General features: G+C 39.1%; 1 protein-coding gene and 1 pseudogene across 11 annotated transcripts; one reads left to right on the top strand and one right to left on the bottom strand.

The window, feature by feature from the left end:
* Positions 1–93,802: 93,802 nt before the first annotated feature.
* Positions 93,803–249,322, bottom strand: THOC2 (THO complex subunit 2). 11 transcript variants are annotated; one of them, XM_066248608.1, is made up of 39 exons: positions 249,230–249,322; positions 224,167–224,225; positions 216,723–216,814; positions 214,398–214,449; positions 209,720–209,790; positions 204,678–204,799; positions 203,754–203,887; positions 191,687–191,853; positions 175,478–175,570; positions 174,278–174,433; positions 172,982–173,154; positions 171,406–171,601; positions 157,304–157,345; positions 156,751–156,881; positions 156,185–156,286; positions 142,158–142,242; positions 141,465–141,558; positions 140,465–140,545; positions 137,751–137,847; positions 135,097–135,214; positions 125,719–125,898; positions 124,815–124,979; positions 119,762–120,037; positions 118,230–118,371; positions 117,626–117,783; positions 116,599–116,727; positions 115,514–115,645; positions 115,243–115,427; positions 114,653–114,831; positions 114,320–114,422; positions 112,617–113,047; positions 112,354–112,412; positions 110,814–110,930; positions 105,502–105,639; positions 105,097–105,166; positions 104,857–105,014; positions 102,890–102,966; positions 102,341–102,390; positions 93,803–94,182 (listed from the first exon to the last, which is right to left on the bottom strand). In XM_066248608.1, exons 1-38 carry the CDS (start codon positions 249,298–249,300, stop codon positions 102,381–102,383), a joined length of 4,845 nt encoding a protein of 1,614 aa, XP_066104705.1. In that variant the 5' UTR covers positions 249,301–249,322; the 3' UTR covers positions 93,803–94,182; positions 102,341–102,380. The 11 variants fall into 11 exon arrangements, with proteins under 11 accessions (XP_066104705.1, XP_066104700.1, XP_066104702.1 ...); XM_066248603.1 differs by having other exon boundaries at positions 102,341–102,386; XM_066248605.1 differs by having other exon boundaries at positions 102,341–102,381; positions 102,891–102,966.
* On the top strand, positions 96,349–97,111 carry LOC136317259 (tyrosine-protein kinase Fer pseudogene; annotated as a pseudogene).
* Positions 249,323–288,358: the final 39,036 nt, after the last annotated feature.

The raw sequence follows: 288,358 nt of genomic DNA, 5'->3' as shown, positions 1-288,358 counted from the left end.
TATAATGTTATCAAGATCCCACCATTTTGTTGTAAATGTTCCAATGTCATCATTTCTTATGGCTGAATAGTATACCATGCTGTATATGTGCTACATCTTCTTTATCCAGTCTTCTAATTTTTTTTTACAGTGATTAAAGCCTTTAAGCAAACTCTTGGCCAATACAGCAAGAATCCATAAAAGAGTAGTGTCCTTAACATGTTCACCAAGTCCAAGTTGGCACCATCACCATGCCAAATCCCTGAAAAATGCAACCCAACCCCAGTTCAGTCTGTTAGGAGCTGTCACAAGGAGCAGGAGTCCAAGAAAAGTCCAAATCCAGGAAAAGAACGCAGGGCACTGGAATTGTTGTCACAATTCTATACTTTGCAACTCACGTCCAAGTCCCAATGACCACTGCTTCAAGCTAGTAATGACTCAGGTAGACTGGAAAGGCCATCTGAAGCATGTGTGGAGATGGAGCTTCTGTTCTCCTCTGCCTGGAGAGATGAGAACAGGTTGCTTTTCCCTGGAGCTCTGTGACTGTGGCGTGGTAAAGAGAACCTTGGGATACACTAAGCTGGGTGGCAAAGGTAGATTCATAATAGAAGTTGGCAAAAGGGGGAAAGAGAGCTCTAAATTAGGGGTAGGTCCCAGCCTGAAATATGAGTGGGGCATTGAGGTAGGAGGAATAAAGGAAACACTATATATTAAACAAAGCAGCAGAAAATAGGACTATCAACACCCACAACAGAGATCTTCAAGGGAAGAATAAAAAACCTGCCTATTCAGGCAAGACATAGTTAAGTGGCCCTTGTGCAAATGAGATCAGTTTACCTGCTTCTTGGAATAAATATCCTAGGCTCGTCAACAGTGTTGTAGATGGGGCCGACAGCCCTGGGCACCTTCAGCCTTCATTGGCAAACCCCAGCATTCTGGGCAAGGTTAGGTCATAGGTGGCTGGAGCAGGGCTGGAAGAGACTGAACCCTCCCTTAGAGGAGCAAGGGGGAAGCCTATCTTCCAGTGTCCCTGTTTCCTCACAGCAGAGGCATGAAAGTCTGGCAGGCTTTAGCTCAATGACCTTCCTTTCCACTATTGAAGCAGGACCCAGATGGCATCCTATGAGACCTCTTTGGGGTGTTGGAGCCTTTAAGGGCATATCCTAAAAGCTGGTAGTTCACCTGATCTCTATTGGGCTTTTTCTGCCTCTTGGCATCTTAAAAGCCATGCTCAGAAGATCTCACTGAGGGGTTTGAGGATCCCCATCCGCCTATATAAACATTTTCCATATATCTGGAGATATATGGAAAAAGACAAAACAATGTTATTAGCTGGATCAAATGAAAGAAGGTACAAGTTTGCAGCAAAAGAAGACTTGGTGTCTCCTGTTCATCAACATTCAAAAGAAATTTAAATTTTTTTAAGTAAAAAGCATGATATGGTAGACCCAAAGGAGTTCCAAGATATGACTCCCCCCTTCTAAATTTTTTTAAATTGACCTTAAAATATTTGCTGGATACACTTTAATACCTTGACTTTAAAGATTGTAAGAAATACCCATAATTCGAAAGGTTTGACAAAATACAGTAAATGCTTTTGCTCCATATGCAGGAGCATTGTCAGTTTAACCAGTTTAGGGAATCCAATAATAGAACAATGCATACAGACAATGAGCTATAACATGCTTAGCAGTCTCTCCTGTTCTGACAGAGGTTACTTTAAATCCAGAATATATATCCACTGTAACGTGGACATAGGACTGTTCACCAAAGGAAGGTATATGAGTAACATCCATTTGCCAAAATTGTCCTGGTAGGGGTCCTTGAGGGTTAACTCCAAATTAAGGGACAGATTGTAGCATAGGACACCTTGGACAGGATTTCCCAATCTGCTGTGCTGCTTCCCGAGAATGTTGAAACTGTTTACACAGGGCTGCATCGTTCTGGTGATGAATAGTATGAGACTGAATTGCTTGATCTGTCGTGGTTGCTCCAAATAATGTTCTTTTGGGTAGCTTGATCAACAAGGGCATTCCCTTGTGGTAAAGCTCCAGGGAGCATGGAGTGAGCTCGAGTATGTCCTATAAAACATGGAGCTCTATGTTGACATACAAGTCTTTGAAGAAGGAGGAACTGCTGAAATAGTTCAACAGCATTTGTCCCTAAGACAGCAGTCTTTATAGTGGAAACACCATAAGTAAAAATTTGCTGTCTGTATATAGATTAAAGGGGGAAAATGGCAAATGCTGAAAAGCCATGATAATGGCATGTAATTCTAGTCTTTGAGCTAATTTTAAGTTGACAGTTTCAGTATGAAGTTGTCCATTGATTTGCAAGAGCGATTTGCAATTTAGTGGAAGTTTCCCAGAGCCATTGCTGTTGATCCTTTGAAAAAAGGAACAACAATAATTTTGAGGCTCAAAACCTATAAGCTGTAAGGGTCGCCTATGCCTTGATAATCCAGGAGGCAACAAGATCAAAATACGGAAGTGTATTCCATGGGCTATTAGATGGTTCAATGTGCCCAAGCTGTAGCTGCTCTTGTACCAATCGGGCAGCTGCCCTAAGTTTCTCCTGAGAAAGGGGCCATTGGTCTACCCATATAGGATTATCTGATTTCCAAGTAATTGGGTCTGCACAATGCATTATTGAGGTAGCAGGAGCTACTGAGGCCCCTATGCTAAATTTTGATATCCTAATCCACACCTTCTGGTATTGGGTGCCACTTCTATGGGGGTGAGAATCCCTTGCTGTTCTTTCCCTAGGCCCTTGCTGGGCAAAAATCCCTGGTTAAGCATCTGAGTACTGACTAAACCATTAGGACTGACAAGCAACACTCCCATATTTTTCAAAGCATCTCTACCCCACAAATTAACTAGCTATCCAGGGAGCACATAAGGCTTAAAAAATCCAGAATGACCTTCTTAATCTTTCCAATGTAGAAAACTAGAACTTTGTTGGGGGGATTTACTCTACCCTATACCTTGTAATTCTGTGGCTGCTGCATGAGTGGGCCAGGCAGGAGGCCAATGTAGCTTAGCAATAACAGATACATCAGCTCCAGTATCTAAAAGTCCTTTAAATTTATGCTCATGTATTGTTAGTTCCATTTCAGGGCGTTCTTGACCTATTTTTTAAAATCCCATTGGCAAAATCAGAGAAGCCAAATCACCAATTTTTGCAGGATGTGGTCTGAGAAGCAGAATTACCATCCTTATACTATTCTTCTAACTGCCTGAATTAGCCATGAGACAAATTTATTTTGATTAATTTTAATGGGAGATATTGATAAAATTGCCTTCCGTCTCCTTCTAACTGGTTTTCTCTGTGCCCCTGCCGCCCCCAACCACCTCCCTCTCCTCCTCCCCACCCTGTAACCCCAACACTGTTGTCCATGTCTCTGAGTTTCATTACTATGTCCCACCTATGTATGGAATCATATAGTTCTTAGCTTTTTCTGATTTACTTATTTCGCTCAGTATAATGTTATCAAGGTCCATCCATGTTGTTGTAAAAGATCCTATGTCATCATTTCTTATGGCTGAGTAGTATTCCATAGTATATATATACCAAAGCTTTTTAATCCACTCATCCTCTGCCGGACACTTGGGCTGTTTCCAGATCTTTGCTACTGTGAACAATGCTGCCATAAACATGGGGGTGTATTTCTTCTTTTCAAACAGTGCTATGGTGTTCTTGGGGTATATTCCTAACAGTGGTACAGCTGGGTCAAAAGGCAGTTTGATTTTTAATTTATGAGGAATCTCCATACTGTTTTCCACAGTGGCTGCACCAACCAGCAGTGCAGGAGGGTTCCCTTTTTTCCACATCCTCGTCAGCACTTATTCTGTGTTGTTTTATTGATGAGCGCCATTCTGACTGGTGTCAGGTAATATCTCATTGTGGTTTTAATTTGCATTTCTCTAATCATTAGTGATGTTGAACATTTTTTCATATGCCTATTGGCCATCTGTATGGCCTCTTTGGAGAAGTGCCTATTCACTTCTTTTGCCCATTTTTGGATTGGATTGTTTGTCTTCCTGGTATTAAGTTTTACAAGTTCTTTATAAATTTTGGTTATTAACCCCTTATCAGACGTATTGTCAAATATATTCTCCCATTGTGTAGTTTGTCTTTTAATTCTGTTCTTATTGTCTTTAGCTGTGCAAAAGCTTTTTAGTTTGATAAAGTCCCATTTGTTTATTCTGTCTTTTATGTCACTTGCCTGTGGAGACAAATCAACAAATATATTGCTGCTAGAGATGTCAGAGAGCTTACTGCCTATGTTTTCTTGTAAGATACTTATGGTTTTATGGCTTACATTTAAGTCTTTTATCCATTTTGAGTTTATTTTTGTAAATAGTGTAAGATGGTGGTCTAGTTTCATTTTTTTTGCAGGTAGCTGTCCAATTTTCCCAACACTATTTGTTGAAGAGGCTGTCTTTACTCCAATGTATGCTCTTACCTCCTTGGTCAAATATCAATTCTCCATAAAGGTGTGTGGGTTTATTTCTGAGTTCTCAGTTCTGTTCTATTGATCTATATGCCAATACTTATGCCAGTACCAGGCTGTTTTGAGTACAATGGCCTTATACTATAACTTGATATCCAGAACTGTGATACCTCCCACTTTATTCTTCCTTTTCAAGATTGCTGAGGCTACTTGTGTTCTCTTTTGGTTCCATATAAATTTTTGAAATATGTGTTCTATATCCTTAAAGTATATCATTGGTATTTTCATTGGTATTGCATTGAATTTATAGATTGCTTTGGGTAATATGAACATTTTAATGATATTTATTCTTCCTAACCATGAGCATGGTATATGCCTCTACTTGTTTGTATCTTCCCTGATTGCCTGTATCAATGTTTTATAATTTTCCGAGTACAAGTCTTTAATCTCCCTGGTTAAATTTATTCCTAGGTACTTTATTATTTTTTTTGGTTGCAATGGTAAAGGGGATTGATTCCTTAATTTCTCTTTCTGACAGTTCATTATTAGTGTATAAAAATGCCTCTGAATTCTGAATTTTGATTTTATATTCTGCCACCTTGCTGAATTCATTTGTCAGGTCTAGTAGTTTTTTAACTGCGACTTTAGGGTTTTCTATATACAATATCATATCTTCTGCAAATACTAATAGTTTTACTTCTTCTTTTCCAATTTGGATGCCTTTTATTTCTTCTTCTCATCTGTTAGCTGTGGCTAGAACTTCCAGAACTATGTTGAATAAGAGTGGTGAAAGGGGGCACCCCTGCTTTGTTCCTGATCTTAAGGGGATTGCTTTTAATTTTGCCCATTGAGTATGATGTTGGCTGTGGGTTTGTCATAAATGGCCTTTATCATGTTGAGGTATGTTCCCTGTATTCCCACTTTGCTGAGAGTTTTGATCATGAATGGGTGCTGGATTTTATCAAATGCTTTTTCTGCATCTATTGAAATTATCATGTGGTTTTTCTCCTTCCTTTTGTTTATGTGATGAATCACATTGATTGATTTGCAAATATTTGTACCAGCCTTGCCTCCCAAGAATAAATCCCACTAGACCCTGGTGTGTGATTTTTTCATATATTGATCCAGTTTGCTAATATTTTGTTGAGGATTTTAGCATCTAAATTCATCAGGGATATTGGCCTATAATTTTCTTTCTTTGTGTTGTCTTTGCTTGGTTTTGGAATCAGAATTATGCTTGCCTCATAAAAGGAGCTTGGAAATCTTCCTTCCTCTTGAATTTTTTGAAATAGCTTGAGAAGGATAGGAGTTAGTTCTTCTTAGGATATTGGGTAGAATTCACTTGTGAAGCCATCAGGCTCAAGAGTTTTTTGGGGGGGGAGTTTCTTGATAACTGTTTCAATCTCATTTGTTGTAATTGGTCTGTTTAGGTTTTCTGCTTCTTCCAGATTAATTTTTGGAAGATTATATGTTTCAAGGAATTTGTCCATTTCATCTAGGTTGTCTAGTTTTCTGGCATACAGTTCTTCATAGTATTTTCTTATAATATTTTGTATTTCTGTTGTGTCAGTTTTTATTTCTCCACTCTCATTTCTAATTTTATTTATTTGAGTCCTCTCTCTTTTTTTCTTGGTGAGTCTGGTTAAAGGTTCATCGATCTTGTTTACCTTTTCAAAGAACCAGCTCCTGGTTTCATTGATCCTCTGTATTGTTTCTTTAGCCTCTATGTCATTTATTTCTGCTCTGATATTTATTATTTCCATCCTTCTACTACATTTGGGCTTTACTTGCTGTTCTTTTTCTAGTTCTTTTAGATGTAGGGTCAAATTGTTTATTTGAGCTTTTTCTAGCTTCTTGAGGTATGCCTGTAATACTATGAACTTCCCACTCAGGACTGCTTTAGCTGTGTCCCATAAATTTTGAGTTGATGTATGCTCATTATCATTTGTTTCTAGGAATATTTTAATTTCTTCTTTGATCTCATTGTTTACCCATTCATTATTTAATAACATGCTCTTTAGTTTCCAAGTGTTTGAGTATTTTTTAATTTTTCTATTGTGGTTGATTTTTAGTTTCATGCCATTTTGATCAGAGAAAGTGCTCAATATGATTTCAATCTTCTTAAATTTGTTGAGACTTCTTTTGTGCCCTAACATGTGGTCTATTCTAGAGAATGTACCATGAGCGATTGAAAAGACTGTATATTCTGCTGCTTTAGGGTGAAAGGTTCTGAAGATATCTATTAAATCGAGATGATCTAATATGTCCTTTAAGTCTGCTGTTTCTTTGTTAATTTTCTTTCTTGAGGATCTATCTAATGATGTTAATGGGGTATTGAAATCCCCTACTATTATAGTGTTGCTGTTGATCTCACTCTTTAAATTCATCAAAGTCTGCTTTATATATTTAGGTGCTCCTATATTAGGTGCATAGGTATTTATAATAGTTATATCTTCCTGTTAGATTGCTCCCTTTATCATTATGTAGTGGTCTTCTTTATCCCTAACTATAGCCTTTGTTTTAAAGCCCATTTTGTCTGATATAAGTATTGCTACCCCAGCTTTTTTTTCATTTTCATTTGCATGAAATATTTTTTTCCATCCTTTTATCTTCAGTCTATGTGCATCTTTTGATTTAAGATGTGTCTCTTGTAGACAGCATATGTATGTGTCCTGTTTTTTCATCCACGGAGCTACCCTATGTCTTTTGATTGGATCATTTAATTCATTTACATTTAAGGTTATTATTGATATCTAATTGTTTATTGCCATTTTATTTTTTTAAACTGTATTCCTCTTTTGCTATATTCTTTTACCCTTTGATCTGATTACAACAGGTCCCTTAGCATTTCTTGCAGCCTTGGTTTGGTTATAGAGAATTCCTTGAGTTTTTTTTGTCTTTAAAGCTTTTTACTTCTCCTTCAATTTTAAACGATAGCTTTGCTTTATAAATTAGTCTTGGCTGTAGGCTCTTGTTCTGCATTACTTTGAATATTTCTTGCCATTGCCTTCTGACCTCAAGTGTTTCTGTTGAGAAGTCAGAAGTCATCCTTATGGATGCTCCTTTGTAGGTGATAGCCTTTTTATCTCTAGCAGCTTTTCATATTTTCTCTTTATCACTTAGCTTTGGTATTTTAATTAAGATGTGTCTTGGTGTTGATTTCTATTGGTTTCTCTTTAATGGAGTTCTCTGTGCTTCCTGAACATGTGAGATGTTTTCCTGCTTTAATTTTTTTTTTTTTGTATTTTTCTGAAGCTGAAAATGGGGAGGCAGTCAAACAGACTTCCATATGTGCCTAACCGGGATCCACCTAGCACGCCCACAAGGGGGTGATGCTCTGCCCATCTGGGGCATCGCTCTGTCGTGACCAGAGCCACTCTAGTGCCTGGGGAAGAGGCCAAGAGCCATGCCCAGCGCCCGGGCCATCTTTTGCTCCAGTGGAGCCTTGGCTGCGGGAGGGGAAGAGAGATACAGAGAGGGAGGAGAGACGGAGGGGTGGAGAAGCAGATGGGCACCTCTCCTGTGTGCCCTGGCTGTGAATCGAACCCGGGACTTCCATATGCCAGGTTGACGCTCTACCACTGAGCCAACCGGCCAGGGCTTCCTGCATTAATTGAGGGAAATTTTCAGCTATGATATGCTTGAACAAAGCCTCTATCACTTGTTCTTTCTCTTCTTCTTCAGGAACCCCTATCATGCGGATATTATTTCTCTTCATGTTGTCACAGAACTCTCTTAGAATTTCCTCAGACTTTTTGAATCTCTTTTCTTTTTTCTGCTCTACTTCCATGCCTTTATTTATCATGTCTTCTAACTTGCTGATTCGATTTTCCACTTCATCCATCCTGCTTTTAATTCCTTCCATTGTGTTCTTTATTTCAGATATTGTATTTGTCGTTTCTGACTGATTCTTTTTTATTATTTCAATGTCCTTTTTTATATTTGCTATCTCTTTATTTAGGTGTTCGTAATGACCATCTATTGTTGTTCTAATATCTTTGAGCATCCTTGCAATCGTTATTTTAAACTCTGCATCTGGTAATTTGGTTATATCTGATTCATTCAGGTCCTTTTCTTGGGATTTCTCTTGATTCATTTGTGTTGCATTTCTCTGCCTTCTCATCTTCTCTTTAAAGAAGGTCTTGGCCACTGGAGTCCACTGAGTGTGGCCTCTTTTCCCTAGGTATGGTCTGTCTGCAGGCCCGCCAACCCCTCTTCTGTTGCTGCCTATGGTTTTGGGTTTGGACATTGCTTGTGCCTGCCCACTGGGGCTGTTGCTGTGGTTTCCACCTCTCCTTCATGGGAGTGGCTGTGATCACGTGCTCGGCTGAACAAGCCTTGGTGGCCTTGGCCTTTGCCCCGCCCCAGTGTGTGGCATTATGCTCGGCCCTGAGGGCAGTGGCGAGCACCTTTGCTCTGCTCAGCTGCGGGTCTCTGCCTGTTTCCAGGCTTTCGCCCCGCCCTTGCAAGAAGAGCCCGCTCATGGAACGGCTGCTAACCTTGGCTCTATTAGCCAGGCAGGACTTAGTGCCCACATTCAGCTCAGTAGCGGAACTCCACCTGTTCTGGGCTTTTGGCTCCACGTCTGCAGGAGGAGCCAGCTCCCAAGTCAGGCCACAAGCCTTGGTTCCACGGGTGGGGCAAGGCTGTGCTCCTGGACCCTTGCTCAAAGGCTAGTCTCCACCCCTTCCAGGGTTCCCGCCCTTCTCCCACAGACTGGATTGCAGGCTGTGGCAGCTGGGCTTGACTGCTTTTGCATGCCTACTCCTCCTTAGCCGGGCAATACTGAGCTCACACATGAGCCCAGCGGTGGCCATCAGGCTTCTGCCCCTCCCGATAAAACTGTGACTCCGCGTCCCGCTGCCACCTGCCCTCAGGGGAGCCCTCAGCCACGTGGGTGTGGGCACTGCAGCTCAGACCCTAACAGTCACTACTGTAGACCATAAAGCTCCTTCCTTCTAAGTGACTCTGCTCAGAGTGCCGCAGGAGAGCTTCTTTGGCTGGTGTCCTGCTTTTTCTGGTATTGCTGTTTCTGGAGAAAATATTCACTTCAGATTTGGGGAGTGACTCGTCCTAGGGGTTAAGGTGGCTGTCTCCCAAAATGTTTCTCCCTGTACCTCCTAGATTACACTCTCTTCCTGCTACTCCGGTACTCTTCTCTCTCCCCGTCCCTCGGAGCCCCAGGTGAGTGGTTGTGAGAGAAGTTTTCTGCGTGGTCCCTTTAAGAAGAATCCTGGGTCTGAGAAATCAGACTCTTTCTCACAAACAGTATCCTGACGTGTTTCCAGCTAAATACTGTTTTTACGCCTCTTCTGGGCTCTGAGGCTGCAGGCTGGGGCTTTGTTTCTGGTATTCAGGACCCTCCCCTCTCTGCTAAACTCACTTCCCACCACGCAAGTCTCTCCTGGCTGCTGTTCACTCTGGGGAGCTGGGAAGCCCTCTCCACGTTTCTGCTTTTCCTACCAGTCTTGGTGTGGCTTCTTCAGTGTTCCTTGGTTGAAGAGTCCTCTTAGTTTAGTACCAGTATGTTGTTTTGATTATTGTAGCTCTGTAGTATAATTTGAAGTCAGGTACTATGATACCTCCTGCTTCATTTTTTTTCTCAGGATTCTTGGGCTGTTTGGAGTCTTTTATGATTCCATACAAATATGGTGATGTCTTTGTTCTATTTTTTTAGCAATTACATTGAGATTTTTTAATTGTGTGATTTAAAGCAATATTTCTCACAAAACACTATTTTTGCTTAAAAGAATTAATGACAGACAAACATTGGTTATCAGACTTGGGTTCTTCGCAGGCATTTCCCTCTAAAATTAATTAAGTGTGCTTGTCACTTCAAGGAAAACAACTGACAGTATGTTTTGCCAATTATAAAATTCAAGTTTTCAAGTAAATATTAAAATTATAGGAAACCTGTATTTGCCAGCAAAAGCTTCACAGCTTTTCAAAACATAAGTACTGTCCCAAGGAGAGCAATTGTTATTGTAACAAATGTGATATTTTTATATTGTTTCCTGAAATATATCAATATTTAGATGATCTGCATAACTCAGTGAAGCAGTATTTTTTCAAATGATCAATGCATGATGCTCCAAAATCATTTGATAATGAAAAAGTCTATTCAAACTAAGGATATACTAATAAATTTTTCATGTATGAAAACAAAAAGTTCATTGATATGATGTCAAATTCCATATTGGCACTAACCTCTAAGAAACTTCCACTTGTAAAATTTTGGTGTCAAGGTATATCCACAATTATCTGAAATGCCCAATGAAATACTCCTGCTTCTTCTAGCAACATAATATGTCTGAGATAGAATTTTCTTCTTATATTTAAATCAGAACAGTATATCACAGAAAAGTAATTGCAGAAGTAGATAGAAACTAGTTTTCTTCTATTATGGCAGACATTAAAGAGATTTGCAAAAACATAAAGCAATGCTACTTCTATCATTACATGTTTTGTTTTTTGCATCTTTTTGTGTTTAAAATAGTCAATAAAATTGGAATACAAGGAAAGTACCTCAACATAATAAAGGCTATAAATGACAAACCATCAGCTAAAACCATACTAAAAGGGAAAAAAATAAAGGCTTTTTCTCTAAAATCAGAAACAAGACAAGGCTGCCCACTCTATCCACTCTTATTCAACATAATTCTGGAAGTTTTCACCAGAGCGATCAGGCAAGAGAAAGAAATAAAAGGAATCCATATCAGGAAAGAAGAAGTAAAGGTTTCACTTTTTATAGATAACATAATCTTGTATATAGAAAATTCCAAAGACTTCACCAAAAAACTATTAAAAACAATAAACCAATGTAGTAAAGTCACAGGATACAAAATCAATATACAAAAGTTTACTGCTTTTCTATATGTCCACAATGAAACTTCAGAAAATAAACTAAAAAAATTCCCTTTATGATTGCAAAAAAAAGTAAATAAATTAAGTACCTAGGAATAAACTTAGCAAAGAATGTAGAGGGCCTATACACTGAAAACTACAAAACATTATTGAAAGAAGTTGGAAAACATGCAATGAAATAGAAAAATATGTCATGTTCATGAATTGGAAGAATCAACATAGTTAAAATGGCTATATTACCCAAAGCAATATACAAACAATGTCCCCATCAAAATGCCAATGTCATTATTGAAAGAAATAGAACAAAATTTACCAGGTTATTATGAAGTCATAAAAAAACCCAATAGCCAACGCAAGACTGAGGAAAAAGAATGAAGCCAGAGGTATCATTGTATCTGACTTGAAATTATATTATAGAGTCATGATAATCAAAACAGCTTGGTATTGGCAGAAAAACAGACATACAGACCAGTGGAATAGAATTGAGAGTCCAGAAATAAGACCACATATTTTTGGACAAATCATCTTCTATAAAGGAGGCAAAAACAGACAATGGAGAAAAGAAAGACTCCTCAATAAATGGTGCTTGGAAAATTGGAAAGCCACATGCAAAAGAATGAATCTTGACTACAGTTTGTCACCCTACACAAAAATTAATTCAAAATGGATCAAAGACCTGAATATAAGACCTGAATAAATAAATTACATAGAAGAAAACACAGGTACTAAGCTCATGGACCTTGGCTATAGAGAAAAATTTATGAATATGACTCCAACAGCAAAGGAAGTAAAGGCAAAAATAAATGTATGAGATTATATCAAACTAAAAAGAAAGTTTCTGCATAGCAAAAGAAACTAACAACGAAACATGTAGACAGCCAACTAAATGGGAGATGATATTTTCAAACAACAGCTCCAATAAAAAGTTAATATCCAAAATATGTAAAGAACTCACAAAGCTCAGCAACAAACAAGCAACCTGAACAGACACTTTTCCCAAGAGGACATACACATAGCCAACAGATATATGAAAAGATGCTCATCTTCTCTAACTATTCAAGAAATGCAAATCAAAACTACAATGAGAGGCCCTGGCCGGTTGGCTCAGTGGTAGGGCGTCAGCCTGGCATGCAGAAGTCCCGGGTTCGATTCCCAGCCAGGGCACACAGAAGAAGCGCCCATCTGCTTCTCCACCCCTCCCCCCTCTCCTTCCTCTCTGTCTCTCTCTTCCCCTCCCACAGCCGAGGCTCCATTGGAACAAAGATGGCCCAGGCGCTGGGGATGGCTCCTTGGCCACTGCCCCAGGTGCTAGAGGGGCTCTGGTCACAGCAAAGCGACGCCCTGGAGGGGCAGAGCATCGCCCCCTGGTGGGCAGAGCATTGCCCCCTGGTGGGCGTGCCGGGTGAATCCTGGTTGGGCACATGCAGGAGTCTGTCTGACTGTCTCTCCCCGTTTCCAGCTTCAGAAAAAAAAAACTACAATGAGATACCACCTCACACCTGTTAGATTGTCTATTATCAACAAGGCAGGTAATAACAAGTGTTGGAGAGGCTGTGGAGAAAAAGGAATCCTCATTCACTGCTGGTGGGAATGCAAATTAGTACAACCACTACGGAAGAAAGTATGGTGGTTCCTCAAAAAATTAAGAATAGAATTGCCATATGACTCAGCAATCCTCTACTGGGTATCTACCCACAAAACTCAAAAACATTGGTACATAAAGACACATGCACGCCCATGTTCATTGCAGCATTATTCACAGTGGTCAAGACATGGAAACAAAATAAGTGTCCCTCAATAGAGGATTAGATAAAGAAGATGTGGTACATATATAAAGCCATAAGAACTGATGACATAGTGACATTTATGACAACATAGATGGACTTTGAGAACATTACATGAAATGATACAAGTAAATCAGAAAAAGCTTAAGAAGTGTATGATTTCACACATAGGTGAGATATAAAACTGGGACTTATAGACATAAGTAAAAGTGAAGTGGTTACTAGACAGAAGGGAACATGGGGGAGGGGGAAGGGGACTGAGTGAATGGGGAGGGGAGAAGGGGAAGGCGGAGGAGTGTAAAGAGGGATAAATATAAGGTGATGAAAAATGATTAGACTTTGGGTGCTAAGTATACAACATAATCAATAGTTTAAATCAGGGGGCGGGAACCTATGGCTCGTGAGTCAGATGTGGCTCTTTTGATGGCTGCATCTGGCTCGCAGACAAATCTTTTTTTTTTAATAATTTTATTTTTTAATAGGGCGACATCAATAAATCAGGATACATATATTCAAAGATAACAAGTCCAGATTATCTTGTCGTTAAATTATGTTGCATACCCATCACCCAAAGTCAAATTGTCCTCTGTCACCTTCTATCTATTGATAGTTTTCATTGTGCCCCTCCCCCTCCCCCTTTCCCTCTACCTTTCCCCCCTCCCCCCATAACCACCACACTCTTATCAATGTCTCTTAGTTTCACTTTTTTTTAATATTTTATTTATTGATTTTTTAGAGAGAGAGAAGTGAGAGAGAGAGACAGAGAGAGAGAGAAGGGGGAGGAGCAGGAAGCATCAACTCCCATATGTGCCTTGACCAGGCAAGCCCAAGGTTTCAAACAGGCGACCTCAGTGTTCCAGGTCGACACTTTATCCCACTGCGCCACCACAGGTCAGGCCTCTTAGTTTCACTTTTATGTCCCACCTACGTATGGAATAATGCAGTTCCTGGTTTTTTCTGATTTACTTATTTCACTTAGTATAATGTTATCAAGAACCCACCATTTTGCTGTAAATGATCCACTGTCATCATTTCTTATGGCTGAGTAGAATTCCATAGTGTATATGTGCCACATCTTCTTTATCCAGTCATCTATTGAAGGGCTTTTTGGTTGTTTCCATGTCCTGGCCACTGTGAACAATGCTGCAATGAACATGGGGCTGCATGTGTCTTTACAAGTCAATCTTTCTGAGTTTTGGGGGTATATACCCAGTAGAGGGATTGCTGGGTCAAAACGTAGTTCTATTTTCAGTTTTTTGAGGAACCACCATACTTTCTTCCATAATGGTTGTACTACTATACATTCCCACCAACAGTGTATGAGGGTTCCTTTTTCTCCACAGCCTCTCCAACATTTGCTATTACCTGTCTTGTTAATAATAGCTAATCTAACAGGTGTGAGGTGGTATCTTATTGCAGTTTTGATTTGCATTTCTCTAATAACTAAAGAAGATGATCATCTTTTCATATATCTGTTGGCCATTTGTATTTCTTCCTGGGAGAAGTGTCTGTTCATGTCCTCTTCCCATTTTTTTATTGGATTGTTTGTTTGTTTTATGAGTTTTATGAGTTCTTTGTATATTTTGGATATTAGGCCCTTATCTGAGCTGTTGTTTGAAAATATCATTTCCCATTTAGTTGGCTTTCTGTTTATTTTGTTATCAGTTTCTCTTGCTGAGAAAAAACTTCTTAGTCTGATGTAGTCCCATTCATTTATTTTTGCCTTCACTTCTCTTGCCTTTGGAGTCAAATTCATAAAATGCTCTTTAAATCCCAGGTCCATGAGTTGAGTACCTATGTCTTCTTCTATGTACTTAATTGTTTCAGGTCTTATGTTTAGATCTTTAATCCATTTTGAGTTAATTTTAGTACAGGGGGACAAACTGTAGTCCAGTTTCATTCTTTTGCATGTGGCTTTCCAGTTTTCCCAGCACCATTTATTGAAAAGGCTTTCTTTTCTCCATTGTGTGTTGTTGGCCCCTTTATCAAAAATTATTTGACTATATATGTGTGGTTTTATTTCTGGACTTTCTGTTCTGTTCCATTGGTCTGAGTGTCTATTTTTCTGCCAATACCATGCTGTTTTGATTGTCGTGGCCTTATAATATAGTTTGAAGTCTGGTATTGTAATGCCCCCAGGTTCATTCTTTTTCTTTAGGATTGCTTTGGCTATTCGGGGTTTTTTATAGTTCCATATAAATTTAATGATTTTTTTGCTCTATTTCTTTAAAAAATGTCATTGAAATTTTGATGGGAATTGCATTAAATTTGTATATTGCTTTGGGTAATATGGCCATCTTGATTATATTTATTCTTCCTAACCAAGAACAAGGTATATTCTTCCATCTCATTGTATCTTTTTTGATTTCCCTTAACAATGGTTTATAGTTTTCATTATATAAGTCCTTTACATTCTTTGTTATGTTTATTCCTAAGTATTTTATTTTTTTGTTGTTGCAATCGTAAAGGGGATTATTCTTTTGAGTTCGTTCTCAATTGTTTCATTGTTGGCATATAGAAAGGCTATTGACTTCTGTATGTTAATTTTGTATCCTGCGACTTTACTGTATTGGCTTATTGTTTCTAGTAGTCTTTTTGTGGATTCTTTGGGGTTTTAGATGTATAGGATCATATCATCTGCAAAAAGTGATACCTTTACTTCTTCTTTTCCAATATGGATGCCTTTTATTTCTTTGGCAGACAAAACTTTAATAAAAAAAATAATGTTAAAAATATAAAACATTCTCATGTATTACAATCCATTCATTTCCTACCGCTCATGTTCATGGTTGTGGGTGGCTGGAGCCAATCACAGCCGTCCTCCGGGACAACACCAAATATTTATTGGATAATGCATAACATACATGGGTCATTGTGAAGTCAGGAAGTAAACTTCCCTCCTTTTAATCAAGTACTCAGCTAGCTAATTGCAGAAACCCTTTTGACGAAGATGGTTCAAAGAATAAACGATGAGGAGTATCATATTTTTCAGCAGGAATGGACAGAGGAATTTGCCTTTGTGGAGAGAGCAGGTTCTGCAGTGTGTCTAATATGCAATGATAAAATTGCATCAATGAAACGGTGAAATATAAAGCAGCACTTTGACACACACCATACTACATTTGCATCGAAATATTCAGGGGGACAGCAGGAAGAAAGCATGTCAAGAGTACTGTGCAGAGTGCAAGCCAGTCAGCAGCAACTTTGTGTTTGGACTCAACAAGGTGACTGGAATTCAGCTAGCTTTGCTGGTGCTTTAGCAGTTGTGAGAAACAGAAAGCCATTCACAGATGGGGAGTGTGCCAAAACATTCATGCTTGATGTTGCCAATGAACTTTTTAATGACTTTCAGATAAAGACAAGATAATCAAATGAATAAAAGACATGCCTCTGTCTGCAAGAACTGTTCACAATTATACCATCATGATGGCAAATCAAATTGAGGCAACACAAGTGAAGGACATAAATGCAGCACCATTCTTTTCTCTTGCTTTGAATGAATCAACACACATAAGCCATTTATCCCAGTTCAGCATGATTGCAAGATATGCTGTCAGTGACACACTACGTGAAGAAAGTCTTGTTGTTTTGCCTATGAAAGAGACAACAAGAGGGGAAGATTTATTCAAGTCTTTCACTGAATTCGCTAAAGAAAAAAATCTACCAATGGATAAACTTATTTCGTTGTGTACTGATGGTGCTCCATGCATGGTGAGGAAAAACAGAGGATTTGTAGTGCTTCTTCGTGAAAATGAAAAGAGACCCATCTTAAGTTTTCACTGCATCCTACATCAGGAGGCACTTTGTGCTCAGATGTGTGGCAAGCAGCTTGGTCAGGTGATGTCGCTGTTCATTCGGGTGGTCAACTTTATTGTTGTCTGAGCTTTAAATGATCACCAGTTTAAAACACTGCTGGATGAAATTGGGAATAATTATCCTGGTCTGCTTCTGCACAGCAGTGTGTATTGGTTGTCAAGAGGGAAGGTGCTCAGCCGTTTCGCAGCTTCTCTGAGCGAAATCCGAACTTTTCTTGAAATGAAAATTGTTGAGCATCCTGAGTTAGCTAACACTGAGTGGCTCCTGAAGTTCTACTATCTCGTGGACATGACTGAACATCTGAACCAGCTCAATGTGAAAATGCAAGGCATTGGAAATACAGTCTTATCCCTTCAACAAGCAGTGTTTGCATTTGAAAACAAGCTGGAACTCTTCATTGCCAACATTGAAACAGGTTGTTTACTACACTTTGAAAAACTGGGAGAGTTTAAAGATGCATGCACAGCAAGTGACCCTGCTCAATATCTTGATCTCCAGCAGCTAGCGGGCTTCACATCTAATCTCCCGCAGTCATTCAAAGCATGCTTTGGAGAATTTCGTGAGCGCACTCGTCTTTTTAAGTTCATCACCCATCCACAGGAGTATGCAGTGGACAGTGCCAATCTGAGTTACATCTCCGGTGTCTCTGTCAGAGATGTTGAGTTACAAGCTGCTGACCTGAAGGCCTCAGACATGTGGGTTAATAATTTCAAGTCACTGAATGAAGATTTGGAAAGACTTGCACAACAGCAAGCAGAGTTGGCAAGTAAACACAAGTGGGAAGAAATGAAAAAACTTCAACCCACAGACCAGCTGATTGTCAAAACTTGGAACACGATTTCCATCACATACCACACACTGCAGCATGTGACTATTACTATACTGACAATGTTTGGCTCTATGTATGCATGTGAGCAGTCTTTCTCACATCTAAAGAACGTTAAGACCAACCTACGAGCCTGACCTGTGGTGGCGCAGTAGGTAAAGCATCGACCTGGAAATGCTGAAGTCGCCGGTTCCAAACCCTGAGCTTGCCTGGTCAAGGCACATATGGGAGTTGATGCTTCCAGCTCCTCCCCCCTTCTCTCTGTCTCTCTCTCTCCTCTTCTCTCTCCTCTCTATAATGAATAAAAAAAATTTTTTTAAATAAAATAAAATTTAATGAATTGTTCAGTATCTTTAAAAAAAAAAAAAGACCAACCTATGATCACATTTAACGAATGGAAGTCTCAATGCCTGCATGAAGCTTAACCTCAGTACATATCAACCAGAGTACAAAGCCATCAGCAAAACTATGCAGCATCAGAAGTTGCATTAATGATAAGAAGTACTTTATTCATCATTGGTCATCAACAGCATAACAACGTTATTAAAAACAATTCAGAGACTTATTGTACTTTAAAAGTGTTGATCTTACATAAAATGCACACATTTACTTGTATTTAGTGTTAAACATATTGTATGGCTCTCACAGAATTACATTTTAAAATATGTAGTGTTCATGGCTCTCTCAGTCAAAAAGGTTCCTGTCCCCTGGTTTAAATGCTATAGAAATATTTACCAGAAACCTATGTACTCATATTGATCAATGTCACCATGTTAGAGTTAAAAAAAATAAAATAGATTGTTTTTTAAGGTTAAACCAAATGCACATGTCTGCCTCTATATACCTCCATATTTCAAGTGTAGATTTCTCTTTGGTCTTTACTTGTTTTTGTTGATTCTCACGAATCTTCTCCAGAGCATGCATAATTTAGCTGTCAAAAGGTTTCGGGTACAATTTATCTTTGGAATTTGAGTCTCATTCTTTTCATAGACAATTTTTCACCCTTTTAATTTCCAGCTGAGGAAGAGAAAGTAGAGAGGGAGGGGGAGAGAAGCAGATGGTCACTTCTGCCACTCGGTGGTTGGCTGTGTGGTTAGAGCATCAGACCCAGTGTATGGATGTCCCAGATTAAATTTTTGGTCAGGGCACACAGGAGAAGTGACCATCTGCTTCTCTACCCCTCCCTCTCTACCTTCTCTTCCTCTTCCCCTCCCATAGCCAGTGGCTCCATTGGTTCAGTGTGACACCAGGTGCTCCACTGGAGCACATCAGCCTCAGGTGCTAAAGATAGTTCGATACCTGAGCATCAGCCAAAGACAGAGGTTGCCAGGTGGATCCCAGCTGGAGCACATATGAGAGTCTGTCTCACTATCTCCCCTTCTCTAGCTTAATTCCAGCTGATTTTCCATCACCAATAAGGATGTGTTTTCCCACTGCTGTTTTTTTTTTTCAGACATAGCCATGAGTGGAGGTGGAGGGAGGTCAGGAAATGTCTTCAGACCAGAAAGCTGGAGACTCACAATCCTCATTCCTTAAAGTTGCAGTGCTTTTTCTTCTGTCAGATATTGCGCACTTTCCAATGTCTTTTGTGAGTTTTTTAAATCACCTTGTAAAGCCTGACCAGGCGATGGCACAGTGGATAGAGCATCGGACCAGGATGTGGAGGACCCAGGTTTGAGACCCCGAGGCCGCCAGCTTGAGCACGGGCTCATCTGGTTTGAGCATGGCGCACCAGCTTTAGCCCAAGGTCGCTGGCTCGAGCAAGGTGTTGCTCGGTCTGCTGTTGCCCCCCGGTCAAGGCACATATGAGAAAGCAATCAATGAACAACTAAGCAATGAAGAACTGATGTTTCTCATTTCTCTCCCAACCTGTCTGTTCCTATCTGTTCCTCTCTCTGACTCTCTCTGTTTGATACAAAAAAAAAATCACCTTGTAAAATTGTTATCTGCAAGAAATTTCACATGATCAGGTGATTCCTTCACTATTGCTGGAAATCTCCATTATATATTTTTAAATTATACACTCTGAATATGACTTATTTATCAGATATATGATTCACAAATGTTTCCTTCCATTCCATGGGTTGCCTTTTCACTTTTTTGATAGTATCCTTAAAGCACAGAAGTTTATACTTTTCATCAAGTCTAATTTGCCTAATTTTCCTTTTTTGCTCATACATGTAATGTCATATCTAAGACATTACTAACAAATCCAAGGTGGTAAACATTTACTTTTGTTTTCTTCTAAGAGTTTTATAGTTTTAGCTATTATATTTGGGTCTTTGATATGTTTAAAATTGATTTTTGTGTATCATGTGAAGTGAAGTTCACCTTCTATTTTTTTTTATTAATTTTACTAGGGTGACAACAATAAATCAGAGTACATATATGTTCAAAGAAAACATGTGCAGGTAATCTTGTCAATCAATAATGTTGCTTACCCATCACCCAAAGTCAGATTGTCCTCTGTCACCTTCTATCTAGTTTTCTTTGTGCCCCTCCCACTTTACCTCTCCCTCTCCCCCCACACCCCATAATGATCAGATTCTTATCACTGTCTCATAGTCTCGCTTTTATATCCTACCTACGTATGGAATAATGCAGTTCCTGTTTTTTTCTGATTTACTTATTTCACTTTGTATAATGTTATCAAGATCCCACCATTATGCTATAAATGATTCAATGTCATCATTTCTTATGGCTGAGTAGTATTCCATAGTGTATATGTGCCACATCTTTTTTTTATTTTTTTTATTTTATTTATTAAATTTAATGCAGTGACATTGATAAATCAGGGTACATATGTTGAGAGAAAATATCTCTAGATTATTTTGACATTTAATTGTGCTGTATACCCCTCCCCCAAAGTTAAATTGTCTTCTGTCACCTTCTATCTGGTTTTCTTTGTGCCCCTCCCCTCCCCCAACCCCTCTCTCCTTCTTCGCCCCATCCCCCCTCCCCCCACCCCCAACCCCTGTTGCCATCACATTCTTGTTCATGTCTCTGAGTCTCATTTTTATGTCTCTTCTATGTATGGATTCATCTTAGATTTTATTCTGATTTACTTATATCACTCCGTATAATGTTGTCAAGGTCCATCCATGTTATTGTAAATGATCCGATGTCATCATGTCTTATGGTTGAGTCGTATTCCATAGTATATATGTACCAAAGTTTTTTAATCCACTCGTCCTCTGACGGACACTTGGGCTGTTTCCAGATCTTTGCTATTGTGAACAATGCTGCCGCAAACATGGGGGTGCATTTCTCCTTTTGGAGCCGTTCTATGGTGTCCTTGGGGTATATTCCTAAAAGTGGGATAGCTGGGTCAAAAGGCAGTTCGATTTTCAGATTTTTGAGGAATCTCCACAGTGGCTGCACCAGTCTGCATTCCCACCAGCAGTGCAGGAGGGTTCCCTTTTCTCCACATCCTCGCCAGCACTTATTCTGTGTTGTTTTGTTGATAAGCGCCATTCTGACTGGTGTGAGGTGATATCTCATTGTGGTTTTAATTTGCATTTCTCTAGTGATTAGTGATGTTGAGCATTTTTTCATATGCCTATTGGAGAAGGCATATGTCCTCTTTGGAGAAGTGTCTATTCATCTCTTTTGCCCATTTTTGGATTGGATTTTTGTCTTCCTGGTGTTGAGTTTTACAAGTTCTTTATAAATTTTGGTTATTAACCCTTTATCAGACGTATTGTCAAATATGTTCTCCCATTGTGTAGTTTGTCTTTTTATTCTGTTCTTGTTGTCTTTAGCTGTGCAAAAGCTTTTTAGTTTGATATAGTCCCATTTGTTTATCCTGTCTTTTATTTCACTTCCCCGTGGAGATAAATCAGCAAATATATTGCTCCGAGAGATGTCGGAGAGCTTACTGCCTATGTTTTCTTCTAAGATGCTTATGGTTTCACGGCCTACATTTAAGTCTTTTATCCATTTTGAGTTTATTTTTGTGAGTGGTGTAAGCTGGTGATCTAGTTTCATTTTTTTGCAGGTAGCTGTCCAATTTTCCCAACACCATTTGTTAAAGAGGCTGTCTTTACTCCATTGTATTTCCTTACCTCCTTTGTCAAATATCAGTTGTCCATAGAACTGTGGGTTTACTTCTGGGTTCTCTGTTCTGTTCCATTGATCTATATGCCTGTTCTTATGCCAGTACCAGGCTGTTTTGAGTACAACGGGTTTGTAGTATAACTTGACATCAGGAAGTGTGATACCTCCCACTTTATTCTTCTTTTTTAAGATTTCTGAGGCTACTCGTGTTCTCTTTTGGTTCCACATAAATTTTTGGAATATGTGATCTATATCTTTGAAGTATGTCATTGGTATTTTAATAGGTATTACATTGAATTTATAGATTGCTTTGGGTAATATAAACATTTTAATTATATTTATTCTTCCTAACCATGAGCACGGTATATGCTTCCACTTGTTTGTATCTTCCTTGATTTCTTTAATCAATGCTTTGTAATTTTCTGAGTACAAGTCTTTAGTCTCCTTGGTTAAGTTTACTCCTAGGTACTTTATTTTTTTTGGTTGTAATTGTAAACGGGATTGTTTCCTTAATTTCTCTTTCTGACTGTTCATTGTTAGTGTATAAAAATGCCTCTAATTTCTGAGTAGTGATTTTATATCCTGCCACTTTGCTGAATTCATTTATCAGGTCCAGTAGTTTTTTGACTGAGACTTTAGGGTTTTCTATATACAATATCATATCATCTGCAAATAATGATAGTTTTACTTCTTCTTTTCCAACTTGAATGCCTTTTATTTCTTCTTCTTGTCTGATTGCTGTGGCTAGGACTTCCAGAACCATGTTAAATAAGAGTGGTGAAAGGAGGCACCCCTGCCTTGTTCCTGATCTTAAGGGTATTGCTTTTAATTTTTGCCCATTGAGTATGATGTTGGCTGTGGGTTTCTCATAGATGGCTTTTATCATGTTGAGGTATGTTCCCTGTATTCCCACTTTGCTGAGAGTTTTGATCATGAATGGGTGCTCAATTTTATCAAATGCTTTTTCTGCATCTATTGAAATTATCATATGGTTTTTCTCCTTCTTTTTGTTTATGTGATGAATCACATCGTTTGATTTATGAATATTGTACCAGCTTTGCCTCCCCAGAATAAATCTCACTTGATCATGGTGTATGATTTTTTCCATATATTGTTGGATCCGGTTTGCTAATATTTTGTTGAGGATTTTAGCATGTATATTCATCAGAGATATTGGCCTATAATTTTCTTTCCTTGTGTTGTCTTTGCCTGGTTTTGGAATCAGAATTATGCTCGCCTCATAAAAGGAGCTTGGAAGTCTTCCTTCTTCTTGAATTTTTTGAAATAGTTTGAGAAAAATAGGAGTTAATTCTTCTTTGAATATTTGGTAGAATTCACTTGTGAAGCCATTGGGCCCCAGACTTTTCTTTGTTGGGAGTTTTTTGATAACTGTTTTGATCTCATTTGGTGTCAAAGGTCTGTTTCTGTTTTCTGATTTTTCCAGATTGAGTTTTGGAAGATTGTATGTTTCAAGAAATTTGTCCATTTCATCTAGGTTGTCTAGTTTTTTGGCATACAGTTTTTCATAGTATTTTCTTACAATATTTTGTATTTCTGTTGTGTCAGTTGTTATTTCTCCTCTCTCATTTCTAATTTTATTTATTTGAGTCCTCTCTCTCTTTTTCTTGGTGAGTCTACTTAAAGGTTCATCAATTTTGTTTACCTTTTCAAAGAACCAGCTCCTAGTTTCATTGATCCTCTGTATTGTTTCTTTAGCCTCTATGTCATTTATTTCTGCTCTGATCTTTATTATTTCCTTTCTTCTACTACATTTGGGCTTTACTTGCTGTTTTTTTTTTCTAATTCTTTTAAATGCAGGGTTAAGTTGTTTATTTGAGCTTTTTCTAGCTTCTGAAAGTGTGCCTGTAGTGCTATGAACTTCCCTCTCAGCACTGCTTTTGCTGTGTCCCATAAATTTTGAGTTGTTGTATGCTCATTATCATTCATTTCTAGGAATTTTTTTATTTCTTCTTTGATCTCATTCTTAATCCATTCATTATTTAACACCCTGCTATTTAGTTTCCATGTGTTTGAGAATTTTTGAACTTTTCTGCTGTGATTCATTTCTAGTTTCATGCCATTGTGATCGGAGAAAGTGCTTGATATGATTTCAGTCTTCTTAAATTTGTTGAGAGCACTTTTGTGCCCTAACATGTGGTCTATCCTAGAAAATGTACCATGAGCGCTTGAAAAGAATGTATATTCTGCTGCTTTAGGGTGAAAGGTTCTGAAGATATCTATTCAATCGAGTTGATCTAGTGTTTCCAGTAAGTCTGCTGTTTCTTTGTTAATTTTCTTTCTTGAGGATCTATCTATCTAGTGATGTTAGTGGGGTATTGAAATCCCCTACTATTATAGTATTGCTGTTGATCTCGCCCTTTAAATTCATCAAAGTCTGTTTTATATATTTGGGTGCTCCTATATTAGGTGCATAGATAGTTATAATAGTTATATCTTCCTGTTGGATTACTCCCTTTATCATTATGTAGTGGCCTTCTTTATCTCTTACTATATCCTTTGTTTTAAAGTCCAATTTGTCTGATATAAGTATTGCTACCCCTGCTTTTTTTTCATTTCCGTTTGCATGAAATGTTTTTTTCCATCCTTTTACCTTCAATCTCTGTTTGAATTTGTTCGAAGGTGTGTCTCTTGTGGACAACATATGTATAGGTCCTGTTTTCTTATCCACGCAGCTACCCTATGTCTTTTGATTGGATCATTTAATCCATTTACATTTAAGGTTATTATTGATATGTATTTGTTTATTGCCATTTTCTTCTTTAAAGGTATATTCCTTTTTTTGCTATATTCTTTTCCCACTTTGATCTGTTTACAAAAGGCTCCTTAACAGTTCCTGCAGCATTGGTTTGGTTGTAATGAATTCCTTGAGTTGTTTTTTGTCTTTAAAGCTTTTTATTTCTCCTTCGATTTTAAAGGATAGCCTTGCTGGATAAAGTAGTCTTGGTTGTAGGTTCTTGTTCTGCATTACTTTGAATATTTCTTGCCATTCCCTTCTGGCCTCAAGTGTTTCTGTTGAGAAGTCGGATGTCATCCTTATGGTGGTTCCTTTGTAGGTGATAGCCTTTTTTTCTCTAGCAGCTTTTAATATTTTCTCTTTATCACTTAGCTTTGGTATTTTCATTATGATGTGTCTTGGTGTAGGTTTCTTTGGGTTTCTCTTTAATGGAGTCCTCTCTGCTTCTTGGACTTGTGAGAGTTTCTCTTGCATTAATTTAGAAAAATTTTCAGCTATGATATGATTGAACAACATCTCTATTCCTTGTTCCTTTTCTTCTTCGTCAGGAACCCCTATGATGCGGATGTTATTTCTCTTCATGTTGTCACAGAGCTCTCTAAGAGTCTCCTCTGACGTTTTTGAGTCTCTTTTCTCTTTTCTTCTCTGCTTTCATGCCTTCATTCCAGTTGTCCTCTAACTTGCTGATTTGATCCTCTGCTCTATTTATCCTGTTTTTAATTCCTTCCATTGTGGTCTTTATTTCTGATATTTTATTTGTCATCTCAGACTGATTCATTTTTATACTTGCTATTTCTTTATTTAGGTGTTTGTAGTGACCATCCATTGTTGTTCTAAGATCCCTAAGCATCCTTACAATCATTATTTTGAACTCTGCATCTGGAAGTTTGATTATTTCCGTATCACTCAGTTCATCTCCTGAAGGTTTCATTTAAATTGCACTTTTCTGTCTTCTCATTTTTGGTGTTTTGTTTGTAGAGTTTGTTGAGTCTAGGCTTGGTGTTGTCTGCCTCCAGTTTTCAGTTGTGTTATTTCTAGGTCTTCTTGGGTTGGTATCAGCTGTTATCTGTAATCCACTTTCCGATTTGGGCAGCTTTGAAGTCTTGATTTGTTTGTTTTCTTAACAGGTGATAGTCTTCTTAACTGATCTCAACAGGGGGCTTCCTTGAAACTGTATTCAGGAATGCTGTGGGTGTAACCTGAGACTCTGAAGGTCTCTTCCACCAACTAATCTCACTGGGGGCAGGGTTTTTTCTCAGCTTCAGTAGGGGGAGGTGTATCTCAGATCTCCATGAAGACCTGAGTTACTGCCCCTCCTCTCCACTTCTTGTTTTCAGCTGTGTCTTGTTGCGCTGATTGGAGCTGGATAGATGTCTGGAGATCTCTGATCTGGAAGCACTTCAGCTCTGTTTTGTGAAAGGTTCAGTCCCTCCCCCAGCTATGGCCGCCTCCAGCACGAATGAGTCAGCTTTTTTATTTCATTTCCTGCATTCCTTAGCCCCTCACAGTCTGTCCCTCACTCTTTTCTTTCCACTTGGGAGATAAGCTGGTCTTTTCAACCCACCTCGATCCCTGGTCTCCAGGTAAGTGGCTGTGAGCAGTAGTTTCTGCTCTTTTTCCTCTGTGAAATCCTCTCTGGGCTCTCAGCCTCACTGCCCCCCCTCCATTCCTGTAAGCAGAGGAGATTCAGGCCCTCCTTACCAGGATTATTGTGGCTTCCTCTTTGCATTTTGGTTTTTGAGAGCTGTTTTTGCAGTTCAGAGTTGGTTTTTCATGCTGATTTTTCCTAAATTGATTTGTATTCCAGTTTGGTGGTGAGAGCTGGGTGTCTATGCGTCCACCTACTCCACTGCCATCTTGGACCTTCCTCTGTGCCACATCTTCTTTATCCAGTCATCTATTAATGGGCTTTTTGGATGTTTCCATATCCTGGCCACTGTGAACAATGCTTCAATAAACATGGGGCTACATGTGTCTTTATGTATCAATGTTTCTGAGTTTTGGGGGTATATACCCAGTAGAGGGATTGCTGGGTCATAAGGTAGTTCTATTTTCAGTTTTTTGAGGAACCACCATACTTTCTTCCATAATGGTTGTACTACTTTACAATCCCACCAACAATGAATAAGGGTTCCTTTTTCTCCACAGCCTCTCCAACATTTGCTATTACCTGTCTTGTTAATAATAGCTAATCTAACAGGTGTGAGGTGGTATCTCATTGCAGTTTTGATTTGAATTTTTCTAATAACTAAAGAAGATGAGCATCTTTTCATATATCTGTTGGCCATTTGTATTTCTTCCTGGGAGAAGTGTCTGTTCATGTCCTCTTCCCATTTTTATTACTGGATTGTTTGTTTGTTTGTTGTTTTATGAGTTTTATGAGTTGTTTGTATATTTTGGATATTAGGCCCTTATCTGAGCTGTTGTTTGAAAATATCGTTTCTCATTTAGTTGGCTGTCTGTTTATTTTGTTATCAGTTTCTCTTGCTGAGAAAAAACTTCTTAGTCTGATGTAGTCCCATTTATTCATTTTTGCCTTCACTTCTCTTGCCTTTGGAGTCAAATTCATAAAATGCTCTTTAAAACCAAGGTCCATGAGTTTAGAACCTTTGTCTTCTGTCACGTACTTTATTGTTTCAGGTCTTAACTTTAGATCTTTGATCCATTTTGAATTAATTTTAGAAGAAGGGGACAAACTGTAGTTGAGTTTCATTCTTTTTCATAAGTGGTTTGTTGATAGTATTAATGAGAATTAATAAAGAATAAAAAGTTTATAAAATAAAAATTAAAAATATAAAAGAATTTAAAAAATTAAAAATTAAAAAAAATTTATTCCCCCCCCTTTTTTTTCCTCTTTTCTCCTCTCCCCTCAATCTTGAGAAAATCTTGTGGTGAATTGTGAGTTATACTGTGCTAAATAGAACAAACAATACCTATAATGGAAGGCCTGAGTTGGGGAGAAGTAATAAAGGGGCAAAAATGGCTAATGGAACCACAAAATGCAAATAAGGAAAAAATTTGTGTCAAGAATAAAATGATTTGCTTTTAGGTGTTGGTTGACTAAGAGATATGATGAGAGCAATAATATAGAAACAGGAAAAGGGGGGGAATTAAAAAATTACTATTGTATTTACTGGAACAAGAATTAGATAAAATGGAAAGCCAGTGTTGGGAGCACTGCTAGTGAGTTACAAAAGCGAGGTAAAAAAAAACCCAAAATGCCACAAACATAAGTTTGAGTCCTAGATAAAATAATTTGTTTATTATTGAGGATTGAATGAGAGGAGACGTAAAGGAGAAAGGAAGAAACTAATATAGAGGGAAAAAGAAAGACAAAAAAAGAGGAAACCACTAAAAGAAGAAAAAAGAAAAGGAGAGAGAGAGAGAGTTAAGGGTTTTGGAGTGCAACCCTCAAAGAGAGCAAGAAAGAAGAAAGAGAAGATAATGGGAGATGTAACACTTATGGGTAGTATAGTTCAAGGAGAGGGGAGAATAATACCGGCAGAGAATTAAATGACCAAATTGGAAGAAGAAGAAAATAATCAAGAAAAGAAGATAAGATAAACAAATGAACAAATATAATAAAATGGGATAGGTTATAAAGTCTGTGGATTATTCTTGATTTTGAGAAGTTATCTTCTTGCTTTTTCTTTTCTCTCCCTTTTCCTGGTTGGTGACTCTGTATCACAGGTTCTGCCCCTGTGGCACACTTAGGTAGAGGTTTACAGTTGATAAGTCTCTATGGCAATGTCATATATTGGGCTTCAGTCTCGTTGGCATTCGAGATTCATTAGCATTTGTAGGCTCCTACAGTGAGAGAGTCCGTGTTCCCGGAGCCTCTCTCCTAGTCTTTCCTTCCTGAATTATTAGCCTGATGATCCAGCTATGGGGTTGCTGCTGCCTCTGCCTAGAGAGGAAGAGGCTCAAAGAGCTAGCAATTCCCCACTCTATTTTCTGTCTGTGCAGGGCTCTGGGTAAAGCTCAATCAGTCAGAGCTGCTAGCATAATCAGGCAGGGCTTCTGCTCACACAAAAACCTCTGACTTTGCCCCTCTGTCTGGTAACACGGGCGGGCACCCACTCCCAGGGCGCTCGGAGGAATCTCTTGCTCACTATCTGCACACACAGACCAGAATATGGAGCAGGCCACCTCTCATTCCGAATGAGACCCCCACCCGCACAGAAAAGTTACAGCGTTGGAATTAGCTCTCGCTCCCTCCCCGTGCATGGCTTTTTCAGGGTGCTGGGGTGGCCCAAGATTCTGCTTTTGACTGACACAGAGGCCCCTGAATTTGCCCCTCTGTCCAGGAACATGGGCGCCCACTCCCAAGGCGCTCGGAAGAATCTCTTGCCCACTCTTTGTGCGTGCCGACTAGGATATCAGACCGGCCGCCTCTCACTCTGAGTGAGACCCCCACCCGCACGGAAAAGTTACAGTGTTGGAATTAGCTCTTGCTCCCTCCCCATGCACGGGTTTTCAGGGCCCTGCGGTGGCCCCGAGATTTTGCTTTCAGCTCACACAAAGGCCTCTGACTCTGCCCCTCTGTTGGGTAACACGAGTGCCCACTCCCAGGGCACTAGGAGGAATCAATCACCAACTATCTGCATGCGCTGACCAGGAGATCAGGGTGGATGGCTTTCCCAAGCACCTTTCTTTGTTCTGGTTTGGCGTGAGTGTTAGCTTGTATTGACGGGTTTCCACAAGCACAGTTTTTCTCGGCTTGGATCTCCGTGCCACAGCCTGGTTCAGCCATTGGTGCTGTGGCCTGGATCTATTCACCCCCTTTGCCTGCCTTAGTTTCTATACTCTCAGTTCACAGCAAAAGCAGCCCTTATTTAGGTTAGTAAGGAAGGTGGAGTGTTTCTTATTCCTTATTTCCTTTGGGGTTTGATTATATATTTAGCCAATTTTTCACTCAACCATAACTTTGAGAGTATTGCGGAACATCTGGAGGCTCCAAGGATAGATTTTTCTGTTTCTGGTTGAAGATCTTGTTGAGTTTTGGGGGAGATTTATCGGTATCACTCCTTACAGCACCATTACTCTGACGTCATTCCACCTTCATTCTTTTGCACGTCAATATTTAGTTGTCCCAGCACCATTTGCAGAAGGGAGTATTTTTTTTTCTCATTGAATTGTTTTGGTATTCTTGTTGAAAACCAATTGACTATAAACATGATGGTTTACTTCTAGATTCTCAATTCTATTCAATTTATCTACGTCTATTCTTATGCCAGTGCCACAATGTCTTGAGGTTTGTTTTTTTTTTCTTGCATTTTAGACAATTTCAAAATAAGAAAGTGTGAGACCTCCAACTTTGTTCTTTTTTTTTCAAAATTAATTTAGCTGTTCTAGATACCTTAAATTTCCATATGAATTTTAGGATTAGCTTGTCAATTTCTACAAGGAAGCCAGCTGACATGCTGATAAAGATTGGGTTGACTTTATAGACCTATTGGGGAAGTATTGCCATCTTAATGACAATAAGTCTTCCAATCCATGAATAAGGATATCTTTCTATTTGTTTACATCTTATTTAATTTCTTTCAAAAATGTTTTATAGTCTTAATGTTTGTACTTTATTTTTTAAATTTTTATTAATTTTTATTTACTATGTTAACATGGATTCAAATGTTCCACTCAATATAACACCCCACCCCACTCCCTTTTGTTGTCACAAAAGGTAAGATTTCCTTCTGTTTCATGGCCATATAGTATTGAATTGTATATATGTACCACAATATTTTTTATCCACTCATTGACTAACAGATACTTGGGCTGTATTTCTTTTGTTAAAGTCATTTCTATATATTTAAATAGTTTCTGCTATCATAAATGGAACTGTTTTTTTAATTTCACTTTCAATATACTCATTGGTATTAAAAAGAAATACAATTGATTTTTTTTTAGCAGGAGAGACAGAGAGATGAACAGACAGGGACAGATAGGCAGGAAGAGAAAAAGATGAAAGGATTGAAAAGATGGCAGCGGAGTAGGCGGACGTACAGACGCCCAGCTCTCACCACCAAACTGGAATACAAATCAATTTAGGAAAAATAAGCTTGAAAAACCAACTCTGAACTGCAAGAACAGCTCTCAAAAATCAAGGAGCAAAGAAGAAACCACAACAAACCTGGTAGGGAGTGCCTGAATCTCCCCTGTTTACAAGAACGGGGGGGGATGAGGCTGAGAGCCCAGAGGGGTTCTCACACAAGGGAAAGGAACAGAAAATACTATTCACAGCCACTTGCCTGGAGACCAGGGAGCGAGGTGTGTTGAAAAGACCAGCTTATCTCCCAAGTGGAAAGGAAAGAGAGGGACAGACTGTGAGGGGCTAAGGAATGAAGGAAACAAAATAAAAAAGCTGACTCATTTGTGCAGGAGGTGGTCATAGCTGGGGGAGGGACTGAACCTTTCACAAAACAGAGCTGAAGTGCTTTCGGATCAGAGATCTCCGGACATCTATCCAGCTCCAATGAGCGCAACAAGACACAGCTGAAAACAAGAAGTGGGGAGGAGGAGCAGTAACTCAAGTCTTCATGGAGATCTGAGATACACCTCCCGCTACTGAAGCTGAGAAAACACCCTGCGCCCAGGGAGATTAGTTGGCCAAAGAGGTCTTCAGAGTCTCAGGTTACACCCATCCCATTCCTGGATACAGTTTCAAGGAAGCCCCCTGCTGAGATCAGTAAACAAGACTATCACCTGTTAAGAAAACAAACAAATCAAGACTTCAAAGCTGCCCAAATCGGAAAGTGGATTACAGATAACAGCTGATACCAACCCAAGAAGACCTAGAAATAACACAACTGAAAACTGGAGGCAGACAACACCAAGCCTAGACTCAAACAACTCTACAAATAAAACACCGAAAAACAGACAATGAGAAGACAAAAAAGTACAATCCAAATGAAACCACAAGAGACACCTTCAGGAGATGAACTGAGTGATATAGAAATAATCAAACTCCAGGTGCGGAGTTCAAAATAATGATTGTAAGGATGCTTAGGGATCTTAGAACAATGGATGGTCACTACAAACACCTAAATAAAGAAATAGCAGTATAAAAATGAATCAGTTGGAGATGACAAATACAATATCAGAAATAAAGACCACAATGGAAGAAATTAAAAACAGGATAGATAGAGCTGAGGATCGAATCAGCGAGTTGGAGGACAACTGGAATGAAGGCATGAAAGCAGAGAAGAAAAGAGAAAAGAGACTCAAAAACGTCAGAGGAAACTCTTAGAGAGCTCTGTGAAAACAAGAAGAGAAATAACATGCACATCATAGGGGTTCCTGAAGAAGAAGAAATAGAACAAGGGATAGAGACTTTGTTCAATCATATCATAGCTGAAAACTTCCCTAAATTAATGCAAGAGAAACTCTCACAAGTCCAAGAAGCAGAGAGGACTCCATTAAAGAGAAACCCAAAGAAACCTACACCAAGACACATCATAATGAAAATACCAAAGCTAAGTGATAAAGAGAAAATATTAAAAGCTGCTAGAGAAAAAAAGGCTATCACCTACAAAGGAGCCGCCATAAGGATGACATCCGACTTCTCAACAGAAACACTTGAGGCCAGAAGGGAATGGCAAGAAATATTCAAAGTAATGCAGAACAAGAACCTACAACCAAGACTACTTTATCCAGCAAGGCTATCCTTTAAAATCAAAGGAGAAATAAAAAGCTTCCCAGACAAAAAACAACTCAAGGAATTCATTACAACCAAACCAATGCTGCAGGAAATGTTAAGGAGCCTGTTGTAAACAGATCAAAGTGGGAAAAGAATATAACAAAAAAGGAATACACCTTGAAAGAAGAAAATGGCAATAAACAAATACATATCAATAATAACCTTAAATGTAAATGGATTAAATGATCCAATCAAAAGACATAGGGTTGCTGCATGGATAAGAAAACAGGACCCATACATATGCTGTCTACAAGAGACACACCTTAGAACAAAAGATACCCATAGATTGAAGGTAATAGGATGGAAAAAAATATTTTATGTAAAGGGAAATGAAAAAGAAGCAGGAGTAGCAATACTTATATCAGACAAACTAGACTTTAAAACAAAGGATATAGTAAGAGATAAAGAAGGCCACTACATAATGATAAAGAAAGCAATCCAACAGGAAGATATAACTATTATAAATATCTATGCACCTAATATAGGAGCACCCAAATATATAAAGCACATTTTGATGGATTTAAAGGGCGAGATCAACAGCAATACTGTAGTAGTAGGGGATTTCAATACCCACTAACATCACTAGATACATCCTCAAGAAAAAAAATTAACAAAGAAACAGCAGACTTATTGGACACACTAGATCAACTCGATTTAATAGATATCTTCAGAACATTTCACCCTAAAGCAGTAGAATATACATTTTTTTTCAAGTGCTCATGGTACATTCTCTAGAATAGACCACATGTTAGGGCACAAAAGTGCTCCCAACAAATTTAAGAACACTGAAATCATATCAAGCACTTTCTCCAATCACAACGGCATGAAACTAGAAAGGAACCATAACAGAAAAGAGCAAAAATTCTCAAACACATGGAAACTAAATAGCAGGTTGTTAAATAATGAATGGATTAAGAATGAGATCAAAGAAGAAATAAAAAAAATTTTAGAAATGAATGACAATGAGCATACAACAATTCAAAATTTATGGGACACAGCAAAAGCAGTACTGAGAGCGAAGTTCATAACACTACAAGCACACTTTCAGATGCTATAAAAGGCTCAAATAAACAACTTAACCCTGCATCTAAAAGCGTCTAAGAGCGTCGGCCTGGCATGCAGGGGACCCGGGTTTGATTCCCGGCCAGGGCACATAGGAGAAGCACCCATTTGCTTCTCTACCCCCCCTCCTTCCTTTCTGTCTCTCTCTTCCCCTCCCGCAGCCAAGGCTCCATTGGAGCAAAGATGGCCCGGGTGCTGGGGATGGCTCCTTGGCCTCTGCCCCAGGCGCTAGAGTGGCTTTTGTCACGGCAAAGTGACACCCCGGAGTGGCAGAGCATTGCCCCCTGGTGGGCAGAACGTCATCCCTGGTGGGCGTGCTGGGTGGATCCCGGTCGGGGGCATGCGGGAGTCTGTCTGACTCTCTCCCCATTTCCAGCTTCAGAAAAATACCAAAAAAAAAGTCTATATTACCCAAAGCAATCTATAAATTCAATGCAATACCAATTAAAATACCAGTGACATACTTCAAAGATATAGACCACATATTCCAAAAATTTATATTGAACCAAAAGAGAACACGAATAGCCTCAGCAATCTTAAAAATGAAGAATAAAGTGGGAGGTATCACACTTCCTGATATCAAGTTATACTACAAGGCCATTGTACTCAAAACAGCCTGGTACTGGCATAAGAACAGGCATATAGATCAATGGAACAGAACAGAGAACCCAGAAATAAACCCACAGTTCTATGGACAACTGATATTTGACAAAGGAGGTAAGACAATACAATGGAGTAAAGACAGCCTCTTTAACAAATGGTGTTGGGAAAATTGGACAGCTACCTGCAAAAAAATGAAACTAGATCACCAGCTTACACCACTCACAAAAATAAACTCAAAATGGATAAAAGACTTAAATGTAGGCCGTGAAACCATAAGCATCTTAGAAGAAAACATAGGCAGTAAGCTCTCCGACATCTCTCGGAGCAATATATTTGCTGATTTATCTCCACGGGGAAGTGAAATAAAAGACAGTATAAACAAATGGGACTATATCAAACTAAAAAGCTTTTGCACAGCTAAAGACAACAAGAACAGAATAAAAAGACAAACTACACAATGAGAGAACATATTTGACAATACATCTGATAAGGGGTTAATAACCAAAATTTATAAAGAACTTGTAAATCTCAACATCAGGAAGACAAAAATCCAATCCAAAAATGAGCAAAAGAGATGAATAGACACTTCTCCAAAGAGGACATACAGATGGCCAATAGGCATATGAAAAAATGCTCAACATCACTAATCACTAGAGAAATGCAAATTAAAACCACAATGATATATCACCTAACACCAGCCAGAATGGCATTCATCAACAAAACAACACAGAATAACTACCGGCAAGGATGTGGAGAAAAGGGAAACCTCCTGCACTGCTGGTGGGAATGCAGACTGGTGCAGCCACTGTGGAAAACAGTATGGAGATTCCTCAAAAAACTGAAAATCGAACTGCCTTTTGACCCAGCTATCCCACTTTTAGGAATATACCCCAAGGACACCATAGAACGGCTCCAAAATAAGAAATGCACCCCTATGTTTGTGGCAGCATTGTTCACAATAACAAAGATCTGGAAACAGCCCAAGTGTCCGTCAGAGGACGAGTGGATTAAAAAGCTTTGGTACATATATACTATGGAATGCTGCTCAGCCATAAGAAATGATGACATCGGATCATTTACAATAACATGGATGGACCTTGACAACATTATACGGAGTGAAATAAGTAAATCAGAAAAAAAACTAAGAACTATATGAATCCATATATAGAAGGGACATAAAAATGAGACTCAGAGACATGAACAAGAATCTGATGGCAACAGGGGTAGGGGGTGGGGGGAGGGGGGATGGGGCGAAGAAGGAGAGAGGGGTTCGGGAGGGGAGGGGCACGAAGAAAACCAGTTAGACAGTGACAGAAGACAATTTAACTTTGGGGGAGGGGTATACAGCACAATCAAATGTCAAAATAATCTAGAGATGTTTTCTCTCAACATATGTACCCTGATTTATCAATATCACTGCATTAAATTTAATAAATAAAATTTTTTTAAAAGAGAAAAAGATGAAAAGCATCAATTCTTCATTGTGGCACCTTATTCATTGATTGCCTTCTCATATGTGCCTTCACTAGGGACTACAGCAGAACAAATGACTTCTTGCTCAAGGCAGTGACCTTGGACTCAAGCCAATGACCTTGGGCTTCAAGCCAGTAACCTTTGGGCTCAAGCCAGCAACTGTGGGGTCATGTCCATGATCCCCCACTCAAGACAGTGACCCCACACACAGGCTGGTGAGAATGCACTAAAGCCAGATGAGCTAGCTCACTCTCAAGCCAGCGACCTCAGAGTTTTTAACCTGAGTCCTCTGTGCCCCAGGCCAATATCCACTGTGTCACTGACTTGTCAGTTTATAATTGATTTATTATATTAGTTCTGTATTCCAACTTTGCTGAACGTGTTTATTAGTTTTAATAGTTTATACTGAATTCCTTAGGATTTTCTATATACTACATTTTCATCTGCAAAAAGAGATATTTTTACTTCTCCCTTTATAATTTAGATGTCTTTAATTTCATTGTCTTGTCTACTTGCCCTGTCTAGAACTCCAGTACAAAGCTGAATAAAAATGAGAGTGAACACTCTTATGTTGTTTCTGACCTTAGGGGGAAATCTCAGTGGCTTACAACCTTTATTTTTCTTTTGCTCATGCTACATGGAAGCCATGGGCTAACAGCAGGTCAGTTGCAACTGTGTGAGCTATGAAAAACTGAGTTCTTCATAGCTTTACTTCATAAACATAGATAGATGTCTTTTTATTCTAGGACTCAGCCTGAGGCTTTACCTGGGTTATACTGTTCTCTTGACAAAGGGGAAACACAAGAAGCTAAGCCAAATCAAACCACAGCATTACCTTAAATCTCTGCTTGAGTGTTGCATATGTCATATCTGCTCACACTCTATTGCCAAAGCATATCAGTTGAGCTCAAAATCAAATCTATACTCCTCCCACAAGAGGCATGTCAAGCCACCTGGCAATGAGCAGGGACACAGAATCCTCTTACAGAAAAGGTGGGAAGTAAATAACTGTGAATAATAATACCATCTACTTGCTTGAGTCTCTTACCTATAGAATTATAGAAAATTACTAACTCAGTAATAAATTCCATTACAGTTGGCTCAGTTGTAGAGAACATCAGCCTGGTGTGTGGATGTTCTAGGTTCAATTGCTGGTCATGGCACACAGGAGAAGTGACCATATGCTCCTCCACCTCTCCCACTCCACCTTTTCTCTTTCTATCTCTCCCTTTTCTCCTCCTGCAGCCATGGCCTGATTGGTTTGAGCACACCCCCTGGGCACTAAAGATGGTTCTGTGGAGCCTCTGCCTCAGTGCTAAAAATAGCTGAGTTGCAAGCATAGCAGAGCTTGGCCCCAGATGAGGGTTGCTGGGTGGATCTTGGTGGGGTCACAAGCGAGATTCTTTCTATCTCCCTTCTTCTCACTTGAAAAAGTGAAATTGTCCAAGGTCACAGAGAAGAGTACATAGGGGAAAGTATCTAAAACTTGAAAATATGAGAAAATGATGATTGCATGAGTTGTTAAATATTGTGACAGCACACTTTCTTTTTTTTATTGTAAAAGGAGTAGAGATAGTTAGAAGACACTTAAATGTGCCTGAACCAGGATCCACCTGGAAACCTTATTATCAATGATCGATGTTTGAGTACCAAGTTATTTTTAGAGTCTAAGGCTGATGCGCTCCAACAGAGCTATCCTCAGTGCTGAGGACCATGCTCAAACCAATCTAGCCACTGGCTGCAGGAGGGGAAGAGGGAGAGGGGAGAAGCAGATGGTAGCTTCTAATGTATGCCTTGACTGGGAATCAAACCCAGGACATCAATATGATGTGCTGTCACTCTATCCATGAGCCACTGGCCAGAGACCACAACCACACTTCCTAATAAAGCTGTCAGTCACTTGACTTTCTCAAGGTTTGGAACTTTGACTAAGTATTCATAACTCATTAGGGCTAGAAGATTTTAGTCTTATAAAGTTCGAGATCACCTTAAAGAGAATTACCAAGATGTGATTTATTTTATGGAGAGTGCTTGGTTCAGAAAATATTTGCAGAATTTCACTTAATTGCACTAAAAAATAGCCAGTTTTTAATCCAACTTAGTCATCTTCTTTTTGCATTCTTTTCCCAACTGACTAGATCAGTGGTCAGCAAACCACAGCTCATGAGCCACATGTGGCTTTTTGGCCCCTTGAGTGTGGCTCTTCCACAAAATACCACGTGCAGGTGCTACCTCGATAAGGAATGTACCTAGCTATATAGTTTAAGTTTAAAAAATTTGGCTCTCAAAAGAAATTTCCATCATTGTACTTTTGATATTTGGCTCTGTTGACTAATGAGTTTGCCGACTTAGGGACTAAATGAATCCATTTTTTAAATGCTCTTTGAACAAGCATTCTTGTATATTTTCTGATTCTTTCATTAATTCATTGACTAAAACTTTGATATGTGCTAATAATTGCTTCTCTGAGACTTGTACTTTTATAGATATCACCTACTTGAAGCAGCTTTTCTTGAACCCCTCTGCCTCTAACCTTCAACTCATCCTTGTGGACAAGTCCTGCTGGGGGTGAGGACGATGGAGATGCAAAGACCCGACTCCAGGGACTAGGTTCAGTGATGCAGATCCACTTTATTCAGGAAGTAGGCTAGCTTATATACATGGGTTCAGCCTATAGGGTGTTACAGCGTGTCCTTCATATCCAATGGCTGAAAAGATCAGGGAGCTGCGTGGTTGGTGCTAACTCACTTCCTTATAGCGGATGAGCTTCCTTCCTGGGTATGCCTAGGAGGGTTCTGGGAGCTGGAGTATTCTCACAGCATTACATCAGCCACAGCTGCTAGGAATGCACTCTGCGCTCCACCCACACATCCTCTGTGCTCCCGTACCCTGTACTTTTCCTATTGAAAGAATTGCCTGTTGGTTTATCTTCCACCATTATCAGACCTTGAGCACCTTGGTATGGATCATGGATCTTGCTCAGCTTGATTGTGGATTCCCATGGCCAAGTACAGTGCTCCCATATCCTACATGATCAATCAACATTTGTAAAATGAGTGATTGCTCTGTAATTGTTGCAAGTTGATGACAACTAAAATGAATAAACAAAGCAAGAGAACTTGGTCTTAGAATTCAGGTGGAACTATCAAAATAGATAGAATAGCCACAGGAAAAAAAGAGAAAATATAGCTGGTCCTCACTTTCAAGAAGGCCAATATATGAAATTCAAATTAAGGACAAAAGAGTACACATTCATTTTCCTAGTGAATTCACTAGAGTTCCCTTATAAAAAAGAACCTCCTGTGTTTAAATACTTCTTATTAACTGTCTGACTGGGTTAGACTTAGAATCTGTTGACAAATGAAGATCAGAAGCAAAAATGTGAATCAATGACAAAATTATTTTTATTTATACATGTGTGTGTTGTGCCCTAGAGTGCTTTCCAGGAACCTATTTATCGTGTAATGTGAACCACATGGACCCAGAATAGTGAAGAGGTTTAGCTTACAGGCTAATAGGTCTCTAACCTTTAAAGGTCTTTGGATTAAAAAGGAAGGAAAGGGGACAATGAATATTAGGTAAAAATAATGGAATTTGGCTCAAAACTTAAGTCTGGGGCTCAGTTTAGAGAAATTGAAAGGTCCAAGTGAGATGAACTGAAGAAGAGTTAGGACAGGAAGTCAAACAGGTGATAATGATCAGATTAGAATGTTTCTATTCAATTGGAGGAAATAAAAATAACTCAAATGTTTATTTTTTGTGACAGAGACAAAGAGACAGACAGAAAGGGGCAAATAGGAAGGAAGAGAGATGAGAAGCATCAATTCTTCATTGCAGCTTCTTAGTTGTTCACTAATTGCTTTCTCATTCTCATATGTGCCTTGACCGAGGGGCTACAGCAGACTGAGTAACTCCTTGCTCAAGCCTGCAATGTCAGGTTTTCAAACCTGAGTCCTCCATGTCCTAGTCCAATGCTCTATCTACTGCACCACCACCGGGTCAGGTGGTCAAATATTTACTGAATACTTAGAGTGGCATGCACTGTGTTAGGTGCTGGCTTTAGACAGTTCCTGCACTCATGAAACTTATACTCTAAATTAGTGTTGCAGAGTTCACAGGGACCAAACAAATCCTCAGTGAAGAAGCAAAAGAGGAAAAAAGTACAACTACTCCCAACCTACTACTACACAAAATTCCAAATTAGCCACTTCACATTTTGGACATGAGTAAAATGGAAAGTATGACCAAGTCAATTATTACAAGAGTCAAAAAGCTAAATATCAATTCTTCCTACAAGAAAACTAGAGAAAACCATCAAATACAAAACCAGAGGCTTAACGTTACAAATAGCCCAAGGTAAAACCTCCATGTGGACAAAGTCCTTTGAGGTAACTTTCCCATATCTCCTTTGCCCTTCAAGTTGCCACTTGAGCTGCCCACTGTGGCACTCTCCCAGATCAGGTCACGTCATTTTCTCTGACTTTTACCTAGGCAAAACCTCTCAATACTTTCTGAGGGAATATGGGAGCATGATGGGGTACAATCAGAAATAATTTGTACTTCAATACTACTGAGAGAATGACCGCCCCCTCCCATAATGCTTTACCTTAATTGTTATAAAGTACCGAACCTTACTTCTGCAGGTTTATGTAGAGACAACAAGTCCAAATGAATTTTTGAGCAGTTTTATTGATTAAGCCAGCTGCATATGACTAACATGGGGTATAGCTGACCCAAATCATTCATGTCATGAAATAGCCTTGCAGCTCATTATATAGCCGTGATGGTGAACCTTTTTATATAAACCGACTACATTTGCAGTGCTGGTCAACCTGATCCGTCCAGCCCACTAGTGGGCATTCCAGCTTTCATGGTGGGCCAGTCATGGTGCTGTTTGTTTGCTCCGATACCACCCACCATGAAAGCTGGAACACCTACTAGTGGGTGGGAGGGACCAGGTTGACCAACACTGCAAAAGTGGGCAGTTTTTATATAAAGATTTGCCATCACGGTTATATAGAAGTGATCACATACAGGTTTGGGGGAAGGGAAAGGAAGGAGAACATGACACAATAATCAATTCATTAACAAGCTTATAACATTTGTCTATAGGATCTATAAAAACATTCCTACATATAAAAACCTATAAAGTAACACAATAGTGATGTTGCTTTACATATCAAAGACTTTCACAAATCTTCTAGCATCTAACTCCCATTCTTTTCTCTAGAGGTATATGTTACTCTCAGGATTCCAGGAAGGGAGGAAGAGTTAAAATCAGTGTAGGTTATGTAACTTTTGTCTCTTATTGAAAGAAAAAAGGTAGTTATTCAGATAACCTTTGTTCTATAGTTAAAACTAAATGACCCAGTCGTCCTTGCAAGCCAGAAAGCTCCTGCATTCTTCTCCCTTCTTTCTTTAGGGAAAGGACAGGCAAGAAGCCTGACTTTTCCTCTTAAAATATTAATATTAATTTTTGCAATTCTTTGGTACCTTACCACATAATTAATATGCACATCTCCAAAAGTTCATGTAAAGAGCTTAATTAGGAGGATTTCACACACCACAACAAGCCAGTAGGGAAGATATTATGGAACCAGGGCCTTTCAGTGCTCACTCAAACTACACCTGTAAACAATCACCTACCTTACCCATGTATATACGTAGCATGTTTAGAACCAAAAACCTTTAAAGTTGAAATCCCAAGGAATTCACCATCCTCTGATTTAAAAAGAAATTATCAAGGTCCATATAATTATGGGTCAAGCACCATTGCATAAGTTATCTCATTTAATTCTTAGGACTACCTTATGAAATGGTGGTTATTTAGCCTGTTTTACCAGTGAATAAACTGAGGCACTAACCATCTAAAAGAAGGCATGAAAACAAAAAAGAAAAAGATATACAGGACAAATAGAAAACAAATAGCAAGATGTTAGGTATAATCCCAACCATATCAATAATGACATTAAATGCATGGTCTACCTGAATTAAAAGGTAGCAATTGTCTAACTGAATTAAAAAGCAAGAAACCCATTTTCAATATAAAGGAAATGGATGAAAAAAATATCATGCATAAATAATCAAAAGAAAGCTTGGAAAAACTAGGTTAATATTAAAGTAGATATTAGAATAAGTAATATTACAAGGAATAAAGAGATACATTTTGATAAAAGGCTCAATGCACCAAGAATATATAATCCCAAATGTTTATATACCTAATTATAGTTTCAAAATATATGATACAAAACTTACAAAGCTAAAAGAAAAAATAAAACAAACCAACAATTATACTTGTAAGTCTCACAATGCCTCTCTTAGTAATTGACAGACCAAGACGACAGAAAATCAGCAAGGATACAAATTTGCTACACTACCAACCAACTTGACCTAATTGGCATTTCTAGAACACTACACCCAACAAGAACAAAATACACATTCTTTTCAAGTAGATGTGGAAGATTCACCATGGTAGACCAACTGCTGTGCCATAAAGCAGTGGTCCCCAACCCCCGGGATGCAGACCAGTACCAGTCTGTGGGCCATTTGGTACTGGTCCGCAGAGAAAGAATAAATAACTTACATTATTCCGTTTTATTTATATTTAAGTCTGAACAATGTTTTATTTTTTAAAAATGACCAAATTCCCTATGTTAAATTTGTCTAAGACTCACTCTTGACACTTGTCTCAGTCACGTGTTATATTTATCCATCTCACCCTAAAGGCCATTACATGAACATATTTTCTGACATTAAACTGGTCCATGGCCCAAAAAAGGTTGGGGACCACTACCGTAAAGCAAATCTCACTACACATAAAAGGATTAAAATAATTCAAAGTATGTTCTTTAACCACAACAGAACTAAATTAGATACCAATAACAAAAGGATAGATGAACAATCTGCAAATATTTGGAAATTAAGTAACACACTTCTAAATAATCCATGGGTCAAAGAATAAATCTCAAGGGAAGTCAAAAATACCTTGAGCCAAATGAAGATAAAAATGCCACACATCAAATTTGTGGGATGCACTTACAGTGGTTAGAGAAAAATTTATAGCATTGAATTATTAAGCACTTAGGCAACACCCTCTCCCCATTTACATCAGGATATTATATAAGGGAAAGTAAGGACTGAATAATAAAACTCAGTCCTGAACCAACTCCAATCATAGAAAAGTGAACCACTACAAATAAAAGTTTAAGGAAAAGGTATACATGGTATCAAAAGTAACTCTGAAACTCCAAACAGTTTACCTTTGTAGCAGATGCTTGCTACAAAAAAAACACCTAAGTAAAGAGATAGCAAATATAAAAAAGGACACTGAAGCCTGACCTGTGGTGGTGCACAGGGTAAAGCATTGACCTGGAATGCTGAAGTTGCTGGTTTGAAACTCCAGGCTTGCCTGGTCATGGCACATATGGGAGTTGATGCCTCCTGCTCCTTTCTCTGTTCTCTCTATCTCTTTCCTCTCTCTCTCCTCTCTCTCTAATAAAAATGAATAAATAAAAAATAAAACCAATAAATATATATATAAAAAAGGACACTGAAATAACAAAAAAATCAGTCAGAAATGATAAATATAATATCAGAAATGAAAACCACAAACAAACTAATTTTAAGAACTATCCATCTGGAAAAACCAACTTTGGACTAAACTAAGAGGACTCTTCAACCAAGGAACACTGAAGAAGCCACACCGAGACTAGTAGGAAAAGTGGAAACGCGGAGAGGGCTGCCCAGCTTCCTGGAGTGAACGGCAGCTGGGAGAGACTCGCATGGCAGGAAGTGAGTTTAGCAGAGAGGGGAGAGTCCTGAGCCCCAGGAACAAAGCCCCTGCCTGCAGCCCCAGAGCCCAGAAGAGGCGTAAGGACAGTATGTAGATGAAAACAAGTCAAGATACTGTTTGTGAGAAAAAGTGTGATTTCTCAGACCCAGGATTCTTCTTTTTTTTTTTTTTCATTTTTCCTAAGCTGGAAACGGGGAGGCAGTCAGACAGACTCCCGCATGCACCCGACCAGGATCCACCCAGCATGCCCACCAGGGGGCGATGCTCTGCCCCTCTGGGGCATCGCTCTGTTGCATCCAGAGCCATTCTAGCGCCTGAGGCAGAGGCCACAGAGCCATCCCCAGCACCCAGGACATCTTTGCTCCAATGGAGCCTCAGCTATGAGAAAGGAAGAGAGAGACAGAGAGGAAGGAGAGGGGGAGGGGTGGAGAAGCAGATGGGCGCTTTTCCTGTGTGCCCTGGCCAGGAATTGAACCCGGGAATCCTGAAAGCCAGGCCAATGCTCTACCGCTGAGCCAACCAGCCAGGGCCCCAGGATTCTTCTTAAAGGGACCATGCAGAACACCTCTGTCACAACCACCCCCCCTGGGGTCCCAGGGGACAGGGAGAGAGGAGATGACTGGAGTAGCAGGAAGAGAGTGTAATCTAGGAGGCACAGGGAGAAACATTTTGGGAGACAGTCACCCTAACCCCTGGGAGGAGTCACTCCCCAAATCTGAAGTGAATATTTCCCCTGGAAACAGCAATACCAGCAAAGGGAAGCAGGACACCAGCCAAACAAGCTATTCTGTGGCACTCAGAGCAGAGGCACTTAGAAGGAGGGAGCCTTTGGGTTACAGTAGTGAGTCTTAGGGTCTGAGCTGCAGCCCACGTCCCCACCCACATGGCTGAGGGCTCGCCCAAGGGAGGGCGGCGGCCGGACATGGAAGCGTGGTTTTGTCGGCAATGGCAGAAGCCAGGTGGCCACCACTGGGCCCAGGTGTGAGCTCAGTCTTGCCCAACTGGGGAGAAGGGGACTTGGAAAAGTGATTGAGCCCAGCTGCGGGCCGCCTGCAATCCAGCCTGTGGGAGAAGGGCAGGAACCCCAGAAGGGGTAAAGACCAGCCCTTGAGCAAGGGCACAGAAGCACAGGCTTGCCCCACCCACGGAACAGAGGCTTGTGGTCTGACTTGGGAGCTGGCTCCTCCCACAGGGGTGGGGCCAAAAGCCCAGAACAGGCAGAGTCCAGCTACTGAGCATGGCCACTAAGTCCCGCCTGGCCTGTGGAGCCAAGGCTTGCCACCGTCCCAGAAGAGGGCTCCTCCTGCAAGGATGAGGCGGAAGCCTGGAAACAGGCAAAGACCCGCAGCTGAGCAAAGGTGCTCGCCACTGTCCTCAGGGATGAGCATAATGCCACCCACAGGGGCGGGGCAAAGGCCAAGGCCAAAACCACCAAGGCTTGTAAACCCCAGCACGTGATCACAGCCACTCCGTGAAGGAAAGGTGAAAACCACAGCAAACAGCCCCAGTGGGCAGGCACCAGCAATGCCTAAACCCAAAAGCCCAAGGCAGCAACAGAAGAGGGGGTGGCGGGCCTGCAGATAGACCATACCTAGGGAACAGAGGCCACACCCATTGGACTCTTGAGGCCAAGACCTTCTTTTAAACAGAGAAGATGAGAAGGCAGAGAAAAGCAACACAAATGAATCAAGAGAAATTCCCAGAAAAGGACCTGAATGAATCAGATATAATCAAATTACCGGATGCAGAGTTTAAAATAATGATTGCAAGGATGCTCAAAGATATTAGAACAAAAATATATGGTCATTAAGAACACCTAAATAAAGAGATAGCAAACATAAAAAAGGACAGTGAAATAATAAAAAAGAATCAGTCAGAAATGAAAAATACAATATCAGAAATGAAGAACACAATGGAAGGAATTAAAACAGGATAGATGAAGCTGAGAATCAAATCAGTGAGTTAGAAGACATGATAAATAAATGCATGGAAGCAGAGCAGAAAAAAGGAAAGAGACTCAAAAAGTCTGAGGAAACTCTAAGAGAGCTCTGTGACAACATGAAGAGAAATAACATCTGCATCATAGGGGTTCCTGAAGGAGAATAGAAAGAACAAGGGATAGAGACTTTGTTCAAGCATATCATAGCTGAAAACTTCCCTCAATTAAGGCAGGAAAACATCTCACAGGTTTAGGAAGCACAGAGAACTCAATTAAAAAGAAACCAAAAGAAATTAACACCAAGACACATCATAATTAAAATACCAAAGCTAAGTGATAAAGAGAAAATATTAAAGGCTGCTAGAGAATAAAAGACTACCACCTACAAAAAAGCCCCCATAAGGATGACTTCCGACTTCTCAAGAGAAACACTTGAGGCCAGAAGGGAATGGCAAGAAATATTCAAAGTAATGCAGAACAAGAGCCTAAAACCAAGACTACATTATAAAGAAAGGCTATAGTTTAAAATTGAAGGAGAAATAAAAAGCTTTACAAACAAAACAAAAAAAACTCAAGGAATTCACTACAACCAAACCAAGATTGCAAGAAATGCTAAGGGGCCTGTTGTAAACAGATCAAAGGAGAAAACGAATATAGCAAAAGAGGAATGCAATTTTAAAGAATAAAATGTCAATAAATTACATATCAATAATAACCTGAAATGTAAATGGGTTAAATGATCTGATCAAAAGACATAGGGTAGCTGCGTGGATAAGAAAACAGGACCCATACATATGCTGTCTACAAGAGACACACCTTAAAACAAAAGATGCACATAGACTGAAGATAAATGAATGGAAAAAATATTTTATGCAAATGGAAATGAAAAAAAAGCTAGGGTAGCAATACTTATATCAGACAAAAATGGACTTTAAAAGAAAGACTATAGTAAGAAATAAAGAAGGTCACTACATAATGATAAAGGGAACAATCCAACAGGAAGATATTACCATTATAAATATCTACACACCTAATATAGGAGCACCTAAATATATAAAGGAGACTTTGATGGATTTAAAGGGCGAGATTAACAGCAATACTATAATAGTAGGGGATTTTGATACCCAACTAACATCACTAGATAGATCCTCAAGAAAAAAAATTAACAAGGAAAAAGAGGCTTGAATGACATACTAGATCAACTCGATTTAATAGATATCTTCAGAACCTTTAACCCTAAAACAGCAGAATATACATTCTTTTAAAGTGCTCATGGTACATTCTCTAGAATAGACCACATCTTAGGGCACAAAGGTGGTCTCAACAAATTTAAGAAGATTGAAATCATAGCGAGCACTTTCTCTGATCACATGGCATGAAACTAGAAATCAACCACAAAAAAAAAACTGAAAAATACTAAAACACTTGGAAACTAAATAGTACATTAATAAATAATGAATGGGTAAACAATGAGATCAAAGAAGAAATTTTAAAAATCCTAGAAATGAACGATAATGAGCAAACATCAACTCAAAATTTATGGAACACAGCTAAAGCAGTTCTGACAAGGAAGTTCATAGCATTACAGGCATATCTCAAGAAGCTAGAAAAAGCTCAAATAAACAACTTGACCCTAATCTAAAAGAACTAGAAAAAGGACAGCAAGTAAAGCCCAGAGCTAGTAGAAGAAAGGAAATAATAAAGATCAGAGCAGAAATAAATGACATAGAGGCTAAAGAAACAATACAGAGGATCAATGAAACCAGGAGCTGGTTCTTTGAAAAGGTAAACAAGATCGAGGAACCTTTAACCAGACTCACCAAGAAAAAAAGAAAGAGGACTCAAATAAATAAAATTAGGAATGAGAGTGGAGAAATAAAAACTGACACAACAGAAATACAAAATATTATAAGAAAATACTATGAAGAACTGTACGCCAAAAACTATACAAATTAGATAAAATGGACAAATTCCTTAAAACATATAATCTTCCAAAAATTAATCTGGAAGAATCAGAAAACCTAAACAGACCAATTACAACAAATGAGATTGAAACAGTTATCAAGAAACTCCCCCCCAAAAAAACTCTTGGGCCTGATGGCTTCACACGTGAATTCTAACAAATATTCAAAAAACTAACTCCTATCCTTCTCAAGCTATTTCAAAAAATTCAAGAGAAAGGAAGACTTCCAAGCTTCTTTTATGAGGTGAGCATAATTCTGATTCCAAAACCAAAAAAAAAAATTATAGGCCAACATTCCTGATGAATTTATTTATTTATTTATTTATTTATTTATTTATTTATTGTATTTTTTGGAAGCTGGAACAGGGAGAGACAGTCAGACAGACTCCCGCATGCGCCCGACCGGGATCCAACCGGCACACCCAGCAGGGGCGAATCTTTGCCCACCAGGGGGCGATGTTCTGCCCCTCCAGGGCATCGCTCTGTTGTGACCAGAGCCACTCTAGTGCCTGGGGCAGAGGCCAAGGAGCCATTTTCAGCACCCGGGCAATCTTTGCTCCAATGGAGCCTTGGCTGGGGGAGGGGAAGAGAGAGACAGAGAAGAAGGAGAGGGGGAGGGGTGGAGAAGCAGATGGGCACTTCTTCTGTGTGCCCTGGCCGGGAATCGAACCCAGGACATCTGCACGCCAGGCCGACGCTCTACCACTGAGCCAACCTCCAGGGCTTCCTGATGAATTTAGATGCTAAAATCCTCAACAAAATATTAGCAAAATGAATCCAGTAATATATGAAAAAAATCACACACCAGGATCAAGTGGGGTTTATTCTAGGCAGGCAAGGCTGGTACAATATTTGCACATCTATCAATGTTATTCATCACATAAACAAAAGGAAGGAGAAAAACAATATGATAATTTCAATAGATGCAGAAAAAGCATTTGGTAAAATCCAGCACCCATTCATATCAAAATTGTCAGCAAACTAAGAATACAGAGAACATACCCCAACATAATAAAGGCCATCTATGATAAACATCATAGTCAATGGAAAAAAATTAAAAGCAATTCCCTTAAGATCAGGAACAAGGTAGGGGTGCCCCCTTTCACCACTCTAATTCAACATAGTTCTGGAAGTCCTAGCCACAGCAATCAGACAAGCAAAAGAAATAAAAGGCATTCAAATTGGAAAAAAAGAAGTATTACTATAATTATTTACAGATGATATGATATTGCATATAGAAAAACCCTAAAGTCACAGTCAAAAAGTACTAGCCCTGATGAATGAATTCAGCAAGGTGGCAGGATATAAAATTAATACTCAGAAATCAGAGGCATTTTTACACACTAACAATGAACTGTCAGAAAGAGAAATTAAAGAATCAATTCCCTTTACTATTGCTATCAAAAAAATAAAGTACCTAGGAATAAATTTAACCAGGGAGATTAAAGACTTGTACTCGAAAAATTATAAAATGTTGATAAAAGAAATCAGAGAAGATACAAACAAGTGGAAGCATATACCGTGCTCATGGTTAGGAAGAATAAACATCATTAAAATGTCTATATTACCCAAAGCAATTTATAAATTCAATGCAATACCGATTAAAATACCAATGACATACTTCAAAGATATAGAACACATATTCCAAAAATTTATATGGAACCAAAAGAGAACACGAATAGCCTCAGCAATCTTGAAAAGAAAGAATAAACTGGGAGGTATCACACTTCCGAATATCAAGTTATACTATAAGGGCATTGTACTCAAAACAGCCTGATACTGGCATAAGAACAGGCATATAGATCAATGGAACAGAATTGAGACCCCAGAAATAAACCCACACACCTTTATGAAAAACTGATATTTGACAAAGGAGGTAAGTGCATACATTGGAGTAAAGACAATCTCTTCAACAAATGGTGTTGGGAAAATTGGACTACTGGCAAAAAAATGAAACTAGACCACCAATTTACACCATTCAAAAAAATTAACTCAAAATGGATAAAAGACTTAAATGTAAGCCTTAAAACCATCAGCATCTTAGAAGAAAACATAGGCAGTAAGCTCTCTGACATCTCTAGCAGCAATATATTTGTCGATTTGTTGACACAGGCAAGTGAAATAAAAGACAGAATAAACAAATAGGACTTTATCAAACTAAAAAGCTTCTGCACAGCTAAAGACAATAAGAACAGAATAAAAAGACAATCTACGCAATGGGAAAATATATTTCACAATGCGTCTGATAAGAGGTTAATAACCAAAATTTATAAAGAATTTGTAAAACTTAATACCAGGAAGAAAAACAATCCAATCCAAAAATGGGAAAAAGAAATGAATAGACACTTCTCCAAAGAGGATGTACAGATGGCCAATAGGCATATGGAAAAATGCTCAACATCACTAATCATTAGAGAAATGCAAATTAAAACCACAATGAGATATCACCTCAAAGCAGTCAGAATGGCGCACATCAACAAAACAACACAGAGAAGAAGATGGCAGCGGAGTAGGTGGATGCACTGACGCCCAGCTCTAAAAACCAAACTGGAATACAAATCAATTTAGGAAAAATCAGCATGGAAAACCAACACTGAACTGCAAGAACAGCTCTCAAAAACCAAGGAGCAAAGAGGAAGCCACAATAATCCTGGTAAGGAGTGCCTGAATCTCCTCTGCTTACAGGAACGGCGGGGGGGGGGCTGAGGCTGAGAGCCCAGAGAGGATTTCACAGAGGAAAAAAAGCAGAAACTACTGCTCACAGCCACTTACCTGGCGACCAGGGAGCAAGGTGGGTTGAAAAGACCAGCTTATCTCCCAAGTGGAAAGGACAAGGAGAGGGACAGACTGTGAGGGGCTAAGGTATGCAAGAAACGAAATAAAAAAGCTGACTCATTCGTGCTGGAGGCGGCCATAGCTGGGGGAGGGACTGAACCTTTCACAAAACAGAGTTGAAGTGCTTCCGGATCAGATATCTCCAGACATCTATCCAGCTCCAATCAGCACAACAAGACACAGCTGAAAACAAGAAGTGGGGAGGAGGAGCAGTAAGTCAGGTCTCCATGGAGATCTGAGATACACCTCCCCCTACTGAAGCTGAGAAAAAACCCTGCCCCCAGTGATATTAGTTGGTGGAAGAGACCTTCAGCGTCTCAGGTTACACCCACAGCATTCCTGGTTACAGTTTCAAGGAAGCCCCCTGCTGAGATCAGTTAACTAGACTATCACCTGTTAAGAAAACAAACAAATCAAGACTTCAAAGCTGCCCAAATCCGAAAGTGGATTACAAATAATAGCCGATACCAACCCAAGAAGACCTAGAAATAACACAACTGAAAACTGGAAGCAGACAACACCAAGCCTAGACTCAACCAACTCTACAAATAAAACACCATTATGAGAAGACAAAGGAGTGCAACCCAAATGAAACCACAAGAGACACCTTTGAGAGATGAGCTGAGTGATATGGAAATAATTAAATTTCCAGATGCGGAATTCAAAATAATGATTGTAAGGATGCTTAGGGATCTTAGAACAACAATGGAGGGGCAGTTTGAAAACCTAAATAAAGAAATAGCAAGTATAAAAAAGGATATTGAAATATTAAAAAAGAATCAGTCAGAGATGACAAATACAATATCAGAAATGAAGACCACAGTGGAAGGAATTAAAAACAGGATGGATACAGCTGAGAATCGAATCAGCGAGTTGGAAGACAACTGGAATGAAGGCATGAAAGCAGAGAAGAAAAGAGAAAAGAGACTCACAAAGTCAGAGGAAACACTTAGAGAGCTCTGTGACAACATGAAGAGAAATAACATTCGCATCATAGGGGTTCCTGAAGAAGAAGAAAAAGAACAAGGGATAGAGACTTTGTTCAATCATATCATAACTGAAAACTTCCCTAAATTAATGCAAGAGAAACTCTCACAAGTCCAAGAAGCACAGAGAACTCCATTAAAGAGAAACCCAAAGAAACCTACACCAAGACACATCATAATTAAAATACCAAAGCTAAGCGATAAAGAGAAAATATTAAAAGCTGCTAGAGAAAAAAAAGTTATCACCTACAAAGGAGCCCCCATAAGGATGACATCCGACTTCTCAACAGAAACACTTGAGGCCAGAAGGGAATGGCAAGAAATATTCAAAGTAATGCAGAACAAGAACCTACAACCAAGACTACTTTATCCAGCAAGGCTATTGTTTAAAATCGAAGGAGAAATAAAAAGCTTCCCAGACAAAAAGCAACTCAAGGAATTCATTACAACCAAACCAATGCTGCAAGAAATGTTAAGGGGCCTATTGTAAACAGATCAAAGTTGGAAAAGAATATAGCAAAAAAAGGAATACACCTTGAAAGAAGAAAATGGCAATAAACAAATACATATCAATAATAACCTTAAATGTAAATGGATTAAATGATCCAATCAAAAGACATAGGGTAGCTGCGTGGATAAGAAAATAGGACCCATACATATGTTGTCTACAAGAGACACACCTTAGAACAAAAGACACACATAGATTGAAGGTAAAAGGATGGAAAAAAACATTTCATGCAAACGAAAATGAAAAAAAAGCTGGGGTAGCAATACTTATATCAGACAAATTGGACTTTAAAACAAAGGATATAGTAAGAGATAAAGAAGGCCACTACATAATGATAAAGGGAGTAATCCAACAGGAAGATATAACTATTATAAATATCTATGCACCTAATATAGGAGCACCCAAATATATAAAACACACTTTGATGGATTTAAAGGGCGAGATGAACAGCAATACTATAATTGTAGGGGATTTCAATACCCCACTAACATCACTAGATAGATCCTCAAGAAAGAAAATTAACAAAGAAACAGCAGACTTATTGGAAAAACTAGATCAACTCGATTGAATAGATATCTTCAGATCCTTTCACCCTAAAGCAGCAGAATATACATTCTTTTCAAGCGCTCATGGTACATTCTCTAGGATAGACCACATGTTAGGGCACAAAAGTGCTCTCAACAAATTTAAGAAGACTGAAATCATATCAAGCACTTTCTCCGATCACAACGGCATGAAACTAGAAATGAATCACAGCAGAAAAGCTCAAAAATTCTCAAACACATGGAAACTAAATAGCAGGGTGTTAAATAATGAATGGATTAAGAATGAGATCAAAGAAGAAATAAAAAAATTCCTAGAAACGAATGACAATGAGCATACAACAACTCAAAATTTATGGGACACAGCAAAAGCAGTGCTGAGAGGGAAGTTCATAGCACTACAGGCACACTTTCAGAAGCTAGAAAAAGCTCAAATAAACAACTTAACCCTGCATTTAAAAGAATTAGAAAAAGAACAGCAAGTAAAGCCCAAATGTAGTAGAAGGAAGGAAATAATAAAGATCAGAGCAGAAATATATGACATAGAGGCTAAAGAAACAATACAGAGGATCAATGACCTAGGAGCTGGTTCTTTGAAAAGGTAAACAAGATTGATGAACCTTTAAGTAAACTCACCAAGAAAAAGAGAGAGAGGACTCAATTAAATTAAATTAGAAATGACAGAGGAGAAATAACAACTGACACAACAGAAATACAAAATATTGTAAGAAAATACTATGAAGAACTGTATCCCAAAAAACTAGACAACCTAGATGAAATGGACAAATTCCCTGAAACATACAATCTTCCAAAACTCAATCTGGAAGAATCAGAAAACCTAAACAGACCGATTACACCAAATGAGATCGAAACAGCTATCAAAAAACTCCCAACAAAGAAAAGTCCGGGGCCCGATGGCTTCACAACGGAATTCTACCAAATATTCAAAGAAGAACTAACTCCTATCCTTCTCAAACTATTTCAAAAAATTCAAGAGGAAGGAAGACTTCCAAGCTCCTTTTATGAGGCGAGCATAATTCTGATTCCAAAACCAGGCAAAGACAACACAAAGAAAGAAAGTTATAGGCCAATATCTCTGATAAATATACATGCTAAAATCCTCAACAAAATATTAGCAAACCGGATCCAACAATATATGAAAAAAATCATACACCATGATCAAGTGGGATTTATTCTGGGAAGGCAAGGCTGGTACAATATTCATAAATCAATCAATGTGATTCATCACATAAACAAAAAGAAGGAGAAAACCATATGATAATTTCAATAGATGCAGAAAAAGCATTTGATAAAATCCAGCACCCATTCATGATCAAAACTCTCAGCAAAGTGGGAATACAGGGAACATACCTCAACATGATAAAAGCCATCTATGAGAAACCCACAGCCAACATCATACTCAATGGGCAAAAATTAAAAGCAATACCCTTAAGATCAGGAACAAGGCAGGGGTGCCCCCTTTCACCACTCTTATTTAACATAGTACTGGAAGTTCTAGCCACAGCAATTGGACAAGAAGAAGAAATAAAAGGCATTCAAGTTGGAAAAGAAGAAGTAAAACTATCATTATTTGCAGATGATATGATATTGTATATAGAAAACCCTAAAGTCTCAGTCAAAAAACTACTGGACCTGATAAATAAATTCAGCAAAGTGGCAGGATATAAAATCAATACTCAGAAATCAGAAGCATTTTTATACACCAACAATGAACAGTCAGAAAGAGAAATTAAGGAAACAATCCCCTTCACAATTACAACCAAAAAAATAAAGTACCTAGGAGTAAACTTAACCAAGGAGACTAAAGACTTGTACTTGGAAAATTACAAAGCATTGATAAAAGAAATCAAGGAAGATACAAACAAGTGGAAGCATATACAGTGCTCATGGTTAGGAAGAATAAACATCATTAAAATGTCTATATTACCCAAAGCAATCTATAAATTCAATGCAATACCAATTAAAATACCAATGACATACTTCAAAGATATAGATCACATATTCCAAAAATTTATATGGAACCAAAAGAGGACACGAATAGCCTCAGCAATCTTAAAAATGAAGAATAAAGTGGGAGGTATCACACTTCCTGATATCAAGTTATACTACAAGGCCATTGTACTCAAAACAGCCTGGTACTGGCATAAGAACAGGCATATAGATCAATGGAACAGAATTGAGACCCCAGAAATAAACCCACAGTTCTATGGACAACTGATATTTGACAAAGGAGGTAAGGAAATACAATGGAGTAAAGACAGCCTTTTTAACAAATGGTGTTGGGAAAATTGGACAGCTACCTGCAAAAAAATGAAACTAGATCACCAGCTTACACCACTCACAAAAATAAACTCAAAATGGATAAAAGACTTAAATGTAGGCCGTGAAACCATAAGCATCTTAGAAGAAAACATAGGCAGTAAGCTCTCCGACATCTCTCGGAGCAATATATTTGCTGATTTATCTCCACGGAGAAGTGAAATAAAAGACAGGATAAACAAATGGGACTATATCAAACTAAAAAGCTTTTGCACAGCTAAAGACAACAAGAACAGAATAAAAAGACAAACTACACAATGAGAGAACATATTTGACAATACATCTGATAAAGGGTTAATAACCAAAATTTATAAAGAACTTGTAAAACTCAACACCAGGAAGACAAAAATCCAATCCAAAAATGGGCAAAAGAGATGAATAGACACTTCTCCAAAGAGGACATACAGATGGCCAATAGGCATATGAAAAAATGCTCAACATCACTAATCACTAGAGAAATGCAAATTAAAACCACAATGAGATATCACCTCACACCAGTCAGAATGGCGCTTATCAACAAAACAACACAGAATAAGTGCTGGCGAGGATGTGGAGAAAAGGGAACCCTCCTGCACTGCTGGTGGGAATGCAGACTGGTGCAGCCACTGTGGAGATTCCTCAAAAATCTGAAAATCGAACTGCCTTTTGACCCAGCTATCCCACTTTTAGGAATATACCCCAAGGACACCATAGAACGGCTCCAAAAGGAGAAATGCACCCACATGTTTGTGGCAGCATTGTTCACAATAGCAAAGATCTGGAAACAGCCCAAGTGTCTGTCAGAAGACGAGTGGATTAAAAAGCTTTGGTACATATATACTATGGAATACTACTCAGCCATAAGAAATGATGACATCGGATCATTTACAATAACATGGATGGACCTTAACAACATTATACGGAGTGAAATAAGTAAATCAGAAAAAAACTCAGATGAATCCATACATAGAAGGGACATAAAAATGAGACTCAGAGACATGAACAAGAATGTGATGGCAACAGGGGTGGGGGGGTTGGGGGAAGGGGGAGGGGTGAAGAAGGAGAGGGCGGTTAGGGGAGGGGAAGGGCACAAAGAAAACCAGATAGAAGGTGACAGAAGACAATTTAACTTTGGGGGAGGGGTATACAGCACAATCAAATGTCAAAATAATCTAGAGATATTTTCTCTCAACATATGTACCCTGATTTATCAATGTCACTGCATTAAATTTAATTTAAAAAAAAAAACAAAAAAAAACACAGAATAAGTGCTGGCGAGGATGTGGAAAAAAGGGAACCCTCCTGTATTTCTGGTGGGAATGCAGACTGGTGCAGCCACTCTGGAAAACAGTATGGAGATTCCTCAAAAAATTAAAAATCAAACTGCCTTTTGACCCAGCTATCTCACTGTTAGAAATATACTCCAAGAACCCCATAGCACTGTATGAAAAGAAGAAATGCACCCCCATGTTTATGGCATCATTGCTCACAATAGTCAAGATCTAGAAACAGCCCCAGGGTACATCAGAGGACCAGTGATTTAAAAAGTTTTGGCACATATATACTATGGGATACTACTCAGCCATAAGAAATGATGACATCGGATCATTTACAACAATATTGAAGAACCTGGATAAAATTATACTGAGCAAAATAAGTACATCAGAAAAAACTAAGAACTATATGATTCCATACATAGGTGGGACATAAAGAAAATGAGACTCAGAGACATGGACAAGAGTGTGGGGGTTACGGGGTTGGGAGGAGGAGAGGGAGAGGGTTGGGGGATGGGTGGGGCAAAAAGAAAACCAGTTTGAAGGTGACGAAAGACAATTGGACTTTGGGCGATGGGAATGCAGCATAATCAAATGTCAAAATAACCTAGAGATGTTTTCTCTGAACATATGTACCCTGATTTATCAATGCCACCGCATTAAAATTAATCAACAAAAAAAGAATTTGTCTCAAGGCTAATTCAGGCAGTTAGAAAAAATAGTATAAGGATGCTAATTCTGCTTCTCAGGCCACATCCAGCAAAAGGGGCCCCAAGAAAATTGGCGATTTGGCTCCTCTGATTTTGCCAATTGGATTTAAAAAAAAATAAGTCAGGAAAGCCCTGAAATGGGACTAACAATACAAGGGCATAAATTTAAAGGACTTTTAGATACTGGAGCTGATGTATCTGTTATTGCTAAGCTACATTGGCCTCCTGGCTGACCCACTCATGCAGCAGCCACAGAATTACAAGGTATAGGGCAGAGTAAATCCCCTCAACAAAGATCTAGTTCTCTACATTGAGAAGATTAAGAAGGTCATTCTGGACTTTTTTAAGCCTTATGTGTTCCCTGGATGGCCAGTTAATTTGTGGGGTAGAGACGTTTTGAAAAATATGGGAGTGTTGCTTGTTAGTTCTAATGGTCTAGCCAGTACTCAGATGCTTGATCAGGGATTTTTGCCCACTAAGGGACTAGGGAAAGAACAGAGAGGAATTCTCACTCCCATAGAAATGGCACCCAATACCAGAAGGTGTGGATTAGGATATCAAATTTTAGCATAGGGGCCTCGGTAGCTCCTGCTACCTCAATAATGCATTGTGCAGACCCAATTACTTGGAAATCAGATAATCCTGTATGGGTAGACCAATGGCCTTTTTCTCAGGAGAAACTTAGGGCAGCTGCTCGATTGGTACAAGAGCAGCTACAGCTTGGGCACATTGAACCATCTAATAGCCCATGGAATACACTTCCATATTTTGATCTTGTTGCCTCCTGGATTATCAAGGCATAGGCGTGATAACTTATAAGACCCTTACAGCTTATAAGTTTTGAGCCTCAAAATTATTGTTGTTCCTTTTTTTCAACGGATCAACAGCAATGGCTCTGGGAAACTTCCACTAAAAGGCAAATCGCTCTTGCAAATCAATGGACAACTTTATACTGAAACAGTCAACTTAAAATCAGCTCAAAGACTAGAATTATATGCCATTATCATGGCCTTTCAGCATTTGCCATATTCCTCCTTTAATCTATATATAGACAGCAAATATTTACTTACGGTTCTTTCCACTATAAAGACTGCTGTCTTAGAGAGAAGTGGGGATGAACTATTTCAGCAGTTCCTCCTTCTTCAAAGACTTGTATGTCAACATAGAGCTCCATGTTTTATAGGACATACTCGAGCTCACTCCATGCTCGCTGGAGCTCTAGCACAAGGGAATGCTTTATTGATCAAGCTACCCAAAAGAAAATATTTGGAGCAACCATGACAGATCGAACAATTTAGTCATATACTATTCATCACCAGAACATTGCAGCCCTGTGTAAACAGCTTCAACTTTCTTGGGAAGCAGAAGAGCAGATTGGTAAATCTTGTCCAAGGTGTCCTATATTACAATTTGTCCCTTCATTTGGAGTTAACCCTCAAGGATTCCGACCAGGACAACTTTGACAAATGGAGGTTACTCATATACTTTCATTTGGCAAACAGCCCTATGTCCACGTTACAGTGGATAATTATTCTGGATTTATATACATAGTAACCTCTGCCAGAACAGGAGAGGCTGCAAAGCAAGTTATAGCTCATTGTCTGTATGCATTTTTCTATTACTGGATTTCCTAAACTGGTTAAAACTGACAATGCTCCTGCAAATACAGTAAATGTAGCAAAAGCATTTACTGTATTTTGTCAAACCTTTTGAATTATGGGTATTTCTTACAATCTTTAAAGTCAAGGTATTATTAAAGCATACTCAGCAAATATTTTAAGGTCAATTTAAAAAATTTAAAAGGGGAGAGTCATATCCTGGAACTCCTATGGGTCTACTATATCATGCTTTTTAATTTAAAATCTTCTTCTCCTGCAAACTTCTATCTTCTTTTATTTGATCCAGCTAATAACATTGTTTTGTCTTTTTCCAAATAGCTCCAGATATAAGGAAAATGTTTATATAGGCGGATGGGGATCCTCAAACCCCTCAGCGAGATCTTCTGAGCATGGCTTTTAAGGTATCAAGAGGCAGAAAAAGCCAAATAGAGATCAGGTGAACTGCCAGCTTTTAGGATATGCCCTTAAAGGCTCCAATGCCCCAAAGAAGTCTCATAGGAATCCATTAGGGTCCTACATCAATAGTGCAAAGGAAGGTCATTGAGCTAAAGACTGCCAGGCTTACATGCCTTTGCTGTGAGGAAAAAGGGACACTGGAAGGTAGGCTTCCCCCTCGCTCCTCTAAGGGAGGGTTCAGTCTCTTCCAGCCCTGCTCCAGCCACCTATGACTTGACATAGCCCAGAATGCTGGGGTTTGCCAATGAAGGCTGAAGGTGCCCAGAGCCATCGGCCCCATCTACGACACTGTGGACAAGCCTAGGGTATTTCTTCCAACAAGCAGGTAAACTGATCTCATTTACACAAGGACCACTTAACTATATCTTGCCTGAATAGGCAGGTTTTTTATTCTTCCCTCAAAGATCTCTGATGTGGGTGTTGATAGTCCTATTTTCTGCTGCTTTGTTTAATATATAGTGTTTCCTTTATTCACCCTACCTCAATGTCCCACTCATATTTCAGGCTGGGACCTACTCCTAATTTAGAGCTCTCTTTCCCCCTTTTGCCAACTTCTATTATGAATCTACCTTTTCCACCCTCCTTAGTGTATCCCAAGGATCTCTTTACCATGCCTCAGTTGCAGAGTTCCAGGGAAAAGCACCCTGGTCTCATCTCCCCAGGCAGAAAACAGAGGCTCCATCTCCACACATGCTGCAGATGGCTTTTCCAGTCTACCTGAATCATTACCAGCTAGAAGCAGCGGTCATGGGAACTTGGACGTGAGCTGCAAATTATAGAATTGTGACAATTCCAGTGCCATGCAGACTTTTCCTGGATGTGGATTTTTCTGGACTCCTGCTCCTTGTGATAGCTTCTAATGGACTGAATTGGGTTGCATTCGCAGGTATTTGGAATGGTGTTGGTGCCAACTTGGACTTGGTGAACATGTTAAGGACACTACTCTTTTATGGATTCTTGTTGTATTGGCTAGTAGTTTGCTTAAAGGCTTTAATCACTGTAATATATATATATATATATATTACAAGTCATATATATATATGACTTGATAAAGTAGGTGTGGCACATATACACTATGTTATACTACTCAGCCATAAGAAATGATGGCATCGGATCATCTACAACAAAATGGTGGGATATTGATAACATTATATGGAGGGAAATAAGTAAATCAGAAAAAAACAAGAACTGCATCATTCCATACATTGGTGAGACATAAAAACGAGACTAAGAGACATAAACAAGAGTGTGGTGGTTATGGGGGGGAAGGAGGGAAAGGGAAAGGGGGAGGGGGAGGGACATACAAAAAAACTAGATAGAAGGTGATGGAGGACAATCTGACTTTGGGTAATAGGTATGCAACATAATTGAATGACAAGATAACCTGGACATGCTTTCTTTGAATATATGTACCCTGATTTATTGATGTCACCCCATTAAAACTAATAAAACTTAAAAAAAAGAAAAAAATGAGGACAACAATGGAAGGAATTAAAAGTAGGATGGATTAAGCTGAGGATCAATTCAACAAGTTAAGAAAAAGATAAATGAAGGCAAAGAAGCAGAGCAGCAAAAAGAAAAAAGACTCAAAAGTTCTGAGGAAATTCTAAGAGAGCTCTGTGACAACATGAAGAAAAATAACATCCGCATCATAAGGGTTCATGAAGAAAAAGAGAAAGAACAAGGGATAGAGACTTTGTTCAATCAAATTATAGCTGAAAACTTCCCTGAATTGATGCAGAAAAAACTCTCACAAGTTCAAGAAGCAAAGAGAATTCCATTAAAGAGAAACCCAAAGAAATCTACACCAACACACATCATAATTAAAATGCCAAAGCAAATAGATAAAGAGAAAATATTAAAAGCTGCTAGAGAAAAAAAGGCTATCACCTAGAAAGGAGCACCCATAAGGATAACATCTGACTTATAAACAAAAATAATTGAGGCCAGAAAGGAATGGCAACAAATATTCAAAGTAATGCAGAACAAGAACCTACAACCAAGACTACTTTATCCAGCAAGGCTATTGTTTAAAATTGAAGGAGAAATAAAAAGCTTCCCAGACAAAAACAAAAACAAAAAAAACAAAAAACAAAACTCAAAGAATTCATTACAACCAGACCAAGGCTGCAAGAAATGCTAAGGGACCTGTTGTAATCAGATCAAAGGGGAAAAAGAATATAGCAAAAGAGGAATACAGTTTTAAAAAGTAAAATGGTGGCCCTGGCCGGTTGGCTCAGCGGTAGAGCATTGGCCTGGCGTGCGGGGGACCCGGGTTCGATTCCCGGCCAGGGCACATAGGAGAAGCGCCCATTTGCTTCTCCACCCCCACCCCTCCTTCCTCTCTGTCTCTCTCTTCCCCTCCCGCAGCCAAGGCTCCATTGGAGCAAAGATGGCCCGGGTGCTGGGGATGGCTCCTTGGCCTCTGTCCCAGGCGCTAGAGTGGCTCTGGTCGCGGCAGAGTGACCCCCCAGAGGGGCAGAGCATCGCCCCCTGGTGGGCAGAGCATCGCCCCTGGTGGGCGTACTGGGTGGATCCCGGTCGGGCACATGCGAGAGTCTGTCTGACTGTCTCTCCCCATTTCCAGCTTCAGAAAAATACAAAAACAAAAAAAGTAAAATGGTAATAAACAATTACATAACAATAATAACCTTAAATGTAAATGGATTAAATGATCCAATCAGAAGACATAGAGTAGCTGCATGGATAAGAAAACAGGACCCATATATATGCTGTCTATAAGAAACACACCTTAAAACAAAAGATGCACATAGATTGAAGGTAAAAGGATGAAAAAAAATATTTCATGAAAATGAAAAAAAAGCTGGGGTAGCAATACTTCTATCAGACAAAATGAGCTTTAAAACAGAAGCTATAGTAAGAGATAAAGAAAGTCACTACATAATGATAAAGAGAGCAATGCAACAGGGAGATATAACCATTATAAATACGAACCTTATATAGGCGCACCTAAATATATAAAGCAGAATTTGATGAATATAAAGGGCGAGATCAACAGCAATACTATAATAGTAGGGGACTTCAATATCCCACTAACATCAATAGATATATCCTAAAGAAAGAAAATTAACAAAGAAAAAGTAGACTTAAAGGACAGACTAGATCAACTGGATTTAATAGTTATCTTCAGAACCTTTTAACCTGAAGCAGCAGATTATACATTCTGTTCAAGTGCTCATGGTACATTCTCTATGATAGATCACATGTTAGGAAACAAAAGCAGTCTCAACAAATTTAAAAAGATTGAAATCATATCAATCATCTTCACGGATCAAAATGGCATGAAACTAGAAAACAACCACAACAGAAAAACTGAAAAATACTCAAACACTTTGAAACTAAATAGCATGTTATTAAATAATGAATGGATTAACAATGAGATCAAAAAGGATATAAAAATATTCCTAGAAATGAATGACAATGAGCATACAACAACTCAAAATTTATGGGACACAGCAAAAGCAGTTCTGAGAGAGAAGTTCATAGCATTACAAGCATACCACAAGAAACTAGAAAAAGCTCAAATAAACAACTTAACCCTGCATCTAAAGGAACTAGAAAAAGAACAGCAAGAAAAACTCAGAGGTAGTAGAAGGAAGGAAATAATAAAGATCAGAGCAGAAATAAATGACATAGAGGCTAAAGAAAAAATACAGATGATCAATGAAACGAGGAGCTGGTTCTTTGCAAAGGTAAACAAAATTGATGAACCTTTAACCAGACTCACCAAGAAAAAAAGGAGGACTCAAATGAACAAAATTAGAAATAAGAATAGAGAAATAAGTGACACAACATAAATACAAAGAATTATAAGAAAATACTATGAAAAACTGTATGCCAAAAAATTATACAACCTAGATAAAATGAACAAATTGAATGAAACATAACATTTTAAAAATCAATCTGGAAGAATCAGAAAACCTAAACAGACCAATTACCACAAAGGAGATCAAAACAGTTATCAAAAAAAACTCCCGGGGGAGTGAAGTCAGAGAAAAGGCGCCGTAAGGAGAGATACTGATAAATCTCCCCAAAAATTCAACAAGATCTTCAACCAGAGATAGAAAAATCTATACTTGGATGCTTCAGAAGTTCCACACTAAACGTGAAGGTATAATCGAGCAAAAAAATTGACTAAATATATAAACAACCCTGAAGGAAATAAGAAGGAAGAAACACTTGCCTTCCTCACTAACCTAAATAAGGGCTGCTTTCACTGCGAACTGAGAGTATAGGAACTAAGGCGGGCATAGGGTGTGAATAGAACCAGACTGTGGCACAAACGTCCAAACCAGGCTGTGGAACAAACATTCAAGCTGAGGGAAAACTTTGCTAGTGACAACCCAGTCAACATAAGCTAACACTCATGTCAAATCCAGACAAAGAAAGACACTTGAGACAGCAATCTTCCCCAATCTCCTGGTTGACGTGCACAGATAATGGGCGAGAGATTTCTCCTAGAGCTGCGGGAGTGGGCGCCCGTGTTACCGGACTGGGGGGCAGAGTCAGAGGCCTTTGTGTGGGCCAAAACCAAAATCTCGGGTTTGCCCCTGTGCCCCAAAAAGCAGCGTGCAGGGAAGGAGTGGGAGCGAAATTCCCTATGCTCTAGCGGACGGGGAGCCTCATTAGGAGTGAGAGGCAGCTGGCCAAATACCCTAGTTGGTGACTGCAGATAGTGGGCAAAAGGTTCCTCCGGGACTGGGCGCCCGTGTTCCCAGATAGAGGGGCAGAGTCAGATGTCTTTGTGGAGGCCAAAGCCCCACCTGATGATGCTAGGGGCTCTGACTGTTTGAGCCTTACCCAGAGCCCTGGGCTGAGTGGGAATAGAGTGAGGATTTGTCAGCTCTTTGAACCTCTTACTCTACAGTTAGAGGTAGCAGCAACCCCATAGCTGGATAATAAGTCTACTAATTCAGGAAGGAAAGAATAGGAGAGAGGCTCCGGGAACATGGACTCTCTCATTGGCAGAGCCTGCAAATGCTAATGAGACTCGACTGCCAATGAGACTGAAGCCCAATATATGACATCGCCATAGAGACTTATAAACTGAAAACCTCTCCCTGAGCGTGACACAGGGGCAGAACTTGTGATACAGAGTCACCAACCAGGAAGATGGAGAGAAAAGAAAAAGCAAGAAGATAATCTCTCAAAATCAAGAATAATCCACAGACTTTAGAACCTATCCCATTTTATTATACTTATTCGTTTGTTTCTCTTATCTTCTTGTCTTGATTATTTTCTTCCTCTTCCAATTTGGTCCTTTAATTCTCTGCCAGTCTTACTCTCTCCTCTCCTTGAACTACACTACCCACAAGTGTTACATCTCCCATTATCTTTTCTTTCTTCTTCCTTTCTCTCTATGAGGGTTGCACTTCAAAACCCTTAACTCTCTCTCTCTCCTTTTATTCTTTTTTCTTCTTTTTGTGTTTTCCTCTTTCTTTTTATTTTCTCTCCCTCTATATTAGTTTCTTCTTTTCTCCTTTACTTTTCCTCGAATTCAATCCTCAATCACGAACAAATTTTATTTTATCTGCGACTCAAACTTTTCTTTGTGGCACTTTGGGGTTTTTTTATTTTGCTTTTTTAACTCACTAGCAGTGCTCCCAACCCAGGCTCTTCATTTTAGATATTTCTTGCTCCATTGAATACAATACTAATTTATAATTTTTCCCCTTTTTCTTATCTCCCTCTTATTCCTCTCATCATATCTCTTAGTCAACCATCACCTAAAAACAAATCATTTATTCTTGACCCAAATTTTTTCCTTTTTTGCATTTTGTGTGTCCATACCCCATTTATTTTGCCCCTTTATCACTTCTCCCCAACCCAGGCCCTCCATTATAGGTAGTTTTTGTTCTATTTAGCACAATATAATTCACAGTTCACCACAAGATTTTCTCAAGAAGGAGGGGAGAGGAGAGGAGAGGGGAAAAAGCAGGGGGGGAATAGTAATTTTTTTATTCTTTTTTTATTTTTATTTTTTTAACTTTTTATTCTTACTAATTCTCATTAATACCATCAACAAAACCACCCTCAGATGCCATTAAGAAAAAGAAAATTGAATATCATGGATACAAAAGAAAGAGAGGAAGCACAGATAGATGAGGAAAAATCTATGGAGAAAAAATTTAATATATTGGAAACCTTGGAGCTAAATGACAGAGAATTTAAAAAGAAATCTTAAAAATACTCAAAGATATAAAAGAAAACACAGAAAGGCAATTTAGGGAGCTCAGAAAACAATTCAATGAACACAAAGAATATATTACCAAGGAAATTGAAACTATAAAAATAAATCAAACAGGTGGTAGAGCATCAGCCCAACAGGAAACACAGGAGAAATGACTATCTGTTTCTCCACCCCTCCCCTTCCCCTTTCTCTCTCTCTCTCTTCCCTCCTGCAACCATGGCTCAGTTTGAGCAAGTTGGCCCCAGATGCTGAGAATGGCTCTATGGCTTTCACCTCAGATGCTAAGAAAACTCCATTGCTGTACAATAGAGCAATGCCCCAGATGGACAGAACATTGCCCCCTAGTGGGATTTCTGGGTGGATCCTGGTAGGGGCACATGTAGGAGTCTGTCTCTGCCTCCCTTCCTTTCACTGAATTAAAAAAAATCAAACAGAGATGAAAAACACAATTCACAAGATGAAAAATGAGGTAAAAGCTTAGCTAATAGAACAGGCCAGATAGAAGAGAGGATTAGTGAAACAGAAGACAAGCAACTTGAGGCACAACACAGAGAAGAAGAAAGAGACTCAAAAATTAAAAGAAATGAGAATGCCCTACAGGAATTGTCTGACTCCATGAAAAAGAATAACATAAGAAAAATAGGTATATCAGAGGGAGAAGAGAGAGAAAATGGAATGCAGAACATATATAAACAAATAATAGATGACAACCTCCCAAGCCTGTGGAAAGAATTAAAGCTTCAAATTCAAAAAGCAAATAGAACTCCGAGTTTTCTTAACCCCAAAAAACCAACTCCAAGGCACATCATAATGAAATTGGCACAAACCAACGACAAAGAAAAAATTCTCAAGGCAGCCAGGGAAAAGAAGAATACAACATATAAAGGAAGGCCCATTACATTATCATCAGATTTCTCAACAGAAACTCTACAAGCTAGAAGAGAGTGGACCCCAATATTTAAAGTCCTAAAAGAGAGAAAAATTCAGCTATGAATACTATACCCATCAAAGCTATCCTTCAAATATGAAGGAAAAATAAAAACATTCACAAATACAGAAAAGATGAGGGAATTTATCATCAGAAAACTCCCACTTCAGGAATTACTAAAGGGAGTTTTCCAACCAGATAAAAAGAACAAAACAAAACACCACCACAAGTAAAAAGCTCCACCAAGAACACAATAAAACCAAATATAAACTGTGACTACAACAAAAAAAAGGGGGGGAGAGGATGGATATTAACAGTAGCAAAGGACGATGGAGTGCAAAAGTACTCACAAGGTAGTGCATTACAATAAACAGGGAAGGAACACTTTTCATTACTTAATGGTAACCACCATTGAAAAAATCACCACAGAAGCACATGATTTAAAAGAGATAGCAACAAAGGAAAGATGTATGGAATACAACCAAACAAAAACAAAAGATAGAAAAACAAAAGAGAGTAATCAAACAAGACACAAAACTAACAGAAAACAATCTATAAAATGGCAATAGGGAACTCACGAGTGTCAATAATTACATTAAGTGTAAACGGATTAAACTCACCAATAAAAAGGCACAGAGTAGCAGAATGGATTAAAAAAGAAAATCCAACTGTATGCTGCCTACAAGAAACTCATCTAACCAACAAGGATAAAAACAAATTTAAAGTGAAAGGCTGGAAAACAATACTCCAAGCAAATAACATCCAAAAAAAGCAGGTGTAGCCATACTCATATCTGATAATGCTGACTACAAGACAGCAAAAGTACTCATAGACAAAAATGGTCATTTCATAATGAATAAGGGGTTGCTGAATCAAGAAGACATAACAATTCTTAATATATATACACCAAACCAAGGAGCACCAAAATATATAAGACAGCCTCTTATTGACCTTAAAACAAAAACTGACGGGAATGACGTCAGAGTAATGGCACGTTAGGAAGCAATACCAATAAATCTCCTCCATAACTCAACAAGATCTTCAACCAGAAACAGAAAAACCTATCCTTGGAGCCTCCAGATGTTTCTCAATACACCCGAAGGTATGGTCGAGCGAAAAATAGGCTAAATATATAATCAAACCCCGAAGGAAATAGGGAAAAAGAAATGCTCCGCCTTCCTCACTAATCTAAATAAGGCTACTTTCACTGGGAACTGAGAATATAGAAACTAAGGCGGGCAAAGCGGGTGAATAGATCCAGGCCACAGCACAAACGGCTGAACAAGGCTATGGCACAGAGATCCAAGCCTAGGAAAAACTGTGCCTGTGGCAACCCAGGCAATACAAGCTAAGACTCGCATGAAACCCAGACAAAGAAAGACAAGCGGGGCAGCCATTTTCCCCGATCTCCTTGTCGGCACGCACAGATAGTAGGCGAGATATTCCTCCGAGTCCCTGAGGAGTGGGTGCCTGTGTTATCCCACAGAGAGGCAGAGTCAGGGGCCTTTGTGTGGGCGGAAAGCGGAATCTCAAGGCCGTCCCAGCACCCTGAAAAAGCTGTGCACGGGGACGGAGTGAGAGCCAATACCAATGCTGAAACTTTTCCATGCGGGGGGGGGGGTGGTACACGCAGAGGGTGAGGCGGCCAGCCTGATATCCTGGTCTGCGCGAAGATAGTGAGCGAGAGATTCCTCCGAGTGCCTCGGCAGTGGGCATCCGTGTTATCCCACAGAGGGGCAGAGTCAGGGGCCTTTGTGTGGGCCAAAAGCAAAATTTCCAGGCCGCCCCAGCACCCTGAAAAAGCCACGCATGGGGAGAGAACGAGAGCCAGTTCCAACGCTGGAACTTTTCTGTGTGGCCAGGGGTTTCACTCAGAGTGTGAGACTGCTGCCCTGATATCCTGGTCTGTGCACAGATAGTGAGCGAGAGATTCCTCCAAGCGCCCCAAGGGGTGGGTGCCCTCCCATGATACTGGATAGAGTGGCAGAGCCAGAGGTCTTTGAGTGGGAGGAAGCCCCGCCTGATTATGCTAGCAGCTCTGACTGACTGAGCCTTACCCAGAGCCCTGTGCTGAGTGAGAATAGAGTAGGGAGTTGCCAGCTCTTTGAGCCTCTTACTACCCAGAAAGAGGCAGCAGCAACCCCATAACTGGATTATCAGGCTACTAATTGAGGAAGGAAAGACTAGGAGAGAGGCTGCAGGAACACGGACTCTCTCACTGTTGGAGCCTACAAATGCTAATGAGCCTCGACTGCCAACGAGACTGAAGCACAATACATGATATCGCCATAGAGACTTATCAACTGCAAACCTCTACCTGAGAGTGCCAAAGGGGCAGAACCCGGGGTACAGGGTCACCAACCAGGAAGAGGGAGAGAAAAGAAAAAGCAAGAAGATAACCTCTCAAAATCAAGGATAATCTGCAGACTTTATAACCTATCCCATTTTATTATACTTATTCGTTTGTTTCTCTTATCTTTATTCTTGATTTTTTTCCCTCCTCCAACTTGGTCGTTTAACTCTCTGCTGGTCTTACTCTCTCCTCTCCTTGAACTACACTACCCATAAGTGTTACATCTCCCATTATCTTTTCTTTCCTCTTCCTTTCTCTCTATGAGGGTTGCACTCCAAAACCCTTAACTCTCTCTCTATCTCTCTCTCTCTCTCTCCTCTTTTTTCTTTTTTCTTCCTTTAGTGGTTCCCTCTTTTTTTTTCTCCCTCTCTCTCTTTCTTTTCTCCCTCTATATTAGTTTCTTCCTTTCTCCTTTACGTCTCCTCTCATTCAAAACTCAATAACAAACAAATTATCTTATCTGGGACTCAAACTTATCTTTGTGGCATTTTTTTTTGGGGGGGGGGTACTTCACCTTTTTAACTCACTAGCAGTGCTACCATCCCTGGCTCTCCATTTTCTCTAGTTCTTGTTCCACTAAATACAATAAAAATTTTTTAATTTGTCCCCCCATTTTCCTGTTTCCCTCTTATTCCTCTCATCATAATTCTTAGTCAACCAATGCCTAAAAGTAAATCATTTTATTCTTGACCCAAATTTTTTCCTTATTTGCTTTTTCTGGGTCCATAACCCTTTGTTTTGCCCCTTTATTACTTCTCCCCAATTCAGGCCCACCATTACAGGCATTGTTTGTTCTATTTAGTACAATATAATTCACAGTTCACCACAAGATTTTTCTCAAAAAGAGGAGATAGGAGAGGAGAGGAAAAAAGGGGGGGAATAATTTCCTTCTCTTAATTTTTATTTAATTTTATTTTTTTATTTAATTATTTTTTTTAAAAAAAAACAACTCTTTTTGATTTTTTATTTTTATTTTTTAACTTTTTATTCTTTATTAAATCTCATTAATACTATCAACAAAAACACCCTCTGATGCCATTAAGGAAGAGAAAATTGAATATCATGGATACAAAAGAAAGAGAGGTAACACATATAGATGAGGAAAAATCTATGGAGAAAAAATTAAATATATTGGAAAGCTTGGAGCTAAATGACAGATAATTTAAAATATAAATCCTAAAAATACTCAAAGATATACAAGAAAACACAGAAAGGCAATTTAGGGAGCTCAGAAAACAATGAACACAAAGAATATATTTCCAAGGAAATTGAAACTATAAAAACAAATCAAACAGAGAAGAAAAACTCAATACACGAGCTGAAAAATGAGGTAACAAGCTTAGTTAATAGAACAGGCAAGATAGAAGAGAGGATTAGTGAAATAGAAGACAAGCAACTTGAGGCACTACAGAGAGAAGAAGAAAAAGACTCAAAAATTTTAAAAAAATGAGATAGCCCTACAGGAATTATCTGACTCCATCAAAAAGAATAACATAAGAATAATAGGTATATCAGAGGGAGAAGAGAGAGAAAATGGAATGGAGAACATACTCAAACAAATAATAGATGACAACTTCCCAAGCCTGTGGAAAGAACTAAAGCCTCAAACTCAAGAAGCAAACAGAACTTCGAGTTTTCTTAACACCAACAAACCTACTCCAAGGCACATCATAATGAAATTGGCACAAACCAACAACAAAGAAAAAATTCTCAAGGCAGCCAGGGAAAAGAAGAATACAACATATAAAGGAAGGCCCATTAGATTATTATCCGATTTCTCAACAGAAACTACAAGCTAGAAGAGAGTGGACCCCAATATTTAAAGTCCTGAAAGAGAGGAACTTTCAGCTATGAATACTATACCCATCAAAGCTATCCTTCAAATATGAAGGAGAAATAGAAACATTCACAGATACAAAAAGATGAGAGAATTTATCATCAGAAAACCCCAGGAATTAATTATTAACTCCAGGAATTAATAAAGGGGGTTCTCCAATCAGATACAAAGAACAACAACAAAACAAAACAAAAAGAAGAAACAAGTAAAAAGCTCCAAGAGGAACACAATAAAACCAAATTGAAACTGTGACAACAACAAAAAGGGGGTGAGAGGATGGAGATTAACAGTAGCAAAGGACAATGGAGTGCAAAAGTGCTCACAAAATAGTGCACTACAATGAACAGGGTAGGAACCCTTTTCATTACTTAAAGGTAAACACCACTGAAAAAAAACACCACAGAACCACATGATTTAAAAAAAAAAGCAACAGAGGAAAGATGTATGGAATACAACGAAATAAAAACAAAAGATAGAAAAACAAAAGAGAAGGTCAAACAAGACACAAAACTAACAGAAAACAATCTACAAAATGGCAATAGGGAACTCACGAGTGTCAATAATTACACTAAATGTAAATGGATTAAACTCACCAATAAAAAGGCACAGAGTAGCAGAATGGATTAAAAAAGAAAATCCAACTGTATGCTGCCTACAAGAAACTCATCTAAGCAACAAGGATAAAAACAAATTCAAAGTGAAAGGCTGGAAAACAATACTCCAAGCAAATAACATCGAAAAAAGAGCAGGCGTAGCAATACTCATATCGAATAATGCTGACAACAAGACAGCAAAAGTTCTCAGAGACAAAAATGGCCATTTAATAATGGCTAAGGGGACACTGAATCAAGAAGACATAACAATTCTTAATATATATGCACCAAACCAAGGAGCACCAAAATATATGACTTATTCACCTTGAAAGAAAAACTGACAGAAATACAATCATACTTGGAGACCTCAATAAAGCACTGACAGCCCTAGATTGGTCATCCAAACAGAGAATCAACAAAGATATAGTGGCCTTAAACAAAACACTAGAGCACCTGGATATGATAGATATCTACAGGATATTTCATCCCAAAGTGACCATGGATTACTCTCAAGAATTGACCATATGTTGAGCACAAAAACAACATCAGCAAATTCAGAAAAATCAAAGTTGTACCAAGCATATTTTCTGATTATAAAGCCTTGAAACTAGAATTCAACTGAAAAAAAGAGGGGGAAAATCCCACAAAAATGTGGAAACTAAACGACATACTTTTAAAAAATGAATCGGTCAAAGAAGAAATAAGTGCAGAGATCAAAAGATATAGACAGAGAAATGAAAATGACAATACGACATATCAGAATCTATGGGATGCAGAAAAGCAGTGACAAGAGGGAAGTTCATATCACTTCAGGCATATATGAACAAACAAGAGAGAGCCCAAGTGAACCACTTAACTTCCCACCTTAAGGAACTAGAAAAAGAAGAACAAAGACAAGCCAAAACCAGCCGAAGAAAGGACATAATAAAAATCAGAGCAGAAATATATGAAATAGAGAACAGAAAAACTATAGAAAAAATTAATAGAACAAGGAGCTGGTTCTCTGAAAAGATCAACAAAATTGACAAACCCTTGGCAAGACTTACCAAGGATCAAAATCCCTAATCCTCTGCAATAGTGATTTCCCAATGCTTTTGCTCAAATTTCCTTGAATATTAAAAAAATTATAGGGCGCTGAAGTAGGCGGACATACCAGCATCTACCTCCCAGAACCAATGTGGATTACAAACTAATTTTATGAACTATCAGCTGGAAAAACCAACTTTGGACTAAACTAAAAGGACTCTTCAACCCAGGAACGCTGAAGAAGCCACACAGAGACTGGTAGGAAAAGCAGAAACGCGGAGAGGGCTGCACAGCTCCCCGGAGCGAACGGCAGCAGGGAGAGACTCGCGTGGCGGGAAGTGAATTTAGCAGAGGGGAAAGGGTCCTGAGCCCCAGGAACAAAGCCCCAGCCTGCAGCCCCAAAACCCAGAAAAAGCATAAGGACAGTATTTAGCTGGAAACAAGTCAGGATACTGTTTGTGAGAGAGTCTGATTTCTCAGACCCAGGATCCTTCTTAAAGGGACCACGCAGAACATCTCTCTCACAGACACTCACCCGGGGCTCCTGGGGACAGAGGGAGAGGGGAGAGAACCACAGTAACAGGAAGAGAGTGCAATCTAGGAGGCATAGGGAGAAACATTTTGGGAGATAGCCACCCTAACCCCTGGGACGAGTCACTCCCCAAAGCTGAAGTGAATATTTCCCCCGGAAACAGCAATACCAGCAAAGGGAAGCAGGAGAGCAGCCAAACAAGCTCCCCCACAGCATTCAGAGCAGAGTTGCATAGAAGGAGGGAGCTTTCGGGTCTACAGTAGTGAGTCTTAAGGTCCGAGCTGCAATGCCCCCACCCACGTGGCTGAGGGCGCGCCGGAGGTCCGGCGGCAGCGGGAGACAAAAGCACGGTTCTGCTGGCAGGAGTGGAAGCCGGCTGGCCACCAGTGGGCTCAGGTGTGAGCTCAATCTTGCCCAGCTAGGGAGAAGGGGACGTGCAAAAGCGGCCAAGCTCAGCTGCTGGCAGCCTGTAATCCAGCCTCCGAGAGAAGGGCGGGAAACCCAGAAAGGGTAGAAACCAGCCCTGGAGCAAGGGCAGAGGAGCACATCCCTGCCCCGCCCGTGCAACCCAGGCTTGCCGTCTGACTTGGTAGCCGGCTCCTCCCGCGAGGGTGGAGCCAAAAGCCCAGAAGAGGCGGAATTCCGCTACGAAGCTGAGCTTGGGCACGCAGCCCTGCCTGGTGGTAGAGCCAAGGCTAGCAGCTCTTCCTTGAGTGGGATCATCCTACAAAGGCAGGGCGAAAGCTCAGAAACAGGCGGAGACCCACAGCTGAGCAAAGGTGCTCACCAGTGCCCTCAGGACCGAGCATAACGTCACACACGGGGGCGGGACAAAGGCCAAGGCCACCAACCCTTGTGCACACGAGCACGTAATCACAGCCACTCTCGTGAAGAGAAAATGCGTAGGCAGAGAAATACAACACAAAAACAACACAGAGAAATACAATACAACAATAAACCAAGAGAAATCCCCAGAAAAGGACCTAAGTGAATCAGATTTAACCAAATTACCAGATGCAGAGTTTAAAATAACGATTGTTAGGATGCTCAAAGATATTAGAACCACCATAGATGGCCATTACGAAAACCTAAATAAAGAGATAACAAATATAAAAAAGGACATTGAAATAATAAAAAAGAATCAGACAGAAATAACAAATACAATATCTGAAATAAAGAATACAATGGAAGGAATTAAAAGCAGGATGGATGAAGCAGAGAATCGAATCAGTGAGTTAGAGGACACAATAAATAAAGGCACGGAAGCAGAGCAGAAAAAAGAAAAGAGACTCAAAAAGTCTGAGGAAACACTAAGAGAGCTCTGTGACAACATGAAGAGAAATAACATCCGCATCATAGGGGTTCCTGAAGAAGAAGAGAAAGAACAAGGGGTAGAGACTTTGTTCAAACATATTATAGTGGAAAACTTCCCCCAATTAAGGCAGGAAAACATTTCACATGTTCAGGAAGCACAGAGAACTCCAGTAAGGAGAAACCCAAAGAAACCAACACCAAGAAACATCATAATTAAATTACCAAAGCTAAATGATAAAGAGAAAATATTAAAAGCTGCTAGAGAAAAAAAGACTATCACCTACAAAGGAGCCCCCATAAGGATGACTTCTGACTTCTCAACAGAAACACTTGAGGCCAGAAGGGAATGGCAAGAAATATTCAAAGTAATGCAGAACAAGAGCCTACAACCAAGACTACTTTATCCAGCAAGGCTATCATTTAAAATTGAAGGAGAAATAAAAAGCTTTACAGACAAAAAAAAACTCAAGGATTTCACTGCAACCAAACCAAGGCTGCAAGAAATGCTAAGGGACCTGTTGTAAACAGATCAAAGGAAAAAAAGAATATAGCAAAAGAGAAAAACAATTTTAAAGAAAAAAAATGGCAATAAACAATTACATATCAGTAATAACCTTAAATGTTAATGGATTAAATGACCCGATCAAGAGACATAGGGTAGCTGCGTGGATAAGAAAACAGGACCCATACATATGCTGTCTACAAGAGACACACCTTAAATCAAAAGATGCACACAGACTGAAGATAAAAGGATGGAAAAAAATATTTCACGCAAATGGAAATGAAAAAAAAAGCTGGGGTAGCAATACTTATATCAGACAAAATGGAATTTAGAAAAAAGACCATAGTTAGAGATAAAGAAGGTCACTACATAATGATAAAGGGAGCAATCCAAAAGTAAGATATAACCATTATAAATATCTACGCACCTAATATAGGAGCACCTAAATATATAAAGCAGACTTTGATAGACTTAAAGGGCGAGATCAACAGCAATACTGTAATAGTAGGAGATTTCAATACCCCATTAACATCATTAGATAGATTCTCAAGAAAGAAAATTAACAAAGAAACAGCAGACTTAAAGGACATATTAGATGAACTCGATTTAATAGATATCTTCAGAACCTTTCACCCTAAAACAGCAGAATATACATTCTTTTCAAGCGCTCATGGTACATTCTCTAGAATAGACCACATGTTAGGGCAAAAAAGCAGGCTCAACAAATTTAAGAAGATTGAAATCATATTGAACACTTTCTCTGATCACAATGGCATTAAACTAGAAATCAACCACAATAGAAAAATTGAAAAACATTCAAACACTTGGAAACTAAATAGCACATTATTAAACAATGAATGGGTTAACACTGAGATCAAAGAAGAAATTAAAAAATTCCTAGAAACAAATGATAATGAGCATACATCAACTCAAAATTTATGGGACACAGCTAAAGCAGTCCTGAGAGGGAAGTTTATAGCATTAAAGGCATACCTCAAGAAGCTAGAAAAAGCTCAAATAAACAACTTAACCCTGCATCTAAAAGAACTAGAAAAAGAACAGCAAGTAAAGCCCAGAGCTAGTAGAAGGAAGGAAATAATAAAGATCAGAGCAGAAATAAATGACATAGAGGCTAAAGAAACAATACAGAGGATCAATGAAACCAGGAGCTGGTTCTTTGAAAAGGTAAACAAGATCGATGAACCTTTAACAAGACTCACCAAGAAAAAAAGAGAGAGGACTCAAATAAATAAAATTAGAAACGAGAGTGGAGAAATAACAACTGACACAACAGAAATACAAAATATTGTAAGAAAATACTATGAACTGTACGCCAAAAAACTAGACAACCTAGATGAAATGGACAAATTCCTTGAATCATATAATCTTCCAAAAATCAATCTGGAAGAATCAGAAAACCTAAACAGACCAATTACAACAAATGAGATTGAAATAGCTATCAAAAAAATCCGAAAAAAGAAAAGTCCTGGGCCTGATGGCTTCACAAGTGAATTCTACCAAATATTCAAAGAAGAACTAACTCCTATCCTTCTCAAGATATTTCAAAAAATTCAAGAGGAAGGAAGACTTCCAAACTCCTTTTATGAGGCAAGCATACTTCTGATTCCAAAACCAGGCAAAGACAACACAAAAAAAGAAAATTATAGGCCAATATCCCTGATGAACTTAGATGCAAAAATCCTCAATAAAATATTAGCAAACCGAATCCAGCAATATATGGAAAAAATCATACACCATGATCAAGTAGGATTTATTCCTGGGAAGCAAGGCTGGTACAATATTCGCAAATCAATCAATGTGATTCATCACATAAACAAAAGAAAGCAGAAAAACCACATGATAATTTCAATAGATGCAGAAAAAGCATTTGAGAAAGTCCAGCACCGATTCATGATCAAAACTCTCAGCAAAGTGGGAATACAGGGAACATACCTCAACATGATAAAGGCCATCTATGACAAACCCACAGCCAACATCATACTCAATGGGCAAACATTAGAAGCAATCCCCTTAAGATCAGGAACAAGGCAGGGGTGCCCCCTTTCACCACTCTTATTCAACATAATTCTGGAAGTCCTCGCCACAGCAATCAGACAAGAAAAAGAAATAAAAGACATCCAAATTGGAAAAGAAGAAGTAAAACTATCATTATTTGCAGATGACATGATATTGTATATAGAAAATCCTAAAGTCTCAGTCAAAAAACTACTAGACCTGATAAAAGAATTTGGCAAGGTGGCAGGATATAAAATCAATACTCAGAAATCAGAGGCATTTTTATACACTAATAATGAACTCTCAGAAAGAGAAATCAGGGAATCAATCCCCTTTACCATTGCAACCAAAAAAATAAAATACCTAGGAATAAATCTAACCAAGGAGATTAAAGACTTGTACTCGGAAAATTATAAAACATTGATAAAAATAATCAGGGAAGATACGAATAAGTGGAGGCATATACTGTGCTCATGGTTAGGAAGATTAAACATCATTAAAATGTCTATATTACCCAAAGCAATTTATAAATTCAATGCAATACCAATGAAAATACCAATGACTTACTTCAAAGACATAGAACACATATTCCAAAAATTTATATGGAACCAAAAAAGAACACGAATAGCCTCAGCAATCTTGAAAAGGAAGAAAAAAGCGGGAGGTATCACACTTCCTGATATCAAGTTATATTATAAGGCCATTGTACTCAAAACAGCATGGTACTGGCATAAGAACAGGCACATAGATCAATGGAACAGAACAGAAAACTCAGAAATAAACCCACAGCTCTATGTACAACTAATATTTGACAAAGGAGGTAAGACAATACAATGGAGTAAAGACAGCCTCTTCAACAAATGGTGTTGGGAAAACTGGACAGCTACCTGCAAAAAAATGAAACTAGACCACCAACTTACACCACTCACAAAAATAAACTCAAAATGGATAAAAGACTTGAATGTAAGCCGTGAAACCATAAGCATCTTAGAAGAAAACATAGGCAGTAAGCTCTCTGACATCTCTTGCAGCAATATCTTTGCTGATTTGTCTCCACAGGCAAGTGAAATAAAAGACAGGATAAACAAATGGGACTTTATCAAACTAAAAAGCTTCTGCACAGCTAAAGACAATAAGAACAGAATAAAAAGACAAAGTATGCAATGGGAGAATATATTTGACATAGCGTCTTATAAGGGGTTAATAACCAAAATTTATAAAGAACTTGTAAAACTTAATACCAGGAAGACAAACAATCCAATCCAAAAATGGGCAAAAGAAATGAATAGACACTTCTCCAAAGAGGACACACAGATGGCCAACAGGCATATAAAAAAATGTTCAACATCACTAATGATTAGAGAAATGCAAATTAAAACCACAATGAGATATCACCTCACACCAGTCAGAATGGTGCTCATCAATAAAACAACACAAAATAAGTGCTGGCGAGGATGTGGAGAAAAGGGAACCCTCCTGCACTGCTGGTGGGAATGCAGACTGGTGCAGCCACTGTGGAAAACAGTATGGAGATTCCTCAAGAAATTAAAAATCGAACTGCCTTTTGACCCAGCTATCCCACTGTTAGGAATATACCCCAAGAACACCATAGCACTGTCTGAAAAGAAGAAATGCTCCCCCATGTTTATGGCATCATTGTTCACAATAGCAAAGATTTGGAAACAGCCCAAGTGCCCATCAGAGGACGAGTGGATTAAAAGGCTTTGGTATATATATACTATGGAATACTACTCAGCCATAAGAAATGATGACATAGGATCTTTTACAACAACATGGATGGGCCTTGATAACATTATAGTGAGTGAAAGTAGTAAATCAGAAAAAATTAAGAACTATATGTTTCCATACATAGGTGGGACATAAAGATGAGACTCAGAGACATGAACAACAGTGTTGGGGGTACAGGGTGGGGGGAGGAGAGGGAGGGGGTTGGGGGAGGGGAGGAGCACAAAGATCATGGCTTTTCAGCATTTGCCATATTCCCCCCTTAATTTATAGACAGACAGCAAATATTTACGTATGGTGTTCTCACTATAAAGACTGCTGTCTTAGGGACAAATGCTGATAAGCTATTTCAGCAGTTCCTCCTTCTTCAAAGACTGATATGTCAACATAGAGCTCCATGTTTCATAGGACATACTCAAGCTCACTCCATGCTCCCTGGAGCTTTATTTATTTATTTTTTGTATTTTTCTGAGGATGGCGATGGGGAGGCAGTCAGACAGACTCCTGCATGCGCCTGACTGGGATCCACCTGGCATGCCTACCGGGGGGAATGCTCTGCCTATCTGGGTTGTTGCTCTGTTACAACCGGAGCCATTCTAGCGACTGGGGCAGAGGCCATGGGGCCATCCTTAGTGCCCAGGGTGGATTTGCTCTGGTGGAGCCTTGGCTGCGGGCGGGAGGAGAGAGACCAAAAGGAAGGAGAGGGGGAGGAGTGGAGAGGTAGATGGGCGCTTCTCCTGTGTGCTCTGGCCGGGAATCGAACCCGGGAATCCTGCACACCAGGCCAATGACCCCGACGGGCCTACCATATCATCCTTTTTACTTAAAAAAAAAATTTACATGTCTTTTGAATGCTGATGAACAGGAGACACCAAATCTTTTTCGCCTGCAAACTACTACCTTCTTTATTAGATCTAGCTAATAACACTGTTCTTTTTTCCAAATAGCTCCAGATATATGGAAAAGATTTATATAGGCGGATGGGGATCCTCAAACCCCTCAGCGAGATCTTCTGAGAATGGCTTTTAAGATACCTAGAGGCAGAAGAAGCCCAATAGAGATCAGGGGGAACTACCAGCTTTTAGGATACACCCTTAAAGGCTCCAACACCCCAAAGGGGTCTCATAGGATGCCATCTGGGTTCTGCTTCAATAGTGGAAAGGAAGGTCATTGAGCTAAAGCCTGCCAGGCTTACACGCCTCTGCTGTGAGGAAACAGGGACACTGGAAGGTGGGTTTCCCCCTCGCTCCTCTAAGGGAGGGTTCAGTGTCTTCCAGCCCTGCTCCAACCACCTATGACCTAACCTTGCCCAGAAAGCTGGGGTTTGCCACTGAAGGCTGAAGGTGCCCAGGGCCGTCGGTCCCATCTACGACACTGTGGACGAGCCTAGGATATTTCTTCCAAGAAGCAGGTAAACTGATATCATTCACACAAGAGCCACTTAACTATGTTTTGCCTGAATAGTCAGGTTCTTTATTCTTTCCTCAAAGATCTCTGTTGTGGGTGTTGATAGTCCTATTTTCTGCTGCATTGCTTAATATATAGTGTTTCCTTTATCCCTCCTACCTCAATGCCCCACTCATATTTCAGGCTGGGACGTACTCTTAATTTAGAGCTCTCTTTCCTCCTTTTGCCAACTTGTATTATGAATTTACCTTTGCCACCCAGCTTAGTGTATCCCAAGGTTCTCTTTACCAGGCCACAGTCACAGAGCTCCAGGGAAAAGCAACCTAGTCTCAACTCTCCAGGCAGAGGAGAACAGAAGCTTCATATCCACGCATGCCGCAAATGGCTTTTTCCAGTCTACCTGAATCATTACCAGCTAGAAGCAGCGGTCATTGGGACTTGGACATGAGCTTCAAAGTATAGAATGGTGACAACAATTCCCGTGCCATGCGGACTTTTCCTGTGAGGAACTTTCCTGGACTCCTGCTCCCTGTGACAGATCTTAACAGACTGAACTGCGGTTGGGTTGCATTTTTTGGGGATTTGGCATGGTGATGGGGCCAACTTGGACTTGGGGAGCATGTTAAGGACACTACTTATTTATGGATTCTTGCTGTGTTGGCCAAGAGTTTGCTTAAAGGCTTTTAATCACCGTAAAAAAAAATAGAGGACTGGATGAAGAAGATGGGGCACATATACACCATGGTATATTATTCAGCTAGGAGAAATGGTGACATCGGATCACTTATAGTGGAATGGTGGAGTCTTGGTAGCATTGTGCTGGGTAAAATAAGCGAATCAGAAAAAAAACAGGAACTGCAGGATTCCATACATTGGTGGGACATAAAAGCGAGACTAAGAGGCATGAACAGGACTGTGGTGGCTATGGAAGGTGGGGGGAGGGAAGGTGGGAGAGGGGGAGGGGGAGGGGTACAGAGAGAACTGTATGGAGGTGGCGGAGGACGATCTCTCTTTGGGTGATGGGTATGCAACATAACTAAATGACAAGATAACCTGGAAATGTTTTCTTTGAATGTATGTACCCTGATTTATTGATGTCACCCCATTAAAATAAAAATTTATTTATAAAAAAAAAAGACTTACCAAGGAAAAAAGAGAAAGAACTCATATAAACAAAATCCAAAATGAAAGATGAGAAATCACCATGGACACTGTAGATATACAAAGAATTATTGTAGAATACTATGAAAAACTTTATGCCACTAAATTCAACAACCGAGAAGGAATGGATAAATTCCTAGAACAATACAACCCTCCTAGACTGAGTCAAGAAGAACAGAAAGCCTAAACAGACCTATAAGTAGAGAAGAAATAGAAAAAAACCATTAAAAACCTCCCCAAAAATAAAAGTCCAGGTCCAGACGGCTATACTAGCGAATTTTATCAAACATTCAAAGAAGACTTGGTTCCTGTTCTACTGAAAGTCTTCCAAAAAATTGAAGAAGAAGCAATACTTCCAAACACATTTTATGAGGCCAACATAACCCTCATACCAAAACCAGGCAAGGATGGCACAAAAAAAGAAAACTACAGACCAATATCTCTAATGAATACAGATGCTAAAATACTAAACAAGCTACTAGCAAATCGAATACAACAACATATTAAAAAAATAATACATCATGATCAAGTGGGATTCATCCCAGAATCTCAAGGATGGTTCAACATACGTAAAACGGTTAACGTAATACACCATATCAATAAACAAAGAACAAGAACCACATGATCTTATCAATAGACGCAGAAAAGGCTTTTGATAAAATACAACACAATTTTATGTTTAAGACTCTCAACAAAATGAGTATAGAAAGAAAATATCTAAACATGATAAAGGCCATATATGATAAACCATCAGCTAACATCATATTAAATGACACAAAACTGAAGGCTTCCCCATTAAACCAGGAACAAGACAGGGTTGTCCACTCTCTCCACTCTTATTTAATGTGGTGTTAGAGGTTCTAGCCAGAGCAATCAGACAAGACAAAGAAATAAAAGGCATCCATATCGGAAAAGAAGTAGTAAAGGTGTCACTTTTTGCAGATGATATGATCCTATACATTGAAAACCCCAAAGAATCCACAAAAAGACTACTAGAAACAAAAAGCCAATACAGTAAGGTCGCAGGATACAAAATTAACATACAAAAGTCCATAGCCTTTCTATATGTCAACAATGAAACATTTGAGAACAAACAAAAAAATAACCCGCTTCACGATTGCAACAAAAAATAAAATAAAATACCTAGGAATAAACATAAAAAAGAATTTAAAGGATTTATATAATGAAAACTATAAACCATTGGTAAGGGAAATTGAAAAAGAAACAATGAGATGGAAGAATATTCCTTGTTCTTGGATAGGAAGAATAAATGTAATCAAGATGGCCATATTACCCAAAGCAATATACAAATTTAATGAAATTCTCATCAAAATTCCAATGACATTTTTTTTAATGGAACAATATATCATCAGATTTATATGGAACTATAAAAAACCCCGAATAGCCAAAGCAATCCTAAAGAAAAAGAATGAAGCTGGGGGCATTACAATACCTGACTTCAAACTATATTATAGGGCCATGACAATCTAAACAGCATAGTAATGGCAGAAAAATAGACACTCAGACCAATGGAATAAAATAAACATTCCAGAAATAAAACCTCATATATATGGTCAAATAATTTTTGATAAAGGGGCCAGCAACACACAATGAAGAAAAGAAAGCCTCTTCAACAAATAGTGCTGGGAAAACTGGAACGCCACATGCAAAAGAATGAAACTCGACTACAGTTTGTCCCCTTGTACTAAAATTAATTCAAAATGGATCAAAGATCTAAAGTTAAGACCTGAAACAATTAAGTACATAGAAGAAGACATAGGTACTAAACTCATGGACCTTGGTTTTAAAGAGCATTTTATGAATTTGACTCCAAAGGCAAGGGAAGTGAAGGCAAAAATAAATGAATGGGACTACATCAGACTAAGAAGTTTTTGCTCAGCAAGAGAAACTGACAACAAAATAAACAGATAGCCAACTAAATGGGAAATGATATTTTCAAACAACAGCTCAGATAAGGGCCTAATATCCAAAATATACAAACAACTCATAAAACTCAACAACAAACAAACAATGCAATAAAAAAATGGGGAGAGGACATGAACAGACATTTCTTTCAGGAAGAAATACAAATGGCCAACAGATATATGAAAAATTGCTCATCTTCATTAGTTATTAGAGAAGTGCAAATCAAAACTGCAATGAGATACCACCTCACACCTGTTAGATTAGCTATTATTAACAAGACAGGCAGTAGCAAGTGTTGGAGAGGCTGTGGAGAAAAAGTAACCCTCATTCACTGTTGGTGGGAATGGAATGTAGTACAACCATTTGGAAGAAAGTATGGTGGTTCCTCAAAAAACTGAAAATAGAACTACCTTATGACCCAGCAATACCTCTACTGGGTATATACCCCAAAAACTCAGAAACATTGATACGTAAAGACACATGCAGCCCCATGTTCATTGCAGCATTTTTCACAGTGCCAGGACATGGAAACAACCAAAAAGCCCTTCAATAGATGACTGGATAAAGAAGATGTGGCACATATACACTATGGAATACTACTCAGCCATAAGAAATGATGACATCGGATCATTTACAGCAAAATGGTGGGATCTTGATAACCTGATATGAAGTGAAATAAGTAAATCAGAAAAAACCAGGAACTGCATTATTCCATACGTAGGTGGGACATAAAAGTGAAACTCAGAGACATTGAGAAGAGTGTGGTGGTTTCAGGGGGAGGGGGGAAAGGGAGAGGGAAAGGGGGAGGGGGAGGGGCACAACAAAAACTAGATAGAAGGTGACAAAGGACAATCTGACTTTGGGTGATGGGTATGCAACATAATTGAACAAGATAACCTGGACTTGTTATCTTTGAATATAGCATCCTGATTTATTGATGTCGCCTCATTAAAAAAATAAAATTATGTAAAAAAAACCCTGAAAATAGAACTACCTTATGACCCAGCAATACCTCTACTGGGTATATACCTCCAAAACTCAGAAACATTGATACGTAAAGACACATGCAGCCCCATGTTCATTGCAGCATTGTTCACAGTGGCCAGGACATGGAAACAACCAAAAAGCCCTTCAATAGAAGACTGAATAAAGAAGATGTGGCACATATACACTATGGAATACTACACAGCCATAAGAAATGATGACATTGGACCATTTACAACAAAATGTTGGGATCTTGATAACATTATACGAAGTGAAATAAGTAAATCAGAAAAAAACAAGAACTGTATTATTCCATACGTAGGTGGGAAATAAAAATGAGACTAAGAGGGCCTGACCTGTCGTGGCGCAGTGGATAAAGCGTCGACCTGGAAATGCTGAGGTCACCGGTTCGAAACCCTGAGCTTGCCTGGTCAAGGCACATATGGGACTTGATGCTTCCTGCTCCTCCCCCCTTCACTCTCTCTCCCCCCCTCTCCTTTCTAAAAAATGAATAAATAAATAAATAAAACGTGACTAAGAGACATTGATAAGAGTGTGGTGGTTGGGGGGGAGGGGAAGCGGCACAAAGAAAACTAGATAGAAGGTGCCAGAGGACAATCTGACTTTGGGTGATGGGTATGCAACATAATTGATTGACAAAATAACCTGGACATGCTTTCTTTGAACATATGTACCCTGATTTATTGATGTCACCCGAATAAATTAATTTAAAATAAGAGGAAGAAAAAAAAAACTCCTAACAAACATAAGCCCAGGGACCGATGGCTGCACAAGTGAACTCTATCAAATATTCAAAGAAGAACTAACTCCTATCCTCAGGCTATTTCAAAAAATTCAAGAGGAAGAAAGACTTCCAAGCTCCTTTTATGAGGCAAGCATAATTCTGATTCCAAAACCAAGCAAAGACAACACAAAGAAAATTATAGGCCAATATCCCTGATGAATCTAAATGCTAAAATCCTCAACAAAATATTAGCCAACCAGATCCAGTAATATATGAAAAAATCATACATCATGATCCAGTGGTATTTATTTTGGGGAGGCAAGGCTGGTAAAATATTTGCAAATCAATCAATGTGATTCATCACACAAAAAAAAGGAAGGAGAAAAACCATATGATAATTTCAATAGATGCAGAAAAAGCACTTAATAAAATCCAGCACCCATTCATGATCAAAACTCTCAGCAAAGTGGGAATACAGGGAACATACCTCAACATGATAAAGGTAATCTATGACAAACCTACAGCTAACATCATACTCAATGGGCAAAAATTAAAAGCAATCCCCTTAAGATCAGGAACAAGTCAGGGTTGCTCCCTTTCACCACTCTTATTCAACATAGTTCTGGAAGTCCTAGCCACAGCAATCAGACAAGAAAAAAAAATAAAAAGCATCCAAATTGGAAAAGAAGAAGTAAAACTATCATTATTTGCAGATGATATGATATTGAATATAGAAAACCCTACAGTCTCAGTCAAAAAACTACTGGACCTGATAAATGAATTCAGCAAGGTGTTGGGATAGAAAATTAATACCCAGGAATCAGAGGCATTTTCATACTCCAACAATAAACTGTCAGAAAAAGAAATTAAAGAAACAATCCCCTTCACTATTGCAACAAAAAAAATAAAGTACCTAGGAATAAATTTAACCAAGGAGGTTAAAGACTTGTACTCAGAAAATTATAAAACATTGATTAAAAAAATCAAGGAAGATACAAAACAAGTGGAAGCATATACTGTGCTCATGGTTAAGAAAAATAAACATCATTAAAATGTCTATTTAACCTAAAGCAATTTATAAATTCAATACAATAGCAATTAAAATACCAATGACATACTTCAAAGATATAGAACACATATTCCAAAAATTTATATGAAACCAAAATAGAACACGAATAGCCTCAGCAATCTTGAAAAGGAAGAATAAAGTGGGAGGCATCACACTTCCTAATATCAAGTTATACTACAAGGCCACTGTACTCAAAACAGCCTGGTACTGGCATAACAACAGGCATATAGATCAATGGAACACAACAGAGACCCCAGAAAAAATCCACACCTTTATGGACAACTGATATTTGACAAAGGAGGTAAGAGCATACATTGGAGTAAAGACAGCCTCTTCAACAAATGGTGTTGAGAAAATTGGACAGCTACCTTCAAAAAAATGAAACTAGACCACCAACTTACAGCATTCACAAAAATAAACTCAAAATGGATAAAGACTTAAATGTAAGCCGTGAAACCATAAGAATCTTAGAAGAAAACATAGGCAGTAAGCTCTCTAGTATCTCACACAACAATATATTTATTTGCTATTTATCTCCATGGGCAAGTGAAATAAAAGACAGGATAAACAAATAGGACTATATTAAACTAAAAAGCTTTTGCACAACTAAAGACAATAAGAACAGAATAAAAAAACAAACTATACAATGAGAGAACATATTCAACAATATGTCTGATAAGTGGTTAATAACCAAAATTTATAAAGAACTTATAAAACTCAACACCAGAAGATAAACAATCCAATCAAAAAATGGGCAAAAGAGCCTGACCAGGCGGTAGTACAGTGGATAGAGCGTCAGACTGGGATGCGGAGGACCCAGGTTTGAGATCCCGAGGTCGCCAGCTTGAGCACGAGCTCATCTGGTTTGAGCAAAGCTCACCAGCTTGGACCCAAGGTCACTGGCTTGAGCAAGGGGTTACTCGGTTCACTGAAGGCCCAAGGTCAAGGCACATATGAGAGAGCAATCAATGAACAACTAAGGTGTCGCAATGAAAAACTGGGAATTGATGCTTCTCATCTTTCTCCATTCCTGCCTGTCTGTCCCTATCTATTCCTCTCTCTTTCTCTGAAAAAAAATATGGACAAAAGAAATGAATAGACACTTCTCCAAAGAGTACATACAGACGGCCAATAGGCATATGAAAAAATGCTCAATGCTCAACATCACTAATCATTAGAGAAATGCAAATTAAAACCGCAATGAGATATCACCTCACACCAGTCAGAATGGTGCTCATCAACAAAACAACACAGAATAAGTGCTGGCGATGATGTGGAGAAAAGGGAACCCTTCTGCACTGCTGGTGGGAATGCAGACTGGTGCAGCCACTGTGCAAAACAGTATGGAGATTCCTCAAAAAAATTAAAAGTAGAACTGCCTTTTGACCCAGCCATACCACTTTTAGGAATATACCCCAAGAACACCATAGCACTGTTTCAAAAGGAGAAATGGACCCCCATGTTTATGGCAGCATTGTTCACAATAGTGAAGATCTGGAAACAGCCCAAATGTCTGTCAGTGAATGAGTGGATGAAAAAGCCGTGGTACATATATACTATGGAATACTATGGGGCCATGAAAATGAAGGATATTTTACCTTTTGCAACAACATGGATGGACCTGGAAACTATTATATTAAGTGAAATAAGCAGAAAAACAAAAATATCATATGACCTCACTCATTTGAGGAATCCAATGAACAATGTGAACTGAGGAACAGAATTGAGACAGAAGAGAGATCAAAGGGACCAGAGGAAAAGAGGACAGAGGGAAAGAGGATGATAGAATGGGATAAACCTGAAGGGAAGGGGGGAGGGCGCTATGGGGATTGGGGCAAGGGAGATGTTGAGGGGAATACAGGGGAGGGGTATGCATTCAGGGTAACACTAGAATCTATGTAAACACAATAAATTAAAATCAATAAAAAAGGACAAAAATGGCCCTGGCTGGTTGGCTCAATGGTAGAGCGTCGGCCTGGCATGCAGAAGTCCCGGGTTCGATTCCCGGCCAGGGCACACAGGAGAAGCGCCCATCTGCTTCTCCACCCCTCCCCCTCTCCTTCCTCTCTGTCTCTCTCTTCCCCTCCCGCAGCGAGGCTCCATTGGAGCAAAGATGGCCCAAGCGCTGGGGATGGCTCCTTGGCCTCTGCCCCAGGTGCTAGAGTGGCTCTGGTCGCAACAGAGCGATGCCCCGGAGGGGCAGAGCATCTCCCCCTGGTGGGCAGAGCGTCGCCCCCTGGTGGGTGTGCCGGGTGGATCCCGGTTGGGCGCATGCGGGAGTCTGTCTGACTGTCTCTCCCCGTTTCCGGCTTCAGAAAAATAGAAAAATACAAAAAAAAAGGACAAAAATAAATTGAAGAAAACAATATCATAAATAAAACATTTTATTTATTGTAACAATACACTATAATATGATAAATGCATAATAAAACATTTGTAATATTTTATATTTTAATTATGGTTACATGCCTATTAATTTTTAATAATAAGTAAAAAGTACTCATTTAGTTACAAATATGTCACATCACACGCAATGGATTGTCTCTGCATTGATTGAATATGGACTTTTACAGATTAGTCCTCAAATATCAAAAAGGAGGACATGTAGGAGGACACTTTTTTTTTTTTCCTGTATTTTTCTGAAGCCGTACATGGGTAGAGACAGTCAGACAGACTCCCGCATGCGCCCGACCGGGATCCACCCGGCACACCCACCAGGGTGCGACGCTCTGCCCACCAGGGGGAGATGCTCTGCCCCTCCGGGGCATCGCTCTGTTGCGACCAGAGCCACTCTAGCACCTGGGGCAGAGGCCGAGGAGCCATCCCCAGCGCCCAGGCCATCTTTGCTCCAGTGGAGCTTCGGCTGCGGGAGGAGAAGAGAGAGACAGAGAGGAAGGAGAGGGGGAGGGGTGGAGAAGCAGATGGGCGCTTCTCCTGTGTGCCCTGGCCGGGAATTGAACCCGGGCCTTCTGCACGCCAGGCTGACGCTCTACCACTGAGCCAACCGGCCAGGGCCAGAGGACACTTTTTGATGGAGGACAGAACTTGCAATAGAAGGACTGTCCTCCCTAAAGGAGGACGATTGTTCACCTTACTAAAAATGAATAAATAAAATCATAAATATATATATTCAATATATAACTGCCACCAGTTGCATGTGGTATGAATACCTTACTTTACATTTCAGATCCTGCTTGTATCTTATTAGCATGATCTTTTCTCTGTATTATTGATGTCTTGGACCATTATTCTGGAAAGCACAAAAGGTACCTGCATAAAAGTACCTAGCAGTGGTATATCTCATTACAATTCATAATTTTTAATAATAATACATTTAACCTTAGTAGAGGAGTACCTCTACATTACTGCACAAAATTGGGAATAGCCTAAGCTAGAGATTAAGTACAAGGTCATTTTCAAGCTCTTATCCCTGAAATGAAGCCAGAGCAATGGTATTCTTTCCTTTTTTCCTCCATTAAATGCACTCATTTAACAATATATCACTGGAATTAAGCTTTGTTAGCCTGACCCATGTAGAAATAATGGTCATTAGAGCTTAAGAATCAGAAACAAAAGCAATTAGTCTTACATTAACATCTATCTTCTTAGGTTGTCACACTTGCTTTAGTCACTATTTCCAATATCCCTTCTATTGTTATTCATAATTATCATGTCCATTTGTGCCTATAAATACAAAATCTGTATTCAATTGGCATTAATTAGCATCTTTAAGCAGCTCCTCTTTTTATTCTCAACTCTAGACCCAATAAAATTTCTATGGCCCTGACAGTATCTCCAGAAATGTTACATTGATTTAAAAAATTAAACACTTAAGCCATGCTTCTGATAAGTGATGAGAATATTAAGCAACTGTAATATGTTTCATTCTACCTAAGAAGCAGCCTTAAATATCAGTATTTATTAAAATGAAAAAAAAATCAAAAGGTTAGTTACAGCTTTTCAATTGAGATCTTATTTGTTACTTGTATTGTGGGAACCCAACAATGGTAGCCATGAGTTTCAGATCTTTATAACAACCATGCTTAGAGATAGTAAGGCATTTATTTGTTGGGCAAGTAAGTTTGTAAAATGTGTTTTTTATGCTCACTTTGTTAAAAATGGCATGGCCAGGTGATACTGCTAATTACTTTCCTGCTTGGGAAGGGCTTTGTTATGCTAATATGTGCTGGAGGATGGGTTTTCGCGTTGAAAAGTTTTAAGAGGAAAGAGGAGGAAGGAGGCCATGTTTTTGCAGAGAAGCAGCCAAGTTGGCCGGGTGCTGAAGGAGAAGCTGATTTGTGCAGAGATAAGAAAATAGGGTACTAGAGGGGACTGAGCTGGTGAGGGGCCTTTGATTCTAGGAAAACCCGGATGTGTCAGTAGCTTTGTGAGCGCTGAATGAGTGAGGTTTGGAGCCCTGTGTATTTGTGTTTGCTCGCCAGCCGGGTGAGAGGCTAGAATAAAAAGTACGGCCCACCATTTTTCAGCTCTACTGTTTCTCTACCATCTGACTGAATTCAGTAAGAACCTGCATGTGAATGGCCATGATGGCAGCTGTGATGTCCATGACTACTGGCCATACAGCTTTCATAAGGCCTAGTTGAGGAACCTGTCCCAAATACTCAAAATTTTCCTGTACTAAACCAAACCATCAGAGACCTGGGTGTCTGGAGTGTCTGGATCACATATTTTGGTGTCATTGTAGAAATATCCTTACTAGATAAAATCAGCAAACATTTAGGGCCATTACAAGATACATACTTTGTTTTATTTACTGAAAAGACAGGGCTTCTTCTTTATAATAATGCAAAGAAGTTTCTTTGAGGCTTCATTGCCTGTTCTCCACCGTGACTAACTTATTATATGATGGACACTGTAATTATTATAATTGATCACACTACCTTCTGTGTGGCCTGCCAGGCTTCTCAGAGCCGATTCTTGGCTAAGGTGTACAGAGCATTTGGGGGTATTAACCTCATTTTAGGTACTAATTTCACCCAGAAGTCAAATTTTCTCATTTACTTTTTAAATACTGTATGCTCCCCCCATCCATAAATCCTTTTTGGAACATGTTAAGGTAGAAATAAATAATTGTTGGGGGGGGTGGAGAAAAAAGCTATTTAGACTTCCACTCATACTTGGCTCAAGTGCTTCCTTGAAATAAAAAGTGGTACTATACTATGAACTAGTGATTTTCCAATGAACTACAAATCACTTGTAGATCATTTCACAAGATAAGGCAAGATGTTCTAATTTTTTACCTTACCATTTGTTGGGCAAATAAATTTGTAAAATTTGTATTTTTTTAGTTTGCTCACTTTTAGTATTAAAAAAAAATGGTGCTGGGCATCGCCAGGTATGTGATCTGTGAAATTGCAAATTACCTTCCTGCTTGGGAAGGGCCATTGTCTTGCTAATGTTCGCTAGAGGAGAGGTTTTCGTGCAAGAAAGTTTTGAAAAGAGAGGAAGCCATGTTTTTGCAGTTTGTGCAGAGAGAGAGGTGTGCAGATGGGGAACCAGAGCTGAGGAGCTTTTCCGAGCTCTGCAGAGACTGGTGGGGCCCTTGATTCTAGAAGAAACTGAAGATTCTCCTGGTGGTGGAATTGGATATGAGAGCCCTGTGTTTGCTCGTCAGCCAGTACAAGACTGTAATAAAGGAATGGCCCATCATTCTTTGGCTGCATTGTTTCTCTACTGTCTGCCCGAATCCAATGAGAACCTCCATGTGCATAGCCACAACGACCATGACTGCTGGCCATACACCATTTAAGACAAGGTTGGCAATGGATGACTGTCTTCCAACTTCTCACCGGCTCCAGAGAGAACAGGTTCAAGGTTAGTTTATAAAGGTTTTAGAGTTCTTTGGAACAAAACCCTGAAAACAAACACCACCTTAGGCTTACCTTCTTGAGAATCAAGTGAAAGCTACAGACATAGGAAAATGCACATACCACAACTTGCATTCAATTTCTGGGAGGCCCTTAGATATCCTCCAAGTCCATTTATGAGCCTAAAGTTAAAGACTCCTTTCTAGAAAATTGCAAGCTTAAACATGAGCTGCTAGAGCTCAGAGTCCACATCTTGAGAGAAATCCTACATATTACACAATTCTCATGTAAAGGTTCAGAGTTGGGTGAAGAATTAAGGATAGAGCTCCTGCTCATATTACTTAGTAATAATTATTCATACTGTGACAACTGCCTCAAAATACACTGTTTCGCATACTGTCACTCCACATGATCACTCTGTGTATAAAGCAGAAAAGGCCCTGCCTCACCCAACCTCCTTACCCAGGCTTATTCTTCCTCAGAGCTCTTTCCTCCACCTAACATTAAGCTTGTTTTCCACCACCAACTAGAATGGACGTTCCATGAGGGCAGGGACTTTGTTTTGCTCATGGCTATACTGTGGTGTATAAGAGGTCCTCAAGTATTTGCTTAAATAAATCTTCCACGAGATTCTAACAGGTTTTTCCAAATACACTATGATAGATTTGTAAATTCCAAACTGCCCTCTTGATGTCCCACTTATCTGTCAGACTTTACTCTTACTGGACTATTGACCCTGAGACAGAGGAATTCCAAAAAGCTGGGAAGCCGCCCCAAGGAGGGGCTCCGGACACACCAGGACTTTTGATTCAACACCCACATGCTCGAAACCCCCCAAGGAGGAGCATTCCGGACATACCAGGACTTTTGCCTCAGTATCCCCTCAGGCTCTCCCAAACACTATATAACTCGCCCCTAGTCTGTAACCGGCGCTCTTCTCCCCCGGGAGAAGTGTCCGGCAGGGTTCCTTTCTTCCTTTCAATAAAGCCTGTTACTCTGGTCTTTCGGACTCCCATGGATTCCAACACACTAGAACTTGATCATGTTCATTCCTTTACATATCACCTATGGCTGCTATCATGTTATAATGGCAGAACTGAGTTGCAACAGGGTCCACATCTTCTGCAAAGCCTCGAACATTTGCTGATTGTTGGGCAAATTAGTTTGTAAAATTTGTTATTTTTTAAGTTTGCTCATTTTTGTTTTAAAAAATGGTGCTGGACAGCCATGTGTGTGCTTGCCCTCAGAGCAGGGCAGTTGATGCAAATTGTGTATTGCATTCCTGCTTGGCAGGGGCCATTGTTTTGCTCATGTTTACTGGAGGGGTCTTTGTGGGCTCAGGAAGTTTTTGCAGAAAGAGCAGAGTGCTGAAGAAGCCAGTTTGTGCAGAGTGGTGTGCAAATGGGGAACCAGAGCTGAGGGGCTTTGGGGACCCTACTGAGGCTTGTGGGGGGGCCTTTGATTCTAGGATGAACCGGAGAAGATTCTCCTGGTTGTGGAACCGGAGAACGCGTCAGGGCTTTGGGAGCTCCCAATGAAAGGGAAGTGTTTTCCCTGCCTGTTTGCTTATTGGCCAGTGCAAGATTTTAATAAAGGAGCCCTGGCCGGTTGGCTCAATGGTAGAGCGTCGGCCTGGTGTGCAGAAGTCCCGGGTTCGATTCCCGGCCAGGGCACACAGGAGAAGCACCCGTCTGCTTCTCCACCCCTCCCCCTCTCCTTCCTCTCTCTTTCTTCCCCTCCCGCAGCCGAGGCTCCATTGGAGCAAAGATGGCCCGGGCGCTGGGGATGGCTCCTTGGCCTCTGCCCCAGGCGCTAGAGTGGCTCTGGTCGCGACAGAGCGATGCCCAGGAGGGGCAGAGCATCGCCCCCTGGTGGGCGTGCCGGGTGGATCCCGGTCGGGCGCATGCGGGAGTCTGTCTGACTGTCTATCCCCATTTCCAGCTTCAGAAAAATACAAAAAAAAAAAAAAGATTTTAATAAAGGAATGGCCCACCATTTTTTGGCTCCGCTGTTTCTTTACCATCTGCCTGAATCCAATGAAAACCTGCATGACCACAACGGCAGCGGCCACAGGCCCTACACTGATCCTTTCCAGATAGTTTGCTGACCACCAGTAGCACTCACTTGGCCATCATTTCTCAAGCTAACTTCTTTGTACCTATAACACAGTAGATACTTAAGAACAGCTATCACAACACATATAGATTTGCTACAGCCAACATAAATTATTTTTCTAGTTAAATCCAAAGTTAGTGTGTTTCCTTCTCAATGAATTTTTAGAACTCACAAACCAAGATTAGCTGTGTTAAATAATTTGGGAAATAAGGAGAAGAGATACTATGCTAAGTAGTAGCAAACTTTATCGATCAAACTCACAATTGTGTAATGTTTACTAAAATGTGAATAAAAAAGCTCTGATATAGTTCAGAAAAATGATTTTGAGGCAAACCATAATTATTTCTTCATGTCAAAATAATACTAAGATGAAGCATTTCTTTTTATGCCAGGCACATTATGGGTGTTCAGTTACTGAATGGGTCACTCTCCCATAAATAATTATCAAATTTTGCAAGTTACATGAAAAGGAGCACCAAGATTTACATCTTTTTGCCAATTCTAAACATGCTCAGCATTGTTCAATCCTTTTTAAAACTATAGGTTTTAATGCCATTCTCAAAAAAATTAATTAATTTGCATAGGTATCATTAGTTCCAAGAAACTAAAAAGTAAATGGCAATACTGGCATGATTTCAGCCCACTGTTTCCCCCAGGTGCAGAGGTGATCAAATAGAATTTATTAATATTATGAAATAAAATGTCATTTGAAAACATTAGTCCATGGACTAAGAAGAGAAAGGGCTATGAATCTTACTGAATTATCTTTGCTAAGTTATTTTGAATAAGCAACAATATACACAATGATACACAATCATTTGAAAAAACTATCGTTTATTTAGAAAAAAGGTTACACTGGTAGAATTCAGTAGATTAAAAAATTTTCTTTTAAAAATGTCACTGAAACTTTTCCAGACAAAAGTTCAGCAATACAAAGCTCCTCTAGCTGTAAAATTAAAGCAAAACTAACTTTGACATGCCCCCCACCCACCACAGATTTGTCTAACATAATTACAAGAAAAAATGGCAAAAGTGAGTGCTGGTACCTTTTTCTTTCTAAACAGGTTTTAATGTTGTACACATACTATATAAAGTGATCCCTAAGCATTACATTAGACACTGCTCCCACTTTGTAGTGACAAATATTAAAAACAGGCCAAATAATAAATTAGAAATGAGTTTTAAAATGAGGTAAATTCAAAATGGTTCAATAATTGTTTATTTTCAGATTCAAACAATAAAAAGGAAACATTTTGGATTAAAAATTAAACCCAAAGTGCAATTCTGTACACATGAAACCTTGCTTGTTTCTTGGGAACTAGATGCAGTACATTGTGCTAAAAATGTGGAATAATATTTTCATCCATTTACTGAAAATAAATATGTAGAAACTAAGCAACAAGTTAAATACAGTAATATACAACTCAACAATTTTAAGTTTTCAGCACAAAGCAATAAAGCAGAGAAATGAATTTATTAAGAAGATGTAATTGGGCCCTCTTCATTCGTGATTCTTGGCAATCTACTCAGGAAAATAAACTTCTGGTCACAGGTGAAACATCCATTCTGATCTCATCTGAAAGAAAAGAAGTGATTATATTGATAAAGAAGAAAGGAAGGAAAGAAGGGGTGGTGGGAGGGAAGAAGGGAGGGAGGGAGGGAACGAGGGAGGGAGGGAGGGAAGAAGGGAGGGAGGGAGGGGGAAGGGAGGGAGGAAGGGAGGGAGGGAAAGAGGGAAGGAGGGAGGGAGAAAAGAAGAAAGGAATGGAGGAAGGGAAGGAGGAAGAAAGAAAGGGAAGGAGGGAGGGAGGAAGGGAGCAAGGGAGGGAGCAAGGGGGAAAGGGAGGAAAAAAGGAAGAGAAGGAAAAAAGGGAGGGAGGGAAGGAAGAAGGAATGGAACAAGAGAGGAAAGGAGGGAGGGAGAAAAGAAGGGAAGGGAAAGAGAGGGAGGGAGGGGAAGGAAGGAAGGAAGGAAGGAAGGAAGGAAGGAAGGAAGGAAGGAAGGAAGGAAGGAAGGAAGGAAAGAAGGAAAGAAGGGAGCAAGAGAGGAAGGGAGAAAGAAAGGAAGAGAAGGAGGGAGGGAGGGAGGGAAGAAGGGAGAAAGGGAAGAAGGAACAGAGCGAGAGAGGGAGAGAGGGAAGGAGGAGGGATAGAGCAAGGGAGGGAGGGAAAAAGGAAGAGAAGGAGGAAGGGAGGAAGGGAGGGAGGGAGGAAAGGAAAAAGGAGAAGGAGGGAGGGAGGGAGGAAGGGAGAGATGGAGGAAGGAAAGAAGGAAAGAAGGAAGGAAGGAGGAAGGAAGAAGGAAGAAAGAAAGGGAGGGAGGGAGGGAGGGAGGGAAGGAGGGAGGGAAGGAGGGAGGGAGGGAGGGAGGGAGGGAAGGAAGGAAGGAAGGAAGGAAGGAAGGAAGGAAGGAAGGAAGGAAGGAAGGAAGGAAGGAAGGAAGGAAGAAGAAGGGAGGGAGGGAGGGAGGGAGGGAGGGAGGGAGGGAGGGAGGAAGGAAGGGAGGGAGGAAAGAAAGGAGGGAGGGAGGGGTTTAGCAAAGAAAGAAAAATTAATGAGTTCTATAAGTAACAAAGGCTTAAATTACATCCCTAGATAAAAATGAAATATCTGTGTATTTCCTATTGCCCACTCTCAGAAACCATTAAAAACAGGCACACTAGGATGACTTAAAAATCAAAAGACATTGACCATTTTATCTGTAAAAGAGAGACGAGTGGGGGAGAGGAGGAAGGGGAAATGAAATAGAAAAAAGTAAAACATTCCTCAGGGTCAAGCATTAGCTGCTCAAAAGTAAACAATGCACAACAATGAAAAGAAACCAGTTTTACATGATCAACAAAGAGAGAGAGAGAGAGAGAGAGAGAGACAGACAGAGAGAGAGACAGAGAGAAATGACATCACATTTTTCACAAGGGCATTTTTTTAATAGTGACTTATATTAAGATGCAATGTCTGCTAAATTATAAAAATTGCTTAAAAAATATATTGACTTAATTATACTCATTTCCCTTCCTTTATGTATCGACATTTTTCAAATACTGCATACTGAAATAAATTCAAAACGATCATTACAACATGTGGCAAATAACTTATTTGCCTAACATTTTTCTCATTTTTAAACTAATGCTTAACGCATTAAACTTTATTGATGAAAATACTACATTCACATATTTCATAAAACCAGAGCTAGAAGAGCCTTAGAAAATAATCACACTTGCATGAAATGCTGACAAATAATTTACATATCATTTCTATACAGCATTCTGTTCACACCATGTATAATCTTGGTATCTTCATAATAATAACTGTGGATACACTAATGTTGAACTTACATTTTAATACTTAAAATTCACTGTTCCTGCCCATAACTGATGAATGGAAAAACAAAATATGGTACACATTCATAAAATGGAATATTTGGAATATTATTCAGTTATAAAAAGAAAAGTTCTGATACATGCTATATCACAGATGAACCTTGAAAACATGATGCTATGTGAAAGAAACCAGACACAAAAGGGCACATATTGCATGATTCCATCTTTATAAAATGTCCAAAACAGGCAAATCTATAGAGACAGAACATATATTAATCGTTTCCAGGGACTGAGGGAAGGGGAGAATTGGGAGTGATTGCGAATGGGTACGAGATCTCTTGGGGCGCTGGAAATGTTCTGGAATTAGTGGGTATAGTTATACAACATAGTGAATACTAAAAAAAAAAAAACAACAGTTTAAAATGGTAAGTTTAATGTTCTGTGAATTTCAGCTCAGTTTTTTAAATGGCAAAAATGTCAGTGTTCCAATCAAGAGGATCAGGTATCAGTATGGCCATAACCAGAATAAGAAATGGGTTCTTGATAATGAAGAAGATGTCATAATAGGAGATTTACTGAGCAAGGGAAAATTTGATGACATATTTAAAGGGCACATTAAAGAGTAAAACTGCTATTGCTGTTAAAACATGTTAAGATGATCTTTCCAGGAACTGAAATTAAAATTATTACAAGAAGCCAAAATCCTCAAGCAATACAATCATCCCAATATTGTCAAATGTAAAGGAGTTCACACACAAATGTAGTCTATCTACATCATTAAGGAACTGGTTTCAGGAGGCAAGTTCCTCTCCTTTCTGAGAAAGAAGGATGGACTAAAACAGCGAAATTTTCATTAGATGCTGCTTCTGGATGGCGAATTTCGAGTAAAAACTGTATACACAGGGACCTTGCTGCAAGGAACTGTCTGGAGGTGAAAATAATGTTCTGAAAATCAGTGACTTTGGAATGTCTCGTCAAGAGGATGGTGGTGTGCATTCATCTTCTGACTTAAAGCAGATTCCCATGAAATGGACAGCACCAGAAGCTCTTAAATATGGGAGATATCATTCTGAGAGTGACGCACGGAGCTTTGGCATCCTCCTCGGGGAGACCTTCAGCTTAGGGATCTGTCCACACCCTGGAATGACAAATCAGCAAGCACAAAAGCAAGTGGAAAGAAGATAGCATGTGTCAGTCTCTGAGCAGTGGCCAGAGTGTATTTCTAAAATAATGCTGAAGTGTTGGAGTTACAAATTGGAAAACCACCCCAACTTCGGTGAACTTTAGGGAGAAAACTGCCATCAAGAAGAGAGTCACAGCAATGATGAAACGGTGTCAGACTCAGCCTTCCAGAATCTAACTCACAGCAGATTCATAGTTTCTTCTCACTAACAATGAGTTTCTACCATGTTAGCTGAAACATTCTCTAAGGTTTTTTACTTAATTTTTTTTTTTAAATATGGGTCACTTTTAAACAACTGAAAATAAGAGAGCACTGGCTCTAACTGCAAAGGATCACACAGAGCTATCTCCCACACCTAGGGACTGCTGGTGTTTCTCAAAGGATTTCTACGTCAGGCTCAGCTCCGAGTGGGCAGCCCTCCACCCTAGAACCGTCTTCTGTCGGTGCTATAAATTGCATTGGTCATAGCATGTTTGTGGGACATACTTGAACAAAAAGTGACACTCCACTCTGCTAAGAGAAAACTACCTTTGTAAACATCACTTTCTATTGACAATTATCTAGACATCCTGGGTTTTTTTTTCTTGCCAGTAATAATAGGCTGTGCTGACTTAGTAACGTCATCATTTGCCTATGTTCCACCACGCCCTCCCTTGTGAGGACATCAGGAACTGTGTCAAATGACCTGAAAGAGCACTCCCTCAGGGCTGAGGCAGCTGATTTTAAACGACACTATTATATAGAGACCAATGACAGCAAGTAGTGTGGTCTGAAGAAAAGAGCAGCTAGACTGCTGATCAAAATAGAGAAGACAAACTCAGTCTTCTCATCGGAGGTATGCTTTCATAAATACACACACTATCTAATTTTATGATCAAATTCACCAAGAATTGTCCAAAGAAATGTTTCAGTAGTTCACAGATTCCTCATAAAAGAACCCTCTTGGTGGCAAAATTTGCTTTAGAGAAAATACAAGCCTACCAAATTAATAAATTGTTTCATTAAGCATCTTCACCTCAGAGAAGGCGTCCCAGAATTTAGTTCCCTTCATTTTGACCAGTGACTGAAGCTGTCAGGGTTTCATGATGCTAGTGTGCGCTCGTGTTCTCTCTCTCTCTCTCTCTCTCTCTCACCCTTCACCCCCCATCCCACTTTCCCTCCCTGTCTTTCCCTCCTTCCAAGTAAACAGGGAGGGGACTTTGTATGTATGAAGCTGACAACTAGAAAGGCAAATGAACATTTATGAGGAAGGGGGAAGTTTATAGGGACAGCCTTCCACTTTACCCTTTCATTTCCCTTTACTGCTACCTAAGAGTTCTTAACACAGCAAACACATTTCCTGGGGTGTTTCATGGGGATAACATGTAACTGAGACTTAAAACTGGGCTTCTGTTCACCTGAATCTTAGCATACGCACAGGTGACTCTCACAATAAGTGCATGTGTGGGGCATGGTCACACTCAGGGAAATGAGGCACAGGAGCCTTTGGAAGTGCGCATGCCTATGTCCGGATAAAAAAACAACACAGTGCCTCAGTGAATATCTGGTTTACCTTAAGTGAAGAAAGGAAATAGAAAATTCCACCTGTTCTCTCCAACTTTTTGGTGCCTATGAATATCAGTACATAGAACTCACATCAAATACTTTTAAAAGTATAAAGGATGATAATGAAGAGAAAATAGTTTGTATCTATTATTTCAATCTCCTAACAAAACTTTCATACATATTCAGTGATGAAAGTATAATAAACCTGTCCTCAAAAAACATGTTGCAGCACAAACAGCAACTTTTTAAAAACAGTATATGTACTATCAAATGCTATCAAGTCAAAAAATAAAAGGTCAGTGCTATTTCTCGTAAGTCCCAGAGATACACATAATACTTCTGTACATAGCTCTCCATGTAAAGTTAAGAGAGTGGCTGAAATATAACAGGTGATAAAGAAAAAACACTTGGTTTTTTGGTCAGAAGGAAGGAATGAAGTTACTACCTTTAACAAGATCACCATCTAAGGATGGGGATATGTAACACACTCATATATAAATAAGAATCAAAGTAATTAAAAATAAAGAATCAGTGACTAGGACTCTGTAGTCCTTCAACACAGCAACAGAGCAACAACAGTCCTAAAATAAGCAATCTTTGAGTGTTTAGGTCAGTTTCCAAGTATAGACTGAAGAAATAAGGATCATAACAGAACTACAAAATCAATAGTTTAGAAGGGTTAGTATACAATGAAAACGAATGAAATGAGCTGGATGAGGACTCATTCTCTATATGGGGGAGCAGCTAGGTAGGCCTAGCTGATTGCTGCCATACAGAAATCAGGACACAATATTGTCAGATGTCCTAACTCTTCAAGAGAAACTGAAATTCAGATGTGACAACTCTTCTAATTTTTAAAGGCAACTACTTTTCAAAAATGTTAAATATTGTTTGAGTTCTAGAAGATATATTGAATAAAGCATGTTCTGCCCTAGGGCTGAGAGATTATGACCTTGGACTTAAAGAATAAAAGAATTAATTAGGTTACATATATGAGACTGCAGGTGAGAGACAGACCTGCAAAATATACTGGACCTTGTTGGAGTGGCAGATTAGAATAGGAATGTAGTACATTACAGATACAGATGGAGAGAAGAGAGCTAACAGCTAATGTTCTTTGAAATCAAGAATAAAGTTCAAGATTGAGCTTCTAAAGTCTAAGAGCAAGTCTCAGTTTAGCACAGCATCTGGTTCTAAAAGAACTCAATGATTTAATTGAGCTCAACATTCGTGAATTGAGGACTATGTGTACCAAATGAACATTGAGACACTAACAGATGGTTCTAAGAAGAAAAACTTAATTGGAAGGAATTTTTAAAGCTTAAACTGGAGGAAAGGTTAAAGGCAAAGCAGCTGATAATATTCAAGGAACTAAATGAAGGAGAGATAAGAAATTTGGACAAATACTTTAGCAGTAACATGTAACTGAAGATACAGAGAACAAGCAGAAAGAATTGTGCAACTAAAAATTATGAGACAGGAAAAGAAGACAAAATCTTTGCAAAGAATTTAATCCAGGTCACATTTATACATTGTATTTTCTTAACTGTAATAAAATCATTTCGATGTTCCTGAAATCAGGGTAATACTTACAATCAATGTCATTTTTCTATTCCTTCTCAAATAACAGTTTTAGAAACTAAAAATGATTCTTACAATTAATTCCATCTTTGAATTACAGCAGTGTGACACATGCAGCAGCTCTCCTTTCTGTAGAAGTAAAAGAAATAAAAACACAGCAGGAAGCAGCAGATTCGAAGTAACCTAAAGGCACATGGTGCCAATTCAAAACGATGATACCTCTAAAGGTAAAGGACGAACACTGGAAAGACCGGACAAACCCTAGACTGTACCCGACAGGAGGCAGCCAGAAAAGGGAAGCATCAACCTGAGTCACGCAAAATTAAGTCTACTCAAGAAGAAATGTACAGTACACAACTGTCAGCAAGAAACCGAACAAGAAGAACATCATGGTAATCTGAATCTTAAAATGGTATCTGAATTGAAAAGCTCTGCTACAAGACCACCAACCTAACAGCTGACATCCAGGCCAGTCTTTTCCTGCCTTTGGACCTGAGAAATTATATAGCGAGGTGAAGTACAAACCCTTAGCCTATCTGAAGAACTCAAATCTGTAGCATAACTTTCACATACAAAGAATACTATATTTAGGTACTGAGTAAAGAAAGATGGATAAAGTCACAGTGAAAGCTGTCAGTGACTATGGCCCATTCCTGATGAAGACACAAGAGATAGGTTTATTTTTCTCTAAAAAGGAGACCATGTGAAAGTAACAGGTAAAAGCAAAATCTCAAACTAAAAGAAAGGTTAAGGTAAAGAATAAAATATTAAAAAGAAAGATTAAGAGTTCATAGTTCAGTAGAGAAGACAGCTAGTTGTTGGAGCAGGGGATGACTAGAATTAAAGAATGAGTAATAATATTTTTTTTACACTTCTAAATTTTTTTTTAAAAATTACTAAATTCTAAATGCTCTATCATAACTCCCATTTTACCCTACTCTACCACTTAGCAATAAGCACAGAGTAACAAAGCAGAAAAAGCACACCATGAGATAGGAAGTTATCTACCTGGCAAGCTCAAAGCCCTTCTTTGCAGCCAAAATAACTATGACAAAATCTTTACCCTAAAGCTCATACCCTTATACAGAACGAGCTCTCAGACATTTTTCATTCTTAAACAACTGTAAACAATCTTGGTTATCTATCTGGTTTTGTAAAAGATTAGAAGCAGCAAATAATATGAGGGGGAGGGTATAGACAGCAAGCACACTTGATATCATTAAAGAAGTAACAGCTAATATGGAAGCAAGAAAATAAACTATAAAAAAAAGAGCTAACTACTTCAAATACAGCCATATAGAACAAGTAATGTAGAGGGCACATCACCCCACGTGCCTCAGTAATCCTAAAGCATCTATTCAGAGGATGACCTGGGTGCTCAAAAAAGTCTGTATTGGGTTCTAAACACTCTGTCCACAAAGAGTGGACTCTTGTCCATACACAATTTATTTAAGATGGTTAAAACACTTTTTAAATCTCACATAAGACATAACTACCTTAAAAACAAAGTTGCCTGTTATAAATTCCAGAATTAAAAGCACAGAGCACATTTTTTGGGTCTGCAAAAAACTTGGGCAGTGGTAGAACGAGAGGCATGAAAACTTTAAAATTTCTGAATAACATGTTGCATGAAAAGGCATAAAGAACAGAAAACTCAAGGGCAAGAAGACCTATGTTCAAGTATTGGTTCTGTCAGCTGGAGTCTCTGTCACCCTCTTCAACTTAACCTTTCAGAGTCTCAGTTTCTTCACCTGTAAAATGTAGACACCATGACCACCTGGAAGGCTATAGGCACTTTAAAAAGGTAATTAATTATCCAGATAAGATGGGAATGATTGGTGAAGAGAAAGCCAGATGTTCTTAAATACCTCCAAATACCTCCTGGTGCTAAAAATAAACGCACAGCTAATCAGCAAGCTTAAAATGAAAACAGTGCAAAAATAACTTGCAAATCTTGTTCTGCATCTATACGCAAAGACCTAGTCATTATATTTAGGTGAAAATTCTAATTTTACTTTGCAAAATGGATGTAGTTTCTTCAACATCATCACACCTCGTTTTATAAAATTTATCTTTAAATGAAAAGGAGGTGAGAGAACACTCACCTTGATTGAAAGTCTTCATTATCTGTGTTTGTCCGAGGACTTATGAGTAGATGACAAATTAAGGGGAAAACAAGGGAAAAAAAGAATGGTGTCTCATCTTGCAGTACAATCCCTTAAGCTTGCAGGCCTACTTGGCTCTCACCAGCCTGGTAGCCTCAAACTCTACCAGCTCGGCCTGCCTGCTGCATGATCTCGCCCTTCCACTCCCCGTGACCCCAGCCCAAGGGACTCTGTCTGGAGTCAGACGCACTACCGTTGCCCCACGAGGTCCTGACTCTGTTCTCTTTCTTCCTCCCAGAGATCACAAGCCAGGACTCCAAATTCCTTGGTGACATAAAACGCCCTCAGTCAACAAAAAAGTTTAAAAATATACCAACTCTCCCACTTCTACATTTTGTAAATTTCAGAAGATTAACTGGAGAGATCATTTAAAAGCTAAGAAGCTCTTAAGCATTTAAAACACATACTACAAGGTTCAATTCCAAACACGAACAGTATCAAAGCTTTCCATTTCACTGATTAAAAGCATCAATAAGATGAAAAGGATATTGTTTCTTCTCTTCCTTTCCTCCTGAACTGTCCCGTTTCTCTTTCTTTTCTATCTTTTCTTTATCATGCCTGGACTCCTATAAGGAATGGTTGAATTAGTTGGGGAAGGGAAAACCAAATTTTAAAAAATCATATCAAAATCCCTTTTCAGTCACCCACCAGTCATAAATTTGTCTTCAAAAACTTATTTAATATGACACCAAAAGAACAAGCAACAACAAAGAATTGAACTTCATCAAAAGTAAAAACTTTTATGTGTCAAATAACACTATCAAGAAAGTAAAAAGACAACCTACTGAGTGGGGAAAAAAATTTGCAAATGATAGATCTCATAAGGCTCTAGTGTCAGACTGTATAAAAAATTCTTACAACTGAGCAACAAAAAGACAAATAATCCAGTTAAAAAATGGCCAAAGCATCTGAACAGATTTCTCCAAAGATATACAAAAGGCCAAAAAGCACAGGAAAAGATGCTCTACATCATTAGTCATTTAAGGAATTGCAAAATCAAAACCACAATGAAATGCCACTTCATACCCACTAGCATGACTATATAATAAAAAATAAGTAAACCTGTAATTTCTTAAAAAAGAAAAATAGCGTTGGCAAGGATATAGAGAAATTGGCACCCTTACGCATTGCTGGTAGAAATATAAACTGTGCTGCCACTGTGGAAAATAGCTTGGTAGTTCCTCAAAAAGTTAAGCATAGTATTCCCACATAACCCAGAAAATCCTCTCCTGGGCATGCACACAGATATTTTAAAACAGATATTCAAACAAATAGTTCATAGCAGCACTATCCACAGCCAAAAGGTAGAAAACAACACAAAAGTCCATTAAATGACAAATGGTCAACAACTGTGGTATATTCCTACAATGAACTATTATTTAGCCATATAAAGAAATGAAGTATTGAGCCATGCTACACCATGGAAGAAATCTCAAAAACAGTATGTTAAGTAAAAGAAGTCAGACAAAAAGGCCACTTTATTATATGATTCCATTTATATAAAATATCCAAAATTGGTAAATCCAGAGAGACAGAAAACAGATTAATTTTTTCCAGAGGATAAAGGGAGGGAAAAATGGGGAATTACTTCTTAATTCCATGGGCATGGAGTTTCCCTTTGGGGTGATGAAAATGTTTTGGAACTAGATAAAGATGGTGATTGCACAACACTGTAAATATACCAAATGCCACACTGATTGTATACTTTAAAATGGTTCGTTTTATGTTAGGTAAACCTTATCTCAATTTAAAAAATATTTAAAAGGAGCAACCTCCCCTTTATTAAAGCATATAAAAATTCTAAAACTATTACCTTATAACTTTCCAAAACTGCTTTTAACAACTATAAATATGTGACATATACTTTGATTATATACCATATAATCCTTTGTAATCACTTTATACTTTAGTAATGACTTGTTTACTTTATAACCAACACGAGATGTATTTTGAATTTCATCCACTAGTATCTAAGATAATGTACGTTATGCTTAATTTGAGAATCAAATACAAGTTGCAAACACATAGGTTATTATGATAAAATGTTATAAAAATGTTTAGAACCACAATTAAACATTTTTTGACTTTATGACATTGTAATGATCAGGGAGAATACATGTAACCATATTTTAATCTCATGGATAAAGATAAATTAAAAGCATTGTTGGCAGGAAAAAAGGAAAACACAGAAAGGCTGAAACTCAATGAATAGAAATATGTGGGGGTGGAATGGAGAGGAAAGGAATTCCGAATAAAGTCTACCCTCCCAGAAATCTGGGACTGAAAGGGCTCCAACTCCCCCAGATAAAGGACCCTCCCCTTATGTCTCACCTTCCCATCCCAAATAATTAACAACAGACTATTTGACTACAAAGGAACCTCAATATTTGCTAAATTTTTAAATGGGTAATTTTTTAAGCAAAGTATATTATTGTTCCTTTGTTTTCCTAATTTACCTTTTTCCCACTGGAGGAGATTTTATCCATCTTTTCAGATTTAAATGAATCACCACCTTTTTCTTTGCCTGAAGATTTTGACTTATTTTTTTCCTTGTCTTTCTCATTTGGATAAGGAGACTCACATGGACTTTCACTTTTGTGTTTTGAAACTGCCACTAAAATTATAAAAGAGAATCATGAAAGCCATTTTCAATTCAGTTAGATGACTGCTTCAAAAGTATTGATAAGTCTACCTACTTGTTCCATTTTCCTCTTTTCGCCTCTTGGTTAAGTCCGGTAGCACTTCCCGGTCATTGTTTGAGTGATCCTAGAACCAAGAATTGTGAACTACATTGATCAAGAGTTTATGTTTTTGTTTAAAAGTCTTACTTTTATACAAAGGCACAGCTAACTAGCACTGAAGAATACTGGTGGTAGTTTCACGTACTTGGTGAAATGACATGAAGGAAGAGCTGGCAGAGATTATTAGACTGACAATCCTATCTCTGCAGAAGATTCAAACACACTTTAAGTGAAAATACCAATTAAAATACTAAATAACAGAGTGCCATGCAACAAAATCTAGCACTTTAAAAATAGGCAGCAAACATACAATTTTACATGATAATGAGCTTTCCAAACTAGTTTGAAGAAATTACAAACCCTTTTCCGCTCTTTCCTGTCCTTTTCATCTCTTTTCTCTCTTTCTCTGGATCTTTCCCTTGACTTGTCCAAATCTTTCTTGTCCATTTCTCTCTCCTTGCTCTTGGACAGTGGTGAAGGAGTATGATTAAGGTAGAGCTGTTAAATTAAGGCAACATTACTAAAGATTATTAGTTTTCCATATTGGTATCATTTGCTTGATTGTTTATTTAATGAAAGGCAATTGGTAGTTAGACCCAAAGTCAAAACTGGTCAGCTGTCTGGATTACAAGAGGTAAAATAAGAACATGGCACAAATTATGCACAGACTTCAATTCTTGATCTTATAAAAACTATCAGCTCATTCCTGCCTGGACTGAGGCTCATTAATAAATTCACAAGCTACAGTTTTCTTTATAGCTCTGAGGAAGTCCTATAACCCTTACAAGAGTCCCAATGTGAAAAACAGACTTTTCTACTGTAAAAAGAAAATACAAACCTCTACATAATCATGGAAATTTTAAGTAGTTTTACCATCTCCTGATAGGCAATCAATGACAGTGACCAAAAGTATAAAATAAAGCCTACCTATGACTAATAAGTCTTTTCTGCCTCAGAGTACAACATGCATAAATTATCCTAAATTATTTTTATAAATGGAAAGGCTATATATACTGTCCACTTCCGAAAGCACTCCACTTTCTATCAGATAATCACAACTAACTGTGAAATTTGTCTTACTGGGTCTAAATAACTCAGAAAACCATGTAAATTAGAAAATAGATTAATTAAAAAGGAAAAGAACACCATATCGTCAGCTGGGGATGATGAAATACCTTAAAGACTGAAAAATGAACCAATGTTCTTCTGCCTATTCTTTCTCTGCCAAAAGGCCTATAGGCAATAAACGGCCAACAATCAAGGATTTGCTAACTCTAAATAATTATGTGAGTTGTAAATACAGAAATCCATTATAAAAGAAATTATTAAAGAAGCAAACAAATGCCTAACCTTACAGCATTTAAACTGTGCTACAAGCTTATGTTTAAGACATTAAAAGTATTAGATAGCAGAATACTGAATATAACTCATTACATCACTGCACAATTCTAGTTATACCTTAGGAATGAAAAAAAAAAAACAGTGAGTCAAAAGTCAAATATTTTTACACAAGGAAATCCTTTGATATTCAAAGAAATACATGAAAAGAAATGACAGCCATCAGTTTGAGAATTAAAGAAACACATTTTTTTTAAAACCACCTAATATTTTCAATTCAGCTGGCTCAGAAATACTGCCATACAATGCAGAAGTAGAGTCTTTAAAATGTCAATGTTTAAGAGTTGATGATGATCAACTGAAATAGACAAAATGTTCATTAATAACAAAGAGCAAGAGGATTAGAAACAGTCATAAAAGTGCTTGTACAAAATGTACTCTGGCTAGGTATGATGCACTAAATGACACTTCAAGATTTTCTATTTATGAGGTGTGTTCCTGTCTTAATATTATTCATTAAACTGATACAACAACAGAAATAATATATTACTGCAATACTCGAAGATTTCTCTAAAGGAAGTACTGCTTAATGCCCCCAATAAAAGTAAAAAAACAATTTTTTCTGGCTACTAATAAGCCCACGAGCACGCGTGCGTGTACACACAAGCACATATGCGCGCGCGCGCGCGCACACACACACACACACACACACAATGAAGTCTTTTAACTGTGCCTAATCTGAAGTCTGTATTGCAAGGAATTGAGAAACCTAGAAATTTTTAGTTTAGAAATGTACTCAATTCTATTCCTTCTTTTCACTCTTCTAAGAATAGTTCTGATCATGATACTCACTTCCACAAAAACAAAGTCATTACCTACGGAATAAAATGCATACTCCTTAGCTTAGATATTCCAAGCTCTTCACAACCTTTGCACAATGATATCCTACTATGGAGTGCCCAGTGCACTCTGCTGTGGCTACCACTTCTCCCTAACATCCTGACCTTCCCAGTTCTCTTCAACAGAATGGTTGTTTGCTTTTTACCTTAATCTCTTAAAATCCTACTTAGCCTTCAAAGATGACTCAGAAGCCATCACCAGTTCAATTGTCTCCCAACTCTGCAACTTACTTTCCAGTGAACTTGTATTACCATATATTCACCTTTTTGTGACAGGTATTCCCTGTTAATTTCATGTAATTTATTTTTGTCCATAACATACTTTCCAGTGTGGTAGGGGAGCCAATGTGTTTTTTCTACTTTTACACACTTACTACTGCCTTGTACACACAGTGGGTATTCAATATATGTCTGCCAAATAAAATTAATGATTTGTTAAACTGATCTGCATGTAGCATTGTAGAATTTTGTTTTTGATTTGCTTTTATTTTGACATTAGGGTCATAAGGTCCAAAAACAATTTGATTGATTTTCAAAATCTGTTTAGAGATAATTGCTACATTGACTTCATTAAGGTTATAATATATAAAGATGGCCTCACTTGTAGGCTTGGGTTTGGCTGTCAATCCTTGTTTTAAGATGGTGAAGAGAAAGAGAATTAAAAGCAGCATCCTCTTTTGAGGTGGTTATTGCTGACCTCCTAAATTACACAGAAACTAAGTTAAGGGAGCATGCTTTTCACACATGCTTTCTTAAACACAGCTAGTAGAACTGCTAGGAAAAAACACAACCGACCAAACTGGAAATATGCCAATTGGAAACTGAGGATGGAAGGTGAACTGAAAAAATATTTGGATACTAGACTAGATTATTTTCCCTTTAACTAATCCTACTTGAAAATCCAAGTCCAGCCCTGGCCGGTTTGCTCAGCGGTAGAGCATCCATCCAGCGTGTGGAAGTCCCAGTTCAATTCCTTGTAAGGGCACACAGGAGAAGCGACCATCTGCTTCTCCACCCCTCCCCTCCCTTTCTCACTCTCTCTCTCTCTCTTCTCCTCCCGCAGCCATGGCTCAAGTGGTTTGAGCGAGTTTCCCTCAGGCACTGAGGATAGCTCCATGGCCTCCACCTTAGGCACTAAAAGGCTCTGTTCCTGAGCAATGGAGCATTGCCCCCTAGTGGGTTTGCCAGGTGGATCCCGGTCAGGGCGCATACAGGAGTCTGTTTCTGCCTCTGTGCCTCTCATATAAAAAAAGAAAAAAAAGAAAAGTCAAGTCCATATATTATGTTTTCCTATAAGATAGAAAGTGAAAATAGTAATTTTTTTTTAAAAGAGTAACCCAGGGCAAACTAAAGGGTTAAACTAAAGCAGGGGAATAATTTTATATGTACAAGTGACAAGACACCATGAAAAAATAGACACATGCCTGTCAAATCCTCTAAAAAGTAAAAGCTACCCCAAGAAAAGTGAGTGTATATAGAGCAACATATTTTAGAGATCATTCAAAGTCCAGTAAATTTTTTTCTAAGTCATTCACATACTATTAAATTTCCTAGATACATAAAAATGCAACATCAATTACTATGCAGACCAGTAAACTTTGGATGCTTTACAGAAGTTCAAAGGCCCAAGTGTTCATTTCTAATATTTATTGAACACCAAAAAATACTAGCAGGTACCATTCTAAAACACTATCTGAAAAGTGGTATGAGTCACGTAATTTTTAGAAGTGTATTCATATGACATTTTCAAAATTTTCTGGTTGACTGTGGAATATATCTATTGAATTTTAAATACCAAAAAAGTCACTATCTTATTTTAAAAAGGAAAGAGGTAGGAAGATTGACTTGAATCACTATAATTTAAAAACAAGACAAACACACTAAAGGAGTTATAGGAACCCTGTCAACTACTGCTGAAATAGGCGCAAGAATCAAGGAACCATAATTACTTTTCCTGCAATTTCTTTTTCATTGTGGTAAGAACACCTGATAAACCTTAACTATAGTCAAAGGTTGGTACTGACAAGTTATACACCACTGGGAAAGAATCAAGAACTTCTTCAGTCTCTTACTTGTCAAAAAGATACTACCACCTGCTCTTTCTACCTCACAGCACTGTAATGAGCACGAAATGAGATAACATATGTTTCTCTCACATATGTTTTATTTTCAAAAGGCTTTCACAAATGTAAGGAACCATTATCTTCATCATTGATTAGAAAATCCAATAAACTATAACAGCAGGTTTCAAACTGCTTCAATGTATTTTTCAGGAAATAAATACTCACAAAGTAACATTGTTAACCCATAAATTTAAAATAGCCCACACAAGCCACTGATGGTTAAGACTGACATACACAATCCCAAACTGGTTACGAAAACCTACTATGTTGCAATACATATTTTAGTCAATAAAAATTTTTACTTTAAAAGACAGCATTCACAGTACAGCTGATACTCTTAATACAGTATATTCTAAAAACAATACTACAATTTCAGGTCACAGGCACATTGGCTAATCTAAATTGTTAAAAATTAATGCTTATTTGCCCAATATCCACAGACATTTCATTGTAAAGCTATAGATCTAAAAGCAGTTAGTACTGTCAACTGGCTTTGTTTCAAAATTTAATTTTGCATTGATCCACCAGTAAGGAATCATACTTAGCAGATATATAAGAAAAGGCAAAATAGAATATCAAAGTAAAGAAGAATACAAGTTTTGTAATAATAAAGACAAAATAACATGAACAATGGATAATTCAACTACAATAATGAAATGAACTCTGTAATAAATACACAGACTGCACATTATTTTTAGTAGCAGTACTACTCAAGAAAGTAGAGATTTAATAGGCAAGAATTAATACTAACATGTAAACACAACCATCAAGTTGAGTATTTCCCTCCAGAAAAAGTATTAGTTTACATTAACCATATTTCTTGATATTATGCTACAACTACAAAAAGGTAGCTCAGCAGAGGCAATATAAAAGAAATTAATGGATTCATATAGGCTCAGTGTTTAGAATGGTTATGTGAATGCATCAAATTTTTTTTTTTTTTTGTCTTTCAGGTTGCCTTAAAAAGTCAGAAAACAGCTTGACAGATTTGTTTTAAGAAATTAAATAAGCCTATTCCCCAAAGTAAACCAACAATGTCTTCCCAAACCTTAATTTCCAGATTTTAAAGTATGAAAGAATGATGCAAAACACAGCAAGCAAGGAGGGACTATAGAAATGTTGCCACATTACACACATTTTACAACAATCTCATTAAAAGGGACCATTGTCATCCATTGTTTCATTTAGTGATAGGTATTTTTAAAGGTCATTCTACTAGCTCACTGAATTTGCTAGGGAAAGGGTATATACTAAATAAATGAAGACTTTTTTTTTGTTTTACTTAGGCATGATGATTTTAAAAGACTCAAACCTTTGCTGAAGACTCCTTGAGTTCGATGAGACTGTCCTGTAGAAAATGAATGGAGATGACAGGTGAGCTGGAATAGTTCTCAGAACCCAGAAGAGCTTTGGGAAGTATGGCTGTAACCTGGAAATAAACCAGCTACTTCTTGTGAGGATAAATCTTGTGATGTCATTATTACATGAGTATCAACAATAAAAAAAAAGCAAAATCATGTAATGGAATTGTAATGTTCAAAAAAACTAAATTATATGTACTCAATGTAACAAAATGCTTTCTCTGCTCAGATTTTAAAAATAAATGTCAATGCCACATATTTTCATTACACTGTACTTAGGCTGTAGGTAATGCTAGAGGCTTAAGAAATCAAGAATTTTTTTCTACACAAAAGGTTTAAAATAGTGGTGGTCACTGTGGAAGAACAACACTCTTACATTTTCATAGTTTTCCTTTAATTGGGAGGTTCCAATTTTTACTTTACTGTGACTTGACATAAATATACACATTTTTTTTATCGTAACCAAAAAACTCAGTGGCATTATATTTACAAAAAACCAATTGTATTTTATAAAAGAGTAATGACTTTTTCTATTTTTTGCAAAGTGCCTCTGGTGGTGAATCTCATACCTCCCGAGGGGACGGGGGAAGGAAAAAAAAAAGCACTTAAAAGAAAGAAAAAGAAATCAATTACTGTATTCCACCACAGTGCTCTTGATGAAGAAGAATTAGTTAACTTACAGTTTTAAAAGTTCAACGTATTGCAAATTCAAAGATTCCATGACATTAGATGACTTTAGAATTAAAATTAAATATGGAGCAAGGAATGGCTACCCTGAGTCTTCAAGAAGGCTACACCCACGATTTTGTGCTTCAGTTGAAAGCCTGGGGTTTCTCTTTGCTGGGTAGTAGGGTTGGATGCCACATCTGCTTTTATTGTAACGCAAGGTTCAACTTGTTGGGAACCCAATGGGTATAAACAAACCTCCAAGGGAAGATACAACAGAAGCTGCATGCTCACTGAATATACACTACAGGAGAACTGATCACCAAGGAGACTTTAAAACGGAACTCGTTTCAAGATTCCTTCTTAGAAGGCACACATCGGTATGATGCTCATCAAGAAGCTTGATGAATTCAGAGGTATCTTGTTTCTCTTGTATCATCCAGGAAGTCTTCAGTGCTATATATTCTTCAATCTCCCGAAAAATAGGCTTCATTCTGCTGAAAAGATTCATTTGCTTGTAGCTACCATTGCACTCCAAAAAGACTGCTTAAAGCAGTGAGGCACTTCTGGGTAAAATTTCTCTTGCACTTTGAAACACTACAAAATCAGTGCTAGGTCCTTGAAGTTTTAACATTTCTATTACAAAAATACTCAATAGGAAAAAAAATATCAGTCCACCAATATGTAAAAAATTCATTTTCTAATGCAACATAAAACCTCCAGTAGCTCCAGTGAATACTTGGCACAAGACTTGAAGGAAGTCAGGACACGTATTCCAAACAGGTGAGCCTAACACGGGCGCTGCCTTCCTCAGGCTATACTAACCTTTACTGTTGAGGAATGTGATGGAGAAGGGTGGGTATCAATTTTGCGGCGTTTTTGTTCTGTTGGGAAAAAAAGGCAATGGTCACAATAAGGCATACTTCTACTTTTTTTCAAACACTTCAAAAAATCACCAGCTTTTTAGATCATCAAGTATTAGCTGCCCCAGTAAAGGTCCTAGATAAGTTGTCAAAACAAGGAGACAAAAAGCCACTAATACATTACAATAGCCAAAGGGAAACAAATATAAAGAAAGACAAACTTGCCCCTTTCAGGCTCACTAATATCTGATCGGGGAACAGGTGACTTCAAGGACCCAGAAACTGGTGTTTTTTCTCCTCCTTTAACATTTTCCTTTGATTTCATTTCCTTTGCTATATCTCTTTCTCTGGATGGCTCCTTCTCCCTTTCCTTTTCTTGAGTTGATTTTGATTCTACGTTGGGGACAGTGGTCTTGAATTTCTCATCTTTAGCTTTTTCTTCCTTCTTCAATTTTTCTTTCTCTTTGTCGGACTTAGGTGTTCTTTCCTTCGTCTCTCTTGCTTTTTCATCTTTATTTGGTCGCTCTTCCTTCGGTTTTTCTTTACCATCTTTACCAAGCACCCTGGCCTCTGGAGTAGTAGCTGGAGTCTTTTCTTTTTTCTCTTTTTCTTTCTCTTTCCCTTTTTCTTTTTCATTTTCTTTAATGGTTTTGCTGCTTAAGAATAAAAATATAAAATTTTAATACAAAACAGTCATGATATATATATATATATATATATATATACATACACACACACAAAAAAAAATTAATATGAAGAAATAAAATATCCCCAAATTTTTATGAGCAGTATATATAAAATTGGAGGAGATGAGAAGCATCAATTCATAGTTGCAGCACCTTAGTTGCTCACTGATTGCTTTATCATGTGTCTTGACGGGGGTGGGGGGAGGCTACAGCAGACCAAGTGACCCCTTGCTCAAGCCATGTCGATGACCCCACACTCAAGCCAGTGACCCTGTACTCAAGCTGGATGAGCCTGCACTCAAGCTGGCAATCTTGGGGTTTCAAACCTGGGACCTCAGTTCCCCAGATCGATGCTCTAGCCACTGTGTCACCACCGGTCAGGCAATATTTCACATTTTAAATCATTAAGGGTTTCTTATTGACTTGAAAATTTATAAAACTACCTGACCAGTGGTGGCTCAGTGGATAAAGCATCAACCTGCAACACCTGAGGTTGCCAGTTCAAATCCCTGGGCTTGCCTGGTCAAGGCACATACAGGAAACAACACAACTACTTCAAGTAGGTGCTTTCCACTTCTCCCCCCCATTTTCCAACTTTCCTTCTCTTTCTCTCTCTCTTCCTTCCCTCAAAAAAATCAATAAATAAAATATAAAAGAAAAAGAAAAATTAGAGAACTAAGAACAGCCCTTTGAAAACTAAAGGACAACTTTTAGACTTATCTGAAATAAAGGTAACTAAAAAGGAAGTACTTGTTTATCCAGCAAATAATAACCAAATTGATGAATAGCAGATTTAAAAGAATAATTAAACTGATGCCAGGCCATTTTTTTTGTATACATTAAATACCTTTGAGGGTTACAAGGTAACAACCAACAATTATCCCAACAAGCTAATCAAGGGTGCTACTGTCAGGAACTGGATCACTTGGCTGTCTGGATCACTAATCTAAATCAATGTAGGCTTCTCTTATGTTAATTATCCTTATTCATTGTCCACAGCAAACAACCTTAAAATGCTTTCTTAACTTCACTCTCTACCTTCCCCTGCATATCCCAACTGGGGAAAGAAAGTCAGTCTCAGCATTATACAAAACATAAGAGGACAATAAGCACATCATCAAAATGTGGAAGTCCAGCAGAAATGACTTTCATAGTATTCAACTACTGCCTTCTTCCATTCATGTCTAATGAGGTTAGAAATACAAGAATTTGTGATTTTGACATAAAGAACAGTGTTCCTACCTGTTAGAGCCACTATTTCCATTGCTTGAATTCCCTTTCGGTGTGGCACTCGAAGCTTTATTAACAGCTTTCACACCACACTGAGATCTCTCCCTTGATTTATCTGAAATAAAGGTAAGATTTTATTTGATACGTCCCTAATTGAATGTAAATTACAATTTCACAGCAAAATGATTAGAGACAAAGGACTGATTAGTTCTTGACAGTTATATATTGCTACCTAGGGAATAAAAAGGTAATTATAAGGCAGCATTTTACTTGTCATATGATACAAAACATTACAGCTTGTTGAAACAAACTATACGACTTATAAATGTCTACAAATGAGCATACCATTCTCCTCAGCACTGCTCTCATCAGATTTAGATGCACTTCCTATCGATGATGAAGAAGACCCACCGCCAGGCCCATTTTGTACACTGGCAACTGCATTCCTCGGAGGGGGGTCTTTGTGATGAAACTCATTTTCAGGTATCATGTATGACTTTCTACTTTTCAACTGCCCAGAGTAGCTGAAAGTCGCACAAAGTGTTTAAATATACAAATACAAATCAAAACACACAAACATGGGGTTTAAAAGAATAAAATTAGCAAGTTAAATAAAAATTTCAATGTAAACTAATCCTTAAACTAAGATGCCTTTTTTTCACTATTGAAAATCTGATAACCCAACTGATAAGATTTATTTCCTCTGAACCAGTACATATTATCTATAACTTGTAAAACTATCATCCAGTATAGACCGGAAGCTGATAATCAGAAGTGACAACTCTCACCAGCCCGTGGGAACATGATCGCATAATCTCCCATAATTTCCTGAAGTAAAGCAGAAGATAAACTTCAACACTGTAAAACATTTTAAAGTCTTCAGAATCCTTCTGTTACCTAGTCTCATAAATCACATTAAAGTATAATTGTGTTACCCCATAGCCAATGCATATAGATCAGGCCTCTTCTCTTTTTCTTCTTGGCAGATTTTATGTACTCTTCTTTCCAAAGCCTGACCCAGATTCAAAACTTTTGGGTACCAAGGAAGGATTTTTGTTAACACGATCAAGATATTCCTGATATGAGTATATTCGCCTGTTTCAAGGCAATGTACTGATGCCTACAAAAAACATTTAAAGATCCATTATTATAAATGTATATGTATGAAGAGAAAAAAAACACCTTTGAGAAGTACAATTTTTTTACCTTGGTTAGCTTGTAATGCCATTTATGTACAACATGTCGAAAATTTTCATAGTCTAATTGATCGGCTTTATTTCCACCATCAAATCCAGTTGCCCGTAATATAGTAAGGAATCCTGGATAATTCCCACATTCCTAAGGGGAGGAGAAGGTTGTTAACTTTTATTTAAGACATTTTAAATGTTTTTTATTATTATTATTGATTTCAAAAGAGAAGGGGAGAGAAAGGGAGAGAAAAGGAGAATCATCAACTCGTAGTTGCTTCACTTTTTAGTTGTTCATTGATTGCTTCTCATATGTACCAGAGGGCTACAGCTGAGCTAGTGACCCCTTGCTCAAGCCAGCAACCTTGAGATCATGTTGATAATCCCATGCTCAAGCTGATAAGCCCTCAGACAAGCTAGTAACCTTGGGGTTTTGAACCTGGGAACTCAGCATTTCAGATCAATGCTCTACCCACTGCACCACCATTGGTCAGGCAGGTTGTTACTTTTAAAGAAAAAAATTTCCCCCAAAATAGCAGAGGTGGAAATTTAAGTAGACTAGGTTAATGATTCTATGTGAAAACACAAAACACAATGTGTCTTTGAATGACAGGTAGTTTTCACAGAAATGGTCAGTTTATTCAATGATATTAACTTGGAATGTTATCACTTGGAAATAGTTTAGATAAAAGTATATAGCACTTTTAATAATGGATGAATTAAGCTTAAATTTTAACCCTTTGAGTAGTGAATTTTTATCATGCTCACTGACCCCCAAGAGTGAATATTTTTTCAAAAAAGTGAAATTAGTTCCAACTACAGTTTTATTAACTTAAAATCATGTTTGTTTGATAACCAATTTATGAAAATAAGAAGAACATACATTTGCCTTTTTTTAATGTTGCTTTACACATGTATGATCATACTCTGGATGGTCAGGAGGCACGAGGACGTACATGAACATTCATACTACTCTAAAAGGTTCAACACTGTTTTACAACTGAATCTTCAACTCAGCTTCCCTTATAAAACTGAACAACCTTGAAATTACTGGAGGTGGTCATTATACACATGGATAAAATACAAGCAGATTTTTAGTCCTACCTTTTCATATGTGGCTCTGTCACTGTGCCACCTGGTTACAGTCTCTAACATGCAGCAAAGAAATCTCCCGTATCTACTAGCTTCATTTTCAGTACAGCTTGCAACTGTGTAAATTATGTCAGAAAAAACCTACAAGAAAACATGTTTGAAAAATAAAAGTAAATCAAGTTCAAAAATACCAAAATATCGTGTTACAGCAAATCAAAATAAACTAAACAGGTAAATTTAGTCAAAATCTATTTGCCCCTTTTATAGCCACAATCCCAGAGACCTTTAAATTTTTGGCTTTTGTGAGAAAACAGCACATTCATAAAACAACAAGAACAATAACAAAATTTTTATAAAGAAAGCTGATTTACAGTGACAGAAGAAAAAGCTATCATTATTATTACATCCTAACTTGACAAAGACTTAGCCATAGGTATTACTGGGATTAGGGGGACAATAAGCAGAGGCAAGGCTGATAGAAATTAGAAAGAGGCAGCTGACATCCTGAACATACATTACATTTTTAAAACACAGAATACAGTAATCTGTTAACAAAAAAACCAGATGCAAAAATCTGTGAATTTGACCATACTGCGAAACATCCTAGCTTTTATGTATGTGCAAAGGTATAAGCTTTTTGTTGTTTTTGAGGGAGTGAAAGTTAAAAATGGAGAAGATCTTCTACCTATTATGGCAAACACATAAACGCAAATGTTAATAGAGTAACTAGAGGTGCTTATTACACATCAGACCCTATTCAAAGTGCTTTTGCGTGTAGTAACTCATTTAATCCTCACGGCAATCTTATGAAACAGGTACTATTACCCAATTTTACAGATAAGAGGCACAAAGAGGATAAAAAAACTTGCTAAACATCATGTAGCCGGAAAGCAGCAGAGCTAGGATTCAAGTTCAAGCACTTGGCTCTTGAGGTCATACTTTTAACCACACACACAGACAATAATATTTCTATAGATTATAATGTTTAGCTATATTTGCATGAGACTTTCTAAAAAAAGTTGCAATAAAAAGAACTTACTCGATCATAGCAAAGAAGTGTGGAAAAATTTGGAGTTTTCTGTTGATGTACCAATTCAACAAAACGAGCACAGTAAACAGCATCAATTGCTGAAAAAATACATCGAGGAAATATACACAGCTGTAGAAATTTTGTAATGGTCTCATTTTTGGTAGATTCTAAAAATAAGAAGAATATATTAATCGGCAAACTTCTCCCTAAGTGCCTTGAGGTCACTAAACATGACAACATATTAACTTTAGTGTAGAGAATGCTATAAAACCACAAACTATTTCTCATTTGTAACCAAAAGGTCATGCCTGGAATAGGACTTTCACTGTCAACTCTGGATACTTTTCCATCCAGAATTTCTCCAGAAATATGATTTTACACAGAAAAGTTGAATGATAGCTGCCAGTTGTAGTTATAAGCTAATTAATTTCACAAGCAAACTAAATCAATTCCTTCAGTGAACATGTGAAGCTGACTCTGCACTAATGAATAACCAAAGAATGGGACAGTGAACACCATTGAAATACAAACAGTGCACTTCAACAAATCCAGTTATAAAGGTTCACTTCTGTAATTTAGCAGTAGCAGGAATGTAACAATTCCAACAACATACTTGCTAAGAGCCAGTTGTCCTTTTCCAGCTTCAGTCTCTGTAGAACTCGCTGTACATGTTCCATCTGCTTCTTTTCTTCTTCAAGAAGCTTGTCCTGAAGGGCAGTACAGCGCTCCTTCTCCTTTTTCTTTTTATTTGGAGGCTACAAGGTATTAAGTTAGATACTTTTTAACCATAGGCATATTACCTCCCTTTCTTGTCTTTAAAAAATTCAAAAACAGATAAATGCTGATATTTTATAGTAATTACTTCAATAGGGGTGTTTAGGAGTCTACTTAGATGTGTTTTCATCTTCATTTAACAAATTCAAGACAAAGTCATCCAGTCTTTCTACACCATACAAACAGGTCTCCTTCCCAATACTACTATATAGTACTTTTATTCTGAGAGATAGAGTCATCTTTGACTCCTCCTTCTCCTTCATGCCAATCTTTCCAATTGCTTACAAGTTTTGCGCATTCCCACAACCTCCACCACAGTCTATGTGTTCTCAGCACTTCACAATGAATTACCCAAAAAGCCACCTGGCTGATCACCAGCCTAACGCTAGTCCACTTCCCCTATCAAATGCATCCCTCCTATTGATGTCATCTTTAAAAGAGCAATCTTTCTAAAGTAGTATTTTTACCATTATCAAGTCCTTCCTCAGACATCTAAAATAACCCTCAAGTTTATCAAGTCCTCTTTTCACTGCTCTACATACCCTGGGCCCATCCTAATGATTCAAATGTCTTACTAAGCCCATTTGCTAGAGCAGGGGTCCCCAAACTACTGCCTGCGGGCCACATGCAGCCCCGAGGCCATTTATCCGGCCCCTGCCGCACTTCCGGAAGGGGCACCTCTTTCATTGGTGGTCAGTGAGAGGAGCATAGTTCCCATTGAAATACTGATCAGTTTGTTAATTTAAATTTACTTGTTATTTTAAATATTGTATTTGTTCCTGTTTTGTTGTTTTTTTACTTTAAAATAAGATATGTGCAGTGTGCACATGAATTTGTTCATGGTTTTTTTTATAGTCCGGCCCTCCAACAATCTGAGGGACAGTGAACTAGCCCCCTGTGTAAAAAGTTTAGGGACCCCTGTGCTAGAGTGAAAGTGGTCTCCTTAAACTTTGGACTATGTCACACCTTTTTTGGAGCTCTAGAGTAGCCAATTTGCCTCCATATTTTCAAACCTCATCTATCTTCAAGGCCAAGCCAAATCAAGGTTCACCTCTTCGATAAAGCTTCTCCTAAAGAGTTCTTCTCCTTTTTGGAACTCTTATTGCTCTTGCAATTAGTCACACAGATCACTTTAAGTTGTTAACACATCCTTCAGTAGAAAAGCAAACTCAAATACCTTTTACTCTACATACTCACCAAGCCCCTGTCCCCACCCATTGACAGGTCACCATTTAACTCACTTAGGACAGTATTACATAGCAACAGGACTATAGCTTTAAGGAACCAGAGCTAATACAATTTAAAAGTATCAGTAATGCTGAATTAATACCATGAAGTTATTGTACTTAAGCTACTAAAAGAAAAACCTACCATTTCCTGATTGTCATCGATTGCTTTCATCTGGACTTTAAGTTTGCTGACTTCTCGTTCATAGCTGGTATGCGGAACTGCAAGGTCATACATTGTCAAAGACCAGAATGTAGCATAGAATTGAGGGCTGATATCATCCCAGACTTTGGAAACATGTAAGGAGACCACTGCTTCATGGACAGGGGCCATCACCATTTCACATGATGTAATGTACTTGTGAACTTTATGTTGCTGTTTACTTCCCTTTTCTGATTTTTTAAGTTCATCATACTTGGACTAGAAATAAAAAGTAAACACACACACAATTTATAGCATTGACTTTCACAGTATAAAAACCTATGTTCCCTTTTCAAAAATCAGAAGATGGCCAATCAAAACTGTTGTAGGAATTCTAGATTTTTACAAAAAACATTTAAGATAAATCCTCCCTGGAAGCTATTCCAACGTTTACTCCCATGTGCTCACTAGGAGCTTTTCAGAAGATCCTCACTGAATCTAACCTACTGAGTCAGGGACTAGGGTGTGCGTGCTCCCCGTCCATTCCCCCTGCCCTGTCTCTCCTACTACTGCCTCATGTATTAGATGGGTTTCCACTCCTGCTTTTGATAATCAAGGGAACCAAGTAGAATGTCTTAACAATAACAAAGAGGCAGAATGGAACTAATAACAGCCAACCAAGACAGAATGTTTTATCACTACACATACACCTATCAGCTGTTACAATTTATCAATTAAAAAACTGGACTGACAACACTAAGAAAGATTATGAGAAAGTCACCTTAAGACGACTAAGTAGGGTGACCAACTGTCCAAGTCCGCCAGTAACTGAGAGGTTTCCCAGCACGCAAGACTTAGTGCTGAAACTGGGAAAGTCTCAGGCAAACCAGGACCAACTGGTCACCCTAATGTGAAGCTAACCAAAATCTTCTGTGACTAGCTACAGTATATTAGAGTTAAAAGAGCGCAGGAATTGACATCACACTTTTTGGCCTGGTTGGTTTATCCTAATTAGGAGACGGCTCAGAGAAGGGCCATACTCTTAAACTGTACGGAAAAAAGAATGTGTTGGTGTAATGGGAGGAACTACGTTATTAGTTGAGTATATGCCAAATGTCAAAAAGAAAACAATAGCAAATGGAGCTATTGTTATTGTCTCATGTCCAGTCTCTTAGGATGACAGAGCTCTCACTCAGAAAATTTTGTTTGGGTTTGCCATTATCACTGAATATGAACTTAAGAGGCTATCTAAAACTAAGCTTCTTGATTTAGCAAAGCACTTAGACCATTCACAGTGTCTGCTAAACATGGAACCCAGAACTAAAAGGTTGTGCATCGTGATAGGCAGTGTTGACTCCTTATAGCCCAGCTGTTTCCGTTCTGAGTGCCGCTTCACTCAGGCTCGCTGGACTTAGAGACACACCAAGTACTCTTTGTTCCAGAGGGTATCTCAAACAGGCTCTGAGAATGGTACAATTATTCCAGAAGTGGGAAGATGTATCTTCTGTTATTTGCATTTAAGGGAGCACAGTGATTAACTACTGAGACCACACAGGTAACAAAGCTACAAAAAACATTACTTATGAGAGAGAGAAGTCTCAATTACATCAGAGACCTGAGAAAATAGCAGCTGGGATAAAAAAGGGTTTTATCATTTGGAGGGAAGGTCCTATTGATGCTAAGTAACATAAATCTCTATGAACAGAATGACATCTGCTGAGGTTCTAACAAAACACAAGAAAAAACCATGCTGAAACTACCTGCATAAGACAGCTTAGCTATCTGATCTGGGTGAGCTCTAGATTATTAATTGAGGTGGCCTCTCTTTCAGACTCATGTTACAAGGTGGCTCTCAGTAATTAAAACTGAAAAATTAGGTTACAGGTATGAAAGAGTTCTATAATAGCCCCAGCCTCCTCAATCCTCTCGTTCTGAATCTTATGACTTCTATTGCTAGGCAACCACTATTCCCTATCTAGTTAAGAAAAACAGGCTTGATCAGAAAAGACACCTACATTGTATATTTACCAAAGATGAACATTGCCTTGTCTGAAGTCAGTTTAACTCCCTCATCAAGCTAACATCTTCAGTCAAATGGCATAATAGTTCTACATCTAAAGTCACCTGGGAAACTAGATTAATAAAATAGAACTGACATCCACAGTTATTGCTGTACTTCCTTCTAATTACTATTCAAAAGGCTCTTGCTGACCCAGTAATCTAAGCAGTGGTTGGTTGGCTGAATTATTCCCATTAGAGCCTGCTGGTAGTCAACTTATGGAAGGGACCTAGCAGTCCTCCAATACTCTTATTTTCTCATCAAAGGCTCTTCAAGAGAGGCTTTTACCCAAAAAGCAAAATCAAGGATCCCCAGGGAAGGTGGGATATCATCCAATGCAACCAAGGTTGCTGAAGGATTCCCTTTCCAGAGGGAGGCATGCAGCCTCTGGGTCTATGGGCAACAGACTTATTTCCCACATGGCTGTATAAACCACCTCTGTATACTTCTTTGTTTCCTCCTCAACCCTGAAGGAGAAATGACATTTGTTCAGATTTTTGTATCTCTTTAATAACAAAGGCATAATATTTTACACAGGCTACAGAAAAGGTAGCTATTGGTATGAATGACCTGCTCCATTTTCTGACCTGGAAAAGTTCAGCCAACCTCAGGCAACCAGGTGTTCCTGTTTGCTAGGGTTCAATATCGCTGATTAGTGTGTTCTCTTCTCAGTATAGCACAGGGCAGGTCAGAATTCCTGAGATGAAGAAATTCTCCCACCTCAGTGCTTCAAGAAATCAGGTCCCCTGTTGTATAGCTGAGACTGATCTACTGTGGGGTGGGGCGACAACACAAGACATAACTATGCAAAGAGCATACAATATTCTGGATTGAGAGATTCTAAAGGAGAAGAAAAGGCCTAATTCTTCTCCCTTATCCCCCTTTCATTACCTCTAGAGAATATAGCAAAGAAGAGCTGCATGCTAATAAAGTGATAATTAAATCAATTAACATTTAGTTAGTCGTTAGAGGGAGGTGTGAGACTGTGGCAGTTGCTATGTAAACACTAAGAGCTAATGATCAATTATACCCCAAATTTCTCACTGCCTGTTGTTCTTGCCTCTACTACACAGCTTTGTATCCCTATTGGGAACAAAGAATGTATCCTAACTTAAGGGAAAGGATGAAGATCTTCCCCAAAATCTGTAGAGAAAACCTTGCATAATAAAGACTTAAAAACAATAAACAGAAGGTCCAGAATCTAATTCTACACAAAAATTAAGAATATACTGGGACTCCAGTTGGGGGAGGAGAGAGAATCAAAGTTTCCAGAGGAATGACCATGGCCCTGAGGGAAAAGTAAAAGTAAATTCCAATTAGAGGTCACTGCTTGGCAGGTAAGAGTCCTGGCAGTTAGGACTGTCTCCTCTTCCCCCATATCCTTACTTGAATTTCAATAGTCACTCCTAGGATACCCTGCTTGGAAAAGTTCTAGTTTGCTTTTATATTGTTGTTTTCTGTTTTTACTTCTTCCATTTAGGCGGAGAGAAAACAAAAAAAAAAATTATAAATACATCTTTCCTAGAAGTTACACAACAGAGACTATAAGGTTTTCATAGTGTTTGGGACTGGGAAAGTATTTCTGTATTTCTTTCAAGGCAGTATGCATGATACAGCAAGTTAAATATGTGACAGACAGCATTACCATCATTGAGGAAACAAGACTGTATTCAACAAGAGTGTTTCTCGCCTGACCAGGAGGTGGCACAGTGGATAGAGTATTGGTCTGAGACATTGAGGACCCAGGTTCAAAACCCCGAAGTTGTTGGCTTGAATGTGGGCTCACCACCTTGAGCGCAGGGTCACTGGCTTGGGTGTGGGATCATAGACATGACTCCATGGTTGCTGGCTTGAGCTCAAGGTCGCTGGCTTGAGCAAGGGGTCACTGGCTCAGCTGGAGCCCCCAGTCAAGGCACATATGAGAAAGCAATCAATGAACAACTAAGGTGCTGCAACTATGAGTTGATGCTTCTCATTTCTCTCCCTTCCTGTTTGTCTGTCCCTGTCTTTGTCCCTTTCTCAAAAAAAGAAAAAGAAAAAAATTTAAAAAACACAGAGTGCTTCTCAGAAAGACATACCACATTCGCTTATTTCAGAATCATCTAGTACTTAGTTAAAAAATAAATAAAAGCAAAACAAGCAAATTTTCAGGTATCATTCAAGTTATTAAATAAGAATTTGGGGCCTGACCTGTGGTGGTGCAGTGGATAAAGCGTCGACCTGGAAATACTGAGGTCACCGGTTCGAAACCCTGGGCTTGCCTGGTCAAGGCACATATGGGAGTTGATGCTTCCTGCTCCTCCCCCCTTCTCTCTCTCTGTCTCTCTCTCCTCTCCCTCTCTATCTCCTTTCTAAAATGAATAAATTAAAAATAAATAAATAAATAAGAATTTGGGGACATGGGATTGAGTTTTTAAGATCTTTGCTGGTCTATGTGATTCCATACATAGGTGGGACATAAAAATGAGACTCAGAGACATGGACAAGAGTGTGGGGGTTACAGGGTGGGGGGAAGGAGAGGGAGGGGGTTGGGGGAGGGGAGGGGCACAAAGAAAATCAGTTAAAAGGTGATGGAAGACAATTGGACTTTGGGTGATGGGAATGCAGCATAATCAAATGTCAAAATAACCTAGAGATGTTTTCTCTGAACATATGTACCCTGATTTGCCAATGTCACCCCATTAAAATTAACCAAAAAAAAAGATCTTTGCTGGTGATTCTCATCTACACTAATGTTTGAGAACTCTAGTTCTACAGGGCCTGTAAGACATCAACCTGGACAACTAGTGGGACAGTAACAGTAAAATTATAAAACTAATAAGTCTTACTTTTAAAGGGGGCATTTCCATTGTACACTACTCAGAGCTGAGTATTAAAGGAAGAGTAACTCCCCAAGGGACAATCTATATCTATGTCAAAGTAAAATGCAATTACAAATAAAACAGTTAAAATAATTTGGAATCGTTCTTAAATGGCAACAAAGACATTTATACTTACTGAAATATGGTGTGCATACATTGGCCTAGACAGGAAAAATGCTGCATCGTGTGGTGTATGAAATTCATTACAGAGCACATCAATTGAAGGCACTCGTTTTATATAATCTTCTGTGCTTAGATTAGATGCTAAAAACCCACCAAACTGTACCAGGGTATCATGACACTAAATTTAAAAAATAAGAGAAAAAAACACAAATGTGCTACCATTTTACAAAACCAACATAAACATTTTCCAAAATGATGAAGGTGTCATTTAAACAATATTTTGATTAACATGAATTCAAATTTTACAAATTGAAAGAACTTTAGAAACAACTTACAAACATAATCATATTACAAATAAGATGCCAAGGTACTGGAAAGGACACTAATCTAAGACTTTAATATCAATTAGGTCTCACGTTCCAAGCTTTTAGTAGCAGAATATATTTATCTAAATTGCAGATAATTTTATGTATATGTAAGTCAACTCCATTGCCGTTAAAAGATGGAAACTTCATTTATGAAATATATGTGATCATTTTCCCCTGTAAGATAGCGATAATTAAACATATTTTGTAAGCTAACTATAGCTCTTGGTGCTTAATACTTATAAATATATTTTAGAAATATCACATCTACTTTGTTGTGATTGAAACTCCAGAGATTAGGAAAGATTTGAGAGCAGAGAACTTAAAGCTACCTACTTAATTGAAAACCTTATACATATTATAAGCTCCTGCACTCATCACTTAAATATAATAATTTGCACAGAAATAGCCCTTATTTCTAGAATATCTATTTTACAGTAGGGCTTTCACAAACATATGTGCAAAATGACATTTTCCAAGTTATATAACAGTCTCTTTTACCATTATCAGGATAATAAAATCAACATAAACACAAAAGCCACTTTAACTTGCCTGATCATAGAGCTTTCCCACAAGTTTCAAATGTTTCTCTCCACCTTCCTGAAATATCACCCCATTCCTCTGCTGAGCCATAAGCAAACAGAGGGGAAGAGCAAGATCATGGTCCAATAGTGCATCCTTTAATCTCTGGGAGGATTTTTTAGTGTTTCTGATCTGGCCAAAATAACCACCCTGCAAAAGAGAAGACATAAATTTACCAGCGTACAGTACATACCACATGCCATCTCATTTGAAAAAGACAAAAAATGTTCAGTTACAATTCGAAAGATGAAAACCGCATACAGTCTACATTCCTTCCCTTTCTGCACAAATTTATTTCAGTAACATTATTACTGGTTATTATAGTCACTGACTTAAAGATAACTCAATTGCCTTGAAACTTCTGCATAGTTTCCATTTTGTTTCTTTTTCATTTATTATTTTTTTGTGACAGAGACAGAGAGAGGGACAGACAGGGACAGATAGGCAGGAAGGGAGAGAGATGAGAAGCATCAATTCTTTGTTGCAGCACCTTACTTGTTCACTGATTGCTTTCTCATATGTGCCTTGACCGGTGAGGGGGGCTACAATAGACCTAGTGACCCTCTTGCTCAAGCCAGCAAGCTTGGGCTTCAAGCCAGTGACCTTTGGAATCAAGTCAGTGACTATGGGGTCATGTCTATGATCCCACACTCAAGCCAGTGACCCCATGCTAAAGCTGGTGAGCCCATGCTCAAGCCAGATGGGCCGAACTCAAGCCGACAACCTCACAGCTTTGAACCTGGATCCTCTGCGTCCCAGTCCTATGCTCTATCCACTGTGCCATCACCTGGTCAAGCCATGAAATCCCTTATAACAGATTATTCTTAATTCAGTGTGGAGTAGATTCAACAACAGAGGAACTACGCTCATTTATGCCAGTTAGGATATCAAGGCCCACAGAAGATTTGATGTTTATTTCCTTTACAGATGTATTACTAAAACTCTTTTAGACTTTGGTTCAGCTTTTTTTAATTTTAAGTGAGAGGAGGGGAAGCAAAGAGACAGACTCCTGCATGGACCCTGAGCAGGATCTACCCGTCTGGGGCCAATGCTCTGCCCATCTGGGCCCATGCTCACAACTGAGCTATTTTTTACACCTGAGGCAGAGACTCCACAGAGTCATCCTCAGCACACAGGGTCAGGACACTCGAATCAATCGAGCCATGGCTGTGGGAGAGGAAGAGAGTAAGAGAGAAGGGGCAGAGGGAGCGGGGGGAGTGCCCTGACCGGGAACCAAACCCCAGACTTCCACATGCTGGGTCGATGCTCTACCACTGAGCCAGACAACCAGGTCCTGTTTCAGCTTTTGAAAAAAGTTAGAATAATGAGTATATCTCAATTTTTAAAAAGAAGCTGGGAGATGACGTCAGAGTAATGGCGGGGTAGGAAGCGATACCGATAAATCTCCCCCAAAACTCAACAAGATCTTCAACCAGAAACAGAAAAACCTATACTTGGAGCTTCCAGATGCTTCGCAATACACCCAAAGGTATGATTGAGTGAAAAATTGGCTAAATATATAACCAAACCCCGAAGGAAAAAGGGAGTAAGAAATGCTCCGCCTTCCTCACTAACCTAAACAGGGCGGCTTTCTCTGGTAACTGTGAATATAGAAACTGAGGCGGGCAAAGGGGGTGAATAGATCCAGGCCGCCGCGGCACAAACGGATGAACCAGGCTGTGGCACACAGATCCAAGCCGAGGAAAATCTGATCCTGTAGCAACCCGGGCAATACAAGCTAACACTCGCGCCAAACCCAAACAAAGAAAGACAAGCGGAGCGGCCATTTTACCCGGTCTCCTGGTCGGTGCGCAGTTAGTGGGCGAGAATTTCTTCCTAGGCCCCGAGAGTGGGTGCCCGTGTTGCCCCACGGAGAGGCAGGGTCAGAGGCCTTTCTGTGGGCCGAGGACAGAGTCTCTGGGCAGCCCCAGTGCCCTGGGAAAGCCACGCACGGGAGGGAGTGAGAACTACTTCCAACGGTGGAGATTTTCCGTGCTGGTGAGGGTTTCACTCAGAGGGAACCGCGGCCGGCCTCATATCCTGGGTTGCGCGCGCAGATAAGGAGTGAGCGATTCCTCCAAGTGCCTCCGCAGTGTGCGCCCGTATTATCGCAGAGAGGGGCAGAGTCAGGGGCCTTTGTGTGAGCCAAAGCGGAATCTCGAGCTGCCCCAGCGCCTTGCAAAAGCCGCGCACGGGGACGGAGCGAGACTCAATTCCAACGCTGCAACTTTTCCCTGCGGTTGGGGGTTTTACTCAGAGCGTGAGACTGCTGGCTGGATATCCTGGTCGCAGACAGTGAGTGAGAGTTTCCTCCAAGCGCCCCCCAGAAGTGGGCGCCCGCTTGTGTTACCGGACAGAGTGGCAGAGCCAGTGGTCTTTGAGTGGGCGGAAAGCCCGCCTGATTATGCTAGCAGCTCTGACTGACTGAGCCTTACCCAGAGCCCTGTGCTGAGTGGAAATAGAGTGGGGAGTTGCCAGCTCTTTGAGCCTCTTACTATCCAGGCAGAGGCAGCAGCAACCCCATAGCTGGATTATCAGGCTACTAATTGAGGAAGGAAAGACTAGGAGAAAGGCTCCAGGAACACGGACTCTCTCACTGTCGGAGCCTATAAATGCTAATGAGCCTCGACTCCCACGAGACTAAAGCACAATACATGACATTGCCATAGAGACTTATCAACTGCAAGCCTCTACCTGAGCGTGCCAAAGGGGCAGAACCCGGGGTACAGAGTTACCGACCAGGAAGAGGGAGAGAAAAGAAAAAGCAAGAAGATAACCTCTCAAAATCAAGAATAATCTGCAGACTTTATAACCTATCACATTTTATTATATTTGTTCGTTTGTTTCTCTTATCTTCATTCTTGATACTTTTTTTTCTTCCTCCAATTTGGCCGATTAACTCTCTACTGGTCTTACTCTCTCCTCTCCTTGAACTACACTACCCATAAGTGTTACATCTCCCATTATCTTTTCTCTTCTCTTCCTTTCTCTCTATGAGGGTTGCACTCCAAAACCCTTAACTCTCTCTCTCTCTCCTTTCTTTTTTCTTCTTTTAGTGGTTCCCTCTTTTTTTTCTCTCTCTCTCTTTCTTTTCTCCCTCTATATTAGTTTCTTCCTTTCTCCTTTACATCTCCTCTCATTCAAACCTCAATAACAAACAAATTATCTTATCTGGGACTCAAACCTATGTTTGTGGCATTTTGGGGGGTTTTTACTTCACCTTTTTAACTCACTAGCAGTGCTCCCATCCCTAGCTCTCCATATTATCTAGTTCTTGTTCCACTAAATACAATAGTAAGTTTTTAATTTGTCCCCCCATTTTTCCGTTTTCCTCTTATTCCTCTCATCATAACTCTTAGACAACCAACACCTAAAAGCAAATCATTTTATTCTTGACCCAAATTTTTTCCTTATTTGCTTTTTGTGGGTCCATACGCTCTTTTTTTTTTCTTTTTTCTTTTTTTTTTTCCTTTTTTTTTCTTTTTTTTCCCCCCCTTTATTACTTTTCCCCAATTCAGGCCCTCCATCACAGGCATTGTTTGTTATAATTCACAGTCCACCACAAGATTTTCTCAAGAAAGAGGGGAGAAGAGAGGAGAGGAAAAAAGGAGGGGGGAATAATTTCCTTTTTTATTAAATTTTTATTTTATTTTATTTTTCTTTATTTCATTATTAATTTTTTTTAAAAAAACAACTCTTTTTGATTTTTTATTTTTTTTTATTTTTTTTAACTTTTTATTCTTTATTAAATCTCATTAATACTATCAACAAAACCACCCTCAGATGCCATTAAGGAAGAGAAAATCGAATATCATGGATACAAAAGAAAGAGAGGTAACACAGCTAGATGAGGAAAAATCTATGGAGAAAAAATTTAATATATTGGAAACCTTGGAGCTAAATGACAGAGAATTCAAGATAGAAATCCTAAAAATCCTCCGAGATATACAAGAAAACACAGAAAGGCAATTTAGGGAGCTCAGAAAACAACTCAATGAACACAAAGAATATATGTCCAAGGAAATTGAAACTATAAAAACAAATCAAACAGAGATGAAAAACTCAATTCACGAGCTGAAAAACGAAGTAACAAGCTTAGCTAATAGAACAGGTCAGATAGAAGAGAGGATTAGTGAAATAGAAGACAAGCAACTTGAGGCACAACAGAGAGAAGAAGAAAAAGACTCAAAAATTAAAAAAAATGAGATAGCCCTACAAGAATTATCTGACTCCATCAAAAAGAATAACATAAGAATAATAGGTATATCAGAGGGAGAAGAGAGAGAAAATGGAATGGAGAACATACTCAAACAAATAATAGATGAGAACTTCCCAAGCCTGTGGAAAGAACTAAAGCCTCAAGTTCAAGAAGCAAACAGAACTCCAAGTTTTCTTAACCCCAACAAACCTACTCCAAGGCATATCATAATGAAATTGACACAAACCAACAGCAAAGAAAAAATTCTCAAGGCAGCCAGGGAAAAGAAGAATACAACATATAAAGGAAGGCCCATTAGATTATCATCAGATTTCTCAGCAGAAACTCTACAAGCTAGAAGAGAGTGGACCCCAATATTTAAAGTCCTGAAAGAGAGGAACTTTCAGCCACGAATACTATACCCATCAAAGCTATCCTTCAAATACGAAGGAGAAATAAAAACATTCACAGATACAGAAAAGATGAGGGAATTTATCATGAGAAAACCCCCACTCCAGGAATTACTAAAGGGGGTTCTCCAATCAGATACAAAGAACAAAAAAAAAAAACAGAGCCACAAGTAAAAGCTCCAAGAAGAACACAATAAAACCAAATTTAAACTGTGACAACAACAAAAAGAAAGACGGGGAGAAGACGGAGTTTAACAGTAGCAAAGGACGATGGAGTGCAAAAGTACTCACAAAATAGTTCGCTACAATGAACAGGGTAGGGACCCTTTTCATTACTCAAAGGTAACCACCATTGAAAAAACCACCACAGAAGCACATGAGATAAAAAAGATAGCAACAGAGGAAAGATGTATGGAATACAACCAAATAAAAACAAAAGATAGAAAAACGAAAGAGAAGGATCAAACAAGACACGAAACTAACAGAAAGCAAGATATAAAATGGCAATAGGGAACTCACAAGTATCAATAATTACACTAAATGTAAACGGATTAAACTCACCAATAAAAAGACACAGAGTAGCAGAATGGATTAAAAAAGAAAATCCAACTGTATGTTGCCTACAGGAAACTCATCTAAGTAACAAGGATAAAAACAAATTCAAAGTGAAAGGCTGGAAAACAATACTCCAAGCAAATAACATCCAAAAAAAAGCAGGTGTAGCAATACTCATATCGGATAATGCTGACTACAAGACAAGAAAAGTACTCAGAGACAAAAATGGCCATTTCATAATGGCTAAGGGGACACTGAATCAAGAAGACATAACAATTCTTAATATATATGCACCAAACCAAGGAGCACCAAAATATATAAGACAGCTACTTATTGATCTTAAAACAAAAACTGACAAAAATACAATCATACTTGGAGACCTCAATACACCGCTGACGGCTCTAGATCGGTCATCCAAACAGAGAATCAACAAAGACATAGTGGCCTTAAACAAAACACTAGAGCACCTGGATATGATAGACATCTACAGGACATTTCATCCCAAAGTGACTGAGTATACATTTTTCTCCAGTGTACATGGATCATTCTCAAGAATTGACCATATATTGGGCCACAAAAACAACATCAGCAAATTCAGAAAAATTGAAGTTGTACCAAGCATATTTTCTGATCATAAAGCCTTGAAACTAGAATTCAACTGCAAAAAAGAGGAAAAAAATCCCACAAAAATGTGGAAACTAAACAACATACTTTTAAAAAATGAATGGGTCAAAGAAGAAATAAGTGCAGAGATCAAAAGATATATACAGACTAATGAAAATGACAATACGACATATCAGAATCTATGGGATGCAGCAAAAGCAGTGATAAGAGGGAAGTTCATATCGCTTCAGGCATATATGAACAAACAAGAGAGAGCCCAAGTGAACCACTTAACTTCCCATCTTAAGGAACTAGAAAAAGAAGAACAAAGACAACCCAAAACCAGCCGAAGAAAGGAAATAATAAAAATCAGAGCAGAAATAAATGAATTAGAGAACAGAAAAACTATAGAAAAAATTAATAGAACAAGGAGCTGGTTCTTTGAAAAGATCAACAAAATTGACAAACCCTTGGCAAGACTTACCAAGGAAAAAAGAGAAAGAACTCATATAAACAAAATCCAAAATGAAAGAGGAGAAATCACGGACACTGTAGATATACAAAGAATTATTGTAGAATACTATGAAAAACTTTATGCCACTAAATTCAATAACCTAGAAGAAATGGATAAATTCCTAGAAAAATACAACCTTCCTAGACTGAGTCAAGAAGAAGCAGAAAGCCTAAACAGACCTATCAGTAGAGAAGAAATAGAAAAAACCATTAAAAACCTCCCCAAAAATAAAAGTCCAGGCCCTGACGGCTATACCAGCGAATTTTATCAAACATTCAAAGAAGACTTGGTTCCTATTCTACTCAAAGTCTTCCAAAAAATTGAAGAAGAAGCAATACTTCCAAACACATTTTATGAGGCCAACATAACCCTCATACCAAAACCAGGCAAGGATGGCACAAAAAAAGAAAACTACAGACCAATATCTCTAATGAATACAGATGCTAAAATACTAAACAAAATACTAGCAAATCGAATACAACAACATATTAAAAAAATAATACATCATGATCAAGTGGGATTCATCCCAGAATCTCAAGGAAGGTTCAACATACGTAAAACGGTTAATGTAATACACCATATCAACAAAACAAAGAACAAAAACCACATGATCTTATCAATAGACGCAGAAAAGGCTTTCGATAAAATACAACACAATTTTATGTTTAAGACTCTCAACAAAATGGGTATAGAAGGAAAATATCTCAATATGATAAAGGCCATATATGATAAACCATCAGCTAACATCATATTAAATGGCACTAAACTGAAGGCTTTCCCCCTTAAGTCAGGAACAAGACAGGGTTGTCCACTCTCTCCCCTCTTATTTAATGTGGTACTAGAGGTTCTAGCCAGAGCAATCAGACAAGACAAAGAAATAAAAGGCATCCATATCGGAAAAGAAGAAGTAAAGGTATCACTTTTTGCAGATGATATGATCCTATACATCGAAAACCCCAAAGAATCCACAAAAAGACTACTAGAAACAATAAGCCAATACAGTAAGGTCGCAGGATACAAAATTAACATACAGAAGTCAATAGCCTTTCTATATGCCAACAATGAAACAACTGAGAAGGAACTCAAAAGAATAATCCCCTTCACGATTGCAACAAAAAAAATAAAATACTTAGGAATAAACATAACAAAGAATGTAAAGGACTTATATAATGAAAACTATAAACCATTGTTAAGGGAAATCGAAAAAGATATAATGAGATGGAAGAATATACCTTGTTCTTGGCTAGGAAGAATAAATATAATCAAGATGGCTATATTACCCAAAGCAATATACAAATTTAATGCAATTCCCATCAAACTTCCAATGACGTTTTTTAAAGAAATAGAGCAAAAAATCATCAGATTTATATGGAACTATAAAAAACCCCGAATAGCCAAAGCAATCCTAAAGAAAAAGAATGAAGCTGGGGGCATAACAATACCTGACTTCAAACTCTATTATAGGGCTACGACAATCAAAACAGCATGGTATTGGCAGAAAAATAGACACTCAGACCAATGGAACAGAATAGAAAGTCCAGAAATAAAACCACATATATATAGTCAAATAATTTTTGATAAAGGGGCCAACAACACACAATGGAGAAAAGAAAGCCTCTTCAATAAATGGTGCTGGGAAAACTGGAAAGCCACATGCAAAAGAATGAAACTGGACTACAGTCTCTCTCCCTGTACAAAAATTAACTCAAAATGGATCAAAGATCTAAACATAAGACCTGAAACAATTAACTACATAGAAGAAGACATAGGTACTCAACTCATGGACCTGGGTTTTAAAGAGCATTTTATGAATTTGACTCCAATGGCAAGAGAAGTGAAGGCAAAAATTAATGAATGGGACTACATCAGACTAAGAAGTTTTTGCTCAGCAAGAGAAACTGATAACAAAATAAACAGAAAGCCAACTAAATGGGAAATGATATTTTCAAACAACAGCTCAGATAAGGGCCTAATATCCAAAATATACAAAGAACTCATAAAACTCAACAACAAACAAACAAACAATCCAATAAAAAAATGGGAAGAGGATATGAATAGACACTTCTCCCAGGAAGAAATACAAATGGCCAACAGATATATGAAAAGATGTTCATCTTCTTTAGCTATTAGAGAAATGCAAATCAAAACGGCAATGAGATACCACCTCACACCTGTTCGATTAGCTGTTATTAGCAAGTCAGGTAATAGCAAATGTTGGAGAGGCTGTTGAGAAAAAGGAACCCTCATACACTGTTGGTGGGAATGTAAAGTAGTACAACCATTATGGAAGAAAGTATGGTGGTTCCTCAAAAAACTGCAAATAGAACTACCTTATGACCCAGCAATCCCTCTACTGGGTATATATCCCCAAAACTCAGAAACATTGATACGTAAAGACACATGCAGCCCCATGTTTATTGCAGCATTGTTCACAGTGGCCAGGACATGGAAACAACCAAAAAGCCCATCAATAGATGACTGGATAAAGAAGATGTGGCACATATACACTATGGAATACTACTCAGCCATAAGCAATGATGACATCGGAACATTTACAGCAAAATGGTGGGATCTTGATAACATGATACGAAGCGAAATAAGTAAATCAGAAAAAACCAGGAACTGTATTATTCCATAAGTAGGTGGGACATAATACTGAAACTAAGAGACATTGACAAGAGTGTGGTGGTTACGGGGGGGAGGGGGGAATGGGAGAGGGATAGGGGGTGGGGAGGGGCACAAAGAAAATAAGATAGAAGGTGACAGAGGACAATCTGACTTTGGGTGGTGGGTATGCAACATAATTGAACGACAAGATAACCTGGACTTGTTATCTTTGAATATATGTATCCTGATTTATTGATGTCACCCCATTAAAAAAATAAAATTATAAAAAAAAAATAAATAAAATAAAATAAAATAAAAAGAAGCTGGGAGCAACTGTAAGAGGAGAATATGTATGGCTTTGATATTTGGCTTTATGTACTTATATATAGTTTGTACTCTCTACTATGAAGATGCACACATTTTGAATTTAAAAATCAATAAATAAAAATAGCAACTCTCACCTCAGCCTTTAGTTGCTCTCCACCAGTCATGGCCTCCAGTTGCTCCATTGTCATTTCCTCCGTAATTTCTATTCCTGCCATTTTTTGTACCACTTCTTTCAATATAAGCAGGTCAAAACTATTTCAAAAAAGTAAGAAAGAGCCTATAGTTGAAACTTCAAAAGTGACAATACATTGTAACTAATACACTGAGAACACCTAAGTTATTTGTATATAAATATAAGGAGAAAGGAGCTGAAGCAGTTTTTAAGGAAAAACTGCATTCTTAGAATTATACTGAAAAAATTTTGGGCCATGTATTTATGTTTATTTGGACTTTTTCCTTGGAAATAATTTCAAATATAGAGAGAGCATGCAAAGATAAAAACAGTAAAAAGCTTTACCCCAACCTCACCTATTAACCTTTTTACTCCTGTTTGCTTTTTCATTTGTGTTTTCTTTCTCGTCCCTCCCTCCCTCCCTCACCCTCCTCTCTGCGCGCGCACGCGCGCGCGCACACACACACACACACACACACACTTTCTGAACCATTTGAGAGTTTATTTAGTATGTAACATCATTTTAGGTATACATTTACCCCTAAAATTCCTAAGCTTCTATTTCCTAAGAATACAGCTATTCTGTTTTATAACCACAGCAGTTATCCACTTTAGTAAAACTAACATTGATACAATACTTTAATCTATAGTTCACATTTCATTTTTTATCAGTTGACCCAATAATGTCCACCACAGAATTTTTTTAATCCTCCACTACAGGAAGGCCAATATATATATTTTGATGGTATAGAGCCATCTCTCTAAATAATCACACACAATTGGAAGGAATGGAGGGATAGATGGAAGGAAACAGGGAGGGAGGGAGGGAGGAATAGAGGAATAGAGGAATAGAGGAATAGAGGAATAGAGGAAAAGGAAGGTGACAGAAGTCCCAAGTTGTAGTATTTGACCCTAAGATGACAATTTAGTGGCCAGCCTTAAGCACATTACTGTGCCAACAGTTATACATTTTAATTCTTAAAGTTTAGAGCTGTCAATGGAAAGAACACCTATGACTTCCAAGATCTTAAGTAATGAAGATAAAGTAAGAACATTCTTTCCCACAAAACAAATGCAGATTTTTTTACAAAGTTCAAGCTAGGCATATCCAAGACCCAAGTTAATAGAGAAAGAAACAGTGTTCTAAGATTCTTAGTAAGTGCTTATTCTCTCAACTGGCCCTGTCTTCCCTAAATATAGTTTTCGAAAATTAGAGAGCCCTCATGGAATCAGTATGCAATAATACCAATAAAATATTTTAATTTTTCTTTAAACTATCTTTTATTATTATTATTATTGTTTTTTGGTATTTTTCCGAAGCTGGAAACGGGGAGAGACAGTCAGACAGACTCCCGCATGCGCCCGACCGGGATCCACCCGGCACGCCCACCAGGGGGTGATGCTCTGCCCCTCCGGGGCATCGCTCTGCAGCGACCAGAGCCACTCCAGCGCCTGGGGCAGAGGCCAAGGAGCCATCCCCAGCGCCCGGGCCATCTTTGCTCCAATGGAGCCTCGGCTGTGGGAGGGGAAGAGAGAGACAGAGAGGAAGGAGGGGGGGTGGAGAAGCAAATGGGCGCTTCTCCTATGTGCCCTGGCCAGGAATCGAACCCAGGTCCCCCGCACGCCAGGCCGACGCTCTACCGCTGAGCCATCCGGCCAGGGCCTTTAAACTATCTTTTAATTAGCTGGTCATAAAAACTATATTCACAGTACACAGAACTGAATTATAGATTTAAAAATAACATTATGTTCTCCTGGCCTATAGACACAGAAGAGCACAATGTATATGAACGGCCAATATACTCTGGTTTCTCTTCAGCTCGCATAAATCTTTCGCCTTTTATATGAACGGCCAATAAAATGAGTATAGCACTGAGTGTTGATAAAATCCTAAATCTAAACATTGTTTATTTGTTTTTTAAGTTTTCCCTAAATAAAATAATAATGTCAAGAATTCCTTATAGGTAATACTTGTTTGGAATACCAGATAGCTCTACAAATTTTTGTTTTCTACGAGAAAGCTTTTGAAAACAATTTTTAGTTCTTTGATTCTAGTCAGTCTACTGCTGATAAGGTTTAATATACATACAAATTCAAACTGTAAGCACTAATTACTGGTTCAGAATAAAATAACAGACCTCAGTATTTATAAAGAGGGTACTATTCAAAAGGTATGTAAATTTTATGTTTAAGTTCAAATTGCAAAAATAATTGTGTTAAAGATATTCTATACACTCTCAAAATTAGTATGTTCCTACCAAATGCTCAGTGTAAATGCCAATTACTGTGCAGTAGCACAGTCAATAGACTTGTCATAAGAGGTTTTACAATATACTATATTAAGCATTTATTCAAAAGCCTAACAGGTAGTCAAAATAATTAGAACTACATATATAGTCAAATATTAATTTCTTTCAGTAAAACCGTATTTATGTATTAAATTATAACTTATTTTAATTAAGGAGCTCCACATACATAAGTGAGCAACTATTCTACTTAAACCTACAACCAACAAATAGTTTTTCAGTATAACAGAAATCTCAATATCCCAGTATCACCAGAAGTACTCTTATTATTAAATTTCATTTTACATATAATTTGTTATGAATACCTTACCTTTTCCCCGCCTTTAGCTGATTAGCCACATATTGAAGAAGGCCAGCAAGATCAATTGGATATTTACGAAAAACTGCACCACAGAAACTAGCCAGACCTATATAAAATTAAGAAAAGGGCTTTTAAGAAACAATTTATAAAACAAAAAGTACAATATTGAACATCACTTCTTCAAATCAGTTTCTGAAGCAAAATGAGGTAGGAGTAGTTGTATTGCTGATACAACTTAATAGATTTATAACTGATAATAGCTAATATTTATTGAGCATACATATGCCAAACTGTACTAAACAAGCACTTTATGTTAATGATCTCATTAATATTTACAATAACCATCTCAGGTTAGTAAAAACCTATCAATGATGAAAATTTAGAACACACATATCATGTCATTTGCTCATGGTCAAATAGTTGGTATGAAGTAGAACTATGATTCAGATACATACAGCCTGTTTCCAGAGCCTGTGACATTAACTAGACCAGTAGTCCCCAACCCCTGAGCTGCGGACCGGTACCAGTCCGTGGGCCATTTGGTACTGGTCCACAGAGAAAGAATAAATAACTTACATTTTTCCGTTTTATTTATATTTAAGTCTGAACAATGTTTTATTTTTTTAAAATGACCAGATTCGCTCTGTTACATCCGTCTAAGACTCACTCTTGATGCTTGTCTCATAAGTTCAACATCTGAAAATACCAGTTTTTGCGCCGGCCGCATAATTTTATTTTGTGCATTTATCCGTCCCACCCTAAAGGCCGGTCTGTGAAAATATTTCCTGACATTAAACCGGTCCTTGGCCCAAAAAAGGTTGGGGACCATTGAACCAGACCATAACAAACCTTTCAGATGACTCAGTAAACAGAAGTGGTCAAAACAACACGTGCCCCTCAGATGTTTGAGACATGGGGAAAATCTGCTTTTACCTAGGAACATGTGCTGGTTGTGGGGGGCAAGGAGACACGGAAAGAAAACGCTGCCGGACCAGGTAGCAGAACAGACCAATTTTAACCAAGGATCCTTCTCACATCAGGAGGACAGAGAAAACACCAGTTAAATCAAGATGAAGAGATCCTAGTCACCTATTGCCTGTTCAACAATTACTTGCTAAGTGCCTCAAGGTAACAGACAAAACAGAGACCCAGCCCTCCGGAAGCTTTCCCCCTAACAGACAACAGTGCAGCGGCCGCCAGAGGGAAGGGGCTGGGCCGGCGGAGGAGGCAGAGAGGGCTGATGGGGACGGAAAGAGACTTTGCTTGGGCAGAGGGCGCATGATGCAGTGTGTAGATGATGTTTCATTGAGTTGTACACTTGAAACCTGTATGGTTTTGTGAACCAATGTCACCCCAATAAATTAAATAAATAAATAAATAAATAAATAAATAAATATGGCCACAATGCCAAAAGAAATAACATGCAAAATCCATTTATACCCATATCTTGCTGCTTCCACATAATATAAAATAACAAAATGCTATGAAGCATGTTTGCGTGTGGGGAAAAAGAGAGCATGTGTGCTAAGCCAGCTCTCTCTTTCTTTGGCTTGGCTGTCATGCTAGTGATGTTTTGACCAATAAAAAATGGTTTTTTTTTAAAGGAGCTTACTGCCTAGTGTGGGATTAAGACAAGTAAACTGAAATAACTACAATGAATAAAAGGTTCTATGGGAGTAGAGAAGAGGGGCAGCTAATTCTGACTTTTGGGTAGGAGCATTAACGAAAAAAACTTTCCAAGGAAAATGACCTCTCGCCTGGCCTGTAGTGGCGCAGTGGATAGAGCGTCGACATGGCACACTGAGGTCAGCAGTTTGAATCCCTGACTTGCCTGGTCAGGCACATACTACAAGCAAGCAGTGAGCAACTAAAGTGAAGCAACTAGGAGTTAATACTTCTTGCCCCCCTCCTGTAAAATCAATAAATAAAATCTTAAAGAAAGAAATAGAAAGAGAAAGAAACAAACTAACAAATAACAAACAAAGACAAAAACAAAGCAAGCAAGCTCTAGGTTAAAATCTAACATGTAGCAGGCACGAAAGGATACTCCAAGCAGAGAAATTAATGCGCAAGTAGGACACGAAAAGCGAAAGTTCAGTATTAATGGAACCTGGAATATTGAGAAGGGGCAAAAGATGAGGCTAATATAGTGATTAAAAACATGATCTCCAAAAAACTTACTTGTGTGACTTATTACACAATGCAGACTTTAAAAAGCATAGGGAGCTACTGCAAGATTTAGCCGTTACACAGGACAGCTTGAGAAAAAGGGAACTGGCTGCTAGAAATCAGATACTAGAAATTTTTTTAAAGGCTAGGGTTTTACTTCTTGTTTTTATGTTGTTGTTTTGTTTTGTTTTAATTAAGCAACCATGTTTTTGTCCTTTTAAGATGACTAAAACCTCAGGATAGAAGTAAAAGAAGAGATAATAGTTCCCATAAAATTACTTCCTCTAAAATAACAGAATAGAAGGAAATTTTCATCTCCTCAGTAATGCTTGCCCAAATTCTATCATGACCAAGAATGGCCTCTTGACTTGGAAAATGAGTAAGTACAACATGAACCTTCCTACATAGCCAGAAACTCAGACACTGTAGTAAAAGCCTTGAATAGCTATTCTCAAGAGCTCTTGCCAATAAGCTTTTAGCATAGATAACAGAACACAAACCATCACAGTCATAACAGATGGAAATGTCATCCTTGGAAAAATAAAAACACTTACTCTGAAGCCAGCTTGAGATGGTTGTGTCATCATGTTTCATTCTCTCCTTTTCTGGATTAGCTAAAGCTTCAATGATACAATCTTTAACACATTAAGAAAAAATTGAATCCACTACATCTCTAACAAAGAGCCTTATAACAAAAAAAAAAAAAATGCCACAGCTTTGAAAAAAAAATTAAATTGTTAGCTTCAAGTTATTGCAAATTATTGAAAAATACTTTCACTATAGCACCAACTTTTCCTTTTTTCTTTTTACAATCTTTATTTATTGATTTCAGCAAGAGAGAGAGAGACAGGAACACTGAGCTGCTCCTGTATGTGTCTTGACCAGGGATCTAACCAGCAACCTCTGTGCTTCCAGATGACACTCTAACCAACCAAGCTATCCAGCCAGGGCCCATCTTTTCTTTGTTAGCCTTTTTTCCATCTTTCTTCAGCAAGCAACACAAATTCTACCTCTATCAAGATATCTTATACACTTAAAACCTAAATCTTATTGACCAACGTCACATGAATAAATTTATTTTTTAAAATAATAATAAAATTTGTCCTGGTTGAATAGCTTGCTTGGTTAAAGCATTGTCCCAAAACACAGAGGCTGCTGGTTCGATCCCCAGTCAAGGGCACATTCAGGAACAGATTGATGTTCCTGTCTCTGTCTCCGTCTCTCTATCTCCCCCTTCCTCTCCTTCTAAATCAATAAAATAAACAATAAAATAATAATAAAATTTAATTTAAAAGGATGTTTGTTTCTCTCCAAACACTCAGTAATCTGTGGGGTAATTTTTATATCTATAAACAATGATGTTTAATAAATATAACACTGTCTCTCCTATATATAACAAAGACACACATACAAACTCCTGACTGGCCAACCTTCAGAACAGATAACTGAATCAACCTCAGATGATTACTAAAGGAACTTAGAACGAAAATAAAACCTTCACTATTAAGATCTATGAAATGTGAAATCTATGTATTACTTCACTCGAAAGGATACAGGCCAAGACATCATAATTCAACGAAGTGAGGTATTTCAGTGAATCTACTACAGGTGTTATTAAGTTATCATACTTCTGTATTTGTGACAGGATCTGGAAGAGAGCAACACGGAACAGATGGTATTAACGAATCAAAAGAGAACTCCTGTGCTAACTAAATAATAGCCATACTTTTCATTTTTCAAAAGCAGTTTTCTTCTACTTTGTATTTATATAAACCCTACTATCCTAGTATTTCCTTAGAACATATTTTCTTGGTCTACATTTTCCAATTAGAAAATAATTCCAGAGTATCTAAACTTAAATTTTGGAGATATACAGGTTAGTCAAATGTGTTTTAGAAATCTATCTAAATATGAAAGTATTATATCTGAATCACAATGAAATGTTATACAAATGTTTCTAACAACTAAAATCAAATCATGAATCTATTAATGTTTCTATAAATCAAAATGTAGTAAACAAGATGTGACACTGTTTATAATAGCGGCATTGTTACATATTATTAAAGTAGATCAATTTGTTAAATATACTGTATACTAAGTTTTGTTTTTAGACTAACCACACAATGTTTCATTTGCTAAAGGTTTTTTCACCTAAAACTAAGAAAGATTTTTAAAACAACATCATTGCCACTTGTGCTGACTTAAAAGATAACAAACTCCTTAAATAATATGAACCTCAAAACATACATAATCAAACAAAATGGTTGGATTGCTATGGCTCAACTTTCCAATTTGTCTTCCAGAAGGCTTCACATTTTCCTTGGTTAGACGCCTACAAGGGGATAAAAAGGTGACACAGATAATCTTTAGTAATTTACCTCACAATGTTGATAGCTGTTACATCACCAAAAACACAATTCCTTGCCAAATATCCAAAATGGACCAATTAAATGACAACATTTATCACAGACTTGACTTGGGCTATTTTGATTAGGCATTCTCCAAGAGGATATCAAGATTTTTGACAATGCTTAACAATTTATAATACACACATTTGCATTTTATAGTAATAGCCTAATAAGCACTAGAACTCTGCAGTATTCAATAAGTACATAAAACTTATACAAAACCATAATTATTTGAGATTAAGGGCTATTTTTATCAGTTTAGAGGTGAAGATATCCAACTTAGTGTAATGTAATGAAATGCCTCATACCATCCTGTCTCAGTGACCCTAATAGAGTAATAACTAATATTGCATTCCTTGATACAGGAAGTTCTTGATTTTCACATTCAAAGTAAAAAACAAATTTTAAAATCAATTCTACTCCTTTCCTTCTTCTTTAATTCTTTTAAGTATTATTTTACTAACATTCTGGAAATTTTTATATCTATGAAATGTCTATAGTTCAAAACAATTCTTATACACCATCTTAAATACATCCAATGAGATTTTTAAATAAATATAGAAACTTGAAACCTGAAAAGCTTATAAGTGACAGGAAGCTTTCTAGAATGAAAATATAGGAAGCAAATAATTAATTCAGTTGATAGCTTAAAGTAATGTGACCATCCTGAAAGGGACAAATTTGATATAATTATCTTACGAAGCTTCTCATGACAAAACAGACACTTCAATTAAAATTATTTCATCATTGGCCCTGGCCAGTTGGCTCAGTGGTAGAGCGTCAGCCTGGCGTGCAGAAGTCCCGGATTCGATTCCCAGCCAGGACACACAGGAGAAGCGCCCATCTGCTTCTCCACCCCTCACCCTCTCCTTCCTCTCTGTCTCTCTCTTCCCCTCCCGCAGCCGAGGCTACACTGGAGCAAAGATGGCCCGGGCACTGGGGATGGCTCCTCGGCCTCTGCCCCAGGCACTAGAGTGGATCTGGTTGCAACAGAGCAATGCCCCAGAGGGGCAGAGCATCGCCCCCTAGAGGATGTGCCAGGTGGATCCTAGTCGGGCACATGCGGGAGTCTGTCTGACTGTCTCTCCCCGTTTCCGGCTTCAGAAAAATACAGGGAAAAAAATTAAAAAATTATTTCATCATCAACTGCTTCCCTTCCCCATTCTCCTTGGCCTAGTTTCTTGTTTTGGGTTTTTTTTTCCACAGAAAAGACACCCATCAATTTCAAACTTTGCCTATACTCTGTTTCACCTTAAAACTTACCACCATCTGTCCTTACTTCTAACCCAACTATTTCAAGTGGCCCTTCTTACTTGCCAAAGCTAACCTTCATCTCCATACTTTTTATCCTGTTCCCTTCTGCCTCCAAAACCCTGAAGCAAAAAAACAAAAATAAAAGGAATACTTTATTTATTGTATCTTCCTCCCAAACTACCATGGTGCCTGGCATATGGAACACAATCAGTAAGTATTTATAGAACGATTTATTAGATGTCCTATAGCAAATTCATGCTTGAAAGAATAATCAAAATGTGAGGTTCTGCAAGTAATAAGTGAATACATTCCATTCTTAACATAATAAGTTCAATCAGTATCAAAATCATACTGCTCAAGCCTGGTGAAATAGTGACAGCTTACAAATAAAACAAAAAACTCCAAGTACATTTAAAATTCTGCACATATTCTGTAATAAATATTTTATTAATTCATTCATTCATATTAATGTTTTTCTATGACAGGCAAAGTGCTAAGCACTAGAAAAAAAAAGATGAATAACAGCTCCTACTCCCATGCTCAGTCCAGTTGGGGAGACAAATTTAAAACAAAATTTAAATGTTTATATTCTTAAACAAATAATGCAAATTACAGAACAGTACTTATGTATATATGCATATAAACATATTTTATATGTATATATGCATAAGAATATAGATAAAAATGAGAATAAGAATATAAATAAGAATTAGAAAATACATAAAATAAAAAACTAAATAGTGACTTTTTCTCTCCATCTTGGGAGGACTGAGTGAACAGGGGAATGGGGTCTTACGGTTAACCTTTTTATATATACTGAAATTTAAATTTGATTTAAAATTTGATGTGAATATATAAACTATTAAAAAAGTAGATAATTTAGCCTGACCAGGCAGTGGCGCAGTGGATAGAGCATCGGACTGGGATGCGGAGGACTCAGGTTTGAGACCCCGAGGTTGCCAGCTTGAGCGCAGGCTCATCTGCTTTGAGCAAAGCTCACCAGCTTGGACCCAAGGTTGCTGGCTCAAGCAAGGGGTTACTCGGTCTGCTGAAGGTCCATGGTCAAGGCACATATGAGAAAGCAATCAATGAACAACTAAGGTATCGCAATGTGCAACGAAAAACTAATGATTGATGCTTCTCATCTCTGTGTTCCTTTCTGTCTGTCCCTGTCTATCCCTCTCTCTGACTCTCTGTCTCTGGAAAAAAAAGTAGGTAATTTAAAAATAATCATAGTGATGCATCAAAGTGGTATGACAGCATTGTATGTATACAGGACAGTGGTGGCACACCTAAAGAGCAATCCATCATGCTTAGCATTATGTGCTACGAAAACCTTCACTGAGGAGGTGACACTGGGGCCCAACTTCTGAGCATGAGGTCACCAGACAGAGAGATAAAAAGAGGTAAGAAAATACTTGTATGAATAGAAGAAACAAAAAAAAATGCATGCAAAGGAAAAGAAGACCAAAGAACATTCAGGGAAAATTAAGGAGGCTTAGTACAGCTGGAGGTAGAATTGGAAGAAAAGAAGGTTGAGAGTAGGGAGGAACCGGCTGTGCAGGGTTTAATGTTACCATACCATAAAGTTTAACATATAACCTGTGGGCTCTGGTTGTAACTGAGGATTTTGAAGAAAGAATAATACAAGACATTATAACACTCCAGATAAAACAACTAAATTAATGGCAGTAGAGAGTGGGAGAGACAGATTCAAGAGATCAAGTAATACTTATTACTAAATAATCCATATAAAGCACTGACTTCAGTGCCTGGCACACATAGTAATGGCTCCATAAATATGTTATTGTTAAGCTAGAAATTCTACCTGGGGAATTCTAAAGACCAAATATCGAAGTGACGTCAGAGAAGTGGCACCGTAAGGAGTGAAACCGATAAATCTACCCCAAAATTCAACAAGATCTTCAACCAGAGACAGAAAAATCTATCCTTGGAGCCTCCAGAAGTTCCACACTAAACACAAAGGTATAATTGAGCGAAAAATTGACTCAATATATAATCAACCCCGAAGGAAATAAGGGGGAAGAAACACTCTGACTTCCTCTCTAACCTAAATGAGGGCTGCTTTCACTGGGAACTGAGAGTATAGGAACTAAGGTGGGCTTAAGCTGTGAATAGAACCAGACTGCGGCACAAACGTGCAAACCAGGCTGTGGCATGGACATCCAGGCCGAAGAAAAACTGTGCTTGTGGCAACTCAGTCAACACAAGCTAACACTCATGCCAAATCCAGACAAAGAAAGGCACTTGGGACAGCCATCCGCCCCAATCTCCTGGTCAGTGTGCGCAGATAGTGGGCGAGAGATTCCTCCTAGAGCCCTGGGAGTGGGCACCCGTGTAACCGGACAGAGGGGCAGGGTAAGAGGCCTTTGTGTGGGCCGAAACCGGAATCTTGGGGACGCCCCTGTGCCCCAAAAAGCAGCGTGTAGGGAGGGAGCAGGAACGAAATTCCCTATGTTTGAACTTTTCCGTGCGGCGGGCCACCTCACTCAGAGTGAAAGGCAGCCGGCCTGATATCCTCCTGGTCAACGAGCACAGAGAGTGGGCGCCCGTGTTACCGGACAGAGGGGCAGAGTCAGAGGCGTTTCTGAGGGCCGAAACCGGAGTCTTGAGGTCGCCCCTGCACCCTGAAAAGCAGCAAGCGGGGGAGTGAGTGGGAGCGAAATTCACTACGCTCCAACTTTTCCACGAGGGTGGGGCGCCTCACCAGGAGTGAGAGGCAGCCGCCCTGATATCCTGGTCAGCGAGCACAGATAGTGAGCGAGAGATTCCCGCGGGAGTGGGTGCCCATGTTCTCGGACAGAGGGGCAGAGTCAGAGGTCTTTGTGTAGGCCAAAGCCCCACCTGATTATGCTAGGGGCTCTGACTGATTGAGCTTTACCTAGAGCCTTGCGCTGAGCGGAAATAGAGTGGGGATTTGCCAGCTCTTTGAACCTCTTACTCTCCAGGCAGAGGCACCAGCAACCCCATAGCTGGATCATCAGGCTACTAATTCAGAAAGGAAAGACTAGGAGAGAGGCTCTGGAAACACGGACTCTCTCATTGGCAGAGCCTGCAAATGCTAATGAGCCTCGACTGCCAACGAAACTGAAGCCCAATATATGACATCGCCATAGAGACTTATCAACTCCAAACCTCTACCTAAGTGTGGCACAGGGGCAGAACCTGTGATACAGAGTCACCAACCAGGAAGATGGAGAGAAAAGAAAAAGCAAGAAGATAATCTCTCAAAATCAAGAATAATCCACAGACTTTAGAACCTATCCCATTTTATTATACTTATTCGTTTGTTTCTCTTATCTTCTTGTCTTGATTATTTTCTTCCTCTTCCAATTTGGTCGTTTAATTCTCTGCCAGTCTTACTCTCTCCTCTCCTTGAACTACACTACCCATAAGTGTTACATCTCTCATTATCTTTTCTTTCTTCTTCCTTTCTCTCTATGAGGATTGCACTCCAAAACCCTTAACTCTATCTCTCTCTATTTTTTTTTCTTCTTTTTGTGTTTTCCTCTTTTTTATTTTCTCTCGCATTATATTAGTTTCTTCTTTTCTCATTTACTTTTCCTCTCATTCAATCCTCAATCACGAACAAATTATTTTATCTGGGACGCAAATTTTTCCTTGTGGCGCTTTGGGGTTTTTTAACTTCGCTTTTTTAACTCACTAGCAGTGCTCCCAACCCTGGCTTCCATTTTACCTAGTTCTTGCTGCACTGAATACAATAGTAATTTTTTAACTTTTTCCCCTTTTTCCTGTTTCCCTCTTATTCCTCTCATCATATCTCTTAGTCAACCATCACCTAAAACCAAATCATTTATTCTTGACCCAAATTTTTTCCTTTTTGGCATTTTGTGGGTCCATACCCCGTTTTTGCCCATTTTTCACTTCTCCCCAACTCAGGCCCTCCATTATAGGTAGTTTTTGTTCTATTTAGCACAATATAATTCACAGTTCACCACAAGATTTTCTCAAGAAGGAGGGGAGAGGACAGGAGAGGGGAAAAAAAGGGGGGGAATAATTTTTTTTATTTTTATTTTTTTAACTTTTTATTCTTTCTTAATTCTCATTAATGCTATCAAGAAAACCACCCTCAGCTGCAATTAAGGAAAAAGAAATCAAATATCATGGATACAAAAGACAGAGAGGTAGCACAGATAAATGAGGAAAAATCTATGGAGAAAAAAATTAATGTATTGGAAACCTTGGAGCTAAATAAGAAAATTTAAAATAGAAATCCTAAAAATACTCAGAGATATACAAGAAAACACAGAAAGGCAATTTAGGGAGCTCAGAAAACAACTCAATGAACACAAAGAATATATTACCAAGGAAATTGAAACTATAAAAACAAATCAAACAGAGATAGAAAACTCAATTCACGAGCTGAAAAACGAGGTAACAAGCTTAGCTAATAGAACAGGCCAGATAGAAGGTAGGATTAGTGAAATAGAAGAAAAGCAACTTCAGGCACTACAGAGAGAAGAAGAAAGAGACTCAAAAATTTAAAAAAAATGAGAACGCCCTACAGGAATTGTCTGACTCCATCAAAAAGAATAACATAAGAATAATAGGTATATCAGAGGGAGAAGAGAGAGATAATGGAATGGAGAACATATTCAAACAAATAATAGATGACAACTTCCCAAGCCTGTGGAAAGAATTAAAGCCTCAAATTCAAGAACCAAAAAGAATTCCGAGTTTTCTTAACCCCAACAAACCTACTCCAAGGCACATCATAATGAAATTGACACAAACCAACAGCAAAGAAAAAATTCTCAAGGCAGCCAGGGAAAAGAAGAATACAACATATAAAGGAAGGCCCATTAGATTATCATCAGATTTCTCAACAGAAACTATACAAGGTAGAAGAGAGTGGACCCCAATATTTAAAGTCCTGAAAGAGAGGAACTTTCAGCTATGAATACTATACCCATCAAAGCTATCCTTCAAATATGAAGGAGAAATAAAAACATTCACAGATACAGAAAAGATGAGAGAATTTTTCATCAGAAAACCCCCACTCCAGGAATTACTAAAGGGGGTTTTCCAACCAGATACAAAGAACAAAACAAAATAAAACCACAAATAAAAGCTCCACCAAGAATACAATAAAACCAAACCTTAAACTGTGACAACAACAAAAAAAAGGTGGGGGAGAGGACAGAGATTAACAGTAGCAAAGGATGATGGAGTGTAAAAGTACTCACAAGATACTGCACTAAAATGAACAGGGTAGGAACACTTTTCATCACTTAATGGTAACCACCATTGAAAAAATCACCACTGAAGCACATAATTTAAAAAAGATAGCAACAGAGGAAAGATGTATAGAATACAACCAAACAAAAACAAAAGATAGAAAAACGAAAGACAAGAATCAAACAAGACACAAAACTAACAGAAAGCAATGTCTAAAATGGCAATAGGGAACACACAAGTGTCAATAATTACACTAAATGTAAATGGATTAAATTCACCAATAAAAAGGCACAGAGTAGCAGAGCAGATGAAAAAAGAAAATCCAACTGTATGCTGCCTGCAAGAAACTCATCTAAGCAATAAGGATAAAAACAAATTCAAAGTGAAAGGCTGGAAAACAATACTCCAAGCAAATAAAATCCAAAAAAAGCAGGCGTAGCAATACTCATATCTAATAATGCGGACTACAAGACAGCAAAAGTACTCAAAGACAAAAATGGTCATTTCATAATGATTAAGGGGATACTGAATCAAGAAGACATAACAATTCTTAATATATATGCACCAAACCAAGGAGCACCAAAATATATAAGACAGCTACTTATTGATCTTAAAACAAAAACTGACAAAAATACAATCATACTTGGAGACCTCAATACACCGCTGACGACTCTAGATCAGTCATCCAAACAGAGAATCAATAAAGATATCTTGGCCTTAAACAAAACACTAGAGCACCTGGATATGATAGACATCTACAGGACATTTCATCCCAACGTGACAGAGTATACATTTTTCTCCAGTGTACATGGATCATTCTCAAGAATTGACCATATGTTGGGTCACAAAAACAACATCAGCAAATTCAGAAAAATCGAAGTTGTACCAAACATATTTTCTGATCATAAAGCCTTGAAACTAGAATTCAACTGCAAAAAAGAGGGAAAAAAACCCACAAAAATGTGGAAACTAAACAACATACTTTTAAAAAATAAATGAGTCAAAGAAGAAATAAGCGCAGAGATCAAAAGATATATACAGACAAATGAAAATGACAATAGGACATAACAGAATCTATGGGATGCAGCAAAAGCAGTGATAAGACAGAACTTCATATCACTTCAGGCATATATGAACAAACAAGAGAGAGCCCAAGTGAACCACTGAACTTCACACCTTAAGGAACTTGAAAAAAGAACAAAGATAACCCAAAACCAGGCAAAGAAAGGAGATAATAAAAAACAGAGCAGAAATAAATGAAATAGAGAACAGAAAAACTAGAAAAAATTAATAGAACAAGGAGCTGGTTCTTTGAAAAGATCAACAAAATTGACAAACCCTTGGCAAGACTTACCAAGGAAAAAAGAGAAAGAACTCATATAAACAAAATCCAAAATGAAAGAGGAGAAATCACCACAGACATCATAGATATACAAAGAATTATTGTAGAATACTATGAAAAACTTTATACCACTAAATTCAACAATCTAGAAGAAATGGATAAATTCCTAGAACAATACAACCTTTCCAGACTTAGTCAAGAAGAAGCAGAAAGCCTAAACAGACCAATTAGTAGGGAAGAAATAGAAAAAACTATTAGAAACCTCCCCAAAAACAAAAGTCCAGGCCCAGACACTTATACTAGCGAATTCTGTCAAACATTCAAAGAAGACTTGGTTCCTATTCTACTCAAAGTCTTCCAAAAAATTGAAGAAGAAGCAGTACTTCCAAACATATTTTATTAGGCCAACATAACCCTCATACCAAAACCGGGCAAGGACAGCACAAAAAAAGAAAACTATAGACCAATATCTCTAATAAATACAGATGCTAAAATACTAAAGAAAATACTAGCAAATCGAATACAACAACATATTAAAAAAATAGTACATCACCATCAAGTGGGATTCATCCCAGAATCTCAAGGACGGTTCAACATACGTAAAACGGTTAACGGAATACACCATATCAATAAAACAAAGAACAAAAACCACATGATCTGATCAATAGATGCACAAAAGGCATTCGATAAAATAAAACACAATTTTATGTTTAAGACTCTCAACAAAATGGGTATAGAAGGAAAATATCTCAACATGATAAAGGCCATATATGATAAACCATCAGCTAACATCATATTAAATGGCACAAAACTGAAGGCTTTCCCCCTTACATCAGGAACAAAACAGGGTTGTCCACTCTCTCCACTCTTACTTAATGTGGTGCTAGAGGTTCTAGCCAGAGCAATCAGATAAGACAAAGAAATAAAAGGCATCCATATAGGAAAAAAAGGAGTAAAGGTGTCACTTTTTGCAGATGATATGATCCTATACATCGAAAACCCCAAAGAATCCACAAAAAGACTACTGGAAACAATAAGCCAATACAGTAAGGTCGCAGGATACAAAATTAACATACAAAAGTCCATAGCCTTTCTATATGCCAACAATGAAACATTTGAGAACGAACTCAAAAAAATAACCCGCTTCACCATTGTAACAAAAAAATAAAATACCTAGGAATAAACATAACAAAGAATGTAAAGGACTTATATAATGAAAACTACAAACCATTGTTAAGGGAAATCAAAAAAGATACAATGAGATGGAAGAATATTCCTTGCTCTTGGATAGGAAGAATAAATATAATCAAGATGGCCATATTACCCAAAGTAATATACAAATTTAATGCAATTCCTATCAAAATTCCAATGACCTTTTTTAAAGAAATGGAACAAAAAATTATCATATTTACATGGAACTATAAAAAACCCCGAATTGCCAAAGCAATCCTAAAGAAAAAGAACGAAGCTGGGGGGCATTACAATACCTGACTTCAAAATATATTATAGAACCATGGCAATCAAAACAGCATGGTAGCCCTGGCCAATTGGCTCAGTGGTAGAGCATCGGCTTGGCGTGCAGGAGTCCCAGGTTCAATTCCCGGCCAGGGCACACAGGAGAAGTGTCAATCTGCTTCTCCACCCCTCACCCTCTTCTTCCTCTCTGTCTCTCTCTTCCCCTCCTGCAGCGAGGCTCCATTGGAGCAAAGATGGCCCGGGCGCTGAGGATGGCTCCTTGGCCTCTGCCCCAGATGCTAAAGTGGCTCTGGTCGCAACAGATCGACGTCCCAGAGGGGCAGAGCATCGCCCCCTGGTGGGCAGAGCATCGCCCCCTGGTGGGCATGCCGGGTGGATCCCAGTTGGGCACATGCGTGAGTCTGTCTGACTGTCTCTCCCCGTTTCCAGCTTCAGAAAAATACCAAAAAAACAAACAAACAAACAAAAACAGCATGGTATTGGCAGAAAAATAGACATTCAGACCAATGGAACAGAATAGAAAGTCCAGAAATAAAACCACATATATGGTCAAATAATTTTTGATAAAGGGGCCAACAACACACAATGGATAAAAGAAAGCCTCTTCAACAAATGGTGCTGGGAAAACTGGAAAGCCACATGCAAAAGAATGAAACTCGACTACAGTTTTTCCCCTTGTACTAAAATTAATTCAAAATGGATCAAAGACCTAAATATAAGACCTGAAACAATTAAGTACATAGAAGAAGACATAGGTTCTAAACTCATGGACCTTGGTTATAAAGAGCATTTTATGAATTTGACTCTAAAGGCAAGAGAAGTGAAGGCATTTATAAATGAATGGGACTAATCAGTCTAAGAAGTTTTTGCTCAGCAAGAGAAACTGACAACAAAATAAACAGACAGCCGGCCCTGGCCGGTTGGCTCAGTGGTAGAGCGTTGGCCTGGCGTGCAGAAGTCCCGGGTTCGATTCCCGGCCAGGGCACATAGGAGAAGCGCCCATCTGCTTCTCCAGCCCTCCCCCTCTCCTTCCTCTCTGTCTCTCTCTTCCCCTCCCACAGCCGAGGCTCCATTGGAGCAAAGGTGGCCCGGGTGCTGGGGATGGCTCCTTGGCCTCGGCCCCAGGCGCTAGAGTGGCTCTGGTCCCGACAGAGCGATGCCCCGAGGGGCAGAGCATCGCCCCCTGGTGGGCAGAGCGTCGCCCCCTGGTGGGCGTGCCGGGTAGATCCCGGTCGGGTGCATGCGGGAGTCTGTCTCTCTCCGTTTCTAGCTTCAGAAAAATACAAAAAAAATAAAAATAAATAAATAAACAGACAGCCAGCAAATGGGAAATGATATTTTCAAACAACAGCTAAGGGCCTAATATCCAAAATATGCAAAGAACTCATAAAACTCAACAGCAAACAAACAATCCAATAAAAAAATGGGAAGAGGACATGAACAGACACTTCTCTCAGGAAGAAATACAAATGGCCAATGTTAGATTCAGGGAGTACTGACATGCTGGGGCTGCCAAGAGTGTACAAGGTCCCTGTGATGCTGAGAACAAAGAGTTCAGCAACATCCTGCATTGAGTCAGAGACCCTTATCAGAAGTTTATGTTTGAAATTCTCCACTGAGCAATACCCCCCCCTGTAACTGCGCACGACCTCCCTAGCCAATAGCTAACAGCCACATCAGCTTCTGTATGATGCTTGCTCATCCTAGATAGCCACCCTATAAAAAGGAGCCATTTTAGAAGCTCGTGGCTGCAGTGCTCCAGTCTCTTCGGAGGCGTGGGTTGCCTGCAGTCCCTGCGCAGGTTTGGGGGGCTGCAGTGTTCCCCTGTGTGGGTTACCTGCATCTCTATGCAGGTTTGGGGGGCTGCAATGTTCCCCTGTGTGGGTTACCTGCAGTCCCTGCACAGGTTTGGGGGGCTGCAGTGCTCCCTTGCATGGGTTGCCTGCAGTCCCTGTGCAGGTCTGCAATAAAACGTATAAAATTCACTTTGGGTCTGCTGTGGCCTCTCTCGCTAGGATGTAACAGCCAACAGATATATGAAAAGATTCTCATCTTCATTAGTTATTAGAAAAATGCAGATCAAAACTGCAATGAGATACCACCTCACACCTGTTAGATTAGCTATTATCAACAAGACAGGTAGTAGCAAATGTTGGAAAGGCTGTGGAGAAAAAAAGGAACTCTCATTCACTGTTGGTGGGAATGTAAAGTAGTACAACCATTATGGAAGAAAGGATGGTGGTTCCTCAAAAAACTGAAAATAGAACTACCTTATGACCCAGCAATCCCTCTACTGGGTATATACCCCCAAAACTCAGAAACATTGATACGTAAAGACACATGCAGCCCCATGTTCATTGCAGCATTGTTCACAGTGGCCAAGACATGGAAACAACCAAAAAACCCTTCACTAGAAGACTGGATAAAGAAGATGTGGCACATATACACTATGGAATACTACTCAGCCGTAAGAAATGATGACATCGGATCATTTACAACACAATGGTGGGATCTTGATAACATTATACGAAGTGAAATAAGTAAATCAGAAAAAACCAAGAACTGCATTATTCCATACGTAGGTGGGACATAAAAAGAAAGAGACATTGATAAGAGTGTGGTGGTTACGGGGGGAGGGGGAGGAAGAGGAAAAGTGGGAGGGGGAGGGGCACAAAGAAAACTAGATAGAAAGTGACAGAGGACAATCTGACTCTGGGTGATGGGTATACAACATAATTGATTGACAAGATAACCTGGACATGTTTTCTTTGAACATATGTACCATGATTTATTGATGTCACCCTAGTAAAATTAATAAAAATTTTAAAAAAAGACCAAATCTCTTTCAGAAGAACCACTTCTAATATTATCTCTTTCCATGCCTTTCTTAACTTCCACAGGGTGAAATAATTCACTCTCTCCTCTATCCTCCCATAGAACTTCATGTATATTGTAGAACAGCACCTATTAAACCAGGCCATGATGGTGCACAAACCCATTTCCGCGGTATGCTGTGACCAGGAACAACATCATTAGGCAAAGAAAGTAATGTTGCAAACTGTGAAATCTAGTTAAACTAGAGAATAGACTGCTTTTAATTAAAATAATCATACCACTGCATGAATGATTTAAAATAGGATAATCAACAGCCTTGATGAAAACACAATACGGCAGTGTATTTACTCTCTCAACCAATACTAATCTGAAGTATAAATTTTTCATAATTAAACTTCAAACAGTATACCAGGAAATAAAAAACATCACTATTGTGCTCTTCATGACATGCACACAAATAAAAAAATTTGTAATTTTCCTAAAGCTGACTCCTGATGGAGATAGTTCTGCATAATCCCATTAAAGGAAAAAAATCTTTATCATATTAACTTTCAGCAGAAAAATTTCTAGAACGTTGACGACCTTGTATAAGCAATTAAATGTATTATGCAAACTAAGCAGATCACAGTAGTTGTCCTTTAAAAAATTCTATATTGTGATTCATTAAAAAGGACTTTTATTACATTTCATAGCTATGCAAACATGACAATTACAAAAGCTAACCTAGCAGTAAAAATAAGCTAAACAACACAGAAATTGATAGTCTGTCATACATAATCAGGAATATCATTAGGAAATACTCTTGGGCGTCCTCAAAACTGAGGCTCATCCAAGGAAAAGCAACCTGGTCTCATCTCTCCCGGCAGAGAACAGAAGCTCCATATCCACGCATGCTGCAAATGGCTTTTCCAGTCTACCTGAATCATTACCAGCTAGAAGCAGTGGTCATTGGGACTTGGACATGAGCTGCAAAGTATAGAATGGTGACAACAATTCCAGTGCCATGAGGACTTTTCCTGGATGTGGACTTTTCCTGGACTCCTGCTCCCTGTGACAGCTCCTAACAGACTGAACTGTGGTTGGGTTGCATTTTTCAGGAATCCGGCATGGTGATGGGGCCAACTTGGACTTGGTGAACATGTTAAGGACACTACTCTTTTATGGATTCTGGCTGTATTGGCCGAGAGTTTGCCTAAAGGCTTTTAATCACTGTAAAAAAAAATAGAAGACTGGATAAAGAAGATGGGGCACATATACACCATGGTATACTATTCAGCTAGAAGAAATGATGACATCGGATCACTTATAGAAGAATGGTGGAATCTTGATAACATTATGCGGAGTGAAATAAGTGAATCAGAAAAAAAACAAGAACTGCAGGATTCCATACATTGGTGGGACATAAAAACGAGACTAAGAGACATGGACAGGAGTGGGGTGGTTACGGGGGGTGGAGGGAGGGAAGGAGGTAGAGGGGGAGGGGTACAAAGAAAACTGGATAGAGGGTGATGGAGGACGATCTCTCTTTGGGTGGTGGGTATGCAACAGAACTAAATGACAAGATAACCTGGAAATGTTTTCTTTGAATATATGTACCCTGATTTATTGATGTCACCCCATTAAAATAAAAATTTATTTATAAAAAAAAAACAACTGAGGCTCAGAGATAAACTGGCTGAAAGAAAGTAATTAGATCAGATATATTTTAGTTCAATATGAAAAAATAAATTAAAACTTACTTCATAATATATTTGGCTCTGTCTATTGTTTGAGCTTTAACTTTTACTAAAAGTGGATGACTGTTATAAGTTTCATTCTTCCACTGGCCATACAGACGATATCTTAAAAAATAAGATGAAGAATTAGAAAAAGTTAAGCACTTAGAGGTTAATGCACTAGAATAGTAGTTCAAAATATAAAAATATTACATATTTGGCCCTGGTCAGCTAGCTCAGCAGTAGAGCGTGGACCTGGCATGTGGAAGTCCCAGGTTCGATTCCTGGCAAGGGTACAGAGGAAAAGTGCTCATCTGCTTCTCCACTTTTCCCCCTCTCCTTTCTCCCTCTCTCTTCCCCTCCCGCAGCCAGGGTTACATTGGAGCAAAGTTGGCCCGGATGCTGAGGATGGTTCCATGGCCTCCATCTCAGGCACCAGAATAGCTCCAGTTGCAGCGGAGCAGCACCCCGGATGGGCAAAGCATCGCCCCCTAGTGGGCATGCCAGATGGATCCTGGTGGGGCTCGTGGGAGTCTGACTGCCTCCCCACTTCTCACCTCAGAAAAATACAAAAAAATTTACATATTTACCTGTGCTGGTATGGAAATGTTTTAAACATTCCCCACAGTTCCTCAGACATACAAGCATTGCAGTCCATCAAAGAAAGAGACGGAAGCAGTACCTGGTCAGTAATGCTAAGCAAACAGCTAAGGATAATTTCCTAAGAAGAGAAGAAAAATTATTTCAGGAAGACATTCATATTAATCTTCCCCAATTAAATTTGTCAATCTTGGAAGAATTGGCATTTCTTGACCCATAACACAATGTATCTAATTTCCCACACTATCACTGTTCTTTTCACAATGGTCATTTGTGTTTCCCCAACTCAAAAAGGAAATGAGGTGAGGGAAGGAAAGAGGCTAGAGAATGAGGTACTTTTATTATCCCTCTTACTTCTTGGTAATTCTCAAAAACAGGAGGTTGTCAACCTTAAAGATAACTTGTATAATATGTCAAAAGCTATATTCAGATGTAAAGTATAAAATAATTGTTCACAGATGATAAAAGCTTGTCCACAGTAAAATTTGCAGTATTCTATACCTAGACAAACATTAGACACATTGGATTTTTCTAGTCTCTTACCGTTTTCTCCTTATCTTCTTGTTTGCTTCCATCAGACTGAAACTAAAATTAAAAAAAAAAAAAAACTATAAATAAAATCCAAAAAGGTTAAGAGTATGCTGCCACAATTTAATTTCTAATTTGAAAAAAAAAATCACTTACACATGGTTGTGAATTATTTCCTTACTACTTACACTCATGTAGGTTTTAAATATATCCAGTATTACCAATTAACATTGTTAAACTTAATTTACATTCCTAACCTCTAAATCATTTGCAACATTAATGAGTTTTAAACATAAAGTTTATAGTCAATCCTTTTCTCAATCTGATCACAAACCAAAGCATCCTAAAACTGTTCAAAGTATTTATTATAAAATTGTAGCTAGCACAACTTAGCTTTTTTTTGGGGTTTTTTTTTTGGGGGGGGGGTTGTATTTTTCTGAAGCTGGAAACGGGGAGAGACAGTCAGACAGACTCCCGCATGCGCCCGACTGGGATCCACCCGGCACAACCACCAGGGGCGAAGCTCTGCCCACCAGGGGGCGATGCTCTGCCGCGACCAGAGCCACTCTAGCACCTGGGGCAGAGGCCAAGGAGCCATCCCCAGCGCCCGGGCCATCTTTTTACTCCAATGGAGCCTTGGCTGCGGGAGGGGAAGAGAGAGACAGAGAGGAAGGGGGGAGTGGAGAAGCAAATGGGCGCTTCTCCTATGTGCCCTGGCCAGGAATTGAACCCGGGTACCCCACACACCAGGCCGACACTCTACCACTGAGCCAACTGGCCAGGGCCACAACTTAGTTTTAATGCATTTGCATTTTTCCATCAATTCTAGGCTTTTATCTTACAGAACTGGTAAAATCTAACACTAAAGTAACCACAAAAAAAATTTAAACCCAAAGAAATATAAAGCTCTGTTTTAATTCACCACTACTACGTAAGTCCTCTTTGAGAAATAAGCTCAAACTATCGATAACATTGCTGACAAAGACAAAACCACTACCTAAATTGGACAAAGTGAAAAAACATGGGTATTATATCAGTGATTCAGGTGTGAAGCTGAAGTTCCATGCCTGACAACTGTCTATTAAATCAAAATGAAATAGTGAGAAGTGACCTGGCAGAAAACAAACTAGATAGTTGCTTTTGTTTTGGTTGGGGGGGTGGGGTCCTGGTGGAATACACTGGGAGGCAGAAATAAGGGTAGAACTAGGTTTACAGTACATTATATTGGGGATAAAGGCAGTTAAGCTACTCTTTTCCTGGTAAACTAGAATTCAAACAAACCTAATAAAGCTACACACAGTTTTCTCTTAGAAATAAGACATTCCTAAGTTACTAAGCTGTCTGATTGCCCTTACTAGAAACATGTGTTTCTGATGTCTATATGTCAGTTCTCCAGAGTTCATAAGCAAAAAAGAAAATGAAAGACACAGGGAGAGTGAAATGAAACCATCTAGAACAGTGATTTTCAACCTTTCTCATCTCATGGCACACATAAACTATTATTAAAATTCTGTGGCACAGCAAAAATTATTTTTTGACGATTTGACAAAATAAATAGGTATAATTTTGATTCATTCACACCAGACGGCTTTTGTTGTGTTGGCTGTATCATATTTTCATTTGACAATCTAAGGGAAAAGAGGTCAGTGCCCCTCACTAAATAGTCAGGTATTACATGTTTTAAAAATTCAAGCATACACAAAGAAAACCAAATAGAAGGTGACGGAAGACTATATGAGTTTGGGTGATGGGTATGCAACATAATCAAATATCAAAATAACCTGGAGATATTTTCTCTGAACCAATGTACCCTGATTGATTAATGTCACCCCATTAAAATTAATAAAAAAAATTCAAGCATACCAGCAGAAAAATCACTGATATAAATAGCAAGAAACCTTTCTATCAAAGGCTACTTAAAACAAAGATGAATAAAAAAGTAAATCAAGAGGTACATACTGGTAAAAGTAATTTTCTTTTGTTTGGTAAGAAAATAAAGATACACTACCTGCTTGATGCTTTCTTTTTCTTTTCATTTGCTTTTTAATTAAGAGTAAATATAAAACTCTCCATTTCCACAATATAATACTAAAAGTTTTACTGACTTGGCCAGGCCAGTAGTAAATGGGAAGAAAAAAGGAGGGAGAAAAAACAATAGACATTCATTCATTCATTCATTCATTCATTCACTATGTGCAAGGCACTGGCAATTCGAAAATGAACAGGACAGAGTTCTTATCTTTTAGGAACTGACAAAGATAGTTCCTATCTTTGAGGATCTCTTGAAGATTAAAACTACACTTGCCAACATACTATTGGGAAATTTGAATAAAGCTGAGCCCTCACAATTTATGCCTAGACAGACCGTGGGCTATAAATGGCCTCAAGCAGATTCCAATCTTGCCTCAAAAAAACTGAACAGCTGACTGGGCAGCGTAACAGTACTGAACACAGAAAGATGTAGGTGTGTTAAAAGACGGCATTTGAAGAATCAAGAAATAAAGTATGGGAAAAGTTGTAGATATAACTAGATAAATTACATACTATATTTTTAGTACTATATTTAGAGGTACTATATTTTTAGTACGTCTAACCGATGACTGTTTCAAATACTACTTCAAACTATACTGGAACTAAGAAAAGAAAAAAAATACATACTAAGATTTGTGACTAGATTGGAACCTTAAGCTACATCTAAATAAATGATGGCACTGTTTTCACCTTCCTTATCTTTCTCGTTCTTAACAACTACCATTTATCGAGTACTCCGTGTATGCCATGTACTAGGCTAAGAACTTTATGTCTTAAAACTGCTCTGCAAGGAAAATCTTTTTGCTAGAAAGAATTCAGATAAGACCCATCAAAATAAACAGAAAAATATAACTTACCTATAAATTAAAAGTTACAAGAACATGAGTTTACCAAGCCTGGAAAAGAGAGAACTAAAGCACCTTTCAATATTTTGGTTCGAAAGCTTGTTTTTATTTTTCAATCAGAAGTAAGTAACCTGGGAGATGACGTCAGAGTAATGGCGGGGTAGGAAGCGATACCGATAAATCTCCCCCAAACCTCAACAAGATCTTCAACCAGAAACAGAAAAACCTATACTTGGAGCCTCCAGATGCTTTGCAATACACCCAAAGGTATGGTTGAGTGAAAAATTGGCTAAATATATAACCAAACCCCGAAGGAAATAGGGAGTAAGAAATGCTCCGCCTTCCTCACTAACCTAAACAGGGCGGCTTTCTCTGGTAACTGTGAATATAGAAACTGAGGCGGGCAAAGGGGGTGAATAGATCCAGGCCACGGCACAAACGGTCGAACCAGGCTGTGGCACGAAGATCCAAGCCGAGGAAAATCTGATCCTGTGGCAACCCGGGCAATACAAGCTAACACTCGCACCAAACCCAAACAAAGACAGACAAGCAGAGCGGCCATGTTACCCGGTCTCCTGGTCGGCGTGCGCGCAGTTGGTGGGCGAGAGATTTCTTCCTAAGCCCCAGGAGTGGGTGCCCCTGTTGCCCCACGGAGAGGCAGAGTCAGAGGCCTTTCTGTGGGCTGAGGGCAGAGTCTCTGGGCAGCCCCAACGCCCTGGGAAAGCCACGCACGGGAGGGAGTGAGAACTAATTCCAACAGTGGAGATTTTCCTAGCGGGCGGGGGTTTCACTCAGAGGGAAACGCGGTGGGCCTCATATCCTGGTTTGCGCACGCAGATAGTGAATGAGAGATTCTTCCGAGTGCCTCGGCAGTGCGCGCCCGTGTTATCGCACAGAGGGGCAGAGTCAGGGGCCTTTGTGTGGGCCAAAGCGGAATCTCGGGCCGCCCCAGCGCCTTGCAAAAGCCGCGCACGGGGACGGAGCGAGACTCAATTCCAATGCTGCAACTTTTCCCTGTGGTTGGGGGTTTCACTCAGAGCGTGAGACTGCTGGCCGGATATCCTGGTCGCAGACAGTGAGTGAGAGTTTCCTCCAAGCGCCCCGGAAGTGGGCGCCCGCTTGTGTTACCGGACAGAGTGGCAGAGCCAGAGGTCTTTGAGTGGGCAGAAAGCCCGCCTGATTATGCTAGCAGCTCTGACTGACTGAGCCTTACCCAGAGCCCTGTGCTGAGTGGAAATAGAGTGGGGAGTTGCCAGCTCTTTGAGCCTCTTACTATCCAGGCAGAGGCAGCAGCAACCCCATAGCTGGATTATCAGGCTACTAATTAAGGAAGGAAAGACTAGGAGAAAGGCTCCAGGAACACGGACTCTCTCACTGTCGGAGCCTATAAATGCTATTGAGCTTCGACTGCCAACGAGACTAAAGCACAATACATGACATTGCCATAGAGACTTATCAACTGCAAACCTCTACCTGAGCGTGCCAAAGGGGCAGAACCCGGGGTACAGAGTCACCGACCAGGAAGAGGGAGAGAAAAGAAAAAGCAAGAAGATAACCTCTCAAAATCAAGAATAATCTGCAGACTTTATAACCTATCCCATTTTATTATATTTGTTCGTTTGTTTCTCTTATCTTCATTCTTGATACTTTTTTTCCTCCTCCAATTTGGCCGATTAACTCTCTGCCGGTCTTACTCTCTCCTCTCCTTGAACTACACTACCCATAAGTGTTACATCTCCCATTATCTTTTCTCTTCTCCTCCTTTCTCTTTATGAGGGTTGCACTCCAAAACAGTTAACTCTCTCTCTCTCTCTCTCCTCTTGTTTCTTTATTCTTCTTTTAGTGGTTCCTTCTTTTTTTCTCTCTCTCTCTTTCTTTTCTCCCTCTATATTAGTTTCTTCCTTTCTCCTTTACATCTCCTCTCATTCAAACCTCAATAACAAACAAATTATCTTATCTGGGACTCAAACTTATGTTTGTGGCATTTTGGGGGGTTTTTACTTCACCTTTTTAACTCGATAGCAGTGCTCCCATCTCTGGCTCTCCATATTATCTAGTTCTTGTTTCACTAAATACAATAGTAATTTTTTAATTTGTCCCACCATTTTTCTGTTTTCCTCTTATTCCTCTCATCATAACTCTTAGACAACCAACACCTAAAAGCAAATCATTTTGTTCTTGACCCAAATTTTTTCCTTATTTGCTTTTTGTGGGTCCATATGCTCTTTTTTTTTCTTTTTTTCTTTTTTTCTTTTCTTTCTTTTTTTTCTTTTTTTTCCCCTTTGTTACTTTTCCCCAATTCAGACCCTCCATCACAGGCATTGTTTATTATAATTCACAGTTCACCAAAAGATTTTCTCAAGAAAGAGGGGAGAGGAGAGGAGAGGAAAAAAGGAGGGGGGGAATAATTTCCTTTTTTTTTAATTTTTATTTTATTTTATTTTTCTTTATTTCATTATTAATTTTTTTTTTAAAAAAAACAACTCTTTGATTTTTTATTTTTTTTATTATATTTTTATTTTTTTTAACTTTTTATTCTTTATTAAATCTCATTAATACTATCAACAAAACCACCCTCAGATGCCATTAAGGAAGAGAAAATCGAATATCATGGATACAAAAGAAAGAGAGGTAACACAGCTAGATGAGGAAAAATCTATGGAGAAAAAATTTAATATATTGGAAACCTTGGAGCTAAATGACAGAGAATTCAAGATAGAAATCCTAAAAATCTTCCGAGATATACAAGAAAACACAGAAAGGCAATTTAGGGAGCTCAGAAAACAACTCAATGAACACAAAGAATATATTACCAAGGAAATTGAAACTATAAAAACAAATCAAACAGAGATGAAAAACTCAATTCACGAGCTGAAAAACGAACAAGCTTAGCTAATAGAACAGGTCAGATAGAAGAGAGGATTAGTGAAATAGAAGACAAGCAACTTGAGGCACAACAGAGAGAAGAAGAAAGAGACTCAAAAATTAAAAAAAATGAGATAGCCCTACAAGAATTATCTGACTCCATCAAAAAGAATAACATAAGAATAATAGGTATATCAGAGGGAGAAGAGAGAGAAAATGGAATGGAGAACATACTCAAACAAATAATAGATGAGAACTTCCCAAGCCTGTGGAAAGAACTAAAGCCTCAAGTTCAAGAAGCAAACAGAACCCCGAGTTTTCTTAACCCCAACAAACCTACTCCAAGGCATATCATAATGAAATTGACACAAACCAACAGCAAACAAAAAATTCTCAAGGCAGCCAGGGAAAAGAAGAATACAACATATAAAGGAAGGCCCATTAGATTATCATCAGATTTCTCAGCAGAAACTCTACAAGCTAGAAGAGAGTGGACCCCAATATTTAAAGTCCTGAAAGAGAGGAACTTTCAGCCACGAATACTATACCCATCAAAGCTATCCTTCAAATATGAAGGAGAAATAAAAACATTCACAGATACAGAAAAGATGAGGGAATTTATCATCAGAAAACCCCCACTCCAGGAATTACTAAAGGGGGTTCTCCAATCAGATACAAAGAACAAAAAAAAAACAGAGCCACAAGTAAAAGCTCCAAGAAGAACACAATAAAACCAAATTTAAACTGTGACAACAACAAAAAGAAAGAGGGGGAGAAGATGGAGATTAACAGTAGCAAAGGACAATGGAGTGCAAAAGTACTCACAAAATAGTTCGCTACAATGAACAGGGTAGGGACCCTTTTCATTACTCAAAGATAACCACCATTGAAAAAACCACCACAGAAGCACATGAGATAAAAAAGATAGCAACAGAGGAAAGATGTATGGAATACAACCAAATAAAAACAAAAGATAGAAAAACGAAAGAGAAGGATCAAACAAGACACAAAACTAACAGAAAGCAATCTATAAAATGGCAATAGGGAACTCACAAGTATCAATAATTACACTAAATGTATACGAATTAAACTCACCAATAAAAAGGCACAGAGTAGCAGAATGGATTAAAAAAGAAAATCCAACTGTATGCTGCCTACAGGAAACTCATCTAAGTAACAAGGATAAAAACAAATTCAAAGTGAAAGGCTGGAAAACAATACTCCAAGCAAATAAAATCCAAAAAAAAGCAGGTGTAGCAATACTCATATCGGATAATGCTGACAAGACAGGAAAAGTACTCAGAGACAAAAATGGCCATTTCATAATGCCTAAGGGGACACTGAATCAAGAAGACATAACAATTCTTAATATATATGCACCAAACCAAGGAGCACCAAAATATATAAGACAGCTACTTATTGACCTTAAAACAAAAACTGACAAAAATACAATCATACTTGGAGACCTCAATACACCACTGACGGCTCTAGATCAGTCATCCAAACAGAGAATCAACAAAGACATAGTGGCATTAAACAAAACACTAGAACACCTGGATATGATAGACATCTACAGGACATTTCATCCCAAAGTGACTGAGTACACATTTTTCTCCAGTGTACATGGATCATTCTCAAGAATTGACCATATGTTGGGCCACAAAAACAACATCAGCAAATTCAGAAAAATTGAAGTTGTACCATGCATATTTTCTGATCATAAAGCCTTGAAACTAGAATTCAACTGCAAAAAAGAGGGAAAAAACCCACAAAAATGTGGAAACTAAACAACATACTTTTAAAAAATGAATGGGTCAAAGAAGAAATAAGTGCAGAGATCAAAAGATATAGACAGACTAATGAAAATGACAATACGACATATCAGAATCTATGGGATGCAGTAAAAGCAGTGGTAAGAGGGAAGTTCATATCACTTCAGGCATATATGAACAAACAAGAGAGAGCCCAAGTGAACCACTTAACTTCCCACCTTAAGGAACTAGAAAAAGAAAAACAAAGACAACCCAAAACCAGCCGAAGAAAGGAGATAATAAAAATCAGAGCAGAAATAAATGAATTAGAGAACAGAAAAACTATAGAAAAAATTAATAGAACAAGCAGCTGGTTCTTTGAAAAGATCAACAAAATTGACAAACCCTTGGCAAGACTTACCAAGGAAAAAAGAGAAAGAACTCATATAAACAAAATCCAAAATGAAAGAGGAGAAATCACCACGGACACCGTAGATATACAAAGAATTATTGTAGAATACCATGAAAAACTTTATGCCACTAAATTCAACAACCTAGAAGAAATGGATAAATTCCTAGAACAATACAACCTTCCTAGACTGAGTCAAGAAGAAGCAGAAAGCCTAAACAGAACCTATCAGTAGAGAAGAAATAGAAAAAACCATTAAAAAACCTCTCCAAAAATAAAAGTCCAGGCCCTGACGGCTATACCAGCGAATTTTATCAAACATTCAAAGAAGACTTGGTTCCTATTCTACTCAAAGTCTTCCAAAAAATTGAAGAAGAAGCAATACTTCCAAACACATTTTATGAGGCCAACATAACCCTCATACCAAAACCAGGCAAGGATGGCACAAAAAAAGAAAACTACAGACCAATATCTCTAATGAATACAGATGCTAAAATACTAAACAAAATACTAGCAAATCGAATACAACAACATATTAAAAAAATAATACATCATGATCAAGTGGGATTCATCCCAGAATCTCAAGGATGGTTCAACATACGTAAAACGGTTAACGTAATACACCATATCAACAAAACAAAGAACAAAAACCACATGATCTTATCAATAGACGCAGAAAAGGCTTTCGATAAAATACAACACAATTTTATGTTTAAGACTCTCAACAAAATGGGTATAGAAGGAAAATATTTCAACATGATAAAGGCCATATATGATAAACCATCAGCTAACATCATATTAAATGGCACTAAACTGAAGGCTTTCCCCCTTAAATCAGGAACAAGACAGGGTTGTCCACTCTCTCCACTCTTATTTAATGTGGTACTAGAGGTTCTAGCCAGAGCAATCAGACAAGACAAAGAAATAAAAGGCATCCATATCGGAAAAGAAGAAGTAAAGGTATCACTTTTTGAAGAGAAATCGAAAAAGATATAATGAGATGGAAGAATATACCTTGTTCTTGGCTAGGAAGAATAAATATAATCAAGATGGCTATATTACCCAAAGCAATATACAAATTTAATGCAATTCCCATCAAACTTCCAATGACGTTTTTTAAAGAAATAGAGCAAAAAATCATCAGATTTATATGAAACTATAAAAAACCCCGAATAGCCAAAGCAATCCTAAAGAAAAAGAATGAAGCTGGGGGCATTACAATACCTGACTTCAAACTATATTATAGGGCCACGACAATCAAAACAGCATGGTATTGGCAGAAAAATAGACACTCAGACCAATGGAACAGAATAGAAAGTCCAGAAATAAAACCACATATATATAGTCAAATAATTTTTGATAAAGGGGCCAACAACACACAATGGAGAAAAGAAAGCCTCTTCAATAAATGGTGCTGGGAAAACTGGAAAGCCACATGCAAAAGAATGAAACTGGACTACAGTCTCTCCCCCTGTACAAAAATTAACTCAAAATGGATCAAAGATCTAAACATAAGACCTGAAACAATTAAGTACATAGAAGAAGACATAGGTACTCAACTCATGGACCTGGGTTTTAAAGAGGATTTTATGAATTTGACTCCACAGGCAAGAGAAGTGAAGGCAAAAATTAATGAATGGGACTACATCAGACTAAGAAGTTTTTGCTCAGCAAGAGAAACTGATAACAAAATAAACAGACAGCCAACTAAATGGGAAATGATATTTTCAAACAACAGCTCAGATAAGGGCCTAATATCCAAAATATACAAAGAACTCATAAAACTCAACAACAAACAAACAAACAATCCAATAAAAAAATGGGAAGAGGATATGAATAGACACTTCTCCCAGGAAGAAATACAAATGGCCAACAGATATATGAAAAGATGCTCATCTTCTTTAGCTATTAGAAAAATGCAAATCAAAACGGCAATGAGATACCACCTCACACCTGTTCGATTAGCTGTTATTAGCAAGACAGGTAATAGCAAATGTTGGAGAGGCTGTGGAGAAAAAGGAACCCTCATACACTGTTGGTGGGAATGTAAAGTAGTACAACCATTATGGAAGAAAGTATGGTGGTTCCTCAAAAAACTGAAAATAGAACTACCTTATGACCCAGCAATCCCTCTACTGGGTATATATCCCAAAAACTCAGAAACATTGATACGTAAAGACACATGCAGCCCCATGTTTATTGCAGCATTGTTCACAGTGGCCAGGACATGGAAACAACCAAAAAGCCCATCAATAGATGACTGGATAAAGAAGATGTGGCACATATACACTATGGAATACTACTCAGCCATAAGAAATGATGACATCGGAACATTTACAGCAAAATGGTGGGATCTTGATAACATGATACGAAGCGAAATAAGTAAATCAGAAAAAACCAGGAACTGTATTATTCCATACGTAGGTGGGAGGTAATAGTGAAACTAAGAGACATTGATAAGAGTGTGGTGGTTACAGGGGGGGAGGGGGGAATGGGAGATGGAAAGGGGGTGGGGAGGGGCACAAAGAAAACAAGATAGAAGGTGACAGAGGACAATCTGACTTTGGGTGGTGGGTATGCAACATGATTGAACGACAAGATAACCTGGACTTGTTATCTTTGAATATATGTATCCTGATTTATTGATGTCACCCCATTAAAAAAATAAAATTATTAAAATAAAAAAAAATTAAAAAAAAGAAGTAAGTAACCTGAGGACCCTTGATAGTAGCAGCCCAGCAGGACTCTGCCAAAGGGAAAACCAGCTGCTAAGGCTTACTGTCTTTCTTTTTTTTTTTTTTTTTATATTAATAATTTTATTTTTTTAATGGGGTGACATCAATAAATCAGGATACATATATTCAAAGATAACAAGTCCAGGGTATCTTGTCGTTCAATCATGTTGCATACCCATCACCCAAAGTCAGATTGTCCTCCGTCACCCTCTATCTTGTTCTCTCTGTGCCCCTCCCCCTCCCCCTTTCCCTTTCCCTCTCCCATTCCCCCCTCCCCCCCGTAACCACCACACCCTTATCAATGTCTCTCAGTTTCACTTTTATGTCCCACCTACGTATGGAATAATGCAGTTCCTGGTTTTTTCTGATTTACTTATTTCGCTTCGTATCATGTTATCATGATATGATAACCATTTTGCTGTAAATGTTCCGATGTCATCATTTCTTATGGCTGAGTAGTATTCCATAGTGTATATGTGCCACATCTTCTTTATCCAGTCATCTATTGACGGGCTTTTTGGTTGTTTCCATGTCCTGGCCACTGTGAACAATGCTGCAATAAACATGGGGCTGCATGGCTTACTGTCTTTCAAAGGCATTATGCTTAAACGGGTAAAGGAGTCAAAGCTCAGAGGAGTTGGATACCCACTTCCCTGGGCATGCCTACTGGTATCTAAGTTGTTTACTGGGCTAGTTAATAGGATCTCAGATGAGAAAGCCGAAATTCCCTAAATGAGGACTATACTCAGCCTCACCAAGCTCATTCACTCCTCTCTATCTTAGACTACAGAAAAGATCGAAAAGAGAACCCTATACTCAAACTGAAGCTTGGGAGGAGGAAGACTAGGCATAAAGAAGGTAGAAAGGGTATGAGGATTCACTCACACTATGTCAGAAAGAAGATCTGAACAAAGCGCCCACATTAAGATGAAAAGAAATGCTGTGGCTACTACAGAAACAGACACACAAAGAAAGGGAAAAAAGCACATTAAGGACAAATAAACTTAGTCTGGAAGAAAGTAGAAAACAAAAGAGACAGAATCTCCACAAATATCTATATACAGTTATAGAAAAAAGTATTAACAATGAACTCAATAAAACAAGAAAAGCTCGGAAATGATATACACAATGAGAGGAAAACAGAGATTGAAGAGATAAATAGCAAAACCCCACTAAACAGATATAATTTAAAATAGCAAGGAATTACAAAATTTAAGTAACTTATTTCTTCAATTTCAGACATACTACATTTGTATAGGTATCAGAGTATGGTGATTTTGAGTTTGGCCTCTAAAGCCAGACTGCCAGGATTGAAATTACAGCTCTGTCCCACACTAACTGTGTGACTTGGGACAAGCTACAAAGGACTTCATTTTCAAGGGTGTAGGTGCTATAAAAAACATTTCAATATGTCAGGTGACAACTTAAAAGTTGTGTTCTACACTTAAAATAATTTAAAGATAGTAAAATGTTTCCATTCATATACAAGCATTCTATATAGAGAGCCATCCCATCTTCTAGCACTGAAATAAAGACCAAAATTGGTTAATACACTAGAACACCAGTTCTCAAAATTTAGTCTTTGTATCAGCAACATCAGCATCACCTGGAAATTTGTTATACATGCAAATTCTCAGGTTCCACCCGTGACCTACTGAATCAGTAACTGAGGATGGGGCCCACCAATCTGTGTTCTAAGAAGACTTCCAGGTGATTCTGCTGCATGTGAAAGTTTGAGAATCACTTCAAGTCCTCAATTAACATCATTAATAGGTTCTGTGACTTGATGTGAAACAACATATAATGAAACCAATTTTACCATAGACTAATTATTGTAAACAAAAGTTCCAACAGTATCTCATCAATGTTATAACAAAACAACTATTTGAGGACCTGCTGTACTAGTCCATACTACCTACCTCAAATTTACGAAATACACACAAACACAATCAGAGAGATAAATGACTAGTAATAACTAGGCTGGAAGACTAGTCTGCTAAGTGATAGCCGGTTTAAATAAATAAGCTACTTTCTAAAAATATGCATAATTTATATATACAAGCAACCCCAAGCTTATAAATAAGAGATTTGTTAAAGAATTTTTAATTGTAAAGACATTATTTGGAACTAAGGTCACATTCCCTCTTTAAGAGGAATCTTACAGCCTGGCCAGTGGTGATGTAGTGGATGAAGCACCGACCTAGAATGCTGAGGTTGCCAGCAGTTCAGAACCCCGAGGCTGCTGACTCTGAACACAGGCTCATCAGCGTGGGGTTGCTGGCTTGAGCAAGGAATCACCCACATGATCCCACAGCTCACCAGTTTGAGCCCAAAGGTTGCTGGCATGAGAAATTCAAGGTCTCTGGCTTGAGCAAGGGGCCACTGGCTCAGTCAGTGTTGGTCAAGGCACATAGGAGAAGCAATCAATGTATAACTAAACTGAAAGCAACTACAAGCTGATGCTTCTCACTCTCTTTTACTATCTTTGTCTTCCTCTCAAGTTAAGAGGAGGCATGAGGCACAAGCGTGGCAGAACAGAACAGAACAGAGGTATAGGAGAGCTGCAGTATAGATGGAGAAAAGGATGGCAGCTCTAGCACCTGTGGATCTATATATGTTTATGCATGCCTATGCATCTAGAACTTCCACAAACTGGATGTTTGGTCTCCTGTTTACAAGTTTATGATTCTCGTAGCCAAAGAAAAACATTTCAGAACAAGAAATCTGAACATTAATATAAATATATTCATGTAAAAAGAATATCATTTGCCTGACTGGTGGTGGCGCAGTGGATAGAGAGTCACCCTGGGATGCTGAGGTCCCAGGATCAAAACCCCAGCAGAGGGTCACCAGCTTGAGTGTGGGCTCATCCAGCTTGAGCACAGGATTATCAACATGATCCCAGGGTCACTGCCTTGAGCCCAAAGGTCACTGGCTTGAGCAAGGGGTCACTAGCTCAGCTTGAATCCCCCCACCCCGGTCAAGGCATGTATGAGAAACAATCTATGAACAACTAAGTTGATGCATCTCATCTCTCTCTCCTCCTCTCTCTCTCCCTTCCTGTCTCTCTGCCTCTGCCTCTCTCTCTCTCTCAAAAAAAAAAAAAAGAAAAACAATAGCATTAGTGGATTAAAGATGAAAAAGTATCAAAGTATCTCCCCACAAGATACATATTAATAACAAAGGAAAAACCAACTTTTATTTCATTGGTGAAAATGCACTATCAAAAGGCTGGAAGTTACAAAAAAAAAAAAAGGCTGGAAGTCCTGGAGTATCTGCACATTACCTGATCGCCTAATTTTTGTGAGCAGTGTATATAAACATAAATGGTTAGGACACAATGGACTTTCCCCAAACCTTAATCAATATAACATTTTCTTAAATTAGAGCTTACTTTCTTTTTATTTCTAGAGATACACATAACATAAATATACTTATTATAAAAATTAATTTTCCAGTTGGAAGAAAAAATGTTACTAACCTCCTTCATAAATGATTTGCCTATGCGCACCACTTTTGCAAATAAAATGGGATCATGAGAAAGGTGAGGACCAAGGTAACAGAACATATTGAAGATATCTCTTCTCAAATCTTCAAAGCTCTCTGCTTGTTTTGGTGCTCTCTTATTTTGCAATGCATTTACAGGTGAGCCTTTAGCACCTTTAGGAACCCCAACTCTATAAAAAGAAGCAAAATTTATATGTATACAATACCCCATTTTAAGTTAACACAATCATATTAAAAGTAAAACTTTTCTTACTCATATTTGCTTTCTATATTTCAATTGTGCCTAACTTATTGTACCAGCTAATTTAACTGGTAGAAGAAGACAAAAAGAATATTCACTTGAAAAAAATTCAGAGCTCATAAAAGAATGTTTCAAAATTAACTTCATAAGAAAAAGAAATCAATCCTGGTCGGTTAGCTCAGTTGATTAGAGTGGCATCCCAGTACACAAAGGTTGAGGGTTCAATCCCCAGTCAGGGCACAGGCAAGAATCAACCAATGAATGTGTAAATAAGTGGAACAACAACAAATCAATGTTTCTCTCTTTCTCTAAAATCAATATTTTTTTTAAATAAAATAAGAGAAATGTAGATTCTAAGTAATATTCATCACATGAATTTGTTTTTAGCTAAGCTCAGCCAGTACTATCAGGAAATTTGGATATGGGAATGGGGAACAAGAAATAGACCTCTAACAAAATATATGAATGGGGATGAAACAAAATATATGAATCTAACAACACTGATTCAAGTCCATAAACAGTTCTGAGTTAGTTCCACTCCCTAGCTGAGTATGAGGTAGTTTGGTGGAAGGGAAGGCGAGCAGCACAATAAAAAGGACAGCATACCCAGAGTTGTCACCTGCTGAGCAGGTGTCCTATTGTGGAGTCACAGGGGTCACTCTCTGAGAAGAAGCCTTCATGGTCCACAACCCAGGTGGCACTGAAGGCAGCTGCCAGCAGCTATGCATGAATCACAAAGCTGGAGCTTCTGAGGCAGACTCTGATCTGTGGGGCTGAAGCCAGAGCTGCTGGCAAACTGCTATTAAGTATGCTGAAAACAGGCTAAGCCAGAGGACTGGTCAACCCTGTAACTAGGGATGATGAGAGAGGCTGTACTAGCAACTTCCAGAACAGCAGCCTGTTCACTGGGAGAGATATGGCAAGCAGAGAAGCAAGGTCCTCACTAAGAGCCACTCAACCCAGGATAGAAGGAAATTATACTAAGTAAAAGCCTTGGGAATTCTGTCCCCAAGGGATGAGGGAAAAGTCAAAAACAGAAGAATAGAGTCTTCATTCTCAAATAGCAAACCTTACCTAAAAGTTAACCTATTGTTTTTAGACTGTACTGCAGCACACATTGTCCAAGGTCTAATATTAGGAGAGACAAATCACTGATTAACATATATCAGATTGATACATTCTGAATAATTCTTATCTTCTGATACAACATACTAGAATATATCCATGATATGAGGAGACAGGATAAATATGCAGATTTTATTGTAATATTAAACTGCTTCTACTTAAATGATTAGTAAAGCAAACATACCTTCGATAGAGAGGCTCAATAGTTATATGAATAAGCTTGCAAATAGCAAGAGCTATTAGCTTATGTGAAGCAGCATAGTATGGAGGCATCTGATCCATTATGTTCTGTGCATGCTGCCAATCACCAATCTTTAGTAAGGCTTCCAATAAACCAAGCTTTTGGTTGTCAGGTGGCTAAAAATGAACAATTACAGGAAATATACTCAGAACATGGACATAAATATATCTTAATTTTTTTTTCATTTAAAAAAGTGAACTAGCCTGACCAGGTGGTAGCGAAGTGGAGAGATCGTCGGACTGGGACGCAGAAGACCCAGATTTGAAACCCCGAGGTCGCCAACTTGAGCATAGGCTCATCTGGTTTGAGCAAGGCTCACCAGCTTGAGCCCAAGGTTGCTGCCTTAAGCAAGGGGTCACACAGTCTGCTGTAGCCTCCTGGTCAAGGCACATATGAGAAAGCAATCCATGAACAACTAAGGTGCCACAATGAAAAACTGATGCTTCTCATCTCTCTCCCTTCCTGTCTGTCTGTCCCTATCTGTCCCTCTGTCTGTTTCTCTGTCTTTGTCACACAAAATAAGAAGTGAACTAAACACACACAACAATGTATGTCAGCAACAGCTGCCATTCACAGAAAATGCAATTGTATTTTCCTCTAAGTACAATCAAGTTTTAACTACTAAAAAAATAAAATAAAAAAGGATTTCCTTTTTCATTGAGCAGGTGCAATATGACAGTTTACAGATTTAGAATTATACTCAGTTGTATTTAATGTTCTGTTGAGTCACAGGAAACCAGAATTTATTCATGTTTGAGAATCCCTTTAGGATTTTAGAGACATTAATATACACAGCACAAATATAGTCAATACATTTGTGATTTTACTTAGAATACATTTTGAAATTTATAATAAAAAAATCATGGCAGCCTCTTTTGTAAAGGTGCCAGTCAAAAGCAGACCCCCTTTGCAAATTAGTATTTCAAAAAAACATGTTTCACCACAATCAAAACTAAGAAATTATCTTTGGCCCTGGACAGGTTGTTCAATAGCTAGAGTGCCATCCTGGTGTGCCAAGATCACAGCTTTGATGCTCGGTCAGGGCACATATGAGAAACAATGCGTACACAACTAAATGGGAGAAATACTATGTGGAACAATGAGCTGATGTTTCTCTCTTTCTCTCTCAATCAATGGAAAAAAATTTGAAGAAATTATTCTTCTATAAGTTGATTTTTACAAGTTAAATTTCATAAACTAAATCCAGAAAACAAGGTTAATTTTATTAGAACTATATACCTTTTCTACTTTCTCTTCTTCTTTTTCCTTTTCTTTCTCTCGCTCATCAATTTTTTCAGAAGACAATACAACCATTGTAAGTTTTCTCACAATTTGCTTAGCTTCCACAATTTCTCGTTTATGTTCATCCATAATGCAATTATCAGCTGGAAGAAGCTAAAAATGGTTTATTAAAATTTCATAAGACAGCTAATACTATTTGCACACATAAAAAGCAAACATGGATCTGGAGATGATTATGCTAAATGAAATAAGCCAGGCAGAGAAAGATAAATATCACATGATCTCACTTATATGTGGAATCTAATGAAGAAAGTAAACTGAGGAACAGAATAGAGACAGAGGCAGGGTCACAGGGAGCAGAGGGACAGCTGTCAGAGGGAGGGGGGATGAGAAGGTGAAGGGATTAGTGAAATTATATACACATAACACAGAGATACAGATAACAGGACAGCAAGTCCTAGAGGGAAGGGCGAGAGGGAATCAGGGAGAGGGGGCAAAGGGGGTGCAATGGGGGCACATTGTTGGGGGCGAGGGTGATATATTGAATGGAACACTTGAATTCATGTCAACACAATAAATTACAAAATTTAATTAAAAATAAATAAATAAAAAGCAAACATTATTTACTATCAATTGATAAAACTGTAAATAAGAAGTCTATCCTATTCATGACCATGATGTCCCTTCTAAACAAGTTTCTCCCCATTATGTTCTTAAAATCCAAGAGGGCTAAGTACCTGAATTTTATGTATCAATAGCCCATACTCTTTTCTTCCAACCCCTTCCTTTTTTGACTAATGGGATGAAGTCTACAATATGCCATTTAACATTTTACTGGGTTTTTTATTGCTTACTGTGCTTATTTTGCAATGGACTTAGCTACTGAAATAGATTATGCATTTCTAGAAGCAGGAACACTTCTTTTATAGCTCATTTTGCCTAGCTAAAACTACTAAATAATGGTTTGTTGTCTATATTTTTCTTTGTGTGGGTTATTTTATACAATGTCTACATTGACCATCTTCCACTCATACAAGATGGCTGTACTTGAGATACTTGACCTTTTTCATAACGGAATGCCAACAATACCCATATCACTTTCTCTTTTGTAAGAAATTAGAAACTAGTTTGTGAGTTAAGTCAGGTATCTAGAAAAAGAAGAGATCTCAAATTTCATAATTTTTCTACTTGACTTACATGTACATAAAGATCATCTAAATCGATCAGATTAACTTGTAGAAGCACTGCTGCAACTCTGTATAAAGATGAAGGAGTCTCTCCACTTGGTTCCTTGAAAAATAAGAAAAGTTTCTATTTGGTGCATAACATAGAACTAAAATCGTATCCTTTATTTACCAATATTTAAGAAAAATTAGATCAAATAACTCTTGCTCAACAATACGCTTCATTGCTCTTCCTGAGCATACACAACAACTGAATTCAGGACTAAAGACCATTGTGTCAACATCCCTTTTTACAATGGAACATCTTCTGATGAACAAAAAGCAAGGAGTTTTGAAAATGGATATTTTATAATGCATGCTAATATCTGAATAAATACAAAAAAATAGAATACGGAGATCAGATTTTATACTGAATATTTTGTTTAAACTTGTCTATATGTATATTTTCTTAACTTGCTTTCTTCAAGTAGTTCTCAGTGGAAACACAGATACACAGACTGACAAACTTGGAAGTACAGAAGCATCTGTCTGCTTTATACTATCTTCTCGATTTCATTGCTTGGCTTTTGTGCTAAGTACATATGCTTGTCAGTTGATTTCCCTTCAAAACAGGTGTCTATACATATTATACATGGATAAATCAAAACAACAGTTTAAAAATAAGTAACTAAATAAACAAATAAAAGTATGGACTGGCCAATCCGAGGTCAGCTCGATGGACGCTACAAAGAAGCAGAAGGATCATTAAATGCTATCAGAAAGACTTTTCCCTAATTTTTTAACTGCTTGGGGTTAGGTGAATGGAAGTATGAAGTGAGAGAACAACTGGCAATTACTAAACGGCCAAATGCAAATAAAAAGCAAACAGTGGCAATACATTATGTTCTATTTCTTCTACTCAAACTGAAAATAAGATCTTTGTAAGTAAGGCTCTCCTACAATCGTGATAGGTATTATGCACATAACATGTGAAGCTGACCAAACTAATATCATATAGAGACATTATTTCACTCTAATTTTTAAGACAGATAAGTCTTGAACTAAACAAGTTTGATTCTAAATGCTTATAAAGGGTTGTTTATTGTCAAGACAGTTTCCCATAAAAACAAAAGATAATCAGTGTTTCAGAGCAAACCCACAAAAGCTAACTATCTGACTTGAATCCACCAGGAATACTTTCATTATTCCCATTATCTCTGTTTAAATGTGTCACCACGAGAAGCCCCAACTACCAGGCCAAAACATCAACTCCCACACTCTGTTCCTCATATTGCTCTGCGCAATCCGTTATGTACTATCCCACCTTTCCACTTTCTTGAAAATGTTCCATAGAATCCTCTGGAACTCATGATCCATTCCCAGCAAGACCACCTACGACATCTTCATGCTTAGAGCCTAGCACTCCCTAGGAACACCACCCCCACTGTAACCTAGTCAGGAGGCAGCTATTTCCCAAGATCCCTGATTCACAAGGCCCAGAGGTATGAGTTATCTTCGCTTTTTACAGATGTTTTCAGACTCTTCTCCCTCCACCCTTTCTAAAGCCCACCCACCTTTTAATTTCCTCTCACTCACTATCCCTCACAATTGCTGCAATCTGTTTTCATTCAACTGTGGTCAAAGAAGTTATTTTCTATGATTGCAATGTTTTAAATTCACTGAGACTTGTTTTGTAGTCTCTAACCCAGAAAATGTTCCATGGGCACTTGAGAAGAACGTCTGTTAAGTTCAGTTGGTTTATAGCGCTGTTTAAGCACTCTATTTGCTTACTGATATTGTCTCATTGTTATATCTATTAATGAGAGTGGCTTACAGAAATGTTAAACATTTTTTTAGGAGTGCTGTTTATTTCTCCCTTCAACTCTATTAATGTTTGCTTAACATATTCTGAGGTTCTGTTTGGTGCACATGTGTTTACAACTGCTATATCTTTTTGATAGGTTGACACTTGTTATCAATATTGTAAAAAATTTTATCTTATACTCTATTTTGGCTGACATCAGAATAGCCACCACAGCTTTTCTGCTGGACACTATTTGCATGAGATCATGTATTTCCATACTTTTACTTTCAACATATTTGTACCTTTGGATCTAAAGTGAGACTTTTACAGACAGCATGTAGTTGGATCACATTTTTTATACCTTCTGCTAAACTCTGCCTTTTAATTAAAGTTTAATCCATTTACATTTAAAGCAATTACTGACAAAGAAAGACTTCTTCCATTTTGCTAAGTTTTCTGTATGTCTTATGTTTTGCTCATTTCCTCTATTACTGCCTTCAATTGTGCTTAACTTTTTTTGGTAGTGTACCATTTTGATTTGCTTCTCCTTTTCTTTTCTGTTTATATTTTAGTTATTTTCTTGGTGGTTATTTTGGGTATTATTACAACTAACATTTTAAACTTATAGTAACCTACTTTGAATTAATACCAATTTAATTTCAATAATTTACAAAAACTCTGCACCTATACATCTCTATCCTTTTCTCCTTTACACTATTATACATTATGTGCCAATTAAACTTATTGTTTTATCCCTATGTCTAAATCATATTGGAAAAAAAGGAACTACAAACCAAAAAAAAAAAACCCAACACTGGATTTTATATTTACTTATAGTTACCATAACTACTGTTCTCTATTTCTTCATATGGCTTCAAGTTATTGTCTAGCATCTTTTCATTTCAGCTAAAAGGAGTGCTTTTAGCATATTTTGAAGGGCAAGTCTACTAGAGACAAACTCCCCCAGCTTTTGGAATACCATAATCTCTTATTTTAAGGACAATTTTACATGATATAGAATTCTTGGTTGACGGTTTTATTCTTTCAGCACTTTATATATGCCATCCACTGCCTTCCAAGAAGAAATCAGCTGTTAATCATTTTGAGGCTCTCTTGCATGCAATGGTCATATCTGTTTTGCAGCTTTCAAGATTCTCTTTCACTTTCAATAACTTGACTTTATATAATGTGTCTCAATGTGAATCCCTTTTTAATTTTTCCTGCTTGGTGTTTGCAGAGCTTCTAAAATGTGTAACTTCAGGCCCTGGCCGGTTAGCTCAGCGGTGGAGCATCGGCCTGGTGTGCAGGGGACCCAGGTTCGATTCCCGGCCAGGGCATATGGGAGAGGCGCCCATTTGCTTCTCCACGCCCACCCCCTCCTTCCTCTCTGTCTCTCTCTTCCCCTCCCGCAGCCAAGGCTCCATTGGAGCAAAGATGGCCCGGGCGCTGGGGATGGCTCCTTGGCCTCTGCCCCAGGCGCTAGAGTGGCTCTGGTCGTGGCAGAGCGATGCCCCGGAGGGGCAGAGCATCGCCCCCTGGTGGGCAGAGCTTCGCCCCTGGTGGGCATGCCGGGTGGATCCCGGTCGGGCACATGCGGGAGTCTGTCTGACTGTCTCTCCCCGTTTCCAGCTTCAGAAAAATACAAAAAAAAAGAAAAACTGAGAAAGCATTTTCTTTGGCATGCTTCTCAAAAAAAATAAAATAAAATGTATAACTTCATATCTTTCAGAAGTTTTCAATCATTATTTTTTCAAATATGCTTTCTATCCCTTTCTCTCTCTCTCCCATCTCTGGGAATCCATAAAACACATATTGATACACTTAATAGTGTTCTGAAGAAAAAAAAATAGTGTCTGTACTTCTCGTATACTCTGTTCATTTTTCTTCATTTTTTTTCCTCTTTTTGCCTCTCAGGATAACCTCAATTGACTTATCAAGTTGGCTGTTTCCTCAACCTTCTCAAATCTCCTCTTGCAACCCCCAGTGAATTTTTCATTTCAGTTACTGTACTCTTTTATTCAAGAATTTACTTCCTTTTTAAAAATTATTATTTTACTGATATTCTGTCTGATGAGACAGTACTTTTCTGGTTTCCTCTCTCATGAGTCCTATAGATTCGTGTTTTTCAACCACTGGTCCATGGATCTATAATCTTCATATAACATACAACTCTTTCACAGACTGGCATAAAATTTCTGGTAGACCTGGGTTTGAAAGTCACTATTACAGATTATAAGCATATTTAGGACTGTTAAACTATTGATCTAGTAAGTCCAGTACCTGGGCTTCCTTGGGGATAGTTTCTATTAATTTATTTTTCTTATGAATGAGCCATATTTTGTTTCTTTATATACCTCATTATTTCCTGTTGAAAACTGGACATTTTGAATACTATGCAGCAATTCGGAAAATAAGATTCTGAACCTGCTATGGGGTTATCACTGCTGCTTATTGTGGGTTATTGTTGTTTGCTGTTTAGTTTTTGAAAAGTCTATGTTACTGTCATATGTGGCCACTGAACTCTGCATTCTGTTAGCTTAGAGGTCAGCTAGTATTTTAAGTTTTCTTAAAGGGCCAAAACCCAAAAAATAAAAAGTAGAGAGAAAAGGGAAAAGAAAAATATTCTCCCACTCTTCACACACTCTGTGTTAGGGCACTCCTCAACACATGGCCAGGCTATTTATAACTATGCCTTAGTCTTCACTTACTGCTTGTGCAGAGCCTGAAAGCCAGCAAACGAAAAAGCAAAAGCGTAGGGTCTTCTCAGCCCTTTTCTGAGCATGCATACCGTTCTGGACATATACATGGCCTTTTATCCCCTATTATCTGGTATATTTATCTGTTTTGTAAAAGCCATTATTACCCCCACATATCTCCTTATTCAACTTCTTCACTCTGAGGCTTTCAGACTCTCCATTGTTTGTCCAACTGTTGTTTCTTGCTCCAGGCTGTTAAGAGCCAATAGTTGCTAAAGCCAAAATGCTTTGGGGAAAAGCCACCCCAGCCCTGGGGATGCTCTCACTCAGGTAAAACAAAGACAGGCCCTTGCCCCAGTCCTTCAGGGAGCAGCCAGATAGGACTGCCATCTCCTCTACCCATCTCAGCCATTCACTCCAAAACCCACAGTTCTTTGAAAACAACTGTTTGTATCCTCTGGCATTAACAATATTCTCTAAGAGTGTGGGCTTCTACCTTCACAACCACCATCTGGGTGTGATGGCTAGTAGCAGGCAATTAAAAATGTCAGAGTGCTCTCTCTTATCACAAAGCAGTAGCTCTTTCTTCACCAAGGCTTTCCTTGGTTGTATTAAGTTGTTTTTTTTTATTAAATTCTAGAAGTCTGTAAAAGTTGACAGTTTTTGCCATCTCTCTAGTTGCTTTTATGGAGAGACACAGTTCTGGAGTTCTCTATTCTGCCATTTTTAGTGATGTCCTACTATTGCCATCTACGAACCGGACCCCTGGATCACTGTCCTTCTGACTCACTGTCACTCTCTCCAATTCTATCACTTTCTTAATTTTTGGAGAGTTTTATATGCATATAAATGATACTTCCATCTTGCTGTCCTATGGTTCCTTCTCTTCCAAAATACTTCTCCTCTACCCATCTCAGCCATTCATTCCATATCCTAAACTTAAATATTACCAATAGCTACAAACCCTCCAAAATGCCAATTTCACGCATCCACCCTCAAGTCAGTCCTTAATGCTGCTGGCGAATCACACTCTATTTCCATTGCCCGTTCATTCTCCCGCTGTCTTATATAACTATTTCCTACCTTTTCTCCTAACCTCCAATATCTCCTCTCTCATTCTCTCTCTCAGCTGATAACCTTGTTCTGTATTTCAGTGAGAAAATTAGAGTAATCAATAGGACTTTTATAAATTCTCACCATCATATCTACTCACATACCTACATATAATGCCTTTTCATCCACTATCATAGATGAATCCTCTATACTCCTATTTAAAGTCAATGCATGTACTTATACCATAAATTATATCTCCCTTTCCTTCTCAAGAACACTACTCTAGTCTGACCAGGTGGTGGCACAGTAGATGGAGCATCGACCTGGGAGGCGGATGACCCAGGTTCGAAATTCCGAGGTCGTAGACTTGTGCGTGGGCTCCTGGCTTGACTGCAGGCTCACCAGCTTGAGTGCAGAGTCGCCAGCTTGAGCATGGGATCACAGACATGACCCCATGTTTGCTGGCTTGAGCCCAAAGGCCGCTGGCTTAAAGCCCAAGGTCACTGGCTTAAGCCCAAGGTCACTGGCTTGAGCAAAGGGTCACTTGTTCTGTGGTAGCCTCCCGGTCAAGGAACATATAAGAAAGCAATCAATGAACAACTACGGTGCCACAACTATGAGTTCATGATTCTTATCTCTCCCTTCCTGTTTCTCTCTCTCTCTCTCTTACAAAAAAATTAAACAAAACAAAAAGAACACTACTCCAATAACAATGGGGAACAAAATTTTTGTTGCATCTACAAAAACACTTGTTCTTACCTAATTCGAGTGTGCTGATCTCAAATCTGACATTAGTTTTTCTCTGTAAGCTACAGGTTTTTTTGCAATTCAAGATTTTAGGTTTTCATCTTATTGTAAAATCTGCAACATTTAGTTTAACATAATGAAGTAGGAATGTCTTCTTGGGCATCACCTTTGTGAAAATATAATAATTTATATAATGCAGTAAATACACTAATACACTAAAAGATGATTGCACCGGATTTTGTCTTCAATTTCAAAATAGAACATAGTAAAACACTTATTTCAATCATAAAATTTCCACAAAATTTATTTAAATTATATTCAGGTAAAAATTTGTGTTTCTAGCTCTTGCGTTTGTGTACTTGTTGAGGACAATCTCGTTTGATACTCCAGCAGTAGTCTGCTCATCACTAACAGCTCCAAGATTTTCAGGAAACTTATCAAGGTGACTGTTCAGGAAGTGAATCTTAAGGCTCATGTTACATCCAGTGTCACGGAAAGCCAACAGCATCCTTTGAACCAGAAGTTCATAGTTTTCTACTTTTTTGTTGCCAAGGAAGTTTTTTGTAACTGCCACAAAAGACTGCCATGCTGTTTTCTCCTCCTTATTCATCTTCCTGGTAAATTCTTCGTCACATATGAGGGTTCCAATTTGAGGTCCATCGAATACACCTGCTTTTATCTTCTCGAAAGACAAGGCAGGAAAAGCAGAAACAATATGTTGAAAGCATTCACTTTCTCTATTCAAAGCCTGAACAAACTGCTACATTAAGCCAAGTTCGATGTGAAGTGGAGGAAAAATGATCCTGTCTTGATTAACTACAGGTTCATTCACAATATTTTGCATCCCTACTTCCAGAGCTTCACGTTTCAGCTACTCCTTCTGTGTCCAGTGTTTCTCCCGAGCTCGGCTGTCCCACAAACACAGAAAGCAAGGATACTTCGTGAAACCTCTCTGTTGTCCTAGCAGGAAATTAATCATTTAAAGATCCATACAAATGATCTGGTTATGCTCCTCATACTTCAGAAAGTCGAGGACAATTTTTATGTCATTATAATCTCGCAGATGAGTTGAATAACCAATTGGAACCACTGCATAAACATTACTGTTGTGTAGGAGAACACATTTCAGACTCCGTTTAGGGCTGTCAAGAAATAGCCGCCATTCTGTTGGACTGTAAGTGGTAACACCTAGCTGGCTGAGAAGGCTACTGATATCATGACAGTAAACAAAGTGTTTGTCTTTGGAAATAAAGTCCACAAAAATATGTTCACGCTTCCTGAAATGGGATACTTTAGCTGACCAGTGAAGTACATTCTTTTCTTGAAGCCTGGAGGCTAATAACTCAGCTGCTTTCTTTGACAGGCCCAAATCTCTTACTAAGTCATTCAATTCAGTTTGGCTAAACTGCTGAGAGGTTAATGACTGCTTGGCATCAGAAGAAGACCCTTCAGATTCTATAACCATTTCCTCATATATCTTAACAAAATATACTTGATCACCATGTTCACTTTCTTCGCCCTTAGAAGAAATAAAATTATTGAAAACTAGAACCGGAGAGTGTGGGATAGGTCGTATCGCTGAAGGAGTATTAGGATATGCGATCATATATCATTTTTTCTTGCCAATGCCCTTTGTATGGATCAGACAGAAATAACAGTCACTGCTGTGGTACTTAGGTTCACGCCAAACCATGGGAATACCAAAAGTCATTCCTTTGCATTTTCCTTTTGTCCAGTCACGAAGCATTTCCTCAAAATTATGACACACAGCCCTGGCCGGTTGGCTCAGCGGTAGAGCGTCGGCCTGGCGTGCGGGGGACCCGGGTTCGATTCCCAGCCAGGGCACAAAGGAGAAGCGCCCATTTGCTTCTCTACCCCCCCCTTCCTCTCCGTCTCTCTCTCCCCCTCCCGCAGCCAAGGCTCCATTGGAGCAAAGATGGCCCGGGCGCTGAGGATGGCTCCTTGGCCTCTGCCCCAGGCGCTAGAGTGACTCTGGTCGTGGCAGAGCGACCCCCCGGAGGGGCAGAGCATCGCCCCCTGGTGGGCAGAGCGTCACCCCTGGTGGGTGTGCCGGGTGGATCCCGGTAGGGCGCATGCGGGAGTCTGACTGTCTCTCCCCATTTCCAGCTTCAGAAAAATACAAAAAAAAAATTATGACACACAATATGAGGAGCCCAATTCTTGTCTTGATCACCAAGGGGAACTTGAAAATAGCCAATATATGCACATGTCACAAATGATAAAATATTGCACCTTTGATGTTGAAATGTGTAACAGCCACATATATAACAGAAGGTGTCAGGACTATTCTTACATGTACACCTACTCGAAGAAGCCATGACTCAATCTTAAAACAAAATAAGAGGGTGTTTTTATCAGATAATAATTTTTTACATTTAAAAACAACTACAATTATGTAAAAGTGATGTTTTTAAAACATTAATTGCCTTGTGGTTATGTTCAATCCAAGAGTTGTTGCCCTTTAACTCCAAGTTAAAAACCAATGCATGCCATTAACTGTAACAAAAAGAAATTAAAATTGCATAAAAACTCAAGCATGCACCAAAAAACGGATATCAGATTTGGAATCAGTGATGCAGAAGTATATAGAAACAGTTCTAAAACCTCATTCAACACAAAATGAAAAAAAAAATTGTTCCCCAGTGTAATTTTTTCTCTCTCCTACATCACCAGTTTTCCTCCTTTTTACTCAGTCAATCCAACTAGCATACAAATGTTTCTCTCTCCCATCTTAAAAAAAAACCTTTCAAGCTTACTTCCTCTACCAGTTACCACCCCATATGTCATTGTCTTTGTAGCAACTCCTTTATAGAGTTATCTATTCTCACTGTCTCCAATTCCACTCTCCCAATTCTCTTAACATTAACCGAACTCTACCAAAATGGCTATTTTGGACCTCCCTGCTGATAAATCCAATGATTATTTTTAGTCCTCATCTTAAATGACCTACCAGAGAACTGATCATTCCTTCTTCCATTAGCTTTCCAAAATTCCATTATTTTCCTTGTTGTCTTCTTACCTCATATGTTCCTCTCCTCCTCCCAGGCCCTCTGACATAGAAGTGCCCCAAGGTTCAGCCCTTGGATCTCCTCTCCTGTCTCTCTATAGCCAAGCCCTGATGATTTCATCCAGTATTACAACTTTATATGTTGTCTACACACTTTTGACACTCAAGTTTCTATTCTAGCCCAGTCCTTTCTCTAGAACACCAGACCCATACATCTAGTTATTTGCTCAACATGTTCACTTGGATACCTAACAAACATCTCAAACTTAGTATGTCCAAAACTTAATTCCTAATTTCTACCAAAAACACTCCAAATCCATTTTACCTGAAATTTGCCCTATCTCAGTTGATGATAACACCTTTTTTAGCTGCTGGATCCAAAATATCCTTAAGTCTACTCTCTTACATTCTGTATCTAATCCATCCGTAAATACTATTGGCTCTACCACGAAAATACATTCACAATCTCATCAACTCCCACTGGCACCATAACTATATCAATTCTTTAGAAACCTAAAACAAAATACAAATGCACAATCTCTCTTGCCTCTCTCACATACACACCAATCATGTCACCATCAGAGGTGGCTACTCAAAAACTTCACTTTAATAGCTAGTAATTAGGGACAAATATAAGGTGACGGAAAATGATTTGACTTTGGGTGATGGGTATATAACATAATCAACAGTTCAAATGCTATATCAAATGCTAATGAAACCTAAGAACTCTTATAGATCAATGCCAAGCTGTTAGTTAATTTTCTAAATATTTTTTAAATGGCTAGTAATTAATAAGAAAAAGTTAAAGCATGTGTCCTGCCTTTCCAGTAGTAACTATTTCAAGGTAACCAGAAAGTCCAAATTAATAAGGGACAGCTCCCCTTTATAGAAGAATGACAGGTAATAAATGTAGAAGCATAATAAAATCAGTAAACCAAGAATTTGAAAGCTTCAAGAAATAACTGACTCAGGAAAGGATTATCCATGTACTCCAAACCACTTAATATAATAATGTAAATGAAAAAGTGGTGTTCACATGCTGCCGAAGTGTCAACCTGCAGATAACCTGCTACTGACAAGGGAGAAAATATCACTGTAAAATAGAGGGATAAAATGTCATCAATTAACTGGAACATTAAAAGTCTGACAGATATTGGAGGTTATACAATATAAAACATAATGCGTATCTAGTATTTTTGCCATTAAATATTTTACTTGAACATAGTCAAATCAAGCCTTTAGACCTAACTACAAGTACATAAGAAAGACAGGACAAAGAACAAATTAACCCAACCTTGAAAAGACTAAATAATTTCAAAGAATCTTCTATGGGAATGGTTTCTTCAACAAGTCAATGCCATTCAAGGAAGGGGAGATACTATTCTAAATTAAAAGAATCCTAACAATCAAATACAATGTGTGGTCTTTGATTGAATCATCTTTAAACCAAAGTAGTTGTAAAATGCATTTGGGGGGCAATTTGGGAAACATGAATATGGTCTGTGTTTATTATATGATAGTAATCTAGTTAGGTATGAAATTGACATCATGGTTAAACAGAAAAATGCTCTTTAAAAAAGTACAAATTAACATATGAGTAAAAGTTCATGATATCTGTAACATAAATTAATACATCCCAAAAAGTATACCAACATGTTAATAAGCTTACTTTTAGGTGATCAGCTTATGCGTATCTAGTTCATTAAACACTCTTTCCTATGTGTTTAAAAATGTTCATAATAAAGTAAGAAAAATAAAGAGAAGCAAAATGAAAAAACTAAGTCAGATCATATACTCTCCTACTTAGAATCTTTCACTGGCTTCACCCAAGCATCAAGGTCAAAAACTTTGCACTAGCTCTGTGCGATCTCATCCCTCCTCTTTGACCTCATCTCCTACTGCTCTCCCACTCAATCAGTGTGACCCAGCCACACTAGCCTCCTTGCTGTTCTTCAATGCATCAACATGCTTACACCTTAAGGACTTTCTTTGCAATGGGTGTTCTCTTTGCCTGAAGATTCTTCTCCAGATATCTGTACAGTTTACACCCTCATATCTTTCATTTCTATTTAAATTTCATCTTCTCAGTGAGGTCTATTCCCACTATTCTATTTAAAATTGCAACCTATAACTCCAGCACCCTCAATCTTCCTTATCCTGCTCTATTTCTTTTTTTATTTTGCCCCATCTCACTTACCAACTTATAACATGCCATATAATTTATTAAAATGTTAGCATTGGCCCTAGCTAGATTGCTCAGTGGATAGAGCGTCGGTCTGGCATACTGGGTTTGATCCCTAGTCAAGGCACATATAAGAAGCGACCATCCACTTCTCTTCCCCTCCCTCTTCCCCTTCTTTCTCCCTCAGCCCCTCTCAAAGCCAGTAGCTCGGTTGGTTTGAACATTGGCTCCAGGTACTAAGGATAGCTCAGTTGGTCTGAGGATCAGCCTTAGGCACTGAGGATAGCTCGGTTCATTCAAGCATCAGCCCCACATGGGGGTTGCCAATTGGGGCACATCCAGAAGTCTGTCTCTCTATCTCCCCTCTTCTCACTTAAAAAATAAAAAAAAAAGAATGGTAGTATCATGAAGGCAAGAATTTCTCTTTGTTTACAGATATAGCCTCAGTAGCTAGAACATTAACTAACACATAAAATGTGCTCAATCAATATTTCTTAAATGAAGTTGGGTTATAGCCTGACCTGTGGTGGCGCAGTGGATAAAGCATCGACCTGGAAATGCTGAGGTCGCCGGTTCGAAACCCTGGGCTTGCCTGGGAGTTGATGCTTCCAGCTCCTCCCCATTTCTTTCTCTCTGTCTCTCTCTCCTCTCTCTCCCTCTCTGTCTCTCTCTCTCCCTCTCTCTCTCCTCTCTAAAAATGAATAAATAAATAAAAATTTAAAAAAATGAAGTTGGGTTATAACAGCACCTAACCATGGTACCACTATTACTACGACTATTCTATTTTGAATCCACAAATCAAGGAGCTGTAATATGGGTGAGAGCCATCATCTCCTTCCTCTTTCCTGTGGCAAGACAACTCCAGCTAAGTTTGTTTTTTGGTACACTTATACTTTGTCCTCTTCTGCCTGTCCATTGTGCTACCTCTCATGCTGTCTAAATACCCAATCACCCTGGTCGGCAAACCACAGCTCACGAGCCATATGCAGCTCTTTGGCTCTTTGAGTGTGGCTCTTCCACAAAATACCACGTGCAGGCGCTACCTCAATAAGGAATGTACCTACCTATATAGTTTAAGTTTAAAACATTTGGCTCTCAAAAGAAATTTCAATCGTTGTACTGTTGATATTTGACTCTGTTGACTAACAAGTTTGCTGACCACTGCCCTATCACATAAATCCCTGTTAGAGGAATCAAGCAGATAGTTATGCCTGCCCAATTTTCCAAAATGATCATATGCTCTAAAACTGTTACATCCCTTAATGACCCTTATAAGTCAAAGCATCCAGTATAGCTAAACACAGGTTGAAACTACAATAAAATCACTCTCACTGACTTCATGGCAGAAACAATTAATTTTGCCTAGTATTAAGGGGAGGAAAAGCAGTGACACAGCCTTTTAACCCAAATAAGTCCCAATTGGTGAAAATACAGGTTGCAGGCAGGAGGAATGAACATATATTATCAAGTAGTAATATACAGAGGGAAGGGTGGAGTAAGGCAAGGGACTAACATACAGGGTGATCATACAGACCTAGGAGCCAATTACCAGGGTTATATTCTCAAAGTGGTCCTTGATTTCTATGGCTTTCCTTCCTTTACCTCCCAGACCACTAATTACCTAAAATCTCTGACCTTTCTCCTCCTGTCCTTAGTGGTCCTTAAGACTAAAGATTCTCACAAGATAGTTCAGGCAATAGAAATAAGGCAAGGTTACACAGAACAACATGAAGGTTACTCTTTCAAATAATAGGTTATTTCTAAATCAAATGTTTCTTGGTTAGGTATCTCTTATATAATAAAAAGGGTCCATTATCTATTTTAAAAAGGATTATTCCAACTTATTCCAACATTGTCAACCCCCAGGAATATTTTAATTCAGCTCAAAAAGTGTTACTATTATGAGGGATATTTTCACATAAAAAATTTAATTCTAAATCTCCCATTCAACTAACAATACTTGATGTTATGTCATAGAGGTCATTATTACTCACTGCATTATTCTCTGAAACACAGCCTCCAAAGCCATAACCTATATTCTAATTAATCATGTCCAAGTTAAATTTCAGTTACCCTTTCACTTTAGCAATTGGCTTCATGTTCTAAAAGCCAAAACTATCATGGTGCCTTTTTCTTTAATTAGTAAATGATAGGTGGGGAGGCAGAGAGACAGACTCCCTCATGTGGCCCCACCAGGATCCACCTGGCAAACCCGCTACCAGGCAATGTTCTGCCCATCTGGAGCCACGGCTCCACTGCTCAGCAACCAAGCTATATTAGCACCTGAGGGACCATGGAGCCATCCTCAGTGCCTGGAGCCAACTTGCTTGAACCAATCAAGCCATGGCTGGGGGAGGGGAAAAGCAAGAGAGACAGAAAGAGAGAACAGGGGAGGGGGAGGGTTGGAAAAGCAGATAGTTGCTTCTCCTGTGTGCCCTGACCCGGGACTTCCACACACAAGGTCACTGCTCTTCCACTTAGCCAACCAGCCAGAGTGTCATGGTACCTCTTAAAATATGATGAAATACTTGAACTTTTCCTTCCCTGTACTAGAGTGGACTCCCTGGCATCTTGTAGAAACAAGAACAACTGCCATCACTAATTTTTGAACAAAGGTGAAGTAACCTTGCCCCAAAACCCTACCATGTGTCTTGTTTGGCATCAAAAATCTATATGCTTTCAAGTTCTGATCTGATTTCTATTCTGGAGCACCCTAGATTGTGAAAAATAAAAGGTAAGCAGAGGCAGTAGGTGGTTTAATCATTTGAAAATCCCAAAAGAAATCAAATTACTTTTTCATAGCCCCATAGTATTCCATTGTATATATGTACCACAGCTTTTTAATTCACTCGTCCACTGAGGGACACTTGGGCTGTTTCCAGATCTTCGCTATTGTGAACAATGCTGCCATAAACATGGGGGTGCATTTCTTTTTTTCAGTCGGTGATATGGTGTCCTTGGGATATATTCCTATAAGTGGGATGGCTGGGTCAAAGGGCAAGCCACTGAAATGTACATTTTAGAAAGACTAAGATAGCAAACTGTATGTTACAGGCATTTTATCACAATAAAAAAATTGGGATAAAATTAATAAAATAAAATAAAGAAATCAAATTACTATCCGAAACTTGAGCTCCAGAGGACAGGAATAGACATGCTTCACCAGAGAATCCTCAGTGCCTAGCAAAGCAAATAGCATATCAAAACACTCAATAAATATTTCTTAACTAGCTTAGTACCCCAAGCAAGTAGACAAAGTAAAAAAGCTATACCAAAAGGCTAACTAACAGAGGCCTTAATACATTAAAATCCTCCATGCTATCAAAAGATAGACCACTCATTTACAATTAATGAGCATTTCCTGTAGAATAAGCAGTAAATTAATACAGAGGAATTAGTAAAACATAGACTCTGCCCTAAATGACTCACAATCTGCAAAGTAGACATAGTTTATTCTAATACAACCTGATAAGTGCTAGAAGTCTGTGTCAAGTTTTATAAAAACAGACATCCAGAAATGACTAATCCTGCATGGGTGAAGCATCAGCCAAGACTTTATAGAGAAGGTCGCACTTGATCTTAAGAAATAAATAGAAGGTCACAAGATTAAGAAAGAAAGGACAGGTGAGAGGGTTGTGTAAGAATAGTTTTCTAGTTATAAGGAGCTGCATGGAAACAAAGGTCTTTCTCTAAATTCAGGAAATGGCTAGTAGTAATTTAATATGGTTAGAACATCAGATTTGAGGGGGGGAAATCACTAAATATGAGGCTGGAAAGAAAAAATGGGGGTATATTGTGAACAGCCTTTTCTGCTATGTTTAGAAGTTTGAATTTCACCCTGCAAGCAAAGTTTAAACAGTGTGTCAATTAGATTTCTTTTAGAATATAACGGTAGTAATAACATGAAAGATGGATTGAAAGAGAAATAACCAGAGGCATAGATAACTATTGTAGTACTTTAAGTAAATATTTTCCAATGGTCACTATCTATGCAATAAAACTGTAACTCAACACAGTATTCAAGGCCCTTGACAATAAAATGTACACCTACCTTTCCAACTTCACTTCCTGTCCCTTCTTTCCCCACACCTTACAATCCCACCACATTTGACTATATACCATTTCTTCAATCTATTATGTACATTCACACTGTCACATCTTCACTCTTACACTATTTTTCACTTCCACACATGACAACTCTCAACAAACTCCTCATCCTTCAAGGACCGGTTTAAAAAGTTTACATCTATAAAGTCTTCCCTGACTCCATCTCTCTTAATACAAAAAAATTATTATGCTTTTCTCTAGGCCAGTGGTCGGCAAACTCATTAGTCAACAGAGCCAAATATCAACAGTACAACGACTGAAATTTCTTTTGAGAGCCAAATGTTTTAAACTTAAACTATATAGGTAGGTACATTTCTTACCAAGGTAGCGCCCACACGTTGTATTTTGTGGAAGAGCCACACTCAAGGGGCTAAAGAGCTGCATGTGGCTTGCGAGCGGCGGTTTGCCGAACAGGGCTCTAGGCTTTCACATCACATCATTCGTATTACTAATACAGTACTTACTGCATCTCATTGTTAGCCACCTATTTATCTATTTCCTCTGCCTGAATGGCTGAGCTGAAACCAATCATTTACAAATAAAATTCAAATTAAACAGCACATACAAAATCACGAAATTAACCTATAGATACATATAGATATAGATACACACAAACATTTTTTTACCTGATAAAACTTGAATTTGAACCCAAGAATATGACACAGTGTTTGCGGTTCACACATACTCATGTAAGATTCTAATAAAGATATAAAGAAGTCATCATGTTCCGGCCTGCATTCAAACACTTCTAAAATGACATCCAAAACTCTATTGGGATCCAGATTAAAGCATCCTGCAACAGATGAGATATACAAAATTCAAAAGTGATTATATATATCATTTCTAGAAAAGCCATTACTTTCAAGGACAACTTATATAACAAGATAAAAATGTTTTTTAAAACAACTTCTTTAACAAGTTTGCTTGCCCTATCCCAGAGGAAATTCTTTATAATTTTTAAGATCATCAAGTCCACTCCCCACATATTACAGATGAGAATGTGACTTGCCCAGGATAACAGAGCAGATTAATGACAGGGCTGGGCTGGAGCCCAGGACCTGGGGTACTAAGTAAACTTTCTTCTATTCCACAACTGTCTCATCAGTTCTTAATTACTCAGTCTAGTAAAAGAGATCCACACCATTAACTCTTGGCAAAATATGAAAACTAAACAACGCATCTTACAAGTTAGGCGACTACAGAGTTTTTAAAAATGTCTTATGCAGGCCCTGGCCAGTTGGCTCAGCGGTAGAGCGTCGGCCTGGCGTGCAGGGGACCCGGGTTCGAATTCCGGCCAGGGCACACAGAAGCGCCCATCTGCTTCTCCACCCCTGCCCCTCTCCTTCCTCTCTGTCTCTCTCTTCCCCTCCCGCAGCCGAGGCTCCATTGGAGCAAAGATGGCCCGGGTGCTGGGGATGGCTCCTTGGCCTCTGCCCCAGGCGCTAGAGTGGCTCTGGTAGCAACAGAGCAATGCCCCAGAGGGGCAGAGCATCGCCCCCTGGTGGGCAGAGCGTAGCCCCTGGTGGGCGTGCCAGGTGGATCCCGGTCAGGCACATGCGGGAATCTGTCTGACTGTCTCTTCCCATTTCCAGCTTCAGAAAAAAGAAAAAAAAATTTAAAAAAAAATGTCTTATGCAGAACTTACTTGGCGTGTCAATAAATAGTTCATGAAAGTAAACCATTTTTTTAAGGTTTTTTTTTAATTTTTATTTATTTATTTATTTTCTACAGAGACAGAGTGAGTCAGAGAGAGGGATAGACAGGGACAGACAGACAGGAACGGAGAGAGATGAGAAGCATCAATAATTAGTTTTTCAGTGCGTGTTGCAACACCTTAGTTGTTCATTGATTGCTTTCTCATATGTGCCTTGACCGCGGGCCTTCAGCAGACCGAGTAACCCCTTGCTGGAGCCAGTGACCTTGGGTTCAAGCTGGTGGGCTTTTTCTCAAACCAGATGAACCCGCACTCAAGCTAGCGACCTCGGGGTCTTGAACCCGGGTCCTTTGCATCCCAGTCCGACACTCTATCCACTGCGCCACCGCCTGGTCAGGTGTAAACCATCATTTTTAAACTCACTTTGTAGTTTATCTTATATACACAACAAAACTACAAAATATAATTGTACCAATTTATGTTTATGGGTTTTGGTAGTATTTTAAAGGGAAAACAGGTATACTACTGATAAAGATATAAGAAAACATCAAGGAGTTGGGGACATAAAAAAGGAGTAAAGATAACTAACACAAGCAAAGAGAAGAAAACAGACAATCTAGGTAGAGCAGGAAAAAGGAAGAAGCACTGAGTAGGTGCTGATGGCTACTTATCCTTACTAATCTCCGACAGTAAGCTAAAAAGGGCCATGGAAAGCTTAACAAACCTTCCCATCAGCCACCCTACTCTTAAGATGTACATAACCTCTATTCGCATTCAGCTTCAGCTTGTTACCGTAGTTATATTATAATGCAGGCAGATCATACGTGCATTCAATTTCAGAATGCAACTATTCAGGTACATACAGCAAAAAAAAGAAAAATAATGTAAGTGGTATAGGCCATTCCATTCACCATTCCTCTCAATAAAATGTATACCTGTGACCCAGAGTAGGCAGGAGATATCAATCTGCTATTCCCTCGATTTTTATCAGTTCCTACATGCCTTATGCACCAAGCTGAATGAAATTCTAGTATTTTAAATTACATATTTTTCATTAAATGTAGGCCCTAAATGCAAGCTAACTCCTTCATTGGGACAAGCAAATAAACACTAGTTTCTTCTAATGCTGGAGGAAAAAAGAACAAGTACGTGTGTTTAGAAGTAGGGAGAGATGTTAGGTCTAACCACTGCATCTTATGAATGACTTGGGGCATTTTTCAAAGAAAATTCTTATATAATCTAGTTTATAAGAGGAGATTTCCAGAGTTACTTCTATAAACTCGATACAATTATATTAAGTGCTATAAAACTATCTGATTCACAGAAGAGTTAAGTCCTCACTTAATATCGTCAATATTTTAAACTTGAAGCAAAATGACATATAACGAAAACAGTGTTACCACTGGTTAATTGATGTAAACAGTTTATCAGCAATTATAATAAAACAGTGTTGAAGGAAACCACATTATCTGAGGACCTGCTGTATCTTAGCACTCACCTAGAAAACCAAACTCCACAAATACAAGAGTATTTCCTCTTTTTATAAAATCCAAAGTTAAGAACATATTTTCTTCCATTTCTCACACTAAAGAAAACATGAGTGATCATGTTACTAAAAAAGAGCTCCAGATTTTCGTAACGTCTCCATAGAAATGTTTACCTAAAGTTTTGGGAAGAAAACTTGTTTGCATCTCCCTGTACCCTCAAAAAGTATGGTCTATGAATGTAAAAGTGACTCTAAAATAGCAACTAGAAATTTTAAATGCTTCTGGTGGAAATACAAAATATAAAATGGTACAAACACTTTGTAAAACTGGCAGTTTCTTTGAAAGTTAAACTTACACCTACCATATAACAAAGCCATTTCATTCCTAGGTTTTTAACCAAGAGAAATAAATGTCTATGTCCACACAAAGACCTCTATACAAATATTCATAGATGATTCAAAATAGGACACTGTCAAATGCCCATCAACATGCAAATGGGCAAACTGTAATACAATATAATTGTAAGTATATGTAATGGACTTCTTACTCAGCAATAACAAGAAGAACTAACTATTAATACAAGCGACACCATAGATGGTCACAAAATAATTATACTGAAATTAGCCATAAAACAAAAGAACTAACTATATGATTCCATTTATAACAGAATTCCAGAAAATGCAAACTAATCAACAGTGAGAAAAAGTAGGCCCTGGCCAGGTGGCTCAGCAGAGCACCAGCCCAGCGTGTGAAGTCCCAGGTTCGATTCCCAGTCGGGGCACACAGAAGTGACCATCTCCTTCTTTCCCCCTCCCCCTCCCCTTTCTCTCTCTCTCTCTCTTCTCCCCTCCCACAGCTATGGCTCCAACAGTTAGGGCAATTTGGCCCCAGGTGCTGAGGATGGCTCCATGGCCTCACCTCAGGTGCTGACATAGCTCAGTTGCCAAGCAACAGAGCAGCGGTCCCAGATAGGCAGAGCATAGCCCTGCAGGGGGCTTGCTGGGTAGATCCTGGTCTAGGTGCATGTGGGAGTGTATCGGTGCCTCCCTGCCTCCCTGTCTCCTGCCTCTCACTCAATTAAAAAAAAAAGGCAGAGCAGTGGGTGCTGGGACAAGGGGACTGGGGGACACAGGGAGGGGAAATGAAGTATAAAGGGGCAAGAAGAAATTGGGGAGGGAGTGATTGAAATGTGCATTACTTAGACCTACGTGATGTTTTCACATGCATGTATAAATATGTTAAAACTCTAACTGTACATTTAAATATGCATAGTTTACTTTGTCAACTATGCCTGAATAAAGCTGAAAATGCCTCTAAACTGCTGTAACATCAACAATAGATCTTGAAGGTACAATCTTATCCTTATAACTGCTCCCATATTTATTTTTTAAAAGATTTTATCTATTCATTTTAGAGAGGAAATAGAGAGAAGGAAGAAAGAGAAGGGGGAGGAGCAGGAAGCATCAACTCCCATATGTGCCTTAACCAGGCAAGCACAGAGTTTCGAACCGGTGACCTCAGTGTTCCAGGTCAATGCTTTATTCACTGCGCCCACCACAGGGCAGGTCTAACACTTATTAAATATAAAAATTCAATCACTAAATAAAATGAATACTACTCTATGAGAAAGGATAAAAGATACATTGAATATAATTCTGAGGGGGAAAAAAGGCTGACTTATAATTACCCATTAAGTTCCATATAAAAACTTGTGAATATGGAATAACAGCAACACGTTACATGGAAATGTGTTTCATTCACATTACTTTAAAGTTTCTATTTTCAATGTGCTACCGTGTGAATCAGGCGTTACATTTTTTTTGGGGGGGGTGTTTTTTTAAAGAGAGACAGAGAGTCAGAGAGAGGGATAGATAGGAACAGACAGACAGGAACAGAGAGAGATGAGAAGCATCAATCATCAGTTTTTGGTTGTGACACCTTAGTTGTTCATTGATTGCTTTCTCATATGTGCCTTGACCATGGGGCTTCAGCAAACCGAATAAACCCTTGCTCGAGCCAGCGACCTTGGGTCCAAGCTGGTGAGCCTTGCTCAAACCAGATGAGCCTGCGCTCAGGCTGGCAACCTCAGGGTCTCGAATCTGGGTCCTCCGCATCCCAATCCGATGCTCTATCCATTGCGCCACTGCCTGGTCAGGCCATTACGTTTTATTTAATAGTAGTACTATATCAAGGCTATTCTATCAGTGATCTGTATATCAAGTAACTACTAACTTCTTTCTAGGTGCAATTTAAAGCAGTTCTAGAAGAGATACGTGCTTCTACTTTTTTTGCGACACAGACAGAGAGAGAGACAGGAAGGGAGAGAGATAAGAAGCATCAAGACCTCATTGTAGCACCTTAGTTGTTCATTGATTGCTTTCTCATATGTGCCTTGATGGGGCAGGGTGGGGGAGGGCTACAGCAGAGCCAGCGACCCTGTCCTCAAGCCAGTGGCAACCTTGGGGTTTCAAACCTGCGCCCTCTGCATCCCAGTCCAATGGTCTATCCACCATGTCACTGCCTGGTCAGGCGGTATGCGCTTCTATTTATGATAGAAACAAACCTTCAAATCTTCCACAAATGAAAAACTGGCTTATGAATTTTCTATTAAGTGTCTCAGGTGCCATTAGTTATTCCAATCAATTAGAATGAAAAAGTTACCAAACTAATCATTCAGAAAATAGTTTCTTAAACCTTAGAAAGTTGCTAATAGTTAATTAAAGTTTTCATATGCAGTGTTACTCTAGTAACAACCAGTAAGAGTTTAAAGTGTCCAAAATAATGTTTTTTTCTGGCCCTGGCCGTTTGGCTCAGTGGTAGAGCATCGGCCTGGCACGCGGAAGTCCCAGGTTCAATTCCTGGCCAGGGCACACAGGACAAGGGCCCATCTGCTTCTCCACCCCTCCCCCTCTCCTTCCTCTCTGTCTCTCTCTTCCCCTCCCGCAGCCGAGGCTCCATTAGAGCAAAAGATGGCCCGGGCGCTGGGGATGGCTCCTTGGCCTCTGCCCCAGGCGCTAGAGTGGCTCTGGTCGCGACAGGGTGATGCCCCGGATGGGCAGAGCATCGCCCCCTGGTGGGCGTGCCAGGTGGATCCCGGTCGGGCGCATGCGGGAGTCTGTCTGACTGCCTCCCCGTTTCCAGCTTCAGAAAAATACAAAAAAATAATAATAATAATGTTTTTTTCTAATGACAGCTGTGGAAGAACATAGGCATTCTTGTGCTCAAGCAGCTCAGAAAAGCATTTATCCAATCCAGGCATTGATAGTCATGTGATCTTGAAAAAAATCATAAGCCTAGCTCTATCACCAGCTACATTAAGGAATATATAACACACACATATATATATATACGCATATATATATATATATACACACACACACAGACATACATACATACACACACACGTATGTCTTTATGCCTTTTGGGGAACAAACTGGGAACCATATTAGAAGAAAGTAAGTGAAAAAATAACGAAACGGTGGGCCTGTAATAGCCATGGATTCATTCTTTCATTTAATTAAACATTAAATAACTACCCACTGTGTGAGCCTGTGATACAGAAATGAAGCAAATGCCTTCCCTACTCTTGAAGATAATTCACGCCTTTTGGATGACACATTTTTGAATGTGTCATTGAAAAGTAACTGACGTTTCCCCAAAGATGGGCAAGGTGGCCAGTATATTAGAGTAAGTGACTGCAACTACAGGCAAAATACATGATCAAACTGACAACAGGTCAAACTGGGATTCTTAACAGAAAAAAAGACCAAGGTAATTTTGTAAACATGAACGGGTGACATATCCAGCCTGTACGTTTCAGACAAGAAAACAGAATGATAGCTTCAGTCATCACATTCCTGACAGAATGGACTTTATGCGACAAAGAAAAACCAGGTTTTGAACAAAAAGAGCTTAATTCCCTTAAAAAAGTTTCTTTGACCTTTCATCATGTGAAGATACAGCAAGAAGCCACCAGACTGCAACTAAGGCCCTTCACCAGAATTCAAACAAGCTAATGCCCTGATCTTGGGCTCCCATCCTCCAGGACTGTGAAAATATAATTCTGTTGTTTATAAGCTACCCAGTCTGTGATATTCTGTTATAGCAGCCCAAATGAACTAAAACAGGCTAATAAAAACCTATTAGGCCCTGGCCGGTTGGCTCAGCGGTAGAGCGTCGGCCTGGCGTGCAGGGGACCCGGGTTCGATTCCCGGCCAGGGCACACAGGAGAAGTGCACATTTGCTTCTCCACCCCCCCTCCTTCCTCTCTGTCTCTCTCTTCCCCTCCCGCAGCCAAGGCTCCACTGGAGCAAAGATGGCCTGGGCGCTGGGGATGGCTCCTTGGCCTCTGTCCCAGGCGCTAGAGTGGCTCTGGTTGGGGCAGAGCGACGCCCCGGAGGGGCAGAGCATCGCCCCTGGTGGGCAGAGCATCACCCCTGGTGGGCGTGCCGGGTGGATCCCGGTCGGGCACATGCGGGAGTCTGTCTGACTGTCTCTCCTCATTTCCAGCTTCAGTTTATTTTATAAAATATAAAAAAAAGAAACCTATTTTATTTGCAAAAAAAATGCACGCCTCAAGGCAAGAACTACCAGAGAGGAAAGATTCAGAGAAATGCACCTAAAAAATAAAAATATAATGGCAAAAAATAAACTATGCTTGAAAACACCAACTGCTGCTATCTTTTTCGTAGCAGAACAACTTCCTCATAACTAGTGTGTAGATTTTACTTTTCAATAAAGAAAAACCTTAGTAAAGGAGGCAGTCAACTGGCAGGCAAAAGGATGCTTCTAGGCTGAATGGCCCTTATAACCAAACTGGTCCAAAGATAAAATACTAAGTACACTCAAGATACTGTAGTTAAAGAGGTTAAATGTCCCATAATCTGATCAAGAATAAAAGCATTTGCCTTGGGGTTTTAATTATTTTTATTACTTTGCTTTTAATGTTTCTCTGGTCACTTGACAAGCAACGAAGAGAACACGCGAGCCTAAAGGGGCAGAGGCTCTCACCTGCACTTCTCCATTCCCAGTCAAATCCAGAACCTTAGACCAAGGGTGACTAATGAAGGTGCGAGGGGCTATGGTGAAGTGGGCTCTGATTCTGGGTAAGAAGGAAAGATTAGAGTATAAGCCAAAAAGATTCTGGACCACCAAACCCAAAACCAGGAAGAACTATTTTTATTTTCCAAAATTAAACTCAAGTAAGCCAGCTCCATGACTAAGTTTTAGCCAGCACTTTTGATTTAGATCAGGAATCAGCATGACTCAAATCCATTAAGTTTTTAAATAAAGTTTTCCTAGAAAACAGACATAGGCATTTATGTATATATTGTCTATGACTGCTTTGACACTACAATGGCAGAGTTGTGTAACTGCAACAAAAATCACATGACCAGCCCTGGCTGGATGGCTTGGTTGGTTAGAGCAGCATCCCAAAACACAGAGGCTGCCAGTTCAATCCCCAGTCAGGGCCCATAAAGGAACAGATTGATGTTCCTGTCTCCCTTTCTCTCCCCCTTCCTCTCTTACTAAAATAAATAAATTTTAAAAAGAAAACTACATGACCTACAAAACAAAACAAAAACTTATTTACTAGCTCACCCTTTACAGAAACATTTTGCTGACCACTAATTTTGAAGAATAAAAAGAATGCCTAGCTATCGCTTTTTTTTTAAGACATTCAGAAGAATAGAGTGCTTATTATAGCTTAGGACTCAGTGGCCAGCAAACCGCAGCTCGCGAGCCACATGCGGCCCCTTGGCCCCTTGAGTGCAGCTCAAAGGCCAGCTTTGGAGTACCCTGATTAAGTTCATAACAATGTACCTACCTATATAGTTTAAGTTTAAAAAAATTGGCTCTCAACAGAAATTTCAATCGTTGCACTGTTCATATTTGGCTCTCTTGACTAATGAGTTTGCCAACCAATGGTAGGTCAACAATCAAGAGTCTATCTCTAATATCCTTTCTTCTAATTTCTGAAACAGGCTTTCTGCCATCTTGATACAAGGATGATCTGTATAAGTTCTATGGCTTCACAGCTCAAGAGCCTAAACTAATCACTACCAGTTCCTACTTAATAGGTTTTTCAAATTTAGTGTCAGACTTGAGATTACAACCACCATGAAGACTCATAATGGTTTTACTTCTGTGCCTACTCATGTAGTAAATAGCCCCAGACTCTCTGACATGGTATAAACATTACTTTTATATTTAGGATATAAACATTTTGATGAACCAGAATCATTTAGGGCAGTGGTTCCCAACCCCCGGGCCGCGGACCAGTATGGGTCCATGGGCCATTTGGTAACAGTCCACAGAGAAAGAATAAATAACTTACATTATTTCCATTTTATTTATATTTAAGTCTGAACAATGTTTTATTTTTAAAAAATGACCAGATTCCCTCTGTTATATCTAAGACTCACTCTTGACGCTTGTCTCGTAAGTTCAACAATTATATTTAAAAATACCACAGTTTTTACGTCGGTTGCATAATTTTATTTTGTGCATTTATCCATCCCACCCTAAAGGCTGCTGGTCCATGAAAATATTTTCTGACATTAAACCGGTCCGTGGCCCAAAAAAGGTTGGGGGCCACTGATTTAGGGAGCAAACGACTATCTTTTTATTACAAGATGATAAGTAAGGATTTCTCCTGATCTGACCATGTGCCCTGAAATGTACTGTATTTTTTGTTCCATAAGACACACCTGACCATAAGATATACCTAGGGTTTTAAGGAGGAAAATAAGAAAAAAAATATTCTAAACCAAATGGTGTGTTAAAATATTTAATAAAATACCGTATTTTCACTCCATAAGACGCACAGGCATTTCCTTCTCCACTTTTTTTGGGGGAAAAGTGTGTCCTATGGAGCAAAAAATATGGTAACTGTATCTAAAATGCATTCCTCCCAAACTAATACCTATTCTGCCAATGGCTGGCAAAAGAGATTACACCTGCAATAGATTTGTACAAGGTATTATCTGTCTAAATTGTTCCTAAAGAGAAAACAATGAGAATAAACACGGGGAAACATTTTTAAAATGCCATGAAAAGCAGAATGTTCAGTGAACCACTCTGGCCAGATGAGAAGGCCTGCATGGAATCCATACTGAGGGAATCTAATAAATTCTAACAGTCACTGGAATTAAAATTCTTAACCTCAATTTTCATATCAATGAAAAAGTCCTTTCTTAGAGAACAGGGAAGATGAGGGAGTCAAAATGCAGGCAGAAACAATGAGCCAGGAAAATGAACCTTCTAAAATCCTCCATGTCAGGGAAAGGAGGCTAAGAATCAACAAAAACTCTACCAGAAAGGGAGAAAGATTCATTTATTTTTCAACAAATATTTATTCAGCATCTATGGAGCAGACACTGAGGTTAGAGATATAAACAAAAGACAAAAACCCTTGTCCTCATAGAGCTTACATTCCAGTGGGGCTCAGGAATGAATCCATTGCTTACTATCTGGTGTTAAGTGACCAGAAGAAAAGTAGTAAATGACAGGAAGCGTTGAGAGGGGTGTCCAGGGAAGACTACCCTGACATGGCAAGATTTAAGCACTTCTGGACTAGCATGCTTCATAGTACAATTGGTGGATGAGATGGGAGGTTTAGCCCCATTAATTAAATTGTTTAAACTCATGGAATATCCATGTGTGTCATGAGCTTGCAGTTGTGATTGTCACATTGTTCTGCAAAGACAGTAACATAACCTATTCTTTATAAGGGCAAAGTTCAAGAAATAAAAGTAGTATACATTTTCCCAGTTAGGTAAAGAGCACACGTTCAAGAAAATTAAGTCTTTGAAATTTTCCCAAAACAACTAAGGACTAAAAAAGTATAAACTCACAAGGACAAAAAATAGGAGAAACAAGGACAGAAAAGATATATTGACAAATAGGAAAAAACCTCAGGAGCCTACACTGGACAGAATTTTTATTTTTATGTGGGAATACCATCCTAAGAAAGTACACAGCAGGCCTGACCAGGTGGTGGTGCAGTGGATAGAGCATCGGACTGTGACACAGAGGACCCAGGTTTGAAATCTCAGGGTCATCGGCTTGAGCGTGGGTTCACCAGCTTGAGCACGGGGGTACTGGCTTGAATGTGGGATCACAGACTTGACCCCATGGTAACTGGCTTAAGCCCAAAGGTCGCTGACTTGAAGCCCAAGGTTGCTGGCTTGAGCAAGGAGTCATTTGTCTGCTGTAGCCCCTCAGTCAAGGCACATATGAGAAAGCAATCCATGAACAACTAAGGAGTGCAATGAAGAACTGATGCTTCTCATCTCTCTCCCTTCCTATCTATCTGTCCCTATCTGTCCCTCTCACTCACACACACACACACACACACAAAGAAAAGAAAGTGCATGGCAGGATATAATAAAAAAAAAGCTATAAGTTATAGCAAAGCAGTACAGACAAGCACCTCAAGCTAGATCAAAATACTGCAGGAAATAATGTAGCACCAACCCTGGAAAGAACAGAAAGGAAACTTTACAGCAATTTTTTTTAATGGGTCACTGTCACACAAGTATGCAAGTCTTACCCACAGGGCTGCCAGTCTTGCTGTCAAATTGACACAAGAAAGAAGTAGCAAAAAGAGTAAATCAGCTGTCAGAACTAGACTTACTCCAAAGAAAAGAGTTAATTTAAATTAAAAGTGTCTTACCTTACATACCTGCTGATCACCAAAAGCCAAAGCTGGGTCCCTACACATAGCATTGGAGGAAGGGGTAAGGACTGGGATACCTCTTTTCTCTTTCTGAGTCATACATAAATTTCAAAACCAGAGAAAGAACTCAGAAGATGAGCATATGCACCCCCTAAATATAGCCAGTGAAGCAGGGAATATAAATTCTCTGACAGGTCTCAAAGCCTAAGACATCTAGGAGTTGCAAAATCTTCCTAAAACAGCACACAACCTAAAAAATAATGGAAAAATTCTTTCCAATCCAGAAAATCAGAATCAGCCTATTTTTCTACCATTAGAGGTCAATTATTTCTTCCAAATGCTCAATGCAAATAAAAAGAACAAATTCTATTTACAAGGGAGGGAGAATAACACTTTCCTATCTGTTACACTTTTACAGCACCTGCTGCACTTACTTTAACAGATTGATGGAAACATAAAATAAGGTGTATATGAAAGTCCCTTGTAAAAGTATTTTTTAAATCAAGTTCAAAAGAACTCAACATCAAATTCACACCAAAGATTTTATTATAGTTTCACATTAGCTTATTTTCTTCCCTCTTTAAGATTGAGAATACTTAAAAATTAAGAATAGAAATACTAGGGAGAGCAAAAAATAATACAAACACCACAAGCAACAGTGACAAAGATTTTCTCATAAATATCATCCTAAATTTAATTATTGCTGATAAAATCTTAAAAATACAAGCTGGACATTTCTCTCATTTTTAACTAAAGAAAAAAAGAAAAAGAAAAAGCCTACATAGAACGTACTCACTTCTTCTTTATGGATAGTCTCCACAGATAAAAATCTTATCTTAGTAACACATACTATATATAGATATATGTCTTACCTATTAAAGATTTGATATTTTCTAAAATTAAATCACTAGTAATATTTCCCGATAAATCTTGCCCCAATTCAGCAATCAGCTTGGCGTAACCTTCATTCTCTTCTCTTAACAAATTGAATTTTTGTTGTTTATAACTGAAATTAGATAAACATCATAAAGAGAACAAAATTAATTTCAATTAACAAGCTTGTGTAAGAGTAATGTATTGTTATTCCATTTTCTTATCCCTCATATTAGCAACATAAGAATAGTTATTAAAAGTTTACCTCTTTATCTTTCCTGATAGAAAATTACTATAATTCATAAGAGGTGCTAATTACACAAAGAAAACCAGTAACACAAGGAAAGGATATTGCTAATCCCAAAGAACAATAAACAACACCACTATTTCCATCACTGACTAAGAATATATGCTAGGAACAGTGGTTTTCAACCTTTACACACGTGTGGGCCAGTGAAAATAGAATTATTCAGGGACCACTAAGGTAGAAATCACCCTGAGCATAAGCAAATTCCACTCAGATCATTGGGTCTGTATCTTCCTTCATACAACAACAGGGTGGTTAACTCTTTCACAGACCAGCAGGACAACAAAGTTTCTGGTGGACTGGTCTGCAGACCGGCAGTTGAAAAACACTACCTTAGAGTACACCTATAAATTTTAAATATTTTATTGGTAATAAATAAAAGAACTGAATATTATTTTAACTTCTAATATGAAAACAATTAACATTGGTTTCACACAGATAATGTTCACTGCTGACTCAATCACAGGCTACTTTTAGAAGAAAAAGAGACAAAACAAATGCTAACAGCAGCAAAATCTTCAAAATGCCTTTTAGAAACTTCTAGCATTCAAAATGAGAACTATGTAAAACACATACTCAGATACTTTATCTGCAACATAAAAACACATGTACTTACAAGAGTTTTGTCTTGATTTTAACCGACTTTTGATTGAATTGCTGTGATTGTTTGATAAGCCCTAATGATTCCAATGTTTCTGGATCCAGACGTTCCTTTAGAACTGTGTCTGAAACTAAATACTGTATTTAAAAATATTAAAGTTCATTTATTACTTAGCACTTCAACTACGCATCCACAATTTAAATATACTCAAAATAATTAAAAATAATTAAATCACATTAAAGATATCAACTTAAAATTTATAAAAAAAATTAGAACTTCAACAAAAATGATGACTATCCAAATATTGAAAAATACAACATACAGATTTTTAAAAAGCTAAGAAAATACATACATGCTGTCCATAGCCTACAAAAGAACTACATATGAAATTCTAATTGAGTCTGTCCATACAAATAGCCAACAGATATATGAAAAGATGCTCATCTTTACTAGCTATTAAGAGAAATGAAAATCAAAACTACAATGAGATACCACCTCACACCTGTTAGATTAGCTATTATCAACAAGACAGGTAATAACAACTGTTGGAGAGGATATGGAGAAAAAGGAACCCTCATTCACTGCTGGTGGGAATGTAAAGTAGTATAACCATTATGGAAGAAAGTATGGTGGTTCCTCAAAAAATTAAGAATAGAACTACCATATGACCCAGCAATCCTTCTATTGGGTATATACCCCCAAAACTCGAAAACATTAGTACATAAAGACACATGCAGCCCCATGTTGATTGCAGCATTGTTCCCAGTGGCCAAGACATGGACACAACCAAAATGTCCCTCAATAGAGGATTGGGTAAAGAAGAAGTGGTACATATATACTATGGAATAGTACTCAGCCATAATAAATGATGACATATCAACATAGAGCTCCATGTTTCATAGGACACACTCAAGCTCACTCCATGCTCCCTGGAGCTTCAACACAAGGGAATGCCCTTTTTTTTTTTTCCTACTTTCTTTTTTTGTTGTTGTTGTTGTTGTATTTTTTTCTTTTATTTATTTATTTTTTGTATTTTTCTGAGGATGGAAATGGGGAGGCAGTTGGGCAGACTCCCGCATGCACCTGACTGGGATCCACCTGGCATGCCTACCAGAGGGGAATGCTATGCCCATCTGGGGTGTAGCTCTGTTACAACCAGAGCCATTCTAGCAACTGGGGCAAAGGCCATGGGGCCATCCTTAGTGCCTGGGGTGGCTTTGCTCTGGTGGAGCCTTGGCTGTGGGAGGGGAAGTGAGAGATGGAGAGAAGGGAGGGGAGGGAGAGGGGGAGGGGTTAAGAGGTAGATGGGCGCTTCTCCTGTGTGCTCTAGCCAAGAATCGAACCCGGGAATCCTGCACACCAGGCCAATGACTCCTACGGGTCTATCATATCATGCTTTTTACTTAAAAAAAAAAAAAATTTACATTTCTTTTGAAGGCTGATGAACAGGAGACACCAAATCTTTTCGCCTGCAAACTACTACCTTCTTTATTAGATCTAGCTAATAACACTGTTTTGTCTTTTTCCAAATAGCTCCAGATATATGGAAAAGATTTATATAGTGGATGGGGATCCTCAAACCCCTCAGTGAGATCTTCTGAGCACGGCTTTTAAGATACCTAGAGGCAGAAAAAGCCCAATAAAGATCAGGGGAACGACCAGCTTTTAGAATACACGCTTAAAGGCTCCAACACCCCAAAGGGGTCTCATAGGATGCCATCTGGGTCCTGCTTCAATAGTGGAAAGGAAGGTCATGAGCTAAAGCCTGCCAGGCTTACATGCCTCTGCTGTGAGGAAACAGGGACACTGGAAGGTAGGCTTCCCCCTCACTCCTCTAAGGGAGGGTTCAGTCTCTTCCAGCCCTGCTCCAACCACCTATGACCTAACCTTGCCCAGAAAGCTGGGGTTTGCCACTGAAGGCTGAAGGGGCCCCGGGCCGTCGGCCCCATCTATCAATACAACACTGTGGATGAGCCTAGGGTATTTCTTCCAAGAAGCAGGTAAACTGATCTCATTTGCACAAGGGCCACTTAACTATGTCTTGCCTGAATAGGCAGGTTTTTTATTCTTCCCTCAAAGATCTCTGTTGTAGGTGTTGATAGTCCTATTTTCTGCTGCTTTGCTTAGTATATAGTGTTTCCTTTATCCCTCCTACCTCAATGCCCCACTCATATTTCAGGCTGGGACCTACTCCTAATTTAGAGCTCTCCTTCCCCCTTTTGCCAACTTGTATTATGAATTTACCTTTGCCACCCAGCTTAGTGTATCCCAAGGTTCTCTTTACCATGCCACAGTCGCAGAGCTCCAGGGAAAAGCAACCTGGTCTCAACTCTCCAGGTAGAGGAGAACAGAAGCCCCATATCCACGCATGCTACAAATGGCTTATCCAGTCTACCTGAATCATTACCAGCTAGAAGCAGCTGTCATTGGGACTTAGACATAAGCTGCAAAGTATAGAATGGTGACAACAATTCCAGTGCCATGCGGACTTTTCCTGTGTGGACTTTTCCTGGACTCCTGCTCTCTGTGACAGCTTCTAACAGACTGAACTGTGGTTGGGTTGCATTTCTCAGGGATTTGACATGGTGATGGGGCCAACTTGGACTTGGTGAACATGTTAAGGACAGTACTCTTTTATGGATTCTTGCTGTATTAGCCAAGAGTTTGCTTAAAGGCTTTTAATCACTGTAAAAAAATAGAAGACTGGATAAAGAAGATGGGGCACATATACACCATGGTATACTATTCAGCTAGAAGAAATGATGACATCAGATCACTTACAGCAGAATGGTGGAATCTTGATAACATTATGCGGAGTGAAATAAGCGAATCAGAAAAAAACAAGAACTGCAGGATTCCATACATTGGTGGGACATAAAAGTGAGACTAAGAGACATGGACAGGCCCTGGCGGGTTGGCTCAGCGGTAGAGCGTCGGCCTGGCATGCGGGGGACCCGGGTTCGATTCCCGGCCAGGGCACATAGGAGAAGCGCCCATTTCCTTCTCCACCCCCACCCCCTCCTTCCTCTCTGTCTCTCTCTTCCCCTCCCATAGCCAAGGCTCCATTGGAGCAAAGATGGCCCGGGCGCTGGGGATGGCTCCTTGGCCTCTGCCCCAGGCGCTGGAGTGGCTCTGGTCGTGGCAGAGCGACGCCCTGGAGGGGCAGAGCATCACCCCCTGGTGGGCAGAGCCTCGCCCCTGGTGGGCGTTCCGGGTGGATCCCGGTAGGGCGCATGTGGGAGTCTGTCTGACTGTCTCTCCCCATTTCCAGCTTCAGAAAAATAAAAATAAAAAAAAAAAAGAGACATGGACAGGAGTGTGGTGGTTATGGGGGGTGGGGGGAGGGAAGGAGGGAGAAGGGGAAGGGGAGGAGGAGGGGTACAAAAAGAACTGGATAGAGGGTGACGGAGGACGATCTCTCTTTTGGTGATGGGTATGCAGCAGAACTGAATGACAAGATAACCTGGAAATATTTTCTTTGAATATATGTACCCTGATTTATTGATGTCACCCCATTAAAATAAAATTTTATTTATAAAAAAAAGATAGCATATTAATATTCAAGTATCATAGAGTCCTCTGTTGAGATAGAAAACCAGTGTAAGGACATGAAATAATATTTTTTCCTCAGAATATTGAAGTAGGTTTGCAGGTGAAATATGTACATTTCAAGTGTTTTAATAAAGTGTGACATTCATTTCAAAGGCTGTCAGTAATATTATTTCAATTCATTATTTTCAGCTGTTAAACCATGCTATTAATAAGGCTTAACTCACAGGACAGTCACTTATAAATTAGTTTTTCACAGAAAAAAATTTTTGTACTATTCACTCTAAAATATACTATCAGGCAAGGAGTGGGCATTGAGCAAAACTAAAAAAAAAAAAAGTTTTTGTGTGCTATGATTTATGTTGTAATAGTTTAGGAGGCAGTTAAAATAATAACCTCTTCTATTGTCAATAGAAATTTAAAAGTGACATTTGTGACTTTAAGTTTCACTTTCTAACTTGTACATTTTTAGAGAAGTGTATGCCAAGATCCATAAGCATCTGCTCATGATTTCTTAAGTGTAAATAAAAGACACAGAAACAAAAATGAAAAAAAAAAAAAAGAAATGATGACATAGTATCATTTACGACAACATGGATGGACCTTGATAACATTATACTGAGTGAAATAATTGGAAAAAACTAAGAACAGTATGATTTTATACACAGGTGGGACATAAAATTGAGATTCATGAACATAGATAAAAGTGAAGTGGTTACCAGGAGGAAGAGGATGGATATAAGGGGGGGGGGGAGGAAAGGAGTCAAGAGGGACAAATATAAGGTGACAGAAAATGATCTGACTTTGGGTGATGGGTATATAACATAATCAGCAGTTCAAATGCTATGGAAATGTTTACCTGAAACCTATGTACTCTTATTGATCAATGTCACCCTGTTAATTTTCTAAATAAAATTTTTAAAAAAACATTGAGTCTGTCAACTGAATTTTCTTTAAGATAATACAGCACTTAAGCCTTCCTTGGTTTCTACTGTTTAGGTAAAATAATTATAGTACACAAAGATAGAGCCAGTCTTCCAGATCTGAGTAATGGCATTTCTCCCTGCTTCTTTCTGGATTTATGAACATAAAACAGTTTACTAAACAACGGTAGTAATAAGTTCTACAATTTATTGTTTTTAAACTACGTCCATTTTTTTTCTCCTTGCCTAATACTTTATGAAAATTGATCAGTTTAAAAGTTGTCCACATCATTTCTACTCACTTGATAGATGCTTAACTTTCACTCGGTTAGAAACTTACTAGGTCAGAAACGTCACCAAGGGTTTTATATGAATAAATAGTTTAAGTGACATGGCAGCTAACTGTTTCATAGACATAACTAACATGTCTAATTTTACAAAGCATTCCATTTCAAAACCCAAACCACACCTTATAATGAATATTCAATTGAATGTCAATATCTTTCTCCATCAACATGATTAACTGTGATTATAACTGTCCAATGTAAAATTTATTAGAAAGGAGGTGCATTTTTGACAACTTACCAAACATGCTAATACCAATTGTGTAAAATAGTCTCTCTTGCTTTTTTCTTCTAAACAATTTGTCTCAATATCTACAATGATAAAGGCAAAAAAAAATGAAAGTTTGATTGATTTTTCCAGACTCTCTCCAGCACTATAATAAGATACTTATTTTCTTTAAAACTTATTTTATACTTGTTTCATTAAAGCTTATTTTAAAATGCTTCATTCTGAATTTGGGGGGAAAGTTAAAACTATGGTAAGTATGAGCTGTCCTTCCTATGCACATGAATGCTTAGCTTTAATTTCTTCTGATCCTAGAAACTGACCCTGTGACCAATGGCAAATCCATAAAATGGTCGCTTACACAGGAACTATGTGCTATGGCATTGGAAGCAACAAAGTTTCAGAAAAAATCCCGTTTTCAGAAATGGAAATATTCAAGCAAAAACTTTTATAATATATTTTATTTAACGTTAAAGATCCAAAATATTTCAGCAATGTTTAAATGACCACATGTTACATATGCTAAAGAAAATATTCCTTCCTTAGGTGGAAAGTTGAACGGGGTGAAAACAAAGATCTCTTCTTAAGCTAAAGATGCTATTACTCCTAAAGATTAAATCTTTGACCTTGGCTACCTTGATACCATGTACCTTGTTCCAACCAAGCTACCTTGCAACTGACTCTATGAAAAGAGTATTTAAAAATATTTAACATCTTATTTTTAATTACAAGTCTACTTAGCGAACAAAAATTTATTCAAGATTTTTGTTCTCTTTCCACTGAAATATTTTTAAAAACTGAGATCTCCTTGAGTTTCAGTAAATTACCCAGAAAATTTATCAATTTTCTGATCTGAAGTATAAAGGAAATAAAACAGCTCTAAATTCCAAGCATCAAACATTTCAACCAGGATTGGCAAGATTACAAGGTCAATCTCAGGATCATTGTTTTAGTTAATTACATACTATTATCCTATTTTTAAAGTGAACTCACAATTTAGAATGTGCTATAGAAAGAGGCACCAACTTTAGTGATATAATAAACTGTCCTCTAAGGGCTCTAGGGTCTCCCCAAACAGATGTCCTACCCCTAATTGGCTTCATCTTACCTTCTACTGCCATCCTGAGAATCAAAATCAAAAGGAATTTATCATCTAACACAGCCACATTTTCCTGGCCCTTCTCCACTTTCCGTTTTTGGACAGTGTCATTGCCCAATATTTTGGCCACTGCATCTAAGCACATCAGCTCAAGTTGTACTAAAGACATTTCAGGTGTAATTTATGCAATGTGAATTGCAGTACAACTCAATCCCTCAGTAAGACTTGTAATCCATAGGTCTTTTCTCCACCCTCCCTTCCAGGAACTCCTAGTTGTCTCCCCGTTATCTGATCTTCCGGTCCCTTCTCAGCCTAGAACAGTGTTGGTCAACCTGGCCCCTACCACCCACTAGTGGGCGTTCCAGCTTTCATGGTGGGCAGTAACAGAGCAACCAAAGTATAAATAAAGATAGATTTAACTCTAGTAAGTTTTTTTATAAAGATTTATTCTACCAAACTTAGCAAAAATCCAACATAAAGTACTTGGTAATTATTATTATATGCTTTAACTAGCTGTAACTCTGCCTTATAAATTTTATAAAGTAAAGTTACTTCCCTAGTTTATAAATCACCATTCCCGTGGAACCCATGGGCAGTTAGAAAATTTTACTACTAACAGAGATACAAAAGTGGGCAGTAGGTATAAAAAGGTTGACTACCCCTAGCCTAGAACTTTGAGGATACTGATAGTGAGAGGTCAGGACTAAACTGGGCCCATTTTTTTTAACCAACATCTATCTACTATCCAAAGGCCCCTAAGTCCCTAAAATCTAATCCCAAGGTTCCTAAGAGCAGAGCACCTGGGTAGCCGGTTCAGCCTCTTCAAGTCTGCTATCCTCTTAGCCATGTGACCTGATTTAAGATACCACACTTTGGGTCCTGATCATGTTAAGGAATACTTAATAGGACCTCAGTAAATTTCTTAGTAGAGCTATCTCTTTAATGTCCCCTGTGGTTTTACTAAAAACCCCTCAGCCATTTCCAACTCTTAAATCCTAGTAGCACCAACCAGAGCTCACCGCAAAAGGTTACATTAGACTCCCCCCCGACCCCGTTTCAAGTTAGTTACTAGAGATCTCAGGCCCCCTCAATCTTACATGATTAGTCTTATAAAAAGTTTATATTTTAACCAGGAAAGTAACTCATTTGTTGTTTAACTGTTAAAATATTAGAAAGACAACATGATGTAATTTAAAAATCATGGGCTCTGGAACCAAAAAGATCTAGGTTTAAACCCTGCCTTATTGCCTGTGTGGCCTTTAAAAAATCACTTCTCTGAGCTTCAATTTCCTGATCTCTACAACTATCTTACACAAGTTGCTGTGAGGATTAAAATTAAATTAAATGTTCAACACAATGCCAAGAACACAGAAGGTGCTCCAAAAATAACATGTATATTATTTTTACTGTTTTCATCATCATCATCATTATTTGGAGATAGCTCATGTTCTTACTCCTACTCCCCTACCTTGATCTGGGGTCACCCTTGGACTTTTCTGCCAAGGGTGGGGGTAAGTGAGGGGGCAGGTGAGAAAAATTCTCTTTCCAAGTTTGCTGTCCTAAATCTTGCTTGTAAAAATTGTCTGGATAGGCTAAAAGAATTTCTCAAGAGCAACCGAACATCACCTTCAGGAATTCATGTTACTAGTACCAAGCAACGAGTTATAACAATAATTTACATTACTAAATACCTATGAAGGTAAATATACCCTAATAAAATAAGTCAATAAAGAAATTATTAGAACTTGACAAGAAGCTGATAACTGATGAATAACCAAAGAAAGACATAAAGTACACTCCTGACACTATCAAGAAATAACAGCTTCCAGAAAATATTAGCTACAAATTGTTTTGTCTTATAAATTTATAGTAAAAATAAATTTCTATTTGAAACTTGTTTCATACTATATGTATTTGCAACAAAATGTAATCGATGTAGTTCCACTTTAAAAATTAAGCACACAAGGGGTGTTGTTGGCGCTGGTATAAACCAGACAGTTTTAATACTGAAAGAAGGCACTGCTTACAATGATGCCAGGGAAAATAAGACTGGGACAGATGGTCACCTCATCAATTGTCTGAACTTTTAATTTCTCACTCACAGTCCATACATTTTTACCTGTTTCTGAAATTACTGCTGTTACGAAATCTTAAACATTCTGAAGGGTCAAGCACCAGGCATTTAGATTTAAGATCAGATTCCAGACTCTCAGTAAGCCATTTAAGTAATCTACCTAATTCTAGGAATTAGAATTAACGAGCTAAAATAATTTATTCCATTTTGACAAACTCTGAAGTCCTTTTTTTTTAAAGTTCTCCCCACTGTTCCCATAGTGGAGGACATTTTCAAGAAGGCAGCCTTAAGAGAGCAATGTGTTGCTGGACAGTATATGGTACACGTGACTAAACCACGATAGGAACTTGACATGAACTTGAAGATTCTGGCAGGCAGCTGTGGAGACCCACTAGTTTGCAGCCATAGGAGATAAGCCTTGTAGGCAAGTTCCCTTGCTTACTAAATCTGCCACACACTAATCTGGAGTGGTCGGCCTCTTCAATCTCTCCTGCCCTCTATGTACGGGTCCAGTTTGCCAAATGACATGCATACATACAGTCTTGTCTGAATTTGCCCCTTTTTGTCTTCAACGTGAATAGAATTATATGTTTGTAATCTTTTGTAAATTTCTTATTTTGCTCAACATTACTCCTTTAGATTTATTCATGTAAATACATGTAGTTTAAAGGCATTTATGTTCACTGTTTTCTCACACAGGTCACAACCCCTCATTATAAACTCTTGTTGCCCACTGAATTTCAGATTTCAGAGAGGTTAAGTCTTATTTTAAAGTGAATACTACAATGTCTGGTAATGTCTGCTGTTAGATCAAAGTTATAGATAGCCTAAGACTGATGGGAAAATGCTCAGTCATTTTAATTCATATCTAGAAACAGAAAAATAAATCAGTAACATAAATTAAAATTTTTTAAACTCATGCTTCCCATGGAGGGACAGTTCCTTTTGTAGAAGGAATACTACTTTTTTATATTGCATGAATTCTTATTTACTCTGGAAAAATAGAGAATTTGCTATTTCCAAAACTGGTTCTTTCATCATCAAAACAAAGCTAATTTTGATTACTTTGGCTCTTCTTGCTCTTTCTAAAATTAAGAAGAATCAAGTGCAATCGCAAAGTAAGTATCTCTAGAGTGTCCTAAGTTTGAGATTTTCACATGCAGTGATAAGATTAATTATACCAAAATCGGAATAATTCAGACTAAGTTAACTTCAGAAAATTTGGCTTATTTACTTGAAATGACTTAATTTAGCTTAATCTTATATAAAGATTCATTCTGAAAAACTCAAACTATTTAAACTATAAACTAAAGCTATCGTAAAACTACTTTAAAAATAGTGATTATACTTACATTGGATTTATAATACTATATTCTTTATAAAGTAAAAAAATGATATAGTATATAGATTTGAAGAAACATTTGTACATTTGTAAAATCCTTGGGTTGAAACAATTTAACAAAGTATATTAATTTACCAACCAGCACTTTTTACAGGTGAAATAAAGACTTAATACCTACCTAATACGCAGAATACATCAGCAAGAATGGAAGGCAAATCCTCACGAAATTCCTAATTTTAAAAATATAATTATTCATAGTGAATACTAGAATAATACATCAGCAAGTATTAGAGCTTCAGAATGACACTCCTCAGTAAAAATTAAAAACTAACAAAACCCCAACACTACTATGTTGACCAAAAAATATCTTCAAGTTTCATAACATAGAGAAAATTAAAAATGGGAGACAACTGTTAGAAAATGTGTTTAAATGTCTACCATGAAAATAACTTGATTAAAAGAAATCAAACAGAACCCTAAACAAGCACCTCAGGATACACTAAAGAACACGAATGAGGAACACTTTGCCAATGAAGTTTCACTTTAGAAACCACTGGAATTTCGAGTACTTCACACCTACCTAAAGCAAGATTATTAAAGTGGTACATTTTTCATCCAAAAATTTAAATGCTGTGCTTGTGCCTGAGCCAACACTGATATATGCAAAAATCATACTGGTATCAAAAGAACAGAAATTTAAAAAATACAAGAACAATTACAAGCTGTTGTTCCATAACTCAAAATTCTCCGAAGATGAAAATAATTACCAAAAATCTATCTTTGTTTTCCTTATGCACTGATGTCTGTAGCATTTGGAGAAACTGACCCAAAATTCTCCCCTCATTTCAGCATGAAATCTTCAGCATTTCCCACTCCCATGACCAATTATGGAACCGTTTTCCATTCGTAAGGATCACAGTTCAATTATTTCAATTAGTTTGCTGGCACTATAGCAACCCTAAAATTAACCTATTTTCAGAGACTAAAGGAGAGAAACTTAATTCTAAAGAACAAACTGGCATCTGTAAGAGATATGCAAGATATGCTTCTGTGGCTAAGACACAGAATAGTAATATATGGGACTATGGAAAAGCCATAACACAGGCAATCCAGCTGCAGAAGTATATATATCACTAAATACTTAAGAGAAAGTGGAAGGTAAAAACCAAATATACGTTAAGTTCTTTTGGACTACTCATTTCCAATAAAGTATTAGGATCAGATTCCATGACCACACTAAATCCTAAATTGGTGCCCAATTTACAGAATAAAATATACTTAATTGTTGACCAGATTTTAGTCTCAAGTTTCTTAAGGGCTATAAACATTCCTGACATCTACTTGAATGAAAGTACTCAAAGCTACCTGAAAACCAGAAATAATAGAGCAAAACAAGAGTTTTCGAAGATGGAATATTAACTGTTTAAGGAATAGACCGCTCCAACATAGCTAATGCTGCTGTTATCAGATAGAGACAGTATAGGTACAAAAGAGAAACTCATTTTAAAGCCTTACTGTTCAAATATATCTCAATAGGAGGCATGAGGAGGAATTACAACAGCTAAACATAGAAGTCCTTTAAGACCATCCTTGGAAAAGCACAAAAACCATACAAAGGAGATTACCTACCACACAGAAAGAGGCTACAGAAGCTTAAAGCAGCACAGGGGAAATTTATACTAATATCAAAAAGCTCCAGGTCCCATTTCAATAATGCTTATTATGAAGGTGTTCTCAACTGGGCAGATAATTACATTTATACAAGTTTAAAATCCAGTCTGATAGAATAATACACCATTTGTAAAAATTCAAACTTAACTACTGATTTACAATAAGCACCCTTAACATCCTTGTAATTTCAGAGCTCATCTTTTAAGTCAAATACCAAACCACCATGAAAACTATCTAGTCTGAATCTAACTTAAATTCTCTAATAAATAAGAGTGAAACAAAATCACAACTTAAAGGGAATCTAACTTAAATTCTCTAATAAATAAGAGTGAAACAAAATCACAACTTAAAGGTTAGGAAAAAATCTAGTTAACATTTTCTAAAACAACCAACACATGAAAATTGGCATCAAGTAAACATTACAGTTATGTATCCTCAATATAAAATTATATAATCCTCAATTTGGAAATATATTTAATTTCTAACCATAACCACAAACAAAAGAAAATGCCTTAATATGCTATACTGGGAGAAAAATATCCTAGCCAAATTATTTTTTACAGTAGCATATTAAATTAACTAAATCTTGATTTCATTACAGTGCAAGCATTTTTATATCCTCTTAGCTTATATAACATTTTCTGCTTTACTAACAACCAGACAAAAAAATTAAAATATCTTTATTTGTCTAGGAAAAATGACTTACCAATATTACCTTAAAACATTTCATTGTGAATAAAATTAAATTTACGTTACACATTTTAGAGATGTATCAAAAGCTAAAGAAGTAGGTAACAATTAAATTAAAAAATATATACATATACATACTTACACTAATTTCACTAAAAACATTAGATGCCTGTTCTTGTTTTAGATTTCCTTTAATGACATGGTGTGATAACTCATAGAGAGCTTGCTGGAAATCTGTTGAACATAAGAGAAAGAATGTAAGAAAACAATGTCTTTTTGTCTTTTTTTTTTTTTTGAGAGAGAAAGAGAGAGAGAGAGAGACAGGAATAGAAAGAGATGAAAAGCACCAACTCATAGTTGTGTCACTTTTAGTTCCCCGATTGCTTCTCATACATGTCTTGACCACTCCAGCTGAGCCAGTGACCCCTTGCTCAAGCCAACCACCTTGGGCTTCAAACCAGCAACCTTTGGACTCAAGCCAGAGACCTTGGGATCATACTGATGATCCTGCACTCAAACAAGGAACCTGGCGCTCAAGCCAGAGAGCCTGCACTCAAGCCAGTGACCTTGGGGTTTTGAACCTGCGTCCTCAGCATCTCAAAAGTTGACACTTTATCCCAGGGGTCCCCAAACTATGGCCCACGGGCTGCATGCGTCCCCTGAGGTCATTTATCCAGCCCCCGCCGCACTTCCGGAGGGGCACCTCTTTCACCCGCATTCTGTGCTCCTGGAGTATTGTATGTGGCGGTTCTGCAAAGCGCAGCATGGCTCACGTACAGTACCATTTTCGGTGACGCAGGACGCACATGTCAGGGCTCCGGAAACGCATCATATGACGCACATCCGGTCTGTGGCTGCAGTGCCCCACATCACTGGAAGCAGTGTGAAACAACAGCAGAAGTAGGAAGAAAGGCAAAGCACTATAACCATTACTACACAGTACAATGGCCCCCATACTCCCCCAAATGTACAACATAATGGTCCCATAACCTCCCTCTGCCCAAAAGTCTCCCCCCACATTACTACACACCATGTTTCCACTATTATAAGACCCTGTCTTATATTAATTTTACCCCCAAAAGATGGGGACTGTCTTATTTTTAGTTACCACTGAAATACTGGTCAGTTTGTTGATTTAAATTTACTTGTTCTTTATTTTAAATATTGTATTTATTCCCATTTTGCTTTTTTACTTTAAAATAAGGTATGTGCAGTGTGCATAGGGATTTGTTTATAGTTTTTTTTATAGTCCGGCCCTCCAACAGTCTGAGGTACAGTGAACTGGCCCCCTGTGTAAAAGTTTGGGGATCCCTGCTTTATCCACTGCACCACCACCAGGCAGGCTGGACACCATCTCGTTTTATTCTTTTTTTCAAGACTTTATTTATTGATTCCAGAGAAAGGAGAGAGAGAAGGGCGGGAGTAGGAAGCATCAACTCATCATAGTTGCTTCTTGCGCATGTACCTTGACCTGGCAAGCCAGAGACCTCAGCATCAGCGTTCTAGGTTGACGCCCCATCCACTGTGCTACCACAGGTCAGCATGGACACAGTCTCTTGAATATGAAAGGCAGAGCCTCTGAGGAAGACCTACCATATATTTCCTACTTCTGAGATTTATTATCAACATCAATGAAAAGAAAAAGTATACTTTTATTGCTTTACTTGAAAAAATAGGAAAAAGCTAACCCTGGCTCCACTACTATAACATAATTACTGCCTGAGCATTTCCTTACACTCTTTTTCTATATATCCACATATTTTACATATTTGCATTCACAGTGCTTACCATTTGATATTCTGATATCCCCACATTTTTAAAAACATTTGCTCACGTGAGGAAAGTCTCCAAAATTATTTTCTATGATTGCACAGAACTCATTGTGCAAAAGTAGGTGGGTATATACTAAATTAACCATTCCTCTCAAGAGTAGATTTCACAGATTTTTTTCCACATATATTCAAATTATAGTCAATTCAATCTCAGGACAATACTGACAACAGGTAAGGAATAGCAGTAAATATAGCCTGACCAGGTGGTGGCGCAGTGGATAGAGCGTTGGACTGGGATGCAGAGGACCCAGGTTCAAGACCCTGAGGTCGCCAGCTTGAGTACGGGCTCATCTGGTTTGAGCAAAGCTCACCATCTTGGACCCAAGGCCCCTGGCTCAAGCAAGGGGTTACTCAGTCTGCTGGAACTCCCTGGTCAAGGCACATATGAGAAAGCAATCAATGAACAACTAAGGTGTCTCTCTCCATTCCTGTCTGTCTGTCCCTATCTCTCTCTCTCTGTAAAAAAAAAAAAAAAAAAAAAAAAAAAAAGGGAAACAGCAGTTAAATATAAAATCAAGTTTTGTCCATATCCTACTATCAGAGAAATTTCTCCCTAAATCTAAATCTTTTTTCTTCTATTTCCACCAGAGTTAAAACTAAAATAGTTGCATATGTACATATATACATAAAACAGCTGTTCTATGAGAACAGTTAACCACAAGCAGTCTCATTCACTTAAATAGCATAGCCCCCTTTCCTAGAGAAGAAATCCTTATGGGGGGATTAATGGTCAGGTGAATACCATCTCTTTCCAGCATATTTTTCTTTAGTCCTATACACTAAAAACTTTATCTCCTTCCTCTCATTAAAAGTAGGAAAACAGGACCTGGCCGGTTGGCTCCATGGTAGAGCGTCGGCCTGGCGTGCAGAAGTCCCAGGTTCGATTCCCAGCCAGGGCACACAGGAGAAGCGCCCATCTGCTTCTCCACCCCTCCCCCTCTCCTTCCTCTCTGTCTCTCTCTCCCTCTCCCGCAGCCAAGGCTCCATTGGAGCAAAGATGACCGGGCGCTGGGGATGGCTCCTTGGCCTCTGCCCCAGGCGCTAGAGTGGCTCTGGTCGCGACAGAGCGACGCCCCAGAGGGGCAGAGCACCCCCCCCAGTGGGCACCTCCTTTGGTTTGACTACTAGTTACAAAAAAGAAACATAACAGAAATCAAAACTTTTATCAATCATCCTTTAAACAATAAAAATAGTATTTTACAATGAAATAAATCTGTCCATTAAGTTATTAGCTGAAGAAATATAGCCAATTATTCCAATTCTTTGTGAACTTATTTAAATATACTTATCTTTTATTAAGTATATTTATATTTATTATATATAGTCTACCTTTTTCACAAATATGGCTTCATTATGCTTATAATAAACTATATAAAAGCTAAAATGCAAAGCAAACATTCTATGTGTTAATATGGCAGGAATATGGGGTAAATTTCATGCTTTCACTTTCTATTAATACAATGCGTTTAGCCCTGGCCAGGTAGCTTCTTTCGTTACAGCATTGTCCTGATATGCCAAAGTTGCAGGTTTAATCCTTGGTCAGGGCACATACAAGAATCAATCAGTGAATATATAAATAAGTGGAACAAATCGATATTTGTCTCTCTCTCTCTCCCTTCCTTTCTCTCTAAAAAAAATCAATTGTTTTAATTTTTTTAGAAAGTATATAAAATGCTTTTATAACAAATAAAACTTATTTAAAGTTATCTAGGTAACTAAATTTGTTTTAAAAAGCAATCACTCTTAGAAGCACAAAAGAGCTGAGAATAACATAAATTCCCCTAAGAATATGGGTTAATGGGGCTGAAGGAGTTCTAACCTTAACCACAGAAGATTAAAATGGAGAATAGCCCAGCTCATTTTGCTGATAATGAGTGACATAATGACAATCACAATGTAATCCAAAAATGGCAAAAATATTCAACTCATAAATTATTTAAATGCCCATTTAAATATTAAATGGAACTCCTATTCCATTTTATCTATGGAAATAGTAAGTGGTATCTTAAGACTACCAGCTAGACCCAAAAAATCTATAAAATCTATACTAAAGTTGAAAAACTTTGCATTTACAATGGGGAGGTAACCTTACAGCCCTTAAAATTCTACACAAAAGATAACAATTTTATCTTAACGTTAACATTTCAGAAAAAGCAGTTTTAAGAATAGCCACAAGTTGGACATCTAGAGATTCTGAGATGTCTTAGCTGTACATTGTGGGATTTGAACACTGAAGACACTAGTTCTTGGTTATGTTGAGTATCACTAGGAATACTCCTGTTTATCAGTCATCATTACAATGTAATTTTATTGAGGGCAGGGACTTATAAAACAAGAACAAAGTAAAATAGTGTGTGTGTGCAAGGGAAAGCGCCTGCTTGAACTGAAATCAATTCAAGGGAGGGACAAAAGGGAAAGGGCAGAGGGAACCCAAACTTGATCCCCGTGGAATAAAGGGAATTCTGAAGAATCAGCATCCAGTTCCTGCCTGGAATAGCACCTGAGGCACTCCAACCAAAGCTGGATTGCTGGCAGATGGAAGCAAATAGTGTGTGTGATGAGGAAGTGCTGCAGGCAAACAAGAGAGTACCAGCAAATTCAGCCATTGCAGCCCTGCTCCAAACAGTTTTGGTTTCAAACGTGAATCAGAACATGTAAAGCCAATAGCCACAGCCAGGGCCACCATCACAGCAGCCCGGCTCTTGCAGGTTCGTATTGGATTCGGACAGTCGGTAAAGAAACAGCAGAGCCAAAAACTGATGGGCCATAGTCTTTAATTCTAGCTTGCACCCGGCGGGCAAGTAAAAATACACACTGGGCTCCAAAACCCACTCACATTCAGTGCTCACAAAGCTACTGACTTATCTGAGTTTCCTAGAATCAAAGGTTTCTAGCTCACCAGACTTATTCACCTCTGTTCCCCATCTCCTTCCTTATCCCAGATACAAACTCTACACAAACTGGCATCTCACTCAGCACTCCGCCATCTTGGCTGCTTCTCCTGGCCTCCTCCACGTGGCTTTTCTCTGCTCTCCTCTGCTAATCTCAGGAACCAAGAGCGCCAGCTCCCGCTCCGACCCCATTTTATAGTGTAGAAATCCAAACCCTTAATCCAATATACATAATAGGGAAGTCTCTAATACAAAGTCACTTCTCTGAGGCATGATTGGATTGTACCACCCCACATCAAAAAAGGGTGGGAAAGGCTTAATCCCAAAACCAAGCCCCAGGCTACAAGGATTCTCAACACACATTAATATCACCTGGGCGAAGGCCTCCTCGTGGGCAGCGTAATCTTTAACAAAGTGAGCATAATACATTTTTTCTGCCCAACAGAACAACATTGCAAATTAACCCTTTGAGCAGTATGAACGTTCATATACATCCTCATGCCTCCTGACCATCCAGAGTACAAAATAATTATTTTTAAAATGTGTAAGGGAACATTTAAAAAAGGCAAATGTATGTTCTTCTTGTTTCCATAAATTGGTTATCAAACAAACATGATTTTAAGTTAATAAAACTGTAACTGGAACTACTTTCATTTTTGGAAAACAAACTCACCCCTGGGGGTCAGCGAGCATGAAAAAACTCCCTATTCAAAGGGTTAACAGTAGCTGATAGTTATCCACACAGCCCCATTTAAAAATAAGAGTAATCATCCTCTGTTATGCTGCTTAGAGTTTGAGAACTCTTTCTCTTACCCACTGAGAGTTCCAATCACAAACAAGATCAAAGTTAACTGAGAAATTAAAATTTTGGGTCCTGGCCGGTTGGCTCAGCGGTAGAGCGTCGGCCTGGCGTGCGGGGGACCCGGGTTCAATCCCCAGCCAGGGCACATAGGAGAAGCGCCCATTTGCTTCTCCACCCCCCCTCCTTCCTCTCTGTCTCTCTCTTCCCCTCCCGCAGCCAAGGCTCCACTGGAGCAAAGATGGCCCGGGCGCTGGGGATGGCTCCTTGGCGCTAGAGTGGCTCTGGTCCCGGCAGAGCATCGCCCCCTGGTGGGCAGAGCATCGCCCCTGGTGGGCGTGCCGGGTGGATCCCGGTCTGGCGCATGCGGGAGTCTGTCTGACTGTCTCTGCCCGTTTCCAGCTTCAGAAAAATACAAAAAAAAATTAAAATTTTGTTTTAAACATGGAGAAAAAAAAAATAAGTATCCAAGTGCTAGGAGTCTTGCCCTGGCCGGATAGCTCAGTTGGTTAGAGAATTGTCCCCATAAGCCAAGGTTAAGGGTTCAATCCCCAGTCAGGGCACATACAAGAATCAATCAATAGATATGTGGATAAGTCGAACAACAAATCAATGTTTCTCTCTCCCTAAAATCAATAAAAAATTTTACAAAAAGGAAGGAAGGAAGGGAAGGAGGGAGGGAGGGAGGGAAGTCTTTTTTTTTTCTTTTTACTTTCTTATACTTCTGGTGGCCATCTGACTTATTCAAAAAGGAAGACATTATAGCCTGGCAGGGTGGTTCAGTGAATAGTGTCGACCAGTTGCACCAGAAGTCAGAGGTTCAACCCTGGCCAGGGCACATACGAAACATAATCAATGACTATACTATAAAATGGAACAACTAAGTGAACCGAGTTGATGCTTTTCTCTTTCTCTCTCATCAATGTAATTTTTTAATTTTTTTTAAAAAAGGCATTATATATCAACTTCAGAAATCCTTATGAAAAAATATTTTAAAGAAATCTTTCTTAGTGGTCAAGCAATTTTATAAGCAGAATGAGTTCAAAAATAACTTTGGGGACTCAGGCTAGGAATGTTGTCTTAAAATAGATCTTACTCAAATGACAGAAAAAAATGGCTCATTCATTTGTTAAAAAAATGCTTTCCACTCAAAAAGCCAAATTTTCTTTAAAAAGTATATAAGCTCATATTAAGAAATATATAATTTTTTTATAAAACAAAAGCAAACTTAATCTACAGAAAATCATTCTGTTCTTAATCTTCTATTCACGAAGGCATAATTTAAATAACTACAATGGATTTTATCTAATAGCTTTGGGGCTAAAATAGAATATTAGTTATGTATTATTTCTCCTAGATTGAAAAAAAACTGTTAAGGGTTTTACCCAATGAAAGCTAGGTAGGAAAATACTTTAAACTTACTAGATATAATTTTTTGCCTCTCCTTTTCTAAATCCATATGCCTAATTTTAAACTGATGATGTTAAATAGTGACACCCTTCAAAATTAAAATGACTAGAAATTTATATCCTGTCTAACAGCATTTCATTTATCATTCTACTTAATAAATTCTATTTGTGATATGCAATTACAACTCCTTTGCTTTTAATGTTTTCCATGACAATTGCCTTTAACAAGATCCCTAGATACCACCTAAACAGAACCAGCTTTGGTAAAAACACTGAACCTCTGTTTCTGGAAATTTCCTAGTGTAAATAAGATTACAATCATCTTTCTCTTCTATTTAGGACTGATAACTAGCCTATGTAATTTTTAATGCAGGTAGCAACTGCTGAAATTTGTCTAAATAATCCATGTCACAATTATAAAAGCCAAGCATTATCATGATTATTATGCAGGTCAAATAACATTCTATACAAAGATGTAAAGTCCTACTATACTAAAGTTTTAATTTTAATTGTAATGTATTATTTTAAAAACTTTATATAACGTGAGTTATCTTATACCTTTCGTTTCCATTTATAACAATTTGATGAAAACCAGGATACTTACTAATATTGACCAAGCCAAAAATAATAGCTATGATACTTTTAAAACCCTTACCTCTGTAACTTGAACTATCTTGGCTTTTATTTTCACTGAGGATCCGACATAAATGCAAACTAGAATAAAACAGAAATAATCTGCATTAATTTCAAATCTTAACAAAGATGATCCTTAAAGAGCAAATTATATCAACTAAAAATATTTGGAAATGTATCAGATGTTTAAATCCATTTTTACAATGAGTTTATAATGAGAATAAAACAAACATAAAACCCTAACTGGTGAGAACTGGAGGATGCCAGTGAATCAATTCATTATTTTGAAAACTGATAAAATTAAAAACAAGCATTTATTCTGCCTTCATACAGGAACCAACAATTGATAAGAAATGTCTCTGTATTTAAGTATTTCAGCTAATATATAATGAAGGAATGATAGAATTACAACATTACCATTTTAAGATGCCTAATAAATTAAAAGACCTAGGCATCTATCAATGGCTGTTCACATCACAAGAGACAACCAGACATTATATGCCTTCTGATCCTGATAAAAGAATATACCACTCACCTATGAAGTTGTCTTAAAAAAATTAAAGGCTTGACCTAAATTCAGACTCAGGGAAACTCTATTGGACAATGACCCGATATCTTCAACAAATATATTGCTAGGTAAAATAAAAGATGATGGGGTGGAGGACCCTCCAAGTAAAAAGGGCTTAAAGAGATATATCAATCACAATATATGGATCTTTGAGTCCTGTTTCACCAAGTATTTTAAAAATTAACATTTATGAGTCAACTGAAACATTTTATAAAGACAATCTTTAAGAAATAGATGCTGAAATATTTACAGATGAAATTATATTTCAACAGAACAGGGAAATGGTTAGGATTATAGATAAAACAAGATTGGTCTGCAGTTGACAAATATTAAAGCTGGTTGATAATATATCATTGGGTTATTATATTATTCTACTTTCTCATCTATTTGAGATTGTTTCTAATAATAAAACCTTTAAAAACAAATAAGTGAAAAAATATTTGCATTTTGAATACTTCATTAAATTAACTTAAACACAGCAAAGAAGAATAGCTATATAGACTATAGTGAAAAGAGGTAAGGTCAACTGGAATTCTATAAAGAGAATAGAACAAAAGCAGTATTTGAAGAAATAATAGCCAAGAATTCAGTTTTTGAAAACTGAAGTGAAATCTACATCTGGGCACATTACAATAAAGCTACAGAAAACCAAAGAAAAAAAAACATTTAAGCAACTAAGGAAAAAAGACAATATTATCTTCATGATTTAACAAGAACACTGAATGCCAGAAAGAGCTGAAAGATTCTAAAGGTTTTAAAACAAAGTATCGGCCCTGGCCGGTTGGCTCGGCGGTAGAGCGTCGGCCTGGCGTGCGGGGGACCCAGGTTCGATTCCCGGCCAGGGCACACAGGAGAAGCGCACATTTGCTTCTCCACCCCCCCTCCTTCCTCTCTGTCTCTCTCTTCCCCTCCCGCAGCCAAGGCTCCATTGGAGCAAAGATGGCCCGGGTGCTGGGGATGGCTCCTTGGCCTCTGCCCCAGGCGCTAGAGTGGCTCTGGTCGCAGCAGAGCGACGCCCCGGAGGGGCAGAGCATCGCCCCCTGGTGGGCAGAGCATCGCCCCTGGTGGGCGTGCCGGGTGGATCCTGGTCGGGCGCATGCGGGAGTCTGTCTGACTGTCTCTCCCCATCTCCAGCTTCAGAAAAATACAAAAAAAAAAAAAAAAAGTATCTGCACATCTCAAATTCTATATCCAAAAAAAGGAAAATAAGGACTGAACTTCAAACAATAACTGATTTCATACACTAAAACAAAAGTTTAAGGACATTCATTAGGAAGTATAAAAATGATCCTAGATAGAACCTTACAGCAACAGCAACAGCAACAGCAAGGAATGTCAAAGAATGCACTCTCTCCCTCTCTCTCTCTCACCCGAGCTCCGAGAACCCTTTATTTTGCCTCTGTAACTTGCTTCCTGAGCCCGCAAAGACCAACTGTCTCACTTTTTCTACCTCTGTGATTTTCTAAATAAACTTTCACTTGTATTTGAAAAAATTTAAAAACTAAAAACTAAAAAAAGAAGAAGAAATGACAAGGAAAAATGTGGTATGGGTAATTCTAAAAGAATATTAACAACAATAATAAGTGTCTTGTGCTGGATAAAGAAGATGTGGCACATATACACTATGGAATACTACTCAGCCATAAGAAATGATGACATCAGATCATTTACAGCAAAATGGTGGGATCTTGATAACATTATACAGAGTGAAATAAGTAAATCAGAAAAAAACAAGAACTACATGATTCCATACATTGGTGGAACATAAAAACGAGACTAAGAGACATGGACAAGAGTGTGGTGGTTACCAGGGGTGGGGGGAGGGAGGACACAGGAGGGAGGGAGGGGGGAGGGAGAGAGTTAGGGGGAGGGGGAGGGGCACAGAGAAAACTAGATAGAGGGTGACGGAGGACAATCTGTCTCTGGGCGAGGGGTATGCAACATAATTTAATGACAAGATAACCTGGACATGTTTTCTTTGAATATATGTACCCTGATTTATTAATGTCATCCCATTAACATTAATAAAAATTTATTTAAAAAAATAAATAAGTGTCTTGTGGTATTTAAACATGTGAAGTATTAAATATATAGACAGATATATAAATGGAAAAGTATTAAATACATCAAGACTAATGTGGGTTTATCTCCAATACACAAAGTTGGTTCAAATTAATTCACTACATCACGTTTTAAATCACATTATAGGTCAGTAGATGCATAAAAGACATTTGACAATATTCAATATCCATTACTATTTTTTTAAAAAGACTTAGAAAAATAGGAAGAGAACTATTATAATTTGATAAAGTAGTAGTTCAAGGTTCACAAACACTTGATCCCCAAGATACTTTCTGCAGTTCTGCGAGGTCAAAACTGTATCTGTAGTAATACTAAAATTTCATTCCACCACCACCCCCTCCTTTTTTTTTTTTTCCTGCGCTGACATTTGCAATAGTTCAAAAGCAAAAAGGAAGCCCGCTGGCACCTTAGCACGTAGCAAGGCCGCACCTAACCTACGCACTGAATCCTTCATGATTAAGAAATCAAAGGAAAGAACAGAGCCAGTCTCTCGGAAGATGTCACCAAACTGCTTCATTATATTTCTCTTCACAAACAAAAGCCAGTTTCACTTAAGAACGTGCTCAATGGGAGTGACATCAGCAAGAAGGCAGAATAGGAAGCCCCAGGCCTTCCTTCCTCCCATAGAAACACCAATTCAACAACACACATACCAATTCCCTTTATGAGAAACTCAGAAGCTTCGCACCCCAGCAAACACTAACGCAGCTTCATCAAAGCGGGTAGAAAAATTCACTCTTTCACCATAGTCCCTCCTCTGGGCACAGCAACACACAATTGTAAGGAAATTCCTAGCTCCCAAATTCTCCCTGGGGAGGAAAAAAGAAGACTGGGCAGTACACCTAACATTCTGACTGGAGAGGGGAGGCTGTCTGAGGGACTAGTTTCTTTCTGGAATATCTTGGAACACAGACAGGTACTGGCATACTCTAGGTGCCGAGGGAGCCTACTGAGAACAAAACAGTGGGTGGCGAACTGTGAATCCAGAGAACCCACAACACAGAAAATAGAGACCAATACAGCTCAGCAACCTCTCCCTCAGGGGATAAAAAGAGGATTGGAGAGTGTGCCCAACAGTTCAGCTTTGGAGAGAACTGCCTGAGGGACTTGTTTCTTCTAGCCTGACTTAGGGTACTGATGGTACCTGGCGTACTCTAGGTACCTGGGGGGCACTAAGAACAATAAGAGCGGGGTGGTGTACTGCTGCTTCAGAAGACCCAAGGTACAACAGATGGACACCAGAGGATGGAAGGAAGTACAAGCTTCTGAAAGAAACTGGAAAATCCCTCTAATCTGGAATTAACACCCTTAAATACAGAGAAGACATATGTAGAGAAAAGATGTGCAAGTTCCCCAGAACCAATAACTAGGCTAATTGGTAAAGGTCTCTCCCCCCCCCTTCTAAGCCAGTCCATAAAGACTGGAGGGGAGTCTGTTTTTCTTTTTCTTTTTTTTTTTCTTTTTTTTGTATTTTTCTGAAGTTGGAAATGGGGAGGCAGTCAGACAGACTCCCGCATATGCCGACTGGAATCCATCCAGCACACCCACCAGGGGGCAATGCTCTGCCCATCTGGGGTGTCGCTCTGTTGCAACCAGAGCCATTCCAGCGCCTGAGGCAGAGGCCACAGAGCCATCCTCAGTGCCTGGGCCATCTTTTCTCCAATGAAGCCTTGGCTGCGGGAGGGGAAGAGAGAGACAGAGAGGAAGGAGAAGCAGATGGGCGCTTCTCCTGTGTGCCTGGCCGGGAATCGAACCCGGGACTCCTGCACGCCAGGCTGACGCTCTACCACTGAGCCAACGGGCCAGGGCCAGGAGTGTGTTTTTCAAATGCAATGACACTAATACAAAATTACAAGGAACATAAATAGGGAAAATGACCCCCAAAAAAGAACAAAATACCCCTCCAAAAACTGATCCTAAAGAACTAGAGGTACATAAATTATCTGATAAAAAAAATTAACAATCATAAAGATGTTCATCAAGCTCAGGAAAGTGATGCATGAACAAAATGAGAAATTCAACAAAAGAGAATTTTTTTTTATTTTTTTGGAGTTAAATAATGCAGTAACTGCCTGACCAGGTGGTGGCACAGTGGATAGAGTATTGGCCTGGGACATTGAGGAGCCAGGTTCAAAACCCCAAGGGCTTATCTGACTTGATCTCAGGCTGACCAGCTTAAGGGTGGAGTAGCCGACTTGAGCATTGGATCGTAGATATTACCCCATGGTCGCTGGAGTGAGCAAGGGGTCACTGGCTCAGCTGGAGCCCCATCCCCGGGGTCAAGGCATATATGAGAAAGCAATCAATGAACAACTAAGGTGCCACAAAGATGAGTTGATGCTTTTCATCTCAGCTCTCTCCCTTCCTGTCTGCCCGCCTTCCCCTCTCTCTCACACATGCACTAAAAATGAAAAAAAAAGAGGATGTAATAACTGTACTGAAAATTTCACTAGAGAGGTTCAACAGCAACACAGTCACTTGCAAAAGAATGAAACTGGATAGCTATCTTACAACATAACACAAATCTGAACTCAAAGTGAATTAAGTATATAAACATAAGGCCTGAAACCGTAAAACCCTTAGAAAATAAAACAGGGAAAGTTTCATTCAAGACACTGGTCTTGTCTGGCCTGTGGTGGCACTGTGGGCAGAGTCTCAACCTGGACCATTGAGGTTGCTGGTTCAAAACCCTGGGCTTGCCCAGTCAGGCACATACAACAAGCAAGGAGTGAACAACTAAAGTGAAGCAACTATGAGTTGATATTTCTCATTCTCCCCACTCTTCTCTCTGTAAAATCAATAAATATTTTTTAAATGTTCTTTGTTGACTTCTCTTTTTATTTTCATCTTATTTTCTGTGTACTTTTTATTATTATTATTGATATCAGAGAGAGGAAGGGGGAGAGAGACACATCAATCTGTTTCTGTATGTGCCCCAAACATGGATCAAACCGGCCATGTCTGCATTTCAGGACAATGATCCAAAAAACCAAGCTATCCAGCCAAGACAATAAATTAAATATTAAAAAAAGAAAAAAAGACACTGGTCTTGGCAAAGATTTCTTGAATATGACACCAAAAGCAAACACAACAAAAGCAAAACAGGTAAGTAGAACATCAAAATAAAAATTACACAGCAAAGGAAATGAACAGAATGAAAAGGCAACCTACAGAATGGAAGAAAATATTTACAAACCATATATCTGATAAGGGGTTAATATCCAAAATATATAAGGAATATCTATAACTCAATTGCAAAAAAAAAAAAAAGATTTAAAAACGGGTAAAGGACTTGAATAGACGTTTCTCCAAAGAAGACTTACAAATGGCCAATAAATATATGAAAAGATGCTCGACATCACTTATTATCAGAGAAAGGCAAATCAAGACCACAATGAGATATCACTTCACATTTGTAAGGATGACATTATCAAACAAATAAGATACCTGATAAGGACTGCTATCTGAAATATAAAAAGAAGTCTTAGCAGTCAACAATAAAAAAATAAACCTAATTTAAAAATGAGCAAAATACCTTAATAAACACTTGATCAAAGAAGATGTACAGATGGCAAATAAGTATGAAAAGATGCTACACACCATATATCAGGGATATTAAAACAATGAGATACCACCACATGTCTACTGGAATAACCAATAAGAAATGCTGGTGAGTGCCTGACCTGTGGTGGCGCAGTGGATAAAGCGTCAACCTGGAAATGCTGAGGTTGCCAGTTCGAAACCCTGGGCCTGCCTGGTCAAGGCACATATGGGAGTTGATGCTTCCTTCTCCTCCCCCCTTCTCTCTCTCTCTCTCTCCTCTCTAAAATGAACAAATAAAAATAAATAAATAAAAAAACTTACTTTAAGAAATGCTGGTGAGAATGGGACACAATAAATAGGAGGTCTCGCTCACTGGAACACAATTTGGTAGTTTCTTACAAAACGAAACACATTCTTCTTACCTTACAATCTAGCAGTACTACTCCATGGTATTTACTCAAAAGGAGATAAAAAATATATCCACACAAAAACCTCCACGTGGATATTTAGTTCAGCTTTATTAATAATTGCCCAAACTTGGAAGACACCAATGTCCTTCAGTTAGTGAATGGATAAATAAACTGTGGTACATTCACACAATAGATTACAGGGGTCCCCAAACTACGGCCCCAAGGCCATTTATCCAGCCCCCACCGCACTTCCGGAAGGGGCACCTCTTTCACTGGTCAGAAAGTGTGGCATCGCTCATACAGTACTACTTCCGGTGACGCGGAATGCATGCTTCAGGGCTCCGGACGCGTGTCATATGACACACATCCGGTCTGCGGCTGTGGCGCCCCACACTGAAATACTGATCAGTTTGTTGATTTAAATTTACTTGTTTATTTTAAATACTGTATTTTTTCCCATTTTGTTTTTTTATTTTAAAGTAAGATATGTGCAGTGTGCATAGGGATTTGTTCATAGTTTTTTTTTATAGTCTGGCCTTCCAACAGTCTGAGGGACAGTAAACTGGCCCCCTGCGTAAAAAGTTTGGGGATCCCTGAAATAGAATATTATTCAGCACTGAACAGAGATGAGCTATCAAGACATAAAAAGACATGGAGGAAACTTAAGTGCATATCATTAAGTGAAAAAAGCCAATCTGAAAAAGGCTATATAGTGTATGTTTCCAGCAATACGACATTTTGGAAAAAGCAAACCTGGAGACAGTAAACAGATCAGTGGTTGCTAGGAGTTGGGGGTTAAAGGAGGGATAAATAGGCAAAGCAGAGAGGATTTTTTTATCTTTTTTTTTTTTTTTTACAGGGACAGAGTCAGATAGAAGGATAGATAGGGACAGACAGACAGGAACGGAGAGAGATGAGAAGCATCAATTATCAGCTTTTCGTTGAGGCACCTTAGTTGTTCATTGATTGCTTTCTCATACGTGCCTTGACCATGGGCCTTCAGCAGACTGAGTAACCCCTTGCTTGAGCCAGCGACCTTGGGTCCAAGCTGGTGAGCATTTTTGCTCAAGCAAGATGAGCCCACGCTCAAGCTGGCAACCTCGGGGTTTCAAACCTGGGTCTTCGGCATCACAATCCGATGCTCTATCCACTGCGCCACCACCTGGTCAGGCAGAGAGGATTTTTAGGGCAGTGAAAATACTGCATTAGTATGATGGGTGCACATAATTACACTTTTCCAAAGCCAGAGAATGTACACCACTAAGAGTGAAGCTAAAAATAAACTATAACCTTCGGGTGGCTATGATGTATTAGTGTAGGTTTGTCAACTGTAACAAACTACCGCTCTAGTAAGTAATGTTGATAATTGGGGAGGCTATCCATGTGTGAGGGCCAGGGGTAAATGGGAAATCTCTGTACCTTTCTCTCAATTTTTCTGTGATCATAAAACTACTGTAAGAAACTTAATTCTTTAAACAAAACTAACAAGTGTTGGGAAGAATGTGAAGAAAATGAAACCCTTGTGCACTGTTGGTGGGAATGTATATAAAATGGTACAGCTGCTATGAAAAATAGTATGAAAATTCCTCAAAAAATTAAAAATGAACTACCATGTGATCCAGCAATCCCTCTGGGTATTTACTCATAAAAGTTGAGACTGGGGTCTCAAAGAAGTATTTGTACTTTCCTGATCATTGCAGCATTATTTACAGTAGACAAAGGGAAGAAACCCAAATGACCAATCACAAAAGAATGCAGAAGATGTATATATATGTACAGTGGAATATTATTCAGTCATAAGACAAACCATGTCTTATTACTACAACATGGATGAACTCTGAGGACAATATGCTAAGTGAGTAAGTCAGTCACAGAAGTATAAGTACTGCATGATTCCACTCATATGAGGTATCTAAAGTAGAATTCTGGTGGTTTCCAGAACTAGAGGGAAAGAGAAATGGGATGTTGCTATTAAATGGGTATAATACTTCAGTCATCCAAAGTGAAAAAGATTTAGAGATCTGTTGTGCAACACTGTGCTTATCGTTAATAAGCTTAATAAACTTCAATTAAATTTTTGTTACGGTTGATCTCATGTTATGTGTTTAGCTACAATAAATAAAATGCCCACCCCAACCCGACAGCTCAGTTGATTAGAGCAGTGGTTTTCAACCGTTTTACACTGGGGACCAGTGAAAATAGTATAATTACTTCGGGGACCGCTAAGGTAGAAATCACTTTGAGCATAAGCAAATTTAACTAAGACCATAGGGTCTATAATCTTCCTACAACTTCTGAGTGCTTAACTCTTTCGAGGACCAGCATGAAATTTCTGGCAGACCAGTCTGGCATAAAGGTTGTGGGTTCAAGTCTCAGTGAGGGCACATACAGGAACAATGTTTCTATCTCTCTCTCTCTTTCTCTCCTCAAATAAATAAAGTTTTAAAAGCATTAGGGGAAAAAATGTCCTGGGGGAGGAGGAGGTGAAGGAGGGAACATGGAATGAATGATGATGGAAGGAGACTTGGTTTGGATGGTAAACACACAAGACAGTGTACAGACGATGTACAGGAGAACTGGGTACCTGAAACCTGTGTAACTTTGTTAATTAGTGTCACCCTAATAAAGGCAATTAAAACTTTTTAATAAATTATGTCCTTGATGAAGTACTAAAAGTTATTAATTTTATTAAATCCTAGCCCTGAGAACATATCTTTAACATATTTCTTCATATTCTATGTGAAAATGGAAAAGTACAGATAAAACATTTCATTTCTATCACACATAAAAATACTATCGTTGTATGAAGGATAATCACTTATGCAATTGTTTGAACTGTGAGCTGAACTAGCTGCTTTTTCATAGAACATCATTTTTACCTGAAAGAACAATTGACAATCTATGGTTATTCAGACTTGGGTCTTTGACAGGCATTTTCTCAAAAATGAACTAAGTGAGCCAGTCACTTCCAGAAAAAAAAAAAACTGAGAGTATTTGTTGCAACTGTAAAGTTTCAAACAGAAATTAGAATTTTGGAAAACTTGGATCGACTACCATGTACCTAACTAGTTCCCAATTCATAAAAAGTTTCCTGATAAATGCAATAATAATACTAAAAAATGAGATTGTAGATATCATATAATGCATCGTGTCAATATTTTGAAGAGCTGCATCACTTAGTGAACCAATGTTCCAAATGATCAATGCATGACATTGCAAAATGACACATAGGTAAAAGATTCCCAGTATAAAAGAGAGACAAATAGATTTTAATTTGACAAATTACAAAAGATCACTGATGTGGTTTTGGATTTGGCAATGAAATAAATCCTTAAGAAACTACAATTAACGACTTTGACATGATATCAAAGAATATCTATAATTATGTGAAAAAGCTATTAAAATTCTCTTTTTGCCAACTGCTTATCTGTAATATGCTGGATTTTCTTCATTATACATCAACAACAACAATATACTGCAACTCCTACTTCACAACATATATAAAAATCAGTTCTGGTTAAGTAAGACTTTGAAATGAAAAGCAAAATAATACTTTTCCAGAAAAATCAAAGGAGGGTAAATTCATTAATCTTGAAATGGGGAAAAACTGCTTAAATACAAAGTACTAATCATAAAAGCAAAATACTGATACATTTAACTAAATTAAAGTGCATGCTTCTGTTCATCAAAAGTCACCATAATAAGAGTGAAAATGCAAGCCAAAGAATAGCAAGATATTTTCCACCCATACAGTGTAACCCAAAAAAGGTGCAAATACAAACTATATAAAGAACTTCTACAAATCAATGAAAGAAATACATGTAATTCAACAGAAAAAAAGGGGGAAAGATACAGAAGTCTTTCACAAGAATAAATCCAAATGACTAATAATGTAAAAATAAAGTAAAAACAACTTATTTACCTCATTTTTTTCTTCAATGGGAATTTCCCCAACCCCCTTCATCCAGTTTCCAGCAACGATTCCCCAGCCCTGCTCATACAGCTTTCACTAGTGGCAGCACGTCCTTCTGCAGAAGTTATTAAAGTTGCCTTGCTGAGGTACTGTCTCCACGAGTCTTGCTTAATTGCAACTCTAACAATTTGGGGGCTCATCCAGGATCCCTGGTCCTCTCGGGAGGGGTCTCAGCCCTCTGTCAAGGAAGACGCATCTCGCTCTCCATTGCAGTGGCCCTCGACTAAAGGGACTATGATTCAGCCCAAGAAACAAACAAACCCAGACTCTCGGCAAGGCTGGGAAGGGGCCCTCAAAGGTGATACCATGGCAACCAGGCACTCTGTGCATGGACCAAGGTAAGAAAAGTTGCAGGTGTGGTGAAGTGCTCCTTCATGCTCAGGGAGAGGTGCAGGTGTCGTGCCTCAGCACGGTTCCATAGTGACCTCATATGGCTTATGGCAGTATCAAGCAGTGCTTGATTGAGTCTGGGGTTCATACCAACCCACCAATTGCTAAGAGGCACTTAATGTCCACAACAAGGGGACAGCTGGAGACAGACTAAGCAAATGACAAGAATGCAAGAAACCTCCAGGGACAAGGGACTGAGCCTCTCTCAGGAATCACGACAGTCAGGATAGGAAGTCACACCTCTACCATAACAACTGGAGACAAAGATGGTACCAAACAAAAGGGAAAGAAACCTCCCAATGTTTCACTGGGCCAAACACTCACTTATAGTGATAATAATCTCCAAACAACTAGAAAAAAGCAACAAATGATATCAACCTAGGAGAGCCAAGATGTGGCTCTTTTGAGGTCTAAATTAAGTTCTTGCATGTAAAATTGTAAGTGCTAGCTCTAATACTGAAATAAATACAATAGTTTCATTCCTGTATTCAAATACTCTGGGCATTGTTGCTTTAAAAGTAGAATATGTAAAGAACACTCACTTAAACTTAAATAGATTGATATTTTGGATCCTAAACTTGTTTCTTTGTTCTGTACTCTAAGGCCTTGCCATACTAATTGCTGTGCTCTGTGTTTATTGTCTTCAGAGATAAGGGCCAAGTAGCAGCTCTGCTATTAGGTTTTAATCAGGGTTGTGTGTGTGTGTGACAGAGACAGAGTCAGAGAGAGGGACATATAGGGACAGACAAGAAGGGAGAGAGATGAGACACATCAATTCTTTGCTGTGGCACCTCAGTTGTTCATTGATTGGTTTCTCATAAGTGCCTGGGGGGGGCTATAGCAGAGCGAGTGACCCTTTGCTCAAGCCAGCAACCTCTGGGCTCAAGTCAGCAACCATGGGGTCATGTCTATGATCCCATGCTCAAACCAGCAACCCCGTGATCAAGCTGGTGAGCTCGCGCTCAAGCTGGATGAGCCTGCACTCAAGCCGGTGACCTCGAGATTTCAAACTTGGGTCCTCTGCGTCCCAGTCTAATGCTCTATCCACTGCACCGCAGCCTTGTCAGGCAGTGAAGTTTATTTATGTGTCATGCCTGTGTCTCTGTATTGTAATTCTCATTTGCATGTCAAATTACATTATTTAGAATTTGGTTATTATGTTATGCACCAGCTTTCATGTTATTCATATTAAAGATTCTACTGAGAGAAAAAAAATAATTCAAAGTGAGGAAAAGATCTTTCACCCCTTCCAGGTAGTAAAACTTAAAGAAAAAAGAAAATCCAGAATCCAGATAATCAGACCACCACAGGTGTAAACATTTTCTAAAAACCAGAGCACAAGCAGTCGTCACTTTGAGGTCTGGCAGAACTGTCCATTGGAGAAATGGCTAACTTTCCACAGATACTATAGCACTATTAACAAACTGGGTTAGAGAAGGATTGTACCGATATGCTATTGCAACAATGCCTTTAGGGATTGGAGCTGCCTGTTCCCTTGGAAGAGTATTCCCAGCTGAAGCTGAAATGTACAGCACAGTGCAGCTTCGGTTCACATTCAGTCATCTCCTCAGAACTTCAGAAGAGCTTGACTAGGCCAAATGTTGAAGTTAAGTTTTCAAATAATGTGACTTTTAAAATACCTACTATTGGCCCTGGCCGGTTGGCTCAGTGGTAGAGTGTCGGCCTGGCGTGCAGAAGTCTCGGGTTTGATTCAAGGCCAGGGCACACAGAAGAAGTGCCCATCTGCTTCTCCACCCCTCCCCCTCTCCTTCTTCTCTGTCTCTCTCTTCCCCTCCCGCAGCCGAGGCTCCACTGGAGCAAAGATGGCCCAGGCGCTGGGGATGGCTCCTTGGCCTCTGCCCCAGGTGCTAGAGTGGCTCTGGTCGCAACAGAGCGACGCCCCGGAGAAACAGAGCATCGCCGCCTGGTGGGCAGAGCGTCGCCCCTGGTGGGCGTTCGGGGTGGATCCCTGTCGGGCACATGCAGGAGTCTGACTGTCTCTCCCCATTTCCAGCTTCAGAAAAAAAAATACCTTCTATTTAAGGGGTGGGGCAAATTTTGGCAATTAGTCTTTGGCAATGGCCTATTATAGCTGGGATCAGGAGGGTTGGGTTGAGTAATTTCTTTAGTTTATGATATTGGATAACTCATGCCAGAAAACTTAAATATTTAGGATGGAAAAAATAAGAAATCGCAACTTCCAAGTTGGCAAGTAACTCCCCATCCTAAAAAGCTTTGTGGGTTGTTTTTTTTTCAACTTCTGAATTGTGCAGCTGGGAAAGTTGGTGAAGATCCACTGGATTCCAAGTGTAGGGCCTGGGAAAGGAGAGTGTTGGACTGGGGGTTGGTCTAGCTCACTGGGCTGACATAGATTAACAGCTTGGGAATTTTTTTGAAACACTAAAGTTTGGATGTGCTATAGTGTGGTTCTCTTTTGGAATTTTTTTTTCAGGTGATTTAATAATACTTATTACTACTATAGGAGCTTCACAGCAAAGAAGTGGCTTAATAATCCTGAAAGGATTTCTTCTAATGGTAGCTTTTGTATTATCAAGTTTCTCTTGTTATCAGGCGAGTTGCTTCATTTCATCTGGGAGCAGAAAACAGCAGGCAACTGTTAACAAATAAATTTAACCTGCACTTGCAGTACTGTATATTAGGGATAAGTGCTTATTTTTATTAAGAGCAATTGATGTCTTAAGTATTGAATATGGCCACCTTCCTGATCCCTGCCCTAAAGGGTTCAGGATTGTGAGGAATTTTCCCATCCATCTTTTTTAAGATTAGACAGGGCCTTGTGCCTTGGCCTTATGTGATGGGATAATAGCACCTCACTCAGATGCAAGCTAATTCCTCAAAAGCCTCTCCAGATAACAGTGTTTATAAAAGTAAAATGTATTTAGCATTGAATCTCTGGGAAAAAAAAAGTGAAAGGATACCGCTAAGGTGTATGCTGTTAACAAGAATCAGATGTTAATCTTGCTAAAATTTAAATGTTGTATTGTGATGTATGTGGTGCAGGCTGTAGAAGGCTTGTGAAGAGGGAAAAAACAAAGAGAAGGAACTGAGAAAGTGAACAAAGGTGACAAAAGGGGAAGGGGAACAAATGCAAGTCGACAAGAGTGAGGAGGAGGAAAGGGAGAGAACAAATGCTTTAAATGTTGAAAGTATAGTCATTTTAAGAGGTGCCCAGAATGGGACAAAGAGAAAAGCTGATTCCCTCATGATGTTCGATGAAGAACAGGGGGCCTGGAGTTCTTCTACTACCACTGGTCCCATCCACAGCCCCTTGTAAACTCAGAGGTGAGATCATTAAGAACTCGTGTCACCTTCCTGATCAACTCTGCAGTCTCTCACTCCTCCCTTAGTACTACCACCCGGGCTTGAAATCTCCTCAAACCAAATTCCCAGAGGCTGGGACCAATTTGTTGGGAAGAGATTTAATGGTAATATTAGGACTAATGCTCCAAATTGAAAGGGGGGCCCTCCAGGCCTCCCTCTACCTAGTAATAATAGAAGTGAAGGATTTAAAACAGACCCTAACAATAGAAACAGGATACCAAGAGACAAATGCCTGGGTAGAATGGATCAAATATTCTGTTCACTCTAAACAAAATCAAGTGTTATGCTCATGCTACAGGGAGACCGGAGACTCAGTCTCATTTCCACTCGGGTGGTCCTTGGACTCTGATGGGATAAACTGTGTGGTAGCCCAGTTCCAACACTCCACCGCCTGGCAAAATGAGTCATGTTAATCATTACTGCTGCTGTTTCCCAGAGGTCAAAGGCCCTGCGGGTCAGCCCCTAAGGCAGCGGTTCTGAACCGCTGCCCTAAGGTCTATTACGAGTGTCTGATCCTACTGCCAATTTCTCTTCATGCTTCTCAAGGTGTGGGAGCAATTTGGCCTTTGTAGGAAACCTAACTCTGTGCAGTGCGAGCCAACAATTTCACAGGGCTGACAGACCAATCTGCCATTATGATCCCCAGAGCTGAGGCTGGGTGGTGGTGGTATTGCGGTACGATGATCTAAGACTCTCTGGGTCAGCTGGGGCAGCACTTGCTCCCTAATACACCTGGCCATCCCTTTTACCCTGGCATTTGCCTCTCTACTTCACATCTTAGAGCTTGTCACAAAATAAGCGAAACAAGAAGAGTGTCATCAACTCCCCATGGGTCATTCCACCCTTGATTGATTGATAGATAGATAGATATAGATGATAGATAGATAGATAGATAGATAGATAGATAGATAGATAGATAGATGATAGATAGATGATAGATGAATAGATGATAGATAGATAGATAGATAGATAGATAGATAGATAGATAGATAGATAGATAGATAGATTCTACTAGAGTTCCACAGGGGGATTCCCAACAAGTTCAAGGCACGGCATCAAATTGCAGCTGGATTTGAATCAGCTTTATTCTGGTGGGTAACCATAAACAAGAATGTAGATTGGATAAAATATATATATATATATATATATATTATCATCAACAAAAATTTGTCAATTACACTAGGGATGTGATTAAGGGAATCACAGAACAGCTTGGTCATACCAGCCAAATGGCCTGGGAGAATAGACTAGATCTAGATATGGTACTAGCAGAGCAAGGTGGAGTGTGTGTTATGATTGGAACCCAATGTTGTACCTATATCCCCAATAACACAGCCCCAGATGGCACCATTACCAAAGCCTTGCACACATGTAAATGAATTAGCTGAAAACTCTAGTATAGATGACCCTTCCACTAATTTAATGGAACAAAGATTTGGAAAATGGAAAGGATTAATGACCTCTCTGTACTTCTCCCTCCCCCAATAATTGTTACTGGAGTCTTGATTCTTATAAGATACTGCATCATCCTATGTGCTGGAGGCCTGATTCACAGACTGATCGAGATGGCCATAACCAATCAGAGCCCTCCAACTTATTTTAACCAGATGCTATTAATGAACACCAATGACCAGAGCCAACTTCTGCTTACCAAGTTTGAAGAAAAGAATAAGAATGTATCAATAATAGAGGAGACCGAAGGAAAAAAAACTTGTTTACCTCATGTTCTTTCCTTCAACAGGAATTTTCCCAACTCCCTTCATCCAGTTTCAGGCAACAATTTCCCAAGCCCCTTCATCCGGTTTCTCCAACATTCCCAACCCTCTTCATCCAGTTTCATGAAGTTAACGCTATCCCCACCTCTCCCTTCCCCCTTTGCACAGCCATTTAAATAACCAATCAGGAAAGAGTACAATTGTATAGTCACCACCCCAGCCAATGGGGCAAGAATCAGCCTAGGGCCTGAGTTAGGAACAAAAACAGAACCTAACTCCCTGCCCAAGAGCTTGCTGGCCAGCTTTTACTAGTGGCAGCACGTCTTTCTGCAGAAGTTATTAAAGTTGCTTTGCCGAGGTATTTTGTCTCCACGAGTCTGGCTTAATTGCAACTCTAACAAAAAGATGTCCACGAAAATATAAGCCCCAATAAAATACCATTAGTACATATCATACTGACAAAAATTTTAAAGCCCAACAATATTAAATGTTTGCCAGGATGTGAAGCAAGATGAACTCTCATATACTGCTGGTAGGAGTATATTTTGAAATAGTTTGACAGTATCTAGTAGAGCTAAGGTTAATCGCAATCTAGAACCCAGCAATTCTACACGATATATATCCCACAAAAACACATGCGAATATATACCAAGATACTTATATAAGAATGTTTCGCCTGACCAGGCGGTGGCGCAGTGGACAGAGCGTCAGACTGGGATGCCGAGGACCCAGGTTCGAGACCCTGAGGTTGCCAGCTTGAACGTGGGCTCATCTGGTTTGAGCAAAAGCTCACCAACTTGGACCCAACGTTGCTGGCTCGAGCAAGGGGTTACTCGGTCTGCTGAAGGCCCACGGTCAAGGCACATATGAGAAAGCAATCAATGAACAACTAAGGTGTCGCAATGCGCAACGAAAAACTAATGATTGATGCTTCTCATCTCTCCATTCCTGTCTGTCTGTCCCTGTCTATCCCTCTCTCTGACTCTCTCTGTCCCTATTAAAAATAAATTAATTAATTAATTTAAAAAAAGAATGTTTTCATTGTCATTGTTAGTAATAGCTAAAAAAAATAAAAAATTTTGCTTATCAATAGCATAAATATCAATTGTGGTACACTTATACAATGGATCATCTTGTAACTGAAAATCAATGAATCACAAGTACTTGCAAAAACATGAATGGATCCTAAAGACAACGTTGAGCAAAAGCAGCCAGACACAACTGAATAAACATCCTATGATTCCATTTACTATATGAAGTCTAAGAACAAACTTAAACTTATTGTGTAGTAAAACTATAAATAAAAACAAGAGAAAACCATAAATGTCAGGATAATGGCTATCTGCAGAATTAAGAGGGGTACAATCAGCAAGGGAGGTTATGTTGTCTTGGCCTAAGTGTGAGTTACATGGGTAAGCATCTTAGAGATTCTTTAACCCTTTGAGCAGTACGAACGTTCATGTACGTCCTCACTCAAAGGGTTAACAAAACACCACTCAAAGGGTTAAGCTTTACAATTATGTTTTGTGTACTTTTCTGTATTGCTTTAATTTCACAATTTAGGAAAAGAAATATTATTACAAGTTGCACAAGGCTCTAACAAAAAAGAGAACCAATAAATGCAGGTGTTTCTTTTATGTCTAGTAATTCTTTTTCCAGTCAATAAAATAAGTCATTTTAAAACTTACAGAATATGCTTATATATCACACCTAAGGTGAAATATGACACCACATTACAATCATCTACAGATAAGATTCTCTATTTGCAGATTACCCATGCCCTTGAAGCTCACCTGTCTGTGTCCTCTGATTATTTGAATACTCCATCATCAGAATGAGCAGTGTAAGAGTGTTAAAAAAAAGTCAAAGTCAACTTTCCCTGGTCAACAATTCACTTGTAGGTCTCACAAAATTATTTTTAAAACCAAAGAACCCCTGCCGATGGAGAACAATTACTAAATTAAAACTGCATAGGCAGAAAATCTCATTTAGTTTCATTTTTAACCAACTTCTATTAAAAAAGGAAAGAAAAAAAGTTCAGAGAACACCTTAGAAATGGTAAAATAAATTTAAGTTGTACTCCAAATACTTTCAACTACTTCCCTGGAGAACTAGAAGGCCTTCCAATGTGTTGAGAACAATGGTTAAATTTCCGATTTTTCAAAATATGTTACACCTACCAGAAGATTATCTGGAATAGGAAAACAAAATCAATCTTTCTTCCAACAGGCAACACAGAAATAGCATCTGCTCCAGACTAGTATCAGAGAATATAACCTAAAACGTCTGCAACCTAGCTCCTTTGTTAAGAGTAAATATGTCAGAAAGCTTATCAAGACTGCTTCAATATTTGCTATAAAGTATTAAAACAATTCCCCCCTTGTAGCTCTCACTGTCCCGCAGCTTCAATTCCCTCTAGAATACAGTAGCAGGAAACCTGTCTTTGACAGAAGAATGTAATGGAATCAAGTAACTCCACTTTCCCTTTGTGCCCAGGCTACAAAAAAAGCAAGGCCAACTAGTATTTATGATGTATGTTTGTGCTTATTCACATTTTCAGTAGCTTCATTTTCTGTTTGTTTTAATTAGGTTAATGCATATTCTTTGTGGTAATCCTTCCAGTGAGGAGAGGGTAATGTCCAAATCCCACCTGATCCAATGGTATAGTCAGTCATTCTTATATAATTTTTAAAAAATGAAATATAATGCCATCTTATCAGTCGCAAGGCCACAAACATATTCATTAGAATACACGATTACATCAGCATGAACTATTAATTAGCATCACAAATATTTGCTCAAATTGTGTAAGAAATCACTGAGGGATAATTCCCTTGTATAATAGATACTTTTATTTCCCTAATATAAAACAGTTCTTCCTTCCTTGCAGAGGAAACTAAAAACAATCGCTAAATTTCTTCCAATCAGTAGATTTGTTCATGCTCTTCTCCCTAAGTAAGCCACTAACAGAAAATCATGAAGTATTCTTTTTTTTTTTAATTTAATTTTTTTTAATTTATTTATTCATTTTAGAGTGGAGAGGGAGAGACAGAGACAGAGAGAGAGAGAGAGAGAGAGAGAGGAGAGACAGAGAGAGAGAAGGGGGGAGGAGCTGGAAGCATCAACTCCCATATGTGCCTTGATCAGGCAAGCCCAGGGTTTCGAACTGGCGACCTCAGCATTTCCAGGTCGATGCTTTATCCACTGCGCCACCACAGTATTCTTAAAGAAACAAATCTGTTTCTCTACGCCGCATGTCTTACTATGCCTGTTGAAACAAGTTTAGTGCTCTCTCCTAAATGATTAGGGGAGAAACTACCTCCAACAGTTGCCTATTTTATTTTTTTTTATTTTGAAAGTACATTTACTAATGCTGGGGACAGTGAAACAGGGAAGGGTTTAGAATAGAAGAAGCAACAGGAGAGTGCCTAGGAGGGCCTGCTTTGACTCTCTAGAAATGTTATAGAAAGAAATGAGCCAAGGTGGCCCAGCTTTGGCTCTCTGGGAAGTCAGAGAAAAAGGGTCTTGGAGTCAGCTCAGAGGGTTAGCCTGGGGCAAGCTTCCACTGCCCACTGCTTCCCTAGGTGCAAGTCTTGTGGAAACCCTTAGAGTTTGAGATGCATGTCGGAGAAGAATGGCATGAGCATACTCTGAGAGGGAGAGCTCACCAACAGTTGCCCATTTTAATGTGACTTTAAAAATAACAAAATATTCTGCCTCAGTCCAAATTCAAATGATTATTTCAGCACCTTAATAACCTCCAAATAATTAAATTTACCATTTTTTTCCAATTTTAAAATAGTTTGGTGCTATTGTGGAGATGCTATCTCACGTCCTTGAGAATAAAGAAGCTACTTTCTGTCAAAGCTCTGAAACAAACTGAATAAAATGTCTTAAATTCTATCAAGGATGTGTTTTGTAATCAAAACCTAAAAGTTGGTTTCACACATAAAAAAAACCAAGGTAAAAAAAAAAAAAAAAACAACTAACATCAATCTATACTTCAATTAATTCTTAAAAGAAAAGTAAATTTGGGCCCTGGCCGGTTGGCTCAGTGGTAGAGCGTCAGCTTGGCGTGCAGGAGTCCTGGGTTCGATTCCGGGCCAGGGCACACAGGAGAAGCGCCCATTTGGTTCTCCACCCCTCCCTCTCCCCTTCCTCTCTGTCTCTCTCTTCCCCTCCCACAGCCAAGGCTTCATTGGAGCAAAGTTGGCCTGGGCGCTAAGGATGGCTCCATGGCCTCTACCTCAGGCGCTAGAATGGCTCTGGTTGCAACAGAGCAACGGCCCAGATGGGTGAAGCATCGCCCCCTGGTGGGCATGCCGGGTGGATCCCGGTTGGGCACATGTGGGAGTCTGTCTGACTGCCTCCCGGTTTCCAACTTCAGGAAAAAAATACAAAAAAAAAAAAAAAAGTAAATTTGGTTAGGCAAAGTAAGTAAATCCTCAATTATCATTTTCATAAGAGACACATAACTCACAAACATGGATATTGGGACATGTAGTTTTATCTTGAAATATGCATTTATGAAAATGAAAATGTACATTTGTGGAGGAAAGGGAACAGGAAATGTTATAAAAAAAGGAAGACAACAGATGTTCCTGCACACAAGTCCCTCAATAGCACACACTCTACCTTAATATTTAAGCACTGTAGAATAATTTAATGTCTAACAAAGAAAGCAGTAGCCTAATCTGATATTGCTACAACAATTTCTGAAGAATGAATTTCTTTAACCAAGAAAACAGACCAAGACTTGTGATTACAAACTGAAATGAGAAAATGACTGCCAAATGAAAATTAAGACACGAAATAAGGGTTTCAGACAAAATTCCAGCTGAATTTACAGCAGCTTTTGAAGAAAAAATATACTTTAAAAATAAAGAAAAACAAAGATTCAACTACCAAGACTAAAATTTCTTATAATGATTATTTGCCTCCCTTGACCTATATCCCTCCAAAAAACTCAGATCAGACAGCATTTAATGAACATCCAAATGTACTTAGATAAGTTCCAAAGTGTGTAAAATCATTTAGCAGCAGAATAAAAAGGATGGCAACCAAATCATTTGGCAATTAAATTTTAAAACTTTATTATAACTACCAATAATTAATAAGACCTAAAAATTCTAATTGGTATGTAATTATAAAAGAAAAAAATTAAGTCTTTCAAACAAATACAAGTATTTCAAAATTAGACTATTTATTGACATGAGACTAACATCTTCAGATTAAGAGTTTAGAACATAAATCCTACATTAAGGTTGCTTGTGACACAAATGCTGAGTTCACTATATTAATGATTCTACTAAAAACAGAACTCTCCATTGGATCTACCAGTATATGCAAGTTTATTAGTTTAATCATGGCAAGTCCTAGGCTAATATGAAATCATCCAGAAACTAAAACTCTAATTCTAAAATTAAACCAATTAAATCCATGTCTTGCATATGTCACAGTATTTTAAAAAGTTTGCATTTAGACATGAACTGGTACAAGTAGATCTAAGTGTTACTGGGAAAGACACTTAATAATTATCTTTTGGTAGTCCTCCTTTGTCCTTTTGATATCTGTTAGAAAAAAATCATATTAAGAGTTCTGTAAGTTACCATTAAAAATATAATTAGTATCTCTAGAATAGGTTAGTGAGGTGTGTGATGGACCATTCAGAAAGGCCAAATACAGGCTTTTTTTTCCCCTCAATTAATTAACGAAATTTATTCTTCAAAGCCAAGACTTTCTCTCTTTTTTTAAAGACAGTTGCTTTCCTTTAACTTGGAAATTAAAGACAGTTGCTTTTCATAAGGCACAACGAAGAACTGCCCTCTCTTAACGGTATAAAATGCCGAATATATCTCATATGTTCTTTAACACCATGATGCTGACGTTGACTACAAGTAAGAAGTGACAGACAAGAGATGAACGTCATGAAATACATTAGGCATTTTTTAAAGGTCATTTTCAGTTAAGCTAAAGCTAATCTGCTCATTTATCTTGTTAAAAAGGAAAAAACCACCCAAGATATTACTTTAAATATTGGTCATATCCTGAAAGCTAAATCTATAAATGATTCACTAATAATTTGGTGGCACATTACCTTTGTGTTTTCTTCCGAAGAGAACAAATCCCCATGATTTTATCATCACTCAGTAAAACAAAATATAAAGCTTAGAACTGGATCACTCAATTGGTCCTTTCTCTTTTTATCTCCTCCCAGTCCAAAATGCTTGCATCTCTTAATAGCCAGCATTCTCTTAGATCTGCAGTTGGGCTCAATGCATTCAAAGCTCAATCTTCTTTATAATTTTACCCTTTTTGTGGAAAATCGGCTTAAAATGCCGATCTTAGCCACTCTACTCCCTGTCATAAGGAAGTATGTTTTCTCTGAGCATACAGAGAATCCTTGCCCTTCTTGCACTGTGTTTACATTGTGGGGCTGATGCTTGCCCCACTTCTTTTTTTTTTTTAAATACTTTATTTATTGATTTTACAGAGACAGGAAAGAAAGGGGAGCACGGATTGGGAAGTATCAACTCATAGGTGCTTCATGTTAGTTGTTCATTGCTCGCTTGTTGTATGTGCCTTGGCCAGGGCAGCCCAGGGTTTCGAACCGGAAACCTTGGCATTCCAGGCCGAAGGTTTATCCACTGCGCCGCCACAGGCCAGGCATGCCCCACTTCTTAAAAGTCATTGGATTTCAGGAAAAGCTTACCTTCATTTTTAACATTTCTAGTTGCTGATTTATTTTTTAGAAGCTGTTCTCAGACAAAGGAAGTGATTTTCACAATGTACCTGTACCACCATTTGTTCTAATAAAATGAAAATGCTAACATCTATCTTTAGCAAAACACCAAAAAAAAAAAAAATCCAAGGTTAGACTATATGCAACAAAGCTTCAAATTAAAGAAAACTAAAAGTACTGAATGGTGATGTTTGACCAAAATATTCCGTTGTGCCACACAAATAGCAACTTTAAACTCCCTTTATATAATAAAATTATAAAACTTACTATACTGATTTGGATCTACTCTAATTCAAGCTACAATTCCACAAGCCATGGAATAACTACATACGTATATGTGTGTAAATAAAAGGCTTGAAACACAGAAAGAAATCCAAAACTCCATTTGACTACATCAGTTTGTTTTTCTCTCCAAAGACTGTCAGTCAAAAGCCAAGCAGAATTTCACCTCTTAGCCCTAAAACCATGCATTCCAAAGTGAGAGTCACAATAGTGAAACTGTCGAAAACAGCTGGATGGGGGAAGTTGAGCAATCTATAAAGATGACAGCCCCTAAATAACTAAGTTGGCTTCTAAAGGTAAACAAGAGTGAACTGATTTATCATAAGCTAATATAGATGAAAATATTGGTTTGCTCTGGTAATTTACCATTTTGCCTTCCCTGCACACAAGGACTTTAATAGCTATTTGTTAACTAGCAGTACAAGAATTTGGAATATGTTCCAGTTAAAAATGAGTATTTATCAACTTCTCTCTCAGTTAATGTCAATAAGCACTTGAAGCATATGCTAGAAAGTCGGAGGGGGAGGGGAAGCAGGACAACTGAACCAAAATAAATGAGACACAGTCCCCACTCTTCAAAGGTCTCTCAATTCATCTGAGTACAAGCGTGCGTATAAAAGAGTCAGGGACCAATTATTTCCTAACCTAAATGGTACAGACTTTAAGTGCAAGAGCTGTCCAGTACGCTTAAATATCTAAGGATTGGAATATTGCTTTTAACAGCTATCATTGGAGCACTTATAAACCAAGTGCTTTAAAACAGGCATCATCTAGTCTTCACAAGAATCGTTTGAGTACTTATTCCGAATTTACTCAAGGGGGACCTGTCAAAGTAGTTGAGGAACTTATCCAAGGTCACTCACCTAGTTAAGTGGCTAAAACGGCTGCTTACTCGTGCAATCCAATTCTAGAGCTCACACAGTTAAGACTCAAGCACTGCGAGTGCGGGGAGGCGGGAGGCCATACAGGCCGGCGTTATTACACGCGCACGCGTTCTCTGCTTTCATTCTCAGTAACGAACTTCCAACCGCAAACTGCACGAGAAAACCGTCAACTGACCACGAGGGGTGGGGGGGGCAACGACGGTAAAACAGAGGTTTTAGCTTTAGCTAATAAAAGTGATTTAAAGGAAGAAATTTGAAATAAATTATCTGAATTTTTTTTAAAACCTGGGGTTTGTTTTGCTAAATTTTATTGTCCCTGACAGGTTGAAATTTGGGGAGGGGAATCCGCGGGTATGACAAATTACTGTTACGTATTACTGAAAAATGAAAGTTTTATGACTGAAGGAAGCGCGTTATTCTGGGTCCTCGAGGACCTTGGAGAGTTGCCAGGATTAGTTGCAGTCCCAGGACAAAATGGGGTTTACGGAACGTTTAATGACGAAAGTTGCGTCCAACCCGAAATGGCTCTAAGGTGGAAAGACATGCCAGTAGGTCTTCAGAGCAGGTGGCCGTCCCGGCCCCACTCCCCGCGGGCAGCGGCGCGGCGCCAGGCCGGCAGTCCGGGGGCCGCTCCCCAGGACGCCGGGACGTGCCGAACCGAGCTCTTCGCGGCAGCAGCGGCCGCAAGAGAGGAGGGGGTCCGAGACGGTTCGCCCTCCTCACACTCCGGGCGGAGGAGCGCCGGGCTTCACACTGCGGAGTGCAACGGGCGCACGGTGAAGAAACGGGACGCGAGACAGATGGAAAGTCCTGCCCCCCACCCGGCGCGGCCCCGTCAAGAGAAAGGAACCGAGTGAGCTGAAGCGAAGAGGGGGACAGAATAGACGGAGCGGGCACGCCGGCTCCGCAGACGCGACACGGGAGCGGCGTTCGCAGGCTGCGGCTGCGGGGCTGTCGGGGAGACCGGGGCTGCCGGCGGGGCTTTGCTGCACCTCTCCTGCCTCAGTTCAAAACTCCTCGTCCAACATCCACACCCTCCGCCCGGCTGGGGCGGGGGGACACCTGCCCTCCCCCCGACCTCCTGCAGTTAGTGAGAGCGCGGCTGACACCAGGCCCAGCCCGGCGGGGCGCCCGCCGCCAGCCCCGACACTCACAATTCGCCTCTCCCTGATTTCTCCCAGTTCTTTATCCACTCTACGGGAACCGACACCGTCGCGGCCGCCATCTTCCCCTCACTAGCAGCAGAAGCCCGGATGTGTGGCACGCGAACGAGGGGTCAGAGTGAAGCCCCGCCCACTAAGAATGCCGGGAACGGCGAGATCGCGTTTCGATTTCCCGCCCCACAGTCTTCCCCATCCCGCGGAAGCCCAAGGCCCTGCGACCGTGGCCGACGAGTTTGCCCAGGCCCGTGGATCTCGTCGCTGAGTGACGTCGATGGCCGCGCCTTCCGTCACACTTGCCCTCGCTTCCCTTTACGACAGGAAAGGTGCCGTCCGCAGGCCGGCTTGTAGCCCCTTGTCTTCTTCCGTGGTGATCTACTCCAGGCTACTAATTCAAACATTAGGCACTTTTTTAAGTGCCTAATATGAGCTAGACACTGGGAACGGAAAAACAGTGAAGGATACCTGCGGTCAACCAGTTCAGTCTGTGGGAAAGACAAACGTATAGGCAGATCAATTGCAGTACACCTTGCTAAGTACTGTGAGAAATTACAGTACTCAGGGAAGAAGTGCTCATTTACACTATCGGAAATGCTAATACGGGGGTTATGGTCTAGCAGGAAAAGAGACAGTCCCAGAGCCACCAACACGCTAGTCTCCAGTGTCATTGTAACCTTAGGCAAAACTAGGGGGCGCAATTATCGTGAGAAACGATTTGTTTATATTACTGGCTGTCAAATTATCTCCCGACCACATATTATTTCAAAGGGTACAATAGTAACTTCACAGTGGCAAAGAGGGCGGGACACCGGTTCAGCTGGGGATGAAAATAAGCATCCCCAGAAATTAGACAAACGGGCAACATAGGCCTCCTAATAAGATTCTAAGAAAAACACTATTTTGTAACATCATACCAAAAATTCACATAACCTAAAATTGATCGTGAAGGGAACACCAGACAACTCCATACTGAGGAGCAGTCTATAAAAATCACTGGTTTGCACTATTCAAAATCATCAACGTCACTAAAGACAAATACAGATCGAGAAACTCTTCCACATTTATGTAACTACAGAGGTGGCAATTGATCCCCAGCCGAAAAAATAACATTTTCCTATGTTAAAAGGGGATTATTGGAACAATTTACTATATTTGAATATCTATAGATTAAATAATAATATTGACATAATGGTAATTTCTTGTTAACATTTCAATGTTAAATATTGAAGTATTCAGAGATAAAATGTTGCAACTTAATCTAAAATATTTCAGAAAAAAAGGATAGGATGACTAAGCAAGTGTATAATATTAACATTTTAGAAATCTGGCTGAAGGACATACAGAAGTTCTTTGTTCTGGTTGTGCAATTCTTCAAAATAAAAAGTTTTAAAATTGCATCTTTGACAGAAAATTTAGAAAATACATTAAAAAATGAAGAAACCCTGCAACAAATGTATTTACATGAAATTTAGAAATAATATCTTAAAATTGGGCAAGTTTTGTCAAGTGGATCAAATTCATATGCACTGAAAAACTGGGGAAGAGGCTATATTCAGAATAAATTCTGGGAAAATGCTTTAAAATCGTTTTTTTCTTTTTCTTTTTTTTTAAAGAAAGCAAGTTTTTTTATTTGTTTATTTATTTATTTATTTTTACAGAGACAGAGAGAGGGATAGACAGGGACAGACAGGAACGGAGAGATGAGAAGCATCAATCAGTTTTTCACTGCACGTTGCAACACCTTAATTGTTCATTGATTGCTTTCTCATACATGCCTTGACTGCGGGCCTTCACCATTACTGAGTAACCCCTTGCTCGATCCAGCGACCTTGAGCTCAAGCTGGTGAGCTTTGCTCAAACCAGATGAGCCCACGCTCAAGCTGGCGACCTCAGGGTCTCGAACCTGGGTCTTCCGCATCCCAGTCCAACGCTCTATCCACTGCGCCACCGCCTGGTCAGGCTAAAATCGCTTTTGATTGTTCATAATTGTTTTTTTATTAACTATATTTAGTCTCTTAATGTCCTGTCTGATTTTGAAATTCTAAAGCCACCGGCTAGAAAATATACACCAGTCAGTTTCAGTGACATCTGCTCATAAAAACCTTTTGCCATTTCAAAGAGGTTCAGAGATATGACTGCCCTTTGATCTTCTCATTTTTCATTATTATGGAGTATTTCAAAAGTGAAAAGAAAGTTATAGTAAGTCCTCATTGTATCATCATTCCTCCTAAAAATTTTTGAAATCATTATTACAGGATGGCTTCTGTGATACAAGAAGCACTATCCTGCTGCTTATGTATACTTTACATATGGAGCCAGATAATTCTTTGTAGGGGGCAGGGGCCATCCTGGGCATTGTAGGATGTTTCACACATCCCTGGCATCTACCCACTAGATGTCACTGGCACCCACCACACACCAGTTATTACAACAATATCTCCAGACATTGCTAAATGGTTCAGAGCCAGTGAGCTACAATATTCTGCTGTATTGTGGCTTACCTTGCTACAGTGATTTCTCCTTCCAAACATTGAACAGGTATACGTATTGCTTGTTAATACCACAAATGTCGTATTTTCTGACCACAGTGATACCCTTTGAGGCCTTGGTTTTCCCTTCACCTAGCAAATGAGGTTGAAGTGGGTCAAGAGACAGAGCAGGGTGGAAAGTACATCTTGAAAGGAAAAAAATAATTTTCAGTATTGACCTGACCATTCCTTTTGCCCCTCTATACTAACTACTGTTGCCCTTTGTCCAGATGAAAGCCCATGCTGTCAAACAAAAAATAAAACTTCCATCAACTATTGTATCATTACAGGGTGATGTCAATTCAATCAATACTCCCACATGAAATTTAAAAGATTACCTACCACCATTGCTTTTCATACAAAGTAGAAGGGGAAAAGAAGGCTATAAACAAAGAGCACAGTTGCTATAGTTCCTGTTCCTCTGTAGCTGAAAACATGCTCTAAGTTAATAATTATAGTTTCCTTTTTCTACTATGTACTTCATGTTTCCCTTGCCTCTTGTCAGCATCCTAGTAAAATAAGATACATTACATGGTAGAGTGATTTAAAACTCTACATCACTACAGGGTTTGAATCCTTATAATCTTACCTTGATTATGTTACCAGTCTTTATTGAGCAGTACTATTCAGCACAGGAGTAATAAAAGGCATCCCAATTAAAAACAAGACATCCCAGTGAAGCCTTTGGGTTCTAGACATAGTCTTTCTTGCCTCCATTATGTTGTAGCAACCTAATTTGCCTTTAGTAATCAAAGTTGACCACTCTGGTCTGTACAGTGATCCCTTGTCTCCCTATTTTTTTTCAACAGCATTAAGAGCACAAAATAGCCAAAAGGCAGTGTCAGCCTCTAAAATATCAGAATCCCAATGACATGTTCCCTGGAAGGGTATCATTCTTCACTTGGGCATTAGAACCTCATAACCCACTAAATCCAAGGTATAAGGATGGGAAGCAAATATTTCCTCAGTGAGACAGGTCATTCCTACCTCCATTTCTTGAATCTTAGACCCATACATTTTTGGTACAAGGGAGATAATATGATATATTATTGGCCACTGGTTGAAAGCATTTACTAGGTTCTGTTAGACAGTACTCCAAACTTTCAGACTGCCATGCTATAACTGAGCCTTCAGCAGGAAATTTTACCATTCTATCAAGTCAAATTGTTTCTGGGTAATGGGACAAGTGATAAGACCAATAAATTCCATGGAGATGAGCCCATCACCACAATAAGTTCCTTTGTTGGAAGCAATATTTGGTGAGATACCATGGTGATGAATAAGGCATTCTGTGAGTCCACAGGGTGGTGTTGGCAGAGGCATTACAAGCATAAAAAGCAAATCCTGCCTGACCTGTGGTGGCGCAGTGGATAAAGCGTCGACCTGGAAATGCTGAGGTTGCCAGTTCGAAACCCTGGGCTTGCCTGGTCAAGGCACATATGGGAGTTGATGCTTCCAGCTCCTCCTGTCTCCTCTCTCTCCCCCTCTCTCTCCTCTCTAAAAATGAATAAATAAATAAATAATAAATAAATAAAAAGCAAATCCTTACTCAGAGTATGTATCTATTCCTGTAAAGAGAGTAGGCACCTGCTTCCCCCAACCCCTGTGGAAGGGTTTCAGTGTAATCAATCTGCCACCAGATGACTGTCTGGTCCCCCTGGGGAATGGTGCAATGTTAGTGCCTCCATGTTTCTGCTGATAAGCAAGTTGCCAATTCAAAGTGGTCGTAGATAAATCAGCTTTGGTGAGGGAAGACTCCATATATATATATGGCCTCTCACAGCTGCCACCCCCATTTTTATGTTGGCCTACTGAACAAGCATAGGATAGCTAAAAGAAGAGGCTAACATCAATGGAAAGATTATTTTTTAATTATTACTATTATTGATTTTTAGAGAACAGGGTGGGGAAGATAGAGAAGAGGGAAAGACCGGGAAACATCAACTTGTAGTAGTTGCTTCTCATGTGTGCCTTGACTGGGCAAGCATGGAGTTTAGAACCAATGACCTCAGCATCACAGGTCGATGTTCTATCCACTGTACCACCACAGATCAGGCCAGAATAGGTAATTCTTATCCACCTGATTACTGAGATCCTCCTTTACAGTGGATGCCGTCTGAGGGCAATTATGTGGAACACAAATAGCTTTACACTCTGGACCATTATAACAGGCCTATGTATATACATATGTCTTTCCTAAGCCTCCTTATCACCAAGTTCTTATCTTGTTCTTTCCACATTCTTCATCCGGTCAAATCTTTAGCCTCTGTCCTTGAATAAGTCTATATTAATACATTTCTCCTTCCACCAAAGTAGACAATTAGATGTATTCCCTGTGAAGATTTTCCTTTACCTTTGTCTTTAAGGGACATCGCTGAGTGGGGCTGTTCTACAACTGAGACCCACTTCCACCAAGTGCCAGACTACCATGCAGATCCATCTATAAAACTCCTAGGCCTGCCTTTCTTTGCTCTGTTAAATGATCATAGAAAACTTTCCTAGAGTCCCTACTGTTAGGTTTAAGTTGGCTCCTTTAAATCCTGAGCCCCTTTAAAACACAAATTCCCCTCATCCAACTTCCCATTAGGACAACTTCTTCAGTAAATATCTCCCTCACCCAACCTACCCCTCCCCTTAAGCAACTTCCTCAACCCGGGGAAGGCTCTCAGAAATGTTCTTCAGTCAAGGCCATCATAAGGGGTCTGAGGATTGGGATAGGGAGAAACAGTCTGTAACCAAGGCAACAAACCCCAATATGCTAATCTGAGCATGTCCGGGTGCAAGCAACCCCATGCCAGCAAATGCTTTCAGAAGCCCCTATATCTACCGCTCTCTCTCACACCTCCGAGCTGATACTCTTCTGGTCTCAGCCCACTTGCATCTAGACACTTTTTTTTTCCTGAAGTTGGAAACAGGGAGGCAGTCAGACAGACTCCCGCATGTGCCCTATCGGGATCCACCTGGCATGCCCACCAGGGGGCGATGCTCTGCCCATCTGGGGCGTTGCTCTGTTACAATCAGAGCTATTCTAGTGCCTGAGGCAGAGGCCACAGAGCCATCTTCAGCACCCGGGCCAACTTTGCTCCAATGGAGCTTTGGCTGCAGGAGGGGAAGAGAGAGACAGAGAGGAAGGAGAAGGGGAGGGGTGGAGAAGCAGATGGGCGCTTCTCCTGTGTACCCTGGCCGGGAATCGAACCCAGGACTCCTGCATGCCAGGCTGACGCTCTACCACTAAGCCAACTGGCCAGGGCCGCATCTAGACACTTTTAAAATAAAGTTTCCTTTTGGAACACACTAGCCTCATGTTTTTGGTTCATCCTGTGGTTTCTGCTTTTCCCTTACAAGTGGACTGAAGGAGGGGCAGTGATGCAGTCGGAGCAAGTACCATAAGATAAGCCACTTCCTCATTCATTTTACTTTTTTTTAAGACTTTATTCATTTTAGATGGGGGTGAGAGAGAGAGAGAGAGAGAGAAGGGGGGAAGAACAGGAAGCATCAACTCCCATATGTCCCTTGACCAGGCAGGCCCAGGGTTTCAAACTGGCAACCTCAGCATTCCAGGTCAATGCTTTATCAACTGCGCCACTGCAGGTCAGGCCTCACTTTACTTTTACCTTCCCAACGTGCTGGGATTTGATTTCATACACAATTTTATTTCTTTCATTCTATCTTTCTTTCATTTTTCAAAATATAAGAGAGGCCTGGCCAGTTAGCTCAGTCGGTTAAGAGTATCATCCCAAAACAGCGAGGTTGCAGGTTCGATCACCAGTCAGGGCACACACAAGAAACAACCAAAAAATGCAAAACTAAGTGGAACAACAAATGCTTCCATTCCCCCTCCCCCCCTCTCTCCCTTCCTCTCTCCATCTTTCTAAAAATTCAATAAAAATTAAGCCCTGGCCAGATAGCTAGGTTGGCTGGATCCTCGTCCAGGGAGCATGGAGATTGACAGTTTGATTCCCCAGTCAGGGCACATACAGGAGCAGCTCCATGTTCCTGACTCTCTCTCTATCTCTCTCCCTGCCTCTCTCCCTCTCTAAAAAAAAAAGTAGATAGCCCTGGCCGGTTGGCTCAGTGGTAGAGCGTTGGCCTGGCATGCGAGAGTCCCGGGTTCGATTCCTGGCCAGGGCACACAGAAGAAGCGCCCATCTGCTTCTCCACCTCTCCCCCTCTCCTTCCTTTCTGTCTCTCTCTTCCCCTCCTGCAGCTGATGCTCCATTGGAGCAAAAGATGGCCCGGGCGCTGGGGATGGCTCTGTGGCCTCTGCCTCAGGCGCTGGAATGGCTCTGATTGCAGCACAGCAACGCCCCAGATGGGCAGAGCATCGCCCCCTGGTGGGCATGCCGGGTGGATCCTGGTCAGGCACATGCGGGAGTCTGTCTGACTGCCTCCCCGTTTCCAACTTCAGAGAAATACAATAAAAGGAAAAAAAATAGATAAAGAGGAGAAAGTTTATTTAGAAAAATCACAGGGTAGAAGAAATAAGTTTTAGGAAACAAGTTACAGAGGCAAAAGAAGGGGAGCTTAGGAGAAAGTCACAATTTAAAAAAAATATTGATTAATTTTAGAGAGAGAGGAAGGGGGAGAGAAAGAGAGAGAAAGGGAGGAAGAAAGAGATACACAGAGAGAAAGGAACATTGAATTGTTTCTGTATGTGCTCTGACCAGGGGTCGAACCCACAACCTCTGCACTAAGGAATAATGCTCTAACCAACTGAGCTATCTGGACAGGGTCCACAATTTTCATTTAACAATAGAATGCTGCTGCACATGGCCATTTGTTGTTTAAGTGGATTTTATAACACCCAGTTCATGATGAGTAGTTCAAGGCATAAAGTCTCTGGTGTCCCATGCTCAGTAATTCAATGACTACCAGAACCTAGTAGCAATCTAGGCATTGCCAGTCCAAAGGAAAATAAGTGTTAAGTAAAGAAAGCATGGCCTGTCTGACCAAGTGGTGGCGCAGTGAATACAGCATCGGTCTGGGATACTGAGGACCCAGTTTTGAAACCCCGAGGTCACCGTCTTGAGCATGAGCTCATAGACATGACCTCAAGGTCGCTGGCTTGAGTCTAAGGTTGATGGCTTGAGCAGGAGGTCACTAGCTTGGCTGGAGCTCCCTAATCAAGGCACATAGAGAAAACAATCAATAAGCAACTAAGATGCTGCAATGAAGAATTGATGCTTCTCGGCCCTGGCCGGTTGGCTCAGTGGTAGACCGTCAGCCTGGCATGCAGGAATCTCAGGTTTGATTCCCGGCCAGGGCACACAGGAGAAGCACCCATCTGCTTCTCCATCCCTCCCCCTCTCCTTCCTCTCTGTCTCTCTCTTCCCCTCCCGCAGCCGAGGCTCCATTGGAGCAAAGTTGGCCCCGGGCGCTGAGTTTGGCTCCATGGCCTCTGCCTCAGGCACTAGAATGGCTCTGGTTGCAACAGAGCAACGCCCCAGATGGGCAGAGCATCGCCTCCTGGTGGGCATGCCGGGTGGATCCCGGTTGGGCACATGCGGGAGTCTGTCTGACTGCCTCCCCATTTCCAACTTCAGAAAAATACAAAAAAAAAAAAAAAGAGAGAATGATGCTTCTCATCTCTCTCCCTTCCAGCCTATCTGTCCCTGTCTGTCTGTCTCTCTCTCACACACAAAAAAAGAAAGAAAACATGGACTTACCCCAGCACCCTATAGGTCTGTGCTGTGATACTTCTATTGAGATTTCATAGAACATCTCTGCCATCAGGTCTTCAGAGCCCTAAGGTCCAAGTAACAGGACAGCATACACTGCAGCCCAGATTTGCTGCATAAACTTTTCTTGCTTCAGATCCCACTCAAAACTGACAACCTTACAGGTTACTCAGTAAATGGATTGGTTAAAGCAACATGCCTAAATATGGTATATGTTGCCTCCCAAATCCAAAAAGGTCCACGGGTATTAGTTTTTTCTTTCTGGTAGTATTTCAAGGAAAAACAACTTATTTCTTACTTTAGAAGAGATATCCTGACATTCCCCAGATCACTGATATCTAGAAATGTCATCCATGAAGCAGGCTTCTAAACTTTCACGGGGGTTTATCATCTATCCTCTGGCCATAAGATATCTAGGGTGCTTCATTCTTTCTGCCCCTCAGATTCATTAGCATAGTGTCATCAATGTAGTGAAACAGCATTCTGTCTGTGGGATAAAAAGATAATCAACTTTATTTTGGACTAGATTATGACAGAAAACAGCACAGTTACCCTGACGTAAGAGAATGAATGCAAACTATTTCTGATTATCTCTGCTGATAATATTTGCTATTGAAATATAGGTTCCAGGGTTGTGTTGATTTGCTCCAGTAAAGATACCACATTGGGCTTGACCTGTGGTGGTGCAGTGGGTAGTTTCGACCTCGAATGCTAAGGTCTCAAGTTTGAAACCCTGTGCTTGCCCCATCAAAGCCATATGACAAGCAATCAATAAACAACTAAAGTGAAGCAACTATGAGCTGATACTTCTCACTCTCCCCATACTCTTTCTGTAAAATAAATTTAAAAAATCTAAAACTACTGCTACACACGAAATTTTAAAAAGCAGTGGTGAATGGTGGCACCACATAATTAAATTAAGAGGAATTCAGAAGCATTCTTTTTATTATTTTTTATTTTTTTATTCATTTTTAGAGAGGAGAGAGAGAGGGAGGGAGAGAGAGAGAGAGAGAGAGAGAGAGAGAGAGAGAGAAGTGGGGAGGAGCTGGAAGCATCAACTCCCACATGTGCCTTGACCAGGCAAGCCCAGGGTTTCGACCCAGCGACCTCAGCATTTCCAGGTCGATGCTTTATCCACTGCACCACCACAGGTCAGGCCAAAAGCATTCTTCAAAACCTATATGGCTTTTCCCATAGACCAAACAGGCAACTTATACATGGGCATGTGGTTAGAATCATCATGGTTCCATTTTTTTAATTGATTTATTGATTTAGAGAGAGAGAAAGGGAGAGAGGAAGAGAAAGAGATAGAGAGAAACATCAATTTGTTGTTCCATTTATTTATACATTTATTGGTTGATTCTTGTATGTACCCTGACTGAGGATTGAACCTGCAATTTTGGTGTTTCAGGATGACAATCTAACCGACTAAGCACCTGGTCAGGGCCACACTTCCATTTTTCAAGTCCTTAGTGGTGGCTCTTATCTCTTAATTTGCCCCAGGAATTTGTTATTGCTTTGATTTATTTTCTTGGCCATAGGAGTGAAAGAAGGAGGTACAGTTCCACTGCATGCTACTTGACCCTTCTTACTTGATTCCCTCCGTGGATCAGTGGGTCAGAAAAACGTTTGTGGTGATTCTGCCAAGATGGGTCCACACTCCCTTGAAATGAACTCAGATAAAAACTTAATTTATCATGAGACTAAGAGACATAGACAAGAGTGTGGTGGTTACCAGGGATGGGGGGAGGGAGGACATGGGAGGGAGGGAGGGAGAGAGTTAGGGGGAGGGGGAGGGGCACAGAGAACTAGATAGAGGGTGGCGGAGGACAATCTGACTTTGGGCGAGGGGTACGCAACATAATTTAATGACAAAATAACCTAGACATGTTTTCTTTGAATATATGTACCCTGATTTATTAATGTCATCCCATTACCATTAATAAAAATTTATTAAAAAAAAAAAACTTAATTTATCGCCTGACTCTATAAATCCCCACCCTGGTAGTGTACCACAGTGGCATACTGAGTCTCCAAGAATAGCATCAATTCCAAGCCAGAATCCAATAACTCTCAGAATGTTGTGGGTATTTTCTTTTCCCTGTTCATAGTCCCCTAATAAATGACCACAGGTCCCAGACTGAGAAGGACTTGGAAGACTTGCATTATACAGGGCTGGGCAATAGTAGTTTTACCATTGTTCATATAGAAAATTATATGACAATTAATAATACAAGAATAAACTCTGTTTTACGTACTCACAACTCTAAACCTACTTTTGCCCCCCTTCGTGTATGTATATCTGTGATAACATTTTAGCAGGATCCTTTCTCAAAGAGATTCAGCCTTCCCCTTAATCAAGGGGCTCCAGATCTGTGAACTGGCTAGTACATCTGGAAACAGAGTAAGAGTTCAGAAGTCAGCAAGATTTCTGCACACAAAGCCTAGAATTTTTCTGCTTCTATATGTCACATCTGTTTCATTCTTAAGAATTCCATGAACAGCCTGACCAGGTGGTGGCGCAGTGGATAGAGCGTCGGACTGGGATGCGGAAGGACGCAGGTTCGAGACCCCGAGGTTGCCAGCTTGAGCGCGGGCTCATCTGGCTTGAGCAAAGAGCTCACCAGCTTAGACCCAAGGTTGCTGGCTCCAGCAGGGGGTTACTCGGTCTGCTGAAGGCCGGCGGTCAAGGCACATGTGAGAAAGCAATCAATGAACAACTAAGAAGTTGCAACGCACAACGAGAAACTGATGATTGATGCTTCTCATCTCTCTCTGTTCCTGTCTGTCTGTCCCTGTCTATCTCTGCCTCTGTAAAAAAAAAAAAAAAAAAAAAAAAAAAAAAAAAAAAAAGAATTCCATGAACAATCACCCATTGCAAGAGATAGAGATCAAAACACTCTGATTACCATTCTTTCACTGTGCTTTATGTTAATTGCACCCACCTTAGTTCTGACAGTTAAGTACCATCAACTGGAGTTCATTCACCCTTTAGGGACCTATTGTTCCTATTGAAATCAAGGAGCCCACTTTCACTGAAGCATCTCCCACCATCATCCCCCATTGTCATCTCTGGCCTACAAAATTCCACAGAGCTAATCAGTTATTCTGGTGCTCCTCTCACCAATCTTTTTTTTTAATGAGAGACAGACAGACATACAGAGACAGAAAGACAGAGACAGAAATGAAGGGAGAAGAATGAGAAGCATTAACTCATAGTTGTGGCACTTCAGTTGTTCATTGATTGCTTTCTCATATTTGCCTTAATCAGGGGGCTCCAGCCAAGCCAGTGACCACTTGTTAAAGCCAGCAACCTTGGGCTTCAGGCCAGACACCATGGAGTCACGTCTATGATCCCACATTCAAATTGGCGACCCTTTTCTCAAGCTGGTAAGCCCATGCTCAAGCTCAATGAGCCTGAGCTCAACCCGGCAACATTGGGGTTTTGAACCTGGGTCCTCAGTGTCCCAGGTCAACATTCTATCCACTCTGCCTTCACCTGGTCAGGTTCACCAATGTATTTCTTGATGCCTTAGTGAAAAGTATCTTCCCAGTAGAGTGAACATCTTGTCCCAATTTTCCTGGGACTGTCATGGTGTTTTTGTTTTGTTTTTTGGTTTTTTCTTAAAGGTTGTTTTTATTCATTTTTTTTTTCTTTTTTGTATTTCTATGAAGTTGGAAACGGGGGAGGCAGTCAGACAGACTCCCGCATGTGCCCGACCGGGATCCACCCAGCACGCCCACCAGGGGGCGATGCTCTGCCCATCTTGTGGAGTCGCTCTGCCACAATCAGAGCCATTCTAGCGCCTGAGGCAGAGGCCACAGAGCCATCCTCAGTGCCCAGGCAAACACTGCTCCAATGGAGCCTTGGCTGCGGGAGGGGAAGAGAGAGACAGAGAGGAAGGAGAGGGGGAGGGATGGAGAAGCAGATGGGCGCTTCTCCTGTGTGCCCTGGCCGGGAATCAGACCCAGGACTCCCGCATGCCAGGCTGATGCTCTACCACTGAGCCAACCGGCCAGGGCTGTCATGGTTTTAAAACTGAAAATTCTTCAACCCAGAAAGCTCTACTGCACAGTCCTCCAGTGAGTATATTTGGAGGTAGGCACTGAGCAAGTTGCATATAATAGGTCCACGTCAACATTCTCTTCTCCTTGCGCATTTGAGTATATAAGCTCTACCGAAATCTAAAGATCCTATGGGAGTGGAGGCAATGAAGTATTGGGTGGTTGGTCTTGAGGAAAATTACATGTTCTATGTAAACACAATAAATTAATAAAATAAAAAAAGAAAGAAAGAAAGAAAAAGAAAATCACATGTCCTTGTGAGACAAACACCCAGGTGGAAGTCGTTTAAATGTTTTCATGCAGAGGAAGGCTGGTACTGTTGGACAAGGAATGTAGGACTCTTTCTACTGGCAAAGGAGGTTCAGGGGCATTGGAGGCTAAACTTTTCTCAGCTTCATCTGTTTATGCCCTAATATTTCCATCCAATGTGTTAGGGTTCCTTTCTTTCACCAGGAGTGCCCTTAACTTAGCCTAAGAGTCCAAGCAAGGCTGTGTCTTTAAATAGTGCTGTAATTCTGCAACATTTATAATCAGTCCCTGAGCATGATCTTCAGGCATATCTGCCCTGTAGCTCCAGGAAAATAAAAAGTACTTCAGTGGTGGCACTAGGGCTCTTTGATTTTCCATTATGATCTGACTTGTACATTCAAGACTATTCATTTGTCCTCTTTTTCTGTATAAGCTCTCTAGGATCATCAGAGGAATTTAGTCCCAGTCACTTTCTTTCTTTTTTTTTTTTTTGTATTTTTTTCCTGAAGTTGGAAACCGGGAGGCAGTCAGACAGATTCCTGCATGTGCCCAACCAAGATCAACCCGAAATACCCACCAGGGGGCGATGCTTTGCCCATCTGGGGCGTTGCTCTGTTGGAACTGGAGCCATTCTAGCACCTGAGGCAGAGGCCATGGAGCCATCCTCAGCCCCAGGGCCAAATTTGCTCCAATAGAGCCTTGGCTGTGGGAGGGGAAGAGAGAGACAGAGAGGAAGGAGAGGGGGAGGGGTGGAGAAGCAGATGGGTGCTTCTCCTGTGTGCCCTGGCAAGGAATCGAACCTGGGACTCCTACACGCCAGGCTGATGCTCTACCACTGAGCCAACCAGCCAGGGCTCCCAGTCACATTCTTTGCAATCACCTTCACCATATGGACTAAGTGCTCTAGCCACTTGATTTCCCAAAGCTTTGCCTCCACTTGTATTCCATTTGAAAGTTTTATGGGTGATAATTTGCATAATCACCATTCAGTGCTTGCCACCCATTACAAGTGTCTTATTCCCTCCTAACAAGAGGTTGTCACAGATTGTGTTCTTTAGAAAGCAGAAGTTGAACCTGGTTAGGAGTACAAAGGGTTTATTGAAGGGTTATATGAAGAAAATGAGGAGGCAGTAGAATTAAGCAGGGGCAGTACAGGCAAGCAAGGCAAACCCAAATCAAAGTATGTATGGCCCTGGCTGGTTGGCTCAGTGGACAGAGGATTGGCCTGGAGTATAGATGTCCTGGGTTCAATTCCCAGTCTGGACACACAAAAGAAGTGACCATATGCTTCTCTTTCCATCCCTCACTCTCTTCTGTACCTCTTCCCTTCCCACAGCCAGTGGCTTGATTGGTCCAAGCGTCGGCCTTAGGCACTGAGGATAGTTCAGTTGATTCGAACACTGGCCCCAGATGAAGGTTGCTGGGTGGATCCTGGTCAGGGTCTGTCTCTCTATCTCTCATCCTCTCACTTAAAAAAAGTGTGTATGTATTTTATTAAGAAAGATAGAATTAATATTTTAATATCTTTTATAATCAAATAATCAGATGGTAGTTGAGTATATATTCTCTATACTTGGTCTTTCTCTCTTTCTTTCTTTCTCTCTCTCTCTCTCTTCCTTCCTTCCTTCCTTCCTTCCTTCCTTCCTTCCTTCCTTCCTTTCTTCCTTCCTTCCTTCCTTCCTTTCTTTCTTTCTTTCTTTCTTTCTTCCTTTCTTTCTTTCTTTCTTTTATAAGCAAAAGGAGGGGAGATAGACCCTGGCATGCACCCTGACCGGGATTGACCCTGCAACCCCCGCCATCTGGGGCTGATGCTCGAATCAACAGAGACATCCTCAGCACTTGGGCAACACTGGAATCAATTGAGCCCTGGCTGTGGGAAGGGAAGAGAGAGAAAAGGGGGTGGGGAAGAGAAGCAGTTCTCATGTGTGCCCTAAACAGGGGATCAAACCAAGGACGTCTGCACTCTGGACCAACTCTCTATCCACTGAGCCAACTGGCCAGGGCTGATCTTTCTTTATTGTAAATAAAAAATATTACAAGAGACAATGGGCGTGACTGGTGGTGGTGCAGTGGATAGAACATTGACCTGAGACTCTGAGGTCTCAGGTTTGAAACCTTGAGGTCACTGGTTTAGCACGGGCTCACCAGCCTGAGTACAGGGTCACTGGCTTGAGAGTGGGATCATCCACATGATCACATGGTTGCTGGCTTGAGCAAAGGGTAACTGGCATAGCTAGAGTCCCCAGGTCAAGGCACGCATGAGAAGCAATCAGTGAACAAATAACTATGAGTTGATGCTTCTCGTTTCCCTTCCTGTCTCTCTCTCTCATAAAAAAAGTTGAATTAATAGTATTTTATTGTCATTTGTAATCAGATGGTAGTTGAGTATATAGTCTCTATACTTGATCTTTCTTTTTTTGTAAATAAAAACTATTACAAAAGCCAATTGGCCTGACCAGCGGTGGTACAGTGGATAAAGTGTCAACCCAGAATGCAGAGGTTACGGATTTGAAACCCTGAGGTCACTGGCTCTGAGCACCATCTTGTCAGCAAGGGGTTGCTGGCTTAAGCAGGGGAATCATCTACACAATCCCAAAGCTTGCCAGCTTAAGCCCAAATGTCGCAGGCATGAAAAGCCCAAGGTCATTGGCTTGAGTAAGAAGTCAGTCACTGGTTATGCTCGAGCCCCCCAATCAAGGCACATACAAGAAGCAATCAATGAACAACTAAAATTATGCAACTACAAGTTGACGCTTCTCATTTCTCTCATCCCTCACTCTCTCCCTTCTTATCTCTCTCTCTTTCTCTCTTAAATCAAGAAAAACAAATAAATTAATAAATCAGCTGTGGAGAGGTGAAATATATGCTGCTGGACCCATGCATAGCCTCCCTCCCTGCCTGCATAACCACCTATTCATGGGCCCATCACACAAGTACTGGGTGGTCATGGAGAAAGGTTAGCTTATCCACCTAGCTGGGTATTTTTAAGGTTTTATTTACTTATTTTAGAGAGAGGATAGAGAGCAAGAGAAAGGTCGTTGGAGGAAAAGAGTGGGAAGTATCAACTCATAATTGCTTCTTGTATGTGCCTTGACCCAGCAAGCCCGAGGCCTCAAACCAGCAACCTCAGCATTCCAGGTCGACACTTTATCCACTGTGCTCCACAGGTCAGGCCTCCTGGATGTTTTTGAATCTCCTATGCAATGAATGCTCTTTGGCAGATATTAATGTGAGACACAAAGGTCGGTGCACATTGAGCCCACTCGCAAGGGCCCATGTACATATCTGTTTCCTATATTTTGGTGCCACTGGTATTCCAACATTGTCCTTCTATTCCTCTAATAATAATTGCCACTTTTCACAATTCACTCTATGTCCATATATCAGGTTTCATTTCCCTTCATAAAAAGTAAATGACTGAGACCAAAGAAGAAATTAAAACATTCCTAGAAAAGAACGATAATGAGTATACATCAACTCAAAATTTATGGGACACAGCAAAAGCAGTGCTGAGAGGGAAGTTTAGGGCATTACAGGCATACCTCAAGAAGCTAGAAAAATCTCAAATAAACAACTTGACCCTGCATCTAAAAGAACTAGAAAAAGAACAGCAAGTAAAGCCCAGAGCTAGTAGAAGGAAGGAAATAATAAAGATCAGAGCAGAAATAAATGACATAGAGGCTAAAGAAACAATACAGGGGATCAATGAAACCAGGAGCTGGTTCTTTGAAAAGGTAAACAAGATCGATGAACCTTTTACCAGACTCACCAAGAAACAAAGAGAAAGGACTCAAATAAATAAAATTAGAAACAAGAGTGGAGAAATAACAACTGACACAACAGAAATACAAAATATTGTAAGAAAATACTATGAAGAACTGTACGTCAAAAAGCTAGACAACCTAGATGAAATGGACAAATTCCTTGAAACATATAATCTTCCAAAAATTAATCTGGAAGAATCAGAAAACCTAAACAGATCAATTACAACAAATGAGGTTGAAACAGTTATCAAAAAACTCCCAAAAAAGAAAAGTTCTGGGCCTGATGGCTTCACAAGTGAATTCTACCAAATATTCAAAGAAGAACTAACTCCTATCCTTCTCAAGCTATTTCAAAAAATTCAAGAGGAAGGAAGACTTCCAAGCTCAAGCTCCTTTTATGAAGTGAGTATAATTCTGATTCCAAAACCAGGCCAAGACAACACAAAGAAAGAAAATTATAGGTCAATATCCCTAATGAATTTAGATGCTAAAATCCTCAACAAAATATTAGCAAACCGGATCCACCAATATATGAAAAAAAATCATACACCATGATCAAGTAGGATTTATTCTTGGGAGGCAAGGCTGGTACAATATTCGCAAATCAATCAATGTGATTCATCACATAAACAAAAGGAACGAGAAAAACGACATGATAATTTCAATAGATGCAGAAAAAGCATTTGATAAAATCCAGCACCCATTCATGATCAAAATTCTCAGCAAAGTGGGAATACAGGGAACATACCTCAACATGATGAAGGCCAGCTATGACAAACCACAGCCAACCTCATACTCAATGGGCAAAATTAAAAGCAATCCCCTTAAGATCAGGAACAAGGCAGGGGTGCCCCCTTTCACCACTCTTATTCAACATATTCCTGGAAGTCCTAGCCACAGCAATCAGACAAGAAAAAGAAATAAAAGGCATCCAAATTGGAAAAGAAGAAATAAAACTATCATTATTTGCAGATGATATGATATTGTATATAGAAAACCCTAAAGTCTCAGTCATAAAACTACTAGACCTGATAAATGAATTCAGCAAGGTGGCAGGATATAAAATTAATGCTCAGAAATCAGAGGCATTTTTATACACTAACAATGAACTGTTAGAAAGAGAAATTAAGGAAGCAATCCCCTTTACCATTGCAACCAAAAAAAATAAAGTACCCAGGAATAAATTTAACCAGGGAGATTAAAGACTTGTATTCAGATAATTATAAAACATTGATAAAATAAATCAGGGAAGATACAAACAAATGGAAGCATATACCATGCTCATGGTTAGGAAGAATAAACATCATTAAAATGTCTATATTACCCAAAGCAAATTATAAATTCAATGTAATACTGATTAAAATACCAATGACTTACTTCAAAGATATCGAAGACATATTCCAAAAATTTATATGAAACCAAAGAACAACATGAATAGCCTCAGCAATCTTGAAAAGAAAGAATAAAGTGGGAGGTATCACACTTCCAGATATCAAGTTATACTACAAGGCCATTGTACTCAAAACAGCCTGGTACTGGCATAAGAACAGGCATATAGATCAATGGAACAGAACTGAGAACTCAGAAATAAACCCACACCTTTATGGAAAACTGATATTTGACAAAGGAGGTAAGAGCATACATTGGAGTAAAGACAGCCTCTTCAACAAATGGTGTTGGGAAAATTGGACAGCTACCTGCAAAAAAATGAAACTAGACCGCCAACTTACACCATTCACAAAAATAAACTCAAAATGAATAAAAGACTTGAATGTAAGCCGTGAAACCATAAGCATCTTAGAAGAAAACATAGGCAGTAAGCTCTCTGACATCTCTCGCAGCAATATATTTGCTGATTTGTCTCCACAGGCAAGTGAAATAAAAGACAGGATAAACAAATGGGACTATATCAAACTAAAAAGCTTCTGCACAGCTAAAGACAATAAGAACAGAATAAAAAGACAAACTACACAATGGAAGAATATATTTGACAATACGTCTGATAAGGGGTTAATAACCAAAATTTATAAAGAACTTGTAAAACTCAACAGGAGGAAGACAAACAATCCAATCAAAAAATGGGCGAAAGAAATGAATAGACACTTTTCCAAAGAGGACATACAGATGGCCAATAGGCAGATGAAAAAATGCTCAACATCACTAATCATTAGAGAAATGCAAATTAAAACCTCAATGAGATATCACCTCACACCAGTCAGAATGGCGCTATCAACAAAACAACACAGAATAAGTGCTGATGAGGATATGGAGAAAAGGGAGCCCTCCTGCACTGCTGGTGGGAATGCAGACTCGTGCAGCCTCTGTGGAAAACAGTATGGAGATTCTTCAAGAAATTAAAAATCGGACTGTCTTTTTACCCAGCTATACTACTTTTAGCAATATACCCCCACAAACACCATAGCACTGTTTGAAAAGAAGAAATGCACCCCCATGTTTATGTCAGCATTGTTCACAATAGCAAAAGATCTGGAAACAGCCCAGGTGTCCATCAGTGGACGAGTGGATTAAAAAGCTTTGGTACATATATACTATGGAATACTACTCAGCCATAAGAAATGAGGACATCGGATCATTTACAACAACATGGATGGATCTTGATAACATTATACTGAGTGAAACAAGTAAATCAGAAAAAACTAAGAACTATATGATTTCATACATCGGTGGGACATAAAAATGAGACTCAGAGACATAGACAAGAGTGTGGGGGTTACGGGGTGGGAGGAGGAGTGGGAGGGGGTTGGAGGAGGGGAGGGGCACAAAGAAAATCAGTTAGAAGGTGACGGAAGACAATTGGACTTTGGGTGATGGGAATGCAGCATAATCAAAATAACCTAGAGATGTTTTCTCTGAACATATGTACCCTGATTTATCAATGTCACCCCATTAAAATTAATTTTTAAAAAAAGTAAATGGCCAAGGGTACTGCCCACTGGAATGATTTCTCTTTAGCAGGTAAGGAAAAGGGCAAAGAAATGGACAAACATTTTACAGGAAAGGCAAAATGAATATAATCAGAGAAATACAAAATAACATCATATTATATACACATTATGCCACCAGATTGCCAACAATTCCAATTTCAGCGTCCATGTGTGAAGTTTTATTGGAACAGCCACACTCGTTCATTTACATACTGTCTGTGGCTGCTTTCTACACTACAAGGGTAGAGTTGTATAGTGTGCATCAGACTCTATGGCCTGCAAAGCCAAAAATACACACTGTCACCCGTTTTCTAAATAATAAAGTTCAAGAAAAATTTAAGTTACCTTGACCAGATAGTTCAGTTGGTTAGAGCGTTATCCTGATACACAAAGGTTGCAGGTTCAATTCTTAGTCAGGGCACATACAGAAACAGATTGATGTCTCTTTCTCCCTCCTCCTTCCATTCCTCTCTCTAAAATCAATAAATTAAAAAAAGAGAGAGCAGTAAAATCAATCAATAAATAAATAAGAAAGAAAAATTTAATTAAATTTAAGGTAACTTAAACACAGAATTTCAACATTTCTATCTTATTTAGAATATGCTTAGGAGCAGCATACAGGAAACAATAAGGAAAGGAGTTGATATATTTCTACATCTAAAAGATACCTAGGAAGAGAGCTGGGGAATGCTGACTAAAAAAGAAAACCAAAGTCAGTGGTTCTCACACTTCAGTGTGCATCAGAATCACCTGGAGGGCTTGTCCAAAACACTGCTGAGCCCTGCTCCCAGGGTGTCTGATTCAGTAGGTGGAACTTGAGAATTTGCATTTCTAACAAATTATACATGATAGTGATATTGCTGGTCTGGAGATCACGCTTTGATAATTCCTGCCCTAAGTATAAGAAGTGGTTCCTAGCAGAGGTAATTCAGCAACCATATCAGAATCACCTAGATCCCTGGTCTCATGGAGTTTACATTGAGTGGAGAAGTGATATAATAAACAATTAAACAAATATGTTATATATATATATATATATTACTTGTGTATATAATATATATGTATGTATGCATAAATAATAAAGCAGACCAAGGGAATAGAGAGTGATAGGACACACTCTCTAAGAGAGGGTAGTCAAGCCTGACTAGGAGGTGGTGCAGTAAATAGAGCATTGACCTGGGATGCTAAGGACCCAGGTTCAGAACTCCAAAGTCGCCAACTTGAGCACAGGCTCGCCAGCTTGAGTGTGGAATCATAGACATGACCCCATGGTCTCTGGCTTGAGCCCAAGGTTGCTGGCTTGAACTAGGGGTCACTGATTCAGTTGGAGCCCCTCAGTCAATGAACAACTAGGGTGCCACAGCTATGGGTTGATGCTTCTCGTCTCTCACTTCTCTGTGTCCCTCTGTCTCTCTCTATCTATCTATCTCTCTTGCTAAAAAAGAAAAAAAAAGATAGGGTAGTCAAGACAGGCCTCCATAATAAGGTAACATTGGACAGATACCTTAATGAAAGGAGAATCCAAGCCTGAGCTGTGGTTATACAGTGGATAAAAATGTTGACCTGGAACTCTGAGGTTACCAGTTTGAAACCCTGGGCTTGCCTGGTCAAGGCACATACGGGAGTTGCTTCCTGCTCCTCCCTCTCCTCTCTCTCTCTTTAAAAACATGAAAGGAGAGAGCAAGATATTGATATGTTAATAGCAAAATTCATATTAACATGTAAATAGTTGAAGGGGGAGTTTTCCAGACAGGAAGATAAGCAGCGCTCAGACCATGAGGCAGGAATATGCTGAGTGTGTGTTCCTGGAACAATTCAAAGCCAAGAATTTGACCCTTAGTTCTTTCTGGTTCTTGGTGTTCTTGTTTCCCCAGGACAATCAACTTCAGTTTATTCTCTATCACACAAATAGCACCATACTATTCTGCAACTTGCATTTTCCCTTAATAATAAATCATGAACATTCTTTCCTGTCAGTACATTGAAGATCAGCCTCATTATTTATAAAGGCTGAATATTCCTCTGTTAAAATGTATCAAGAATTTACTTCTTAAAAATCAATTATCTGGCCCTGGCCGGTTGGCTCAGTGGTAGAGCGTTGGCCTGGCGTGCAGGAGTCCTGGGTTCGATTCCCGGCCAGGGCACACAGGAGAAGCGCCCATCTGCTTCTCCACCCCTCCCCCTCTCCTTCCTCTCTGTCTCTCTCTTCCCCTCCTGCACCCGAGGCTCCATTGGAGGAAAGATGGCCCAGGTGCTGAGGATGGCTCTGTGGCCTCTGCCTCAGGCGCTAGGATGGCTCTGGATGCAGCAGAGCGACGCCCCAGATGGGCAGAGCATCGCCCCCTGGTGGGCATGCCGGGTGGATCCCGGTCGGGCGCATGAGGAGTCTGTCTGACTGCCTCCTAGTTTCCAGCTTTGGAAAAATGCAAAAAAAAAAAACACGTTAAAAATCAATTATCTGTATAACCAGTTTCTTTTTTTTTTTATTTTCTTTTTTATTTTTTTTTAATTTTTTTACAGAGACAGAGAGTCAGAGAGAAGGATAGATAGGGACAGACACACAGGTACAGAGAGAGATGAGAAGCATCAATCATTAGTTTTTCGCTGCAGCAGCTTAGCTGTTCATTGAATACTTTCTCATATGTGCCTTGACTGTGGGGCTACAGCAGATCAAGTAACCCCTTGCTCGAGCCAGCAACCTTGGGTCCAAGCTGGTGAGCTTTGCTGAAACCAGATGAGCCCGCATTCAAGCTGGCGACCTTGGGGTCTTGAACCTGAGTCCTCTGCATCCCAGTCCAACGCTCTATCCACTGCACCACCGCCTGGTCAGGCTATAACCAGTTTTTTATAGATAAACACTTAAATTGTTTCTAGTTCTTAGCTATGAGCCCCCCCCCCAAAATGCTGCAGTGAGTATGCTATTTCTTATGTGTCTATGTCTATGCATGTCTATGTGTCTATGTCCTTGTTCGTGCATTCCTTTATGCACTAAAAGTTTACTGAGCTGCTACTACATGTTACGTATGTGCTATGTGCTGAAAATACAATGGTGAACATGTGCTCGTGAACTGGTTGCCAAAAGGCAGGGAGATGGAAGATGTCTTCCTCTAAACTTTGAAGTAGGAGGTTTGGTTCTGAAGTCCACCAGTGGTGTACACACTGAGGATTTTGCCCCAAACAGAAAAGGGAATTGGAGGTTGGACAGAAAAAAAAAAAGGAAAAGGAGAATAAAAATCCACTATACATACATTTCATGAAAAGGTAAGATCTCAATGATATTCTCTCATGGACCCTTGTATTTTTACCTTCTTATCACTTAGGGATGCTATTTTCTGAGAGTAACAGAAGCTTTAACTACAGAAGCTCTAAAATATGGGCATCTGGGTTTATTTTTCTCACAGAACTAGAAGCCTGGCATTTGTTCAGTAGCTCAACGATGTCAGGGCCGATGGATTTGCAGTCCTCTTGGCCTTTCCTTCAGGGTCACCACATGAACTTTACAGGTCCACATTCAAGGCAAGAATAAGGAAGAAGAGGAAGGTGATGAAACCTGCGTCATGTCAGGAAACCAAAAGCTTTTCACCAGAACCCATGCATTATTTTCCTAAGACCCCTAAAACAAATCTTCAAAGTCCTAGCCAGGTAGCTTAGTTGGTTAGAGTATCATCCCAATAAATCAAGGTTGCAGGTTCGATTCCCAGTCAGGGCTCATAGAAGAATCAACCAATAAATGCATCAGTAAGTGCAACAACAAATTTATGTTTCTCTGTCTCCCTTCCTCTCTAAAATCAATTTTTAAAAATATCTCAGCAAATTTAGTGGCAGAAAACAACACTAATTGATTGGAAGTCATAAGTCTGAATGGGTCTCACTGAGCTAAAATCAGTATTGGCAGAGTTGCATCCCTTCTAGAGGCTCAATTGGTGTCCTTATCTTTTCCATCTTTTAGAGACTGCTCCTATTCCTTGGCTCATGGCCCCTTTTTGCCCTCAAAGCCGGCAATCACATCATTGACTTCTGCTTTTGTCATCAAACTTCCTTCTCTCTTCTTTGGCCACCATGTGCCACATTCAAGGACCCTTTTGACTGCACCAGCCCCACCTGGGTAATCCAGGATATGCTCTCTATTTTTTTTTCATAAATGTATTGATTTTATAAAGAGAGGAAGGGAGAGAGACAGAGAAACATAGATTTTTTGTTCTACTTACTTATGCATTCATTGCTTAATTCTTGTACGTGCCCTGACTGCGGATCAAACCCACAACCTGGGAATATTGGAATGATGCTTTAACTAACTGAGCTAGCCACCAAGGTGATATGCTCCCTATTTTAAGGTTAATTTAAAATAGCAAGCCTAGTTTCATCTGCAACCTTAATTCCTCTTTGCCAAGTAATGTAATGTATTTACAACTTCCAGTAATTAGGATGTGGTGGGGGGGGCATGATTTGGCTACCACTACACACTTTTGTCTCATTGGTCAAAATCCTATCTGGAAGGAGGCTAGAATAAATGGGATTGGGTGTGGGAACTGGGTTACCTGAACATCCGTGTCTGCCATACCTAGCTAGTACTTCTCCCAGTTTGCATATATGTATATATATTGTATGATTTTTCTCCCCTATTGGGCTCTATATCCCATGAGAACAAGAACCATGATATTGGAACACTCTCCTCTGACTCAGGATTTAACATCCTGGCAAGGACACCTGGAGCCAGTCCTAGTATGTTGCTGGAATGGCCTCTTGATACTTGGAAACAACAAAGCCTATTTAGTAAATAAAGTTGAATTGTTGGAACCACCTTGACAGAGGACTGAGAGAAGGGTCAGAAATTTCAGAAAGGTGGGTAAACTAGAATGGCTTTTTAATATAAGATGAGAAAACACACCAATTGACAATGTCCCCTGGGAGGGCCCAGAAGACACTTCTTTTATCAAGGCAACAAGAAGTATGTTACTAGCATTGCTGAAATACTCCATGGTGGCTATCTTCTGTGAGTCAGGTTTTAAGATAGGGGAGACTGCTATGGAATTAGGCTCTCTGGTCCCAATTGTGACAGTAGGATTCTAGAATAGCAGAGGCCAGGTGACAACAGGTAACAATCAGAGTCAAGGTGAATGTACTAATCATAATGGACAGCAAGTATGGACTGGCAAAGACGGGACTTTGACCTGCAGGGGTCTGTGGAGATAACTAATAAACTATGGCGTTTCTAAGAACAACATAGATGAGAAACTGGATTTCTTAGGGCCACCAAAACAAAACACCACAGACTTAGTAGCTTAAAAAACAGAAACTTATTTTCTCACAGTTCTAGAGGCTAGAAGTGCAAGGTAAAGTTGTCAGCAAGTCAGTTTCTTCTGAGGCCTCTTTCCTTGGCTTGCAGATAGCTGCCTTCATACTGTGTTCGAACATAGTTGCCCCTCAGTCTGTGTGTGTCTGTGTCCTAATTTCTTTTTCATATAAGGACACCAGTAATATTGGATTAGGGCCTATCCAAATGACTCCAACCTCAATTTACCTTAATTACCTCTTTAAATGTCCTCCCTCTACCTGATCAGGTGGTGGCGCAGTGAATAGAGCATTGAACTGGGATGCGGAGGACCCAGGTTCGAGACCCTGAGCTCGCCAGCTTGAGCGTGGGCTCATCTGGTTTGAGCAAAGCTCACCAGCTTGCACCCAAGGTCACTGGCTTGAGCAAGGGGTCACTCAGCCTGCTGAAGGCCCTCCATCAAGACATATATGAGAAAGCAATCAATGAACAACTAAGGTGTCGCAACAAAAAACTGATGATTGATGCTTCTCATCTCTCTCTGTTCCTGTCTGTCTGTCCCTATCTATCCCTCTCTCTGACTCTCTCTCTGTCTCTGTAAAAATAAATAAATAAATAATCACCAAGCAATCCCAGGTAGGACTGAACCCCAGTTGCTCACAGCCCTACCCATTCACTAATGCACCTCGCATTGACTTTCTTTCCACCTCACTTTTCTATTTTCCTACAAACACTTTCTAGGACCGCCTCCCAAATAGAATATTGGCACTCAGATCCCCTCTTAAATGTCTAATTCTCAGGGAACTTAACCTAATATATCTTCTCTCTGCCTCTGCTCATACTAAAAAATACAGATATAAAGGGTTTTGCTGTCATTGTTGTTGGTTACCACCCCCACAAAAGATTATGCCATATGTACTTGTCTGCAATCACTTTTCTTTTCATTTTATGATGCTTCATGGAAATTCTTCCAGGCTAATAGATTATATATCTAATTTATATATATATAAATATATATATATACTTTTAAAATATATTTTTATATATACATATATATACTTCTTGCTCTATATATCCAATATATATATCTATATCTATATATATATCTATATCTATCTATATATATCTATATCTATATATATATAGATATAGATATATATTTTTTTTTCTGATGTGAGAAGCAGGGAGGTAGAGAGACAGACTCCCGCATCTGCCCAAAGAGGATCCACCCGGCAGGCCCACTAAGGAGTGATGCTGTGCCCATCTGAAGCATTGCTCCATTGCAACCGGAGCCATTCTAGCACCTGAGGTGGAGGCCATGGAGCCATCCTCAGTGCTGGGGCCATCTTTGCTCGAATGGAGCCTTGGCTATAAGAGAGGAAGAGAGAAGTAGAGAGAAAGGAGAGGGGAGAAGGGTGGAAAAGCAGATGGGCGATTCTCCTGTGTGCCCTGGCTGAGAATCAAACCTGGGACATCCACATGTGAGATCGATGCTCTACCGCTGAGCCAAATGGCCAGGGCCTCTAATTCATATTTTAATAGCTGTGTCGACAATATTCCATAGTATTGCTATATTGCTTCAATATTGCTAAAAAACATTCAGAAAGTTTCCAGATTTGCTTCCACAAACAATGCTTTCATAAGCCTTCTTCAACCTACAATATAACAAATCAGTACTTTTATTTATATAGGATACACTCTAAAATTAAAGATTGCTAACTTTGGCCAGTGGCATAGTGGGTAGAGTATTGTCCTGGAGCACTGATGCTGCTGGTTTGATCCTGGGGTCGTGTGCTCGAGCTCAGGGTTGCCAGCTCAACTTCAAGGGCTTCAGGTTGAGCCCCAACCAGGGTACATATGAGAAGCAATTAATTGCAAAACTGAGAGGAACAACAAGTTAATGCTTCTCTCTTTTTCTATCTCTCCACCTGTTCCTCTCTCTTCCTCTCATAAATAATAAATAAATAAATAAATAAATAAATAAATAAATAAAATTGAGGCTTGCTAATGTATTTCTGCTTCTAAAAATTTACCTTAAGATCTCTCTCCAAAAAGGTTTTTTTTTTTATTTATTCATTTTAGAGAGGAGAGGGAGAGACAGACAGAGAGAGAGAGAGAGGAGAGACAGAGAGAAGGGGGGAGGAGCTGGAAGCATCAACTCCCATATGTGCCTTGACCAGGCAAGCCCAGGGTTTCGAACCGGCGACCTCAGCGTTTCCAGGTCGCCACTTTATCCACTGCGCCACCACAGGTCAGGCTCTCCAAAAGGGTTTTGATAAATCAATTCCCACCTGCAACATTTAGATTGACCTTTACCCCAGTCCTGAATGGCATTCAATGCTGTTTATACTTTAACTTTTAAATCTTAAAGATAGAAACAGTATTTTCCATCACTGCTAGGAAGGTTGGATATTTTCTCATTCATTAGTCATTTCTCTTCATGTATTGTTTATTTATATTTTTCACATTTTTTTTTCAATTAGACATTTATCTTATAGAAACTGTATGTGAGGAATATTGTCACATGTGTATTTCATGTGTTGAAAACACTTTCTGAGTATACCATGTGTAATTTGACTTTGTTTATGTTGTTTGGGAACATAAATTTTTTTTTAAATCTATGTAATCAATTATGTGTTTTTACTGGCTTTTGGATCTTATATCTCATTTAGGAAGATTTCCTTGACCTCAACAATGTTCTCCAGAACCCCAATAAATGTTGTTCAAGTATTTTTTTATTTCTTTTTTTTTTTTTTTGTATTTTTCTGAAGTTGGAAACAGGGAGGCAGTCAGACAGACTCCCGCATGCGCCCAACTGGGATCCACCCGGCATGCCCACCAGGGGGCGATGCTTCACCCATCTGGGCTGTTGCTCTGTTGCAACCAGAGCCATTCTAGCACCTGAGGCAGAGGCCATGGAGCCATCCTCAGCACCAGGGCCAACTTTGCTCCAATGAAGCCTTGGCTGAGGGAGAGGAAGAGAGAGACAGAGAAGAAGAAGAGGGGGAGGGGCAGAGAAGCAGATGGGTGCTTCTCCTGTGTGCCCTGGCCAGGAATCGAGCCCGGGACTCCTGCACACCAGGCTGACGCTCTCTACCACTGAGCCAGTTTTTTTTTTCTTATAGCCAATTGTTCATCCACCATTGCAAATAAACAAGGTAGGAGGAAGCTAGAATGATTCACAGGGTAATGTATTAGATCTGGAGACATCATTATAAATGCATATCTAGCTTAACATAGATATGGATAATTACATATGAAATATTTATAAACGTGTCCAGAAACTCAGAGACATGGGCAAGAGTGTGGGGGTTATGGGTGGGTGGGGGAGGAGAGAAAGGGGGTTGGGGGAGGGGAGGGGCACAAAGAAAACCAGTTAGAAGTTGATAGAAGACAATTGGACTTTGGGTGATGGGAGTGTAGCATAATCAAATGTCAAAATAACCTAGAGATGTTTTCTCTGAACATATGTACCCTGATTTACCAATATCACCCCATTAAAATTAATAAAATTTTTAAAAAATAAATGTAATGTGGTATCTTGGATGGGAACCTGGAACAGAAAAAGAACATTCGGATAAAAGTGAGGAAATCTGAATAAAGTATGAACTTCAGTTAATTAAATGTATCTATATTGCTTTATTAGTTTTGAACTAATTATGACAAATGTACTATCTATACCAGCAATTTTCAACCTTTCACATCTCATGGCACACATAAACTAATTGCTAAAATTCTGCAGCACACCAAAAGACATATTTTTTGACAATGTTACCAAAACACTGGTGTTATTTGTTCACACTAGACTACTAGATGGCTATTGTGTCGGTTACTGCCAGTGTTTTATTTGACAGTTTAAAAAAAAAAGAGGTCATTGTCCCTGACTAAATAATCAGATATTGCATATATTAGTTTTATTATTTTTATTTTTTTAAGTGAGAGGAAAGGAGATTATGAGACAGACTCTCACATGTGGCCCAAACGGGATCCACCTGCAACCCTTGTTTAAGGCCGATGCTTGAATCAGTAAAGCTATCCTCCGTGCCCAGGGCCACGCTCAGATCAACCGAGCCACTGGTGCAAGAGGGGAAGAGAGAGAGAAGGGGGAGAGGGTGGGGAAGAGAAACAGGTGGTCACTTCTAATGTATGCCCTGACTGGGGATTGAACCTGGGACATCTGCATGCTGGGCCAACACTATTCACTAAGCCAATCATCCAGGGTGGTATTGCATTTTTTTAAAATTCTGTAGCACACTGGTTGAAAATCACTGGTCTATACTAAAGTAAGATGTTAATAAAAGAAACTGGGCGTGAGGTATGGAAACTTTAAACTATATGCAATTTTTTTGTAAATCTAAAATTGTTTTTCTTTTTTGTTTTTTAGAGAGGAAATTAGAGAGAGACAGAGGGGGGGGTATGGGAAGTATCAACTCATAGTACAGTAGTTGCTTCTCATACATGCCTTGACCAGACAAGCCAGGGGTTTGGAACTGGCGCCCTCAGCATTCCAGGTCAATGCTTTATCCACTGTACCGCCACAGTTCAGGCTAAAATTGTTTTCAGAATAAGTTTATTTTAATTTTTTTTCACTCCTTCAGATTATGCACACGCACGCACACGCACACACGCGCACACACACACACACATTTTTTTAAAATTAAGTAAGAGTCAAGGAGGCAGGGAGAAGAGAGAGACTCTTGGATGTCCGGGGACCGGGATCCACCCTGAAAGCCCACTAGGGGGCGATGGTCTGCCTTTCTGGGGCCGCTGCTCTATTGCTCAGAAACGAGCCATTTGAGCATCTAAGGCGAGGCCATGATGCGTCCTCAGTACCTGAGGACAAGTGGTTTGAACCATTTGAGGTGGCTTCAGGAGGAGAGGGGGGGAGAGAAACAGACAGAAGGAATAGGAGGAAGGGTGGAGAAGCAGATGGTCCCCTCTGTTGTGTTCCCTGACCAGGAATCAAATCCAGGACTTCTACACACTAGGCTGATGTTCTACTGCTGAGCCAACTAGTCAGAGCCCAGATTATATTTTTGATGCGGTATAAGGGCATGGGATCATTTTCTTTCGTGTGGATAGCCATTTGTGCCAACACCTATATATCAAGTCATTGAATTGTAGTGCTGCTTTCTGTTATATATTAATTTACTGTGCATATTTGGATTTACTATGCATATCTGGACAATTAAATTTCACTGATCTATTTTTTTATTCCCTATTGATACCATAATGTTTTAATTATGGTGATTTTATGGTACTTTTACTAAGTGGTAAAATATATAATTACTTGCAACTAATATTACAAAGGGCCAATTTCCATAATATATAAGTAGCTACAATAAAATCAGTAAGAAAATGAGCAACAACCTAGTAGAATAATAGGCAGAGAATATGAACATACAGTTCACAAGACGATATGGGCCTTAAACTTATGAAAAAATATTCAAACTCACCCATAATTAGAAAAATGCAAAATGAAACTACATTGAAATACCCTTTTCATCTCATAAATAAGCAAAAATCAAAAAGTTTAATAAAACCATATTTTTGTGAGAGTGCAGAAAAACAGGCAGTTTCATATATTGATGGTAAGAGTAAATTTATACAACTTTTATGGAGAGCAATTTGGCGATATCTGTAAGAATTTTAAACCTGCATGCTGTTTGACTCAGAAATCTATGTCTAGAAATGCATTTTACATATATACTTGGGAACATACAAATTGTATGTATAACGTTATTCACCGAAGTATTGTTTGTGAGAAATAGATTAATTTTATACTTTTTTTGAACGAGAGTGGAGGAGAGACAGGAAGGAAGAGAGATGGGAAGCATCAACCTGTAATTGCATCGTCCTAGTTGTTCATTGATTGCCTCTTATACATGCCTTGCCCCGGGGGGGCTCAAGACGAGACAGTGACCCCTTACTCAAGCCAGCAAGCTTGAGCTTAAGCCAGTGACCTTGGAATTTTGTTAATGATCCCACGCTCAAACTGCGTGAGCCCACGCTCAAGCCGTCAGCCTCAAGGTTTCAAACCTGGGACCTCAGCATCCTAGGCCAATGACCCGTCCACTGTGCCACCACTAGTCAGGCCTAGGAGATTAATTTTAAATTGCTCTCGCTGGATAGCTCGGTTGGTTAGAGCAGTGGTCCCCAACCGTTTTGGGGCCACAGACCGGTTTAATGTCAGAAAATATTTTCACGGACCGGCCTTTAGGGTGGGATGGATAAATGCACAAAATAAAATTATGCGACCAGCGTAAAAACTGAGGTATTTTAAAATATAATTGTCGAACTTACAAGACAAGCATCAAGAGTGAGTCTTAGACGGATGTAACAGAGGGAATCTGGTCATTTTTAAAAAATAAAACATCGTTTAGACTTAAATATAAATAAAATGGAAATAATGTAAGTTATTTATTCTTTCTCTGTGGACTGGTACCAAATGGCCCACGGACAGGGCCCAGGGGTTGGGGACCACTGGGTTAGGGTGTCGTCCAAAGCACAGAGGTTGCATTTTTTATTCCTGGTCAGGGCACATACAGGAACAGACTGATGTTCCTGTCTCTCTCTTTCTCTCTCTCTCTCAAATCAATAAAGTAAACATTTTTTAAAAAAGTATTTTGTCCATCAACAGGGAGCCAGTTAAACAATGGCATACCTGAGAAATGAAATTCTGTACTAAAATGAAGGAACAAAGTCACATTATACTTTGTACATATACATCTCAAAGTTACATTAAGACAAATAAAGCAATATGATCACAGTATGTGCTAACACTTGTGCAAGGAAATGATTCAGGCCCTAGCCAGTTAGCTCAATTAGTTAGTGCATCCTTTCTAAATGCCAAGGCTGTGGGTTCAATCCCGAGTCAGGGCACATACGATAAGCAACCAATGAATGCACAATTAAGTAGAACAACAAATGAATGCCCGTCTGGCTCTCTCTGTCTCTCTCTCTGTCTCTCTCTCTCTCTCTCCCCTCTCTCTCTCTCTCTGTCTCTCTAAAATCAATTAATCAATAATAATTTTTATGAAGAGCCCGCTGGGTTAAGCGATGGGTCACTGGCTTGCTTTGACCCCTCATCAAGGCACGTATGAGAAGAAATCATTAAAGTGATGAACCTACAAGTTGATGCTTCACATCTCTCTCTTTCCTGTCTCTCTCTTTCTCTTTCTCTCTCTCTTTCGCTAAAGAAGAAAAGAGAGCAAGAAAAAAGAAAATTATCCAAATATCTCTGAAATTATATGGGAGAAACTGGTGGCCTAAACTGCCTATATGGAAGAAAACTGAATGGCTGCTGGGGAAGGCTGGAAGAGAGTTTTACCACTGCGTGCCTCTTGGTAACTTTTGAATTTGAACCATCTGAATATTTAACTCACTTAAAAAATAAATAAAATTTTAATGTTTATAATAATAAAAATATAAAATTATTTTATCTAGTTTCAATGAGATTTTTACAAAGATTTCCATTTGAATTGTACTATATTTGTCATTTAAGAAAGATGAATATTCTTATTGTTTCCATTTGTTCAGATCTTATTTTATGTTCTTTAATAAGAACAGTGTTCTTCATATAATTTCTGTATGTTTTCTCTTCCTTTTATTCCTAAGAAATTTATAATTTTTTAATTAAAATTTTTTATTTATTGACTTTTAGAGAGAGGAGAGAAAGAGAGAGAGAAAAGGGGGGGCAGCAGGAAGCATGAACTTGTACTTGTTTCTCGTGTATGCCTTGACTGAGTAAGCCAGGGTTTCAAACCGGAGACCTTAGGACTCCAGGTCAATGCTTTATCCACTGCACCACCACAGTTCAGGAAGGTAGTTTAAATTTTTATCGGTGTTGTGAATGAAATATATTCCCATTACTATTTCTAGCTGGTTATTAATAACCTAAAGAAATACTATTGGTTTTTGCTTATTTTCACATAGTTAACCACCTTACCAAAAACCTGTATTATTTTTAGTAGTTTTTGCAAAATTAGAGTCTATTAAGTTTTCTATGAATATAATTTAAAAATAGAATAATTTTTGCATTTTTTCTAATATGCATTCCTATTGGTTTAGTTTTTTTAATTAATTTTAATGGGGTGACATTAATCAAGCAAGGTATATAGGTTCAGAGAAAACATCTCCAGGTTATTTTGACATTTGATTATGTTGCATACCCCTCACCCAAAGTCATATAGTCTTCTGTCACCTTCTGTCTGGTTTTCTTTGTGCACCTCCCCTCCCCCACCCCCTCTCTTCCCCTCCTCACCCCCAGGAACGACCACACTCTTGTTATTGGTTTAGTTGTTTTTTTTTTCTGAAGCTGGAAACAGGGAGAGACAGTCAGACAGACTCCCACATGTGCCCGACCGGGATCCACCCGGCACAACCACCAGGGGCTACGCTCTGCCCACCAGGGGGCGATGCTCTGCCCATCCTGGGCGTCACCATGTTGCGACCAGAGCCACTCTAGCGCCTGAGGCAGAGGCCACAGAGCCATCCCCAGCGCCCGGGCCATCTTTGTTCCAATGGAGCCTTGGCTGCGGGAGGGGAAGAGAGAGACAGAGAGGAAAGCGCGGCGGAGGGGTGGAGAAGCAAATGGGCGCTTCTCCTGTGTGCCCTGGCCGGGAATCGAACCTGGGTCCTCCGCACGCTAGGCTGACGCTCTACCGCTGAGCCAACCGGCCAGGGCTGTTATTGGTTTAGTTTTGATAAAACTAAATATTCTGGTGCAAATAAGATGGAAGTTTATTTCTTTCTCACAGTTGTTGATCAGTTCAGACTGGTCGAACACCCTGGCTCTTCAAGGTTATTCAGTGACTCATGTTCTTTTCATCTTATTGCTCCACAATCTACCAGGGTGCTGTATTCATCTGCATCACTGAAGATGAGTTACAATAATATCTGTATTCCAGCCTCTGGCGAGCAGGGTGGGAGAAAAGTCTAGGGCAAGCGATTTCCTTTTAAGCGATAGAGTGATACGTTGACTTCATCAAGTTCGTGTATATTCTCTACTTGGTCACAGTGTGTTATTCTCTGCCACAGTGCTAGAATCAGTTTTATTAATATTGCATTTGGAATTTCTGTGTGAATATTTTGTTTCAAATATTATCATATTTAAAGTCATATTACCATATGGAAGGCTATGCTCATTTTGCAAAATGAATTTGGGATCTTTCCATCTTTTCCTGTCATCTAAGGACTGGTGGCAGTCCCGGAACTGTTTGTTGCCAATTCATGATGAGGTAAGCACAGAAACTGAGGGCTTTCAGAAACCATTATAATAATTTGACATCTAAGCAGTGATCAGTGGACTCTTCCATGAGTAATGCAGTCAGCTTCTGTAATTATTTTTGTCCCTATATTAAATTTGTTTTGATTGTATTTAATGAAAGGTAATTTATTTCTAATGAATCTTAAACTTTAAAAATTAAGCTTGTATTTTGCTTATTATTTTGTTCTAATTATTTTTTATTGAATTTCATATTTCCACAATAATTGTAAAAGTTTGAAAAACTGGCTTTTTACAGCATATATTTTCAAAAACACTAGTCTAGAAGGGACCAAATAACATTTTAAAAATTATGTTGGGAGATATATGAAAAGATGCTCATCTTCTTTAGTTATTAGAGAAATGCAAATCAAAACTGCAATGAGATACCACCTCACACCTGTTAGATTAGCTATTATTAACAAGACAGGTAATAGCAAATGTTGGAGAGGCTGTGGAGAAAAAGGAACCCTCATCCACTGTTGGTGGGAATGTAAAGTAGTACAACCATTATGGAAGAAAGTATGGTGGTTCCTCAAAAAACTGAAAATAGAACTACCTTATGACCCAGCAATCCCTCTACTGGGTATATACCCCAAAAACTCAGAAACATTGATACGTAAAGACACATGCAGCCCCATGTTCATTGCAGCATTGTTCAAAGTGGCCAGGACATGGAAACAACCAAAAAGCCCGTCAATAGACGACTGGATAAAGAAGATGTGGCACATATACACTATGGAATACTACTCAGCCATAAGAAATGATGACATCGGATCATTTACAGCAAAATGGTGGGATCTTGATAACATTATACGAAGTGAAATAAGTAAATCAGAAAAAAACAGGAACTGTATTATTCCATATGTAGGTGGGACATAAAAGTGAAACTAAGAGACATTGATAAGAGTGTGGTGGTTACGGGGGGAGGGGGGAAAGGGGGAGGGAAAGGGGGAGGGGGAGGGGCACAAATAAAACTAGATAGAAGGTGACAGAGGACAATGTGACTTTGGGTGATGGGTATGCAACATAATTGAAAGACAAGATAACCTGGACTTGTTGATCTTTGAATATATGTAACCTGATTTATTGATGTCGCCCCATTAAAAAAATAAAATTATAATTAAAAAAATAAAATAAAATATTATAGACTAAATAAAAAAAAATTATGTTGGGTAAAGGGTTAGGTAGAACTTTGTTGTCAAAGCAAGTGGACCTGCTGACTTTCCATTCTCTTCTATAATGATTGCTCTCCACAGGTTTTTCTGGGTCAGTTTTGGTAGTTTATAGTTTGCAAGGAAATCAATAGTTCCTTCTCTATATTCATATTTGTTGCACACGGTATTCTCTTAAGTCTTTTAATATCTTATAAGTATCTATATTTTTATCTGCTTCAGTGTTAATAGTACTGCTTTACCTCCTTTCCTCCCTCCTTTTTTTTTTAAGAAGAAAGAGAAAGAGAAAGTGGCAGGGCTGGGGGAGCATTAACCTGAGTATTTGCTTGTCGTTTGTGCTTTGGGGTTTCGAACTGGCGACCTCAGCATTCCAGGCTGAGACTTTATCCACTGCGCCACTAAGGTCCGGCCCTCTTTTTTTTTTTTTTAATTGATTTTATAAGGAATGGAAGAGGGAGCGGGGAGAAAAGAGAGATAAACAACATTGACCTGTGTGCTCCACTTATTTGTGCATTCAATGGTTGATGCTTGTATGTGCCCTGACCTGGGATCGACCAGCAACCTTGGCCTATCCGGCTGGTTAGAGCATCAACTAACAGAGCAACCCGGCCAGGGCTCCTTCCCTCCTGTTTTCTTCTTTCCTATCTTAGTCAGACTAGCCAAAAGTTTGTCCATTTTACTGGTCCTTCAAAAACAAACAAACAAACAACGGCTTTTGATGGTGAGCAGGCATATCTAGCCTTGTTTTCAGCGGGAGCTGGGCTTGGCGAAGAGCCCGGGGACAGGGGGTGGGCGGGAAGGGGGTTCCTTCCAAGAGGAGGGAAGGGGACGGGGACAGGGGAGAGGGCAGCAGGGCTGCTGGATGGGATCAATTCTTCTTGCCGTCAAGAAGAAACAGCAACGCTCAAAACTCGACCTAGGAACTAGGATTTTAATGGCTGCAGAAAGGCCTCCAGATCTTCCGGCGTCGCCAGCCCAGTATACTATCTCCTCCTACTTTGCCGCTTCCTTCTCCTCCTCCACCACCCCTCACTCCACCTACTCCTCCCTCCCCCCCTTCACCTCCCTTACTTTCTCCTCCCCTTCTCCACCTCCTCCTCCCCTGTCTGCTCCTAATGCTTGGTCCCTTCAGAAGCCCCTCCTACCACCGCCGCCAATCAGTACATCCTCTCGCACCAGACGTCCAGCCCAGTGATGTGTGTGATACACGATGGTACGGAGCCGCAGGACAGGAGCCGAGTGCACAGCTAGAAGGTTGGCTTTTGCAGGTACCGTCAACAAAAAGACGAGCTGAAGCCGTTTTCATACCCGGTACAGCATAACTTACTGCGTGTTTTGTGGTTAGCAGTGCTTATGGCTTTCCCATCATGAGCCCCTCCCTTGATGTAAACTTTCCAGTGTAGACAGACACAGGACACCTCTGTATGACCTTCCTATTAGTCAAAAGATTATGGAGAAGTGAAGATAAACACATTATTGACATACCTTGGCTTTATACTGTGGCAGACCATAAGGAGAGGTTTACCATTATTCCTGTACTGGTTGGAACCCGAGATAAGTCAAAAGAATAAAAATTTGGGAGACTCCATAGTAAATATCTAGTGCACCACTGTCCAACTGATATAGAATGTAAGCCACAAATATGAGCTACATGTGTAATTGTATTTCAGTTTTTTAAAGATTTTATTTATTCATTGCAGAGAGAGGAGAGAGGGAGAAAAGTGGGGGTGGGGGAGAGGGAAGCATCAATCCCTAGTTGCTTCGCATATGTGCCTTGACCAGGTAACCCTGGGGTTTCCAACCTGTGACCTCAGCGCTCCTGGCCAACACTTTATCCACTGCACCACCAAAGGTCAAGCTACATGTGTAATTTTAAAATGTTCTAGAAATATTACAGTTTCTCTTCAGATTGCATAAATCTTTCACCTTTTATTTTAATTTTGTTTTCGAGAGAGAGAGAGGACAGACATGAAGGGAGAGAAATAAGAAGCATTAACTCGTCATTGTGACATTTTAGTTGTTCATTGATTGCTTTCTTATAAATGCCTTGACCAAGGAGCTCCAGCTGTGCCAGTGACTTCTTGCTCAAGCCAGCCAACCATGGGGTCATGTCTATGATTCCACATGCAAGCCAGTGACCTCGAGGTTTCGAATCTGGATCCTCAACATCCCAGGTCAACTATCCACTGCGCCCCTGGATATGTGACTTGACCATGGGCCTTCAGCAGACCAAGTAACCCCTTGCTTGAGCCAAGGATGTTGGGCTCAAGCTGGTGAGCTTTTGCTCAAACCAGATGAGCCCTCGCTCAAGCTGGCGAGCTCAGGGTCTCGAACCTGGGTCTTCCGCATCCCAGTCCGATGCTCTATCCACTGCGTCACCGCCTGGTCAGGCTCTTTCACCTTTTAAAATGCTCTAGTGGCTGGCCCTGGCCGGTTTGCTCAGTAGATAGAGCTCTGACCCGGCATGTGAATGTCCCAGATTTGATCCCCAGTCAGGGTACACAGAGAGACAACCATCTGCTTCTCTGTCCCTCCGTCTCTCCCTTCTGTCCTTCCTCTCCTACAGCCAGTAGCTTGGTGTCAGCCTCAGGTGCTAAAAATAGCTCAGTTGATTGGGATATTGAGCCCAGAAGGGGTTAGCAGGTAGATTCCAGTTGGTGGCATGTGGGAGTCTGTCTCACTATCTTCCATCCTCTCACTTTAAAAAAAAAATGCTCTAGAGCAGGGGTCCCCAAACTACGGCCCGCGGGCCACATGCGGCCCCCTAAGGCCGTTTATCTGGTCCCCACCGCACTTCCGGAAGGGGCACCTCTTTCATTGGTGGTCAGCGAGAGGAGCATAGTTCCCATTGAAATACTGATCAGTTTGTTGATTTAAATTTACTTGTTCTTTATTTTAAATATTGTATTTGTTCCCATTTTGTTTTTTTACTTTAAAATAAGATATGTGCAGTGTGCATAGGGATTTGTTCATAGTTTTTTTTATAGTTCGGCCTTCCAACGGTCTGAGGGACAGTGAACTGGCCCCCTGTGTAAAAAGTTTGGGGACCCCTGCTCTAGAGCCTGACCAGGCGGTGGTGCAGTGGATAGAGTGTCGGACTGGGATGTGGAAGGACCCAGGTTCGAGACCCCGGGGTTGCCAGCTTAAGTGCGGGCTCATCTGGCTTGAGCAAAAAGCTCACTAGCATGGACCCAAGGTCACTGACTCGAGCAGGGGGTTACTCAGTCTGCTGAATGCCCGCGGTCATGGCACATATGAGAAAGCAGTCAGTGAACAACTAAGGTGTCACAACGAAAAACTGATGATTGATGCTTCTCATCTCTCTCCATTCCTGTCTGTCTGTCCCTATCAATCCCTCTATCTGACTCTCTCTCTGTCCCTGTAAAAAAATTAAATAAATAAATAAATAAAATTTTAAAAAATGCTCTAGTGGCTGTATTTTTCAAAGTTAAACAGGTGAAATAAATCTTAATATATTTGCTCCAATATATCCAAAATATATCAGTATTAATCAGTAAAATTATGGGACATTTCATGTTCTTTTTTCTTTCTCATATCAAGTCCAGCACATTAGCCACATTATGAGGTGCTCAATGTGGCTAGTGGTCAATATACTGTTTACTTTATCAATTTTAGAGAGAAGAAGGGAGAGAGCAAGAGAGGGACAGGAACATCGATCTGCTCCTGTATGTGCCCTGACCAGAGATCGAACCAGCAACCTCTGCTTCAGGTGGATGCTCTTACCAACTGAGCTATCCAGCCAAGGCTGGACAGTACACTTTCTTCTTCTCCTTCTTTTTTAAAGTGCAGTTTCTTCTATTTCCCCCATTGAGGTCAAAGGTTCTGAGCAAGTTGCTGTACTGAATCTCCAGGGGCAATTTGTGGATCTATTGACAATGTAAAATCTAATCTAGATAAAACATGTAGGAGTACCACAGAACAATTCACCCCATATATTTTAGCAATGGCTTGAAGAAACTCTATAATTCAATGTATGGAATATATCTCACCAGCTATTACTAAACGTTATCACAGAGCTTCAGAAGATTAGACCAACTAGGATCTTTGCCTGTTTGACTTGCACCCAGTCAAGCCTTTGCCTGTTTGACTTGCACCCAGTCAAGCCAGTGTGGAAACTGGCCGGAAATCTCAGTGAGTGAGACGTTGGGAGCGCTCTGGGTC

The sequence above is a fragment of the Saccopteryx bilineata genome, chromosome X (genome assembly GCF_036850765.1).
Source record: "Saccopteryx bilineata isolate mSacBil1 chromosome X, mSacBil1_pri_phased_curated, whole genome shotgun sequence".
NCBI classification, from domain to species: Eukaryota; Metazoa; Chordata; class Mammalia; order Chiroptera; family Emballonuridae; genus Saccopteryx; species Saccopteryx bilineata.
The sequence above is the reverse complement of the archived record's forward strand: the minus strand, read 5'-3'. Positions and strand labels throughout refer to the sequence as shown.

Excerpts from the sequence above, each read along its gene's own strand:
- THOC2 (XM_066248603.1), bottom strand. The coding sequence starts at position 249,300 with ATGGCGGCCGCGACGGTGTCGGTTCCCGTAGAGTGGATAAAGAACTGG. Across the intron at positions 204,800-209,719 it reads AATTGGTATTAGCATGTTTG|TATTTAGTTTCAGACACAGT; the intron begins GTAAGTTGTCAA and ends TTTTAAATACAG. Across the intron at positions 115,646-116,598 it reads ACAGAGCCACATATGAAAAG|GAATGTGGGAATTATCCAGG; the intron begins GTAGGACTAAAA and ends TCCTCCCCTTAG.